The 288,358-nt window shown below is 36.1% G+C and overlaps 1 protein-coding gene across 1 annotated transcript; it reads right to left on the reverse strand.

Annotated features, from left to right (window-relative positions):
• Nucleotides 1-51,699: 51,699 nt before the first annotated feature.
• On the reverse strand, nt 51,700-220,801 carry ZNF804A (zinc finger protein 804A). Its single transcript, XM_013960496.2, has 4 exons — nt 220,691-220,801; nt 88,577-88,720; nt 57,784-57,914; nt 51,700-55,408 (listed from the first exon to the last, which is right to left on the reverse strand). The coding sequence occupies exons 1-4, from the start codon at nt 220,799-220,801 to the stop codon at nt 52,126-52,128; spliced, it is 3,669 nt and encodes a 1,222-aa protein (XP_013815950.2). The 3' UTR covers nt 51,700-52,125.
• Between the last annotated feature and the right edge of the window lie 67,557 nt (nt 220,802-288,358).

The raw sequence follows: 288,358 nt of genomic DNA on the forward strand, positions 1-288,358 counted from the left end.
CTAAAATATAAGGTTGTGCCCTGACAGAAACAGCAAAGACTGTCAGCAGAAATGACCTCACCAATGGTTACCATTTTGAAGGAAATGGAAGTCCTGGAAGTGTCAGGCAGTCAAACACAGCATACAAGCATTGCATTATCTTACTCCTAAGGGAGAAAGTCAGGCACTACCAGTCTTTGTAGTTAATTATATAATTGATATAGGTGATTTATAGTTAACACTTTTCAGCTGTCTCTTAGTTCATCTAATAGTATTTTTGATCATTAATTGATATTTGCAGCAGTTACTAACTTAGAGCCAGCACACTCATAAATTGTATTATTTCCATCAGAAAGTGCTTTATGCAGCAACAACAGAAAATACTACACCATCCTGTATTTACAGTTTTGTCTCCAAAAGAGCTTGCTGTACAATCAGATTACCTCTTTTAGAAAATCCAGGTACTTATTTCTAGCCTACAAGGAAAGTACACACCTCTGAAAATCTTGTCCTAACAGTTCAATTGTTAAAAATGCAAGCAGGGAAGTTACTAGAGGAATTTCACAGCAAAATACTAGATATTCAAGTAAGGAAAATTTTGACTACTGCAGAACATTAAAAAGGAAAAAAGCCCATTTTTTTCCCCAAAGGAAAAAATTCTTTTGGATTTTGCTTGTCCTCTTCTTTTAATTAAGGAGTGAAAAATATGCTACCTGATTGGAAAATTGTGATACACAACATTCTCCTTGCATGTATTGGAATGACGGTGACTGAGATAGTTTGGGCTTGTTAGAAAGAGAACTGAAAAGACTAAACATAAAATAATACACACTGATGACAAATAAAGCATGTATAAAACTAGGCTGTTTTCATTTCAGCAGTATTAACAGTGGTTATTTCATCTGGATTTGAAAGGAAAGTTGGGAAGTGAATGTCAGATATCAATAGCACTTCTAAAGAAATTAAAGCAGTAATAAACTGATATTTTCCCTGTCCTATCCATAAGTATAAAAGATGGATCAAAGTTATGAACTTGCTAAGCTGCCAGGTAGATTTATAATGAAAATTAAAAACCTAATTGTGCCTATTTAATAAGTATTATACCCATTACCACTATGTTATTTAAGAACATCTTAGTCCAGAGACCATTAGACTACTAATTTTAACTGTAAGAGGTTTGGAAGTATGTTTCCTTACATGAAATAGTATTTGTATTGCTTAGAACTAAGTTATTCCATTCTCAGTGATTCAGTAGCATATTATTTCCTGAAAAACTCACAAGTGTCTATTCAATTGTTTCACAGAAACTCTGGCTATTCCAAATTTTCTAGTGATGTTATAGTATATGCAAGGTCTTGTGAGAACTTAATGTCATTTAGGAAAATTTTCTGTTACATTTCCTTATAAAAATCATTTACCAGGTCTTTAGCATGTCTAATATATTTATGATGATTCAAGTTAATGTTCCAAAGAATAAATTTGTTCTTTGTCCTGAGAGTGATTAGCATAGCTCCTGACATTTGATATGAACAGAATTAGTTTAAAAACATCAAAAGCTATTGCTTAAAGTTGTTATTTAAACACCAGTTTAAGGTATTTGGGCTTTGAAAAAAATGCTTATGGAATTCCCTCCTCCCATATATAATTCTGAAGCTGTACAAGGAGAAATATAGATTCGTCAAGGAAATTTCAGTCACTTAAATACGAAGTTATGAAATCTCTGAAGGACTTGCAATACAACAGGACAAATTAAAAACAAATTAGTAAATGGCACCTTAAAACTTAAGGGCAGTCACATTTAGTGCTTCAAGCTTCAGAATGGTTGTTTGGGCTTCTTGATCTCTGAAACCCCTCATCTTCCACATCCCACAACACCTTAGGTCATTTTACTTATCATTCCTACATTCAAATCTCTGTGACTTCACTGCCAGCAATCGAAAGCTAAATGGTGTCCTCCTTCCAACCCACCAGATCATTAGAGGTTTCTCTGAGCTTAGTTACAGCTTGAATAGTTTATCAATTGTTGAAGACTTCATTATTGGGAAGGATGGACAATGAGCAAACAAGGAGCTATTCACATTACCGAACACAATTCCCCCAACTACTTCCTGCAAAGTATTGAGTAACAAGCATTGACAACTTCAGATTGAGACTAAATCTGTATAAGAGCCAAGTAGGTTAATTTAACTAGGTTAACATATTTCCTTGAATAGAAAATGGCTGTGACCTTCTTTGCCTATGCCAGAGGTCTGGAAAAACAAGAATGTTTGAATTGCTGCTACCACCTTAAGTTTGGAAGATATATGTGGGATAGGCTTTACCACTAAGGAAAAGTAGCCAGAAGCCATTGCTTTCATCCTTTCCATGCTCCTCCAGCAGCTTGATTTAGCAAGTCCAGCCATATACTAGCTTGTGCACCTTCTGATATTAGGAATGGTTCAGTTTTGGTCCATTATTGTAAGGCCAGCAAAATGATGCTTTGCTCATTGTTGAAGAGCCTTGAGCTGGATCTATATCACTTACTAACTGTCTGCTCAGGAACACATGACATTATGAGGAGTTCAGTCGAGAGAAAACAAGGGGTGCAACAAGGATTCAATAGCTGGCTTTGCTCATCTTCTGTATCACACAAGTAATGCTGCCCAGACCACCTGAGCACATGTTTCAGTGCTTGTGAGTAGATGGACATGAGTGCATGAGTGGGTAGAGTCAACCTGCTTAGAAAATTAAATAAAATTCTCCTATGCAGGCTCTAAATGACTTTTGTTATATCAATAGTGGCCTTTGGAACAGGCCCCAGGAGATCAACATGCTATGGTTGCCTTCCCAAATGCTTTTTCCATAACCCTACCATCTTGCAACTTTTTCCTTATGGTTTTTCTCCTTTGTGACTAGCAACAGAATGGACACTGGGGTGTGGATGTCTATACACAGACACACACTACAATGGCAATAAATTTTGAACCATTGACCTTTAATTATATTCAACGTCTCCAAGACCTGGTATAATGTAGGCCATATCCCTTAACCTTATTGGCCAAGGTTTTAGAAATGACCTCAAGTCCAAACACACAGGTTTTACATCCAAATGCGCTAAACACTTAGTAGCTCTCATTATCATCAGGAATCACAGAATCACAGAACCCTGCTTGAGCAGGGGGATTGGACTAGATGATCTCCAAAGGTCCCTTCCAACCTCAACCATTCTGTGATTCTGTGATCCAAATGCGCTAAACGCTTAGTAGCTTTCATTATCGTCAGGACATCATGATTGCACAAATCTGGATAGATAATACATTGTTTCCTTCTAGGCACCTATGTTTAATGGATTTTAGTTAAAGAAAAAGAAAAAGATAAAGAAAATCATATAAGATCACCTCTGTACCTAAGGCCATTAGCTACCCAATCCTTCATTCAAAGTCAAAGTCAACACTAGTCTTCTACACACATTTTAGTAACGTTCTTCTTAAAAGTCCCTGCAAGTTTAACTGGTGCCATGTCATTTCTGGACAGAACTGTTTTGTCATAGTAGTGATAGTTTGGGGAATAAGCCTGTGCCCAAGTTTAAGTTTCATTTGGGTCTGTAAACACTAGTTGTAAATATAGCTGTCATTATGTTTTACATCATGGCATAGCAGGCAGCTAACACACCTGAAAAAAGCTGCGTCTCAGCAACACACTAGAGCAGTCAGAAGACCTTCAACATAGCTTCCCCGTGAGCAGAATTTCTTTTATGTGGGATCTTCACACTTTTTTTTTTTTTTTTATTTTACAGCAAGCCACTCAGGCACGCTGACATAGGCCTTAAACGGTCAGGCAGGACAGCTTTTCCTTTCTCTGAGGAACATCCAGACATGGAATCTTTCAAATCAAAGGGAACTGTTGCTCCATAAGAGGCGTAAACAGCCTTCAGCAGAAGTAAACATTAACAGGATCTTGTCTCTCAGTGAACTTGTATCAAATCTTGGGATTCATGAAAGAAGCTAAAATTTGGTATGCAAGGATTGCCTCTACAAGATTAATATGCTTTCTAAATTTGTGTTCTAATGTTTATTTGCATGTAGGTATCTTCCTAAAATTCCATTGCTATTCCTCTTTCATAGTGTTCCTTAGCCCCAAATGGTAGCCAAGCAATCAGGTAAACTTCTGGGGGCTGAAACACTTATTATCACATATGGATGGCTGGAACGCGAGATCTCGCTGTATGAAGTCTCACTACCATCCTGCCGGCTCCTCAGCGGGAATTTGGGTGTGTGAAGAATCCGGATCAAACAACAGGCATCCAACACCATCCCAGCACTTCATGAATGAAAATTAGCATCTGGAATCATTAATAGCAGTTTAGTTTCCAACTGAAGAGCCATGCAGTATGTGATAATACACACTGTGTATTTAAAGGCTCTCTTTTAAGCAGACTCTACCCCTTTTTAAGGGAATCACACATGCTCTGCTCATTCAGAAATGGTAAATTCCGGCTGCCTGCCATTTTATACTCAAACAGCTCTGTGAAGAGAAAGCTCATAGTGTTTTTTGCTACAGAATTAGATGCACTTAAGTGGGTGGTGGATTGAACCTGTGCATGTTATGCTTGAAAAACACTTCAGGAGGGAAAATGCTGTGCAAGAGATCTGATATTTTGATATTCTTTCCCCTACACTTATTTTGGAGTACTAAGCTATTATGCTTCTTCCATAGTAATACATTACTTAAAACACACTTGGCTTGAATTCACTAGAAAATTCATAATAACACATATTCTACCCAAGAAAGAGTGCTGTGCTACAGCACTACTGAATTGCCACCAGTTTACTGCTACTTAGTAAATGGATTGAAGTTAAAGCAAAGATTTAAAGTCTGAGCACTTTGGTAGATATAAGACATGTTCATCCTGGCTACAATAGTACTTAGAAAAAAAGAGCAGTGCATCAGGCTACTCAATAGCCCTACACTTACAAGTACTTAGAAAATGCTATCCTGGTCAGGCTGGTAGTCCATCTAATCCACCATTCTCTCCTGGTAGTGGTGAAAGGGGGTAGCAGGGAGAGCACAGGAGCCCCTACTGCCCTAGCCCCCAGGGCTGTTGCATTAGAGATGCTGAAGAGTATGTCCTTAACCAGCCCTTCGGGTATTCACTTACAGCCCAGCACCAGGGAGCAGCAGGGGCAGGGCTGCTCCGCAAGCAAGAGGGGGCAAGCCCAGAGCTGAGGGGATCCCAGCACAGGCTGGGCAACAACCTCACCAACAGGGTGAAATCCCACATCACCAGAGCCAGGCAAGCAGGGCAGGAACAGCAATCACAGCAAGCCCTACCAACAGTCCCAGGATCACCAGGCAAAGGCAGGATAACAAGCAAGGTCTGAAGTCCATCCAGGAAAGCTAAAGAACAGGGAATAGGGACACCAACAACACAGCTCAAACCAATGCTGACTGCCCAGGCCAGCTTAAATGAAGGTGTGGGTGGAGGTGCAGGTGAGGCTGCTCAGGGCAATGAACATCTATTGGTGTGCTCAGGGCCCTGACAGCCAAATGCTGGCACATGCTTTTGCCTAGTTCCCTTTTGAGCCTGCTGATCCTCACACTCGTAAGCACCTGTTATTGGTCGGTGTCAGAAACCAGGACTGGGCTGGACAGACTTTTGGTCTTGCTGTCTGTGGCTGTGCTCAGGTTTTAAGTGATTTGTTTTACAGCTATGCACCTTGTTTGCATCTGCCTCATTTTGATTCAAGTAACGACTGCAATGCAGAAGTGCATACTGGGCTTGTACTCTACTTGCACCTACACACAGCTGCTTCTTATATTGCCACTAGAATATCACTCAGCCTCCTGCACACACAAGGCAACGACCTGCAAGAACAGGTTGTAATTTTGCCCCACTTTTATGGCTATCGTTCTATTGTTATAACCCTTTAAAACAAGACTTGTCCAAAAATACCAGAAAGAATGTCTTTCAGTTCCAGATCTAAGGTGAGATCTGAATTTCACAGCCACTCTCAATGAAGTAATTTGCATATCTGTGCAAACCAAAGTCCCAAAACGGTTTGAAAATTCACATTTGGAAGATCAGTTGCAGCTCTACTGTACTGTCTACTAGAAGGAGGTGTAATAAGATATTCAACTGTAGAAATCAGAAGGCTAACATGCAGTGATATTGCCTATAAAGACACAAATAACTTCCATCTTCTAAGTGACACAAAAGATCGTATTTCTGCCACACAACTGAGTACAATTATTAAAAAAAAAATCATATGCACATGTGCCTTCCTCTACAGGAAAACAGAAATTACGTACAAAGAATTAAGTCATTATATTCCATCTGCCCCACCCCAAACAAGTCTAAAAGGAAAACAACGAATTTGTTCATTTGCCTCAAAAAAAAAAAAAAAGAAAGAAGAAAACACACAGTCCAGTAACTTTATAGCTAGTAAAAAGAAAATAAGCTTTTATAAGGCTTCCTTTTCAGAAAAGAGAAAAAGAGACATTTTTACGCAAAGATGTGTCCTTTCCTTTTGTTGTTATTCAAGAATATATTCCGCAGCCTGTCAGACATCCAAAGTGTAAGCTGAGATACTTAAAACCCTGCAAGGCTTACTGATTTTTAATATTCTTAGAGATCTTTTTTCTTAAGATATGAAGATTGTGAAAACAGGCATCAGAGAAAAGGAACCAGTCAATTTCCAAATGAGATAATCATAAACTACCTAAGTGAAGAGAGGAAATAGTATTAAATGTCATTACAGTCACATGAAAATTGACATGTTCTTTAAACATGGCAGAACTGGAGACACCTTCCACACCAAACGCTTCAGCTGACCAGATTTGAAGAATGGAAAATGCATCTAGCAAAAATAGCCAGGTAATGAAGTGATATTTTTGGTATAACACCACTTAGCTAGTTCAACTAAAGCTGAACTTAAATACTCATCTACTGCAGTGTACTACAGACCACATTATCTGCCTACTGGAGAAGTCAAACACAAATGTGATGGAAGCGCCCTGTGCATCTAAGAGAGGGTTTCCTTTGGGTACTTGCATGGCAGTGTGAGACAGACTAAAATAAATGATTGATTGAAATAGATATGATTCTTGCCCAAGCATTGCCATAGTTTAACTACAAAAACTGACCTTAATTCCGTTATAATTATAAAAAGGATGAAATCCAACCATTTTAGTGAACTATTTTTAGCTCCCAAGAACAAAATACTACAGTATCAAACATGTTATGCATTTGTATAATGACTTGATTTTTTTAAATTGACTCCCTTCGCCAGTAATATCGATCTTTGGAGGGGTTTTCATATGCTATTACACATACCATAAGTACTGCAAACATTTTTAAAAGCTGCATTTGGGCACTAGAAGCTACAGTCATGAATATTTAGATTCTGATTTATTAAACATACTAAGACAATCAAATAAATGAATTTAAATCTTAAGAAGAGCTGTGTAATCATATGTCAACATATGTATGTGTTGTCTGTGTCTGCACCCTTTGCACATTTGTACACAGACACTGTGTGTCTAGAAACACTGTCCGTGTTCTTTCTGGCCATTGCATGGCAACCTGGCAAACCAATATAAAGTAATTCCCTGCTTCCAGAAGTAACATTCACTTATATATTATGTCTTTGCAGGTTTCAAAGCAAAGTTCTAAACCAAAGTTTCCTATAACTAATCAAGACGACCAAGGCACTGCCAGAGGCAATAATGCAGCCCTGCGGTTCTGGCTTGCAGTGCATTGTCCGTAAGAAGTAGGACTAAAACACTTGCGTTAGTCCTGAAACAGTTATGTAGTTTAAGATGATATGTCCCTCATCTGTTCATCAGCTAAGACAAACCAGTTGATTTTATGCATAGTCCTACTTTATTTCCATAGAAACAGACAACAATATGCTTAATTCATTGCTGAAAGTTTAGAGTGAATATGTGGATAAACCATGACTTCAGGAGTGCAAATAACAGTGTTAGGAAGCCACTCCAGCAGTGTTTTGCACTATACTTGGTGCGATACATCATAATCGCTAAAGCTGTGTAAGAAAAGTTTTTTGTTTATCGCAACTATTGAATTAAAAATGGAAGTGTTTTAGAGCAGAGAGAATTGAACTGCTGCTGCTTCCTTTTTCCTGATGAAATAAGGTTTTGTTCAGTTCAATCACTATGACCTACAGCAAAGCTTTTGGCTTTCAGGCTCATATAACAAAAGCAGAAAAGGGCAGCAAGTGGATTTTAACCTTGGCTTGAGCTCTACTTCCCTGATGGATTATATAGCCCTGTGAGCAGGTCTGTTCCACCTTGTGTACATGATATAAAAAGTCACTGAGAACAAGGAAGTGAGACTGACCCTCGAGGATGATAATGCGTATGGCAGAAATGGTTTCTCTGATGACTTGCTCCATGATTTTCTGAGGGATGGAGGTAAGGCAAGGCTGACCGGCTGGTAGTTTCCCAAATCCTCCTTGCTGCCCTTTTGGAGGCCAGGTGTAGCATTTGCCTTCTCCCAGTCACAGGGGACCACGCGCAATTGCCAGGACCTTTCAAGGACGCGGGAGAGCGGCCTCGCAATGGCCTCACCATCCTGCAGCACCTTCAGATGCACCCCACCTTGTCTCCCGGGCTCATGGACGCGCAGCTTACTTAAGCAGCAACAGTACTAAATGGGTATTGCCAGTTCTTAATATTTTACAATGGGAACCACGTACAGTGATTCTCATTATCTGAAAACAGATTCTCATCTTAATCAAAAACAGCTGCTGGAACTTATCTTACAAGCCCAGAAATGGGAAATAATCTAAATATTTTTTACTTGTTAAATTGGATCATTAAAAAAAAGAAAAAAATCCCATGATTTTCAAGACACTTTTAAAAATTAAATTGAAAAAATTGAGAAAACATACACTTTGTTATCTCTGTCCAATGTTACACTGCAGCTGATAAAATTAGGAAACAGGTGTACTTTTTTAAGAGCCTCATCTAATATGCTGAGCATTCTCAATTTCTAGGCTTTACTATACCCTAGACAATAATTAATACTCACTATAGTCATTTCTGATTAAGGTAGAGGCTGAGATTCTGCATCATGAAATAAATATAAGCCAGAAAAATATTGCTGCTTGAATGGACACAATCAACAAAGGGTGGGGGAAACAGGGAAGCCTCTTATTGTTACAAGTAACAACAGTTTTCTTTGTGACTACTGAGACATATTTTTTAAAAAGTTGTTTTCAGCTTTCTTTCTTGAGTGAAATTATCATCAATTTATGTGTAGCTATGGCAACTTTCACAATGTATGAAAAAATGGATAAAGCAGAAAAATAAGTTTGCAGGGAGATTAGGAACAAATAAAACTAAAATTATATTTACATTTTTTTCCAAAATCAAGTGAGTTTCCACTTAATAATGAACCTCTTAAAAAGAAATTATTACTCTCATTTTTTTAGCCTTCAATCAGTTTTCATAACTGAAGCCAAGTCAAGGAAAAGCAAGTATATTTTTTCCTGTAAGAGAGACAAAGAAGAGCTTCTACAAGAGGTTTTAACTACTTACAAAGCCAAGCTTTTGATTCAGATTTGATCCTATAATCACACACAGTGTGCAGACGTAAAATGTTGCAGCATTTACTTGTAGCCTGAACTGACTGAGAAAAGCGCTACCGTTAGACACATTGCCTTATCTTAGGCAACAGTAAACCTGCTGGATGTGATGAAATCTGCTCCAAAGGGCTTATCAAACACTGTGAAAATCTGCAAGGTTAGTAACAAGGCAGTGTCATCATTTGTCTAGTCAAGGGTAAAAGGTTCTTGGAAACTGAAGAAGGAGAGAATATTTACTTCAGTGAATAACCTCAGAAAACGTCGACATACTGGGCTGGGAAAGCCTGGGATATCGATGCTGACCATGGAGCCATTTCCATGCAGTAACTCTCTTGAGCGTCCTGATAAAAACCTCCCATAGCTTTCAGCATGCTTTGGCCAGAGTCACAGATCGCACAGTCATTCACAGGACTTATGGTTTTAAACTACTGCCCTAAATGTGGGCTCAGTCACATGTGATGCTGAACACCAGCTGAAGGCGGAGGAAACACCCGCTCACCTGCTGCCACAGACCTAGCGGTGAAGTCCAGGCCCTCTGTGCTGCTTTCATAATTTGAATTATAGGAATAGATTAAAGTCACCTTGTCGTTTGCAGAGACATACAGACGGCACTCACACACGATGGAGGACTTGGGTGGGTTCCTCGTAGGCATCATTATATATTGCAGCTGAGTCAGACACTTTTCGGTCCAACCACCACATAACCACCCCCCGGTATTTTGGTGCAAAATATCTCTTCTAACATTGTCCTGTATGTTACATACAGACAACTGTTTTCTGCAGCTTATTATTCCTCATTTCCACGCTATGGAGGTGTGCAGCTTCTGGGTATAGGTAGACTGTTTTGGAATTTGTGCTATGAGGCTCTTCCGTATTTTATAACTATGAAGCAATTCAGTCAAAGTGTAAATCAAAAATATTCCTCTCATTCAGCTTTTTTTTCCCCCTACTTGTTTGGGTGTCAGCAGCATTATTCAATCACTGAAGTGTTCACAGTAAAAATCAGGGATCTAGCAAGAGAAGAAAACTGTGAAAGTATATGAGAAAGAAGGATGTTATAAAAAAAATGAGTAAAAAGTTACGTGTGAGTAAGAAGTAGCTTAGGTTTGTCAAAGAAAAAGGCCAAATAATGAGAGACCTTTCACATGAAGACTGAATTGCTTGCTTTAAAAAAAAAGAAGGATTGAACAGGAACAGTATATAAAACAGATCTCCTCTTTTTTTAGTTAAAAAACAAGTCACTTAAAAAATAAAGGGTTGCTGTTGGACAAAGGGAGACATCTTGTCCAATTTTACCATCTATGTCTCGGATTTGAGACCGTTCAAGAGCACATTGTGTCTGTCTTACAAAGGTAAGAAGTGTGTGTCCTTGGAAATTCATGGTAACAGGCATAACAGTAAGAGCCGATGCTTTAGAGTGGATGCTCCCTATTTTCATTCCTTCCAAACCTTGTATGTTAGTGGAAAATGAGTAGGAAGAATGAAATCAAATTCTCCTTCTTAGTATACACTTGAGAAGTAATTATTTCATTAAGCAGAGACCTCCAGGGCTGTTGAACGCACAACGCTGACGAACTTTCACAAGACAACGCGGGTGCCCGTTGCGCCAACTCGGCCAAGAGGAGACACGTTGTCCCTCTGCCGGTTAGCGCTCCTTGCGGATGGCACGCCAGAGCCACGGGCGGCACGGGGCTGCCGGGAGCAGGCAGGGAAGCCCTGCCAGGTGCTGGTGGCTCATTGCCACGAGGCCCAATGAGTTACGGCCCAGCTCCAGTCGCAGCAAGTGACAGTCCATCAGCAAGCGTTAGACCAACAGTTGATTAGGCCTTGGAGAACTACAGTTGTGAAGCAGATTGGTAAACTGTTTTTAACCTGGTTACACTGCCTTGCTGTAATCTAATCTAATAGCACCCATGAACAATCTAGCTATATTTTGTGCAATGATATTGCACGCAAACAGACAGGACAAAGTTCATAACAAATAGAAAGGCCAGATCTAAAGATGTATCAATATCTTTCAAGATATAGAGATATTGGCTGCACTCAAAATGGGTAATCTGGAGAATAAAATCACTTTATAAGATGTTGGGAACACATGCTATTTTGAATCTGTAGGGATTTAATGCTGTGTAATACAGCACATAAACTGACATGAATGATAATGGTAGTGACACATTGACCACGCTTCTGGCTAAAAGCAATACCTGTGCTTTTGCTTCACTGAAGTATAATACTATTGGGTTTTTTTTCTCTGAAAAGCTTTTAAACAAAATTGAAGAAGTTAATCAAGGTGAACATTAGTATATAAAATATCTAATGAATTAATAATCACCAATCTTTTTTTTTTTTTTAAGTGAAATCACTTTGTTGTTAAATGTAGAGCAAAGATATAAGTAAAATCCATAGTGTATAAATTAAGTTTCTTCTAGCTGTAGTGCCTTCTGGCTGTACAGATCTTTCTATTTTTATGGCACAGTTACTATTTTTTAAATGAGTGGTGTGTCCATATTCAGAATAGGAATTCAGAATTAGTGAGTCTTTTGACTCACTTTTACTGCCCTGGAATTGAATGAGGAATTTCATGTTGTAAGTTGCAGCCAATTCAGTGGTGAAAATACAGTGATTTTTGCTATTCATTGGGAATGCTTGGGAGATGGCTGTCTTAAAGACACTTGGATTATCCTGCACTGTATGGTTTAAGGTGCCCATTGCAATGCATCTTGGCAGGTACAACATTCCCCCAAAGGCAGTTTCACTCATTTCTGTTCCTTTACTCTGACATGTCAGTATCAACAAATGTCAACAGAGCAGGGATGTTTGCCGTGCTATTGCAGTCATGCAAAATGCTGGGCTCCTAATACAAGACACAGTGCTTGGTGAACTATACAATCTGCTCTTTTCAAGCTTGTGCTGTTTGGCACCTCTGAAGTCCTAGTGAAATACTCCAACCAACCTATGAGCAGGAATATGCCATCCAAACATATGGCTGCTACTGTAGGCAGCCAAGAGGCTACGTGTTTTTCCACGACGTGTGGGTGTTGACAGCATTTCCAGACATAAAATCCAAGTGGCTGTGTCAGTTCTGAGCTTCTCGTATAAAGGGGCTATGTCAGTACTAATCTACCCCAGAGACAGATTACCCTTCACAGTAGAAGATTGTCCCCTTATTTATAACTGGTTTGCTCTGAGTAACACAGATTTTTCCTTTCCTGCCCTCTTATGTACTGGTTTTTGGATACCGTTAGCAGGTGAAAGGGATACAGTTTACCCCGGAGGTAGATGTGTCTCAAGAATGAAAGATTAATTTCTATATGATTTTTAGGTTTCTTTTTCCTGTTTAGTTTAATACATAGGGTTAATAACAAGCTAGTATAGAGACATGCGTTAAGAAAGTTTTCTGACTTTATGCTTATGCAAAAAAATACGGACACAGACACAACACTTCTTGTTCTGTGTTTACGAAGAAACGATTACACGTTTGCTGTATCACTGTCACATACTACCAGTGCTGCGTAAGGTGCTTAGGAGCAGAAAGCTTCATCACTCCCAAACAGTTCACAATGGCATTGCTTCATTGGGTTTTGAGGGGTGATGCTGATTTATATAGTGTGAGCCCATGACCTGTCAAGATTTAGCGATGAACTGTCAAAGTTAAGTAGCTAAGTTTAAGGCATATCCAGTCTACCCATAACATTACGTGGAAACTTTCCAACAAGCTTTAACTAATAAAGTGGTGAAAAGCATTACAAGAGGGTGATTTCAACTAAATCTACATACTAATAGCTGGTCTGGAATTGCCAAGTATAAATAAGAGTACTCAGAAGATCAGCTTATTTTTAAGAGTGAAAGGAACAGTAGAAGACATTCTTATCCTTAGAGTGTTTCGATACAGTAAAACAGCTATATTGTGCTTGTAATAAATCAGTGATGGAATGTTTCCATCAGCTTTAATTTTCACTTACCTTCTTTATTAGCTCACAGTAAGCTTATAGTAGCCCTTGTTGACACGTTATGCCCTGAGGTACATTAAATTGCTGCAGCATTGTGCTAGCATCCCAGATCCCAGAGGCGTCTTGGCAAGACATGGTGATTCCAACGAAACCATATCAGGTTAATATTAATTAGCAGAAGGGTACAGGAAAACTCTCAGACAGTACAGTTAGTCCCATAAGGGGCAATGGGCTTCCTTTCGACCCCAAGCTAAAGACAACCCATAAGCAAAGCATGTTGCAAAGCTAGCTTAAGACTGAGTAAATGAATATGAAAATCTATACATGGCATTCTAGTCTTTTTTTTCAAACAAAGGAAACGTGGATTCAAGAACGCCTAAAATGCTTCCATCCTTGTTGTCCACATGGCACCTTTCATCCACCTGCCATAACAGCACTTGGCTTTCAGCTAGGCGAGGGGAGGAGGCAGAGCCTCTGCCGTCGCTGAAGCGGAGAAGCAGTCGGCGAAGCGAGGCCATTGCCGGGGATCCCTGGTTATTCGCGCCTCTCGGCCTGTCCTTCCCGGGAGCGCCAGCTCTGACAGCCCCGCTGTACTTCGATGCAGCCCCGGGCAGGGGCAGGGGCCCCGGGGCTGTGCTCGGGGCTGTGCTCGGGGCTGCTAGTGCCCTCTGGGCTGGCAGAGGCGGGGGCTGGCTCTCTGTTTCCCTGCCCCGTTATCGTTATCGCAGCACTTACAAAGCTTTGCAAGCCTACTCACTGAAGAGAGGGTCATTAAGGGAGGCCTCCTGGGCTCCCCTTTGGAAAACTGGTCGCTGCAGAACGGCCAGATGTTTCCGTCTGCCGGGAGGAGGAGAAGGAGGAGGAGGTCGCAGGCTCGTTTCCTCTCCTCCAGGAGCCCCCCGAAAGCCGGGCTTCCCACACGCATGACAGGCGCCCCGGGGCACCATGACCTCGGCTGCCGAATTGCTCTTGTGAGCTCGCAGGCGACAACTACGTTTTCTCCTGTGGATCTTAGACGCCCGGTGCCCAGGCTGTAGTTTCAGCCTGCAGAAGGAGTCTCTCGCATCGACTGCCAGCAGCTGCGCACGAGGCACTCATCTGAAATTCTCCCGTAATTGTAAAGGGCCCCTTGAGAAGAACAAATAAGCCCTGCCATGTTTCCTAATCTTGCTACACTAGTTATACAGAGAAATGTTCACTCCTAATGATGACACAAAAGCTGCTGTAAGCTTTTCTTCTGCAACGCCGCTGCTTTTATCAGCTATTATTCAGTTATTCCATCCTAACAGTGGAGAATCATTTTTGTGCTTTTCATTCTTCCTCCCAGAGGGCAACAGATGTAATAACTTATTCCCCGTCTGGCACATTAAGGCTTGAAAAATTAATGCAGTGCTGCTGAGATTTCCACTTTCAGCTTTATTTAGAGTGCCAAAGCTTTGAATTTCAGTGAAAAAATATTAAGTAATAAAAAGCTTATTTTAAGTTTGTTAATGCACTTGTCTGTTTTAATGTCTTTCTGAGTTTTCTGCAAAACAAGAATTCCAGTAACTAATCTTCCAGAATTTCTTTTGCTTCTGTGCTATTGCTCCGCTTTCTAATTGGGGCTGCTCACATTTCACAATTATCATCTACCAGCTAAAATTTAAACACTGTTGTCAACTGTATTATGTTAAAAATCAATCAAGAATATCAAATGACTGTTGATACACTTACTGGCAATATGTTTTATCAGGCAGCTTGCAAAATCTTCCCAGTCACATCACTCCACACGTTGCTCTGTACATGTATCTTGTGCTTTATGCTCAGACCTATCCATTCCTTCAAAAACATCTTCCAGTGACATGAATTTTGTAAGAGAGAGAAGTAGCTCAGGCCAAATTTCACCTGCGTTTTATTGCTTTTGCTCAAACCTGTCCCTTTGGAAGCAGTGGAAAAAAACAAACAAGGCAGTTGCTGCTGCGAAGCTCGGCTGGGGTTTTGATAACTGTGCCACAAGGCTTGCAGCGTAAAATCAGAGCCTGTCTAGCTGAAGGTTTCACCACAGAGGCTCCAGAGGATGTTGCAGAGATACGAAGTGTCGTGTAATCCTTTGGAGAGGCACAGGAGACGGGTTTCTGTATGAAAATGTATGTCCCTCTAAATCTGCACTATCTAATCATCTATGTCATACACGTTCCACAGCGCCTTTATCATGAGGTCTGACCATCATTTTCTTTTGTTTTCTGCACATGCCTGAGACGGCTGCTTGGTTTGGTACCTAGTGTATCAGAGCAGTTACGCCTAATTGCAATGTTTAACACACTCAAGGAGCGAGGACCAGCGCTCTTGCCCGTGAGGCACGGAGAGCCTGTACGTGCCTTTCCGACTTGAAATAGGCAGTGGCACAAGAGGTTGCACCAGCTCTCCAAAGGCTTTTTTAACTGTCATTTTATCACCCTTCCTTTCTCTCAGCTGCACAGCCGCAAACAGGCTACCTTTACAAATGAGAAAATAACCAGCACTGTATCAGCTGATTATAGGGAAAGAAAGAGGAAAAGAAAAATAAAGAGTACTTCAGGTCTGGGAACAAAATGAGAGCTGGGCACTGCTTCTCATCCAAAAATAATGCAGAATTTATTTCCTTCCTTTCCCAGACCTTCACAGTAAGGGATGTAAGTAAGAGATGAAAGAAGCCCTTGATTTAGAATTTTTTTGTATAAAAGTCAATTCATAGCATCAAAATTCTAACCCAGATGATAGGGTGAAAAGCCTCAGATTAAACACACAAATTTGCAATAATGTATTAGCAGCTACAGGAAAAGAAAGTCCCAAGCAATTTTCCCTTACACTGTAAAACATTTGCTTAGGGAGAGGCTGCTTCATGTGATCCAAATTTGCAAGCATGGGGACTGGCATTAACCACCCATCATGTCAGGCTGTCCTTTCACTCCTGCATGCAGCAGTCACTTAGCTCTCTTCTCCTCCTTCAATAAAAATCCTCAAATAATTTCTCCTATGTCCTTCAGGCTACTGGCGGGGCCCCTGAGAGTCCTGAATGTTAAAGAACACAGACTTCACGTTTCTAGTCTCCAGCAATACTTGTTCCTTTATTCCACAGAGAGGGATCTCTGCTTCCTTAAAAGCTGGCTCTGCTGATTCTGTTTTCCTCATCTCGGAAGATTTCAATTGATCTGTCGGCACCAATGACACCCTTCTGTGCAGAGAGTGTCTCAGCAACCACACAATAAGAAGCAGAAAAATTTCAAATGTGGATAGCGGTTCCCCAGGAGACCAAAAACAATTAATAACATGCTTTTCCGTGAGGAGCAAAGCTAATGAAGCCTTATTTCCTACGCAGCTGAGACATTCATCTTCAGCCCTGTCTGTAACCTGTTAATCCAGTTACCACTGTAAACCTCGCTACTCTGCCTCACACCTTGCTAACTCCCTTTACCCAAGCCCTACTGTATCGTAGCGTGATAAACAATCTTATTGTTTAAACAATCTTCCAGCTCCCTCTTGCTTCTAGCAAGACCTCCACGGGGTCCTCATATTCCTCCGGGCACCTTTATTTGGTCCATCACTTGCGAGACGACACAAGCAATGGCTAGCCTGGGCTCTGCGGGTGCCGAGTGGCCAGCGAGCTGCTGCCAGGCAGACTGAACAATATCTGCTTTTTCCACAAAAGGAGCATTAACGCACATATGCCAAGCTCACAATTTTAATGAAAACCACAGGCACTTTCATTTAGCAGGCTACAACTAAGAGAAATGGAATAGTCTTTTAAGAGGTGATGCCTACCTTCCAGTCAATTGCTTGCTCGCAGGTCACTGTAGGTAGTGATAGCTGATGCTTCTATGTCTGCAGGAATTGTTTACAGTTTTCTATTTCTTCTTATTGTGGAGTCTAGCAACCATACAGCTAAAAAGAGATTAAAGGAACATGAGAGCATGGTAGTGAGGAATTTAGATCCCAGATTCAGATAAGTTCCACACACCATATTGTTGTTTTTTTCCAGATACAAACTGCTAACTTTTCTAATTGCAGATATTGAAAATGAGGCATACAGTCTCTTTGAAAGGCCTACAGTAAATGACCTTATTTTCAGTAATCCTCCCAGACATACTGCATTTATTAAATGCTGTATTAAACAGGACTATATTTTTGGGGCCTAATTTCTGCTTTCTGCAGTCAATTAGAATTGAGTAAATGGATGTTGCCATTCTGATTACATCATTTACACTTTTGCTTTTAGTGCTGTAAGTACAAAGCAGTATGGAATTGAGTCTTCTTTTGAGGGGAGGAAATCTCTGGCATGATTCATTCACCATGTAAGACAATGTTTCTTTTGTTCGCTCTACTTCTTTTAAGTGATCTACTTGGAATCTAATTATTTAACTTTTCTTCTTCTTTTAACTTGCCGCTAAAAGTAAATTGTTCATGCCTTAAATTTAAACTAGCTGATCACGGCTGCAGCAAAACAATGTGTTTCTTGAAGATGGATGGAAAAACCATCAAAGGGAGAACGGTTTGTTTGTTTGTTTGTTGTATTTCAGATTGTGAACCCGTTCTAAGGACAGAAAGACAGAAATAAGATGTGTCAAATGGCGTCAGTAAGAAGCAAATTAATAGCACAGGAAAAACACTTGGATAAAGAGCCAAAAGAAAAACAAGCTGATAGAAGAAAGAGAGAGAGCGCGAATGAAATCATTGTTTAGTACATTTTGGTCCTGTCCTAGGTTGACCTCTATTGAGTGCAAAATTGTGTTACATTATAGTCATTGACTGGAAGCTCTTTTATTTGTAGGAAATAAATGTTTACAAGAACAAAGAGATTATTCAATTTTCAAGAGAGTGAGTTTCTGCAAATGAATTTGCTAAACATCCGCAAAGTCATGGAGAAATATTTCACAGCAACAGTGATAGAAAAGCTCTGACTGAGGATTTACAAACCATGTGTGAAACTATTTCAGACAGTTCTTAATCACTAGCTTAAAAATCAGCAGGCTCCCTGAATGTCACCAGTATCAAGGTGAATGTTATGTATATTGCAAAGGATATATTTTTTTTAATTATTTGGCAATGCTTTACGTGGATATCGGAGATTTTGTAGGCTATCAATCAGAAAGGTTTGGAAAATATAGAAGCAATAAAACTCCAATACTGCATTCATTGCAAGACATGCCCTTTCACAAAACATTTAATGAAACTTGGAAAATTTCCTGGACATTTGTTTTACCAAAAATAGACTTTCAGATTCAACCCTCTCTAAATTTGAAGAAAATGAAAGTCCACAAAAATGAAGTGGGAGGAGGAGAGGACACAAGGATGAAAAGAAGAAAGGGAGGAGACTAAAGCAATTTACGGTGTTCTAAGAACAGAGCCTCAGTGTAAATCACACAGCTCCATTGAAACCATGTGTGATGGAGTCCCAATGACCTCTTAATTTCCTAGAGAACATTTACTTTTCTAACGCCTGTATACTATAGACCAGTGATGATTTACGTGAGCAGAGAATCTTAGCACCTAAATAATAGCTAAATCCAAGAAAAATAAATTCAATAGCTAAATCCAGCATAGCTACTTTCTGCTCAAAAAATTTTTGGACCAGGCTTAACTGGAAAATCACTAAGTTTGATCATTCATTTCAGTTAATACCCCATGAAAGCATCAGCTTCCTCCATGGAGCATAAGACCAAGCTTCTATTCTCCATCATCCAGATATCAGAAATTTATCATAGCCACTGGAATACCTAGCCAAAACAGAAAGACTTCATAATGAAAGAACCTGATAATTGCTTTGAAATTGCAACAGCTTTCCTTGAAGGCCTTCTTACAGCAAGAATAAACAAAAAAGAATTAATTGTCGTTTCGGTTGTTAAAGTAAGGTGACCATAGTTTCTCTCTCTCTGTCTCTCTCTCTCTCTCGGTCTTCCTCTTCCTCCTCCTTAAAAAAAAAAAATATATATATATATATATATATGTATGTATATAGAATACATAAAACACAAAATCTATAACTATGTTCCTGGTTTTCCAATGCAAAATTTGAAAATGTTACCATGAATACCAAAATGGAAATGATTTTTACTTAGCACTTTTTAGAGAAGAATAAAACAGTCTTTGGAAAGTGCAACTGGCTGTTTATGCAATCATTTGCAATGTATAGAGCATTAGAAAATAACTTATGTTTATTAGACTTTCTGTGAGATGCAATAAATCATTGTTTTCATTTGTAGAGCATTATTACAGGAGTGATTTAACTGAAGAAATTCTTCCTTATGGCCCATAGGAGTGAAAGGTTAATGGCATAATGAATTCTTATAAAACAAATAGTAGACTTTCACCATCCTTCAGCCAGCAGGTGGTAAATTAGCAGGTAATAAAGTGTGTATGTAATCTACATTCACAGGCCAATAAATAATATTCAGGGGCTAGTTTTACCTGCTCTAGTTGACAGTGCATTACTGTGACTATATAGCTCCATAGCATCTAGGAAAGGTATAGAGAGCAGAAGGAATCTGATTTTACAGTAGCCTGACTTTTAGCACTGATATATGTTAGATATTACTTGAGAGGCTTATCTAGAATATTATAGCAACATTCATAAATTCCACATTGCACTGTAATAAAGTATTGCTTCTACATGGGGCAAATACACATTCTTGCGGTCCCTTTAGCTTGTGACATTTACTCCGCTATCCTATTAATACTGCTGGCATTTAATTCTGGTAATGGAATAGCTGAGGAAAAAAATCTTAATACACAGCACCACTCTGAATGCCAAAAAAAAAAAAAAAACCCTCCTAAAATAATAGACTGGCTCTCCCTGTGAAAGTTAAAAATAACATCAAGGTATTTTTATAGATGAGTATTAATTATCCATTCAGTCTGAAAGAGTCCTGTAACGTGCTGATGCTCTCTAGTTATAAGAAATAATGTTGCGTTGCAATGACGTAATGCAATTAAATCAAAATATTATTAAAATGGAAGTACCTTTTTAGCTGAGACTGTATTGTTTACCCTAAATAATCCCACCTTTCCCTTTTCATTCCAGTATTGGAGCAGAGCAGGTCCCCAGCTAGTTCTTTGCTGTTGTTATTGATGGTTGTGTACTACAAACGTCAAGATGTAAGGCCAGTGTAAGGAGGATTGTAGTGAACCCCAGCACTGAAAGTAAATTCAGCAGCTTTGTTAGAATTTGTTTCTTTGTTTTGTATTTCCTGGGGTAATATGTTCTGGTAGATAGCTGGAGGTTTAGGATAATATTTGAAAAACCTTTACTCTGCAGAGAAGAAGACGGGTCAGGTTTCTGAGGTGTTAGGATGTTGCTCTCCTACTCCTGATTCAGGAGCCATCCTGGGAGGTTCAGTAAAAAAACCTCATTCTCTGAGCCCCGTGCACCTTGTAATGTGATCAGTCTCACCGCCTTAGCTGTGCTGCTAATAAAACAGTCCCCTTTGGTCCTGAAGCCAAGCGGCACAGACTGAACATGTCCACACCTGGCCCGGGGTCTCCCTGGAGCCGTTGTGGCCCTAAGATACAACGACTGTTTGCATGTGATGCTGCTCTCCTGAGAAGTGCCTGCAACGACGGAGCTGTGGAGAGACCAGGCTGTGGACGGACTTACTGGGCGCAGTCCCTGAAACGTGGGACCCCCAAGACATGCCCCAGTACTATCTCGGAGAGCCATAATTAGCATGAGCCAAAACTACATTATAGCGATACCAATTTGCTAGAGCCTGCTAACAATTAAGGAGCCTGGTCCAGTGCTCAAGCTCTCTCCTGGACCTTGCTGAGCCATGGGGAAGTGAAACCAACTCTAAGTAGCAAAGCCCCACTGAAGAGTTCTATAGCACTGGTTAAGCCTTCTCTTAGGCTTGTTTAATTATACTAAATTTTACTAATTTAGTAACTGGTTTTATTAATTCTGGGCAGTTACTTCTGAGTTGTATAAGATATTTGTTGAGAGAGAAAATTTCATATTTAAATACCTAGTTTTATCTCATACAATGTCCTTATTTGTGAACCGATTAAAAAAATCAGATCAAAAGTCAAATCAGTCAGGCCCTGTGTATGAATATTTCTAGTTCTCAGGAAAATTTTGTGCAAGTAACATTAAAAAAAAAAAAAGATTTTACTTTACCCTACTGTTATGGTACTTGAAGGAAGGCATGAAAAATTCATTTTTTGAAATGGAAGAACACCAAAATAGGAAACAATGCTACTACACTGGTATCAATGCCATTAAATTGTTGTTCCTGTGAGCACAGTAACCACCCTGTGCCACTACAGATGAATCAAGGAATACTGTGAATTAGTCCCTACTTCATTTATTTTTACATTTCTAGCTTAATATTCCATCACTCCTGCCTCATTAGCAAGTTAAGTTTATGCTTTTCTGGCTTAAGTAACCAAAATTGTGGATGTACACAAAATATGCAATAACCATAAGTTAATTGCTCCCTTCATAAAGTAAAATTTATCCCAGACAGTCAGGAGGATTTGTCACTTCTCATACTCCAGTCTTCTTGTAGAATGAGTGTCTCATTGCTTCCTTATTCACATCAATGCAGATGCTGAAATTACTAACGGCTTTTAAAGAGCAGTTAAGTATTTACCATTTTAAAATAGATAACATATGACTCAGCATGGGAATTCAGAACTTTTATCAGGTAATAAAAAGGGACATTCAGGAGAACACTGCTAGGTGCACAAACATTTGTAGCTTCAGAAAATGCTTTATGTCCGTTCTGCTTTAAAAATACAAAATTGTTTTGACTGGTATAAAAATAGACTGGTAATTGTGGGTTGCACTGTTGTTTTAATTTTGAATGTTGACATTAGTAGATTGTCTGCTCTTCCATCAGGGCCACACATCAAGTTTGGGTATACAGCGAACAACACACAGTTGTGCGTGTTTTGTAATGGCTAGAACAACCCACCCCTTGCATTTAGCTTAGGGTTTTTAACATCTTAACATCTGAGACACAGTTTCTAACTTCCTCTGTTATATTGAGCGGAGTGGTTTCCAACATGGCAACTTATTTTGCAAGAAAAAAAAACATAATGACAAAGACTTTATCATGTTTTTTTCTGTAATATCTACTTACTGTAGAGAATATGCTCCAAAACATAATAAATAATGCATATTAGTTATGAGAGCCTGTAGAAATAAAATTATCTGTTTCTGTGAATCTGTTGCCTGCAATTCTAAGACCCACCTGCATGCCTGTGGTACCCAGGCTGAAATTGTTTTGTCAAGAATATAACTATACCGCTCTTTGAAACTGCGGCTGACATCTCAAAACTGATCACAGAGCCTTTTAAACGAGAGGAGGGAGCTGCAGACAGGGACCTGTGTTGATGTTGCTGGCTTGGAAGCTGCCCTCAGGCATGCGCGCGCGGCCCTTGGACCAGGCTTCCTCCGCGCTCGCACTCAGACCCATCTGCTACACTGGCACCGTGCCGCCTCACAGGGTCTGCTGCCAGCTTCACTCGGGTGCCAAGCAAAATGAGTTGAGATGGGCAGTTTGCGAGTGGCATCCCTTCTCCAGAAAGTCCCTCCTCTGTGACAGCACTGATGCACAGGTGCCAAATGCTGCTTTACACTTGATTGCATCTGCTGACATTTATGTGCCAGGAATAGGATACCTAAATGGAGATGGTAACCAAGATAGATAGGAATCTATATTTATGGCTGCCAAAAGACTGGCTACGCTCAAACATAAAACCATTAGGACGACACAGGGTATCAAACTCCATGGTAAACAAGACCACAGCCTCAGAAGAGCCTGTTAAAGCTAATTCACAACTGATGATAACATTAGAAATCAAAAGAAAAAAAAAAAAAGAAAAAAAGAAGGAGAAAGGATCTTAGGTCCAGAACAGAGTTTTGCATCTACCTTAAGGAATATAAAGCACCTGCAGGCATATTAACCATATGCTTTCTCTGTCAGGTTTACAGCTGAAGAATTAAAGATGTTCTGTTAAGTTAAAGTTAATTCAAATGCAAAAATGTATAGAAAATTAAGTGAAGGCTCAATGGAAATTTTGTATCCTGTCTTCCGTTTTGCTTGTATAGCTGCTTATGCTCTGCTCATCCTTGAAATGAGTCAACATGCTAAATAATTGGCTATTCCAGACCTCATCAGCAAAAGAAATAACGTTCCTTTCTTATAAGACAAAAGACTGCAGATATTTAAAGACTTTCCTCAAAAAACAATATGTGTCTATTGATAAATGTTTTTTCTGTAACTTCCTCCTTGTCTGACCTCATTTACTTACAAGCTTCTAGGATTCATTCTTTTTTTAGAGGCTATAAATCATAATGGATTATAATTAAACGTTAGTTCATTGTATGGTTTGTACATCAAGAACAGGTTTCTCTTGCATCAGGCACTGCACACGCACAATGAAAAACAGTCTCTCCAATAAAGAGCAAATAGTTCTGGCTGGCAAGACTCAGAAAGTTGTTCCAGGTGCCACTGACTGGCTCTTTATTTTTCTCCACCTGAGATTATTAAAACAGAAAAAGAAGCTGACTGCCTTATCGCTTATTTAAGAGGCTGTGAGTTCAAAAAGCCTTCTGTTTTGTGTAGGGAATACAATACACAAAAGTGTAATTGTAATTTCTGTCTTGCTCTGTTCCCCAATCCAGAACATGAGGATGGCCATGCTGAGTCACGTCATGGGTCCACCTGGCCGAGTATCTCTCCTGCTCTGGCAGGGGCCAGAGAAGGCTCCTTGAGCAAACATAGGTTTAGATGCTGGCTACATTGCCCTATTAGTTAATGGTGATTATATATCTAAATCTTTCAGTAAACTTTGACTTCCTCTGGCTTTTTTTTTATGTTAAGCTTTTCAATCTAATTTGTCTTTAGCTAAGGTTATCATGAGTGGTTTTCACAGGAATTTTTACAAAGGATGTGTATTATTCTGTTAACACTTAATATTTCAAGAAACCTTCATAGTCTCTTATTTTGCTCTAAAATATCTGTCCTATATTTAAAATGTTTGCATCTTGTCTGAAGGAAGTGTTATCTGATTCACAGATTAGGTGGCAAGAACACACAGAGACAAAGCACATTACACATTAAGTGTTTTTTCACCTAAACTGTTAATGAAACTTACCTCTCAAAAGGAGGAATCCATCACACGTTGATCTCATTCCTCTCCATCTCCTGGTTTTCTTTCGGCTGTATTTTCTGCTCTGCTAATATTGAATGACATCATTGGTTGTTCATTCAGGGGAAATGTTTCAGTCATTCACCAAGACTTCTGTAGCTTTATTGTCCTTTCCAAAGACAAATTTTCAAGAATCATCCCAGCCATTTTCTTGTGTAGAAACTGCAAGTCCTTAAATACGTAAAAAAATCTTCACATATCCAACTCATTCTACTGACCCCTCTCATAAAGTTATCTTTCTTCTTTAATCTGTAGTCAGGTCAGTGAAATGCCCCCAGCCTCAGATACACCCAACCTGTCCTCAAAACAGCTAAATCAAAACAACGACAATCGCTAGCTCAGGTGCACCGCTGTCCCAACACATTGTGTTCCCAGACCCAAGCTGGGCTATTCTCTGACCTCTGTTTCAGATCACAGCTACTTCTGTTTTGGATCCCAGTGCACAATAGACCTGTTCTCAGTCTGAATGCAATCTATTTGGCCAGCACTCCATTCTTATTATAACACTTAACTCAATTTAACTATTATTATTATTAACTCAATTTAACTGCTATTTAACTCAATGATGACATTAAAAAAAGATCTCACTGGTTTTACTGGGAATTGAATCAAGCTTATAATGTTGTAACTGGTGAAACACCTATTGCAGCTAGCAAATGTCTCAGTTCCTGACAGCCCAGCCACATTTAAGTACCATGTAAAAATTAATATTGTTTACTTTTAAACAAGCATTGCAGTCCTATTGCTCTTAGAAAGACTTTTGCACATACTTAAATTTGAGGACATGATGAAATATTTTCCTGAGTCAGTACTACAAGTGCTTTTAATTACAATAATTTATAAATGTATCTTTTACACTGTGGTATATAACACATATGCTGAATTGTCAATAATTACTAACATTTTTCCACTTTCAGTATCCTTCTTATTTCACCAACACAGACTGTGCTGCTGTTTTTATTCTCCAAACCAGCCTGACTTTATGATTCTGTTCATTTCACACCTGACAACACACAAAATGCAGAGGTAATAGAGGGGAAATCCTTTAGCAATCAGTAAAACAACTAGAACTGCAGTGATGTGTGTTATTTTCTCAACCAGCAATAAAAAGCATGCGAATTTTCAAGGGAGCTACAAGTCATTGTTTGCTACAGTGACATGCCAGCATATGCTCATGTTATCATTTAATAATATGGAAGATAGCACTCATCATAACCATGCCAGTGCAAAATACTAGGGAAATGGGTGCTGCAATAAAAGGTAACTCTACGTAAAAAATGTGTAACATATGACTTTTAATTCTTTGCAATTTCTTCCACCTTAGTTTTTTTTCTGGTGATGACATTTCTGCCTGAGGTTTGAAAAATAATTTGTATGCTTTCCAATATGTATTAATAGGCAAGAAAATGTACTAAAAAGAGTTAGCACAAAATTTGCCGTTTTTTCACCTAAACTTTGATTTACATATTCATTTTTATCCACCAGCAATAAACACTCTACTGCAGGACCCAACTGTTGTTATCTGAATCCAGATAAAATCCATCTCCCTCATCTGCGGATGGCAGAGGAGGTGAGGAACCACAGAACGGGCCAGGCTAGAACTTCCTGAGCTGAATTGCTCCAGGACATAATGAAGGATACCAGCAAACAAGTCTGAAATGTGGGATGGGAGAAAGGTCACGTGTGGATAAATTCATGAGTCATTGACTTAAACAGCTACCTGATGACACGTAAGGAGAAAATAAGTCCCCAAAACAAAGGATGTGGAATAAGAAGAGCATCACCACAAAAGGAGGTAGATCCAAATCCCTTGACAGACAAAGCAAAAGCAACCAAGACTTGAAAACTCTGCTCCAAAACTGTTTTACACACTCCAGACTTCATTTCTGAGCTTTTTTTCAAATAAATTCTGCATGTCTCACCATACAAATATATTTTAAAAAATCCCTCATAATTTTATATAGTTTATACAAAATTTTGTCGTTTGATTTATGCTAGCTACTTTCTTTCCCACTGTTTCATTTGCTGCTCCAGTAAATATTGCAATTGCAGTGAAACAGAAGCTCTTTCCATCAAATATATGCTGAGGAACTGGTGCACAGTTAGTACAGAAAGTGTCCTTGAAAAATAATATATAAAGAAGGAAGTCAATGGATTAATCATATAACAAAGAATAAGTGATTAATAAACATTTAATAATATTAAATATTAAACCATTTTACATAAATATTTAGTAAATGTTTATTAAGTTTTAATAAAACAGTTTACTATTTAAATCTGGTAATGTTAATTAAATTAATTCCTAAAAGCTCCAAACCATTCACAGGATAGATATATGCAAATATATAAAACTTTGGGGAGAAAAGCTTATTATTTTAGTAGTATTTTGTAAATAATCATTATCCCATTATTTCTACTAAAAGCTCTTGTTTTAAATACACCCTTCCAAAAATGTCATCAGTAGAGAAAAAGGGAAGTTTTAATGGAAAAAAAAAAGCATATAGTTTAATAACTGTATGCCTTGTTTTTCAGGGAAGGGCAAGCCTGTAGGGACCTCAGAGAAAACAGGGAACAAATGTCATCTTTCTTTTTATATAATTCTATACCCATGTGCTTTATGTAATCAAAATTAATACTCCAATTTGCTACATATTTAGCTGGAGGAATAGAAGGCATATGGAAAAAAAGCCCCAGGGGCAAATGATCTCACTCACCTGGAAAACAATGTGTGTGTTAATAGAGTAATTTGTTAATTAAAATTTCTAAGATGTCCACCAAAGCTATTTATTTCTGAATTACCACTTCCTAGAGTTAAACAAGATCCTGGGTAAAATGTAATTAGAAACTCTATTTTTCCTCTGTCTCAGTTGTTTCTGAGCACAATCAATTTGACAAGTATCCCAAGAGTTACCTCAGTAGCAGATGGTCTCCACACTAGCCCAATCAGCACAGTGCACCAAGAACAAAAAAGATAAAACAATTTCACGCCTGTCGCTAAAGCTCTGAGATACAGTGCTGTATTGAATTATCTTCAAATTAACCTCCTTACTTGCAATGGAACACAAAACAGGGACAACTGCAGAACACAAAGACTGGAAATTTTTTGGGGGGGGGACACTTAAAAAATAGGTGGTGACTTTTCAGCTCATGGTAGCAAAAATGTGAACTTGAAGATCTATCCAGAGGTAGATCCCCCTGATTTCTTGGAATACTTCCCATTTCAACTATGTTGCAACTCATTAGACAACTGATAGCTAATTTTTTTGAGATAATAACAAAAAATTGCTGTGTTCCATGTTAAGCAATAACTCTATGTTTTGTTTATTGTCTCTTAAAATAGGAACAAAGACAAATTACTACCTTGCATTTACATTAGGAATAGGAAACAATTGGATAACTAATCTATAGGTGTGTGTTGCTCAGGAAAGTCCTTATTTCCAAGGCTTTCCAGGAGGCTCTATAAGTCACTCTGGCAGGAAGAAGGAAGAATTGTTCAGGTTAGAAACACTCTGGCTCTGACTCCTATTGCTGTTGATAGTGTTGACATGTTTATCCCTCTACGTGATACTTGGTTATCCACTGTCCCTGATGCAGGAATCCAAAGGATGAAAGAAATTCATGTTACACAGTGATATGGAACAGGGTTATTGCTAGGAGTTTCCTCCCAGGTGCATAGTACTCTAGGATTATGGACTAGTAGGTTGCTAAGACAGTGGGGAATTGCACACGGCAAGGTACGATTGCTCTGGTTCTTAATGGAGGAATTTGGCCAAAAGCATTGGTAGATCATGTTTGAATTATAGGTAATCACAGCAGAACTTCAGAGAGTTCATGTTGCTGAGAGACATACCATAGATTTCAAAAGCTCTAATGTCTGATCCCCAGCAAAACCAGAAAAAATGCTACCAAAGAAAACTCCCAGTGTTTATTATTATTAGACTTAGGGATTTCTCAAGCAACTGCATCAGTGAAGAGCTATTCTTTAGAGGCTCAGCTCAAGTGTAAGCATTGCTTGTTGCATGTGCACTCTGTTACAGCAGGTGTTGATCAGTGTTTTTTTAACAGTTTGCTTATAAAGGATTGTTCCCTCTTGATTTATTTACTGTTGATTTTAAGAACAAGATGTTCTCTTTACTTAAGAAGTCCTCACTTTGCCATGTATATAGTCATATTTATAAAAATATAGCTGTATTTAGTGATTACTTATATAATCATTTAAATCCATGTGCATAGACATTTAAAAACTACATCTTACATCTTTTATTTTTGAAGCAAATGCATGTTATGTATCAGTCAGAGACTGTACTATGAACTAGATACTCCTATACAGAAACCACTGATACATCGTTTTGCTGTAGTAAGCATTTAAAAGCAGAGTAATTAAAGCTGACATGGAAATAACACAGCAGGGAGGAAAGTACTCTAAACTCAGCATGTAAGACATGACATCGCATGAAGACATATGGTAAATAATACTATTCTGTATGCCAAAAAGTCAGTATTTCTGGAAAAAAATGACTAAAGTCTCAGCATTGCAGCAGCAAAATGGGACTGAGAGTTCATATTCTGGCTATTCTATCAATATAGAGAGGTTTTGTCTTCCTGCGTGAGCCATTGTACCTTTAATATGCAGCAGTTCTGATATTCTCCCTCTCCTTCTGATAAGTAGTTACGTTTACTTTTGCTTTCTGGCTTGTTTTCAGTCCTTGGGAACTTCTTATTTGGTTCGTTTCATAGCTGTGAAAAGTGTATATTTCTCTCCTGAAGAGCATTTGCTTTTTCCTAACCTTCTGGAATACTTTTTGTCATATCTTTCTTGACTTTAAAGAAAACACACAGAGAAAATCCCCATGATACTCTGTGAACACAACCAAACCAGATTTTTCTACTCCAACAGCCAGATATGGAAGTGGATGCCTGTGATTCCAGAATGCCCAAAGTCCACCTGCTTCTCTACATCAAAAATACTAAAATGCTTTTCCCTCTTTTCCCTCATCCTGCCTAATGGCCTAATTCCCATTTAGCTTCAGTCTATCCCCAACACTGTGGCTAAACTTAAACTCTTCACCTGTCAAACTCGCATCATCTCTTACTGTTTTGAATCTCCCCTGGTAGCAAGTCCAGGCTTTGCATCTCAAAGCAGAGGTCCTGCATAATTCTGCGGCGGCCTGTTTCCCATCAGTTTTGAAGATTAAATGGAAGGAGATACGAAGGGTCATTTTCTTCAGAAAAAAACTTTCTTTTCTTGTTCATTCCTTTGGAAGCTACCTTAAGTTAAAAAAAACCAAAAAAACAAAAACAAGAAAAAGTTATACAAATCAAAATTTTAACTTCTATGGAATGCTACAAGATATGTGCTCTTTGTTGCTCCTCAGAAAAAGAAGAGATATTTGTTTTCTGTTCTTAATTAATATTGCTAGATATATTCCCTAAAAAGGATCTCGCTGCCCTACCTTTTATGAACATTTTTCTCCACTTCTAATTGTAATAATTTATATTATCCAGGCCATATCCTGTTATCTCATAACAATTTTGTTTCCACTATATCATTGGTTCCAATATCTGTCTTATCTTTTTTTTATTATTGCTTTGTTTTTTCTCTTCACTGTAATTGTGCATCAGCATTGTATTTTGCGTATTCACCCTGGTGAATATGCAAGGTATTCTTCCAGTGTTGAAAAATTTTTCCTAATTCTGCGCTGGACAGAGTAAACACATTCAGTGCATACTTGAAACATTAAAATAACATGTTGAAGGTTTCTGGGTTATAGTCCCAAGGTCAACCAATATGCGATGAGGAAATATTTTATTCTAATATATTTTTCTGTATCTTTGCAATGAATTGTGAAAGCATTGGCAGCGCATCAAGGTACACTTCTGGTCTGAAGCAATATTGCTCATGTTATTAACGTTTTGGTGAAATCATTTGCAAGATGAACAGAACAGAGTGGGATTATGGCAAAGAATATATTAAAGAAAATGTTCAATACCTTAACACCACAGCTATAGAGAGAGGGGCCTGCTTCAGGATGGTATCTATTGAAAGCTTCAGCTTGCATCATGCCAAATCATATCTTAATCATTTATTATGGTTATTATACAATTATTATATAATAACCACTAAATGCCTATTTAGAATGTGAACACTGAGTAGTGAATAAAGTCTGTTAATTTTTGCATGTTATTTTGTGTCCCATTGGTGTACTGCAGCCAATACATGAGGTGCACCGCTAATAGTGCATAATTTATTGTGTACGTGGCCTTGAAAAATTTCATTCCTTTGTTATCAAAATTCTATTAATTTGATTTCAAGTTTGTCATTCCTCTCTTCCCATCACAGATAAATAATACTAAATTTGCTAAAATATTATGAACCAAGAAGTAGAAAAATAGCCTATTAACTGTCTTGAATTATCTGAATAAAAGTCATCAGAGATAATTATTTAATACAGTCAGACTATGTAAATTAACCAGAACATCCCTTTATTCATTTCATTTCTAGAGTTACGCAAGGACATTCATAAAGAAATAGGGAAAAAGACAGAACCTTTTTACTAGCTAAATTTAGTTAAAATACTCATTCATCTGTTTGGAGCCATATTTATTCTATTAAGCATTAGAAATATTATCAGATAATGTTATAATTTTGCCACTATACTTTTCTATGTAGATGAACATTTGGTCTGTAAAGTCTAGATAAAGAAATATAAGTTGAGAACAACTGATATTATAGCTTTCCTGTCCTGCCCCTCTAAAACCTCTGCCTAGCATGATGTGTATAAAGTGATTAAATACATTTAGTCCTAATGTGGGGTTATCAGGAAAGAAAAGATACTGATGGGTATTGATGAGGTGAGAATGCAAATTCACTGATTTTCCTGCTCAGCAAGAACTTTCTTAAAGTCCTTGCAATTCAGTTTTAGTTTGGGAATAAAAGCACCGTCTGCTGTATTATTTCCTCCCTAAAACTTTCAGCTCATGCCAATATAAGTTAATTTGTTTTTAGCTTGCATGACCATGAGTGTCTTCCCCTGCTGGAGACTGGGATCTTTCCTTTTCACAAGTAGTTAAGAGTCAGTAGTAAGGTGGAAATGATCAACAGCTATGCTGTTGGAAGGATCATTGGAAAGAAGGAAAGATTGGAGAAGATCGCTTGCATTTATGTAGACCTCCTATCCCTTCACTAAGAGAGGAACAAAGGGGAAACAGAGTTATAGAAAACAGGGAGGAAACAGAGTTAATAGAATTTCTAGCAACTCACACATTTCCTTGATAAGGAAATGTGGTGCCCATTTGCTGCAAAGGGCTACAAAGAATCCAGTGGTATACTCCAGTTAGCAATCTCTGTCTTACATATTTATTTTGCAAAGTAATATTTGCAAGTTCAGGCAAAAGTCTAAATGTATTAGGTTTACACTAAAATCAAAAGGTTGAATACAATTACCTCCCCTAGAAAACTGATGTATGTGCAAACTAAAATAAAAAAAGGAGAATATATTACTTGGCTAAGATGAATTGGTTAATGCCAGTTTCTTTGCCTAAGCTGTTTATCAATGGGAAATACACCTAACATTAAATATATTTTTGTTATTTCTATATGAAAGTATTTTAAAAGGAAAATCTGACTGAAAAAGACAGAAGAATTTAAGGGAGTAAACTTAGTCTGTGACCAGAAATACTTTGAAATATATTTTAAGGCTAAAAACAAGCTATGTTCTTATGGCTGCTGGCAGAGCAGTCTGTAAATCAATAGACAGGCAAATCAATAAGATAATCTAATGGGACCATGAGAACAACCTGAAACTCTAGATGTTGAAACAATGTCCAGAACAGATCTGCCACTGTAACTGAACTGTATCTTAAATTACTTGGAGGAATGAAAGAGTTTTGAAGATCTTTGACCCATTCTATTTGATCAAATACAACTCAACTGTAAAATAATCAATAAAAGTAATAATTCCTTTAACATCTACAAGTGAAAAGGTTTCACTTGATGTAGTGAATAAATACATAGCATAACTGCAGATTTTTTTAAAAAATAAATCCATTCCTGATGAAATCTGTAGAGATTAGAAAATGTCAGTTGTCAAAAAGGAATGTAAACTTCAGTGTAAGAAAAATGTAAATAAAAATGTCAGGTATCCCCCAAAATGCACCTAAGGAAGATAGGACTAAGTCATTGCCAACTACACAAAGAATGAGAATTTTCCTTTACAAGTCAAAAGAAAAAAGTAAACTTCGGTTGTCAAAGCCAAAGAGTTCAGCGGCTGAAATTACAACCTGTGGTAGAACTTCTGTTGAAAGCTGTTACTTCAGTGAGTCGTGAGAGTAGTGAAATCTATGAATTTATTCCACTGGAATTGTTCGATTTTCAGTCTGTGAAGGAAAAGTAGTACTAATCACGGAGCAGAAACTAGAATTTATGCAGTGAAATTGCGGCACTCCAGCCCAGTAAATCCAATACTGCCATTACTAGTAACAGGCCACAGGCTTTGTGCAGAGTTTGCAAGGCCTCGGGATTGAGGCTTGTCAGTTTTACTTGTCTCGACCTTCCCGTATCTTTGTTTTGCTCTAACAGCAATTTTTCTAATGACTAGGTGGCCGTGCCTCGTTTGTTTTACTTTTGTAAGGTGTGCTATGACCATAGCTTTGTATAGAGAGTAGTATCAAGTTGTTACTCTGCATAGAATGAAATATTTATGCTTCTAACATAATGATTGGGTGGGGAGAAACACAGGCCTGGTATGATAGAAGAGGCCAGAGAATGGGGACATCTGATGCAGTGCAGAGGAGTACAGGAATAGCAGGATAAGAGATGGGGCACAGGCTGGCCCTGGAGATCCCAAGGCTATATCCCGGCCACCAAAGGTCTGTTAAAGAAATGCATCCTTAGGGCTGGACAGAACCGGATTCAGGGGTAGCAGAGATGTGTATCTAACATATGTCAAACACTCTATGTATAGTAGACCTGGATGCAACATGGACTTGCAGAACAGTGAAGAAAGAGCAAGCTGTAAAATGTGTTAGTAAGCATATCAAAAAACTCTAAGTAGAACCTAGAGTGAGGAGGAGAATGCATCAATATCAACTTCATGCTCCTTCCAGAGAAGGATACGGGATGGTGATGACTCTCCACACCAGGCTCCCCAGCCTGAAGACACTGAGGCTGGGAGCCAGACCCAGTGGGGCAGTGGAAGGGTAAGCGTAACACCAGAGAAAGGGGCAGATACGAGGAGTGTGCGCATAACAATTTCAACTGTATTGTTATTACCGAGACCTTTTCTGTAATAGTGTTCTTTTCCTTTTTCTCGTTTTCCTTCTTTTTCTGTAACTATTAAACCTGGACTAATAATAATTCTTTGATTACATTGTTAAAATTTCAGTTATGCTAACAAAAAATTCTTGGTTTTACATATGTATTGTGTTTCCTTTTTGGCCATAACAAGATTGCAAGTGCAATACAGTATCTTTTAAAACACATTACAAGGAGAAATTTAGTCCCAGTACAAAGGCATCTTAATTCCCTGGCTCATTCCCGGTCTGCCATTCTCTTTGAATCTCATTGTCTTTAATGGGGGCCCTATGCAGAAGTTGAAGTACTGCTGGTTTTGATGGCAGCAAGCAGCAATAGGAGAAGGTAATCTCTATCATTGATTTTCTAACAATGAATTACAAGCTTTTGGTCAATATCTTATATTTCATTAGGTGGATGAAATCCTGAGTTCACACAGGTGTGTTGTAAGTATCCAAAGACTGATGAGTTTATTATTGTTGATTTCAAAGTGATCAGGACCAAGGCTTTGAATATCCCCTGTAAACTAGATCAATGGCAAAGACAGCAAGTTAGTAAGAATCTTGCTGTGAACTTCAATGAGCCTGAAGGCAAGGGTAAGGCAGTGGGCTTTAAACCACCGGAGGGGTATGTCTTTGAAATGAGGATAATGTTAAAAATTTATTTCATATAAAAATCTACCTCCAAACGTGCTCACAGCATAAGCCTGAGACAAATCCTGCCAGTGCTTGTAAACATGTCTTTTAGCAATGACACCGCCCCCTTTTTTAACATGTGTTTTAGGTTCCTTGCTTGTACCTCACATTTTATGAGACTTGACGCTTGTCTTTAGATATATCCATCTTTCATTTCTTTGCTTCACAATTTCACAAGTGATTTTTGTACCAATGACAAAAGGTGAAGGAAAACAAGCAGAGTTTGACAAAATCTTTTTTAATTTACAAAATAATCTAGGATTTGAAAGCCACCCATCAAACCCGGACCTGGATTTTTTTTTGAGAGGTTGTTGTGCAAGGGCCTCACAGAAATACTGACTCATCTTTCCTCCAAGTGTGTGATCTAGCTGTGCCTTTATAATCTGCTTGGGCTGATTTTTAACAGGGTTCCTCTAATAAAATCACCAGGATCTAACTTTCTTCCATGCATGTTGGCAGCTCAGCCATATCTGTGTCTAGCTGATTCTTAACAACCTCTAAGAATGGATACTCCAGCATAAGGATGGATATCCTCTCTGGATATTCTCTTCCACTGCCTTCTGAACTAAAAAAAAGAAAAAAATTTTAGAGAGCTTCAAGTGCTTTCTTCCCATAGAAATTTTCACTGAAACCCTATCAAAAAGTTAAGACTTTATTTCCAGTATATATGGACAAGTACAAAAACAATTTATAATATTACTCTTTAAAATAAACTAAAATTTCAAAATTTGATTTGGGCTTCCCCCATGCATGTCTAAATAAAGCTTTAAATTATATCATCTTGCACTGTTGAGTAATGTTTCTTTATGATATTGAACAATGGGTTTATATTACAGCAAAGAAAAAAGCAGTATCAGGGAAACTGGGCTTTTCTCACGTGTTTTGGGATGTCTGTGTTGAAAGGCATTCATGGACTCATTCATGCTCATCATTTGATACTTAATTATAAGAAATATATATGAAATATTTACCAATATTTCTAATGCATTCCAAAATCATTCAAAACTATTTTATCAATGACAGTTTAAACCAGTATTAGCTACAGTACGTTACAATTAATGTCATAATATATTTTATGACCTGACTTTTCAACCAACAAAGAGGTTTCTCTCTGAAGTCTTCATAGCAAGTCACTCCATTCAAGTAACAGAAGGTGAGACATAAGCATAGCTGCATTAAATCAGTCACTATGTTAAGTTCCATTATTTTTCATAATTTGAAAATGAACAGACATTACTCTACTCTGAATGTTGTTATACTAGGAAAGAAGTCAGGCATACGCCATATGTTTTATAGGTGTTTCATATATATGAGTATTCCTTTGAGTCGGTTGTGCGTTTTTTAGCTGAAAGTTTTACGAAATTTTTAATGATCTGTTAATTGAAATTAATGTAAGAATTTATATCTAAATGTAAATATATCTAAATATAAATGTGGTGTGTGTGTGTATATTTATATTTCATTTTATTTAGCATTCCATTATCACTACATAAGACAAATACTAGATGAAGCCCTGTCATATAGGACACCAGATTTCCAGAAGGAAGTGGCAGCAGTTTTCTTTACATTCATGTATACTATATGCTTTACTACATATGCCCATCGCTTCATTTATTTATTGTGAATGGCACCAAAATCCAAGAGCAGCCAGGTTATGTTCATGAGACAATATATTAAGGAAAGTGCTTCTTATAGAGAATAAAATCATTACCATGTAACCTAAAATAGCTATGAGGAAACAAGAAAAACTTTTCATAAAATGTTTTTTACTCATATGTAAGGTGTACTTACCTAAATTCATTCAATACAGAGCTTTGTTAGACTTCAGCCATGCACAGGTCTTCTGCACACAGTGAATTCAATTCTTGGGCACCATTTCATCTTGAAGATTTTCGTCTTTATTCTATTGCTGCTATTGTCTCTGTGCTATGAATTTCACAACGTAGAGTTGAATTTAAGTTATCTAAGTGAAGTTATGCTCCTGGCTACATAAGTGGTATTTGTAATGGGATGGTATTTTGGCTTGTTAGCTGTCGTGACCAATTGTTGCCTTCCTGTTTGTTTCCCCTGTTGCAACACCATGATGCACACATGAAAGGATTGCATGCTAATGTAAGTGGAAATATGAGTGGAAAGGAAAAGAACAAAAAACCCTCCAAAGGTGCAAAAAACAAGCAAGACATGGACAGCAGGTTACTACAGAAATATGCCTCTCTAGTAAATGAAACCTAAATTCAGGCAAGCATCAGCAAGGTTGTTCAAAACAAAAGTGCAGCTAAGAAGGGGTGAGAGAAGTGAGGATATGCACTCTGTTAATAGATTGAATGCTACTTCACGGCAAAGCACACAGCAGAAAGTGGTCACCTAACCTGCTGTTCTTTTTAGCTCCCATTCATTAGGTCATGCACTTGAAAACTATTTTTGCAGACACTATATCCTTTTTTTCTGGACCTCACATTTTTATCTGTGAATATTTGAATAATAGGCAATGTGGATAACTAATAGGAGTAGGATACACCCCCTGGTAAGGAATGTTTCACATTAGGGAGTTTTCTATTTGTAATTGGAAACCATTGATTAAAACATTCAAAATGAAAATGTTTGCCTGTAGTATAAGCTATTTGCAGATCAGAATTAAATTCATAACAGCTGTGACTATGATCACTCTTCTAACCATCAAAAAACAATTAAGGTTGCTGCAAGGGAAAACATTATTCATGACAGAGCAAAACTGATGAAGAGCAGAATGCAATAGGCATGAAAAGCCTTTTGAGATCTCTCAGTAAACTTCAGACGTGTGGCATGCACAAGCTGAAAAGAAGCTGTATGAGTAGGTTATAGCAGAAAGAGAAGGATGCATACCACTGACTCACGCGTTTACACACAGTTATACAATTCTTGTCTTTTCCTGAGGTACATATTAATTACTTTTATGAATAAAGCTTATTTACAAATAGCTGGCTTTTAAATATTATGAAAGTAATTTAATAGTGACATCAAAAGACACTTAAGCTCAAAAATACTTTATTTTGTAAACCATTCCTATGATAGCTGCATGTATTCCATCCCATGACCCAGAACCTGTCTGGGACATTAAGATATAGTGAAAATTTATATCACATAAGTAAACACAATTTCACATTCTTTCAATATGTCCTGAGAGAAACATATTTCCAGTTTTTGTGAATATTTGCTTATTTTGACATTTTTCAATGAGAAAGAAATTTCCACACAGCAATGACATGTTGAAGAAAATCATTGGTCATCATGCTCATTGTAAGAAAAAAAATTGTGTACAATTACTAACTTATTTTATAGTAGAGCAAATAACAATTTGAAGAAAAAAATGTATATACAGCTGTGTGACACAAAAAAATGAGTCACTGATTTTTGATCAGGTCAGATGTGCCTTGATAACTGTTTTGAGAACCTTGAGACCCCAACTACATTAGTGAGAACTGCTCTCCAAAATCTAGAAATATTTGGGTCTTGGATTTTGTTTCATACCATTATGGAATGCCTGATTGTAGGTTTTGAGTATATGTCTTGGATTTTGATTCACATCATTATGGAATGCCTAGTTGTAGGTTTTGAGTATACAGCCAAACTTTCTCAGAGCTGGGGATGCTGGATCAGGGATTTGCATCTATCTTTGAGAAGGAAACATTTGGATATATGTAGAGGCTGTTTAGCAGCAAAATCCAGCACAGCATCTCTGAATTCAGTCTGTCTACAAACAAAATGCTGAAAATGATTTATGGGTTACTGAGTTCAGTCTCCTACGGATTCAAGCAGCCATAAGGTTATTCATAAATAAATGTTGCTCCATTTACAAAAATTGCTTATTGTGCTTTTAAAACCACTGGTATTTTGGATTTGTCATGTGATTTTTTTTATTGCAGCTTTTGGTGTTTCTTTTTTGACAAGAAGTAAATCATATAATTGAATACGCTGCATTACAGTGTCTTAGGCATTTTGGCTGCGTCTCACTAATAAGTCTAAGTGGGTCTAAGAGAGTTACAGAGCACTGGAATGCGGCTGGTTACAAAGTGCTAGTACAAGCCCTGGCGCAGACAAAGCTTGTGCCACTCAGCACTTTCCCAAGCAATTGCTGGGCAGAGTTTTGCACCTTGAGCAATCTGAGGACCATTCCCTCCCCGTTTGCACATGCCCACCCTTCCTGGGACAGTACAAGAGCTACCTGACGTAGGCGTGCATTGCTCTGTATCAGCTTGCCTCAGCACCCGGAAACATTTGCAAGCACATTTAATTTATTTATACACATAGGGCCTTTAAGCCTCAAAATACTGCAGTCCAGACCCAGTGGGGGACTTGATTTGATTTATAATCATTAGCTCTTCATATCAACTGTATGCAATGAATCATTCAAAACTGCAGCTCAAATTTGTTACGTTCAGAGGAAGTACAAATGATGTACTACATCCCAGTGAAACAGATTGCTCTGCTTATGAGCGCTGCTAGTCTATTAATTGTAGAGGGGTTTATTTGGGTTGTTTCTGTCTTACTATTTTGTTAAATAAAATCTGGGCTGAATGGACAACTAATCATATTTTGTAATTTCTACTAAGCAAACACAGACATAATTTAAGAACTAGATTTTGTATGTTTGTTTTCTCATGCAACAAGTGTACATACATATGATATGTGTACAGGGATCTGTTGTTTGTTTCATTTTACTATGCCTTTCAGGCTGTTTTCTCACATCAATTTTTCTCATTATGTTTAGAAAAAAACAGCTTAAGTCCCATGAAATAAGGAGAGCTTTGTCATGCAGCTCATTTCCTTTCTATGCATTATAATGTTCAAAATGAGCACAGGTTAAGACCCAGGTTCCAAAAACTTCTTTAAAGCTACATTAGTGGCACTGGTGAACATCATCACTCCAAACCTCCGTGATGTTCGTGAACCTTGGCTAGCGTTTATGGTCTGATTAGAACCTGGGACCAAAGTCACTCTTACAGTCTTTTTTTGTATTTCCGTCCTTGTCGAGTGACAGAAGATCGTGTGAAACTGATCATAAACAAGGTACCCAAGTATTCAGAATAATTACAAGCTGCCTAGTATAACGCCTTCCTGGAGCTTCAGTTATAAGGTTTATTCTCTGTATTTCTTTACCTTTCCTGTTCATATCAGTTACATACTGTTACTGTGGATTGTGGAATATTATTAGTTGGGGGTTGCAGCTTATTATACTGATGAATGAAATGACTTGAAGAATATATAGGTGTTTCTGTAATGATTGTAATTGATTGGAGATCCTCCTTCTGGAAAAAGTACTGTCCCTCAGAATTCATGAGCAATTTTAGACTGGTCTTACCTTTTCTAAAATGTGAACTATCTATTGCTGATGTGGAGAAAAAAATATTAGAAATTATAATTAACTGTACTTAATGTTGCTTTTGGATGCTAAGAAATTTACAGTCAACTCAGAAAATTTTATTTTCTGAGAACTAAATCTTTCATATATTGTTTACATCAAAAGTCAATTTGTTAATATTAAAAATATGATCTTTCTCTTTTCCTAGTTGGAAACCTAATGAAACTTAGAAGTTAATAAAATCTATTTCATCTACTGATCCACTATATTAGAAGATAACTGTATCCACTATATTAGAAGATAATTGTAATTGTTCCAGTCTCTTAAAGGAAGCACAAGAAAATTATTTCTGTCCTAAGTCACATACTACGTTTGTGACTGAGATAAGAATGGAATCTATAACTCTCCATTTCTATCTTTATGTACATTCTGCTCCTCACAATATAATAGCCTTTTTCAAGATCTTGCATGTGTTTAAGTGTGGATATCAAGGACAATCTGACAGTAAAAGAAATTCCTTCCTGACCCCCACAGTGTAACTAGTAAGGCTTATACAGCAAACCTGAAATGTACGCCCATCACAAGCAGGAAATGATTTTTTCCTTTCCATTTTGCAATGCAGAATGAATCCCAGAAACAAAGGAATGTTTTTAATCTTCCACTTTTGACAGCTTAGGTGCCACTAGCTTTAAAATACGCTACACTAATCTGACAAGGAGTATCACTAGACCACAGAGTTAAGAGGAAACAAGAATTGTTTTTAAGCAAAGAAGCAGAGGTTCCCCCCGCCCCCAATATCTCCTGGAATAGGACATATTCTGCATAACAGAACAGGCATATTAATATTTGTGGATAGCTTGAAAGAAAAAAGAATTATTAAGCATAAGATTATTTTTTTGTGAGAAATAGCAAGAGAAAGCAAGTTCTCAAATTTTTCCCTGCTTTCAAAAGGAGAATGTCTGTGCAAATTACTGCATAGACTTTAAACTAAAACCAATATAACCAGTGTTTTTTGAATGACCACATTAATTTATTATAAGAAAAATTTGGTATGGCAATATGAAAATTGATGCACCTATGAAAATAATTTGATGGGATCCCACTTATGGTTCTTAGTACACAAATACAGTATGCTTATTTAGTTCACTAAAATTCCAGGAATGTGGCTGAGTTCATGAGACTGATAAACTGTGTGATAGCTTTGTGGAAGGAGAAAATTCAAAATGGTTCTTACATGAATTCTTACATGAATACTCTTCTTGAGTATTCAGAATCTTTTAATGGCTTCAGAAATTCCCCAGATCCACAAAGTTGTCAAACACAGACCCAGTTCAAAAGTTTGCTATGAAAGCACATTATCCCAAATTCAAGGTTCAGAGTTTGGCTTGATATTTCTGAGCTAAATAATTCTTCATAAATCCAAAAACTTACTGTCATAAATTAGTTCAAGCTACAAATTTAGATTCAGAGCAGCTCAACCAGATACAGATGTTGAAGCACGCAAACTTGAATTCATGATTTCAGGTCAAACCAGTGCCTACTTATTATTAATTTAATAGAATCTTGAAAACAAAAGGCCCATATCCTATTCATGTATTTGTTATCACATAATGAGAGAGTCACACTTCACTTGCTGGAGTCATTAATTCAGTTTGAGGTGTTAGGCACATATAATTTTTCTGTGAAAGAAAAAGGAGTAATCATTTAATAGAATAAGCAAAAATGATTTTAAGCTGAATTATCCAAGACTGAACACAAATATTTGTAACTAAATCATGACAAAAAATAATTACAGTCATTAGAAGTCTGACAAAACATTGAACTGAAATGGTCTGTTTTTATTGTAGATACAAGAAACTATAGGAAAAATTGAATACATGTAAAAGATCAAAATCACAGTTCATCTGGTATCTTAACATGTTCATTTCCGATGACAAGAAGCAATCCATGGCAGAATAACACTCACTGGAAGAACACTTGCAGGACATGGCACTACCCAGATGAGTGAACCCTCACTGTTGTGAGGAAGATTTCAATAGCTGGGATTTGAAAAACAAAATTTCATTCATTACTGAGTCTTCTATTATTATTCATTTTTAAGCATGAAGGAAATTCTATCTTTTATTTAGTAGCTAAATAGGAAAAGAGAAGGAGAGAAGTCATGAACTTGTTCTTAATTCCGAGGAAGCCCAGCAGAGTCAACTAAAACGCATGAAAACTAGGCAGTTGTCTAAATTCACTAATGCTCAGAGGGTGTAAACAACTTGCAACATTTTGCTTTAAGACTATTAAAGGTTCCTTTTCCACTCCTCATAATTTTGCCCACCCCTGTCACACACCCACTGACATCTCCTTATTCTGTTTTTTCTCAACTATGTTGGCACTCTTTGGATCCTTTCCTCTGCTCTCAACTTCCCAAAGCCGCTCTCCACCTCATCAAGTCACCTTAACCTACATAGTGACTCAGCACCAGATTGAACAATTCCACCTCTTTTCCATCAACATCCAGATCCAGACATCTACCACCACAAAACTGAATTTTGCCTCCCTATAAATTTAGTCCTAAATGATAACATTAAAGTTCATCCTTATTGCTTATCTTGACCTGGACTAGAGCCAGCCTTGAAGACTATCAAAGAATTTCTGATAATGTGAGCACTTGGAATTATGGCTCCAGGACAAAATATGAATTTACTTTGCGTATTTTTACAATTATCTTTTTATTTTTCCCTATTATTAAGCTGTAATGAATTTATTTGCGTATGGAAGTGTGCACCTCACCTTTAGCACTGTTCTGTATTGGATGGATTTAGATTCAGACTCTCATTTCTATCCTAGACTCATTAAACAATTTATTTTCTGTGATAGGGGAATGTGCTCTTGGGCAAGAGAGCTCCATTAATATGAATTATTAACAATATGTATATACATGCATTATGGATTTTAAAAGATGAAAAGGAAGCTTGCCAGTTATTCTATAGAGCTTTCTCTTTCTACAACGCCACCACTGAATTTCAGACAGCTGTCTGTGCAGAGCAGTCACAGACTTGGAATCCCTGAGGACCACTAGGATTTTTATTTCCTGTTGCTAAAATTACAGAAAATGTTTCAGGAAAAAGTTCTCTATGGTTGGCAATATCTGCTTAATCCTCCACTACTTCCTCCTCTTGTAAGGATATATTGTAAAACAGCTGATAGCTCCCCAAACATCCACACTCACTGGAAAGGGATCTCAGATCTGTCATCAGTTGCAAATATATATTTTTATTTTAAAATATCTTACAAGGAGGATATTTCTGTAACTGCAGCATTTGAGAAAACTGTGTCATTTTTAGACGTTCCTGCTGACGCATCTGCTTGTGATGTGTCAAATCACATCTATCAGCTATGTTAAGCTTCATAACACTGCGTGATAATGAAAAATGATGGAAAGAACCAGCTTTGATACAGTACATCACACTGTGACACAGCAGCAGAAAGATTCTAAAACATTTATATCATCTCAAATAAAACCTCTTAGACATGCAGCTGCAGATAGTCTCCATTCATGTTTTTACACAGCCTTGTGCCCTGTGAAAAACATTCTAATAGGTGTTTGCTACTTAAACCTTTTTAGGTAATTAGTCCCTTTGGTACTTCAGGATTCATATATCCTGCTGTTCATGCTAATACCACACAGTACTGTGTCAGGAAATCCCATCTTTTGGTATCCAGGGGTTAAAAAAGTAAAAGTACTCCTAAGGAGAACTGAATAAAAGAAGGTGGGGGGGTTTCTAGAGATTAATTATGACTGCTCTCTGCAGGCTCAAATACAGTTTATTAAAGCTCTTTGTTCCTAACTTTAAAAACCCTTTGCAGCTTTTCCCCTTTCTACTTAGCCTTCCTTGTATCCCTCTGTGTTTTCTTCTAGCTCTGTGAATACTGTCAATTTCAGCCCCCCATATTTCTCTTTCTCCCAAAATATCAAGGTAAAAATTACTGCTGTCCTAAAATCAGAAGTCTGAATTCAACAGAGTTCCCTATTCACCAATCACTTGATGTCATATACAGCACTGCCTCCGTTAATTACCTGGTGCCCAGAATAGAGTCATGCTTTTCAAAAGGAGTGATGACTGAGAGGACTGGTTAAAGCTTATATAGATATTGCATACTGAAGGATATTTTATATTTTATTTTTTTTATTTTATATGCCAAGTAGGGCTGAGTATCATTATTGCTATTTTTCTTCATTATCAATTTCTTATCTCCAAGAATTCCCCACGATAGCTGTGTGATTGACATTCCTTATCTCATCCTAACACATAGCTTCTATTTACTCCACTTTTCACAAGCAGAATAATATTTTGCTTTTTTTATTAACCAAGAACACATACATTGTCCACATCATATTATCAAAATTAAACTACCAAATACTCTACATCCTAGACTAGACTTTTTACTTTCTCATATGGCTCCAAGTCAGATCTAGTCCTAGCATCTGAACAGAATTCTTCTCAACCTCTGTCATGGGCAGGTTCGTGCATCTTAGTTCAACCGATCTGAGTAAATTCAGTCAGAGATCAGCATCTTTCCACTAACCAGACATCAGTCTGACAGACAGCTGGTGGACATGTGCAGAAGTCATGTGTCTATACAGTACGGGTTGTGCATGCTCCTTTAAAGTACACCACTGCCCTAATAACCCTGTACCTCCGCAGGTAAAATGTGGAGTATCAGCAGCAGAACAAAAGGAAGCTCCTCTACATTGCTCTACCAAAATATCTGGTCAAAGGAACATGAGACGGTAATCTTCCCTCCGAGTGAAGCACAATTCACTTCCTTGCCTATCCAGATATTAGCCAATTTATTACGGTTTTCAACGCAGAAAGCCTGCAGTTCAAGGAACTCAACATGCCTAGAACTGATTTGCATCTAATGAGACAAGAAAGCACCTATTTTTTTAAATGCTTTATTTACTAACTAAAACCATTTTGCCTATTACTTTTAATTGTGGGTTTCTTTTAAACTGGCTGTAATTCATTCTTAAGTAGATAAGAACTGAAAAACGTTCAGTGATTGTGACATTCCTTCTGGTTACGATAATCTCTTTCCTGTGAAGAATATGGTTAATTCTCCAGCATGTTTCTTTGCACCTAATACTAGGTAAACTGGTGCTGCTAGATGAAAATACCTTTCTTTTTATGTGTTCTGCTTCTAGAGGGTGACAATTTAGCAGAATCAAAGAGAACCCAGTGCAGTTGTAGGCAGTGGCAGAGAAAGTTACGTGCTGATTTTGCACACTGAAGCCTCATTCTGTAGAATAATTTCTCAAGAGAGAAAAGGGACATTATTTAGAGCAAATTGTATGCAAGTCTTCTCTCGTTATTCTGTCTACTTTTGACAATGATGGATTGGCAGACAGACTAGCAGAAGACATACTAAGAAAAACAGCACTGTTAATGTAAGCGGTAAAAAGATACAAAATATAGATAAGCAATAAAAAGCAGACGAAGTAACTCTCCCAACCCAGAGAGAAAAAGATATATTACACAAAAATCACTTTTCTTTCTTCTTATTGTGTGTCAGTATTCCTCCATTCCATGGTTTCTTGTCCTTCAATATGTTAACTTCAAACTACCTAGTCACACCACTACGTAACTACAAATGCAAAATCACACCTGGTAAAGAAGAATCCTGACTGATAATCTGTTCCATGGGCACACCAACACACACACATACATACACACACACATGCACACACACTCACATGCACACACAAATATCTGTAAGTTTATGTATACAAAATAAAATCCCTTCTATTAGCAAATAAAATTCTACCTGAAAAAAGTATTATTTAGGCATTTGAGAGATTCAGGTTTCCTCCTTGCAGCATGTCTTACAGTGAATGTCTCCTTTTTATTTCAATAGTCATTATTAATGTAAAAGAGAAAAGATTGGATTTTGCTCTCATTTTTGCCAGAGCTACAGTGATATAATAGCCATGTATAAAAGAGTCTGTTACGTACAAGAAGGTTTGGGGTTAAATTATCTAGATGGTTAATCTGAGCTACATTTTAAGTAAAACTTTGGATCTGTACTGGTCTTTACTTTCCCTATATTCACAGTAGTGCAGATATACTAATTCAAATGGATTTTTTGATCAATTGTATAAGAAGAGGACCATGCCCTTTTGAACAGAATTTCCTTTCTATGTTTTAGCCTAATTCTCACTCCAGATTTCACTAGACTAAATCATGTATATGGCTGCACTACAAATGCAAGATGTTTCTTTATGAAATGTACAATTTTGAATGTGCAATACTCACTTGCTGTTTCTCATCCATGTTTGCACAGGTACTATCTACAACATATTAAAAAAATCTCTAATCACTTTACAAAAGAACTGCCCTGTTTGCTGTGTCTTTTGCCAAAAAAAAAAACCAAAAAACCCCCCAAAAAACTCTTTAAAAATTTCATACATAGCAAACAGAAACCACTGCTGATTTAACAATAACCTTCTATAATTCATATAAATAATGCTATACCCAATGTGTATTCACATTTGAAGCTTATTTAATTATTATGCTTTTCTCTACATGGATTTAGATATTTTGATCCTATCCCAGCAAAAGTAAAGACCAGTTTGATATCTCAGGTTACCTAATTATTGTATGAATGTAGTCATGCTTACTAAAATCTTCTAAATGAGCCTGTACAGGTAGAAAACCCAGCATTTTCATTAACTGTATTTATTTCTTTGGAATCAGAACAGAAGGTACATGTACGTGTTTCAAAATATCAGTGATATAAAACAGAAATTTAAATGATAGTTTTACATTCATTAATAATACAAGTATGCTTACAGGAAAGGAGGTAAAAGAATGATCTAAAATGGATTTTTTTCCTTACTGTGTTGTGCTCTTCATAATTTCCTAAGATGATATTATTCAGCTGAAAGGAGTTTTAGGGAGTTTTAATGAATAAAGAGCACTGATGTCCTGGGTCAAATTAAATCCTTGCTAATATTAAGGGCAAAGCTTCCTTTCACTTCATTGGTTTCAGAATTTTACCCATGGATCAAAATTCAGACTTACTGTAGAAATCCTACTGACCTCTTATAAAACCCATAAAATTAAAAAGAAGCTTCAAAGAAATATAAGAAGTTTTATAATTCTTACAGTTGGCATACTAATTTTTGCAATTAAAAGTCAGAAAAACTTGGTTCTTACTCATAGATATATAAATTCTAAGAAACTGATAAAGTTACTCACAGATATAAACAGAAAAAGAGCAAATTTTATAAAATTCCTGAAGTAAAGGGGAGAAGGAAGAACATAAATAAAATAATATACAAAAATATAGCTGTTATAAACATTAAAACAAAATGATTTACAAAAATGTCTGTTTACACATTAGATTGGAAGCCTTGTTAATTTAAAAAAAATCAATGATCTCTATACAATAAAAATGTCTTTACTTTCAATAAAAAGAGTTAATATAGCTTTTAAAAATTTACAGTAGGCCATCATATTGCATAAGTATGCGCATTACTACATATATACAATTCTTTAGGCAACATACAGCAATGGAAATCAGAAAATTAATGTACGAAGTTTAGAATGTGTAGTCTATGAACACCAGGTTTAAATACCCAACAGATTAAAACATATCACTGTAGTTACAAACAAGTGTCTCAAAATACATTTGTGTGACTACAATGCATTGCCTTAGTATTTAATCTGAGAAGGTTAATAAAATCTTTAACATTACAACATTAGAGATTTTCAGCTCGTACAAATCAATGGAATTCCAGTGATGTCAGAAGGTTTACGCTGATTTACACCAAATAAGAATCTGACCAAATATACTTAACGCTGTATTTTAAATGCTGCATATCAAGTAAATGTAAAGATAATGCCAAATACTTATTTTTAAAAAAATGCACATGATCATAGAAAAAGAACTCAGAAAAACTATAGCCATTTTGTAAATTGTATATTTTATAAGAAGCATATTATCATATATAGTAATATATTAAAGAGAAATGGATGTTCCTGTGGTTATTCAAAGCTCATTTTGAATGCCATTCCCAAATGAGTTTTTTATGAGTGTAAAAAGTCTATGAACTAAAAAGTTAACACTGCACATAAAGAAGACCCTTTGCTTCACAATAATTTCATTGTCAATTGATTACACCAAATAAAAAAAAAATCTTATTCAATAATATGCAGGAAAAGGTGCTACAAGTTCCTTCTTTTACTGATGTCTGTGATCAGAGGTTTCAATGTACCTGAATACCAGTACTCACTCCCACAGAACCTTAAATCTCATGATCTGTCACAGGCAATTAAAAGCCTGGATAATGTATAGTTTGTGAATGAGACCAAATAAACAATTTGATTCTTCTTTTTGTAGGTGTTGGTAGCATTAGAAAAATTTTATGCATTTACTGGCAAGGGAACACAAAATGTATGACCGTGCTTAACAATGCAAGATGAGTATGATTCTTAATGCCTGAAAGATCCTATAGAACATTATTCTATGGCTCATACTACCTGAGAAATGGTAGGTCTCCAACAAGGTCATAGTCTGAACAGAGTGCAACTTTCCAAGGACAAAAAATTACATTTCTCATCTCAGTGGAACATATTAACTTTTCAATCATTTCTCTGCAGAGCTGTTCTGGGAAACCATTTAACAAAATCTATAACCTAATTTAAGTTTATCATTGCAGTCTGAAGATTTAATTCTTACAATTCAGGTGGATTAAAGGAACAGAACCACTTTTAACTGTTTACACTAGGAACATAGTCCAATCATTCCATAAATTGGCAAACTGGACAGGAACATAGACTTTTTAAAAGCACTAGATTTGTGTAAACTTTAAAATCCCAAAGTAAATTAATTAGATTAAACAAATTTGGTCTAATTTACTTAGAATGACATAAAATTAAATTATTTAGCTTTTGCAATACTTTTTACTTATAAATTAGACTGCCAAGTCATAGAATAAAAATACACATTTAATCTAAAAAGTCAGATAACATGAAAAAGAACTACATTTAGATAACATACTCACTAAAAGTTATATATTTAGCAATAAAAGAGAAACTTAAAAGAATATTGCATTAGGTAATTTAATTTAGTGTGTTCAATTTTAAACTTAATGTGTAATTTATTTTTATATGGTTTTTGCTTTTACATATGAAGTCACATATACAAACAGTTCTAGCACTAAAGGCAATACCATGTTAGAAAATGATTACATTTGATGATTGTTAGTTTTTTATTATAAGTAGTTTATACACTATTGAAAAGCAATTACAATATATAATAAATAATTGTGTAGTGTCTTAAAACTGTTTAACAACTTAAAACAGAATATATTTAATTTAAATTGTAGGAAAAACATAAAATCCAAAGTTGCTTGAGCATTTTGTTGGAAAAATATGGACATCTAAGTTAATACATGGGACTTTTCAATGAACATTAAAACTGAAAATTTGAAATTTGTAATTTTTAATCTCCTGTTAGATAAAAATGTATGGCTATGATAAGGTGTAATGATAACTGTCTTACATTGTTTCTTTTTTTGAAGTGTACTGTTGTATAACTAGATTGATTTCTTTGATAAGACATGAGAATCTAGGGAAATGTCTACATTGGCTTTTGCAGAACAGCATAGGAGTACAAAAGCTAGCTTAAGGGAGCTAAGATATAAGGCTAACTAATTAGCATGCACATTTGCTGCTGTTACTATATGGAGTCCAGTGCCTGAGCAATGTGGCTTAGAGCCAGCTTGGCACCTGCATATTACAGGAGGTAGTGGAGTCATACAGATTACATAGGCATACTCCTGAAATTAAAAAAAAAAAAAAAAAAAAAGGATGAAGTAACTTAAACTATATTTTCCATGTACCAGATTAAAAAAAACCAAAAATGGACAGTCACTTGAAACTACAAGCTAGAGAAAAAAATACCCTGTTTATGGCACTATACGCACAGATGCTCGGTAACATCCTGGTCCATGCCACAGTCTCAGGCAGGTGTTCCAAGAGGCTTTCCATAACCAGACTACTCAGCTGCTGTTATCTTTTTGCTTATTAACATAGTTTAGCCCTTTATAATGGCATGACAAGGAAAACCTACAAACCTTGAGCATCTAACTTTGTGATCATAATTGACAATATGTTGCTTGTTATAGATTTAAAGCAATACTATACTAAAACTTGCAATATTGATATAATCAAGTTCTAAGGTTATAGATGCAGAAAATAATATGCAGACATATATTGTTTAGGATATAATATTACTTGTTAAATGGATAATGTATGTATCTATTAATATGCAATGTATTTTAATAATCTTCAAAATTACCATTCTTTCAGTTCAACTGTGTATAATTTCATTATAATATATAAATGGTGAAAAGAAGTCAGTAATTTCAGAGCCAGCTTACCTTTCATTACAGAGGGCCTATTGCTAGCACTAAAGGTCCTGCTGCAAATTCTCAGCTTCACTCACATGATTATTTCATTTTAAGTCAAAGAGATGGTTCTATTTCAGAACCATTTCTATATTTATTTTAGGCCATCACAGTCATGGGCCTGATATACCTCATATTAAACCAAATGAGAAGACTTCACTGGCTAAAGTTGGATGAGGTCTGACAACAGTAAAAAGGCTGCAGAGGTAGAGAGAATTCTCTGAAATACAGTTAGAAGTAATAGCAGTATATTATTATTATTTATTTATTTTCTATTCTATATTATTCTTTTTATACCAAAATGCTGCAGGAAATATAGTGAAATGAGGTAAGAATTTGAATCAAACTGTTGTGGGATTAAAAGTTCTACATTTGAAGTTCTTCATAACCTCCCCTTCATGCTTACATATTCTTGCTATTTCCATGCATTGCACAAGTGGCAAGGATCTTCACTCTGACAGATTTGTCTCCCACTGAGGTAAATATAAGATGTGTGTCAATCAAAGACAGCCTATAAGTATTTGGCTGACTCTTCTGAGCAGATTTCAATTTTAAGGTAAGCAGTCCACTGCACTCCACCTAATGGGGGAGGGAGAGGCTACATTGTCTACCACATAGATGAGAATCGAATTTGAACTCACAAAAACTAAGTATAAATGTGGGTTTCACAGAGCAAAATAGGCAAGACACCCTTTAAGTGTTTGCTCATGTGGACACGCAAAATGTAGGCATGCAAAAAAGGAGAAGAGCTGGAGGCTTGATGGAAATAAGGTCTTCCTTATGCTGCATGGTTTCAATATAAGGTAGCTGAACATTCCATTTTAAGTCAAACTGTCTTTGATTTTTTTCTTCTTTTTCTCTATCATTTATGTTATTTTTGTTACATAGTCTTTTTGTGGTTTAATATGAAAGGGATTAGCTCAAACAGTCAGCAGTTTGTGCACATACTCCAAGGAGGCAAAATTTGTCATGGTGACATCAAACTGCTAACACAAACAGATCTATTATCCTTTCTTTCTTGCTCGGTAAGACAGCTGCCCTCAAGGTATTAGCCTCTGAGCCTCTGTGATAAATCACTGAAGTATAGAAAACCTGATTATCCGAATAGAGCTGGAGTAGAGGATGTCATTCAAACGCACAACAACATGGAAGAACATCCATGAGGCTTACAATGAAAGATTTTTGATATAATTAAGTAGTTAACAAAAATTTATTGCAAGAGATAGTTTGTCACTAGATTTACAGTTTCAGAGAACATAATACAAAACATAGTGCATCAGCTTTGTCTAAACATTAAATAGGTGCAAATACACAAAGATAAAAAACAAAAAGTGAATACTTTACAACATAAGTTACAGACTATAAATATATTTTACACACATTATACATATTCTAAGACATGATTTGCACTTATATATATAGTTCATAGTAGTATCAGACTATTCAGTGCTTTAATTATAGTATAGGTCTGAATTTTACATGAATATTTGCATCATTATACTTACAGTAAATCCTTCCAAATGAATGAGAGTTTTTAACCTGTTTATTTCACTAACTCACAGAACTGCTTTGCAGAGCTGAGGAGATTGTAGAAATAGCAAGTTCGTTTATTTGAAGGCTCCTTTTTGCCATTGCTGCTGCTAGAAATCTGTCCTAAAAGAGGGGCTGCAGTGGAATGACAGCTGGATGTGGTGACAGCAGGGAAGGAAACACCGTGTGCGGCAGAGGGGGAAAAGTCAGGTGAGCTGGATGGAGGACTGAAGTCGGAATCAGTGGCAAATGCGGTGGAGCAACAAAAGTTGCATGGCCTCCTGGACAAAGTCTAGGTCCTACTGACAGATGAGGTAAAGGTGTTCTGGAAAGAGCGGGGACCTGTGAGAGGAACTGCTGGTGGGGCTGAAGAACCTTAAATGTACTTGCCGCAGCTGCGGCTGCAGCCACATGCTGCTGTAAAACAGTGTGATGAATTGTGGTCACAGAGGTAGAACACAGTGGCTGCTGCAAAGGTAAGGGCAAAGGAGAACTCGGGGGCTGGGCTGCCGTAGGAGGAAAGGTAAATTTCACTTTGTTAGCCAGCATATTTTGCTGCATGATCTGCTGATATGCTTCGGACTGGAGGTCTTTGAATTTCTCATGATTATCTGGAGGAAATACCAATGCCTGATCTGGCAGTGTGAAGGGGGCAATTAACTGCTCAGTAGTTAAAAAGGTATGACTGTTTATATGTGCTTCTTTGAATGGCAAAGGTGGTGGGCTGTTAAATATGCTGGAATTACACCGTACCCATTCACTAGTCACCTCATTAATTTTCTCATGTGGTACAGACTCAGCCAATTCATAGTGGCAAAGAAATGATTTAGGAAAAACTTGTTCCAAATTTCTATTGGTGATGGGCACTTTATAAGGAGCTTGATTTTCATGATTGTTCACATTTTCATTTTTCTTTTCATCTTCCAGAACGTCCTCTGTGGATGCAGTTGCTGGAACATTGTGCTCAGGAACAGAAATAGCCGAATGTGTGACAACTTCCGAAAACGTCCTCGAAGGGTTCTCCACTGCTGAACACTCTGCCAATTTGTCTTTTTCCTGCAAATGTGAACTATCCGTTTGTGGACATGACTTGTTTTCCACTGGCTGCATTGTTTCATCTGTATTTTTTCCATGAACAACTTCGGGATCCATATTAGTTTGCTCTATATTGTCTTGAATCAACAATTCTCCCAAAATATTTAATGTAGAATTTGTAGAATTTTCTTCCAAAGGTCTGGAGGTCTCACTTCTTGCATCCTTGTCAATAAATACATGATGTATTCTGGTTTTCCTCCTCCTGCGTTTCCCTTTTGCCTTGTGATGTGCAGCTACAGTACTCGCTTGCCTTAAATATTCTTCTGCTAAAAATGTCTGTCTGTACAAACTTCCATCTGATGAATAGGAATAGGTATGCTGTCTTCGTTTTCCATGGGATTTTTCAGGTTCATCTGTCAGAAAACTGTAACCCCTCTTTATGGACTGATTTTGATTCAGACTCTTCTCCTCACTGCAATGTCCTAAGCATTTATGCTCTGGACTACAGCTTGATCTTCTGACTTTCCAGTTACAAAATGCTCTAGAGTACATTAAGTTATGTCTTCTGGAACTCAGAGATAGTTGTTTTGATTGTCTCTGAGAGCTTGCTTTCCTCTTCCTGTGGTTAGAATCAGTGCTGTGGTTACTATTTTTTACATTCCAAATCTCACATGAGCCTCTGTCCCCACATACATGAGCTGATGCAGCTATGGTTCTTTTATGACTTTCGTTTTCAAAGCCAAGTTTTTGATATGACTGTTGTACCTCATCTGTAGTTGACCAGATAGTCCCTGCATCATATCTGCACTTCTCTGGATTATTTTGAAGGTGCTGATGTTTATTTTCTTCTACATAATTAATTTCCTGTTCAGGCACTGAGAAAATCTTCATTTCTGCCTTTGCTGTTTCCCGACAATGATGATGATGATGGCAATGACATAGTTTTCTTCTCCTTTTCCGTTTTCTATTTTTGCAAAGCCATCTCACATGACCTTCTTTGATCCGGACTTTGTTATGTTTCTCATCTATCACAGTGTTTTGTCGTAAATGATTTTTAGAAATGTGACACTTTTCTATTTTTCTAATCCTGAATGACTCATCTAAGCACATTTTATCTTGATTTTTTGCAAGATCACAATTTCTGATGAGGGAAACATCACTTATAAGAGGTATTGTATAGTTGCACACACTTTTATTCATTTCTGTTTCATAATCACCACATTCTGAAGTGGATTTATTTGTAAAATCTAAGACTAGGCTATGGTTGGATTCAGTTTTATGGTGAGAATGAGGTATGTTTGGCTGATGCTTGGGCTTTTCTTGGCTGTCACTTGCTTTTGATGACTTGAAGTCAAAATATAAAGGATTACAGCTATAAGAAATTGATGGGCCTGTATTTGTGTAAATTAACATTTCCGTTGGCCACTGAAGTATATTTGATCCATGTTTGCTAAGAACAGGAACAAATGGTTCAGAGGGTCTCTTGCGTGTCTCTGATTTGCTTTGTGGGGTTCTGTTATCTTCTTCATAATTTGATGAAATTAATGCATCAGCCCCAAGTTGTTTTATTTCAGTTTCAGTTGTGGATGAATCACTGTTCCTGTCTTTATCATTTTCCCCTGTAATATCTTGCAGAGATAAACAATCCTCCATAGCAGTCTGAGCAAGAGATCTGTTTCCCAGCAGTTCATAACTGTTACATTCTAAGGGCAGTACATGATTACTGGTCACACCTGCGGATAGTGTTTGATCCGGTAAATCTGTTGTACTTACATCAGTATTGTAGCCACTCAAGTCAGAAGACACAGGGTTTTTTGAATGCGAAGCATCACCCTCTAGCATTCTGTTTTCTTTACTGACTGGTTGCTTTGACTCCTGAGTTTCAGGAGCTTCCTCTGTCTCAGTGCATTTTTCCACCAGTGGGTAAAAGCAGTTATGTTTCTCCTCAGGGCACAGAACTATTTCTGCCGATGGAGACTGAAGATTACAAGCTCCTGGAACAAATCTACTTTTTCTGCTAAAACCATGCTCAATAGATGTTTCATCATTATATTCATAGAAAACAGCAGCTGAAGACTCCAGTTTGACTACTGCTTTCTTAGGGAAAGCAAAAGAGAACCCAACTTTATGTCCTTGAGCTCCTTGAACTTGATCTCCAAATTTATTAGTGTCAGATTTATTACCACATGCATTTTCAGCAGTGGAAGAAATAACAGAAGCAACATCTTTAGAATTCTGTGCACTGTGCGTTAATGTGCAGCTGAAATCTTGTATATTAGCAGAGTCTATGGCAGCACTTTGTGTGATATCATTGAAATTATCACTCACAGTTACTGTAGTGGATTTGAACATGGGGCCACTTCCAGGAGCACTAGAAAGGAAAACAAAACTCGGCATGAGTACATTTCGAAGAAATGCAGATATTAGTACTATATTCCTGCTAGAGAAACTTGTGTTACATTGGTAGCTGAAAGTTTTTTAAGGAAACAGGAAGACTCTATAGAGTCTTTTTGGAATATTGAAAAAGTCATTATGTTTTAGTAAGATCAGTTGGACTAGTTAAAAGAAGCGAGTAAACATTGTACCCAGAACTCCTTCATGTGAGGTTATAAAATGCTAATATTCTTATAAGGTAGTTCATTTTTCCTAGCTGGCCTAAGAAAAGACTATCTTTCTCTAGAAATCTTGCTTCTCCCTATAGACCATCATGGTTTCAACACTACTACTACAAATAGTTGAGGTTTTAAACTTCTTTGGTCTGCAAAATATACTAAAACAGACACCATCTCATAGATTATCTCCCTCTTAGTCATAATCTGAGCAACTGCTTCTCCACCTCCAGGCAATCACCCCATCAACTCCCTTCTTATTTGTGTTCACAAATGTAACTGTAGCAATCTCAGCAATTTCTTTCATGGAAAAATAATTTCAGGAAAGTAGTTCAGCTGACAGTAGCGCAATAAGTGATTCATCCTTCTTGAGAAAAAATTTATCACTGTCTACTTCTGTTCTTCGTTTCATGTCCTCTTCCCATCTGTTCTATTTGACTTAATAGGAAGCAAGAAGAGGAGCCAAAATTATTCAAGCTGCCAGTTTTCCAGGATCCGCAAAAAAACACTCAACATTAGGAGTAACGGAACTTTCTATGTTACAAAAAATTTTTTTGTTGTTTCAACCACATTTTCTATATTTTATAGTGCACAATAATACTGGATGATGGGTCATGGGAAAATCTTGCAAATGTAGTTCACGACAGAGAAGTAATGAGTTAAAGAATGACAAATTTAATCTATTGGATCTAGAAATTAAGGTAGAGATTTTGCGAGAAAGGACTTCCTCATAAGAAGTCCTCCATTTTCCAGTCCTGCATAAATTGAAAATATTAAAAAAAAACCCTCTCTAACAAAATAAAATGTTGACTTCTTCTATAAACCCAACTTAAAAAATGCTATTTTAAAAAAATTCTGTGTGTCTGTTTATATCACACTTCTGAGGACACAAAGTAGTAGTAGAAAGCAATTATGAAATAGAGAAATAAAACTCAGAAACAATTTCTCCTTCAGAAAATAGAAGGACATTTATAAAATAACAGAAACGACAACAACAAAATCTGTGTTTCACTAATGTCAAAAAAGAGGAACAATACATCATTCCTGAAATTTACCAAATTCAGATATTGAAGTATATTTCAGGGGATAATATCTAAAGCTGAGAACAAAAAAATCATGATCCTCAGTTATTAAATTTGGAAAGTTAAAGCACTGATAGAGCGAAAGAATCTCTACATCACTTATCATAAACAGATAAAAAAGTAAAAAATAGATGTTATGTTGCTCATGCCAAACAGACCTCTCAAAATTCATGTCATGTCCACCTGTTTAGAGAGACTTTGTTTCCGTATGTTGCCCAGCATACAAATTATGGACACTATCACTGAAACAGAAATACAAGTCTTATGGTCTGACTTCTCTGCTAGTTCATCTGGTAAGATGAAGCCTGGATAAAAAGAAAATATTTGCTTTTGAGCAGCTACTTTTGTTGATCATCTGAGCACCTACAGGTTTTTTTCCCGAGACTCCATTGTGCAAAGTTAACCTGATACAAATATTTTCAGTGCCTTGTAAGTGTATCATATTTTAGTAAGAATACGGTCACAACCAGCCAGCTCAACATTAACTTCAGTGGTATGCCTAGATTCAACAGTAAAATATATGACTAGTGAGGAGTCACTCTTGCAATGAGAAGTAAACACTCTGTTGAGCTGGGAAAAGGAGCACTTATCTTTTAATATAAAACATCCAGTTATTGAAATTTAAAACTAGATTTTTGGATGCTTTCCCAGGCAAGCCGTTTGAAAACTAAATCACAGAGATCTGTTACATCTTAGAAAGACAGACTGTATTCCTCACCTCATCAATGAAGTAGTGTCAGCCTTCGAATGCATGACCTAGTTCACTAAGCTTTCAACCAGTGTGCCTGCCTGGTTTTATGAAATATATATGAAACAATCTTTTTCTAAAACTAAAAATACACGTCATTTTTAGCTCTACTGAAAACTAACGTTAAACATTTATTTCTTCACATAGGGTGAATCAAATTACTGTATGCATACTGCTTCAGAAACGCCATAAAAATGTGTGCTTGGCTCCAGCTGAGGATTCTAACAGCCATGTGTCCCAGAGCATCAGCTAATAGTTCAGGGATTATTTAAAAGTATTTTCTACATTTCTGTAGCTATTCACTTACCAGGCTGTCTCTTTCCTTAGCTCAGCTAACTTGTGCAAACGTTGAAGGGCCTTTTCCTGTTTTCTTTCATCTTTTCTTGACTTAGAAGCTACATTTCGAGCAAACTCCCTCTGTTTCAACTCCTTGAGTCTCTATGAGAAATAATCACACACACAGAAGAAAGGAATGATAAACATTTATAATCAGAGTTATTTTCTGGTAAGCACTCACAATGAGAGCTGTTTTCCAACTTAAACAAAGTGATCCATTCAATAAATGTATATATTTCAAGTGAATTACCAACATTTACCATAGAAGTAACATAGATAATTTTTACTGTAGCTTTTGTGATTGACCAGTCTCAGTAGGACTAGGACTAGGTTCATCCAGAATTTTGCTCATGACTGTTAGCTTCCATTCCGTCTTTTCCCATAAGCATTCCACAGACTTATTTCTCTTTGACGTAGTAATAAATAATGAGACCAGGCCTTAAGCAAACGAGCCTATATATGCAGACAACCACCAAGAGTCTAGTCCTCAAATGACTTCACTCTTCTAGACTTCAGATAGCAGACATTCTTCAAAAGACGCTCTCCAGTCTTCACATAAAGCATCCTCAGACTTCACCAGACCTGGCAGGTATAATATTGCATTACATAGCGAGGAAAGCTTTGTTCATGTTGAACTAATGGCCAATATGGATGGTATGTGCTGTGTTACTCTAACTGCCACCCCTCCAACCCACCTCATATTTTTGATTCTCATTTAAGAGAAGTTCAATATTGACACTGGACAATACCAAGCAGGACTGAATACAACATGCTCCTAAGTAAAGGGTAAAGAACACTACTGAAATTAATGACTTCCTGTGATTTATATATCCTGTTATACTCTAGAAGGCACTGGAACAGGAAGAAAAGCAACAAATTAATCACTTAGGTGGGAAAAGACTTCTGGAGACCATCTGTTCAAAGCAGGTCTAATTAAAGCAGGTTGCTCAGGGCCTTATTCAGTTGAGTTTTGAACACTCTTCTTGATGGTACTCTGCTGGACTTGTTCCAGTATGGCAGTATCTTTCTTGCCCCAATCAACACAGTACTTCAGATGCAGTTTCACAAGGGTTGAATAGAAGGAATCACTCTCCTAGAACTGCTGGCTACACCCTTGCTAATATAGCCCAGTATGCTGTTTATCTTCTTTGCCACAGGGGCACACACTGCTGACTCACATTCAACTTGTTGTCCACCAGGACCCTAAGGTCTTTTTCTGCAAAGCTGCTTTGTAGCCAGTCAACCCCCCCCAGCCTGTACTGCTTCCTCCATGGGGCTATTCTGTATTCTGCCACTGCCAAATTTCATGAGATTCCTGTCAGCCCTTTTCTCCAGCCTGCTAAGTCCCCCTGAACCTGCCCTGCCCTCCAGTGTATCAGCTTCATATCATCTGCAAACCTGTCCTGCCATCTAGGTCAGTAATAAAGACATTAAACAGTACTGGCCCCAGTATGAATCCACAAGGGCCTTAATGGCCAGATAAGTCTAATATTTTGAAATTGAGAGATTTTCCCTTTGAAGGAGTTTCTGTTTCTTGCTTGCATTGGTGTTCTTCTCTGATTCTACAGTTAAACAGATACTGAAGTTTGATCCAGTATCTCATTTGACTTCACGTCCAGCCTGTTCTTCAGGTAAGATTAACATGTACAGCTCTAATTCCCCACATAGAAAACTAATATTGTTTTCTTTCTATCACAGAAGTACACAGAGACCTTCCAAATCCTTCACATCAGTAAAAAGTGTTTCCATAGGTCCAAAAACTCATCTGAATGTTGTCCAGCTGCTCAGTGTGTCCCTGATATGGGTAATAGTCTCAAGGACATATTTTTATAAGAACCTTATCTCATGAGTTTGGGAAGAACCTGATAACTTGCCACTCTTTTTGTGTAAGAGGCCTAATGGCAGGTCATGATCAGTGGCTATTTGATCATGGAAAAGCAATAATTCTAGCTTTGTATCATTCAAGGTGTACTGAGATCTAGCCTTACCATTGGTGAAACATATGAGGTAGACACGTAACAGAGTTTGCTGAACTCTATAAACACTGCTCTTCTGTTATTGCTCTTTCTCATTTTTTTAGTGTGCCCCTTTTGACCAATTTTTTCCTATTGACAGAAAAATATTCCTCATACAACAACCTCATTCATTTATGCACAGAATGACACCTCTCATCAGCCTAATCAGCCATTATTTGTTTAGCACATACAAGTTCTGGTACAGAAGAATTGTTTACTATTTTTAAGCGATCAAATTGTTCTGCTTGATTGTTATAAGTAGGTGTCAGTGTGTAAGACAGAAGAGTCTGGAAGAAGTTTCATTTGCACAGCCTTCTTGTTGGACTGTCTGTTTTTCCTTCTGGAACTATTTGTGTTTCTCTTCTGTCAGCTGTCCTGTCAAATGAAAGGTCCTTTCTTCAGTGAGGAGTGGTACTGAATATAATTGTTCTAAGTATAACAGGAACTAGTTATGCAATGGGATTTTTTTTTTACAACTAATATCTGAATCTTCTTCATGGAGAGCTTTAATGATTCATACAAATTATATCTAGGTAACATCCCCTTGCTTTATTCAGCAAATACATATATACTGAGTGGAAGTATTCTTAGTTGTAAAGAATGAAACACGTAGCTGGTGCAAGGGGGTTTCAGGCCTGATTAGGCATTTCCAAACATATTTTTTCCTATTTATAAAAGCTCATCTAAGTGGGAAAATGTGTCCCTATATTACTCTTTTTGGATATTGTAGTTATTTTCTATTTGTCTTTATCTAGTCACTGGATAAATTCTTACCTGAATTCCTGTACTGCACTTAGTCATGCTAGTGATAACTAGCACTGCATTTATGTTGCACTATATTTGTATTTTGTAGTTTTTGTTTGTGAATGTTCTGTAAGTAAAAACAAAATATTATCCAAATACATGAAAAATATCTTAGCTCCATGCATTTTGAATATCATTAGGCCCAGCTAAAGTTGGTCAAAGTAAACAGGAGCAATAAAGTGTGCCTTATTCTTAAAAAGAATCTTTTTTTTTAAACTTTTTATGCCTTTCCATGTGACACAACTATTCATTAATGCTAACTTCAATAGTTTAATGCCTATTGTTTTTTCTGTGTGCTTCCATGGATCAGTATGCAAATAATTAGCAGGCAGTCATATGGTATTTAAATACAATTCCCTCATATATTTTGTTCTGTTTATGAACCAGCTTAAAATGTTTAAGTCCTAGGAAGTACAGAGTTCAACAAAAAGTTCACAATGAATAATTAAATGAGATTCCTTAAAAGAACTAAATGCCTCATTCACCATTGTCCTGCATCATTACTATGATACACTGTACTGCCACTTAGAATATGCAGAGCACAGATCAAAGTCTTTTTCAGACAACTTCACAAAGTACTGAGCAATGGGAAGTCTGGCCCTAATTCTCCAGTCTTACAATGGGATCCTGCAAGAAGGTCACCTGTGCTCACACGGAAGCTAAATTACTTTAATGAATCTAAATGTAAAACTAAGCCCGAAGCAAAAGCATTCCACCTACTTAGACAGAACTCAGCTGGGAATCTTTTTGCACATCCATTTAATCATGTTGAACTGAGGTGTGTAAGTCCAGGTGAACAGGAAGACCTTATTAGCTCATATACCCTATGCACCAATGAAACTATACACGAGAACGACACATGAGGAACAAATTCACATCTCTGCATCTCACTCAAAGGAATCCAGCTCAGGGTCTCCATGTGGAAGATACCAATATACAAATCAAAGAAATCCTAAATTGATTTTCAAAGGGAAGCCAATTCTGGTAACTTCACCCTTGTCCTCCTCATTTCCCCATTTATCACATTAGGCAGTTCTTTTCAGAATGCCGCTTTTCAGAAAGCTTAGGCTGAGTTTCCTAAATCTTTCCCTGCATTTTAAAAGGAACCACAGTGCCTAATTCACAAACACAGATCTTGCTGTGGGAGCCAGGTGCCAAAAGACCTTTGTGGATCAAAGCCTCTCTAAAGCAAAGACATTACTGCATTAAGTGTACTTCTTACATCATCATTACAAGTCTTCTACTACTCTGCAAAATTGTGGGCTTTTTTTAAATTCAAGATTAAGCACTTGTAACAATAATGTTTCAAATTAATAGGTCTTAAAAACATGGAGAAGGCGTTAATTAATAAATATGCCCAGGCTGGTGAAAACATGTAAAGGCTGAAGAGTGAAACACAGTGTACCTGAATACTATGCTAACAAGTGATAAAATGAGAAAACAGCAAAAGGAACTATGTTACAAAACCAGCCTCAAATAAAACATTTGATACTTTAAAACGTATAATTTGATGTTAACAGAACTGACCCTGAAGAACAAAGGGTCAGATAACATCACTGGAAACCAGTGAGACCTTAACAAAGCTTATAAAACTGAAGGGGAAATTTTAGCAAGCACCAGGACTGATTCAGGCTCTCTCAGCAGCATTAGTATCCTACACAAAAAACAAAGACATTCTCCCCACAACAAAAACCCCAACTAAGGACTGCTTATTCAGAGATGCCCTCATAACCTCCACCTGAGCAAAGCTTATCTCACTAGTCTAGGAACAACTTTGACACAGTCACAAAGCAATGGGAACAGTGTTTGTAGTGGCAGGAGTCAGAAAGGTGCTTATCAGGGGATTTCAGCAAAATGCAGCCCAGATATTATTATGCTAATTTGCTTTTGACCTTAAGTTCATTATTAAATTATGTGGACTTTTAATGATGTGGACAATATGTAGACCATACCATAAATTCATTTTCTGGTCAATGGAGGTATAAAATTACAAATCTTAATAGCCATGACATCAAATTTTGCTTCTTCCTTGTCTTTTTATTTTACATAAAATCAGGAAAAATGACAGTATTCCCAGCAGTCATTGAATCATCCCTCCAAAATTTACACTATTGTTAGCTTTTAAAATCAACTCACTGAAATGAAACTTCCTTTTCTTGCCCCCTAACTATGAAATATTCTGTAAGCCTCAGCCCAAATAGCATAAAGAGGTTGCTATAGATCTCATATCAGGCATGTTTCATTCCCTCAAATGACACTGGAATCTATCAGCACTCTGAGAATGTAATTTAAGCTCCTGCTTCTGAACCAAACCTAGTTGAAAGGGGAAAATTGTAAACAAGGGTTTGCTAATTCCATCTCATGTGGAATATCCTTTTCAGAACCAAAACACAGTTTGATGATCACATAAACGTAGAGCTCAAAAAGACTGTACCCTACAAAAACAAGAAAAGGATTAAATATGAATGTTTCTTAGCTCTTGGTGATTATTCTAGATAATTCCCCTTTCTCTGATTAATACATGACTGCTCTCCATAACTCCCTGTTAACTGAGATGGCTTATCGCATCTTTATATGAATTATGGTAGGACAAACAGAGTTGACAACATGCTCATTACATAAATACTTGTGACACCAAACCATATTAGTATCCTTTTTCAAAGAGGATTGAGCTTAATCAGGTTTAAATAACTGAATAGAGGAGAGTTCTCATAACCCCTGTAAACACTCAAACAGGGAATGATATGTGCCTTTTAAAACAAAGCATTACTTAGTAAGATGTAAAATACACCTACTTTCATTCTGTCTTTGGGGATTTGCGTGGGTTTATCTCTTACTGTCATGCAGCTGGAGACCCTCTCACTTTAGTGAGCACAACACAGCAGCATCTCTTGCACTGTGGCCTGCAATTCTACATATTTTTCACAATCACCTTTCATATTATTAAAAAAAAAAAAAAAAAAAAATTGCTCCTGTTGTAAAGATTGCAGGAACAATTAAAGCACCAAGGAAATACTAACAAAAAAATTTATATTATTAGTGTTATAAGCCTTCCCTAGCAGAAATTAAGTGAGAAAAGTTATTTCAACAGAAAGGAGAAACAGCAAGATCTCTCAATGAAGTGAGTAATTCAACCACAGAAACAAAGTAGGTTAAGGAGGAAACTAATAGACAATCAATTTTTTTCATGCTTCCAGTATTAAATTAATCCCTATAATACATTCCTGCAATTGAAGAGGAGCTAAGAGGAAATCTAACAGCAGCCTATAACCATTTAAAGGGAGTTACAAAGCAGATGGAGCCAAATTCTTCTTGATAGTGGCTAGGAAAACTTCTTTGCTAGGGTAGTGTGGCACCGGAACATGTTACCCAGAGGGTCTGTGGCATCTCCAACCTTGCAGATATTCAAGACTTGGCTCAAGAAAGCAACACCTGATGATCTAGTCTTGGTAAGCAGGCAGCTGAGCTGAGGTTGGGCCCCCCAGAGATTCCTTTCAAACAACATTTTTATGATTTCTATCTTATACAGTGAATTATCTCATCTTCTCATTTGATCAATGGATGAGTTACTTTAACACTGATCATTTACTTTGTTTTTTAGAAGTCTGATAAATCTATTTGGTCTATTGCTGACTTGTGAATAATTTTCAGTTTGTTGCAAATTATATGCTGCTTCCAATTGCCTCTGCCTATGGCTATATATATCTCACTTTAAGCTATAAAACTTAAACCCTACCTTAAAAATTGAGAGGGGTCCACAAATTTGCAACAGACCACATTTTATGTGTTCAGATATTAAGACCTCCAGATGACAAAGAACATTCTTTTGTGAACAATCCTTTCCTCTTCTATTTCCACCACAAACTACAGCCATATCCTCCTGATGGTCTTTTAATATTAGAAGAAATCTAAAACATACAAATATAGGTAAATGCAGGAATTTAAAATAACAAGTCCTTGGAGTCCACACTATCACTGAATATGTGGATTCAGTTGATGTGAAACTGTGCTCTTTTTCTAGTGCCGTCACAAGCATCAACGCCAAACTCTCAGTAGCAACTGGGGATTAAATAAGAGGAAGGGAAGGTTGGGAGTGTTTTGTGTGCTTGTCATAGGCCAGAAAGGAGGCTGGTAATCAGAAGTTTTATTTGCAAGTAAGCAAAAACTTTCACTCACTGTTTCTGCTGGGCAAGAGAAGGAGATTAAAGAAAAGGGGGATAGAAGAGACAGGAACGTTCATTTCTAACAGCCAAATAATTAATGCACTTAAACAGCAACAAATAGCAAGTTTCAAGGAAACTACAGACCTTAGTCTATAGGTACCATTTTTGATTTTGAGAGTGGATTAAACTGTCTGTGACTAATAGTGACATTCTGATCTGTTAGTGCAACACAGTATTTATTCTACCCTTCTTGTTTCCCTCAGGAACATATACAACAACAGCTTAATTATAGAACACTTTTGAAATTCTTTGTGATTTGGGGGATGTAAATAGCTTTAATTTTAAAATGAATTGATTCACTGTAAATGTTCACAAATAAAAAGTGGCTCATGAGCACATTCAAGAAATACATAGTAGTCCAGTTTGTTGTATAGTCTGCAAAAAAAGAACTGTTGAACTAGCTCTTACATTCAAATCTTATACACAAAATTTATATTAATTACTATATATATTGTGTTATACATCTCAAAATTCACATTGATCCTTTTTACTCTTGTAATACATCTATTGTTTACTGAAAGGAACTGCTAGATCTTAACTCAGGACAGGAATAAACTGAACAACACTGTTCTGAAATTCTTTTATCAAGAGAAATGATTAGCTTTTGAGTCTACTTCACACTCCTCTATGAAGTATCTCTCATTAAATTGTCTTGAGTTCAGTTAGATTTCCCTATGTAAGCTCACAGGAAATATAAATGAAATCTGAGCTTAAAATGAAAAGCAAATGCAAATAAAAACTTTTGAAAATCATGAACAAATCAGAACATGAAATATTTTGGAATACTCTAATATATATGAAGGCTAGTAACCTTTGATGAAGATCTTACTAATTACTATTGATTAGGTCATTGCAAAAGATATACCATGGAACAACAGAAGAAAAAATAGACTTTCTTTCTTTACTTTCTATTCCTTTTAATGTTTATCCTTGAGAAAGTATCCACAAGAAACTAACACGTACTTCACTATGTAATGATTAATGTCCTTTCTAGCATAATAAGTCTTATGTTTAATTTAACATCATTCTGGCGTTTGAATGTCTACTCGCTTACTGTATGCCCTCTTGCAGGATTCAGATAGCATTATGGCTTGCACTAGAACAAGACCCCAGGATTTTGGCAAGTAACAGTTTCTGGAGCATAAATTAAGATTTTTGTAGTTTTTGTTTTAAGTTAACTATGTTATCTGGAGCTGACTAAATAGCCCCAGCTTTACCATTGTGCAAAAACATTGTTTTAAATGTGCAGAACTGCTGACTGTTGCATACTGAATATTTTACCAAGATAGCCAGTAACCATGTGTATAAGAACAGTCTGATCGTGTTGCAAGCTTTAGGATATTTTTTGTTAGCTTCAGCAAAAATCAGCAGAGTACTTCATAAATATTAAGGCCAAGACCAAAGAAAACAGCATAAAACCACAGAATTAGCATCTTGCCTATCAAATTAATTTAAATAGATAATGAAAAGCTCAGAATGCTGAAACACATCTGTACATCTCAAAAGTGGTTACATATGCTAGCCCATGATTTTAAAGGTATTTAATTTAATAACTCTAGGCCTATTTCTGCTTCTCTTTAAGTCAGTAGAGAAACACCTGCTGTTTTCAGGGAGAGCCAACTTTTTAAATTAAATGTGGGAATTTTCAGTAACAGTCAAAGGAACTTCTTCAGTCACAAAGATTAAAGACAAAGTAGGTACATGTCACTTCTTTATGGATCACTTTACCTTTTCACTCACTTCTGCACCCTTTGGGATTCTAATTTAAAATGCATATGCAACAGATCATTTTAAATCCTGTTAAGAAATGGTTATGTTTAGCACAGTTAGAGAGAGCGGCTAAGTTGCGGACTTGACTCCACACATTTCAGAAAATGTAGGGCTGCACTAAATGTGGGGCTGCCCTCACAGGCAACAGCTTGTCCTTGCTTCCTCTTAATGGCAAGTGGAGTGACTTCATATACAGCATGGATTATTTCAGACATGGTGTGTCATTCACTGATTCCACAGAATTATCCACTACCCTCCCTTCACTCCACCAGTGAAATTAAGCATTCAGAATATTCCTTCTAAGCATATATAATATTTTCAAGTTCTGACAGTTCTGCTGTGACCAGAATACTGATTCAGTCAGCCACTGCCTCTTAATATTTTGAGGTGGACACTGGTCACTGAGTGCTAAATGCTGATGACTGTTTCATTCCCTGGCCAGTTACAATCCGCCATGCATAACAAGAGCTCCACAACATCCCATCTAAACTCTATTGGTAAAGCTTTAAGCTGGTGGAAAAATTCCCATCTGAACACCATTCATCTTCCAAAAATCATTTCACAGGAACCATGGCTTCTTCACTCAGAACTCCTAGGCTAATCTGGTTTCAGCCTCTTCAGTAACTGACAGTTTAGGAAAGACTGCCACAGGGACTGAAATGAACCTAACAAACCTCAAAAATTTCCAGTCTTTACAATGTGTACAATAACTGAAAATGAGGAACGAATATTTATGGTCAGGTCCACTACAGGATTTTTTTCCATAATCCTTGAAGGATACTCTAATAACTGTGATGGGCTGAAGCAGATACAAGAATTCGTTCTAAGCGAGCTCTTTATTTTAACTCTCTGTCAGAGTGAAAGCACAATCACATTTTTATATTGGTTATATATTGGACCACTGAGGCGTTCAAAGCCTTTGTTCAGGAATTGCTTCTCAGCAGCAGGGTCTGGTCCTTGCCAGAGACTTTTGTCTCAGGACCATGACAAGCTTCTTCCAATAATATATAAATCTGACTAATGATACACAGCAAACAGAGAAGAACAGGCCTTTGCAAATGTTGACACATATCTCATAGCCTGGGCTATCTGACACAGGCAAAATTTAAGTTACTTTTTAAGCCAATTTTTAATATTATTCATACAGAGTCCCACGAGAAAAATACAAGATTAAGGAAAAAGAATTATTAAATATTAAGATTGCATATTGTAAAACAAAATTAAATAATAATGTTGTTTGACTTATGCTTTCATTATCACCAATCCAGTTGAAGTATGTTGTAAAGTAACTTTGATAACATACCAGTGACATCACTGTAAATAGGAGATATTGGTAGCGAGTGGTTACAAGAGCATTGCCTGTGTTTGTATGTGTCTGTACTTACATATGTCTTCTAGTGCATCATTGTTGTTGCAGAGTGAACTATTAATAACCCTAGAGCAACGATATACGTGTGACCAGGTTGTGCTAATAAAACAGTACTTAAGATATCAGTAAGGCAAAGCTTGAGGCTACTGAAGGAAAACAGGATTTTAAGATGGACCCCTGAAAGTACTAGCACATGATCATAGCAGAAGCCTTGAAAGTACAAGCACGGGATGAAACTAGGGGCCCCAGGGCTATAAACAGCTCACCAATGGTCAATTACTGCTTGTCAATGTAACTTTGGAACGTGGATAAAACTGGGTTTAGGGATAAAAAGAGAACAAAGTAGTATCCAACACTTTTAAAAAAAATACTGTATATAGCAAATGTGGCTATCATATGCAACTGTGAACCACCAAAGAAAGAGCAAGTGGTTTGTGTCAGCAAGTGTATAAAAATGACCCCAAACAGACGCTGGAGTGAGGAGGAAGAAACCATCAACATGAACATTACCCTCTTCCTGGTGAAGAGGAGAAAGAAAACATCAATATCAACATCATACTCCACATGAAGAACTCATGATGCTGACAACTCGTGATGAACCTCCCTTTTCTTCTTAAGGAGCACTGGAGGAGGACCATAACACCAGAAGAGGGTTAAACACTGGAAAGTTTGGGTATATCTGTTGCAACTGAATCACTATTGGGAATGAGCTGTAATAATTGGATAATTTGAACTGTAGATGTTAGTATTATTGTAATTGGCCTAATAATATTTCTTTCATTAGACTGCTAGACTAATGAAAGACTTTAACTAGACTAGCAACAAATTCTTGGCTTTGCCTGTAAGGTGTGTTTCTTTAATCCATGTAACTGCAAAAGGTGTTTGGCCAGGTACCTGAACATTGAAAACTGGCTGCTACTTTGGATGAACAAGTGATAATCAACATAGCAGATCAAGCCGTCTGTTTTAATATATCCCAGAAGCAATTCAGGGGAATATATTCTTGCCTAAATTAGATATGAACCTTTCAGGAGACAATCTGACCTTGATTAAAAATCTCTAGGAAAATAATAAAGATAATAATTAATTAATAGGGTAGAGCTCATTACTGAAAGGAGAAGTATCGAAGTCTCAGTTCACATTCTTGGTGAAGACAATTTCTAAGGAAAACTGACAATATCATATTTTCTTTTTCTTTCCTATAACAACAGTCATACTTGGATAAAAATGCTTCCACTCTCAGTTTGATTAATGGGTGAAGGTCACACTAGGAGGAAAGAATAAAGCAATATCTAGAGCATTAAACTCTGAAATCTAAACTGTTGTATGTTCAAGCTTTGAAGAAAAGAAGAAAAAGAAGCACATAAAAAGTTATGTACCTGACACATAAAAAAACAGGTGCAATTAACTAGGTGGACCTCCTGTATATCTCAACAGAAGATAGACTTAAAATGTCTGTACTCAATAGGAAGGTATTTCTGGATAAAACATTGCTGCAGAAAATGGAAAATAAGAGCAGTAGCTTTACCATTTCAAGGTCAATATAACTATATATTTAGGGAAGTAAAAAAAAAAAAAGTTCTTCAGACTCTGTATAGCAAACACAAAGAAACAACCAACAGTACATTTCAACTAAGAACTACAGGTGATAGCTATGAAAACCCTGTCAACTCTTTTTACAAATATCAGAAGAAATCATCTTATTCTGAGAACTCTTCCACCTCTGCAAACAAACTTCTTACTACTATCCTCAAGCACTACACAAGCATAACTACACCACTGCATGATTAACAAATATTTAGAGAGCAATTGCTGTACTTTTACACAAGATTTAGGCTATTCAGTTGAAACAATTATTTCTGTTGATATTTAATGTGGCAGGAGAGCCCTCCAGGTGAACATCATATTTTTCTGGTTCTGATTCACTTTTTTTTTTTTTTTTTTTTTGTCAACTACACAAATCTCATTCTTTCTAGAAAATCTTAGGGGCATTTGTAATGAAGAACAAAGGAAAACCTTTTCACGAACTTGAGTTCAAATTCTTTTATATACATCTTTTCCTGTGGGCTTCTATAAAAAGCACAGAAGCAAATCATGAAATTTCCATATATTTTACCAAAGATTTTACTATTTTCCGCACGTGTTATCACCCATAGAAAGTTAGATATTACAGATATCTGCCTTCAGTCTTCACAATATCACTCAAAGTAGGTTGTTCTTAAAATGTTACTTCTGCCTTATGGTTCCCACTTAGCAGTATGTTGCAGAGCCCTCTGGGTTGGGATGGGAAAAAAAAAATCTGTAAGACACTCATCTCCCCCTACCACATCCTGTTCTTTTTTGAAGAATTTCCACAGAAGGTGCTTAGGCAAGATTAAGAGGACATAATTTTACACAAGTGACACTTTTTTCCTTATGCATATCTTGGATATATTGCTGGAATTTTTATTGGAATCCCAATTTTCTTAATGGCAGCAAAGTGACCCATTCTTTATTAAAGTCTTTTATCAGTTCATCAAGTTGTCATCCCCTAAAAGTATTTATTGCCTCTTTGTGTGGGACACAACTACATAGTCACAGAAGGACTCAGAAAGACTCAGAACATTTCTAAATGTCTAATTTCTAAATGTCAAAGCTTAGAAAATTTCTAAAAAAATCTTCCAGCCTTACCTCTAACACAAATATATACACATAAAAGGGTCTTCTGGTTACAGTAGGAAATACAATTCAGCAGAGAAGACCATGTTTCCATTATTCAGTAAGCATGCTGAAAGAACAACTGTCCTTAGGTTTGTGGTACAAAACTAGGCTACATGAGCGAATGAATGCATTGTACACTGGGTGATTAACACATCTGTAAATTAAAGGAAAGCATGGTGAAATGGGTTCCATACAAGGATAGTCAGGAGATCCATACACCATTTCTGGCTCTGACTCTGATCACATCACAGGACTAAAGTAGTAACTACTTTACTTAGTTGTAATGAATTAGTTGGAACATTTGCATAATGTTTCCAAGTCTTAGTAACACATAACACTTTACAGCACAGGGATTTTTAGTGCCTTTTGAATTAAGATATGAATATTTTGTAGTGTTAAAGCTTCAAGCTCTTGTACACTTTTATTTGTGGGTAGAAGTTGGTGAAGTCTAAGAAAAAAATCACTGAATGTCTAAGTTTAGATTGGCAAAATGACTTCCTGCCAGAAATTCAAAGTCTTCCCTGATGCTTTGCACATAAACTGCCACATGCAATATAGGTGCAAGGTGGGTCTATTTATCAAACCTGCATACATTTAAGGAACGAAAGTCCCAGGACTTCTCACTACTGAAAACAGATCTATGGTTTTCCAAAAGGCAACAAATAGTTCAGACAAGATTATATAAAACAGTCTTACACCCTTTAAGTAACTGTTGAACTGCCAACTGATCTGTTTAGATGGTACTTGCAGTTTGAAGATGATCTGTTCTGTGGGATGCCTATGTGTTACATCAACAGTAACACTGTCAATCAATTCTCAGGAAGAAATGACTCCGCAAGTCACAGAAGTGATGGCACACAAAAAAAATGTGATTTGAAGGTAAAGGTAAATTTAGGAATGCATCCCACTTTGCCATGCTGTGTAACCTTTTAGCCTTGTCAACTGATAACCTCAGAGACTAACTGGATGCTAGATTCCTACAAAATACAGAAGCACTGATCTTCTTAAACAAGCAGATACATTTGCACAGTTTAGACTTGCCTTCCGTTTTTAACAGATGTTATGGAATAAATCTTGTGTGTTTACAAGGAGTACACGTCACTGATGATGTGAACTTTCACTTCTTCCTGTGGCAATATCACTAAGGATAAATCATTCCACTTGGAATTTCTACTGACCCTTAAGATACCAGCTGGTGTACTATATGCAGCACATCTGCAATCTGTATCCAGATTTCTGCTTTTCTGTATCCTGATTTCTTTCTTACCAGTGAAAACCTTGCCTTTTTCACTTTCATTCTGAAGAAACTTTCCAGACACTGACATTCTATAAAATACAGTTTAAGAGAGTTACATTCTTCTGGTCAGCTCTTCTCCCATTCATACTTTCCATCTCCTCTAGCAATTGTTTCCAGAGAAAGTAGTTACAAGTTTAGATATTCAATTTACTGTAACACAGAAGAGTGGCTGAACCGGCACAGAATCATGCCCCTCTAGCCCAGTATTCGGTCCTCGAACAGATGACATTAGCAGATGCTTCAAGAAGAATCCAGGAGCATGTATGAAACCTTCCCTTCCACTCTTCTAGACCCCAGCTATTTTTAGCTCAGGGTATTTCCTAAGATTTTTGTGACTTCAGTAACTGTCAGCAGAGCTCTTCACCAAGGCTTCACTTCAAAACACCTACTTTTTAGTATTTACATTATATTTTGACATTGAATTAAACATGTTTTATATGTATTGCCTATGGAACCACCTCCTTTGCTTTGTTTTGAAGCTGCTTCATTAATTTCATTTGATGGCTGCAGTTCTTACTGGAAAAATAGCGACTAGTCAGTCTTTTCAGTGAGCCCTCATTCTTACTCTCTTGAGCAAATATGTGCAGCACCAGGCTTTGTTTCCTCACTGCTCACCCTTTCCCAGGCCACGGATGAATATGTGAAACAAGACGCTAAACTTCAGCGAGGGTATGTAGTGACAGTATCCTCTCTTTCCTGTCCTTTAATCAGTAAGATATTCATTGCAAGACCTTTCCCCTCTTTTCTCATGGCTGTTTAGTTCCTTAAAGCTTTTCATCAAAAAGTCTGTCAAAAGCCTTTTGGAAACCCAAATAGACTGTGTTAGCCAGATCACTCTTATTTGTGTTTATTGATACTTTCAAAGGTTCTAAAATGTTTGAAGGGCAGGACTGCCCTTTACATGATGACTCTTCCCCTTCACATTTAAACGAGTTGATCCTTCCTTTGCACAATTCCTGAACTATTTCTCATCTTCCGTAATGGCTCTCTGAATTGGTTTATGATGGAAATGTCTTCAGTTTTCTCATTCTTAATCTTAAAGGTAATGGCAGAGCCTGGGGTGACAACTATTTCTTCTAAGAACTGCTCTTTCTATATTCCCCACTCTTTGAGGAGACAGAGTTGGCAGTGTGGTTTTCCAGGCTCAGCCCAATGGGAACATGAACACAAAGCTCTAATTACAGAAGATTTTGATAGGTTTACCTTTCACTCTTGAAGATTCTGAACAGAGTGAAACAGTTAATTATGCTGACATCTTATTTGAGGTTATTAGACTTCAGAGTCAACCACTCCTTGAAGTGGAACAGTTTACATGCCTCTCACAGATACTGTGGGTTCCCCACCTTTGTGCAACTTCACCATCTTCAAGGTCAGAAAGATTTTTAAAATTTAGATTCTAAAGTGCATCAGAGTAGTCACCAGAAAAAAAAAAACAAAAAAACCCACCTGTTCCAAATAACCTCCTGCTACTGTAGTTTCAGCAAGTGGAAGTAAAATACTGAATTTAACTTCCATTCTCTTCAATTTGGTCTAATCAGTGCCAGGGTAATCACACTATTCATCTACTGACATGCAACCCAAATGCAGAAATTAGTGATTTCTGGTAACGGAAATACTCAAATATGAAAAGTACTATTTTTGCTCACCTCAAACCTGTCTTTGCAATATCAAAGAATTTTACAGAGTAACAATTTATTTTCCAGGTGCTGGGGTTGAGGAGTACATCTGTAACACTCCATTCATCAATGAAATACAGCCACTGCTGATAAAAAACATGGCAGCTGTTTGGCAGTGCACACCAATTATTTGACAGCACACACCAATTATACATAACAGCTAGGATGGGGAGGGAAGAAGATACTATAATCAGCTGAAGCTGCAGGGGGGATTAATGTAACAGAATCTAATTACCTGACTGGAATTTGGCCAGTGCACTGGAGTTAACATCCTTGCTCCTAAGAAAGAAGCCTTGGAACTTTAATTATCATAGCGGTCAAGGTCTTGGTTTTATGTCTCAGAGGCAGCAACTCCAGCATCACAATTATATTGCTCCAGTACTGACTTGAAGGAGAACGTGCCACCTGTTGAAGTACCATTATGGCCTGTAGCACGCGGATGTTAATTAGCAGTCTTTTTTAAAAAATTATGAGTTGCTCTAATCCTACACAGTGTGAGATTTGATGAGATGAGAGCACTGGGTGGTATAGCTAATAAATCAGTTTACTGTACAACCTCATTTCTTTAATGAACAGAAAATACCTATCTGGGCCGTAGTAAAACAAGAGCCCTAGGCATACACTTGCAAAGTAAAATGCTGCATTCTTTCTGAAACAGGGATTGCTGACCTACCACTAGTCACTAGAGAACATTGTCCTGTCAGGGGGCAACACTGTGAGTGCAAACTTTGCTGTAAGAATTAAAAAAAAAAAAGAAAAGAAAATGAAAATGAATGACAAGGCCATTATGGGAGAATAACCAGTAGAGGTACAATTTTCATAAGAGAATAACTTTTAAAAGTTGACAAGGGCTGTCAAGGTGTCAGGGCAGGAGAAGAGCCAGAACAATTAACATATACTAGACTTCAATCTACTGGGAGGGAAAAACGCAAGATTTGTTTTGGACAATTACAAATTAATAAATGGAAGTGTCAGTTCCTCTATAGTTATTTCTAGAGCACCCATTAAAGTGTACTAAAGGCCAAAACCTTTTACAGTCTCTGTCACGGTAGAAAACACACTATCATTATTTCATATTTCAGGCAATTTTACTGTCAATGACAGCAGTTATAAATGTACAAGAAAATATTTTCCTTAGCAGTATACCAAGAAGTTTACTTTGCAGAAATCATCTGTGCTCCCAGAAGTGAGCATTATTTTAGATATATATATATATTTTTTATGAACACTGTATTTTTTTTTTTTTCAAAACACATATTTGAATGAGTGCTTGAAGCAAAGTGCTCAGGAGAGCATGCCATACCACTCCTTTATATCCTTCAGCTCAGCACACTACCTGATTGGGAAATGAAAGGGACCTATTCAGAATGTCTATCGCTGCAAAGAATCGAGCAGACTTCTGCATTCCAGCAGCCACTTCCCTCAGGCAGACGAGCTCTTCTTTCAATAAGTGCAAGGTCAGGCAGAGTATCACACCACTTACGGAACTCGCAGGCTGTCCTGTTTTCCTGGTTCCAACTCCCCGTTACATTCAGAACTTGCACAGCACACACAACCATGATCTTGCTTATGAGACTAGCCCCAAGAGCTAGCTGAGCTCAAAATCATACTTCCACTTTTTTTTCTACTTCAAAAATAAGAACAACAATTAAAAACTGGGTTTTATTCATCTGTAGAATTATATACCCTTCTGCGGTGGACCAAAAAAAGTTATATGGACTACTTAAATCCTGTTAGTCTCAGTTGCCTACTTACAGATGAATTACATGCCACAGATCAAATACTCCCTTTCACATGGCAACTCAAGGGATTTGCAAAGGAGTCGAACCTCTCTGTGCATACCCATAGAGGAATGCACAGAAGCCCCTTTCTATTGATGGATCTACATTGTAAGATGAGAAGGTAATGAAGCTGTACTCAAAGGGGCCATAAACCTTGAATTTTTACTTAAATCCTTACACTTTCCCTATGCAGAAAGAAGAAGAAACTTCCAAACCCAGAACTTTTTAATACAGAATCTTTCTCCTTCCTATTGCTTAGGGAAAATGATTTGACATTATTTTTGCCCTGTTGAGCTTCTTGTTAATCAAGTCAGAGAGATGAGTCATTTGCTATCTTATCTTCCTTTTGTTCATAGCCAGACAGGTGTACAGAGCAAAAGCAAATACTAGAACAGTATTTTGTTACAACAGGCTATTTGAAAAAGAAAATCCAATAACTGCAGAGTTGCAGGTATCATTTGCAAAAGACTATCTATCATTTAAGATGTTATCCACCTCATCATCATAAATGAGGTTATTCATACCTATCATTTTAAGACTGCCCAGGTTTTCCAGTTGTTATGAACTTGAGAGTTCTGTGTGGACTGCCACCGCTCACTCTGAAATTCAGGGAATTATTTTTGATTAAAATTAAAGGATCCTAAAATCATCTTGGGAATAATATATGCCTTGCAGGAATTCTGGAATGTGGTAGATGGACCTCTGCTTCAGGCCTGATCTACTCCTAAGAATCTGAACAACAAAAAAAATCTCTTTGTAAATACTCCCTTTAGCCTGCCCTTTTTTTTTTTTTTTTTTTTTTTTTTTTTTTTTTTTTTTTAAGCCCAACGATGTTGCTTGCCCTTGACAAACTTTCTTTGCTCTTCCAGCTCTGAGTTGAACTCAGTTATATTGGATCTGGTCATTTGAACTTTATCATGTTAATAATGTGGGCTGCCAGGGAGTAACTCAGAATAGAGGTTTCACTATGCAGAGCAAACACAAAGCACTCAATGAGCTGGTTACAACCTTTATAGACAAAGCAGACATGATAGATTAGGAACCAAACGTTCTTATTCAGTCATATATAATGCTCATAGACAGACAACAGTAATTTATCTAAGATGGAATTTTTAATATATTTCTCATTATACTTTGCGTAACACTTTACTAACCTTACATAGCAGGCTGATGTCAGGAAAATATACTAATTGTGGCATTTCTTAGCTTATATAAGCTAAGCCTATAACTACGGATAGCAATGAGGGAAGAAAATGAAGTAATCCACATCGGTAGCACGTGTTATATCAGCATCCAAAGAAAGCTAAAAAGAAAGATTCATTAAGCAAGAAATAAGTCTTGAGATGGCATAGAAGAAAAGACTCCTGCTGGGGCAGAGAAGTGGGACTGCAAAAAGAATAGAAGAGACAGAAGGAGAGGTGGCAGCAGCCTCTGTCTTACAAAATAGAATAAAAGAGAACCATTCATGTTAGTTTAATGGCTGCTTAGCAAAACAGAGTGAACACAGCAAAGGATGAGTTTGATAACTATCATTTTAATGCTTAATTTAGTTATTTTATCTTTTTGCAATTTGTTTCATTTGTGTGAATCCATTTTAGAAAAAATATACTCTTCCATTCTTTATCATGCCTTGTGACAGCCCTGTCTCATACAACCTCTTTTGTCTATGAGAGAAAGACTACCAATAAACTTAAGCAAGCACCCTGCTTTCCAGTGCATTGCTCCACTGTTATAGGTGTGCCTCCACAAAAACTGTGTTGGCTGGGGGGAGCTGCTTATCTCTCAGGGCTGGAGAGGAACAACAGTAACAGTAGGAGAGGCACATGCACAAAGGTAGCCGGGAGAACTGATCTGTGAGCCAATCTGTGACAACAGCCTTTAACCTCTGGTACTGGTTCAACCCTTCTCTTCCACGCTACTGTTGTAAGTCTCAGGCTTTGTTCCTAGCTTTGATCACAACCAATTTGTAGAGATATACTTCTGTGTAGCTATAAATGAAAAAACACAACGAGATCCTGTACCAGATGTTAATATGCAGATGCCAGTGCAAGTGAGCATTTAATAGCTACACAAAAATATACAGAAGAGGTGGTCCAGAAGGTGGGATTTTATCATTTAATAGATTTTTTAAATACATTTTTTAATTTTACTAATTCTCAGTACCAGAAAGTGGAAGGTGGGTTACACATTCAGAGCTAACTTTTTGTGTTAAATTTTGGTAGCATTAACATATCAAGATGACAACAGTTAGCCATATAAGAAAAGCTGGACATTTTAAAAGTAGCAGCATTAATCATGAATGAACTTGAATTAATATTATTTATTATTTATATTACAGTACTGCCAGGGGCCTCTGTCAGTTCTAGTTTAAGAGAAGACGCAACGTGCTGTTGTAACATACAATTCAAGAAAAGAGAAGGATGCCTGCAAGACAGAGGCACAGTCAGAAAGACTGGTTGTATTTATACTGTCTTTTGCTGACTGAATGTCTTAAAAAACTAATTCAACCAAAAGACATCAACATTTTCAACTGTTTGGTGCTGAACCACTACTCTTCTATCACACATGGAGTCTTCAGAAGAAATTGAAAAGTTCTTTACAGAATAATTCAGGTTTGTCATAAGGACGTTTGTCATGAAGAAAGCACAGGTGAAAGCACAGTGAGAAACCAGGGGATATGACTGGAATAATGTCATATGGTATCCTTGAAATGAAGGAAAGGACTAGACTGAATACAAAGTAGAAACAAGACTGAAGGGAGAGTACACTTCTAGCTTTTCTTTCCACTGACTCTGGAAATCTTCTTAAACAAGGGCTATTGTCTGTTTGGGCAGGGCCTGCCAATGGAGTTCAAAACAAACTCCATCCTTGCTTATTTAATCTGTCCCTTGAAATGCCCATGGAGCCCTTATTTAAGGGACTTCTTTATTTCATTCATTTGCTGCATAAGGGTGGGGAAAGTTTAACTCAATGAGTCACTCTGACCTTTGCAGAACAGCTGTAATTGTAGTATTAATTTAAAAAAAAAATCAACTAACCACAGAAGCTCAAAACCAAGAAGCCACATGAAAAAGGCTCTCCAGTTAAGTTTTTCCAAGACTGCATAGACTGCAAATGGAAAAAAACAAGAAAAATAAGTATCTGAGTTCATAGTTTAGACTTTGCTGAACTTTCCTAAAGTATTTTAGGAACTTGAAGACATCTCTGTATAAGCCGCCACTGAACTGCAATTAAAATATTAATAATAACAGTAATTATAATTTCTAGAACAGCATTAGTCTGCCTAAATAAACTACAGCTACAGGCATCTGATCTAGGCATACAATCTTTCCATATATTTACTACAAGTTAAATCCTGGCTCCATAGATCACAATATCAAGGTTCCAATGTCCTACTGTACACAGTGTGCAGCCTGAATAGAGATCATTATCGAGCTGAAACTAAGTATTGCTTGCATATATTTTGTTTATCAAGCTACACCTCCTCACAAAAGGCAAAACTAATTGTAATGGCATGTTCCATCAACAGGTCAGAATCACAGCTTTAATAAGAACAAGCTCTTCCTGAAATGAATAAAGCACTGATTTTGCATGGATCAGCAAAGAAGGCAGTAATTACCATACGACCTATTGTTGTTTGTACTGAATAGGTTGCTCAGTTCTTCCCAAAGAAGTCTCATGTATAAAACAGCATGTACATACAGTAGAGCACAAAATACAATTCTAGGAGAGCTCCTGAGAAAAACAATCCTAAAACTTGTCTTTATTGCTAGCTAACACGAAACTATAAGGAAGGTTTTGCAGCATTAAATATGGAGCATTAGCCATTCACATACACCACTTAATTGTTCTAGCAAATTAAATAGTGCTATTTTCACAAAAATGATTCATCTTGAGAGGTCAGAATTTTATATATTACTAGCAACATATTAGTTTCTCTTTCATTGGAGAAAACTTAAAACTTTATTGTAAATAAAATTTTTCTCTATGATCACTGACAACTCAAAACGATGGAAGTAATAACGTGCTTTTGATATTATTCATTACTTACACAGTTGAAAGAAGACTAATCTATATTCTACTTGATTATTTTCAGGACAGCAATGGAATTGCATTTGGAATTTCTGAAAATTACAGAAAATGTATTCAGTTGATTGGTTGAACTTGGCAGCCATAATAATGCTAATATTAACTTGAGATTGATTATGTAAATAAATGAATAAAAATGAAAAAGACTATTTTTCTTGCAAATAATTGCTCAGCTGATCTATAGTCTAATACAACAAAGCATGCAATAAGTGAATTATCATTTGATCTTGAAAATTGTATATCACAAGTTTTCAATTGTTTCTCTCCATCAGAAATGTTTGATACGAAAAGTAAGCATCGTATGCGAAAAGATGCATTCGAATCTGCATGATGTTTCAGGAATCATGTGCTAGAACATTATATCATTTCCTATCTTCAAATCCTAATTATTATGGCTGTTCTTATCTTAGCGTTGAATGGAAAAAAGTATTTTATTATGTAACCATGGTGGCCAAACTGCAGAAACCTGATAAATACTGATACAGCAAAGTTAAGTTTAAAATTAGGCTTATGTTCAGCTAATTTACATGTAAAAAGTTTCATGAATTGATTTTAAAAGACAAAGCTGAATTGAAACTGATGAGTAAATTTTAAATAAAACAGTGAAACATACAACAGCAGAAATGCACACTGGGGAGAAGTATGTACAGGATGTACTAAAGTAAATTATGTTGTCCTTATAAGTTATTCCTCTCTTTTTGGGCTAGGGCTGTTTTTGGTTTTGTTTGTTTTTTGTTTTTTTCCCCCCGCTGAAGTAGCATGGTCAATCTAGATTTGGAAAATAACAATAAAGGAGTAAAGATACAATGCGGAACCCAAGGTAGAAGTGGCCTACAGATTTGCAGTAATAATGTGTATTTGCCATTGTGCAGTCAGGAATCTGAGGCTAAGGCTACATGACCAGTAGTGTGGCACAATAGAAGATCTTAGAGTGAAACAGTGCTAAGACACCAAAGCACACACTATATGCATGATGAAAGCTGAAGCATGGCGAGTGAGGACTATCAGGATATTCAGAAGTGCACAGTTGATCTGAACAAAAACACTAAAGCAGATGCACCTGAAGTGGTGAAACCAGCCCAGAGGTTGGCTGAATTGAATGCTTATTTTGTTTGGACAGAAGTATTGAATCAGTGATCTAACAGGTTATGAGGCTGGGCTGGATATTGGAAAGGTCAGAACAGAGAAGGCTGCAATAATCAAGACAGGAAAAATAAAGAACTGAGCATAAATATCAAGTTTCTAAACTCAGAAAGGTTTTGCAGTTAACTAAGTCTACTTCTCCATTAAAGAACAGGCTCCTTGTGGAATCTGAAGTGCAAGTGTATAGGGTTAATCTTATGTTTGCAGATTACTAGTGGGATTGGATATACTTTTCTAGAGTAATTATGCTTGTACTAAAAACACCTCTTCAGAAAAAAAAAGTTAATTAGATAATCAAACCTTATTATAGAACAGAATTTCTTACACTGTAAAAAAAGAAAATGTTACGCAGTATCCTTCCAGTCAGTTATAATTATAAAATAGGAACATCGTTATGTGGCTTCGTTGGCAATGGGGAAAGAGAATGTTAGTTGGTAACAAAACTGCATTTTGCAGTGTTTATATGTTACTCAAGAATATCCTAATCTAAACTATCAGTACATGTTATGAACTAAAGAGTGTGTAAATACTCTACGAGACTGATGCCAATCAAGAAGCCAATTTTAGGGATTAAATTTATGGGTAAAATAAGTACTAGAAAGAAAATAAATCATAGTTTTTTCTTTGACTCAGGAAACAGTATGAAGTTTCTCTGTAAATAAAGTACAATATTAATACATAGATAACAAACTACTTAATTTTAAAATATTTTCTGTAAAGCAGAATAAAGGCTATCATTTTCAGCATATCAGTGCAGACACATTATTAACAGAGATCAGCAAAACACTTTTTAATGTGTTTGTGTCCTAATGTAAAGGCAGGATATTTCCTCTTTTTCCTGAAACTTTCCTCTTCTCATTAATTACATGCTTGCACTTAAGGACCACTTCACAGAGGGCATGTCCGAAGCATTATTACAACCCACCTGTCACTGATAGATGGCAGATGAGCACTGGAGCTTTAAAGAATGCCACTTGCGTCATTTTTGAGACATGAAACACATGAATTTCTGTTGTCACCCAGGAGGCATTATGCCTTACATTGCCATCAAAGGCGCTGTCCAACTGCCGCATTCCCCCAGGTTCTCAGGAGCCAGAGGTAGAGCTTTGGTTTCACTTACAACAAAACAAAACAACTATCTAAGGGAGGCAGGTCAATAGCAAAATAACTGCTGTTGATAGTTTATCAACCAAAAATAAACTCTCACTTGGAAATTTCTCTCTGGCTTTATGTTTTGGACACATTCTTAAATTTCAATAGAGTAGAGATCCTCATTTCTGTTTCTCTCCTTCTCCTTGGCCCAGTGCTATCCTGTTAGGCTAGCAATTTTGCCTTTCTCTTGGGAGCAACATGAACAGTTTTTTTTGGTTTTTTTTTTTAATGGAGTTGAAGGAGGAAGTAAGAAATTCTATCACAATATTCTCTTCCTCTCCAATGTTACCAGCAGGTCTCATGAAGAGTTATAATTAATAGGCCTGGTGATGACCCTTATTAGTGTTACTGTCAATAAAAATACTTAAAATTTAACTAACTTACTTTTTACTTAAAAAAAAACACAAAAGACCGTTAAATAATGCAATATTCATGGGAAAAAAATGGAATACAGTGATAGTGCAGTGTGTATTTGGAAGAGGAGGTGGTTGTTCTGTGGATGTATGTGTGAGCTCCAAATATACATATATGTATATGCACACATACAGTTGAACATTAGTGTTCACTTAATACTTAAAATGGTTGAAAAGATGACCATCTTCTTCAGAGAAAAAAAATGATATATATGAAAAGACATGAAGTTACATTCTGTGAAATTTATAGCAACAGCAAGAAAGAATTACACAAGATTCAACTCAAACAAGAACTTTTAAATCCCAGTCTATGCTTCCTTAACATGCAGGAAAGTTAGGATTATGCGCGCATAAGGACACACAAAATTACTGCTTTCTTCTAACATTAGAAACAAACTGGGGTGAGGGAAAGAATATGAAATTTCTCCATTCCTGAAAATTTAACTGCAAGAATCCTGGACTATCTGACATAAAAGTGATAAGTCATTTAAGTACAAAGAAGAGAAAGTACACTGAAAGATATTGCAAAAAATTATTTTCACTTGCAAGGAACGGAAAAAATAATGCTGTTAAGTGCTTCCCAACCCTATTTTCTACAAGTTACATCCAACAACATGCACCAGGATTATATTTTTTTTCAAGTGAAGACATGAAATAGCTGTCATTACAACTGCATTTTTTTGTTTGTCCCACTACTCCTGCAGAGGGTCAGCTTTGCCCCCTCAGTCACAAAAGATGCACTGGTTTTGGACTGAAGTATTTATATGGGCATTTTTGTGATCTGAGAAAAGCCCAGATGATGCTTGGAGATGTGATTTATTTCACATTTTAATCCTCTCAGGGATTTTAATGGCCATAAATTCTCACTAAAGCCTTCTGGTCTATTTTGTCATCCTAAACATCCCCCTCTGGTAGGGCTCGGTGAGCAGTAACGTCCAACAAAATGTGGTGCTATTTCAGTCAGCGTTCAGTTGCAGCAGGGCTGCCAACAGGTGACAGAGTATAGGACAGTCAAGAGTTGTTGACCTCAGGCTCTGCCTCCAGCCTCTCCTCTCACACAAGGCAGAACAATTAGATCAGTTCAAAGCGGAGCTCAGTTAAAGCAGAACGTGTGTCACAAACAAACACTGTCTTGCTCTTCATCCCATGCAGGATTAGCTTGGTTCTTTGCGATCTCCTTCACTCTTATTTTATCAGTTAAGCATCTCCAGATAACCCACATGAAGAGCTAGATTTACAAGTTGAGAAATAGAGGTTTTAATTTTTGTACCTCATGAAATCCCTTATTTTGAGCACCCCCAAAATGTCCCACTAGACTTTGGCATCAGGTCTGGTTTTGCTTCTGAAGCAAATCTTGGGAAAATTTTTGAAGCTCTTAAGGTTTTATTCTGTACTAGAATAAAACTCTTTTTTGATATGCTGCTCTAGAACAATACACATTTTTGAGAATCATTGTTGCCACATTTCCAAGACAATATAAAAGATGAACTGTGGTCAATAGTTGTGACCGTAACATGAGTGGCCTGACAATTTTTTGCCTTTGTTTTAGTTTGACCAAGTAGCATCAATGTGCCCCAACCTGAAAAAATGCAGACCTGAAAAATACAACAGAAAATACTGTTGGCTCCCAGTAAATAGTTAATTTCTTTCACATTTACCAGGTGTGGGGACAGAGCTACTATAGTACTTGTTCTTATCTATTTAAATTCTGTTCTTCTTAATCCAACATAAACTGATGTAAACACAGAACAACCAAGAGGCAAAGCTGCCTTTGTAATTCTCCCACTACGTGTCACATTTCCCTTCAAATACATATAAAATCTTTGGCTATGTCTGAAGCTAGAAGAGCAGAGCAGATTCATTATGAGCAGATACGTCGCAATGTCCTCAACTGCTCTACTCATGATCGGCAGATTCATTGCAGTACACCTTCTGCAGATTCTGTCCCAAAAGAACACTATGAAGTTGGCTTTTTTCACTCTTCTCAACTGATTGTGCAGTGAAGGTAACTGGAAAGACATTGCCAGATTGGGGAAAATTCCTATTTCTGTTATGTATTTTGTGTCTTTTGAAGTTATAGAGAAGAAAAAGCTGAGGTGTGATAAGATTAAGTTTCAACAGAATACTGCTTCCACATATCTCCCCAAATTTCCTGAGGTACAATAAACATAGTCTGAAAACTAAGTCGTTCTTTCAAATAGGTATTGTCAGAGTTTCAAACAGATTTTTTTTCTTTTCTGTCTGACCAGCCATGAGAATTCTATAGCACTGAAGAGGGCTACAGGAATTGCATAGGCGTTCTTAACATATTGATAAAAAATATACCTTCAGGGTCATAAACTTTGTTTTAAATTGCTGCTAAAGGAAGGCAGTGCTGCATGTTAAAAGTTTTTCAAGTTTTCACTAATGAAACAAGGATGTTTTGTTAGCAGCAACTGGCAGAAGAAAGAAAGTATAGTGCCAAGTGGAAGGGAGAGGATATCTTTTAAGAGGAATAAATCTACAATGAGATTTTTTAAAAGCTATAAAGATGACTGCAAGGACTTGTTTTGTTTTTAAATTGCAGAGCATCAAACAACTGATAGCATACAATTATCTTTGCTGAGAATATTGGCATCAAAAAATGTGCTACCTGCTGTACTGCTCTCACCTTACATGCTAAATACCTGACAGGAGGTATAAATCTAGTAAAATTATGGTTTATCATTATTATGCCCAGTCATACCTTTCCACATCAACATTTCTTCTTCTTCTCTCATATTCCATGAAATATTTATTCAAATGTATAAAGATGTTCAAAGTTCTGATTTCTGGTTGGCTACAGATAGGTCTTCTCTAACCAATTTGACTGTAATCTCCAAAAATGTGCAAAGAATAAAAAAATGTAGAGAGAGGATAAAAATGTAGACAGGAGAAATCCATGGCTGGAATAGGAAAAGAGAATATCTACTAATATAGTCTTTCTATATAATCTGGGCTTTAGCACTTCCACACAATTGTAAATACATTTTTAGAACAGGGAGATGACTTTAGTCATCTAGTTAAGTCATCTCTAGTTTAAGAAATGACTTCTGATTCTGTGGGGAAAATTTCATACTTATAATTTACTCAATTTATTGTATTTGCATGTCTAGGTGAAAATACATTAGGGCTATTCATTTTATTTTTCATCAGAGCTTCTTTTTTTGTTTTGATTTGGAAGAGCACTCCTGGGAGAGCAAATAACATCAAGCTTGGGTGTACTGCTGTGATGTTAGGTGATTAATCAGAAGTCCTGTGATGGAGAGAAAGACTTTCAAATTCAAGAATAAAATCACTTAATTCTTATAACAACAGGAATGACTTGAGGAATGACTGATGTAGGAGACCCAGCTGTGACATCCGGCCTTCTTCAGTGACAAGGCAATACAACTCACTGACTCTGAAAGACTATGAGATGAAGGTCATTCAGAGCTTTAGACTTCATGCTCAGCCACATTTATCAAACTGCAGCATTTCTAGGAACACAGGCATGATGGCTTTTTTCCCCTCATGCATACAGCACTTCGGACAGCTCTTCATGTGCTTCTAAATACTCAAGAACCTGCATAAAATCATATAAATGTTTCAGAGTCCTGTTGTGAGTCTCAAAAGCTGGATTCCATGATTTTAGATCATCATAATCAAATAGTTATTCCTGTATTAGTATATTAAATGATGCTGGTTGTGCCTTAGTTACAATCCTCTCTTTTCTGAACTGGGCTAAGAACACTTGAGTTTTTAAAAATCACTGTATTATATCTTTTTGGTTTTTTTTCCTCTAGGTTTTCAAAGCAGACAAAAGAATTGTTTTTTTTTTTTTTTTCCATTATCACTGACTGCTTTCAAGTTACTTTTCCAGCAATATTTCATAAATGCTACAGATATTCTCCAAACCATAATGTCAAAGCTAGGAACAAGAGTATGTTAATAGAGGCAAGTGACATTATGAAACATTGGTCTGAACACTTTCAGGCCCTAGGAAAAAAATAGATGAAATACAATATGATTTGCCCTATCCTTTCTTTCTGGGCCAGTCAGAAGGACCTCGTACTATGTCAAAGCAGATGTTCAGAAGCTGTATGACACAATATATCAAAACACAACCAATCCCTGACTGTCCAGGAAGCTCCCCATTCAAAGGAGGAAAATAATTACAAAATCTTAGATTTTAATCCTGGGAATTTTCTGTGCTAGCAATCTTTGAATTGATGGGATGTTAAAATGAAAATCTTCTGTAATAAAGTTGAGATACAGGAATCAGTAGCTCTATAGAAAATCATCATGTTGTTCAGACAGGCATCCGTACAATTTGTTCTAGAGGTGGAGTTAAACTGGAAACTTTTGTCCAACTTCCTATCAGGGATATTACTTTGTGGTTGCCTTACAGAGGAAGAGTGTGAAACACTCCAGTGTTTGATCAAACACACAGGCACACACCTGACACAAAAGAGACAGAGGCAGAATCTGCCACACTTCTTCAAATGCTGGTGCAGTGTCCAGCATCTTCTGTCTAAAGCTATTAAAAAACAAGAGCACTTATGCAAATAACCAAACACAAGTCCCTGTTCAGTCTCACAGCTGACCTCAGTTTCAAAATCCATTTTTCATCAACACCGAATAGAAAGAGAAATGAATACTGCAGTCTTCAGGTTCTCATTATTTAAAAACGCTTCAAACTTCTGACAGAGCTTGTGAACGCTGATGACTCAGCTTGTTCTCATCCTATTGAGAGTGGAGTACTTTTTATGGTGTCAGTTCCAGTGACTATTATTTCTCAGCTTTTCTTTTCCCCTCAAGTTAGGTTCCACTCACTTTTTGAGTTAAAAAAAAAAAAAAGGTAAATGGAAGATTTAAATTTAGAATTATAGAAACACAGGAACTGCCACAAAGATGAAGGTTAATGTTTCATCTACTGTAGAACCATACCTGTGAAAACAGCTAGGAGAACAAGAAAAAGTCCTAAGAGAGTTCAAGTGTGGAAAATTCTGCCCATCACTTCCTTTTTGCTAATGTCCCTCAGCTAGATGTTGGCATGTGATATAAAGCACACCATGAAGAACCAGTTCTGGTTGTATTTTAATTAAAAATAGTTGAAACTCACAATAAATATCTATAGTATGCAATGAAGATGCCTACTAATTTCTCATCAAATATATCTTTCCTCCAGTTTCTAAAAGAATGTTATTGTTAATGAGATCCACATCTCTGTAGTTCTCAACACAAAATGTAAAACTGATAGAGTAAATCATGGGCTAAATAAATATATCAGCGAGAGAGAGAGAGAGAAAGAGGGAAGTGTTTCAGGGAAAAGTGCTGAAGGAAAGAAAAGCAAATCATTGGCTTATATAATATAGATGTAAAGTGTATGTGTAGCAGCTCATCTGCTTTCACTCTAAATGGAACTACAGGGCAAGGGGAGATTCAATTAGAATGAAACACAATCAATCCAAAATCCCCATATGGTTTTACTAGTAGCTACATCTCCATTTTATTTGACCACATAAGAAAGATAAAGAATAATCACCAGCTAAGTGGACTAAGTAAACTTCCTGTATAATTTTATCATTACCTATCTCTTTGTTGGAGTCATGATGCATTGTATTTTCCTCTGAATTATATAGTTCTGACCACTCCAGACCCCAAGACAAGGCACTGGTATGCTATTGTCTTGTAAGACAATCACATTGTCTCTCTTCTCATGCGGAAGCACTACTTTTACGACATAATAGTAGGATGCAGAATTTGGAGGGGTGGTGATACTAAAAATGTAGAAACCAGGGTTCTAAAGCTTACACATATCGTATTGTTAGCTGAGCCCAAAACTTTTCATTATTTCAGGTTTTTTATCCTCAGTGCATTTAAGTAAAATTATAACCTATTTCAGAACTGTATCTGTGCCAAAAGAAAGTTTACGAAGGAGTATGTCAAATTTCCTACATCTGTGAAAACAAATGCTTCCCAGTAATCTGCTAAGTATACCACAGTATGTATTTATATGCAAAATTAAACTGATAAAGAGTGATTTTTGCATTTATATTTTTCATTATATATTTCATCATTCTTTGCTCCTCTTCACAATTAAACTGTTCACATTTCCCTCAGAGTGTTTCCCATTCTTTCCATCTCAGAATTTTGGTCTGTAAAAATCTTCATTCAGGATTTGTTTCTAAGAAAACTACCTATTTTGGTTCCCAGAGTCTGAAATTTAGGCACAACTGACACCTGTGATGCCCAAGCCAACCTGAAGGATATGGGCACCCGATCATATCTCAATATTCTATCTGGAATATTTAAGTAGTAATTTCTCTTACCTGTTTGTGAGCATGATCATATGAGTTAATGTGATTGTCAAACTCCTGGTGTTTATAGTACTGCTTGTCACAGAGTTCACAGTAGAAGTTGGCTTTAAGATCTTCCAGAGCTTTTGCTATCGTGTTTTTCTTTTCAGCATAATCCTGGAGGGGGGGAAAAAGTCATTTTAGTTTTCCCTCTGATGCTGGGAATGGATTTTGTGCTCTGCAGTTAATCATATTTGTAAACATTTATACACCCCCATAACTAAAAGCCTTCACATATTTGCTGTGTTACACTGCACATATTTACTGTATCTACTGAGAGGCTCATGATTGCACACTTCAATTTGCTATACAGTTGATAGCTTCCCTTAGGGGCTTTGTCAGATGCTGCACTACGGAAAGATTTCCTCAGGTTCTGTCCAAATACAAATGTTTATCATACTGAAGGTTATTTTCAAGTAAATTTCTATCAAAGAGCCACTGCTCAAAAGACTTTGTAGGTAATACACCTAAGCAAAACGAGCACAAAGATACAAACTCCAACAATTTAGCTTTCAGATTTTTACAATGAATTATGCTTATTAAAAAGAAGACAAATTAAAGAAACCCTGCTATGTCACATACAGATGAAAAATGATGAACATTTTCATAGCTGAGATTTAATGAATGCTTTTCATAGCTTTGTTATTTGTCATCCAATATTAGAAGGAAAGACACATATCTTTGTTTACCATACAGTAGCAAAAAAGCATTACAACCTTGATTATTATTTAGTAATAAATTATATATAAGCAATATTTATTAATTACCTCAATACATTGACCATAACACGGTATGTTCTGAAAGAGCATGAAAAAGGTCTGTAATCTTGAGTTAGTTTAACACCAGTTAAACACATTTAACTTCAGTGAAATTACTCCTGTTTTTGAGAAGTCTGTCTGAGATAGAATCGCACCCTAAAATCCCGATTGCTGTCAATATTGTTTAAGAGCATATACCCAAATGGGTGTATTTATCTATTATTATTTATTTCAAAAAAATGAATCATTGTGACCTCTCTGAAACTGACTGTATTGCCTGCCTGTTTCTCTCTTCTTCCTTGTTTGATTAGATTAAGATAAAATATGAAAATACGATCCCATAACCATCATACCTAAAATTGAATTAAGTTTGCAAAAAAAGGAAAAAAAAGCCTACTTGCTAGCAAATTTTAAAGCTCGTTTACTTGTATACTTTCAAGTACATTTCAGGAGTTTAAAATGGAAAATTTATTTTTATCACATTTTTATATCTTCTTAACAATGATATATATTAAAAAAAGAGGAATAACAGTCATATCCACAAGGATATTTAAACTGATACTTTATAACTCAGTGCAACTGGACTGCTAGCAAACACTGTTGATTCATATCCAGAGGTACTCCCTCATACAACTTTGTTCATTAAAACTGCAGGGTAGAATCATGAAAAGAATAGCAAAAATCACTTCAGAATTATATTTCAAATACAAGCTCACAGGTGAGGAATTCACACATTTCAAACACATTTTTATATGATGGTTCATAAAATCTAAGTTTCATATAAAAAACATAAAGTCAGAGTATTATTTCAAGAAACAGAAATATTTCACACCTGGAAGTATATTTATGGTATATGAAAATCTATCCTGGAAGCTCTGCACTTAGTTCTGTGTATTAACTAGTATGGAAGTATAGCTTCTGAATCACTTCAGTTATTACTAAGGTGTCTATGCAGTGGAGACAGCATATTTAAAACCCTAAGTGGATACACTCCCCTGAAACAGCTTAGAAGTAATGCTTGTAGTTCCCAAAGGGATCTTGTCTAATTTTGCTTTTTTGAAACACAAATAATAAGAAGAATTTGTGGAATTTGGGGGTTATCAGAGCTCTGAAATATAATATAAGCCATTTGTGAAGGACAAGGGCAAATTTGACTGATCATAAAACAAGAGCAGTGTTCTGCTTGACAACAGTCAAACTATTTCTTTATACAAAGATCTCAAAATACATTATTGATTAACACTCGAGCAAAATTTTGCAAGCCTTACTAATGTAGGATAGCAGTTTGAAAAATGTTATTTAACTTCATTGGCATTTCTCTTGACATAAAGTGCCATTTTTGAAACAAAATACTTATTAGCAGAATCTGATCTGATTGGGATCTACTTTGCAATTATATTTGACATGCCCAATATATCATAATAGAGCAGAGACACCATAACTCAAACAGCTTTATTGCAAAGTAACAAAATCTCACAGTGGTCTGTCAGTGGGGATTCTGCTACTAAAATCCTTCAAGTAGGGTTCGGGGCAGGGGACTAACTTTATTTTACAATATTACATTAAAATTTCAGAGGCAATGTAAAAAATACCACCACATTCATCTAAAGTAGATTCAAATAAATATGTAGAATATAATAATGGAGTTTGATCATGCATAAGGGAGGAATCCACCCATTCCCTCCCCCCCACACTTTTAAATGACAAGATCTGCAAAATCTTGAAAAACTAGAAGTATCTGAACCTTAATAACATACGAATGGCATGTCTGGATCAGATCAACTTTTTGAATCTATGTAAAATTTTATTTTATACAACTAAGGCAAAGTGACCCTTAACTAAGGACCTTTCCTGTCTTTGTTTTCAACCTGTGTTGTGCTAGTTTCATTTGTTCTTATACTGGAAGAGGTTGTAAATGTTCATTTTTATTCCCTTTGTGGCATTCATAATTATATAAATCCCCACCACATTCTCTGTCAGGTATCTCTCTCCAAACTATGTAATTCTAGTTTATTTAGTCATTCCTCATATGCAAGCCATTCATTATCTTTGCTTGTCCTTTTCACAGGCTCCAAAACTTTTTGCATTATAATCTGTCTCTCTGAAAAGAAGACATGATGAAAGGCTATACAATAGTGTCATATGGTACTATATTAATGTTCTCTATTTTGTTCCCTATACTTTTTTGTAATAACTCTTAGCATTTGAATTTTTTTAAATCACCATAGAGCACTAAGCCAACATTTTTATAGAACTGCTTTATCACCTACAGCATTTGCTGCTGCATAATATTTTGCTGGCAGGAGAATTTTCTTATCCAATTACTAATCTTCACTTGACTTGTGAAACTGTGTGCATGAAATAGAGTAATCACAAAGTACTATGCACAGCATGGGAGAATGCAATGCCTCTTTAAAAACAGTGGCAGATGATCATTAGTATGATGTATATGAACACTCCAAAGTATGTTCATCAGTTTCTACAGTAGGAGCAATGACTGTCAATCAATCTAATTGTCGAGATATCCTCTTCGTGATCTAAACATGGACAAAAGGCATTAACTGTTAATTGTGGACTGTTAGACATCTATCTGCAATAGTAATATATTTGCATCCAATAATTGCTAATGAAAGAGTGTTTATTTTCAGAAAATTTTGCATTACTGGTGCTTTAAACAACTGTGAAACATGAAAAAGGTAGTTTCTTCATGCTATCCTCTAAAACTACCAGACGAGACTTTAATTTGGTGGAAAAGATACTGAATCATCTCTCCAGACATCTTTGTTTATCTTTTTAAGGTCAGGCCTTTCCAAGACTTCAGACTGTTTTATTGCACACATGCATACAAAAACCCTCATCCACTTCCCAGTAACATCAAAGCCACTACTGAAAAAGAACTCTAAACTCTACTGATGGATCTATTCTTGTGTAACCTATACCTCTCTCTGGTGCTTAATAAACACTTAATACAGAATTCTAGAGATTTTCTACAGCTGTGGTATTCTCTGGGCTGTGTAAGAATTAAAAATAAATTACCATTGCTGGATGGCTTAGGGAACTGAGGAAAGTCAGATTTCAAGGTTGGATAGGGAATGGAAATATGAGAATACAGGCTGCTGATTCTCTGTATATTAAATTATTTCTATTGATTTTGAAGCAGCACTACCTTGGAAGAGGAAGCTTTTGCTACCTCTATGAATTCGGATCAGAGACAGCTGCCCAAAAACTGAATGTAAGAAATCACAGTCGCTGGACCTTGATAGTACTAAGCAATGGATTGCTGTCAGTGACCCAGAGACTCATTGGAGAAGAAAATTGCTGGAGTAAAGCAATAGCCAAAATTCACTTACAATGGTTAAATCAGATCAAGCTTAGTGTCAATTTCATCAAAAGATTTGTAAACCAGAGTGGAAATTTAAAAAGAAATTCGAATTATGAAACTGAGAACTGACTGTCACTTAGTTTCATTATTTTTTTTCCTGTAACGCTTATTATCTGAAAGCCTACAGCTATAATTCACTGTAGCTCTCTTACATAATTTATATGAAAGATCTCTAGTAAGTGATCACATCCAGCAGCTGACTTTATTTCCCTAAATCCATCTTCTCCATCCCCCAAATCTTTAAGTCACAGCAAATGCTACTGCAAGCATCTGACAAATTGTATTAAGAGCCACCTTCATCTGCACAGGTGCTACTTTTGACTAACTAGACCAGACTTTCTGATCACATTATAAGAAAGAAAAAGAAGGAAGGAAAACTACAGAAGCATTTATTTACCACTTCACACAGATAACTCTGGAAAGTTAGCAGGGTCCCTCAAGCTAGTGGATATTTTTATGGAGTGCACTTCAGGCTCATACTTCTACCTTTGTCTGCAGAAAGATTAAACAGAAAAATAATAGAATGTGAATTTACACTGTATCATCTACTGCATGGTGACTGCCAGTGGGAATATTCTTGCTCCACAATCAATGTGAGCTTCTTTTATTGGAGGAGTAAGTTATTTTGCATTTACTGTAGGCTTAAAAGGGTCAGGCGTGCAGTTACTGTGAAGTAAAATATGTTACAGAAACAGGCCCCTTCCTACTTTGTGATAACTTACTGGTATAGTCATCCCTTGGGAGGATTAGACTACTCTGGTCTGATCCTCTGGATTTGACCACATTAGATCTGACAGATGTTCCAGTGTAACCTCATCTCACAAAAAATATTTAAAGCAATTTTTCTTTTCCAATACCCCCAAAAAGCAAATTCATATTTTGAAAGTGGTCACAAAACTCCAGCTAATTCACTTCCTTTTACAAAACCATTCTATATAATTGCTGAATTTACATGAAAGGATGCTGCTTAAAAATTTGCTGTTACCAAAAACGAAAAAAAGAAAAGAAAAAACCCAGGGAAAAAGAAACAGCCACAGATTAAGAGCAAACATCCCTATAGTCCATTAATTGGAAGGGCTATGGACACAATTAACAGTGATTCCTTAATTTCTGGTATATTCATTACAGTATTATAAAGACAGTACAAAGAAGCAGATTTCACTGAATAAAATGTAGAATTTACTAATATCTGCTCTGCTATCTATCTTGATATTACTATGTACATATAATTTTTTTAATGTCTTCACAAATCACTTTTTTCTCCTGTAAGCAATCTATATATCATCCACCAATGCACTTGAAGGAATAAATAAAAAATCAGAACACATTAATAATATTAACGCACTCTAACACCAAATCTAATTATTTATAAGGTTCTTGTTCTTACTAAGACAGTGAGGTCAAAGTAAAAGGCAGTTAGATACACTGATCAAATTACTCATTGACTTTAACAAATTCATTTCCCTGCAGTGTATAATGAGTTTCAGTTTCATACCCAAGTTTAAAAGGAGACTGGCTAGGAAAACAAATACTAGCAATATTATGAGATCATTTTGGTTACCTTATTCCAAACTTGCCCATTAACTGTGAGGTACGATAACAATCTAAAATGCAAGAGGTCATAAACATCAGATGATATTTCCTTTATTTCTTGATCCTTCTGGCATTCTCTCCTTTCAGGTAAAGGAAGAAGTTTCCACTAGCAATGACCCCACTATTTCACTGCTCTACTGTCCTAGATAATGATGGACCCAATAAGGAAGTAGTACCTCAAAGACCCCTTTATGTTAATTGAACATCATAGGCTGGAAAAAATCCCCCCAACCTTTATTTTCTCTTCAAGATTATCTGCAGAAAATCAACTCATCCAAATCAAAGCACTTGTTATATACAAAGGAGCTAATGAGTATTCTGCTATGTGTGTGCTTGAAAATGCTATTGAAGAGGTCCAAATAATCATAAAACTCTTTCCTGAGCTTCCTAATAAACACATAGACAGTACGTCATGTTTAAGTACATACCCTATTAGGATAATTAACAGTGAAATTAAAATAAAATATTAAAATTGGTTCTAGTTAGTGCTGTCTGCTGTCTAATACCATTCTGATTTTTTGAAACACCAAATTTCTAACAATACCTAGTAATGTGAACACTTATACAGCTGAATTCTGCACTCCTTGCACTTTATCTGAACTTAATGGGGTGAGATGGATGTGAATTGGGACAAAGTTGGACTTAGTAGAAAGCAAGCAACACAGAACATTGTTCTGCAATGTTAATGTTGAATTAAGTTCAAAGGAAGCTTATGATGAGACAGCAATTTGTTATCGGATTTGTCTCATTAACTTACTTAAAGTGCTTTTAAATATGTAATTACTTTTAACTGGGACTCAAAATCACTTGATTAGCTTTTTCACTGTTAAAACTAACTGTTGTGCATGTATCTAGAATTATTTCTATTCTAGTGCTTTAAAACCTATTTATAGTCAGAGCAAGCACTTAAAAAGATGACAGTGCTTGTCACAAATTTTTGCTTGGACACTAGTACTAAAACATGGCTCTTCATTACTGTTTATGAGAAAACAAATATAAGTCTAGTTGTAATGGAGGAAAAGTAATCTATCCCATCTGTACCACTAATCTTCTGAAGTCCATATGAAACAGAACTGAAGAAGGTTTTGCTGTAGAGAAGAAAGGTTTATCCCTAGAGGGTGAAATAATTTTCTCAGATCTACCTTAAAAAAAAACAAAACACAACTTTTTCACTGAATGTTTATCATTGCTCCACAATACACAGGGGAAGAACAAGTCTAATATTAATCTCCTTTACTCCTCCATCTTAAAAAATCCAGACACTCACTTTAATTAGAATAGAACTTTGGTTTAAAAAAATCTTGGGGTTGATTTTTGGAGTTTAATTCCCTTATATAGATATCTAAAATTTTTCATAGCTACTTATTATAATCTACTTATTATAATTTCATTGACAGGTTAAGTATCTAATGTAATTAGGCTCTTTTGAAAATCAAAATTTCATATTAGATCCTCACAACATCATAATAAAATAAGTGCCTTTTAACCTGCAGAGCTTGCACCCTTGAAGATAGACTGAAAATCAGTCTTCAGCACAAAAGTCAAAACCAGCAACAGATTTAAAGTTTTATGCCCAGCAGTCATAAACCAATGAAGGGCACAGGATAGGGAAAGGGGAGTTGTTTGTTTACTTTACCTCAAGTTAAGGCTGCCAATTGACTGGTAGTCATTAACTTGAGTAAAAATGTTGCTTGAGAGCTCTTCAAGCATTAATGTGTTTGTGGAGTTAGTTTTCAGCCTAGTAAAAATTGCCAGTTGAGGGGGCTATGACTTCATCTTGAACTAAATGGCAGTCCAGCCTACTAAACTCCTCTGTGCTGCGGTCTCCTTGATCTCCTTTAAACCAGTTCTGCTAAGTACAGGGTATCTTCATTCAAGAGATTTTTTATGTCTCATACCAGCATATACCTTTATTTCAAATATTACACCAACCCAATTATCAGGCACAAAAATAATAACAACAATACAGAAGAAATCAACAAGAAAAGAAAAAGAAAGCTAGGGAAACAGAAAATTGGAGCCAACTGTATAAATATTTTTAACTTTAAATATGTGATTGATCAATGGGACAACTTACACACTGAAGTCTGTTTATCTGTATTTCCAGAATTGGAGCTCTTGGTGATTATTAAGTTCAGTTTTCCTAGCTTTGGCTGCTGTGTTTGACTGCAATAACTTTTTTTCTGCAAAGATAAGTTTTTTATCATGATCTTCCGTAGTGTTCTTCTTGCTAAGCATTCAAAACATTAATTTTCCTATATTTTTCTTTTCTGTTTCTATGTATTTTTAATTTTTTTTTTTTTTGCAAAAAGAAAGCAAAATGGAATATAATCATCTCTGGAATGGAATTAAAGATCTTTCCCATTTCATTCCTCTCAAGAACGCTATTTCTCGATAACTGGTTAAAATTGCAAACCGTTCTGCTTTTAAACAGAGAACTTAAATATGTCCCCCAAGCTTTCACAGTCGACGTGTTTGTTACAAACAAAGCACTGCAGAGCTTAGAATGATGCCTATTGAAGGAAATGCTCACTGAAATCCCGACAGAAGGCTCAGTGCGTTTTCTTTACAGACTCTTTTACTGATTCCATTTTACTACGGTTTTCCAGACCATTAAACCTTTTCATGCAAATTTACTATCTTTTTATAGCTTCAGGGACCCATCATTACTAGCCTTACTTTACGTGTTTTGAAATTATGTGCCATAAGCACTTAAGTATCAAGTCATTGAAAAGATACCTTATAACTGGGCAGGTCTAAAACACTCATGCGCAGGGTTGTATGCTTCTGCCCTAGAAGTACTAGAAGCAGATAGGAAACACTTATCCCGTTGAAAAGGAGTATCTCCCACACAGATATCTGGTTATTAAATGGAACTCATCACATAGGGAAGTACCAGTGTACTTTAAGTTTTAGGAGTTGTCTCATGAAAAAAAAAACAAAAAACCCTAAGAATTACACTACTCAATTCCTTCAGTTGACCAATTATGAATATATATGAACTTAAGGTTTGCATTAGGTTGCACTATGATACACTACATATTTATTTTCCTAATATTAATCCTCAATGTCTCAGTGTCACCATAGTCAGAAAAAGACTGCATCTGGGCAGAAAAAAAAGTGAAAAAATGCATTATTTCTTTTGGCATCTTTAAATGATATAAATAATCTTTTTCTACCCATCATCCAAGAATCTCTTCTTTTGCACAGTGTTGTCTGTCCAAGAGAGTGACAAAATTACTCAGAAGCCCACAGAAAAAGTCTGACCTAATTGGAAATGGAATTAAGTTTATATTTCCCATAGAGAAAGATTCCTTAAAAAAAAAAAAGAAAGAAAAAAGAAAAAGAAAAAAAGAAACACAAAAAATACAGGCTTACAATGGTGAAAATAGAGGTTGCTGATACCAGACAGTCTGGAATTCTGCCCTTTCAGAATACAAAAATCAACATTTCAATTTTGTCATCATGGATATGCATGACGTTGCTTAGTCCAAGGGGATTCGGAAATAAGGAAACACAGTAGGTTTCTGATATTACTTTTTCTACTATAAAAGCCTATTGTTTTTTTCTAATGTAAGATTCTGTTGTTCTGGCTTTTCTTTACAGTAACTATGATTCTTCAAGCAATGCCATGGAAACACATTTCACTTATCACGTGCACATACACTCCCAGTCACCCAGTCTCCCTCTTTCCCACAGAGCCAGAAGAAGTGGGATCAACTGGCAGTTTTCCTGGCAGTGGAAAATGTGGGTGTTTGAGAACAGGGATACAGGCTGATCACAGAATGCATGGCAATGAATTGCAAAGAACTGCAGTTTTTAGTGTAAACATCCACCTTCTAATTTTGGGTTGATTCAACATATTCTTCACAAGCGTAATCAGATGGTCATTCTAACTGAAAAGACAGAGTAAGACTACATTGACAAAGAAAAATGATCAGTGTTTTCAAATGCATGGACTGTTTTTGAAGATAATGTTCTTTGCATTTCAGAGACTGTAAAAGTTCTGTAAGCTGACAAAGCATGAGAAGAGGCCTGTAGGAATCCTGACTTACCTTGGGGGATCTAAACTATCTAGACTATAAGCGAGCTTATTGTATTCTTAAACCCAGATATATTGTCTTCAAGATGAGATGGACCTGGTTTTCGCTCTCAGAAATGTAACAATGTTGTGAACTTCTGAATGACTCTAGGTAAAGTCCAGCTGCTGATGAAGTGGCACTAAATACAGTATCAGAACATGCCAGAGGAGTCGTGGAGGATCGTTCAAGTCTAGGCAGGCCTTACTTAACCTGACCCATGGCAAATGTCTTCTGTCCAATAATTTTAAATTAGTTTCTCATACTTTTTTAGTTTTGTGAGAAACTAACGGCAGACAGAGCATTTATCATTGCTATGACCCTTACTTATATAAAAAGTTACATAATAGATGCAACTCATCGGAATAGCTACTTTATGTGAATCATAATACTTAAGTTTTGAAGATTTTAGGTCATAAAACTGAATAGTTGATACCCAATAATTACAATAAAAGGGAAAGATAGACAGTAGAAGGTTAATAAAAACACCGCTTAAGACTCTTAAGTGCACAAGAGCCTGAAAGCACACTGCTTTTAACTCCATCTTCTGGCCAAAGGGAGGGAGAAAAGAGTGATGTTGATTAGATGCACTTCACCCTTGCCTTGGAGAAAGGGGAGAGAGCAAAGGACTGTGCTACAGCCATGTGTCACAATATACTATGGACCAAAAGGTTCTGGAGTTCAGCACATCAGGTACCGAAAAGGCATGCAAAACCATTTTTCTCTCTCTCTTTGTTGTCTATCGAGGCAAGTGTTCAGTAACAGCAAGCACTGGAATGAGGACAGCGAGACTGAAATTTCTTACACACAATATATGTAACATGAGTGCTGATGGAAAACATGTAAGAATGACTGGCTATTATCACCAATAACATTTTCAAGGACACTCTTAAAAAGGTGCCAGGAGTGTGGCAGCATTCTATACTGCTTTACTGCCTGAAGTGCCGTATGAATGACACCGATATAAATGCAGATACAGTGTTTACTCTGCATTGTCAATAAACATGAACTGTGTTTAAACAGACACAAATAAAATGAGCTGTGTCCACAGAATATTCAAAACTTCCCAAAAAATCATACGTTAATACATGTGTTAGCATAAATACATTTAGAATGGTCCTTAGTCACACTTCTCCATTTTTCTGTTTTCTGTCCCATTTTGTACATAGGGATTTGTCAAAAAAATCTAACGTTGAGGAAAACTGTACAGAATGTTATATTGTCATGCTGTCAGTTTACGAAAAATTTTGTTAAATATGTTTTCGATAATGATTCACAAAAGTTCAAGGCAAGACAGGAGACTGAGATCTGACCAAAATATTTCTGCCAATCTGTCACAAACCTGCAGTGCTCAAAACAACTATCAGAGAGAGAGATGCTAAAACAAAAAGCTAATGTAAGCAGCGCTAATACAGCAGTGTCTAGCTTTTCTGGTAAAAGGTAAATAGCAATAAATCAGGCCCAATTTGAAACTGCACTATAAAAAGTATTTCATATACCTTAATTACTAACCATTTCTATTTGAGCAGTGCCTAGAGGTCCCATTGTTTTAGGGACTATCAACAGAAAATAAAAGACAGACGAAAGTTTTAAGAGTATGATTCTTGCTATCTTCTCCTCAATAGCAAGGCTTCTCGTGTATTCCCAGTTACTCCTTCTCCTCTACTGATTGAGTCAGCACAGTTGTTTGCAGGAGCACACATCCAGTTAGATCAGCAAGCTGACTTAGGCTAAAAATACCTCTTCAGGGGAAATACATACGTTTTTAATTTAAAAATGAATCAGTTCACGTATCTGGTTAAGTGATGGGCAGTTCTGTCATCCTCATGCCAGCACAAATAATAGAGCGGTCGCATGAGATGCAGAGCAAGTGAAAGAGTTGGCGAAAAAAGGCTACCAAGGAGGGGTCAAAGCTAAGAGCAGAAGTATAAGGTCCAAAAAAGATTAGTAGGAGAACCAAAAATAAAACCCAAGTTTCCTAAAATTTTGTGCTTCATCTGATAAATGTGCAATTTCAGGTTTCAATAAAGCTATAGATCTATAGGTCTTTACCTAATCTTCATGAAGGAGGAGTTCCTGGAGTTGTAATCCACTCACCAGTTACAAAGAAAAAGATCAAGCTTGAGGATCAAGCATCCTGCAATACAATTAGAAAAAAAGACTGGGAGAATTAAATAATGGCACAACATGCTAGACAGAAATGTATACTGAGGGGATTCTAGCATTAATGTTGAGCTCAAGGCATTCAGTAAGAAAAACAGATTTTTTACATACAAGCACTGACTTTTTTCAAAGGCTTCATATTCTTGGATTACTCAGTTCTTAGTTAGCCTTAAGGCATCCCTGCCCAGGCAGAAGTTTTCCCTTTTTAGTTGAAAGAAGCTGCAGCTGCCGTGAAGAAATAAACAAAAGAAAAATTCTCAGCACCATGGAAACTACTTGATGCACAACATGCTTTTTCAGCATGAAGAATCTGTGAAATGTATGTGAAATTAGCATTTCTGAACCTGCTAATGACAGAAACCATTTTGTTAAGACGCCAGAGTATTTGTAATATTGCTGATATAGGAGTCAGATCTGCGGGATTGCAGTTTATCTACAGTTAACAGCATGAAAACAAACATTAATATTGCAGTAACATAGTTATTTACAGAAGAAACTGATTTTACTAATGCAAATGAGATGGCAGAGACTAGTTAGGAGTACTTAAAATATTGATCCTGAAGTAGCAATGAGCAGACACAAAGAGAAATGACAAAGTCTCTCTCTCTATATATATATATATGAACTTTCCCAAACCTTGAAGGTCTTTGGATCTAGGACTTAACTTTGGTCTTTAGCAAAATAGAGAATTCAGCCAGCAACTGCACCAGTGAAGTCTGATTTTCTTTGGACTTTTGGTTCAAGAGTAGGTGTGGATTCTCTAACATTTATGAACAATATGCTCATGCTATGGTCTTTTCCTCTTTCATGGTGTTCATTAGATCTCTATCCTCTATGGTCATAAAACGTGTAAAACAAAACTTTGAGATATTTGCTTCTCTATTAATTTAGATTGAAATGGATTTTCCATTTCATGTATACACACATCTGTTAACTTGTACAAATACATAATATGGCAGCATAAACCTCAGTTTGGAAACTAGCCTTAAAATATGTTATTTTGTAGCTAAAATGATCTAACGTGTTGATGAATTTCCTGTGATAATGGCCGACTATCAGGGCCATGCTCAATCTCACAAATCTCTAGGCATATAACCCATGAAAAACAGTGAAATTAGGTAAAACCAAAATTAGAAAAAAATGCCAACCCAGTGGACAGTCTCAGGCTAATGTCTAAAATCTAGACAGTTTTAATTATGACCTTGCCAGAAAGGAGTGTCAGGCCTGTCTTTACTGTCCAAATGACATGGAAAAAAAGAGCATGAAAGTGACAACAGTTTGTGGTCAGTAATACTCATAACAGTATATCTAATGCTTCCTTCCACCCCCAATATTCAGTCTTTCAGCTATTTTAGATCACTACTCCTGTGGTATTTAAAAATATGTTAATTTACCACAGGTTTACCACACAGAATAACTACATATCTACACCTTCTTTCTTGAAAGAATGTGCTAAAGAGCTCGAGCTAAAGCCCACAAGAAATTTATGTTTTGTCATTGCAAGACAGCAGATTCTGTGCACCCAGGGAAAGTTGTAACCATTTGTCCAAACTGGATTCCATCATCTGGTAAAACACTTCACGCTGATGAGTCTTTTAACCACTTCAGACAACCAATTTGCTTCTGAAGAACAGGGTGGAAAGTTACTCAGTAGAGAATGTTCATATTAAAGTTTTGTGTCTAAATGCTGCCAGGAGATGTTAAACGAAGATAAAGCACACATTGTCCAATTTCATCTACAACTGTGCTGGTGAACTTTTAAAGCTTTTTTATGTATTTTAATGGCTTGTTTCATTTTAAGCATTGTTTTATCAAAAATTTCACTATATTTTGATCTCTTTGCCTGTCACAAATTTTACAAACCAAAGCTTAAAATTATATGAATTGTATATAAAAATAAATTAGTAACTGTATTTATCATAAGTAGTATAATCTTGTTTTTATAAATTGCCTCAGTTTTATCTATGGAATCACATTAAATCAACTAATGACAACATCCATGTGTACAATAAGCCCATACTGATAGCAAAACACAAGCCCAGTCAGTTCTCGTAATATGAGTCAGCAATTGTTCTGTGATATCTTTAATTTGCTACAAGCTAAATCCTCTTAAGAACACCAGCTAGAATTCAAAAGGTCAGACATGAAAGTGGCAGAAAAATCAATACTGACATCTTCTGTCACCCTCCACAATCTATATAACTCTTTATAATCTTAATTGTTTCCTTCTAATCTTTCTAAGATTTGGTTTCTTGAATCTTGCTTATGTAATATTTAAAAAGAAAAAAGGGTCCAGAAGAGAAACTTGTTACTTTTAGCATTAAAAACCAGAACCAAACTGGTTCTTGTCTGGGGTTTGTGCAGATACTACTGTAATCAAAATCACAGTTTTATACAGCGACCATCCAAAGCCATGGCATTGTGGACATTTCACTGACTGCACTCCGGTATCAGATGGAATACATGTGAGGTGGGTTAGCCCAAAACTTTAAAGGCAGATTAATACCAGTTCTGCCCATATTAATGTTTAGTTCTTTAACAAGTATAATGCCTCTATTTACATAATTATAAGGGTTAATACACAGTGCAGCAAAATAAAGATGCCAAAGGGCTTTAGATCAGGCTTTAAAAATGGTTTTCTTGCCTTCTGTAATTTCAATTATGAACAAATACCAGGCAACTACCCAGCAAATAATAATCAATATATGCATCCTGGAGGAAAACATTAATTTTTCAAGAATGGGATTTTAATATGAAGCCAAGAAAAGGTCATTCTAATCGAAAACAGATTAAAACTAAAATAAATGCAACATCCTTTTAACTCTGATATGAGAATTTAATGAGTGATACATCTGTTATCAATCTTCTCTTAAACAAAGATCCCTTAACAAAAACAATAGGGCAAAATACAGATTTTGGCAGTCTGGGAATGACAGTTTGTGTCCTTGGACACACAGAAAAGAATTAGTGTATCCTGCTTTTATTTAGAGTCTTTCCTGGAGAATGCTAGACATGTTTGCCGAGTATTTTGTATATAGTTTCTTCTGCATCCTGAACCTGTGAGTTTTTCAGCTCCGTAATCAGCCCTTACAGCTAGTCAGAGGTGTACTCACTTTCCAGAGAGTGGTGAACACTGAGATCTCAAGTAACCATATGCGAGTGCTGAAGGAAAAAAGCACAGATCCATCCTAGTTTTCCTTCAGATTCCATCTGCTGTCCCTACTATTCTTTAGAAGTGGATACCCAGCTCAATCAGGTCAGTGATTTATCATTCTTTCTTCTCCATATGCAACTTCATTCTTCAAAGGCTTCAGAACAAAAGCTGGAAAACTCCATCTCAAAGCCATTTATGGGGCTTCACTACGTAAAACATCACGCATTGTGAAAATCATTGGCTTAAAATTACAAAGGTGCTTAAAACATTTTTCTGAAATTCAGAAAACACGCAGCAGCTCTGTATGTTGTATGATCGCCACATAAAAGCCAAGGGGACTGTGTTAACTGAACCACAAACTGCAGAACTGCCCATGCTCACAAATGGCCGGGTGCACTCAAAACCAGGGCCTTCCTATATTACACCAGAGGACGGCATTTTTGTTCTTTGAACAAGTGTTTCAATGCTACAATGTATAACACTGCTGAGAGGAAAAATACTAAAGAGCCCTAACTTATATGAACTATAAAAAACCCTATAACAGCATGATACTGACGGGTTAGGTATTTTCCCTAACTGACTTCCTTTAAGAGATATCAAATATTCAAAACTGTCATCCAAATCTTTAGGAAAATAACCTACACAAGACTGACAGAACCTCACCTTTTATGAGGTTAGTTCAGATGTTTTATATACATATATTCTCTGTATGTCTAGTATTTCCAATTTGGAAGTATCTTACAAGGAGGAGTTAGATTCAAAACTAACACTTCTAATAACAGCTCCTGGAAAAGTGGCAGGAGTAAGTTTTCACTCTTTTCTGTTTATTGAGCCTTACTGTTTACTTTTGCTTTAAATAGCAAATCAGAGTCTGAAAATAAGAAAATATGGGGCTTTTAATGATGACCTTGCATGCTTAATTTAAAGGCAAAGAGAAGAGAAAAATTTAATAGAAATTCATTTACCTTTTAGAAAGCTTTCCTATATTGTTTTCTCTCATAAATCGGTGAAAAAATTATTAGCAGGAAGCTTTTCTCATTAACAAATACTTTCCCCCCACCTAATTCTAGTCATAATCTTGTTCTTTATGACATCATAACTATATACCACACAAATAATTATGAAATAAAATATTTTCAAATTCCATTTAAAAGTTATAAAGTCACAGAAAGTAGCAGAAAGTTATAAATTAAGAACTGTTCAACAGTATAATTGAAAATGCAAGTCCTTTTAATGTACATTTAAATAGCTGTTTGCATCTAAAGATGTATCCCACAAAATAAAAGAGCTATTTTGAAGCATGACTGGAAAACCCATGACCTGAAAATTATAGCAATCTCCCAAAACAACAAAATAGAACATTATTGTGCTGTGCTTGTGTGCATGTTTGTGTATACATGGGAAAACAGGAGTTTAAAAGCATGTTTTGAAGCATGTCTTTCTAGCTTTTTTCAGCAATTACAAAATGGATCTATATTCCAAGCACTGTTTGTACAACCAGCATTGACAGGATACACCCTGGTGTTGAATGCTTTCAGTTTTGCTTAGCTACATGCTTAGCTATGTTTCTTGAATGGATACATAAGCATCACTCATAACAGTTTCAAAGCTCTCTGACTCTTGCTTCAATCTTTATTTTGGACAACTAAACACAGCAAAGGATGTGTGGAGGAGGGAAAATCCCCTGCACCTCCTCAGAAAAATTGAACAGAGGAGGGCTGAGTCACAGCAGAGGAAATCTCACACGCAAGTACCAGATCCCAAGCGAGCGCATCTGCTATATTTTAGGGCCTAACCATTGCTACAATGGCTTGCAAACAATTAGGTGCACCATCACCACTTATGACGTGACACCAAAACTAGTCACGTGAATGGGATTAACAGAAGTTTCTACTGGCGTCAGGAAGCCAAACAAGTTATCCTGTGGGAATTTCCAAGCAGAGAGACATGACTCAGGACTCATTCCCACAGGTCCAAGCACGGTGTCTATGTCCCGTGATACGAATTCTCCTCGCTGTCTAGAAGCAGGGCAAACGAGACCCTGCTGCCAGGGACAGGCTGCTGCCTGTTAAGTGTGAAAGTCTAAGAACAAAAACAGTATAACAAGTTCAATCACTCTCCTTACAGACTGACAAAAGACTCTAAATTGTTTCTTTGACTCTCATTTATCACTGCTCAGGAGATTTTGTCTTACCACCTTTTCTAAGCAGAAAGATAGGTCATAGTGTGATGGAGAATAAGAAACAAGCATGAATTGACCATAATAAAACTGCTTTTATTCTCTTCTCTTTTTTCCCCCAAATCGTTTGAAGTCATGAAACACATTTCAAACATACACTCCAACCCATTCTCAAATTTTAGGAAAGAGGACCCACATAGTAATTTTCCTGAAGAAAGGCTTGGTGAAAAATGTTTGCTGTCCAACAAAACATGGCATTTCCTATCCCCAATCCAATAACATTCTCAAACTGAAAAGGCTGTTCTGTTTTCTTTGCTTGTTTGTTAAAATAGTGGGGTTTTTTGGATTGAACCAGTAGGAAGTCTTTACAGATATTCCCAAACATTTGGGGGGGGGGGAAAGAAAGACATCAATCACTTGGTTCTGAAATGTTTACAGAGAAATAAATAGCCTTAGCTTTGGAACATTAACAACATTAAAAAAAAAAAAAAAACAACTCTGATTATGTATTGCAATACAGTTGGAAACATGAAGTTTTAGACTTTCAGGTCTTGTTTCCTCCCTAAAGATCTGTGAGTTTTAAACTGTATCACTTCATATTTAAGTAACATGATTCTACAAAGAGACTATAGCCTTTATATATTATTTTTAAATTATATGTAAGATTATACGTATTTCTTGTACTTCTGCTATTTCATTCCAGGGGTTCTCAGTTATCCCACACTGAGTCAATAAGTAGAGCTTTGGTGGGGAATTTTTGAACCGAACGTTGTAAAATACACATGTATTTATTAATGTCAGAACAGGCCTTACAACTTTCCTGTAGCCCAGTGTATACTAATATACCGTGCACTAGCTATACTATAGCACAAAGGGACCAGAAGGCAAAGCTGTACTATTGTACTTAATTTTTCCAGTGAGAACGGAATAGCTCCTAAACTACTGCTGAATGTACTGACTTGATGTGAACAGAACAGTGACATCAGTGGTATCAGTGGACAAAAATCAATGGAAAAGCTAAGAACTCGAACAGCCTCATGTAAACACAAAAGGGCTACATTAAAGCCACTGTAAAATCAGATACTGCTGATATCATTGAACAGCACATCACGCAGGAGGAAAAAAAGTGATATACTGGGTTAACACTTAACTTTGTTAACCAATTTAAAACAGCGTCCTTCAGATTTGGTTATCAACATAACTAGAAATACACACAATTGCAAAAAGAGCTGTATAGGATCTCTTCAGTGCTACACAATTAAAAGCAAACATTGATCATTTGACTGTTGAAGCCAGAACCTCTGTCAAATACAGCTTTATTGAATAATAAATTCATTTTCAAATTTGCTTGTTATTTTAAGATTAAGCCATGCCATATTACACACACAGAGCTACACACTCAGAATATGAGCACAAAGTATTCATTACAAAAGTAGTCATGCTTCGGTGACAGCAATTATCATCTCACAGTTGCTAAATGCCAAACAAAATGTCCAGTCATGAGCCCTACTTCAGAGAGTGTTGTTTCAGCCAATCTGACCTGAATCAAACTAATGACGTACTGCAAAAAGTACTCTGATAGCCAATACTACCAACTGAATACCCTCTGGACCTTTTATGGGTCTTGGTACAAAACCATCTGAGTAAATACAAAGAACAGTCTTGGATTTTAGCTTTCCTAAAAAAAATAAAATAAAATAATCCACGCTTACCTTCATCACAGGAAAGTAGTTTTATAGATTTCTTTTCAACTGATGTAGTTTAGTATCATTCTAAAGACTTAATTTCAGGTTGGGCTCACTCCAAGTTTATAACATTGAATTAATAATATATATTTATTAACAACAGTTGATCAGAACTGATGTCTTCAGGATGAGTATGACAAGATTTCTTTGTCTGTTTAAAATTTGTGAATACCAACACATAATCTCTAATAGTATCTAGAAAAGTGGTTTGAACTCAAGGATACACAGGGACACTTACAATAACACTTATCCAGCCTTCCCAATTCATGCTGAAAAAATGGTTCTATATAGAAGGTTTTCATCTGATTTAGCTATTTATGTTACAGGCTGCAAAAAGCTTTTTTCAAAAAACAGTAGAGGAAATTGTGAGGAATTTCATGCCAGAGACATCTATCAATTTTTCTGTCAAGGTTTCAAAAGAACTCCAATCATACTGCAGCTCTCTTAAAAATAACAACCGAAAGCAAAATATGAATGAAAGGCTGATTAACCTCTCAAAACCTACTTGCAAAAAATCATTTACCTTCCAAGTAATTCAAGCAAAAAACCTAGCTATCTTCATACCTGTCTTAAGAGGACTTGTATACAAGTGGGCCCTCAAGTAGTTTTTTTCTGAAATGCAAACTAATGTTGAATTCAGGAGATATTTTGACAATATTTCTTCCCTTGTTTTACATATATTTCTAAAGTCAGTTGAAGCCACTTTTTCCTTGCCATTTACATCCAGGTAACAGAGCAGAACTAAGGGCTATGTTCTCATCCACGTCCTATTTCAATTGTCTGGAAATCATGGTAGAGCACAGGCTTCTGTCCAGTTCAACTACCAAAGGAAAGGTTCTCGAAAGAAGAAAACAGACTTTGAGTCAGTGAAACAAAAGTGCTGTAGATGCTGTCAAAATTTTCTTTAGCATATTATAATAGATTTTCTCATGACTGATAAAGTCCTTAATACTTTAATAGAAAACTCTAACCTCTATATGAGCAGGTTTTGTTGGATGATGAAACTTCTAAAATATTTCCATTTTCTTCTCAGTTCTATATATTTTAGAGTAATCTATATGAAATACTTTATAAAACTTTTACCTTGGGAAGGAATTCTTTCTAAATGTAATCTTCTAACCTAAACAATCAGATACATGAGATAAAGTTTATTCTTTGAATGTAATAAAGACATTATTCCCATTTGTAAGCACAATCTGTGGCCTATTTCAACCTTAGTCTGAATATGAAGGAAATAACTGAAACAAAACATTCCATTTCTAAAAGATTCTCTAGCCCTAACACAACAACAGCATTACATGGCAATACTAATCCACTGCAACATGATGATCACAAAAACAGTAAGCGGGTTGAGAATCTTGTCTGAATTTCGCTTTCTGGAGGCAAGCTTGAGACGCAGTATCCAGTCCCTTCTCTTTTTTGCTGCACAACACTTGATTATTACATAACTGAGAAAATGGCTGCAGCTTTGGGAGCTTTAAGATTACATAAAAATATAGTATTAGGCTGCTTTCAGTCAGAAGTAGCTGATTTTGTTTTGGCAGATTTCTGTATAAGCTTCAACTTGATTATGGAACGCAATAGTGTATTTTAAAATATATGATTGTGTTAAAAAGCTGATAATTTTCTGAACTATTTCTGAAAGATCATTCTGTGTTCGCACAACAGTGCAGAATGCTTATACCACTTGATCAGCAAAATTACTTTTACAAAAGCTTGTCAAAATATATTAAATATATTAAAACAGTAAATTCAATAAATGGCACAGCTTTGCAATCCATGCCTCCACAGCCCTGGAAGTTCTAATTATTAATCATCTGGCTGAAGAGTTCACTCTTTTTCTTCTTTCTTTTTTTCACCTATATCATCTGTGTCTTTTATACCCCAGCCACAAAGAAATCAGTAGATTTGTTATTAGGCCACAGTACAGCTAGAAATTGGTGCAGCAACCAATTTAGATCCGATCGTGCTGATGTCCCACTCTATTTGATGTGTTTGACCTTAGTAGGAAACAAGGAGAGAGGCCACTGTCTTTAACAATGGCAATAATGAAATAAGGAGGACCTGCCTGCTCCCAAACGTATATAGGGGTCAAGCGGCGTGGAGGAGGCTGATACACATAATCAACTTCACGCTATTTGACTTAGAAAGCTATACTAATGCTTCAAAAACTACTGCTCACCTCTGGTCATTTATTCATAAGCATTTCTAACCAATGCTTAAGGGAGAAAAAGCAAGCATCTTGAAAGCTGACACTCAAAACGAATAATTTACTGTAAGAACACTTGCTGTAAAGAAAGCATGTTTTGTGATTCTTTCATGAGTATCACATTACATATAATATGCATTCAAACTTGAGAATGTAAAATTAACGGGCAAAGAAAATTGAAAATCCTCCATCCCTTTTCTTTCTCCTTTCCCCAACACTTCCAGGAAGTGCTGATCAGAAAGAGTAAAGGCTTCAGAAGCGTGAAATTTCCCATATTCACATATCTCTTCTTTGTTAAAAAGTCAGAATGTCATTGAAAGTCAACAGGTCTTTGAAAATGTAATTTATATTCCTACAAGCCAGACTTACAAGGCATTCAGGAACCCAGAGACTGATATCATCATTTATCCATCTGCAAATGCAAATATTCTTTTTTGGGCAGTGAATTTTTTGAGCAAATTCACTCTTAAGTGATTTTGAACTTTTTTCCAGCAATCTCTGAACACATAAACCAAACACTTTATACCAACAAAGCTTTTCCAATATCATCTATTAGTACTATTGCACTCTCTGTTGTTTGCTGAATAACTTCCTATCCTCCAAGTTCAGCCATGCCCTTCTATTTACTGCCCTCTTCTTACAGAAATGAAAGGTTACCTTTTCTTCTTGCTTTCCTGATTTGTGCGATTTGTTAGGCATCAGCTCAAAAATGTCTACCGAATGAAACTGTTGACATGAATTCAACATCAGAAATTACATACTTAATGTATCACTCAGAAAAAGGGTGGAGTGTGCACTGTAGCCATGAAGCAACATTATACTCTAATCACATTATTAAAATATATTTCGTTTATTCCCCATAAACATCAATCAGCACATTTTCATGTCACTTCTGAACAACTAATACAAATGATGTAGCTTGAATCTAATAATAGCACATCTTCCAAATGCTGAATTTCTCTGAGTGATAACAAAAAAAGATGAGCAAAATTTTTCAGTTATTTGTTTCTGTAATATTATAATCTTCGCATGATTTTTGTATTAGAATGAAGTTTCATATCAGTTGAGAAATAAAGGGAAAATTTTATCTTCAACAGCTACTCACAGAGGCTGTGAATCAGCTTTCTTAAATAAACGCCATATGGAAAATGTATGAATTTATCGTGTGGTGATCATGTCTGCAGTTTTATAAGAAGTGTCTGCTACATCAGTCACTTTAATTACGGGAATAATTTCACATCTATATTGATGTAACAACAAAAGATCAGTAAGTCCAACCATTGGGCTCAGGGCTGTACAAATATACAGAAAAAGACAACTTGTGAAGAGAGAGATCTAAACAAACCATGTAACTTCAGATGAAAAAATGACATGAAGCTTCATGTATATGGTGACATAGTAGTGAAGTAAACAGAATAGTTTCTAAGGCAATGCATACAGCATATCACTAAGAGATACAATCAACTAGTATGCAATTTCTAAACACACATAAAAAGAATCTAAATGAAGATCTAGCATGAGAAGAGTTCTGCTTTGCCATATTATTAGTAGCTTTTCAATGATCTAACTCATCCTTTTTTCAAAATATCAGAGAACTTCTGAAGCATATGGAAGTGGTCCCCAAATAAGGAATTGCTATTGCTATCCTTAGGTGATTTTTCAGAGAGTAAAGGGAGAGTCTTTGATATCAGAAATGCTGGTACCGTGGCCAGCTTCTAAGTCATCACTGCTTCCTGCATTTCATCAACAATTTTTCAAACAGTATTTTTTTTCTTTGAAATGTGAATGTCTAAAAAGCAGTAGCAGTCCTCACCTAGCAAAACTAAACATGAATTCAGGCCTGACCAGTGCCTTATACTGTGTTTTTTATCACGGTTCATAAGCATTTCCTATAGTCAAAATACACAAGCAAGCTAGAATTTATCCTGTGGGATGTTCTCAAAGGTCACAAAACTGGAATTTGAGTCAAATCAGTTTCTTCTTCAGAAAAAATGATCACAAATTTTACCTCTGCATCTGTAGAAAATCTTTCTCTGTAGAAAATTAAGAAGCTTGGAAGCCCTGCTTCAGTCCAATTTAAATTATCTACGGACAGACATAAATGGTAATTATCATATTAGAATTTTGTCGTTACAATATAGAACTTTGGCCAATACAGCCCCTTATTTTGACAGCCCCTTATAAGTAGAAAATTGGGTACACATTTATCACACATACTCGGAAAACAAAAAAACTAACCAACCAACCCAGAAGTCTTTGAATACATCTGGGTTGGATATATAACACTCAGCCTTCCAAAATGCAGTTAAAAAGGGCTTAAGAAACCAGAAGGACTGAAGGCTTTTTTTTTTCCTCCCAGAATCTGCATTGCTGGATTCAAGTATGCTTTCTCTCTAGTACTTCAGAATGTATTCTGATGATGGATGCAGAATATTATCTGCTTCATACACATCTGAGTTACTCCGTCAACCCAAATAGAGTCAGTTACATTCTTCTCAAGCATAGATAGCCATGGGCTATAATGAGAACTTGCATATGCAAAAGCGATTTTCATGACTGTTATGAGTTAATGTAACATTGTAGTAAGCAGTACGGGCACATGCATAAGGCTGTAAAAGTAAGGAAATGAGATTCTTGTAGCTTTAATACAGACTTGCTCAGTGATTGCGACAGCCACCGTGACTGCTTTCAGCTTTTGGGCATTTCACCTGCTTAAACAGGTCATTCTTCCGGGTCAGACTGGACACCCGTTTGAATCCCAGCAGATGTCTGAAGAGTGTCTAGCAGACAAACAATAACCTTCCTGGTTGGAAGACCTGGTGGTCTCTGTACAACACCTGTAAATGTCCATTTTTAAAGTATCTTAATAAAAAAGAGGAAAGGTATTTCCCTTAGAATGTGTAAGGAAAATAAATCATATAGCTAATAGCTATCATAAAAAAGTTAATGTCCACTCTGCTCATTTCTACCTCTTACTGCTTCTGACACACACAAATGTAAGTTCCCATTAGGATTTTTAAGATAAGCATTCCTGTCTAGGCATGGGAGATCAATCAAGCCTTGCAGACCAGGCATACACAGAAAGAAGTAGTAATGTTATCTTTTTCCCTGGCACGTTCAGTTCAGAGGAACCTGGAAACTGAGCAGTTTTAAAATGCATAGATATTACATTGCTTCCTTATGCATTTCTAAGAATACAGTCTAGGATAAGTCAAGTATAATCAGAATAAAGAATATGCAAAAAAATAAAATCAAAAAATAGGTATGTCTGGACAAGGATACATCTAAATTTTGCCGCTGAACTAAGAACTTCAGGCTTGAATGTTGTGGTTTTGTCTAGGATTCCCTTGGTGTTGGGAATTGGGATTTTTTTGTCCTGCCCCCCAGAATTATCTTCTTTTCTTTCAATAAAAACATTGCTGCTATGAATATAAACATTTGCTTGATTTAACTATGATAGCATATCATAGAAGGAAGAATATCCAGAATAATTTGTTTGGACTGGTAGATAATAATTTATATGCATGTGTGTTAACTGGTTTAAAAAAAGAGACACAAAAAATTAAACCACAGATTCATAGAAAGTTGAATTTCTTATATGCAGGAAAGGATGAGTTAGTGTAAAACATTTTCCTGTGGGAGAAGGACAAAATTACAACAGCTCTACTATATAGTTTTACGGGAAAAACAAAAAATTTTTTGTCAAAATAATATTAGCTCAATATAAAAAAAAAGAGAACAGATACAGAGAGAAGAAAGTAGATTTTTTTTGCTCTACAGGATGCCTAATTTTTAATCTCCTCACAGACCAACCCACTAGCTGGCAAGTAGGGAAGATATGAAACAAATATCTGTGATATTACAATAGATAAATGTTCCCACTGGACAGAATAATTTATCTAAATTTCCTTCCACCCTTGTAATTCTAATAACATCCCATTATATTATTGTTAATAGACTCAATATCAACTTCCATTCTTTCAAACAAGGACTTAACAAATCTATACTCATATCTACAAAAAGTGGTCTCAATGACTCATATGCCCAGACAGAAGGAAAGAATAAGCACTACAAAGATGCTTTGAATGGATGAAAAAGAATGCTTTGATATTTGCATCTCCATAATGTCTTCAATAAGTTATCCTCAGAATATGAGGATATATGATGCACATACTTTGACTCAGATCTTTCACCAAAGTGTGTATATCTATCTTGATAAATCATATTGTGATACATCAAGAATTTTCAGCCAGAAGAAAAAAACTAGAGAATGCTCAACATCTAGTCACATTTTCCTGATGCCCTAATTTCTAAGTTTGTATTTTCCCCTCAAATTTTATATACATAGCAGAACTTGCAATGACCTCCACAGACTGCAGAAATAGTCACAACAAAAGATTTCTGTATTTACAGCTTATTTTTCTGTTTGCAAATCAAATTAATTTGTTTTTCTTATTACTTCACTATGTATGAAATAGTTCGCAATATATGCATTGTTGTCTGTTCATTTTCTACTCTTCGTTTTCCATGATTATGACCGATTGCCCAAACCACATATTTTCATCCCTTTTCTTTTTAGGCAAAATTCTGAATACCAAGTGTTCTTGTTGATGTACAAATACCAAAGCTCATTCAAAGAAACCAGAACAAGAACAAACAAGAAACTGCAACATTCCTCATTCATGTGAATTAAACCAATATAAATGTTTGCAAGTAACGATTAAAAAGAATGGTAACTGTAGTTCCTTGAGATATCAACATGGCCTATGGACCCAGTAAACATACTTTCAGGATGAGATGCTTTTGGAATTACCCTGTATACTGGGTTTGTTTTGTGTAATACAGGTGGAAAACTAAAGAAGCTTGGCTACCAGAACATAGGTGACTCTTGTTATCTATTTCTTTTTTACCTCTGAGGAATTAGTCTCCATTTATTCTACTTATCATGCCTTATCAGCAGTAAGAATAAGTGAATATAACAAAAATTGGTACATAGCATTTTCAAAGAAGTCCTAAAAAATCTCGACTGACCATTTCTCAGCCCAAATATTTTCAGTTGATCAAGTGTTTTCAGCTAAATTGATCTGCTAAGGCATTGCACAGACCTAGAACCTTGCTATTTTTCATACACCCACACACCCATTCCAGGGCTTTCTACATGGGTTTCTGGCAGAGAGATCACAAACACTTTGCTCTTGTTTGTTCACACAGTGCATTAGCACAGCACAGCCCATCAACACATGTATCGTGCTTCGATCAATAGGAATACGGCATCTCTTAATTCTAGTCTCATCTAGCTTCTAGACTACATGAAGATTCATTGCTTTGTTCTTCCATGTAGCCACTAGGTGTCAACAGACTGCAGGTCATTTAAAAAAATTTCTAACCATATTGTGCACAAATTTGTCACTAGTATCCTACTAGCAAGAGATGATCTTGTGATATGGAGGCCTTAAAAACTGACATTCATTATTTTCTATTTGAATTCTAGCTTTGAGTAATGCTATGACTTGATTTGTCTGCTTGGATTCTGAGGCTGAGAATAATGAAAAACTCTAGATCACATGAACGAAGTTTTTTGCCTTACAAGGCAACTACCCTCAAATTAGTGATTGGATGAGTTCATTGAATAGTCTTTGATACTCCAGAGAAATACTAGGGCAGTGTCATTACTGAAGTCAATATATCCTATGAAGTCAATGAGGGTGCCACTGGTAGGTTCTGCATCAATAGCCTTAAAATTCTTTCCTGTGTAGAGGCAAAAAAAATCCCAGTTTTGAAGAAAAAGAGAAAGACACTGCAAAGACATAATGTATTTAGAACTGTACGGTATTGGAGAAATTGTTTTTTCCTCATTCTTCACCTTTTTATGGAGACAACATAAGTAATTTGGGGAAGATTAATTCTTCAAAACTAAATGGCTGCTCTTTTTTCCAATTTATACTTTTGGAGATTGCCTTCAGTCCTCTCACTGACTAGTTTATGTAGTTACCGTAGCAATGCTGTATGTTGCTCTTTTAACCTAGAATCACATTTCAAACTTTTACTGACTAGTCTTTATAGTAACCAAGAATCAAATTGTTCCTTATACAAATATAAATCTGAAGTAACTTCAGCTGAGTTAGTCTGGCTTTGCCCCAGTGAGAAATTAATTTTGACACCTAACTCTAAGTATTTTAAATAATCTTTATGGATGTAGCAACTCATCTTAATTTAAGCTAATCCCCCAAGAAAAAGGCAATGTCAATAACATTATTAGAGCTACAAAATCATGTCAACGTGCATTGTGCTGTACTATTAGAAGTTCTCAATAAAACCTTTATTCTGAATTATGTAGACAGGTAGGCAGTTGCATTTGTAATATATTGTATATGAAAAGATAGAGATTTTATTGAGCAATGTATGCTTAATTCATTCCACACTTATGCTCAGAACTTGCTTTGTGTATGTGTGCCTGTGTGTTGCATTCTGATGGGAAAAAGACTTCTCGGGGTACCTTGAAAACATACAGTTCTCTCAACTCCTACCTCCCCTTCTGCCTTTCTTTCACTCACTGTAAAATAGTGAACAATTAATCAAGTTGTTATATTTGGTGTATCTAAACTTCACAAGCTGATAGCATAATGATTTTAATAACTACTTTAAATGTAACAAAGTGACAAGTTGACACCTGGGTTTTGCGTCCTGCAATTTTATTTTATTTTTCCAGAATTCTTTCATTATAACTCAGGAATACTAATACGATTAGGAATAATTTCTTGTTAGCACTTCTTATTTTTAATTTTTTTTTCTTTCTAAGTACAGGCCCTCTGCTAGGTGCAGAATGTATTGTAAATACAGCTGAACTGCATTTATAAAAGCTGTAGACTCTTCTACAAATACTGTGGGTACCTGCTTTATCAAAACGCATGAACTAACATAGGGGCATACAAATCACCAGGTATTCATATTCCATGTGAGATAAGGCCAGAAATACAGGTTCACAACAACAGTATTTCACCCCTACAATACCCACCTGTTCAGAATCTCAAAAAGCTTTACAAAGCACTCGCAGAATCCTGTTAGCAGAATCAGAACATCAGAGTCTGTCTGCGTTCACAACCCACAAGATCTAGACCTCACAAGGAAAGGAATTACCACGTCCATTTGCTCTGGGAAGAAAATGAAGCAAGGAATTCTTAAGTACTTGAGCCAATGTGAGAGCTAAAGTCTTCATTAGAACCATATGTAGAAACTGGATTCTGACTCACACTTAAAGTTGACCTCATTTTCTGGATAGAAAAAAGGCAACATCACATGGAAAATATGAAATGGTGCTTAGTTTTAAGGACTATTTTAGGGACATACCAATTCCATATCACACGTTCTATATTTCCCAGTTCTCAAAAATGTATTTGTTATTTTTCATTATTTTCATTTGTATGTATTTTATTATTTTTTAATATTCCGCATGGTACTTTTTCAGTTTTACTGCATTTTAGTATAGCTTTGTATTTTGAAATCCTCTCATAAAATTCCTTACTGGTACTACTGAAAATAACTTTAATTGGACGTGCAGACTTATGAGAATTGATATTTAGCAGATTTCTGTAATCTACTCATAGAAGTTTACAGAAGGAAAGTGTATTTCACTGCTGCATTTTAGATACGAATGGACATAATAAATTCCAAATTTTAAGAGTGCATGTAAAATCCAGTGAATCACTAAACAATATTTCCAACACAAATTTTACATATACATCTTAGTCATGTTCCAGCCTCTGAATAATACTTAAAATGTTCTGAAAATCCATGTTGTTTACATTGGCTAAGTCAGATGCAGGTAATTTTGTTTGCCGTCTGTAGTCAAGTCAGAGGAAGTTGAATATTTTGGAGTTACTGAGCACTATTTAATGAAATGTCTGTTTTGCTAAGATTTAAGATAACACTTGTATTTATGGTTAAAGAATTGATCATCAATTTTTCAAAGTGAATAAATCTTCATCGAATTTACAATGTCATAAATTTCATCACATACAAGATTGGTAAAGTTTCAAAATTATGTCATAAAAAATGCAGCAGATTCTGAAAGAATGTAAGTGGTATTCAGTCACTGAAAACATCTTTCCATCATCCCAATTTTCACCATCCTTAATGGACTTAAAAATGTAGCTGGGCAAACCTCAGTGATATATAAATGTAGCTTATGGAAAACACTAAGATACTTTAACTGGAATATAGCAATAACCATCTATTTTGTGGAAGGACGTATGAGTGTTTTTGTGTATCCAACCTTGAAAAAGTTATGTCTCTGGCAGTGCCAGAAGTTTCCTGACAGATAGAGAAAAGTGATAAAAAGTACTTTTATGCTATTTTCAAGATCAAATTATGATTAGCCAGGGATCTTTGGTATGCAGTATGTGCCCTGAGAAATTAGTAAAGGTGTATATTTATTCAAATTATATCAGGCAAAGTATGGTCTGCAGAAAATAGCATTTCCATTTTTAGTTCCATATGACGAAATACCATGCCAGTTTTTACTTTATATAATATCCTTTACTTTATAATATGCTTTCAAGCCATCTTTCTGCATTCCAGAACATGAGGATAAGGTAACACCCATATTTTAAATTCCCACTTTCTGTCAATCGCAATTTTCAAGTACTTCCAATTTGGTCAGTTCCAGTCTAAAACTATCAAATAAAATAAAATATTTTGTTAGCATAAATGATTCAGCTAAACATCAAACACTGATCTCTCACCTACAATACATTTGTCATGGGGAAGAAATGCAGTGCACCTAAATAATAAGTTCAGTCTATATCCACACAATCCACAATGATATTCACTATATTACACATATATCAAGTAAAAGCTAACTGACCACTCTATTTCTTTAAAATGCTTTCCGTCATACCTCCCTCTCAAATGAATAATGCAGTTCTGCCATAAAACTACAGGTTTATCTAAAATGCCTGTATGTATCAGAAAGAACTGGAGCTTGGAGAACAAATGTGAATGGTAGTTCAATCAAGAGAGTCATATTTCTGAATTTCATTAAACAGTGCAGACTAAATATGAAAGAATTATGTATCTTGCAATCTCAGAAACCATTGCAAGACTGTAGTGTTTGTACTAAAAAGAAAATAAAATATAGAAAGCCTACCAATTGCAAACGTATGAAAAGTACATTTAGAGGTATTTAAAGGTATGTTTCTCTTAGGATAAACAAAAATCAAAGACCTTTGATTTCTGCCCTCAACCAGTAACATGCTGGTGTATCTACTGATATTAAAATAACAGCTACAACTGTATTGCAGCATAATCATTAGCTTGCCATAGATGAAGGATAAAGTATCCATTCACTTCTGTAACATTCAAAAAAACTAAGAAAGAAGAAAAGCAGAAGACATGTATAGCAGAACTTTCAAAACACATAGTTATAAGGAATATTTGGCAATGCAAAGATGCAGAGTCTTGAAAATCAGTGTAAGATGTTGCAGGCATCTAGAGTATAAATTAGAACTCAGAAATGGTACAATGGCTGAATTTCATGTAAGTACTGCTGCACTTTGAATTAATTGCAACGTATCCAGACTCACATCTTTCTATTTAATAGCAAGAGACTGTGATTATAGCAGAGGATCAGCATCAGACCTCTAAAGAAAGCAACATCTACGGGTGTGATTCCTGCACACTGCTTGACATTGATCTTAATGAGATTTTTCAGGGGGGTAACACTGTTTACATGTTTGCAGGATCAGATCCATCCAAACTGTAAGAATAAGTAGTCTGTATCTATTTAAAAAGAAATATAATAATAATATGATTTTAAACACCCTAGACTGCAGGCCAAATTATTATTTTAAAAGGTTAAATGAAGATGCATATTTTGGATTGCATAGGAGGTAGCATGCAGTTCATCTTCTTACAGCTATGAAACAACATATCATTCAGCATATCTGAGTGCTACCATCTATCAAATCAACAGGAAAAATGTCTCTGTATAAGTAAAAGAAATTATAATACAGAGGAAAGAAAACATTACAAGTAAAAGTCCCAGCAATTAATTTGCTTCCTTCAATAAAACCTTGCTTATCTGAGTGCAGCACAGGAAAATGGCTGTGAGTCACGGAAGCTTAAGCATCAGCTGCTCAGAGACCACAGAGTTATAAAATCAACCAGAAGCAAAAGTTGCACACTTTTCATACTCATTTGTTTTCATCTGTGTGGTGGTAAGTCTCCAAACTAGAGCAATGTAAAACTTCAGAGCAGCACATTGTAAAACCTTTTGTATGTACTATCTTAGTACAGACTACAGAAGAAAAAAGGAAGACAATCTGCATTGCAACATTTCTTGTTTTGCTGTTTCATGTTTGATTTCAAGGATTTAGAATTATGCAGGAATTAAAAAAGCCATCACCACCAAAGAGTGTGTCCTTCCTCCATGCCTGGCTTACTTAAAACATGTAAGGGATGAAATTATGTTTGCTTTTCTGCAGAAAGCTGATTTATTTGTTATGAATTCAGGTTTTAAAACTCAACAAAGAAGCTGTATGTATATAAAGAAATGTATTCATATAATTTATTAAATACTTTAATTATAATGCTATTCCAGGCAACTAATCATACTCTGCATTTTAAAATAAACATATTGTATCTAGATGACAATTTCAAACTATGGCTGTTTTAAAGTAAGAGTTACAGTGAAGGGTAACTAAACGTTGATGGAGAATTCCTAGGATTTTATTTAGCCTAGATTTGTGTAAGCCTCACAGAAAACACCTGAAGTGCTTTCCTGGCATAACAACTTCTCCCTTCTAGCCTTTCACACCTGAATTTTCATTAGATGTTTTCTTTTAGCAGAGCATCAATATCCCCTTAATGAACATAAATCAGTTCTTTCATGTCCAACTCTTCTACAACATTTTATTTCACTGAATCACATTCTTATTTATTGCAGGATTCTAGTGTTACTTACAGATACAAAAAGTATGTAAATTGAAGCAATAAAAACAGAATATGATTTAGGATGGACATTATAAAATTGACTTAAGTCCTAAAGGTACTTTGACAATGAAGTAAATTGCCTTCAGGAAAAACTTGCTGTTAGTTAGCGCTACAGCACAAATAATAATATTTTAGGAAAAAAAATGAAGAAGAAATTCTTTCCCAGATCAGGAGTTAAACACAGTGTTTCTTCATCTTATTGGCTACAATGAACTGCTTCATTTATGCTTAATGCATTGTGTGTGTAGACACAAATCAAAACTTCAGACCTCCTAAGTATTAGGATAACACAAATAACAACTGCAATGTCAGTCAAATAAAATTTAAATACCAGGAAATACTAGATAGAAAATACATCACTTTTCATATGTCATTTTTCTTATAAGTTTTTAATAGGAACATATATGAAGTACATATTTATATATACTCAGATTTAAACTATTTTACATGAGACATTTGCAGATTAGCTTAACCTAAGCCAATAGTTATGCTTTAAATGTTTAGGCACTCTGTAGGAGGAAAAGACTATTCACAGAACAAATGCAGCCTCTCATTTAACATCATCTTTGAAACTGCAGATATCTCACAACACAAAAGCTTTTTCAGTACAATAATACTATAGTTGTGGTTTTGCTCTATGTATATGAATTCTGGTTTGGGATTGGAGATACTTTACTTAAGAAGTACAGACAAAAGCTGGGGAACTGAAAAAAACCACAAACTTAATACCCTGTTTGACCCTATTCCTTCCCTGCAGAGCAGGAAACTCATGGGCACATCCCCAGAAACCTCCTGAATGCCCATTTCTTTGAGCTGGGACAAACTGGTGAGAAAGACATTGGATGCTACAGTTCTGTGTTATGTCAAGAACAGAGTAATTTATACAGCAATAAAATAAGAGTTACCAAAATGGCAAATTCCAGCGTGATTTTAAAATCCTCAGACAAAATGAAATAAAAGATGGAAGTGACAAACAGGAATAGGTGTAAAAAAAGAAATGAAAGAAACAGAGAAGAGGTGGAATGAGGAACAGAAAGAGCAAGAAGAAATGGAGGATTAAATAGTCCAAAGAGAAAAGGAAGTAGTACTGCAACCTTTTTGATCATCGCTATTTTAGAAGGGGAATGCCAGAGCCAGAAGCTGAGTATAAAACAGAGAAACACTTTCTTTTTTTTCTTTCTTTTTTCCTTAATAAAAACACAGTTTGCTTGGTTTCCAGCTCTAGCATTCTACAGTATTAAGCAATCTATATGGAGTGGATGATACTTTCGATCTAGAAATGTATCTGATTCACCTACGCTTCAAAATGACTATCACGAAGGTGTTTCCTGTGATTGCACTGCTGGGAAAGAGAACATAGCCAACATATGAGAATAGCCAGCCATAGCAAAAGCATTCTCAGGATAAGAACCACAGGCCATCTAATACATACTAATATAGCTCACACAATCATAGTACATATAAACAACAATCTATTCAGTACTTGTTATTCCAATTTGTATTTTTGAAAGTTTTCTTCCTTATTCTGTCATATAAAAGTTGAAAAATCAAATGTCTTCTCAGTCCTCTGCAAATAGAAAATTAAGGCATTTTTCTTTAACTTCATTCTATTATGATTATGATCACAAATTGACCTAGCTTCCCTGCTTTTCTTCATAACGTTATTAATATAAAGAAACCTAGGTAACTTTCCTGAGCTGAGTTAATACCTAGGGAATTAGTATATTTAATATGAACAGTTCAGTGAGTTTAGCAAGTCCCTAGATAATTGCCTTCAGCAACACTTCTAACTCACTTCTCTCCTGAGTCTCTTACATTAAGAGCATAATTCTGTATTTTGATTTCTAAAATGGTATGTTCCTTTATTCCCTCAGTTTCCAAACACACACACACAATCACTCTACTGAAACAGATCCCAAAATTATAATGCCTGCTTTTCCTTTTTTTTCAGTCAGCTATTGAAAAAATAAGAAAAAAGAGAATAAAAATGCTATATCTACAAACTTTGAGAACTGCATTTTTAATATATCAATTTGCTTTATTCATTCTCAAAACATCTGCAATATTTTTAGCTATATGTAACAGCACTTACACATTCTAACTAAATCTCATTATAATGATTAGAATTTATTATCAGTTACAATCACTGCTAAGTCAACCTAGAACATTATATTGTTTCGACAAACAGATGTCTTTGGTTAGTATGAATACTTCAATAACTCAGATTTATTTTTGAAACCATATGAAAAGGCTTTTCTGAAAAAAAATGGACTATTTTAATCATTACTGTATTTTAGATTATTTCCTTAATTGACTGCCTAATTTTCTCTAAGTAAACCCCAGAAAAATATAACAATATTACATTCAGCAATGCACATTAGAAATATTTGCATATGATCAGGTTAAAGTGGTATTACAGTTACATAAAACTTGGGATTTTTAAATTGTGTCTCTGTTTATTTGGAGACATATTCCCAGATCATGTCTCATGGCCAAGGTTTTACTAGAATCTGTAAACACCTACTATATCTAGTTTATATGTCAAAAATCTATATTTGCATTGAGAAACACTTATTGCAAATTACTTACTGCAAAGCTAAATACAAGTATCTATTTTCTTGGACATAATTACGAATTCTGTGGGTTTTAATAATTTTTTTGAAAATCCTCTACTTCTCTGCCAAGTAATTTAATTAAGGGATACAAGAATAAGCATGTCAAGACAGAACAGAGATACCTTTAGTCTAATATCTTGCCTCCAACAGAAATAGATCTTTTCAAGGACATTAAAAATGTTTTATGACAGATGATGGAAAAATAACTAAAATAACTATTTGAAAACAAAATTTCTTTCTCCTAAGGAGCAGTTTTTGGTTTGTTTGTTTAGAAGAAGAATGAGGGTTTTTTCCCCTCTTTCATTTAAAAATTAATCTCCAGAAAATGTAGCTCCAAATAGATCCCCTACTTTTTCTTTAACCATGCCTCAGCAGTGTTGTGTCACACTGAATTCTCCACGATTTTAAGTTTCTTCTCTCAGTTTTAGATTTAACATCTTTGTTAGTTCATTACTGGAGTCCAAAAAATAATAAACAGGCCTAACTGATTTACCCTGGAGGGAGAGAGGGAACCCTCATTATCTGTGGGGAAGGGAATGGTTTCTTTTTTTCCCTCTGTCTTTAGTAAAAAACACAACCTTTTTACATTTTCCTATCTAAAATTACTTTCAAGCTTTCTCACTTTTCACACTCTTTTTTATGGACTCAAACTGCTAGTGTGATAGCCTTTTAGAAGTACCAGGACAAGAAATAAATATAACTAATATAACTACATAAATGAATAAAAATGAGTGGCCCATTAACTTATATAGTTTATTTTAGTAGCAAACAATGCCCACTTTAGAATGGTGGCACTGGAGTTTTGATAGTAGCTCCTGATACATCAATGTAATATCACTTTGCACTTACAGTTTAATCCTAAAACCATTTAATTTTAAGCATGAATCCCTCCTTAGATGGCCAGGAGAAAAAACTAGGTCACGCAGAGCTGTGAAGAGTCAAACTAAAGTTGATTCTCAATCAGAAGGCTTCACTGGAGAATATCCTGCCAGTAAGGCCCACAAAATTTGAAACATTTGGACTACTTCTATCTATCTTAACCATAGAATTATCATGTTTCCAAAAAAAATCTATCACATTCTTGCATTTTTTTTGCTTATTTGTTCTCAGAAAAAGATTCATGAAGTTATGAAAATATTTTCATTTTTATGCATTTCCACAAGGACATCCAGATATTTTCCACCCAAGATGTACATAAGCATTATTATGTTTATATATATGTTATAAACATATTATCCAAGGACCAAACACTCACCTTCAAGATAACTGATTTGCCCTGGATGGATTTTACTACATAAATTTTATTTACTTACACCTAAAAATCTGTATGTCTATAGATTAATCTAAGTTAAAAGATGAAAAAAAAAGTTAAAAGACCAATAAAGGAAAATTAATTATTCAAAATCAGTTATTCAGTCAACTAAATTAAATGTGATTAGAGAAGCCTTATTTACAGCTCAGTAAGATCTCCATCAACTTCAAAAATTCTTTTTATTCTTTGTGTTTTACATTTCTACATAAAGCATTGGCAAAACCTGATAAAGATCACAATAAGCAAACAGCTGCCTCAAATGTTTCTTAGGTGATTTTTCTAATGGAGAACATTGATTCACACATACTAAAGTTTTCCAGTGGAATGCAGTTGGATGTCCAATAAAAACTTTGGGAATGATAGATTTATGAATTACTCTTCCCATACTGCTTGACAGGTTCTTCATCAATTTGGGCTGATGGTAATGTGGAAGCCTTGTTTCTATTTTCTACTTCCACTCATAGAAAACTTTAAGACCTGAATTCCCAGAACAACAGAAATTATTATTCCCCAGGAGCTTAACAAGCAACAGGTGTAGAAGAAAAATTCTGATTTACTTTTAATTAATCAATCCTTAGAAAGCAAAACCAATGATTTACATAAGAAGAAAATATTAAAAAAAGGAATTGTGATAGAATTCAGTAAAAAGGGTTTTTAAATTTTATCTCCATATATGCTAACTACAAATTGTTATCTGTTAGCCTTTGCACAATTTTCTCTGATAGTAAGGGCCACAAGAAGAAAGTCACTTTTATCATGCTGGTCAAAAAATATTACAAAGTTCCCAAATACAGTAAGCATGATGTAGTTGTGCCTAGAATCCGCTTTTATAACCTTTTTTCTTTTTTTCAGGGGATCATAAGATCTCTTTTCTGTTTGTTCATAAATCTTCCAGTTGAGATTTATTTAAAATGTTCTGTTAAATGTACTCCTGTCCACATGGTGGCTAAAAACATTTCATTGAACAAAAATGTGAACTGACAATGCAGAGGATCATATATCATATATGATTGCCCTATTTCTGCTCTGAGAAACTTAATAAAGAAATACTACCATTTGGCTTACAGGTCAGCATGTCTATAGCTGTCAGACAGTATCACCTTTCACTTGGTCACTGTGGTATGAGAATATTATTTTTTGTACCTATATTACTTACATATTTTAACCACATTCAGAACTTGACTGTGCTACATGCTGTACAAACCCAGTAACTGGCATACCTAAAGAAATCCACAAAGGACACAGATGGTCCTTTGCGGAGGAAGAAGCAAGAGGAGGAAACAATAAAAGGATGATTTTTGTTATAGATTGATAGTTTGGAAGATGTCATAACCAAAGAACCACCATGACTACTTTGATCTCCTGGTCATAGGGCTTCTCCCAGTTAATGTACTCAGAAAAATCTCTTACAAAAATAACTGGTCTTTTTGTTTTAAAATTTCCAGTGATTAACTCCTCTCTGCACCACACAAAAGTAGTTCCAATGATAATTACCTTCACTGTTAAACAGGTCTGCTTTGAACTTCAATCAGATATTTTATGTACCACTAACAGATTTAGGAGTCTTTATTAACAGACTGTTGATTTTACAGATGATTACATACGCTTATGTACATACTATTACCCTTAACCCTTCACCCATCACGCTTTTCACCTTTAACTGTCCTTTCAAATTAAGGGTACTGTGTTCCTTGAGTATTTTTACTCACAGCTTGTAGCAATTTAAGCTTCTTAATTCTTATCTTGAATCTCTCCATTTATCAACATCTTTCTAGTAAAATGGACACCAGAACTGGAGAAAATGATCACATTCTTTGCTCACATATAATGACACAAGTCTGATGCACCTACTAGAGGTACCTAGACAGCAATTTCATTAATCTACCTGCTGTGACATCATGCTGGAAGCTCACACTTGGATGATAATTTAACATAAATTGCAATATTTTTTCGTAATTATTTGTCCCAGGAGACAGGACAAATTGCCTGGTCCCTAGAATTCCCAGCTGGGGAGCCCAGATGCAAGGTGGAAGATGCCAAGGGGGGTTCAATATATGTAATTGAAGAGAAGATTGAAAAATACAGATTGTAACAGAAAGTTGTATATTGAGTTATATTTATTTTAGAATTTAATTTGCTGTAAATATTTAAAGAAGGTGGATAAAAACCATTAAAAATAAGAAGACTCAAATGATGGGAGATCCTTGGAGATGGAGCCTGAATGTATTTTTCTACTGCAAGTCCTCAATGACAGGGCTTATCCCCAGTATACACCCTTTTTCCTGCCTATAGTCTTGATATCAGATGGTATTCAAACACATTGCTGACAGTTTACCATCTGATCCAAACTGGTTTTAGCAGTAACTAATTGTCTTCATTATTTTTGGAAGAATCCTGGAATACATTATGCTCTAGGGAAACAGCACTGTATAGTAAGTAAGTATGGTGTCTGGGACAGTAGAAAATGAACCAGTGTCTACATTTCCAAATTATGTCTGTTCATCATCTAAAGCACAGCAGCAGTAAAAAATAAAAATAATAATGCTGTTAACCATAAAACTGTGAACTTACTCATCTTACTTTTATGCTGCAAAATAACCACCTATGTTTTTCCAGATTTTCATCAACCTTTTGTACAGTACCAAGTCAGTGCCCTACAGAAGTTTATTACATCAGTCAAATTTGTAACATCATAAAAAATGATACCAAGTTAATTTGACAAGGTCTGTTTTTCATAAACCCATGCTGATTAGCAATAATTATATTATCCTTGTTTAATTCTTTATTAATTGAGTCCTTTAGAAACCATTCCATTATTTTGCCTAAGATCAATGTCAGGCTGACAGACTTATAATTATCTGGGTCGTCCCATTTACTCTTTTATTGGCACAACATTAGATTTCTTCCAGTCATCTGGAACTTCCCCAATATTCTAAGACTTACTAAAAATCAATGTTAATGACTCAGAGAATGACTCAAGCAGATTTTTTAAAACTCTCAGAGACTTGTAATTCAAATCTGTTGATTACAAAATGTCTGGAGTTACCATCAGTTATTAAACACTGTTAGTTATTGCTGAAATGGAAGGTATTTTGTCGTGCACTTGCATTATCTTTCTTTTCCAAATACTTTCCATCAATACTTTCTCGGAACTTCTGACATTTCTGCAGTATCATTTAAAACTCTATTATTTTTCATTTCTGTTATTTAAAACATTTCCATTTTCATTACTAATGAAGTAATCACATTTTATGTTTATATTTACTTATTTATATTCTTTTCCTACATAATATTTTTAATATAACTGGGAGCAAATCTTTTAGGAGGTTGATTCTACTATGCCAATTTAATTATTTGGGAGCATAATGCGTTCCTCAGTAGCTTTCTACGGTTTCTAGATTCTGATTCATAATCATTAGCATCAACTGCCCCCTTCTTTTATTTATTTATTTATTTATTTTTAGCCACTCTCCCTTGCCCTCAATGAGTTTTCTTTTTAATTAGAAGTGTTTAGATTGGCCTCTTTAGCATGTCAAGCATATACACATATAACTTCTCTGAAATATCTTTCTTCTTGCAGTTCAGAATTTAGCAAATCATGTTCTTTTGTACTTTCAGCAATCATTTCTTTTGGTACTACTATCACTAATTTTGTCTTCATCTGTGAAGATGAAGCCTAATACAGATTTCTCTCAAAATCAGAGAGAGATTGTAGAAAGAAATTATCATCTACAATTTTTTTTTTTTTTTTTTTTTTTAGAAATACAAAGAAAGCTTTAGAAGGCAGTGTGATACCAGTAACATCATACCAATTGAAGTCTCCTAAAATAGTGGGTTTTTTTCCCTACACATTACAGAACGCACTTAAGGAGCTGGTCATATTGTTCACTGCTGGTAGCCTTCTGCACACAGTGAATTAGTTCCCTTTTGTGCAAATTACATATTAGAAAGTGGAGCTGTAAGCATTCAAGACAATTTGTTCATAAATTATTAGTAACACAGAAACATTTTATATATCTAGAGTCACTTTTTTTCCTCTTCTACCTTCTCAGTCCTATTCAGATATGTTTTTAGCATGTCAATCATTTCAATTTTCCCATTAAGCTACATTATTAGCAATCTGTTCAATTTTACTATAAATGAGTAATTTCATTCCTTTTTGTTTATTGCAGGCTCTTAAATTTTGCACACAGACAAATAATTCATTTTTTTCATATCCTTTTAATTTTGTTTTCCAGTATCTTGATTTTGTGCTACATTAATGGTGTTTCTCCCTTTGCATCCTCTGTTGTCACTAGTCTTGACCATTCTTCCCTGTTTCTAAAAGATTAGTTCCTCTCATAATAAAATGCAGTAAATCTCTTTTCCCCAAAGACCAATCCTACCACAAACGCCAAATCCTGTATCTTAAAATGCTGTCCTGCATTAGAGTTCACATCAAGAATGTCTCTTTCTCTATTCATATGACAAAAGTTCCTTTGAGTGTTATTTTCATTTGCTATTTTTCCAATTTTATTGTGCATTTGTTTACATGAGTAATTCACCAATACAGTAGGATAAACAGAGATAACAGCCCTGACTTCCTAAAAGCTCATGGAAGACATAAGCTTAGGAAAGGATTAGTCAACAATTTTGAAGATGACCAACTGATCAAGCTAGATGAGGATGGAGTAGATTGACTAGATTGCTAAAAGCAGATCATTAGAAATTTTGATAAGACAGCGTAGAGAGGTACTAGCTGGTGTCTTGAAAGGGGTGTGAGAATGGTTTAACAGGTGAGAAAATCTAAAGATCAGTTAGGTACATGAAGCAATTCATGAATATGAAATAAAAGGGGAAATTGAAATTTGATGGAAAAGTGATATTCATTATTCTTTTGGGGTTTTCTTAAGATGATGGAATAGTTGATTGCAATTTTTTTTTTTTTTTTTTTTTTTTTTTACAAAAAGAAATGAAATGCTAATGAACGGCTAAGGGCAAGAGTGAGAGTATAAGGTAGTGAGGGGGCAGAAGGTAACAGCTTGGGAAGCAAAAAGATTGAACAAGTACAAAAGGAACATCCCTGTGATGGTGGCATAGAAAAAGATACACAATTTAAAAAAGAGGAAAAAAGAAAAAGAAAGGGGAGATTAGTGGAAACTTTAAAAACATGCTTGGTCATCTAAAAAAAAAGAGTTGCAAAATGTACTATTTTCATGCTTATTTACTTGATAAATTATTTGTGCAAATATCTGTGTATCTCATCCTGTTAAAATAAAGGATGTAAAGACTGCACTTTATCTATGCCTGCATTATTAAGTCATGTGGTGCAATAGGAGTTGGAACTGTGAATCAGAGCAGTTAGTGCTGGGGACCAGATACCTACACAGTATGATTTCAGAAGGGCTTCTTCTGGGTTAGTTCTATTCTTCTCTCATCTAGTATCCTCACACCACTAATGTGCATATAGTCCATGGCAGCAGACTAGACTTAACCCAAAGGAAGATCTCCTGAAAACGGCTCCGCAAAGTGAACCAAGGTGCAGCAAGTGGAGGTGACCTAGGGATTCACTTCAAAACTGCGCTCCTGATCCACATTAAAATGCTGTTAGATATGTTAGATAAACCCTACAGGATGTTGCCTGAATATTCAAAACCTGGTGGGGTCAGAAGTAAGTGCTTAACACCATGATGATGGTGTTAGCTTAAAACAGTTTGCATGTGATTTTAATTGCACGAAACCTTTGAAAATAGTCATTTCCATTACCTAATTCAACAAGATACTGACATTTTCAGTCCATTCCTAGGTCTTCTGTTTTGACAGCTCAGTCAAGTGAATGATTAATACTTGTAAGCAGGATACAAATGTCATGAAAAAGTTAGAGTGCCAGAAAAAAATATTAGCTGTACAATATAAATTAAGGTTGATAAATCCACAACAGCTCCTAGTGCATATTGCTCCCAATGAATACTTTAAATTTTTCCCTAAATACCTCCAACAACAAACTCCCCCCCCACAAATAGACTAAAAGCACTCACTTTTCTTCTAGCCTCAGCCTTAACAACTGCAGTAGTTCAGCAAAAACATTTATTAATATGTCATTAAGGTGAGAGATCACACACTGTCTACCACTGGTAAAAAACAAGTTATGATTCTTTGGAAAATGAACCACAAAAAATGCAATTACACTGAAAAAAGCTTTTCTGTATATACTGTTATAAATAAGTTTTTGAATCAAAGCCTAACCGCACTTTCTGCCAAACTCAGAATAATTTATTTTGATTAATTTAACTTTGAACATACATTTTCTTAAGGCCTTAGAATATGATATTGTTTCATAACTAAACAAAGCATTTTTAAGCAATTTAGAATGACTAAATAGTAAATAGATTATTTTTAAAAGTAAAAAATATTATACAGTGTAGTAAGGTTTTATTATCTTTAATATTACTGCAATAATCAAATAGGTTAATGAAAATGATGCACTACTGAATAAAAAAGTGTTAGTATGACAGATAATATGCTGCTAGTGTCCCTTCTGAATATAATGGCTGACATCGGGTTTTGATCCTGTTCCTAGAAACACAGCACTAAAAGTACAGAGCCTTCATATTGGCGTTATACACAGTAATGCCAGCTGGGTGGCCTGGTTTGTAATGGCATTTCTTTTATTTTTCCCCTTTTCTCTTTTTCTTCCTCCCCTTTCCTGGAAACATAATTTATTTAAATACCAAGACATTCTCCCTGTTTGAGCATGCCACTACATTGACAACTATACTTAGAAATATCAGTTAACAACTTACATTTAGATCATTCAATGATACAAGTATTTTTATCTTTCTAATTAAATCCCACTTCGTGTTATCTCTCTTGGGATATAACCTCACATTAGGCACCATCGAACCTGATGGTTCCTTCAAACAAGAGTTTTAGGCCTGAATAGTTATGAAGAGTGTACTGTTTTGTTCTCTAGAAGCGGTTCCATTTGGACCACATCCATGGGAAGATACACGAAAGCTTAGAAGGTTATTAATCATGCAGCATTAATTTTCTGGGTACAGAGAAACAATTTAAGGGTATTTAGTTTGTAAAGATATTAAAGAAAATTTAAGTTTATATTTTACAACCAATATATTTTTCTAGTTTTAAAAAAGGCAGAGGCTTTGAAATAGATTGGATAAAGTTTGTGATGTATACACATTGCATATTTCATACGGTATTACACAGTTGTCTGTTAAATATAATTATTCCTTATTAAAAAGTACTACTGAATACTCTTTAACATATTAGCTACTTCTGCTAAGATTTTATTATCACTAATTAATACATGAAACACTGCATCAGTCTGTTTGTAGAACACTAAAGCTTTAGCATTTCTGATATTGCCAGGAAGATTCTATCTCATGACATTTTAAAAAAAAGTGAATGCCCTTTATACCTTTCTTGATTTGTTTTCCTTAGGTTTTTGGGTTTGTTTTTTTTTTTTTATAATTTCATACAGGTTTTTCAACAACTGTGATAAATGGAGAGCTGAATAACATTTTAGTATTTCCTCAATCATACTAAATCATAGTGTTTTAGAAAAGCGGTTATCAAAGTATGATGTAAGCAACAACTCAGTCTTGCTTTTTCATATGAAGTAACTATAGAATCTGTAGCAAACAGCTAATGCACGTGGTACATTAATGCAGTGATGGAAACTTCAGCTATAGGCAAAATTCTCTTTAAGGACCAATCCCACTGATAACAAAACCATGAAAAAGAGTGCCAAATCATCCCCAAACGCAGCCTGCATTAAGTGAGTTAGAATACACTGTATGTGAGCTAATTCTTGAGAAAGTTGTTGTGATACACTCTCACAGGTGGTTTTATGCTACAAGTTTCATATTTGCCCTGGACACAAAAGAATAATATAGATATGAGTTATTGCATTTATATATTAATAAATGGGTTCTGATGCCCAGTAGAAAAAAATTATTTGGGCATTAGCATAGGAGCACTACTCTTGTCTGCTGTTGTAAGTATAGTCATTTCAAGTTTGCTCCATGTATTCAAAAATGTATGAGCATTTAATTACAACAAAAGTACAAACAGCGTCAAGATAACACGGGTGACATGCTCGGAAAAAATGTTATCTCATTAGACCACACATAAACACAGATAAACTTATTTACACACTTCAGAGAAAAGCTATAACACATTGTATATCATCACATATCCAATCATGACGTTACCAACCAATTTTAAATTCAGAATATAGCTAACATAATTTATTTAGATAAACTTAAGGCAGGAAAAGTGTGTTATAAAAACAGAAACATTACTACAGGGAAACTGGGGAGTTTATTATTAACGTACAGAAACCTACCTTTCAAGGTGCTGCAAAAATTCTTTTTCTTCTTATATTGCTTTATTGAATGCTAGCTAAGGGTGTGTTTTGCTTTTCCATAGTCATTTTCTTTGCAGAATACAAGGCATCCTTTATGCTTTATTTGTGAAACTGTGATCTTTAAACCAAAAAAATCACCCTAATTCTGAATGGCAGATCCTACACGCACCAAAAGGAAAAATACTAATTCACATGCAGGCAAGATTTTCATCACAGGCACTGCATAAATACATTTGTTTATCAGTTGTAAATAAACAGACTATGAAATCCAATCATTATCTAACTGTAGAAACAGTCTATCTGGCCTCCAGGCTATTTGGATGAATTTCAGATGTTTCTTTCTGTTCTAGACTCAATATATTTTGTAGCTATTTCAAATTCTGCTGTTTTCATGTAAAAGGTACATTATCTAATAATTATAGTAGTCCATTTATTTTGAATTATCTTTTTTTTTTTTTACCATTTCAGCTGCAAAGTATTTGTAGTCCTTTTTTCCACTATTGAGAATGTCTGTACAAACGTAAAAGCTACATGCTTTGTTCACTGCCACTTTACCACTACCACTTCTACCCATGAGCATCTTATTAAGCAGAGGTGAAATCATAACTACTCAGCAGAAATAAAGAAAATTCAACCTTGCAGTTTTCCTCACAGAAATAGGATAAAACATATATGACGCATGGATTACGGAATATGGAACAAGACCTTAAGGTACGTAAATCCTGTCTGTCTCTGCTTTAGTCATTCCAACTATAATCATAGGGTAATTGTTTTAAAGTCATGAATGACTTGCTTGTTTTTTTTTTTTATCCATTTTACAAAGCACTTTAAAAAAATCAAAATCAAAACTTTTACATACATACGAAGTATTATTATTATTATTATTATTACTACTACTACTCATGAACAATGAATAATAGCACTTCTCAAGTATCTTTGACAAATCATCCGAAAAAGTATCTTGCTCAAAAAGATTAACTGTGACATATCTCAAGAGTTCTCTCTCTGTTCTGATATGAATAGCACACATTATCCGTGACTTACCAAGAAATATATACAGACAGTAACTAATCTAAGATGCACAAAATTCTTCCGGCTTCTATCCACAGAGCTGTGGGTCTTAATAAACTGCTGAGATCTTCCACAAATATAATCTGCCAAATTTCAACACTAGTCAGAAAAGACAAAAATTTGCCCATCTTTTCTAACTTTTGCGGCCAACTGGTATTATTAATTAATAGAATATGAACTTCAGTTTAATGCCAAGTTGAGACCAATCATTCAAAGCTGTAAAGCAGTATGAAAATGGATAAACATGCACTTGATCATTCACAGAATCATGTTACATCATATACTATATATCAGATGCTCTCCTTTGAAGAAAATCAATCTAACATTTTTTTTAAAAAAAAGCTCAAAGCCAAAATGTCTTTCATTTTTAAATATTAATAGTAGGCAAAATTTGACCTGCTCACTTTGAGAAAGAAAATAATTCTTTTTTTTAAGTATACTTCACTCTCCTAATAATTTACTTGAAATAATAATTCTTATCAAGCTGTTTCTTGCACATCAATAGTGAAATTCATCTCTCATATTACCTTTATAAAAAGCTCCTATTTAAACTCTCCTCTTTCATTGTTCATATGCAAACACTCTAACAGGATTTAGTTAATAAACTTTCAAGTATTTGTTACAAAGTCTGATCAAATACAGTTCAGTGTGGGAATGAGGAGTGCCATTCACCAGAAAGATGACAAAACTCATAAGCAACCAATTTCCAATAGCTTTCCTCTTTACTGTTACAAGCTTCACAGACAAAGTTTCTACTACAAACACATTTGACTTTCAAAGTTACTTGAAAACTTTTAAAATTTCTCCAGATTAATCTGTCTGATTAGAAAAGAAGAATCAGTTTTTACTTAAACATCTTCATCCAAAAACCAAAGAAGTTTCTTACTCTTCTCATTTCTTAGTTTTCCCCTCAAAGACTACAAAGAATTTATCAGTCCTAAGATTCTGAGGGAAAGATGAATGTCATTTCATTGGGAAGGGGGAAGTGTGATAAAGAGGATCAAATCCAAGATGACCCTAAAATTAAGAGTAAACAAAGGAAAAAAATGATGTCAGAATTAATCCCACTGATTTTATCCCTTGAATTATTTCAAAGTATATGATACGACTTAATAAATAACTAAGGGATACTCCAAGAAACTAGGTAACATGACCTAATCTTAGTCACCTCAAATTAAGGCATCTAGTCTAGGGTCATCATCTAGTTTTCTCTGCACTTAATGAAAAAAATTAGGTAACGTCAGAGGTCTGAATACATTCCCTTTTAATACAGATGAATAAAATAGGATTGTCCACTGAAAGCGCATGAAATGGAGCATAAATTACATGTTCAGTCTTTAGACAGCTAGAGTTAATTGAGCTGAATCTAACCCATTGTGTGCACAGACATATATTTGCACAGACATTTTTTCTTCCCATTTGTGAGTGAATTTTGACTAATTTTATACCACACACATCTCCATTGTTTCTGTAAGAGAAATAGCTGAATCTGACCCAACATATGCTATGTTGCTCTTCTTTTTCTAAAGAACATAGCATGTACCGTTCCAATTTCTTTCACAGATTTTCTCTATAGTCTTGGACCTACCACTTAACATCTTTCTTGTCCATCTGATAATATTGCTGCCTTTGTCTTATGACGTGTTCTAAGGTGTTTTGTGCAGGGGTTTTGTGGTCCAAATCCCTAAATTTCTGTTGATGTAGTAAGAGCTGAGAATGACCAATACTTTACATAACTGATCTTAACACATGGAGAAGGGTTAGTCATCTTTGGCTGGAGAACAATTTACTGACATAAATCAGCATTATAATCATGTGAGATTCGAATAAGGTTCAATGGCTATTAGATGGATTGCTGGCACGCATTACCAGACTGGTGATAGTCCAGTATTTTGATAGCCATTCCCTGCAATTTGGAAACTTTTAGCTAGAAAACAAAATGGCAACCCCAGGTGAAACTAAGCAGTGTATGAGGACTAGCTTGGCTGTGAGATTAGCAAAATGACTGTGCAATAAAGAGGGGACAAAACCAAAATTAGCCTAACATTGGAGAGAAAATAAAATGCTGTCTAAAGTTAGATGTTGTAGAATCCACAATTTAAAAGCCTTCAGCGCAAGCATTCTATCATTATCTATTGTAACTCTGCTGGCTTTGGAGAAGGTATAGCAAAATTGGGTCCAGCATCTTTTAAAGTATTTTAATGCTCACTCTTACATTACCTGTACTTCAAACCGAACCATCCTACCACTTTTATTTTCTATCTTTTTCTCCATTGACCCATGTAAATATCCATCATTAGCTAGTAACAAAATTCCCTACACTCCAACTTTTTCATTTATGGCTCTCCAATACAAATTATTCTACTCAGCAACACTCCTATTCAGCTTTTGTGTCTTTGCTTTCTTTACCCTCTTTGACAGGATTACCCTCTAGGGTAGTCCAAATGTTTCAGTTTCCATTGAGAAATCAAGTTTTCAAAGCTTTGACCTAACACATGCTAACAATCACCTTACTTTCCCCAACCCTAAAGTGTTAGTAAGAGTATTCTCACAATACATGCTTTTTGTCCCTGTGCTGGCTGGCAGAAGGTCTGAAAAATCAGCTTAGTCTCGCCAAAGTCTGACATGTAAATTGTCAATCAGTGTGAAGAAAGGAAGCAGCCCAGCAGGGAGCACCCTCCAGAAAGCTCTTAAGTTCCTACAATCTACCCAAGAGAAGCCGGCGAACATCTAACTGCCTTCTTCCAGCCTTCTTTCAGATGCAGCAACAAGAAAGCACAGGGACAAGGCCACATTTAAGCTCCTTATTACCACAGTAAGATGTTTGGCCTAGAGTGAGCATGTGCTATGTAGCTTCTTCAAACATTTTTTCTTCAAATGAAGGGCAAAATAAGGAATCTTCTTGAAATTGTCTGAAGTGGATTGACATTTTTCAGTGAAGACTGTTGTTAGTTTCACAGCAGGTCTAATTTTTAAATTTAATGTTCTAGCGCATATAAAAAGGAAAGCATCCTAGGGGGATAATAACTTTTAGCAATCAACTGATTGCATATAGCTGCTGTTTTTGCAGGTACAATCTCTTTAAGGAGGCTGTAAAATAGGAAAATTGTAGCCTCTAGATGTACAGATCATCTGAGTCTGCAAGATAACATTAATATCAGGGCTGCTTGCTGCTATGTTTTAGATTTTTTTCATAATTATTATGTTACAGTAAATAAAGCAGCAGCAAATGGTCATTTGGTCAGAATGCATCAGTTCCATTTGCTATTATCAGTCTAGTTTTTTGGTCTCTGAAGTCACTTCAGAAGAAAACTTGTTTGTAATTTAACTCAGAAAAAGATAAATAACATTAATCTAGACTATTTTAGCTACATATCTCCATTCAGTCAACTGAGATTGCCTAATATAATATTAATTATATAATTATATTATAACACATTCCTGCACCAATACTTCTTGAATTTTCATGAAGTCATTTACTTTTACTATCTTTTTCATAAATATTTATACGCACACACACAAGTACACAGAGGACAAGATAATATTATAATTTAATAGCAGAGTATAATAAAATGCTGTATTATATTTTTCATAGAAAATATAACCTCTCAGAAAAAAAAAAGTTTCCTGAAACCATCTTCAGATTTGTTTTTACATTCGTTGAATATGATTCAGTATAGTGAAGAAAAATTAAGTGATCAAAGAAATTATTTTAACCTATGTTACCATATGTTTTTTAAATATACATTATTATACCCATTGAATGAGATTTGGCCACTAGGGGAAAAATAATAATAATAATAATAATAATAATAATAATAATGCTATTTTCTACATGCAGGTGTATTACATGTACAAAATTTTAGCATTGGTGAAAACTCAAGTTTCCATATATACGAAGAAGATGATGCAGTCATACAATCCCCATTAATACGTTTTCTTTTCTAACTGCTGATTGGTTTTCTTAGAAGAGATTTGATTGTAAAACCCAAAAGGAAAGGTAGTATTCAGGTACTGTCCCTGATTTACTCTCTTCGCATATTACACAGTTTATAACCTACATGCATATAAAAGCTAAATATGCACTAGTAAAAGATGCTGCAGCAATTCATTTGTAAAAAAAAAAAAAAGAAACAGTCTTAAAAAAGTTAAATTTTTCATGTATGGAATTAGTTGAAGAAGAGCTAAGTTACACACAGCAGAAAGCTAGTCACGCACAAACTGTATCACACAAACACTGTCCTAGCGACGTGCTTGTACAGGGGTCATACTGGCAGACAACAGTTTTGCTCAAGCTTTCCAAAATTATATATAGTATAGAAAATTCCAGGTCTTAAAAAAAATTGTGAAAGTTTGGGTAAGAGGAAAAAGGAACATGAACACAAATGGAAAACAATCGTTATCTGAACACTGTAAAACAAGACCTGTAAATATTCAGGTTTAGATTCTCAGCCTCTTTACACGCCCCAAACTGGAATATCATCATTTTTCATGATACTAGAAGACTGAATTGCAATCTCATCTTAAAAATTCAGTAGGGCATGCTCAGTCACACCAGCATAATCAAGATTATTTTCTAAAAGATTTGTTTCAATATTACTCTGAAGGTAATTTCACACCAGATTTCTTATAAAAATGTCCTCAGACAGGACATTTATTATACATATTACAAAATAATACCATGAATGTATAGCTGTATTATACATTTCTATAAAACATTTATATGGTATTATACACTTTATATACAAAATCTGAGTTGTTTTATTATAAATAATGCCATAAAGTTACATTTAATTCATAAAATGAAAACATTTCAAAATGAGTATTAAAACTACAGGAAGACTCCAAAGCTTTTACCAGAGTACTGAAGAAAGTGGGGGGGGGGTTTGCTTGATGTAAGTCAATGTGAAATTCATTAGTGATATATCTAAAATGAAACCCACCACTTTGTCGTCCATCACAAAAATAGGGAAACTTGAATACTTGCTACAATCCCAGAGATATTCTGTGCTTTAGTTTAGTCAATAATGGCTGCTCACAAAGAAAAATGATGAGTTAGCAATACAGCTACCCTCATTTATGAAGAGTGGCTTTCAAGATAAACAGTCATATTTGTAAACTAGTTATTTTGAAGTCTATTAGCCTAAAAAGCAAGGGTTAATTTTAAATTTATATTTACACACAATGGATTATGGAATATATGCAATATACAATCTGAGGAGTGGCTAAGTTTCACAATTTAGAAGCACATTGCAAATACTATATAATTTGCAAGTTTTAAAGACAATTCATAATGGTATAATGGCTGATCAGTTTCTTCCTATTTATCTTGTAAAAGCTTCCTGTGTTTCTATTACAGCTAAACTAACAGGATACATTCTCACTAACTTTTGTACCTGCTGCTATTAGCCAGGTCTATATGTAAAAATGAGAGATAATGTACCTCCAGATCAACTGAGCTCAATAAGAAGCCTTAAAGATCTCTTAGTAATGACTTTAACATAGGATTGTCAGTCAGATTTCTACATGAAAACCATGTGGGTGTAGTAAAATCTCAAACCCACAGATTCTAATTACAACCAATCAGTGAGATAAATCTGTGTTATTAAAAATATATTGTTGCTTTTTATCCAATTATTTCATCACAAACATACAACATAGGAGAACTCAAGGTTCTGGACTGTTTGAGCTTAATAAGGACAAAGTAATCAGTTGCAGATGCTTTCACTTAACATTCAAAAATACGCCATGGGACAGCAAGATTTAATTTTATGGTCATCTGCCATTTTAATGATGTGCTTGTTATACTGCAGAACATCCTTGACCTACTTGCCCTGGTTATAGAAAACATACCAAACCAAATTGGCAATGCATTTAGCTGTACTAACTTTTATCACAAACAAATAATTTATGTCCTTAGAATATGAACTACTGTTATATATACTCTTTTTTTTAGGTGGGGTGAAACACAAATCCCTGCCATTTAAGCATCTTTTAAGTCTATCTTTTACTCTTAGTTACATATTTTTGCCTCCACAATCTTGAATTTCATTCAGCCTAACACATCTTATATATCTTTAATTTTTATCATTCTAGTGCATTTATTTCAATTACTTTCTATTTGGGATGTGATCGAATGTAGAAATGTTCAGAGGGAACACGTATAGATTTTGGCTGGAACAGCATAAACTATTTCAATAGGAAGCTAGTTTACATATTTAAAAAGAAGCTGAGCTTTTCACCTACCATTGGCTGCAGAGGAATCTGTGGCTCTTAAGCAACTCTCAAATGAAGCCATAAAAGTAGAATTATGATTCACTTACACAGTATGTTACAGACGAGATTCTCTAAAGTCCTTATATATAAAAACCATAATGTCTGCTGAAGATGGTAATGTAACCAATGCAAAAGAGTCAAAAAAAACCCAACCCACCTCTTTTAAAGGTTAAACATATGTTCGTGGACATTTTCTATTGTCTAACAAAACATCCACTTGCAAAAACAAATATAGCATGCAGAAGGGGATAAAAAGAAATGCAACTGAAGACAACATTAAGCTTTTATTCTGACGGGTGTAACAGACCAAGACTATAGGCCAAAAGAGTATGACTTGCCGGGAGGTGAGGGAAAACGTTACACAAATGAGTGCATTTTCTGTCAACACCTACAATAATACTTGTCAACAATTGAAACTAAATAGTGGTGTCTCCCCATATTTTTGTCCAGGAAGAAATTAATGCAGGAAGGGAAAATCTATGCATATACAGTAGCCATTTCTTTCAGGTTTCTAAAGTCCAGTTGGAATTACTGCTCTGACTGGAAGCCCAGCCAACACAACACAAGACCAAAGCAGTTTACCAACAAAAGCACTAAATTTAGTATATATGCTTTCTCTCTCTATCCCTCTCTCTCCCTGACCCCAAATACATATATATATTTAAAATTTGTATTATTTAAAACTCTTTGTATTATTTTGAGATCCTTGTGTTTGTCTTATTTTAACTTTCCACAAAGAAGCTATTCATCTGAAGATGAAAGCTTTTTAAGGTTTTAGAGTTCTTTGTAAAGATTTTGCACACTTAAGAAAGAACTGAACAGCACTTACAAAAACACAAATGAATTTCTATTTTTTTGCTTCCTTCTTTCTTCTGTGTTAGAAACTGACCTTTAGGATTCAGAGCATAAAGTCATTACAGAATAGTTAGCAGAAGACCAGTTATAGAAGAAATAGAAGAATGTACATATTGTCCAAATATTTAGCTTTTAGGAACTTGATGCAACATACAAATACTGAAATGCTGAATAAATAAATAATCACAGCTAGTGGTATTATTCCTGGTGTCATTATATCACTTTTACACATAATTAAACTGAAAAACAGAGGTGCAAAGTAATGTGCCTAGATTCATAAACTAAGATAGCAGAGACAGCACAGAACTCAGATGTTCTAATTCTTAGTTCCCTGCTCCAAACAAAAAATGTAAGTAAATATTTTCTTGAAATGCCACCTCTTTCCACTGAGATAAAAGTATTGCAGCTACTAACACTTTGCAGATGCGCCCATGTTTCCTTGTAGAGTCTCTTATGGCAAACTACGGGGTGCTTCCTCCAAAATCAACTCACTCTGATACTATACTGTACTTCATTTATTCATATATAAATTACAACAGAGAATTCCATATGCTACAAGTCATCATGAAGAACTGCCTCAAGTCAGCATCAGTGTAGCACAAACCATTGGGAGCAGCAACATCTACAAGAAGTGAATCTGAGACAAAAAGCAAGGATAGAGAAGTGTTCAGCTCGAAGGACTAATCCCCGCAGCTGGTGAGGAGCTTGGATACTTCCTCCTTGCTTACACTGAAGTTGAACGTTCACACTTTTCTACTGGAATGAAATTAAATTTAACCTCTTTCTGGGTAGTAAGACTTAATATAGTCCTATCTTTCTGACTAGCATTTCTATTCCATCCACATTAAAGAATTCAGCTCAGTTTTACATCAGCAATTTAAAAAACAAACAAACAAACAACTCCCCTCCCTGGAAAACGTAGTAGCAAATATTATTTATTCTGCTACAACATGTTGTTGTTCCTAAGTTCCTCTTCTCACTAAACCTGATGGTAGGCACAACAGAGAATATTTCAACATTGCCATCTGTCTTCTTGGCACTTCATACCAAGAGAGTTGCTGTCACTTTGCTGGTAATTTAGAATTTCCCATATTATGCCACAGGCTGCTGACAGGTTGCCCTATCTTCCTCAGTGCCATTTTCCCTTAAATCTATTTTTGATATTGAAAAAGCTGTGGATTTTAAGAAAATAATTCTACATAACATGTTTTAAATTACAGAATCATCAATAAAGGAATAATATGGTCTGAAAAAATCCTTCTATAGCTGGAGAAGAAAACATCATTAAGTTTATTACAGTATTTCTAGTACATCTTAGACATTCTCACTAGAGATGATCACAATGCTTGGGAGGGAGCAGATGGACATGATGCTCAGATATACCAACTTGCAGAGAAGTTGAAAACAAAACAGTAAAATGAGGCCACAACTGTTTCAATTACTATGTTTCAATATGTTCTTTTAAATTTAGTTCTTGTCCAAATTCCAGGATGCTGGGAAGATAAATCACTATAGCTACTTTAAGAAAGTTATAGTTCTAGTTTCACAACACTGAGTAGACTCTTGCCTGAGACAAACCAATTGTTTATTTGATTTTTAATTTTTTGTGCTTTAAAACGTAGATTTCTATCTGACACCTGAACTAAGATCAGACTTGCAAGCCTTCTTCCACTTCAGCATTGCAGGGGGAGCATGTATGTACACCTCAAGGAACCAGAACGTGTTGAGAATATGGTTCTTTTTGTCATGAGGTAAGCAAAAAAAGGGCAGCCTGAGGATTACCCATTTTAACATGTGGAAAACTATATTTCCTAGCATATTTCAACCCAAACTTCTCAGGTCTCAAGTTATTTACAGTAGTAAGTCCAAATAAAAAATATTATAAGATTCCAAATTTCTCTAGTGGGACATAGATTATGTTTAGGGCAAGCGGTCTGAAAGCGATTAAAAAAAAATCCATTCAGAACCAAGTAGTAAGAAAGATCAGTAAGAGAAACAGTACTTTGGAAGGACAGGAATCCCTTTTCCAACAAAATCCCTTGGAATATCAGCACCAGCCCTTGCAGAGGAAAATGAAATACTTCACATATAGAATTTAGATCATAAATAAATGACCTACAGAATAACATTTAATATGTAATATCAAGCTACTTGAAGAGAAAATGGAACATAACACCGATTTCTAGCTGATGCTGAGATAAATACAGGGTAGGGATCAAATCAATACTAATACCAATGGTTTCTGTTCCTGCCTAAACAAATTATAAATGAAAATTTCATAGCCTATGGAACACTCTTTCAACAGAACTAATTCATATTTTCATCACTACCTTATATTTCTTACATTGAAAGACTCAGACACATCAAAGTGGAATAGATCCAAGATCATTGTTTCTAAACGCGAAAAACAACAGAGACATACGTTAGCAACTTTTTATTTAACTGATCCTGAATGGAGAATTTGGGGCGCTTACAGATTTTGTTAGTGACCTGAAAAATCAGAAAATATAAATTTCTTATCTGAGTTCCACTCGATACAGAGGACATCCAGGCAAGGTAAAAGGATCTGATAGATTTAAAAGCCTGATCCTAGGCAGATAAATGATTTTACTCACAGGAGGGAAAACAAAACAAACAAACAAACAAAAACAAACAAAAAAAGCTATTAAGTTTGCCATATGCAGGTTGTCAGGAAGGCAGTTGTCTTCAAAGGACAACCCTACTCCAACAGATACTCTCATTGCAATAGTCACTGCAACTACAAAGCAAAGTCTACATTAAAATAAAAAATATATTTACTAACAGTTTTATAGCTTAAATAATTGTTGATTTGCCCTGGGCTATTATTTACAGAGGCTTCTTCCTATTCTGAAATGGCAACTAACTGCTTCGGAAGAAGTTGTAAATGCCTTTGCTCATTGACTCAGTCCAGTGCGATCTTCCATTTATGCCAGTCTGACACATTATATAATACAACATATTACTCAACATATTTTAAGAGCAGAGGATTTTTTTTTGTTTAAAAAATATAATCATAAAACAGATATAAAACTTAAAGGGGTTGTCTGATAATTTCACTCAAATACAGAACGTGGCAACATGGCCTCTCTAGCACTGGAAGGGAAGGCAGTTATCCTTTATGACCTGAAGCAGTATATTAATGTTTTTCCTTATGTCCTTGGGACATAAGACCCTCATTTGGCCTATATCTAGATTCCCTCTTCCAAATAAAAGGATATTATTTATGATTTCTCTCTGGAAACAATCTTCCTAGATTTTTAAAAAAGGATATTAATCTACAAGACTCAAATTTGGGGGGTTATATTTCAAGACTCTATCACCAATTTGATAAACATGGTGCCTTTGAGATTGAATTTATTAATACTAGGGAGGGGGTAGGAAATAAATTACTATAAACTATTATCTCCATGTGACAAGTACTAGAAAGTATAAGTCATTAACTTACCCAATTAAGCTTACAGCAGCAGCACTTGTCAAAGACAAATACAAAATAAGTTGAACTTTCTCTTATACACATTCCATCCTTCATCAGGTCTAAACTCTCTGGAAATGTCTCTAATTTCTGCTTGGCTAGTAGGGTCCTGCCTAGCCTGTCCTGTTATCTACCAACATCCATCTTAGGAGACACATGACCCCAGAAATACATTTAGCTCCTCTGCCTCATGGGCTAAAATTGCAAAGGGAAATACTAGCAAAATATCTTCTTTCACAGGATTTCCTTCATTCTTATTTATCATGTTCATAAACAGACAACAGGAAGTGTTCCTCAGAAGAATATCAAAGAAACAAAGTTTTTACAAAAATTGGGTCAAATTTGCATCAGAATCTGAATTAAAACACATTTAATGATTAGAAACTTTGGGCTTGCCTTCCTACCCCTTGGATTTCAATTAGTCTCTAACACTCAAAGAAAGCAAGAAAGCAAAAATGTAGCCAAGGCAAAATTCTAAAAGAGAGGGAGAAAAATAAAGAGGAGAAACTTCTTCACAATCCTTTTAAGCAACTACAAGATAAAGACAATGTTTATTATAAGTCTTCAATAAAAATGTTTTTTTCTCATTCAATAAAAGATTTCTGTGTATAACCACAGTTAAATAACTTTAGTGTTTGAATCAGCATGATTTGAATAGTTTGTAATCATATTCATTCAATCTGAGGTCATTATTTCTATCTTCATTGCTTTTAGCATTTTGAAATGTACTTGATTTTTCCAGTTTTCACTGAACCTTTATCCTCACTACCAGCAAAAGTATTTGTTATTAAACGTTATTACAGTGTTCATACAAACAAATGGGGGAAACCAAGTAACAAAAAGCATCTTAACAAAACCATGAAGGCCTCTACTTCTCATTCCTTGTGTCTTAAAAAATAAACAAATCAAAACCTTTATTTTTTGCGCTGCCAGTAATATGCATAATGCAAATCAGTAGAAAGAGGAAGCACAGAATTCAGGGCTTTACTAGTCAAGTAAAGCCTCTTTAATAAGATAGCAGAAATGCTGTGTGGAGAACATAGCAAAAAAAGATCAGTCCCCTCCACCAAAATCACTGGTGTTCAGACAGCATTTATAATGATCTTGCAACTGCTCTGAACATATTTCTGTGTTCAAGGAATTCCCTCCTTTGTCGGTGCTGCTTATCCTTCTTGAGCAGCAGTAACAACATATTTGTGTTAAAATGATGTTCCTCTCATTCGCCCATGCTATTGTCTGACGGTATAACATTCCTTGCTTGGGATTAAAATTTACTTGTGCTATGTTTTGTGACAAACTGTGGTTGTTTGAGTTATTTCATTTTAAGTGGAAGATTGGAATTACTTCTTTATTTATCTTCTGAAAATAAATAAATATCAGAAGAAAATGTATGCTCCCAAAATCTAAGATTTTGATTCAGACACAGTATTACGGAGCCTATGCAGAAATAGTTTGATTATCTAATGGATTCTGTACACTAATCTCCCAGCCAGACTCTCTTAGCCTGTGTTACACCTGAACCATGACACCTAGCCCTGCATCTCCTTCTTGTATCCAGGATGAAGACTAAGACTGAATGAGGGCAGAATTTCCACAAGGAAGGCAACCTGCTGAGACTGGCAAGCAAAATCACAGGGAAAACAAAATGAACCAAAATGTTTTGAAACCACACACACAAAAAAAAAACCAAAACCACAAAAACCCACAAAAAACCCCACACAATCCCCCCCCCCCCGAAACACAAAACCCCACAAAAAAACATACCACCCAACTCTCTTTTTCTGATTAACAATAATGATAACTCATTTAATAAGGCTGTGACATTTGCTTTCAAAACCATCTGGGACCAAGAAATAAAGTTTAGTATCTAGCCTGCAGTCAGACCTATTGCAACAAAAACCAGAGACCATTTCTATGTGGCATAGCAACGTTTTCATATTCAGTTTCTCAATAATCTCTTTTCTCTGGCATGCTGTTCAATATATAAGTGACATCCTGGCAAAATCTTTTCTAAATTGTAGTAGATCATTGTAAATATATCTTCAGACAAGATGCAATTATATCCCTTTTTACATTGTAAATTTGTCTTCCTCTAAAGGAACACAGAAAACAGGATCAAGCAAATGCTTCAGGGCTACCTATTAGCATCAGGAAACAAGACAAAGGTAGAGAAGGCAATCTGCCGTTTCGTCTGAGTAGAAATAGAAATTGTTAAGATGGATGACTTAGCTTAACTTATTTCTTTGGATGAAAACCAACTTGTTTAACAGAATCCTTTCGACCACAAGGTGACATAAAGCCTAGAATTTAATTTCAACAAATGTAAATGTTGTACCTTTTCCCAGGCTTTTTTCTGAGCCTAACCACTGGAATTATGATAGATAGTTATAGTTCTGTTTACTTAAGCAGAAATTTAAAAGTAGAGTAACAGTTCTAATATAAAAAATAAGTAATATATTTACGTATCTTAATGAGATGTTAAAAAGTAGCATGGTATCAGAAAACAATAACTTGCCAAAATTTGTAGATTCATTTAAAAAAATTTTTTTTACCTTATCTACTTTGCCTATTTATTTCCAAAGTATTTCTCAGCTAAATACATTAAAGAGTAATCTCATTGGTTAGATAAATCACTTTAATCAGCTCACTATCAACTCTCATTATAAATTTACTGTGTTGATACTGTTAGAACTTTCTGTTTCATCAAAAAATCAAACCCCCCAAAATAGGCAAACAAAATAATCAGGTCACTATGAAATCTCTGAACAGTATGATAACTTCCAGAATAATTTGCACATGTATGATGCAATTCATTTATCTCAAGAAAACTTCTCAGGCCTAAATTCTCCATCCTTGCATGCTAAAAAAATCTGAAAGATTTTATTTTTTTTTTTAATTTGTATTTTACCCACACTGTGAGTACTAGAGTACTTACTCTATGCGGTCTACCTACACTATGTCATTACAGTAATGACTCACATTCTGGATATCTCAAGATTGTCATAAACCCTTTTTGAATGGCTCTGAGGAGATCTTCTTGATCTTTTCCAGCTGTATCAGGGCATAGCAATACTATATTTGGGAGAATAAGCCCTAAGAAATTTACACTCTGAAGTGTACTCTGCCCACTGAAAATTTTGCTGTGCATTCTTAAGTCACCAGCCCACCAGGATTCTGTTGCCTGGGATCATAAAATGTGAAATTTAATCCCATGCATTCAATTGAGAATAAATCCTGCTACTTCATACTACTATATTTTTAACATAGCAACACTGTCCATTTACTGCTTTCTTTCCTCCTTGCCTCTAAATTTATTTTTGTTATGCAATTACAGGAATGAAACTTGATTTTTGGATTCTTATTCTACAGATATACTAAAATGTTAGCTGCCTGGTAAACTAAATGTATTTGCTCTGAAACCCAAAGCAGTAGAGCCTGCTCAAACTAGCAGAACTGGTCAAAGAGACTCAGTGCTTGAATTAATAACCTCTGCTTAGCGAATTTATAGCTCAAAGACAGCATCATACTGATGCAACTGTATCACTTTTGGGACCTGACCTAGAATTTCAACGTAGTGTTTTGAACTTCATGTGGATACACCAGTTCAGGTTACCGTTTATCAGTTTGGCACATGTCCCCCTGAAGCTGGAGCTATTCCTCATATTAAACTCTTACAACATGTAGTACATTTGGACTATGCAGGGATTGAAAATATTTTGAAAATTTCTTTTTAAAACATTTCTTTTAAAACCTTTTAAATAGCTATACAAGTACATAAAGTTATGAGACTAACGATTATTCTAGGATGATCAGATTCAAACACACATTATTCACACTTTAAGACGAATTTTGCCCTCACTTGAAACTACATTAACATCCTGATGCTGAAGCAGAACAGCTCTCACTCACACATTAGCACCAATGGTAATGACATGGTAATGTGGTAAGTAACCAGTGGTAAGTGTTTGGTGAGAAATTTTGAATGTGAACATTTTTCTTCTCTCCCCAGTGCTGCCCTTTAACTGGAGGCTGGCTGGCTATTTCAAACATTTAGCCTTTTACAAAGCCTTTACAAGTGAAGAAGAGTCGACACTGCCTGTTCAGTTCGAAAGCAGGTTTGGAGACTGTGATTCTTTTTTTTCCTGAAGGAAATTCCAAGTTTATTTAATGATTACATGGCTATGCCAATAAACTATTAATACACATACCTATAACTGTCTTGATTAACTTTTAGTATTCAGACAATTCTTTCATGTAATATCAACTATTTACTTAATGAGTAATATATTATTCTATAAAATATATCTCCTGTGTAACACCTAAGTCTATTAGAAAGGTTAATAGAGCTTTTTATAACACTCAGGCTTATGACAGAGAGTAAAAATGCTATTCTGAGAAGCAGAAATGTCAACACATCTCTAAAGACATAAAATGACACAAAATGAAATGTTACCAACTGCCGAGTCTGAAGACAGCTTTCTTGAAGTTAAGGGATGAAACAAACAAAAGGACAAATCGTATTTTAAGAGCATAATAAACTACTTGATGAAACTTTATGGAATGCTTTCTATACTCATTAGTTTCTAGAAACACTGTTTATTTCCTGTTTACTACAATAATTTCAAAGAGTCCAAAAACAGAGGTCCACAAATGGTGATCATTAATCCTGGAACTTTTAATAAGTATCAGAGTATTTAATAAGTATCTGAGCTTCCACATCTTTTGGTAAATTAGAAAATGGTCAACAGAACTTCATTTTTTGGAAGAATGTTTTAGAAAATGAATAATGAATGCATATTTAGTTTAATTGCATAAATAGGGATGTGTGTGTATATATACATACGGATAAACATACATATCCATATCCATACTGTCACACTGTGTATATACACACACATTTATACAGACTATAAACCAACATCACTGTCTTTGTGTGTATACACATATAAATGTATATAGATAATCTGCCAATATATAATTCCAGATATTTGGAACAAATAATATTCATTGAGTTTGCCTGATGTAGTCCTCTCAAAACTTCTTTAAGAGAAGGACAGGGTTATTCTGGAATGCAAAAAGGAAAGGTGGGAGAGAGAGCTTGATCTTTTATGTACTAAGATGCAAGAATGATAAATGATATTTGTTCAGAGTAATTACTAACACTTAAAAACCCCTAAGCATCACAAACCTTCAATTAGCCCAAGCAAAATATCAGTTAAATACAAAACGAGGAGAATTGTTAGCATCCTAGTTTCCCCCAGTTTAGTTTACCAATTTAGTCTACCAGTTAGCTTTAGGAAGGTTTTAGAAAGCTAGAAAGTCGCAAGGGTCTGTATTTTATCAATGGTGTCTATATTTTATCAACAACAATAAAAGGCAGCTGCAATAAGGCAGCTATCCTTATCACCCTATTGATACCTGAATTATCAGCATCAAATCTTGAGCTCCTTAGGTTTTCACTGGTTGCTTTTCAACTAACTGATGTCTAAGGGCTAACATCTGTAGACAACAGCATAGTCCAAGGTGTTGGGCTGCAAGGAAATATAAAACACAGTAGCTTACACACTCAAATACTCAGACAAAAACCCACCAAAAGCAGTTTTCCAGAAACACAGTAATCAGATTTCAGTGAAAACTGTAGCATACATTTATTATTGGCTCAGTACTGGATCTCTGAGATACCAAACTGGTCTTGGGAAAACGTCAGGAGTGGAGCTCAGTATCCAAATCTGAGAGGCAGGAGGAGAGTAACCATCAGACTTGATGTACAAAGGGAATTTTAATGCTGTATAGTTTTTGAAGTCCTGGGCTAGTTTCTGATGCCAACTCTGAGCTACACGTGTCCAAGAACAGTTATGCAGTAGGTAATTTTAATCATAATACAGATACTTCTTCTTCAAGTTACTATTGGAACATCTAGGTGGTCAGTGTTGCTTATGAAGACAGCAATTTTGTGATTTTTTGAGAAAGTATATGTTAATTACAGGGATAGGCATGAGACGATGAGTACAGTCTCCATTCTTTCAACGTACTTGCTACAGAACGTGCAAAATACATTCCTTTACACTAGGATTATGACACTATAATGACTGTTTTCCTAGCAGACATTCAGAAAAACGTGAAAGCCAGTTTGGCCCTCTTCCTTTATGACTTTGAGCTAATCAAAACAAAATCTCAGCCAAATGGAACAGACCAGTTTATAAAGCCTCATCGACCTCACTCTGGAAGAGCTCTACTTGAAATTCATACTTACTTGCTCATTTCAAATTTCTAGTAATGAGCATGGATACTTTTTTCACTCTGTGACAGAAATGGAGGCAGAAAGGAGAAAAAAAAAGACAAATGATGAAGGTAATGTCTCTACTTGATGTTACTAGTCATTATAATGGAAAATGATGACAAAACATTTGAGAGAGAAATCCGTCCTAAAATATTTAATCCAATTTTTCATTACGTTGGACATTGGAGAAAATTTCATTTCTGTAAGACAAACACGGTATGTGAAAGTATTTTTAGAGACAGACAAAATCAATTTGAAGGAGTATGGATATGTACAAACGCAGATGTCTGTACAGGTTCCAGGAGAGGAAGAGTATTTTAATCTAGCCAATTTTCTATTAACAGCCATGATGCTGAATATTTCCACAGAGTAACATTCTTCTTTCTCCTTCTAGAAAAGTGGTAATTATGAGATGGACCACTAAAGCATTGACAAATACTGTGACAATTTAAAAAAAAATTCGCTCTTTAGCTTCTGTGTATTTCTTCCCTGAATACTGAATGGATCAGACCCTGGGAGGGGGACACTGACAGGTTTTCAGGCTAATTGTTATTTCAGTGAACAATGCTCAGATACAGTTACTATTTTTAACTTAGATTTTTATGACAAAGACATTTTTCTTCCTGTCACAGAAACTTTCAATTGTTCTAACTCACGCACCCCATGAGTAAATGGTAAAGGGTTACAGAGCAAGAGTGGCAGCTGTCATTCAATACTGCTAGTTTAGATCTTTCCCACGAAAAAAGCCCAGAATATACTACATGTACACAGCCACCTTTCCACAGAAAATACAATGAAAAGCTATTTTGAAATTCTCTAATTAATCACAGATATTGTATAGATGTTCAGACGTAGATACGTGTTGTTAAGACTAAGGTCCATCCATATAATTATTAGCTTTGACAAAGTTAAATTAAGTTAATAAATTATTAAAGTTAATAAATTTGGTATAGTTAATAATACATTTTTTCGTTTTCTTTTTCCTTCTAATTTTCAAGAGAATCATTTCCAAGTATGACAGAAGTAAGACAAGTCATTTCTGCAAATAAAAGGTACATTTTAAAAAATTGTTTGAGGTTATCTGGGCACTTGAAATACATCTAGAACATGTTCCTCAGGTCACAGATATGCTTCCTTGAAGGCTCAGCAGATAAACAGATTTAGTTCGCTAAAAACATACATTGTGAATGCACATACGATTCCATTACTGCTGAAGAGTCGCAATCTACCACTGGTATACTACCATCATATACATAAGTCTCCATAAGTTATGTGGATGTATTTCTCTTAAAAAAAAAAATCTCTGGATTGTTCACTAGGTATGTGCAGTGCCTTTGAAAACAAAGTTAAGAAAAAAGTTGTAGATTATACTGCAGTTTGTGATTGCCACCACTATTTTCCCTAGAGAAGAAAAGTCTTTCTTTGTAAGTCTTTCAGGGCACAAAGATTTTTACTTAGACCAGTGGAAGTACTTCTGGAAAAAAGATTCTACTTAGTACAAGTTTGTAGCTTCAGGGCCTTGATCTGTGACATTAACTGAACCTGCGTGACTTTGAAAAGATTAAAGTACTATAATTTTAAAATGGCTAAATGACTCATGATTCTTGTATGAAGTGGAGTTGCCTAAAAAAAAAAAAAATCATTCTTTAGGCGAGGTGGATTCCCACAGCCTCAAACAGTCGGGGTAATATAAATAAATGTTCCATCTTTTTCAGTACTTTTAGATATTCCTTTGTAGTTCTCAGTACCTGCACAATCTCTGGACACATTCCTGCTGAGCTCTGATCAATTCAGCAAAGCATTATGCTTTTTATCCCAATGCACTGGCTATGTGCAACCCCATTCACAGGCTAATCCCTGTTTATTGTATTGACACCAGGTATGGAAATTCCAGCCTGGCCATGGAAGTTCTTAAAGACAGTATCATGGTCACCCTCCAGCAGGTATTTTCCAGCAGGTCTACAACAGGTGGTGAAGGCACAGACTGAATAAAGTCCAAATTGATGTATATTTTCCAAGACCCGTGAAAGCTTTCCAGTTCTTGCTGAGTCAGAGATCTTCCACACTCACTCACCAAAGCAGAGGATAAGCAATTACAACATACCTATTAATATTCTAATTAACAGAAAATAAAATGTCTACTTTCCTTCTTGCCAGAGATCTCTTGTAGTAAAATCAACTTTGCCCTCTAAATTCATCTTTGTTTTCTTACCAGCTTTACACTACGCCAGCTGATTTGCTTAGAGCAATAAGCTGTTGAATTAGATGACATGTTTTTAAATACATCTGTCTAGTATAGCAGTTTTGAATAGCTTCACAATGCACAGATGCCTAAATTGTCTTTCGAATAATATTAATACTAAGTGGTAAAAACAGGGGCTTACAATTGTATACGTCAAGTCCACAAGTGACAGACAGGCATTTTCTCAGAGTAGCTATTGTCTTCTAATTAGTGTTTTAATTAGTCTTGAAATGCAACTTCACATTCATAGAGCATTAGGAATCATATTAGACAAATTACAGGTTAATATGAATAAAATATCCACCTGAACTCAGAGCTAAATTCAATGCACAATGATACGTAATCCCTAGATAATGGTGAATAAGGAGAATTTATGCCATAGAAAGAGCTTCATTTCCTGAACTACTCAGACTTCTACTTATTTTAAGAAAACAGTCCATGAAGACCTAACCCTGTGGCAAGAGGTAAGCTCAGGAGCTCTGTATGCTCCAGCACACACCTCTAAGATTCCTACTGCTAAGACATGCAGACGTAAGGAGAGAGAAAGAGACCCTCAGATAAACTGAGGATTTTATTGTTGCCAAGGTCCTTGCGAGAGAAAGGAGATGGTGCCCTGAACAAAGGTCTCCTCACTGAAGCCACAGAGGACAGTAGCAAAGGTGCCGTGAGTTACAGAGCTTTAGAAAAGGGCCAGCAAGACTTTATGGGGGACGTTAGCAAGCCTATCCCAGTTCAGCTCAGGAGGCAGCAGCTACGCTGCCCGTTCACGCTAACTGTGCGTCGGAGCAGCAGGCACAGCAGCAACACAGAAAAGGAACTTTTGCTCACTGGAAGTTCACATCACAAGGACGCAGAGTAACGGCGAAGGCCATTTTACTAGCCTGCCAAGCAGCTTATTAGTACACCGAGAGAATACTAGCTTCAGCAGAGGTCTGCCGTATAAACCTACTGCGATATTCAGGGGTCCTGTGGAGCTGACTGAGCCTTTACTCTTGACACAGGAAAGAGTGAAGGTAAGCGAGCTCTGCGGGAACGGAGAGGCATCGTGGCGCGTCCCGGCCACTGCAGCTCTGAGCCCACGTACCAGCGCACAGCAATAGGGGTATAACAGCACGGAAATGCAGCAGACAGGGCCTACCTGGGTCAAAAGACTTTCTTGAGAGTAACAGAAGACACTGCTACTGACATGGGGGCTCTTTAATTTTGATATGCTATTGTGTTTAAAGTGTTTTAAAGATAATCAAGAAAATATTTTGACATTTCCCTTACACATTTTCATAAAGTTTTCATTAGTTTTCAGGGTGTTATAGTTAAATTCTTTTTATGACAAAAACTTTAATTTGAATTTACAGAAGTTGGAAATGCTTTGGACTGTGTACTGTATTACTAAAAAAAAAGTCTTAGAAGCAAAGAAAATAGGCATTTCTTTCTTTCATAGCATAGTACCTCAAAAATAAATTTGAAACTTAAACAACAAAATACGTACTAAAATAAAGCAAACTATATCTTTAGGTTAATTTATTGCATCTACATAATATTTTGCAATTCATTAGATCAACTCTAATAAAAAAAATTTGTTTACAACAACTGGACAGGTTTATGGCATTTGCTGACCTGCACGAACAACCTCATTTGAATAATTTAATAAAAATGAATGAAAATGTTAGCTATCATACAATACACATTTAGATTCTTACTAGTTCACCACAGCTTCTAACAACTACGACAAGAATCATCTCCACAAAGCCGATCCTTTCAGTATATTTGTTTGTCCTCTAAGCTTCACTAAATCATGAAGGCAAAGGTAACTTTGTGTATTGGCTGTGCAGGCGATCCTAATTATTTATGTCAACTGACTCCAAAGGGAGACCCAACCTTTGCAGTTGCATTACTTTATCAGATGCACAGACATTCAGTACGGTGGGCTTTGCAGCCCTGCTTGCGTTCTAGCTTGGGCAGTTGCATTCTCATGCAATTATAGGTTGCGTGTTTCTACTTTCTGTTAACCACAGTGAACACACCACTCAACACTTCTTAATGCACACTATTACTAAAGTCAATGGGAAAATTCTTATGGCTTATCATGAGGGAAAATAATTATGCTTCTGAAAAACTGCTACACATAAATGGGGCCTATGTATCTATTTTGGCAACTTAATAGGTTTCTATAATCTGTAAATACACATTTAAATCCTTCAAAGTGAAATACTGATTCACTTTCATTACTGATCAGCTATCCCAAAAGAACCATTTTTGAACTCAGTGTCATAGCTGTAAACTCCAAATCCATCTATTTTTAACTAGCAGTTAAGTAACTGAAATCAAAATCTAGCCCATCAGCTTCCTTAATAGATTGTAAATCAGAACTGAATTTTCCCAAGATATTTGAAATACTATTAAATGAGTAAAATGGACAGCTTCACCTCAAGAATTTTAGATGACAGACTATAAAAACAGGGAAGACAAAAATATTCCTAAAGAAAAGGTGAGAGAAAAATTATAAAGTATTGAATTCATTGGTTAGAAGGGAAATCCATGTCTTTCTATATCTGATGGAAGGATTAAAACTGAAGCAGGTTATTGGACTTGCAACAGTCAATTCCTTCACAAAATTTATTTCAAAATATATAGAAATACTGTAAGGTATACAAAACAACTTCAAAGGGTGACAAATGATCTTTTGCATTTTTGAAATATACAACTCTTCCTTCTATTGTGTCTAAGAATTTCAGTATTTTATTGATCAGCTTTAGACTAATACACAACTCTGCTCAAAGCTTAAAGTATCACTAAATTAACTTTAAAATATTTAAGTATCACATGTAATAATCAAGATAGAAATCACAGGTTTCCTTTACACTAAAGTAGATTTTATCTCAAATAATCAAGTTAACATGATGTATTTAGTAAAGAGGTACCTCAGTTGAGAAGAATGCTGGGAGTTTTATTATTTGCTAATTCTTCAGATCAGTTCCTAAAAGAACTTGGGATTAAACAAAGCTGAGATGAAGGAGTAAGTCTGTGGCCAACAGACTAATAATGGAAAGAGAGACACACACCTTTTATTTCCTGTACCAAATGAAAATTCAAATACAGAATAAACCTAACTTCAGGACAATATGGACCCATTGATCAAACTGACAAATTGTTCCAAGTTGTTGAACAGGGCTAAAGAACTGTCTCAGAAATGCGCTAGAATGGAGTAGAAGCTTATAAAGCCTCCAAGCACAAGACATATAAACTACCTTTTAAAAGGTGGTGGTCTTGGGGAAATAATAACTTACTAAATCACAATCTGAAAGTCTTTGCTTTTGGCTCATATTTATGGCTCTAAAACACCAAAGGTTTTTAAATTCAAATAACACTATGAAGTATTTGTCCTGCATTTTCTTTTGTCCAGATAATGAATATTTAATACACATGATTTTGAATATGCTCAGAACTTTAAATATTGTTAGTAGTAAATTTGATAACATTTATCAAATGATCTTCCAGTAACTGAAAGATCAGTAAAGTCTAAGTCATCATCCTTAGCCACTGAAGTTCACCTAAACCCCATTCATGTTTCATTCTACCTTGTAAAAAGATTCAGATGGTATCCAGAAGTATCTGGACTTCAGAGCTGTTATACAAACTGAACCAAATCCATAGGGATTTCTCCACTGCACTAAAAATGGATGCTCTCTATGCATTAAAGGAAAATATTTTAATGTGCTGCTTACAACAGTTTATTTCTATAAATGAACTTGGAAAGTAATGTGGCAAAATATGTTAGAGTAAGGATTCTCATAGATATTTTTAAGCTTAACTCCTAAATCACCTTTTGTGAATTGCCATGGATACCAGCTCCAGAAATATAATGTAGATGAGAAGAAGGAAACGCCAGTTCTCAAAGAATAAAACAATCTTTAGTCTGTTGTCAAATTCTGCCCAATCCTTAGAAATGCAGATGTACAGACAAAGAGATACCACATTAATTTTTGTTCTGGCTTATCACTTTTGCAGCACTGTCTCTTGCAGTTCCATATTATAAATAATTCAAGAAAAGCTGAGTTTCAAACCCTTCGTGTTGCTCCCAGTTCAAAAATAGGCTTGCTTTTTAATACTGCTGAGTCCTTACACACACACACAGACACACACATGCACACACATGCACAGACACACGCACAATGCTCTGATATTTCTGCTGGCAAAAAACAACATGTAGCATGCCTAGGTATGCTACATATGCGCAGGCAATACCACAGAAGCCCAGTTCAATAATACCTGAGGATCATTTTCTATTTAAAATTTCTATTAAAATCTGTCCTTGGATGGAAATTGCAGCAGAAAACCCATGTTTATGAGCTACAATAACTCCTAAAAGCTAACACCGGTGTTGATATCTGTAATTTTGCTTTTGGAAGCTGTAAAGAAGCAAGAAAAATTTTGGTAATAATGGTTTCAGGGAGACAGAAGCTCAGTCATCCAGACTAAAATATATCTGGCAGTTGTATATAGAAAAACTAAACATAAATGCCGGTGTACTAGAGATTAATATCGAAAAGAGACAAACACTTCTTTATCCTCACAGGGCCTTTTAGTATATTCTAATGATGCAATGAACAATACACACAAAAATTATTTTCTTGACTAATGCTGCCTTTGCAGAGTTCATATAATATTTTAAATATTAACCAGTGTGTGTGATGTGCATCCTGTTTCCGTGGCAGTTTTAGAGACTGTGGTAACTGACCTTAGTAGAGACAGAAAGATTTGATTCATGGGATCTAGTCATGAAGCTCTTGGCATATACATAGATAGCATGAGTCCAAGAGAAGTCCTGCGGAGATCAGCTGGACTTTGTAGACATGAAACTCTCAACAAGGAAAGACTCACTGCAGCCTTATTTGTGAAAGCTGCCTACCACATCATGGGGATCTTAACTTTTAAAATGAGAAAGAAGGTAAACACTTGGTATACAGAATTTTGGATAAGCCTCAACTTTAAAGTATTATCAATAAATTTAATAACATTTGTTAAATTTTCAAGTGAATCTCATATACGGAGATTAGTAAACTCTGAATTATTCCCTCAGCAAAGCAGTCATCCAAGTATTTTTTTTTCCTATTTTCACTTCAAGCTATAAAGAGAGATTTAAAAAAATTTCAGTTGAAGAAAGAGTTCAATTACATGCAATTAAAATAGTGGTAACAAAGTCTGCTTATTTTGCAGGACTACGATGATATATTTATTACTAACGTAGATTATATTTCTAATAGTATTCAGTGCTTTACTCAAAACATATAATTATATACCAAAACTATAATTTGCAGATGTCCTTACTTCATTCAACACAAAGAAATTAATTGCCCTTTTTCTAAAGAGAATAAAAATTTTGTATATGGGTCTTTGAGCAACTCTCAGAATGTTAACAATGTTAATAGTTTAATACAACATTATATAAAATAATACTAGTGGTAAACTTTATACTTCACATTAATAGCTATCAGAAGACTGCCAGTGCAATTAAGAGCTCTCATATGTTCAACCATAGCCAGTATCTTTCCAAAATAAACTGAAATTACTAAAAAAGTATCATGAATGCAATACAGATCTATTTCTTTGTAGTGGGTATCAGCAATACTCTAACTCCTTCTTATTACAATGTACTGTAAAATCCATAACATTTAGGAACTGAATTCAAAGTGGCTGACTATGTAAAATCCTCTAATGGGCTGATTCTGACATCCAATACTTACACTTGCAGTCTATAAGAATCCAGGATTTTCACAGCTTTAAAAAAAAAAAAAAAAAAAAAAAAAAGGCCCTCCTCTGACTTCCCATATTTCAAACTAGCATATTCTACCTCATTCACATGGACTTATACAGTCTGCCAAGACTATTTGAAAGTTTGGCATGAGCATGGAACAGGAGCATTTCCATTTCAAAGTCGTATCTAAAATCTTCAGTATGTGATATACACGCACTCTTGGAGCTATACTTTATCAAGTCTCATTTCACTGCGGCTATTTCAGTTATTTAGTAATTGGCTTACTTTCTGGTTTTCAAGACAAAATGCATGGTTAGCAGTTTCTCTTTGGCTGCAGAGGATCACTTGGAATAGTTCCATGAAAAGTAGACTTGAGTGCTTAAAGTTTTTCTGCACTGTCCTAGAGTCTTTTTATTTTTCTTCAGTTCTTTATAGAGTTGACCTGCTTTCTAGATTCACAGAATAAACCTGCTATGATGTTGTCTCAGTTCCTTTCTGTACTCACCACTCTTTTCAGCCATATTATACTATTCACCTTAACTTCACTTACATGATCATAATGCCTGACCCTCCCAACCAACCTAGTATCTTGGTAATATACATTATAGTTCTAAAATGGGGTTGCAATAAGTTCATTGGATTTTGTTTCTATTTCCGCATCAAAAAGGACATATTTTACCTTTTCCACAAGTGATGTTCCCACTTCCTCTCTGCATTACATCTTAACTCTTCCATCATAAATTGAATATTTCATAAAATAACTATTACAGTAGGGATTTTTGGAATAAATTTTTAAGCTATAAATAGCTACCAAAAAACTATACATATGTTGCAAGACATGTTTCATACATATATCTACACATAAAAGAAAGACCCATTGACCTCTAAGTGATACTGGGACACAATGACAGGACCAAACGTTTACATTTGTACTTTTGCTCATTCTCATGTTAAAAATACATTGATTATTTGGCCCTCAATGACTGTTTTGGTAGTGACTGGGCTTCTTTCTAAGATGTGTCACTTTAGTTTATATTGCTGTTCTGCAAAACTAATACTTATTCTGCACAAAAATGACAAGATAAAACAGTAAACACAAATTATCACCAGTGAGCCTTAAAGGCCACTTTCTAAATTAGTTGGTAAAGTTTTCCAGATGCCTTGAATTCTGTTTCTGGACACAGCTTGGTGTCATTCAGTCCTGACAGTATTGCATAGCTTCTTTCCTCTATTATGCCTAAACTCTTCAAGAATTAACAGACTATACATTCTTTTGCCTGTCTCACTGCTGATAACCATTTTGACAGTTATTTTGATACACTGCCACATCAGAGGTTTCATAAAATGCTGCTGTCTCTTCTCACATGGTACACCAGGATGTAAGAGTCTTTGGATAAGTTTACTCTTTTCCTGGAGGGGACATGAACATAAAAATCCTCTCTTCAGTATTTCATAAGGAACAGCTTAGGCGCGCCTCTAGCTCTTAGGAATCACGACTGAGAACCTAACTCTAAGGCTTAGAGGATTGACTTGGGTGACTGGGTAACAGATGACAAGACATCTGAAAGTCAGTCTTTGAAATGCTGTTCATTACAGTGCCCAATTTTTCTTGAGGATTTTTGTACCTCAATTCCCTATCTGTAAGAGAGTAAGACACATTACTTCCACACCTCATAGATACATTGTAAAATAAATGCTTTGTAGATCTAAGCACCCCAGTACTAGACTATTTAAGATTATACCAGATTCCAGTTTTTTAAGTTGGATGGAGTGATCCCCCATTCCAAAATGAGCAAATTACTACTTTATATGAGTAAAAATATCAGAACCTCTTGACAGGGTTCTTAGCCTGCCAAAAGCAGCATAATTTTTGTCAGGTCACTAGAGAAATCATTATTTATACCAGCTGAGGATTCTATTGACTTAACAGCTCTGACAATTATTTTACCACTTCATACTGCATAAGGAAATCCTTACTTGTAGTGGCAAGAAGGTTATTAAATGGCCTTTTTCCCTTTTATCATTTCGCTGCAGTGAGTGAGAATGCAAAGGTAACATTGCAAAGGAAAAAAAAAGCCTATGCAAGCTTTATTAGTTTTATATTTTATACTTTTATCCTTACTCCTTTAAAGCTTTAGTTCTATTTTACTGGAAGCAGATTATAAACACTGTCACTTACGCTCAGCTAAATAAAACCAGTGGAGATGAACCTTGCTTTATTCTAGTGACTTGTGGTTTCTGAATAACTTGTTTCCAGTAGCTCTGGACAGCAGCATAAATATGACTAAGAACAAGATAGTTTGAAAGGAAAAAAGTCTGTAGCAAGAAATGCCAGAGTTGAACACAAAGGAGAGGAAAAAGTCACAGACAGAACTCCAATTAAGATATCTCCATTTTCATAAAGCAGAACATTTTATTTAAGACAAATTATTTTCTGAAAGTATGAATTTTGAGTGAGAAATGTCTTGTCATTTTTGACCAAGATATTTAGGCTCTGTCTATGCAAACCTAGGTGAATGCCAGGAAGTGAGTTATCCAACTGAAAAACAGCAAAATATCTCATAGCAAAAGCTAGCTGCAAACTACCACTTAGTTTCCCTAATACTTTCCTTTATTTACGTTATTTTTCCATTTTTCACAACTTTGCCAAGCTTCACTCTTGGGATTTTCTCTTTTTCCAGCTGATGCTTACAGCAGAGGAAATGTTATGGAAAGTTTCAGCAGAAAAGGTTTTGAGAGCTATGTAGAACTATTTTTTAAAGAAAGCTAAGTGGAAATAAGTTATTTTGTCCATATAAAAAATAATTACTATATTTTTTCATTGGGAAGCTCAAGTCACTTTATAGTTTAGGACTCTGACTGAAACTTTACAAAGAATTGACCCTGGTATCAAGATGCACTTTTTGCCATCCCATGAAATTTCATGAAATTGGAAGTCACTGAAAATATCACATTTCATGTATGTTTCTTACACACTCAGAATCAGCAGGTAATTCTCTGATGTTCCCTTTTACAGTACATACCTATAGATGGTGTGATAAAGGGATTTTTATGTAAAAAAAGAATATTAAAGACAACACAAAATAGAGAGGAAGAATTTAATTAACATCTTATATCTTAATTCCAACAACTAAACATAAAAATAATAAACAACTTTTTGAAAAATGGCCGATAAGAATTCTGCTTCGCTGTTCTGTATGAGCAGCAGCATTGAAAGAAGTGTTTCTTCATTAGCATCCTGCAGCAGAATGGTCATAAGCTTAAACAACATTATCTGAGCTAGACATGCAGAAGTCTAATGCTTCCTTAGATAAGTCTAGTCTGGAAGATATTGTCAATGCTTCACACTTACTTGTCTCACTCGTATTTGAAAGTGATGATCTCACTCAACAGATGGAGCTAACAGTGTAAAATGATGCTGATGAAGAGCACCTAGTTTTATGAGAGAATCTTTTCTGTGATCAGGCAGCTCAAAGTGGATATTCCTGCATACTCAGAGCAGTGGACAGAAAGAAGCTTTTGTAATTCTGGATGATAGGAAAGGCTGTGCTGCAAATCTGGTTCTGTTAACCTTCATTTTGAGTCTAATTGAGTAAAGTTAATTCTCTTGGCACATAACTAGAACAGAGAATAAGAAATTGGCCTTTATAGTCCATGGCTTAATTTGAGTATGTTTTTATAACATACAAAGGTTAAAAACTTTATAAAAGTTGAATTTGTTTTGGGGAAGTTATTGCTGTAAAACTGGCTGGTTCCCATAATCAAGTTTCCTTCATCTTCCTTTTTCATAACAAGAAGCTCTAAAATGTAGAAGACATTCTAGCAGACAGATCTTCAAGAACTACTGCAGCAGCAGCATACAGTATCTAACATTTTTTTAGTCCTTACTCAGCACTGAGTTGATTTGCTACCTGAAGATAATATTGACAGGGCTTTGGGAATATCTAAAAGCAATACAGCATCTCTTCTTACAAAATTTACATTCATTAGGCTTAGTGTGCTCTTAATTGGTCAAAGTAGAGGTGGATTAGTCACCAACTTGTGAGTAAATACAGGTATCTATGGGAAATTCAGTAAAACGAACATTTGGTGCCAGCAATGCAGATAGAAGTCTGAAGCTGTGAATTTTCTAAACTTATTGCAAGATATAAAGGGGAGATAAGGTACTGCTGATAAATCCTAAAGGCTGCCACAAAACCGGAGTCAGATGTCACAAGCTATAAACTTACAGCGATGGCAACTCAGAATAATCCTTTCGTGGTTTAGTTGCACTGTCATGAATTATTTCTGCTGTGTAGTTTCATCTCCTCGCATACACAGTAGGGTTGAACAGATTCTTGTGGGCTTGAAGTAGCAGGCTAGCATCTGTGATGAAGCTCTCCAGGTATCTCTGCAAATCTTCAGTGAATTCGAACACATGGTGCTAGTTCAAAGGATACTAGAAGTCTCACCATAATAAAAGACTAAGTTGTTTCTCAAATAAAAATTAAGTGCTGACTTGGTATCTGTAAAGTCCTGCTATGACTAACTGCCATGTACAAAATAAAATCATTAACGCAGTGCTTTGCAGTAGTTCTTTCAGTATAACAGTTATTCTCTTTCACATTCTCTCTGCCTTCTGAAATTACATTTTCCTATCCAACTTTATTTTTTTTAAAGAGGAAATTAATTACATCTGAAGTAATTAGAAATTTAAAAGCCTTTAATTCACTTCTCTCAGACACAGAGCTTTAGAATATATTAAGATGATGTTAGGTCTAATACTCTCCTCAGAAGCCTGAGAGACTCGTTTATTTTGATAGAAGGCACACATGCCTCTGAAAGCAAATATAGCCATTAACTCCTTTAATCCCTCCCTATCACAAATGATCTACTTTGTTATTTAAATTTTAATTATTGAATCATCAAAATGTTAATTAAGAAAGGCTCCTATGTACTCACACCCATGTGTGCAAGAGATACAAACTGAAAGCCTACCTTCCTCTAACATGCGTATTTTGTCCTGGCATGCAGCAGTAAAGCATATTGCAATATTTACTACACTATATGGAAATTATTCCATAGCCTGTATAAGTACTGTCAGAACAGACCAAATTCTTCTCTGGCATAAATTTTACTAGAGTTCTTTAATTCAATGCACCAAGAGAAATTTGGCAAACTATATTAAAAACAATAGGCTTGAAACATCAAATTGATCATGAATTTCCTGAATTATGTCTGTTTATAAAAATATTAACTTTGAATATAATTTATGCACTCACAGCTGAAAAAAAGGGCATATAACAATATTATACATTTATTTTTGAATTTAAGAACATTAACTCACCTGACAAAAAAAGTAGTACACTAAGATGATTTTATACCACATTACTGAAGTATGCTGGGTTTTAATACCAGTTAATTTGCCATCCAATGGCAAATTAACATACTGGACAAGTTCAAGTTCTAACCTTTTCTGAAGAGGATATATTGAAAATGCACAGTGCACACTAGGATGACGGAAGAAACAATATAAACTTTTACTTTACATGGAGTTTCACACCAAACCTGTCTTCTGTGCATTTTGGCTGCATTAGATAATTTAGCCTGATGGCAATATACAGTCAATGGTCACAATCTGTTCTCCTAACCTAGCAGATCAAAAGTATATCCCAGTAATCAACAGAGCACAATAATTTTTTTCTAATACTGCAAATGTTATCTGATATAATACTGTGGTAGGTACCTTGAAATTTCAGAGATTATCTATATAAATATTAAATAACATCTCTATGGCTTTGCACAAATACATAGGCTGCAAAAGAAACAGGAGTTGAGCAGCTCAGAAACAAAATATTTGAGGAGAGAAACGTTGATACATCAGTACAATTATCTGGGAAGAAAAACTGTAATATTCCTGTACCCAGAGAGTAAGTTTCAAAGTAGCACTCATACTTCATGAAATGGATCAATCCTCAGCAAATATTTATTTCACAGACCACCTACAACAGGCCTATAATGATCTTTTCTGGAACTTTAGCATGAAAGATTTGCTTTTTTTTTTTTTTTTTTTTTTTTTTTTTGCTTTTTTTGCTTTTTTTTCTTTTTAAAAGCAAGGCACACAGCCAAACCAGCCTAAAAATGAAAATTTGAAGGCACTTAAGGACACTTTTGGAAGCTTGAAGATTAATGACTTGTTTTGTTGCAGAGCAGTTAACCCACTTGAATTTAAGCAGGGGATAATTTTTTCCAAAGGAGGAAGTGAGTGGACAGAGCACACAGGATTAATAATTATCCTAATTTACTTTAACCATTCCTGCACAAAGAACTGGGATTTAACAGCAAAGCAGGATAATTTGACTTTGTATGCAGGGGATGATGGTGAAGATTTTTTTTTTTCCACTACATGCTCTTAAGTTAGGCCTATCTTGTTAAAGCTCAGAGTCCCTTCCCATATGCAGCCTTCATCTCTCTGTTAAGAGATTTGCTGGCACCCATCTGCATGGCAAAAAATGTGCTAGATGCTGAAGCCATTTTGCAAAACACTAGAGAATGGTCTTCAAATGTTATATCTCATCCATAATATCCAGCGCTAGCTCAACACTAGCAGGTTACCTTGAAAAGTCTGTAAAACTGGAAGTGCTGCAAAAGTGTTTCAGAACATGGAATGACATTCACTGACAGCAAAAAAGGCAAGAATTTTGTTTTACTCTTTTTTATGTTACTAGAATGGGGCCTTTGGGGGCCTCCAATCCTGCCTGACTACTACAACAAGCAGAGGGACAGGACATGCAGGAAGATGGGGTATATATGGTATATCCCCTGTGGGGACTCTGCATGGTTCTCCCACTTGGAGGCAACCTGCTGTAAAGCTGAATTAGGGATATATGTTTTTTGTAGCCTGAATTTCCTTGTTACTGGATTTATAATTTCAATATTCTCAGAGAAGAGAAGATTTGGTTCCCACAGTTTTGTCATACTAAGCAGTCTGTGTACTACTTTTTTTTTTTTAAATCAGGTATTGTAATTGTCATTGTGATAGCCTCATTTGCCTCAATAACCCCCATTTGTCACTCAAGCACATACCCATGTTAAATGCACTTACCAAGTTTAAATTGAAATGACCAGTTTCAAAATATCAGTCTTGTGCTCCCTTCCCTGGGACCGACCCTGCTCTGTATGAGCGCTAATCAATCCCTCCCCATACCTGGTCAAGAGCTACCTGGGCAGCCTCTTTGTGCCACCAGTGGGGAGATAAAAAGCTGGAGGGCATCTGTTCTCTCTCTTGCTCAGTGTGGCCACGCTTTTCCTTTCAGCAAACCGCTAGAGCAGAGCGGAGCTACTGTGCATTTCAGGTCAGTGGGCAAAAGAAGAGCGGGTAGGAGAGAGGTATATGCTTGCCTCAGAGGGCACTAGGAAGGAATAGAATAAGGATGTCCCCAAAGGATGAGAGAAGAATGGAATCCCAGCAGTCCCAGTGCCCACTATACGTATCTTCAGTTTTGTAGCAAACGGGCAGTATTTGGGTCAGGCCAAGCTGAATTTTAATCTCTCCCCCAGCTTTGATATGTAAAAATCCATCTTACTTAGTGAAACTATTTTGGGTTCTCAGTTTTCCTTTTCTAAATTCCCAAGTGTTGGTTTTACACACTGCTTTTTCCTGTCCTGCAGTTTAGCATGACTGCATGACCAGTGCATAATTGTTGTCTATAGGCAGGCTTTCTGCAAGGCTTTACTTCTTATTAAAACTGAGAGCTCAAGTTTCTTTTTAGTCACGACTGAAGATGACTGAAGACAGAGAATGCAGTAAGAGGATATTAGAATAGTGACTATTTTAAAAGCAAAAGTTTACTGTTAGCTATTTTAAAATAACATTACTTGTAATCATTCAAAAAAAGCAGGGTACTGCAGCATGGTAGCCACTAGATTCAGGCCTGTCATATTCGCAGCAGCTTGAAACAATAACTTTTGAAATGTTTGCAGTCTGTTTTGATGTCTTGAATAATAAAAATCACCTGTGTTTCTCATAAAGGGAAGAATATAAACAGTTCTAAACTTTATCAGCTGAAGTATTAAAAAAATTAAAACAACAAAAGCTCCACATTACAATGAATCACCAAAGGCAAGGAGTAAACCCTAGTAAACTGGTAAACACTGTCTTTAAAAGTCAAACTGAATTATAATGGTAACCATTAGGTGACTACTGAGTTTGCTTGGAGATGTTAGACTACCAAAGGTTGTCTTCATGCAAGCTTCACATTACAGTCATCTACATTAATGAGACTCATTAATATACCTTTTTTCCCCATCAGAAAATCTTCTCCTATCCTGTTGAGAACAGCTACTTCTGAGACCCAAACACACCTTAAGAAAGTTGTAATAAAGACCTATATTGGTAGTCAAAAGGAAAAACTGCACGGAGAGTTAACTACTCCTGTAGGCCATCAGTAGCACAATCCCAGGCAGATCCAGAAGCAATCCCCTCAGGAACCTATACACAGTGACTGTATAAGAGGTCAGCCAAAGGCCAGATAGGGCTATTGAAAAATTATTTTTCACAGCTGGTAATAGCTGGGGGGAGGGGAGCCAAATTAGAAAAGCCCTATCATATTAAGAAAAAACAGGAAGAAATGAAAAATGACAGAGTGAACAAATGGCATTTTCCCAAATGATTTTACAAAATAATCTGAATACAAATATTTGATAGAAAAAAAGATTCATTTTTAGAAAATAAATCCATATGAGAATTATTTTGAAGGTTTAATACTTAAATGCCATCAATAATATACTTCCTTTTCCCAAGGCATAGCTGTGAACATTGGTTGATACATAGTCCTGTGACTTTCTGTTTTGTAGCAACAATTCAGTTGAGATCCAGATGTCTTAGTGAAACAGTGAAGAGGGAATAGAGCAAATGCAGTTCATGACATGAATTAGATTATATTAACAAAAATTTGATTTTCTTATTTTTATGACCTCGGAATGGATAAAAGATATTATAAAAAAAACTTAGACATGACCTTTATGATGGATTCCCTACACTGTACTTTCTATTTTCATAACTACATATAAAAAGAGCAGTGGCAGAGGGGAGTGGAAGAGGCATGCAAATCTAAATAACTTAATTTTAAGAAGAGGCCATAGTTAACTTCTCTGACATTCAACTATATCAAAAAACTTATTGAGGGAAGAGTCATTTTATATATGGTGCCAAAACATTCTTTCCTTTATAGTTTTATTTTTGATTAATTTTCTACTTTTCCTTGCCTACGCTTTGACAAAATTGTTGATCCAATACAATTATTAAGTTAAAGGGTTTATAATCACCATTTCTTATCAACAGAATCATTCCAAGTTGTTAATTCTTGTTTTACCTGACAGATGTATTAGATGCTCTGGAATACACTATTATACTCTGCAATATTCTAAATAAGTAAGTTTGATTCATTATACTTTCCAGTATGTTATGGTTACCATATACTTACAGTAAATAAACCCACATAAGCAAGAATTCCATATGTAAAGAAAGTAAAAAAAAATTAAAAAAAATCCAAATATCATCATAAACATAATCTATGTAAAGCAGAATGAAACCTCCAAAATACAGTTTATACATATCTCCTTTCTGTGAGCTGTCTTGCTATCATTCCTATCAGCATTTGTGTCTCGGTAATTACCATTCACAGAAGTTGACAAGTTATGCAAATTTTTTGGGCTCTGTACAGTCGTCTACCATGAAAATCATCTTGCAGATATGTATCTAGAAGAATCTTCATATTTAAATGTGTGAAATTCAGAAGAAATATTAAGAAACACAATGAGAATAATGAAAACCAGAACAGGCTCAAGTCAAAATTTGCTGTTTATATGAAGGCTTTCCAGTTCTTCATAATTCTGATCTTTCCTCAGTTGCTAAAGACATGGTCTAAACATAATAGCTGATGTTAGAGGTCATAATAAAACAGGAAATAGTGAATGTGCAGGTAAGAAATTAGGGATAAAATTGGTGTGAAAACGCCAAAGTCTTACCTTTGGCATAAACAACACAGGGAAGATCAGAAGGTCATTTTTCCTGCTTGTAAGAACAGAGAAACTAGAGTAGTGAAATTTTGCATTCTCAGGGATAAGAACAGAGGACTCTTCTGCAATCAGGCTTTTCATTTTTCTGTCAAGCCTCATAGAATATGATGATAAACTTAGAGGGACTGATTTTCCTCCTCTCATTAAAAAAGCACATTTTGGGGCATCACAATAGTTAGTATGTTCACAGGAAACAATGGGATATATTTACAATGGTCAAAAAACTAGCACCTAGCTGAGACAAAATTTTAGTTATTTATGCCAAAAGTATGCAAAAAGATAAATCCAATAGTCGAACAAAACCAACAACTCTCGCAACCTGCAAGCTCAACAGTAAAACAGCTGGAAAGCAGCACCAGACTTCCCACTCCTCATTTAATCCAAAATCCCAGAACAAAAATGCTTACTTTACATTCAGGTTGTTCAGTGCTAGTGTCAGAAAAGTTGTGTATGTTATAAAGGCCACTGATCCTAGTGAGAGCAAAGCAAAGAGTATTGAAATCTCAGCCTTACAGCTAGGAAAAAAGGCAAACTGTTAAGATAGTCACAGGTTCATTCCTGATGATGCTGTTTCTTTTCTAAGCCATGTGTGGCTCACAACCTTCAGGAAAAAGTGAAAAAACAGAAAATAATTGTTGGCTATTTGGCTATTGCAAGACACTCCTCATCACTCTAAACTGGTGCTCAGTACCTGAATAATATATCTGTAATCAAACAAGGCACCCATAAATACCATGCTTATATATGATATGGGCATCTGTTAGTGATCAGTTAGGACTGCATTCCAAAACTGGCTTAAAGTGAGCCCTGTTTCTTTGTTTGTCCTAAGCATTCAGTTCATATGAAATTTCACACTAGATTAGCTTTTACAGGTGGTGTGTGCACACGTGACCTCTATTTATTTTCTGAAAATAATTCTATAAGAAAAAATGCACAAAGTATTTTTGGACAAAGTAGCTATTTTTGGACAAAGACTAAACTGGACTCAAAGTCAGGCACTCATGCAACGTGAACTCCATTATGAAATAGTTTGGGTTGACGCATGTACACAGACCTACACAAAGATCAGGTTCCTACAATGAGAAGTTAAAGCATACAAGAATGAACACTGTGTTCATTCATTACAACATACCCCCTAAACATCCCTGGCTATGTACCACTCGAGGCCTCTGTTCTCCAGCATTACACAACTCATAACTTTTCTTCTGCACACCACGCTTTATTTCAAAATACTTCTAAATACAGTTAATAAGACACACATACCTAGCATTGGTGTTAATTATTAGGTAAAAGTGTGGGGAGAGAAACCACAGAAAAAATAAAAAGATATCAAATTAAGGGAAACTTTTCATTGACCAAATACCCAACTTGTCTGTGAACTACAAAATGAAGAAGAGTCATGTGAGACCCTCTCCCTTGAAAGGGGGAGCACTTCACAACTAGGACTGAAACTGAATTTGCCACAGTCCCTGCTAGTAGAAACCTTGCAGATCATTAAAGAAAGTGAGTAATTTTACAATCATGAATAATTCTCATTAAGGTACTGCATGGTCCAACACAGGCTCCAAACAGAGCGAGAAGCCATCAAAAAATTTTTGACAAAAAAGTCTTTAAAAATGGTGTTGAGACTTTACTTTATACAAGATGCTTCACTTTTATAACATTTCCATTGCCTTGAAAACATATCTTTAAAATAGCAATTAAAAATCTATGTTGTCAAAATCTGTCGTGTCAACAATTTATTTTCAGACAAGTTTTAATAACTATATTCTTAGCTTTGATAAAATAAATCAGAATTTCACCCACTTTAAGTTAAATTATTTTAGAAAATTGTAGGGAATCTTACCTAGCAAAACTTTTTAGTTCTTCATAAATATACAGACATTTGGCTTTACCATTATTTTATCTACTGTTCTTAATGCTTTACCCTTGCAGAGTAGGGCAAATTCCTCCAGAGTACCAAAGGAAAGTTTACACCCTGAAGCAACTGAGCAGTTCTGAGACACATTTTACAAAAAAGAAAAAAAAATACTGAAGCAAAAGATTAGAAAGAGAAACATAGAACAAAACTTCTATAGTGTGACTAGAACAAACTTTAATGTGTAGAACTAGCTAGCTAGCTGAACTATAGCAGCTCAAGTCACTGAAGTGGCACAAATTGAGCGTGACCAGTACATTATATCCCTCCTGGTCCTTCTTTCTAAGGGGACATTGCAATTGTCAGAGTAATTAAGTTGTTTTTAGTAAGTCTGGACAATTTAGTAAGTAGGGACACCTATTTATTTTGTCAAGCTATAATTCTCACTGAGATCTAACCAACCACTCACTGCACTTCAGACATACGTAAATGATAGGCAGAAGGTTATCTTAACTTTTTTTTAAGACCATGTAGTAATTTTGTGTGCTACCAGAAGCAATCCAGTTTTTATCCATGCGAAATAAAATTTAAAATACATATAGAATTGAATTTTAAATGTTTCTTTTTGTAACCATTGTGGGGAGTTTTTCTTTTTTTCTTTTAAGAAGCTCTTTAATATAATCTACAAATAAGCATTTGTAGAAATATAAAAATTAGAAGGACTTCACGTACTATATTCATATATTTTTAACTAAATAGTAAAAGAATTGGTGTAACAAAATACATAGACGAAAGCTAAGTTGGACTCTGCAATCAATTTCCATATTGTTAATACAATACCCCCAAATAATATAAACTATATTAGGACCTTTAAAGTATACAATAGAAAATAGATTAAATTTTACTTATGAAAACTGACTTGTTAAGTTGACAAAATTGCACATGCAGGCAAAATCTTCACATGTAAATAGTCTGAGACTTGTAACCCAGACTTTAAGCCATGGCAAAAACACAAGTAAAAAATAAAATCAGAAAAAAGCAAGACAAAATGATTATACGAGCAAAGGCATCAAACTTTGTATTATGATTCACATATATTTTAGAGACACCTGTCACTAAATGGAACAGAATTTAACCTATGACAAAATATCTTATATATGAAAGTTATCACAGTAATCAAATATCAGGAAACAGTAAAAAGTACAGCTGTCCCAAAAAACATAATCTGTTCTCTTTTCCATGAGTATTATAATACATACTTTTAAATTAAAGGCTCACAAGAAACATTCTACACAGAACTCCTGCCTAAATCACTACTTTGGATGGATGCTATTCAATGACAATACAAAACTTTTTATTCTCAACATTTACTTTGTATTTTCAGGGCCTAATTGCTGCCCATAATGTAAACAGAGTACTGGACAGAGCATTAATAATTTCCTCAATAGCTATTCTATAGTGATTAATGCTAACGCATTAACTCTCAAATCATGTCTCTGAGGTGTTATGTTAGCTCCATTTTTCCGGCAAGAAATTAAAGTACTGAAAGATTAAGGCCAACAGTATAAAAAATAAACAAACAAAAACAAACAAAAAAACACTGATTATTTGGAGACCCAAGCACAGATGCTTAAATATTGATATTCAGTTTTTACCGCTTAGAAGAGTAATCTTCTTATTGGAGTCATAGCAACCATATTTAATACATGTTTACACAGTAAATACAAGTATATTCCTACAGAAATGGTGTTGTCCTTTTTAAACTACAAATCATGTTCTCTTTCATTTGTAGACAATATTGCCAGTAAGAATTCTCACGGCAGTGCTTGTAAATGAATGCAAAAATGTAAATGAATGCAAAATTACATTTCCAATTCATTTCCAGAACTTCTTTCTGAAATTAACTCAGAATCAAGAAATAAGAAAAGGGGGAAAAAAAAGTCATTGACAAAATGCAGCTTACACTATTCATCTATTACATAATCATGAAAGAAAAGCTTGGTCTTCTGTACTACTTAAGAAAGAGTCTTTGGAGTAAAATCTGTAAGAAGTTTGCATATAAAGATCAAGATGTTCAAGAAACTCTCCAAACTTTTAATTAAATATCAATCTCAGTATCCTTTTTTTTATTATTATTATTATTATGATTTTGCATATTATGAAATGTCACAGATAGAGTGCTGAAAAGTAAACTACTGTTTAGTTTCTTCCAGGATGAGAACTAGTAAGCATGAGATAAAATCAGAAGCTTTAGAAGACCCTTTTGAGATGGTATCCAAGTTAGTTTTAGGACTCTGTCACAGAATGCTGTGAGTACTGTAAGTTTCATACGATTAAAAGCAACTAGAAAATAAAGGGGGACAGGTGAGAAAAATCAATCAATAGCTATTAAATAAAGATTAAACAAAGATCAGTCAAAGGATTTCTGGCCCAGGGAATCCATAGGAATGGAGGCTGGAAGAGTATTCTGTAGAAGTATCGCAAAAGCCTGCTCCATACTTACTCTTCCCCAGCTGTCACTTATCTGTGGAGTTAGGATACTGGACTAGCCAGATTTATAGCCAAATGAATATACATCTTTATATCCTGAAGCAAGAAAGAACACTGTAGATCACTGAGTTAGCTAGGAAGCCCAAGGAAACAGTTCCAACAAGGGTGTCACTAGGCAGCAGTATCCAAAGTGCACGAGCTACAGGAATACAAGAGCACTCTGCAAATGGCTTTCCCAACATATAAACCGTTGCTGTGGACCCCTGTACTCAACAGCAGAGACGACACAGTGCTGGAGATCAGGGGAACCGTGAACTTGAAGATTAATGTTCTGAAGCACATCAAGGAGAGAGAAATAAGCTCAGAAAGGACAAATTAGGTAGAGATTACCTACCCAGAGAGAATGTTTTAGAGACTCGGTATGTCCACATAACAAATGCTAACTTTTAGAATGTATGCACAGAAACAGTACAGCTACCAAAGGCTGTAACGGTAGTGAAGACATGGCAGTCTTTAGGACAGGTCTTCCAGTATGTTTCTCTACTTGGGCAAAAATGATGGTTCAGTTAATGTACTCATCTTAAAGCAAATCCAATGCTGAATCTAGCTTGTTGAGAAACCCCATCCCCTTCCTTAAGCTAAGCTATGTGCAAACAGTAATTCCATGCGTCTGCCTGAAGAAGCTAGCATCATGGCAGTATTAGACTGACCAAAACAAAGAAATGGCTGGAAGATTCCAGTTCTTCAAACAAGGGGCCTTCTCCCTTTGCTCTCAGTACATGCAACTATTAACATTCTTCAGCAAATGCATCCTCCGGAGTGGACTGATGAAAATATCCAGACTGTTCAGGAGAAAGGAACAGGCTCAAAAACTTGGCAAAAGTTTAGTCTTGCATTAGCTATGGAAAATTTTACATATAACAAGAAAGAAAAAAGTGGTTATGTTGAAAGAGCCTTGTTAACAATAGTTTGAGTTGAGTCTTGGGCCTGTTCTTATACCATTCATCATCCAGAGTTTTTTTAAAAATCTATAGTTTCCACTGATTTTATCTTGTTTTATAACAGTTAGAGGCAGGTAAGAATCAAAATCTGAAACCTTGCTATATTTATCTTTTTCCAAGGCTCTCCACTACACACACAGCAATTTAAGGCATAAATATATCCTTACAAATTTAATTCCTCATAAAGCCATACATTCTCTGCATACATGTAGTTACAATACTTGACACAGAACTGCTACTGTAAGAATATAAGGTCATTTCCCCATTAAGGAGTATTGAGCATGAACATCTGTCACAAACAAACATCACCAAGTAGATCAACCTGAAGAATTCATTTATCCACACAGAATGAAAAGAGAGAGTTATGCTTTCAGGTTTATGAGATGACATCTGTTTGAGTGACAGATGTCTGTGCCACTACAGTGCTGAGCACAGTGTTTTATTGAGAGAGTAATCACCTCTGAAAGACTTTACTCAATACAATAAATTAAGCATTCTTTCTTTTATGACAAACTCTTTATATTTTTAAAATCCCATTTATCAGGGATTGAAGCTGCAAAATGTCAAAGAGCTCCATATGTTACAGTAAGGCAGACTAAAGCATTTAGGGACATCGTGTTATTTGTGTCTAAGCTTAAATCCTTGTGTTTAGATCTCATTATCTTAGTTTGACCATGAGATTGCAAACAAGTCATGTAAATTTGTAAAACATTCAATGCAATTTGTATTAGAATTAGACACTGCTTTCGTGTATACAGTTTTGGAATATTTATTTTTTTTTATCCTGAACAGTGCACTAATTTGTAACTGAATTGATCATTGTGTTGAATTAACTATTATTAGATGGCTATCTCAGGCAGAACAGAACAACCCCTAACTAGTGGGGACTTAAAAAAAACACATGCAGATTAGAGTTGTGAAAACATAGTTTCATAATTTAGCAATTCATATCTTTCAGTCCATTTCATTAGACTCTTAATAAGTCCATTACTTATGGGATATTATAATCCCTAAAAAAATAGTCTGTCAAGAATACTGTTTTCTTCATTAAATTACCTGCACTGCTTACAGAAGGGCCTATAGCAATCTATTGTTTTAATCCTTTTGATATTATATAGGATTTTATACCAAAAATATGTAAGTAAATTTTATATTCTGTTATTGAAACAGTAATTAGTTAAGAAAACAAAACAAAAAAATCTCTGTTGGAAGATATACTAGAACCATTACAGAATTCTCTATCAGAATGACAGAAAATGATTTCTCTGTAATATCTATCAGACAATTCAATGTTTCTTCTCCTTTTGCTTTGTGTTAAACTGGAAATGCTCAATAAGAATTACAGTATTTTGTTAAATTTTAAAAAATGAAATGCTTAAGAGCATCTTCCTATCTTCCAATGCCTTTCAGCTCTTTCAGTCCTATTTCTTTCTATGGGGGGGGGGGGGTTCCCTGAAGAAATCATACTTCCATTAAAGACTTCTGTACCTTTTTAGCTATATGATACATCATATGAATTACACAGGAGTTGCAGGTCTGGAAATAGTAATGGACAATTAGCTTGCCTATTTGGAAACTGGTCACCAGCACATGCTACTGCGATGGGGAATATACACCATGGTGGGAAATTGTAGCTCTATACGAAGCGTTTTAGAAGTTGTTCAGCAACCCCAAGTAAAACACTTATGTTTTGAAAACATCAAAATATTTAGTTTTCAGCAAGCCTATCAGAACCATATATTTTTTAAAAAAATCATTTGGAAAAAAGGAAAAAAGTGAAATTTAAAACTTTTCCCTGGTATGGGACAAAAAAGTAACGCTGAGGCACATAAATGTTATGCATAACTCATTCATTCTCCTCAGCTCTACACTTTGCAGAAATCGAATATGTCTACTATGACTTGTGCGTCTCATCATCAGAAATGCTGATTGTTTTCCTGATGGCTATCTGGACACCCTGAGTGGTCCACCCTGATCCACCCTGAGTGGATCTACCTCTTCTCACCTCAGCGAGAAAGGGGACAGGGTTCACAGGAGATATCTGAACGTCAGACAAACAAGAAAACCTCTGCTGCCAAGAATCTCTGCAATGAGGGGAAGCTTGCCAGAGAAGAGTGGTCTACGAGCACAAAAAGAGAGATGAGGACTGTTTGCAAAGAGTAGGGTAAATGGTACCTCTTGCCTGAGGCAAGCAATCTGTCCATTGCAGAAAGCTGAGGCCAGGAGGAGTAAAGAATGAATCAATTACTGAACTGTAGTCTTCTACTCATTCTCAACATGACAGCCTGCACTGCACAAGTATTTTCTCCAGAACAAATTTAGTGCTGCAACACTATACATTTAAAGCAGAACACGTGACAACTGTCATTAGTTTGAGTGCATTTCCACCCAAAAAGGATCATTTTCCAGATTCCTATAATTTAAGTCTTTTTTAAGATAAATTTAGCACATTTATTATTACTTTCCAATTTATTTTGAAAGGTCTGAAATAAAAATAATCAGAGCTAAAATATGGAAAAAATCTTGCTTATCAGTATATATTTATGTGCAATCACTCATAGGTATATTTTGCAATAGCTGCTCAAAATGTGAAAACTGTCAGAACATACCTTTAAGACTACTGATGAATCTTCTGACTGACAAAAAATAGTTACTGAGCTTTCTAATTTCTTCTTCCATTTTATTATTTTACACTATATTTAATATTTTGAAAAAATGCTTAACTGTGGAAAATATTGTTGCAGTATGAAGTTTAGTATACACAGCACATAGGACTTATTGGATTAGCACCTAAAGTCACTAAATGAAAACTGTGGTTCTATTCCACTAATCTCTATACCAGTATGCCACAAACAGTTTTCTTTTCCAAACACGCAGGTCAAAGAAAAGAATATGCAAAGGAAATAATGTTTCTCAATCTTTGTCCTACAAACAGTTGAACCAAGGCACAGTCTAGGATTTTTGATAGACATTAATGACATTCATGTCTAAATTTTCCAAAGTTTCCTGCTCAAGGTCAAAGAGAAATTAATGAGCTGAATCCAGACCTCCTGCATTCAGGTAAGTCACTAAACCACAGAAATCAAACAGCCTTTCAAGACAAAAGTCTTCTTTGAAGCACAAAGTAGTTTTACATGGCCAAAAGCCTCAGCAGACTGCTACAAATATTAGTATGTTATTTAATTATTTGTTACTACAACACAGCACCCATATGTGTCTATTACTTTAAACACAGATACCAGAAGAAAAAAAAATTGAAATAAAACTTGACCATTTGCCTTTATATCCAAGTACAGAAAACTTCTATTTCATTTTAGAAAATGAGAGAAAAATAGTGGTTTTTTTAACTAAAGAGTACAGTAAAGCATGAAAGACCAGATAAGAAGCTCAGTAGAAGTAAGTAGTTCAGTATAGTGAAATCAGCATGACTAATATTATAGGTGCTCTTCATGGTGATAAGGTTACCATAATTTAGGAGAAAGTCATGCTGAAAAAAAGTACTTTTTTTTAAATCCTCAACTTTCAAATGTCACCTTACAGACTACACTAACATATTGTTACAGCTACTTGCATAATTACATCCCTTATAAAACACTAGGAAAGCCTTTAGAATGAAAGAAAACTATTTGACTATGAATACTGTAAAAATATAAAATTAACTTCTTTGTTTTACAGTTAATTAAACTAGTCCACACTCACATGGTTAGAAGAGTTAACTATTTTGATTACATTATGACTGAAAGTTACTGAAAGAATAAAAAACAACAACACCTTTCTAACCTCCTCTGCCTTTCTCATTGTTTTCAAATTATTTCAAGTTTTTCCCTTAATTCCATGTTTCACACCTTTTTCAATTACTGTGACTTTAAAGTGACAATTCTTATACTTCAAAGTGTTTTAAATTACTAGCGTACAGAAATGAAGGAAGGAGATCAGTTTATTACTGTATAAAAAGAAACTTGGATTTCATGGCAATCAAACTAATATAAATTAAATTAAATTCAGATCAAACTAATGGGTTTTTAAAAAGTGTATTTTATGTTAATGATTTTATTTACTCACATTAGTTAAACACATCTTAAACACTGTGCGACTTATTAACACAATAGCTCACAGAAATAAACTTAACAAATCAAAAGTTTACAAAAGAAATTTAAAGAATTGTTGGAATTACTAAAATGTGTCAATAGACCACAAACCAATCAGGCCACCATCCTATCTCACCCATCCACACAGCCAGACTGCATCATGCAATGACTCTAAGCCCTGCAATTGAGACAATTGTCCAAACTGGATCTGCTGAACACAAACTTCACAGATATTTGCTGGTTCTAATTCTAGGCATCCTTCTGTCTTATCCAACAACCAAGTTTACAAAATTACAACACATTAACTGCCTCTCCTTACAGAAGCCTTTTATATTTTTTTTATATTTATATATATTTTTAAATTTATTTTTTATATATATTCTTTTAATTAAAATTAGAGGCAAATTGATACTTTTCCCCTTGCAAAGGTTATTTAACAGAACAGTTGCTAGTCTTGTATGTTCTCTCTGATTCCTTCCTATGCATGGTCCCTTTTCTTTTCTTCCTTGTAATTTAGCTTCCTCTTTTTTTTTTAAGATGTCAACTGTATAGAGTTCAAGCCCACATTGTGTATTATCTGTTTGGTATATAAAGTTCAGCCTAGTGGAGGTGACTGTTTCATTTTGGGTTGAGTGTTGTACAGGACAAACCAGTGCAGAGACGTATCTCCTTTTCACTGCTGGCACTGAATGCCACATATATAACATATATAACTGAATGCCTGTAAGGACTATCTAATATTCAGAAAGGTTTCTGGTAAGTTACAGGGCAAAAAGCAGACACACTTAGTCCAAGTGTGGCACTGAAGGTATTTTTCTTTTACGTCTTGGCAGTGATCTTTCCTTAACCAAAGATATATTAAATAAGAGCTGGCACTCCAAAATGTACAGGAGCTTTAGTGTCCATATGGAAAACATATCGCCAGATAGTTCATTATTAATTTCCTCTTTTTACACCATTCTTGAAAACTTATAGCTGTCAAAGCAAGGAATTGGGATAAGATTCCCTTTGTCTTTGTCAATAAGAATTGTTAAATTATCTAAAAGAGAAGTTATTAAACTAATGCATTGTGGATGCACAAGAATTGCCCTAAGATATCCTTAGTCAAAGTTTTTGTATTGATAAAACACACAGTAAAGAATCTTAAGAGTGAGGGATATACGCAGTTGTTAAAATAACTTTGAAGTGCATTTCCCTTGCAAAGCCCATACTGCTCTACTGCACAACTTAATGAAGCTTCCTTATTTGTTTCCTTCATTAAGGAAACAAATAAGCAAAATTATAGCTAGAACTTGTTCCTCTGAGACCAGTAGTGAAACTCTTACTGACTTCAGTACTCTAGAATCAGGGCTTTAGTAAATCACTCTTTGCCAAAAGAAGAAGAATAAATTCTAGGAGTTACGAGCTTTAATTGCGTAAGTCATAAAGCATCACAGAATTTACCAAAATAAAGAAATACTTCCTGAACCACTGGTCTAAAAATTTACCATGTTGGCATTAAGAGAAACCAAAAACTGTTTAACTAAAGTGATAGCATACTGATGTTTTGAATACTAAAATTATTTCTGCTGTAAGTACAGGACAGGACAGGAATCACAGAATCGCTGAGGTTGGAAGGGACCTCTGGAGATCATCTAGTCCAACCCCCCTGCTCAAGCAGGGTCACCTAGAGCACATTGCACAGGAAACAAGTAGAAACATTAATACCTAGAACATTATTACAAAACAATAAAAGGGGTGACAATTATTATTTTTTAAGCAACAAGTGATGTATTATGAGAAAAGCTACACACAAAAGATACAATTATTTTTCATTTAAAATAAGAGATATTTTTCCCATTCCTCTCCCCACTGCTCCCAACTTTCAGGTACTATTTGTAAGAGCCTGTAAAAAAAAAAAAAAAAAAAAAAAAAAAAAAAAAAAAAGCCTCAAAATTCAGTTTGCCTTTCTGTTGAGAAAATATTCATTGTGAAAAGAAGACAAGGTTATTGGCTTTTGTGTTATCAAGCATCTTGGAAAATTAAACTGGACCGCTAAGTTTTTCTAAGCATTTTGCAAACTCCTTTTCTGCATTGATACTGTTTTGTATTATGTTTCCTGTAACATTTTTGGAAAGCATGTTGAATTTACAGTTTTACGTTACATATTCAAATATCCCAGTCACGAGGATTTCACTATCACGATAATAACAGAATAACAGTAAGCACAACTGGTGCAGTATTTTAGGCAAACCAAGAAACCTGGTTTCAGTTAGCCACTAATGTGATAAAACACTTATCAGTAGTAACACATTTTTTAAAACAGTTGTTGCACAAAATTCAAACTCTTTCTTCCCATATTTTAATCTTTAAGATTAAGTCTTTCAACCTACCCATGGACAAATTAATACCTTTAGGAGGAAAGCTGAGATTTAATGCCTCATTTGACTCACAGAATAAAATCTCTAATATGACTATAGAGATTACACAGTTTCCCAAAGCCTCACCAAATCATTCATTTCTGTGCTGTTTCAAAAGATACATACACATACAGTATATACTATTATATTTAATACACATCAGCATAAAAACAGAGAAGATGAAAATTTACTTCAATTTGAAGATGATAAAACTGCGTGCTCAAAATGATGAGCTACAAACTGACTAAATTTTGGTCAGGGCAAGGGAACTGTGCATAAGTCACTACAATCTTCTGATTTCTAAGAATCGTGTTATTATGTGTTGCACACAGGATAGAAAGGTCACACATTCCCATCATGCACTCCAACACATCAGGGCAAAACACCAGAGGTTTAAGATTAAGTGAAGACAAAGACAGGCAGAAGAGAGAGAGAAACAGAGGTTTCTTTAGAGCAATCCTTCAGAGAAACCTTGAGAGAATTTCCAGTAAATCACAAACCATGTTAATACCAGCTCCCCACCTGACTGCTGTGAGCAATAAAGGTTAAGAATAAATGTATAGGATGTCTGCTGTCATAGGACCTGAGCATGTAACAGGTGCCTATAGCCCCCCTAACGCTGAACGGTATGCAGAAATGGCACAAACCTCTTATTTCTGTGTCTCTTGATGGTCCATGAACATGGCCAAGGATTTGACCCTAAACAAATAAAAAAAAGTGAATGCTGTAGTACACACTGATAAAAGCCAACTGCCCACCAAACCAAAACAAATAAAAAGCCCCCCCCCACAAAAAAAAATGCCATTAAGAAAAAAAAAAGGCCAAACAAAACTGAAATGCAGACAATGAAGTCAGATCAATATAAATACAGGAAAAATATACTACTGAGTTTAAACAGAGTACCCAAGCTCAGATTGCCTTATCTTCTTTGTATTTTAAAAAATAAATTAAACCTTCAATGGATCCACAAAGGATATAGTTATAGCCACTTCCGTAGTCCAGTGGGCACAACATTTAATCTCATTAGAAGGATAACATGGTTTACAATAAAGAAGAGCACTCAGGAAAGGAGTGAAGAGAACAATTTCAATAAAAGTAATTCGCCAACCTATAAATTCCAGTGGGTGGGAATTTAGGGGGTGGGGTGGAAGTGGGGAAGGGTTATGGGTTTTATTAAGTTGTTTGTATAGATGATTTGGTGATTATGAGTAGACAACAGAATTTGAAAGACAGATTTCAGTCTGTCCAAATCTCACCTTGGAATAGATTAGGTCTATCCAATTTATCCTTTTGATACAGGACTGAAAGCATTAAGTGCATGAGGCAGTACTATGTGTTTTAAAGGAAAAGCCATTCATTTTACTTCTGTACCCTTACAATGGTCTTTCAAAGAAACCAAGAAACAGTCAAATTTCCAAAAGGTGTTTAATGACCTCAATTCTATTTTATAAATAGCAAATAGCACATAACTCTTCAGGGCCATTTATCAGAGCCAACTAATGATAAGCATGGAAATATAATGCTACAGATCAACCAATGCTAAAATCACAAATAAGTATCAAGAGTCAGGCCAACTACTTGTACAGAACAATTTTTAATGTATTTGAGGGTGACTCTTGGGTAGAAATGGCTGAGCATCACTGCATTAAGAGGAGGCCAGGAGAATTCCTGGCAGGAGAACTCGGGACCTGCCAGAAACTGCAGAATGTGTATGGATCAGATCTTCACACAAGTGTCCAAGTGAAAAAAGAAAAACCCTTCAAAGTGAAAACCAACCTGTTTGTGTGACTAACTATCACAGGACATTATATTTTTTTAAAGCAGCTTTGAGGAAAAGCAGCATCTATTTAAGATAGCTCTTCAGTAGAGCTGTTCACTATTAGATCACAAAACACTGTATGCAAGATGGTCAAGATCAATCTACTAATCTCAGAGGTGGATAATAGAATGAGACTTGTAAGAGGATATGACTTGCCTAATATCAAGCAAAATAACATGAGAAGAGTACAAAACAGACATATGGGAAAGTTATTGTAATAAGTAAAAAAAAAAAAAAAATTTTTTTTTTTGAGAGAAATAATACCCTTTGTTCCATAACCGAGCACTTTGGTCCTGTTACTCAGCTAGTCTTTTAATGTATACTATTATCTAGTAATGTTTAATTCCAACCCTTCTTAGAATGGAAGTAGCCAAATCTAATCAATGCAATTATACTAATAAGGAAAATACAAAGTTCTTGCAGAAAACTAACATCTTCATTATTAACTAATGAAACTTGTGTCACAAAAGTTGCACTATTTGCTTGAAAAGGAATCAAATTAATACAGATAAATACAGGGTGTCTACACTTACTCAGAATAATAAAAATAAACCCTGGACATGTACAGGAGAAGCATTACATTTGTGAAGGAATTACTGGCACATATTCATCATAGGAGATTGAATGGCCATGCAGAATGCACAAGACAACAATAATGCCCACATAAAATTTGAATTTTAGCTCTTCAGATGTCAAAAAAAAAAATCTTACTATAAAAGTCTATTTCATGACAAAATTGTAATTTAGGTGAGTTATCTTACTACAAAATAATTTTAATAATATATTTAGCTCCTTGAAATTGTCTTTTTAGTTTCCTAGTAAAAATATTTTTTGCAATAAAGTCATTTACGAAGCACCAAATTGCTTTGCTCCTATTAGGGTTTCCCCTTTACCTATTTTAGTTTTGCCTTGACAATGTGTTTTAAAAGCAGTAAAGCAGAAAGCAGTAAAAGAAGCAATAATGAAGGAAGAGACACACAAAGTGATCTTTAATGGATTGTCAGCTCATGAAGGCAATTCACAAGCTGCAGCAAAATGAGTTCTATGCACAAAAGAAATCAATACTCATTGTAGCATCCTTCCTGCTACACTGCAATTTATCAGCTAAACAGAATACTGTCACATCTCATCGGCTTCAGAAAACTGGCTGCTCTCAGAGCAATAGTTATTACACTGGTTTCACCACAGCTGAATCTGATCCATGCATAGCAGTGGTTTGTTGACACCCAGAAGATCAGAACAGAAGAGTGCAGCTTCGTTAGTAACGAAGAGCAACGAGCTGGTTTGATAAGATGAGCTTGAGATCTATGCGCATCACAAGAAATCCATGGAATGAAGTCTGAAACTGCCTCTTCCCCAAGACACCAGACAAAGTAAGACTGACCAACACAAATGGTTACTGCTGGTAAGTCCAGGTACAATAATGTCTGTTTAGTTATCAGACAGATATTTACACAATTAAAATCATCATAATGGTTTGTTATTTAAAAGTAGGTACAAATTCAAACTCCATGAAGTTTGCATATCTAATGTGTTTCCAAGGCAGCTGGCAGAATGGAAATGCCTGGGAAACACTTTTTTGAAAAAAAAAATAATTAATTAAAATAAAACTAATTAAAAGAAAAAAAGAACAGGGAACCATCCATATTAATGATGAGTTAAACTTATGAATCAAACATTTTGAAAGTTGTAAAGAACAGGAATAATTTCACTCTGGGAAAAACTCACAGTAATAAAACTACTACATCTAACATTGAAATAAACAAATGCTTCCTCCATCCCAAGTCCTAAAATTTGTCTTATTAGCTATTCCAACTTATGAACATGAAACTTTTAGAACCCAATTCAAATTCACAGATGCACAGTTCTGCATGCCTATTAATGTGGTCTGAACAAATAAGACTACAGAAGCAAGCAATAGGAAGGTCACAAGCTTGTCATTTAGCTGATGGAGCATATTTCTGCATATCAGATTATATGAAGTCTTTTAATGAAACATAATGGCATTAAATAAGACAGCCCCCCAGTTAAATATGTGATCACATCAATTCATTGCTCAGAGAAGCATTCTCAAGCTTCTAAATGCACCAATCAGCGTCAGTAGCATGTGAGCAGTGTCATTAATGAGCAGAGAAATGAAACAGGAATGAGCAGGCAGAATCCTTTTCCTGGAAAGTAATGATTTTGAACCGCCTGCTCTTTCACGGGGCATACTGAAAGAACCTTGGAAAAGGTGGCTAAGTGTTTGGAGATAGTGCATTTGATTTTGAATTGCTCAGGGATCAATCTATGAGCATTAATTTGATAACTACAAATCCAGTTAGGAAATCTGCCCCTGTGAAATTTTAAAGTGTCTCACCCACACACCCCCAAACTGTATGGGCAATATTTAATATAACTTTGGCATAAGTACACTTTCCATTTCATTGCTAGCTGACTAGGAAAAAAATGCATGAAAGAAAAAAAACAGAAGTGAAATAGCAGAAATGGGAGCACACCACTCTGCTTCACCAGTCGGGGTCCTGCACGTACACACGTGGCTATCTACTGCTGAAGGAGATTACCTGTGAGACTTGTCAGACATTAAAACACGGGCTGCAGTAATGACAGAACCAGCCCTTGAAGATTTGTTGAAGTCTCCGAAAAGTTAATATTTACTCTTCCTTCTGGAGAGAAAAACAAAACAAACCATAAACCCAGAAAAACCTCTTAAAGGTAATCACTGAAAACCACATTCATTTCCTACCTCCAAACACTAGCTATAAACTTTCGGAGTTGAATGCTCTACTTTTTTTTTTTTCTTTTAAAAATAATCCATTACAAACTGCATAGTAAAAGCATGCTTTTGATTGAGTATTGTTAGTGGCACACAGGAAAATTCAGATAATAAAAAAATTCTCAGGCTTTTTTCAGAAGAAATTGTGGTGACACTAACTTTTTCTGTTCTTCCTTTTTATTAGCAATAACAGTACCAAAAACATGAAACAGAACTGAGGAGTAACACTGAATCTGCATATTTTAAAAACCTCTCCCTGAGCAAATAGATCTCTTCAAGAACAGATCTGTTTTTTTCCCTGATACTTTGCCTCTGTCTCTCTCAAACAAAGGAGAGAATTTGATCAGAACACATACGAAACAGTAACAATAGACAGAGCAAATCAGAGAAAATAAAAAATAAAAAATAAAATTCTCCTTTGGGTAAAAGGTTCTGACTATTCTGGCAGCCTTGGCCATTTCTTTTCCTGGATGTCTCACTAATTGCAATGGAAGTTTTCAGAGTAAAATATTAGTTAATGGAAGAAAAAGATTCAAATCTAAAAGTCTCATCACCCAATGTTTCACAAATACACACAAAAACAAGTCTACTACAAAATTTTCTCTTGAGCACCCATTAGCTAAAGAGCATTTAAGCACTTTGTATTAATATAATAAAGCCCACAGAAATTAAGTGGAGTGTGAGGCTGAACATGAGAGCATGAAAGAGAGGGCGTATGAGAGAGAGTGGTTACAATTTTTTTTTTTTTAAGAAGCTTCATAAAAAATGCAGCAGACTGACATCTTTTCCTAAATTATCAACATTTAGTATTACTTGCAATATACACATAAAACTGGATGTTTGGTCTGGCAAAAGGAAATACAACTATATATTTAAAAATAGACTATATATATGTATTTGTGCACACACACACATTCAAATATGCACATTTATGTAAGTATTTATATATATATTTTGCATGCACATATGCACACACAGAGCACATAGAGATGAATGATAATCAGTGGCAAACATATTGTAGCCAGGGACTGAAAGATAAAGCTTCCACAATAACTCCAGGAAGAAAAAACAAAGCCGACCTGATAACTCATCCCTACTTGTTAAAAATTTGGGTTTTTTTTTTAAATCAGTCACTTAGGAGAGGATAACGTTTAAACAATTTGTAATAGACTGAACTAGCTGATCACCCATTAATAGCAAATTATGCTTTGTTTTTTAAAAAAAGAGATTCCTAACCCTAAAGCCAATAGATTTTTATTTCACTTCAGTATAACCCTTATTCCACTTTCAGCAAAGTCCAGTAAAACCACTACACATTCTCAATATTTTGAAACTGAAACCTACTTAACATACTCATCTAATATAGAGGTTTTCCCAGAGAGATCCACAACCTGGTAGCTGGAACCAACTTTCTTCTAGACAAAAATTCATTATTTTTTACTAGCAAGTTGGTCCTCTTATGACACGCAGAGATTAATTAGTTTGTCTATATTACCACATTTTTTGCATCTTTTTACACTCCATTTTAACCAATAAAATTCTTGCCAGATGCTTCAGTTCTGCTTGGTTAGACTTTTTACTGGCTCCTTGCTACACGCACAGAGTACGTGTAAAACAGTGAAAACTTTATACACACGAGTTACAAAATTATCTATCTTCTGCAACATGATGGGCCTGGACAAGAAGTTGGTATATGTCACTGAACTGAAATCCTAGCATGCACATCATAAGAATGTGGATGTGTACCAGAACCAGGACCGTACCTAGTAAGTGATCAACAAGACTAGTGTTGCCGTTCTGAAACGGGGAAAAAAAGACTGTGTTATTTCCCTCTGGTTATCAGCAGACTCAATAGACTTTTACCACTGAAAAGATACTGATATTCTTTCTTCAGACACTCCAAGAAAGCATCTGGAGTAAATACAGAAAACAAAATTTTGCAGTATCTATCCCTGCCTCTCCCAGTTCTGCAGTGCTAACAGCCAGAGACCTGAATGCACGGGGCAAGACCATACCCCCTTTCCACAGTCTTCCTGCCCCTTGAGGCATTCACTCCACCTTTCTTCCACCAGCTCTGGAAAACACCGTCCACTGTGAAACTCCCACTTTCCTCACATGTTATTCTGACCAGAAATAATATTTTGATATTGCAATGTGCGTGCTGGGTTTCTCATTCCATTCCAGGATGAGGCACGTTAGCAGCCGCACAGGCACCGAGCAAGTGACTTAGAGACAGCTCCCCCTCTTTCGGCACTTCAACGGGATGTAAGAAGACGACTTAGCCCAATACTCATTTGGTCTTCTTTCAGAAGCCTTCACAGTTCAGAAATAACATGCAAGATTCTCCTCCTCCATCCCTCCCCACTACCGCCCAAGCATGTATCCCATTTACTTATTTTAAAAGGACATACGTAGGTGTGTTCAACTAGTTAAAACTTAAAATTTGTTACCAAAAATATCATACATATATTCCCTAGTATACAGATGATGAGCAAGTATTCCCAGTTAATATTTTCAAAATGTATGTATGATATTTTACTTTTGCAATATTCCAAAGTATTACAATTCTTTTAGTGGACAATGCTCAGTACTTCTAATAACCACAGATATCTTTAGCTTTACACATCACTTTCCAGATTCTTATTCATTTTACCCCTTTATCTGTCTGCTATTTGCTTCCACTGCATATCCAAGTCTACCAGCTGAGAAAATGCTGAGAATAATCATGAAGTTCCCAAAAGGAATTATCACAGATTGTAAGGAAATTGTCACCTTAATGAGATCTGTCATCAGTATTTTAAATAAACTCATTAGATCTATAGAGGATAACAATTACTTTAAAATATAAAGACCCAATCAGTCATTAGATACATAATGAACTCTTTCATTTCACATGTAAATCCTAGGTAGCATACTCATGAGCCTAAGTGTTTTGCAGGTTCAAGACAGAAAGCCAATGTTGTCAAACACACTTCATCTAAGTCTTTTACTTTTCTCATGTAATTATTTAAATAATGTTATAGAAGTGTCTCTTGTATTAAGCCACCTTCTATATCACAAAGAATTGTAATTTGTTTTGGGTCTTTTAGGAAAAAGAAAGTCTCTTTAGAACTGATTTTAATGGATTAAAAAGGAATAAAATAATTGGTTCATCTCATAAATAAATGATACTTTGCTAACTTTTGTGTTAACCTAATTGACAGTAATCTGAAAATAATCACACACACACACAAACCCCTTGCTGATATCCTGGCCTTTTCTCAGCAAGATCTGTGAATTGATAAACAGCAAGAGGAATGGAGAAAACAAACAAACAAACCCCCACACAACACCTCTTGATAGCCATGGAGTCTGTAATGCATTAACAATCTACCAGATTTCTACCGCATTTGTTCTAAACGTGAAACGGTGGAGAAGCCCACAGCTGTCACCAATATAAAGATTTTGTATTCATGGAAGTAGTATGAATCTTTCAAGAAAAGAAATGTTGCCTGTAATGTTTGAATGTATTGTTTCATAACTTGGATGGCTGAGACTGGTAAATTTCTGGTCCTGAAAACAGAGAACAATACCCCAAAACCACCCATAACTATTAGCAGGCCCACAAACCAAAGAAAGTAATACTTCTCATGGAACAAATGCTTCTTGCCTTTTAGAATTTCTTTTTTTAAAATGTATTTTTCTCATAAGAAATATTCAGATTATGATACTCCAAGCAGAGAAGAAATAATTCATTGCATTCTGGCTTTCGGGCACACCACCTATAATCCCCCCCCTCCAGATACACATTACAGTGATAAAATTACCTTTTCCACATCAAAAATCTGAAAAAAAGGGTGGGGGGAATTAAATTGGAAAAATGTCATCATTAGATAAACAGACAGAGCTAATTTACCGTGGGCATATTCACAAAATGCTGTTCAAAATGCATACCAGAACAATATAGATAGAGATGCTCATAGGATCATCGATTGGGAACACATTTCTATTTTAACCTTTTCTTCCCTTCATACATATCAACATAAGCAGTTAGCAACTGCTACTTAAATCAAGTCAGAAGACACAGAACTGAGTTTGTTTCGGAAGTAACCACAAAGCCCAGCAAATGCAATCGCCAGCCTCCACAAGAATGCCAAATATAAAACCTGTGACATTAGACTGGAGCTCAGACAACCTATACTTGCTAACTGCTGCCCCAGTGTGGTGCATGTTTTAACAAATGTAAGTATTTGGATTACAAAGAAAAAACAATCCTGCATTTTGTCATATTTCATAAGTCTTTTATTTTATTTTTTTAACCTCTATATAAGTAATAGAAAATAGTGTGCTTACTTAAGATTGTTAGATGTCAGACTGCCCCTATACTGAAAAAAAAAGGATCACCTGAATGTACATTTCTTTTATTTACCAATTCAACTGCTCATTAATTTCACCTCAGGTTTGTCAAGCCAGATACATAGCCAGTTTTTGTTCATCCTCCTACCCCCTCCCCCAATCAATCAAGAATTTGGGAAAAGCCAACTTAAACAGCAGAAGAAAAAGTGCTAAAAGTAGAAAGTTCAAGGGAACAAATAAATACTGGAGAGGAAAGAGAATATGGGTCTATGACAAAATCCAAAACACATCAGTCACAGAGGTGAAGTAATATCTAAAACCTGTAAGAATAGACACTTGAGTCTGTGATGATCTAGGAACTAAGAGTCTCCTGCGTAGTCTGCATAATATTTTACATACTGGTTTCTACTTTAAATAATAGACTATCTATTCAAAAATCACTTATCCTAAAGTATACTATAAAAATCTAGCCTGCCCCCAAATTGTGGTGTCAATGACAACATAAAATGAATAGAGTGAAATTTAAATTCCTCAGGATTTCTAATTAAAGTTTGAGCCCACTACTACATTCTATTAATATCTGTCAAGTAAGCTATTATGGTGTGGTTCCCTCTCTTGGGAAAGTACCTTTCTGGCTAAACATATGATTAGACCTTTACCTTCCTTCTTCTTCCAGGTACTGTACATAATGCTTAATCTTTAGCTGAATCAGCCTGTTCTTTCCTGGAATCTCCATACTCCTGCTCTGTTAAAACTAACTGGTGTAGCAAGCTCTCAGCCTTTTTAATTACCCTTTTCACCAGCCTTCAAAGAAAACAGAGTCCCCTTCCTATTCTATTCAAACATAGAGGAACAAAAGGAAATAAAGTAGCAAATGGACGCAAGTTTTCTTCCAAGTTCCCAACCTGCTGATAATAGTTACAAAGCCAGCTCCTCCAATCTGTTTCCACACACCCCATCTTACCACATTACAAAACCTAACACTATAACTATTTTCTCTTACACTTGGCATGCTCTCCCAAATCTTGTCTCTAATCCAAGCCTTTGTAAGAGCTTATCAATTCATTTTGTAAAGCCTACAAAAATGATTAATATTAAAAGCAAGTATAAGATACAGATACAAAGTCAAAACAATTATGGATCTCATCTTTAACACAAAAGTCTTTCCCACCTCCCAGAAACAACCAATACCTCTTACTGATTTCATCATGTTGTATACTTGGCCACAGTACAGATAAAGATGAACCAAAACAGGACAACAGTCCTCAACAAAAAAAGCTCATATTTCCAATCTTCCCCTACTACTCAGAAATCAACTCCCTACTTCCTTCTCTTGCATCCTCTGTAAGATGAATATTGCATCACAGGTAACTTCCAAAGCAATTAAAAAAACCCAACAACAACAACAAAAAAACCACAAAGGTTGTGTTGCTAAATCACTGCGGGAGTGCAAGTCTGACTTAGGTCAGATACAAACACATACTCCCATTCCTGTGAAATGGATTTTATGCTGCATTCATGCTGCTGGCGGGAGGACAAGTAACATCAACTCTAGTTTAACACTAGAGCAGCACAGACTATGCTTGTTTCAGTTTAAAGTCTATTGACCACAGTTACTCCTTCATAGTCAAATTAACAGTGAATTCTATGCTAGGTCCAAACATTTTTCTAGATTTGGCAGCTAACACAAAGGAAGTGCAAATAAACTAAAAACAGCTACGGAATACTCCATCCAACTTTGAAATTTATTTTCTGTTTGTTTGCAAGCAGTTGACTAACACCTATCTCCTCCTGTACTCCAATTCTGCATCCTCCAGTCCATTTTTCATCCTCACTGTGTTATAAAGAAATTATATTCAAATAGACACATCAATGCAGGTAAAAAGCCCTACATATGCAGTCCAACTAGAACAGTTAATGATTCAAATGTATACAAAAACCTTTGGATGAGATGCATTGTATATATGGGTTAATTATTTAATAATAAAAGACAAGATTGTAATAGATAAGCATTTTTCTTAAAAAGATGCTTTAAGTTCTTCAAAGTTTGTTAAAGTTTTAAGATGCACAAGTTCTTTAGTTTTAAAGAACTGTGTCACAGATGAGTAGAACTATGCCCACATAATAGGTTTCATGGAATACTTATTATAGACTCACAAATTTGAACTTCTAACATTACCTTCTAGGCTGATTACTTCATAAATTCTCACTGCAATGTTGTAAATGCCAGCGATACTAAAATGTAAAATATTCACTATTATCTTTAAAAAAACTGTCTATTAAAATCTTTCTTCCTTTGCAGACCTGCATGAAATCACTGAAATGTAATATAGCACTCTTCAGGATTGCATCCAGGCGCGTTTTGAATATCTCCAGAGAAGGAGACTCCACCACCTCTCGGGGCAACCTCTTCCAGTGCTCTGTCACCCTCACAGTGAAAAAGTTTTTCCTCATGTTCAGATGGAAGTGTCTGTGTTTCAGTTTGTGCCCGTTGCCTCGCGTCCTGTCGCTCGGCACCACTGAAAAGAGTCTGGTCCCATCCTCTCGACACCCTCCCTTCAGGTACTTGTACACATTGATAAGATCTCCTCTCAGCCTTCTCTTCTCCAGGCTAAACAGGCCCAGCTCTCTCAGCCTTTCCTCATAAGAGAGATGCTCCAGTCCCCTAATCATCTTTGTAGCCCTTCGCTGGACTTGCTCCAGTAGTGCCACATCCCTCTTGTACTGGGCATTCAGATGTTGCAAAAACAGATTTTGAAATAGGAGTAAAGTGATGATCTTCTTGACTGAATACTATGCTTGGAAAAGCTCTAGATAAAATAATCTATCCTTCTCATAATTACTGAGGAATCTGGAGGGAGGAAAAAGGAAAAAAAAGCCTGCTGTAATTAGAAACTAACTATATAAATAGCAGATGCCCTAAACTCCACAAGCAGATTTTGAGTTAAAAGTACATCAACCAGAACAAAAAGCACAAAACAGAATAAAGCAACTGGAATAGAACAACTAACACTTTTAGAGAAAAATATACACACATAAAACCCAATATTGGTGCATAATAATGATATTTAAGTAATCCATCCTTCATGTGATGACACTGTAAACCAGAGAACCTGTTAAAAGAAAAAAAAAAGTGATAAACTGTGATATTTATAACATTTTGCATACTTCCAAACTCATTTTTTCAGCAAGAAGTCCTCAATCCATGCTCAAATGCAAGAGGAATGGTACGTACCCTGTAGCAGCACTGGTATGAAGTAGCCTAGAAAGAGCTTAACTTCCTTGGCAGTTTCAAAGTGCTGCTGTCCACAAGGCTGTGAAAAATATCACACATAGGGAGCTCTTTACATTAAGTCATTTCATTGCTGAGAGAAGCATCAGACTAGGAAGGCTGAGGCACCTCCATGAGTCAGTGGGGTACAGACAGGACTGGACAAACCAAAGGAAGGTCTCCCCAAAGAGGGAGACTGCAGAGCTCACACCCAGATGAGCTCCCTGTACCCAGAGGAAAGAGGAAATCTCTGCCTTTTTTAGCCCAACCAGCTGCGATTAAAGGAGCTGACTAGCTCTCAAACATCTTATTACATTCCAATTTAAACATCCTATAGTATGTAATGGACCATCCTGGTTTTTAATTGTGACTCCTGCCCTACCCTCAAAAAACACCATATGTGACCTGTTTTTCCTAGGTACTACACTATCGCAGCAACTGCCTGGGCTTGAGATGTACCAAGAATTTGGGGCCAAATTCATGTTTTTGTCCATCTCTAATGAGTAGCGAAACCACAGTTTAGATGAAAAGAAGTGAAGAGAAAGTAAAGTAACATTCAATTTATCATGGCTTTGCAGCATGTTAACCATCAAGGAAAACGGCTAACTTCTTTGGTTTTCATACTTAAGTGCCTGCTTGCGTACTCCCTGTTCCATGAAGTCAACAAGGAGAACACATTTAGCAGCACCTCAGAAGAAAAGAGGATTCTTTGCCTCCTTTGAAAATCCACTTGCAATCAAAATCCTAAGTGTTATGCTGCAGAGTATGTACCCAGCATTACTGATAAGATATTGGGAATTCCTGTTCTCTCAAAAACACTTGGGCCAATTACATTTCTGGTAGCTGAAAAGATATCCGAAACTTAGGGGGAGATGCAAAGAAAATTAAGTTGGGGTCTGTTGCTTAAATACATCTTTTGACTTTTTTATACCTGTATGTCCCGATCAAAACTTCCATTCAAGAAAACTATAGACCAACCAGCTGGCAGAACAGACAAGTATTTGGAATTATCTCAAAGTCTCAAAAAAACCCTCAAAACTTCTTTCGTAAAATACATATATTCTTCCCTGTTGCCCTTTTCTCTCCTGCATGTTATTTCAAAGATATATTATAGATTTTTTTTCCAAAACATGATCATCCAAAAATACAAAGCAACTAACTTAATTAGCTTTCCTCTAATTAACTTTTCTATATCTCCCCCCCCCCCCCTTCTCAAACTGAATATCAAACAGATCTATTCAGGATACAGACCAAAGTTACTTCATTTCAATTCTAGGACTTTTCTAACTGAATTGCAATACAAAAGCACAAAAATACCCTACTTTTAATAAACCACTTTTTGGCAAAGCAGATTAGATCAGCTCAAGGTTTCTCCAATGTCATGCAACAAAATTGCCCCAGTACCACCCTGCATAAGAGTCATCTGATTCTCACTTATGCCTGCCAGGACTTAGCTAATGGCTATTTCCAGGCTTTGGCTTCCCACTGCTGTACCCAGCTGTGCTGAACTACTCTTGTCCTTATGCTATCTTTGAGTGAAAGCCAACTAATCTTGGTCAGATGTACCTGGCAAGCCTAAATCATGACTCTTTTTCTATCAAAATCCAAAACTAGAAACACAACAAAACCCCGGTTTTTCAGAACACGTATACCAAATGGGAGAAAATGAGAAGAGTGGTCACAGTTCTACAAAAATGTATTGACACATACAATATTACTTGGAGCTTTGCACTGGAAAACTTCATTTATGACCCACAAGATAACTACCGAAGGCAAAAGGAATTAACTAGGTTTTGTTTTGTTTAAGAATGGGAAAGATCAGCGATGATAGATCAGGTGACAATGAGAGAAAAATCATTATGTCGTATAATCTGTCTATAATATCATCTGTATTATTTGTTTGAAGACGAGTGTTTTTAGCTATTCCACTATTAGTCTTCAAGATAATATTAAAATCTGCATATTTATTCTTCTACCTTACACATCCATTTGAAAATTAGCTTGATCACACTTCTTTCCAACTGAGAAAAGTCCATTGATTTTATTTTCCTCCAACTTCAACTATACAAATAATATTATTGAGCCAAGGAACATCAATAAATATTGGAGGTAAAATAAGGAAGGTAGTTGGAGGGAATTTAAAAAGTGATCACTATATGCCTATATATTTTACTCAAACTCTATTAAGCAATTTATAGATAGGCAAGATGCCAGCTGAACAGAAGGACTCAATCCAGGCAGCTAATGCTCAGACCATTTGTGACCATTATGTCCAGTTGTTAAGGAGGGCTGTCATCTCAGGTTATATGTCAGTAGCAAAAGGAAAATACATCACCACCAAGCTAGCTGCCTTTTAAATTAAAATATAAAAGGTGAACTGTGTGTATATCATTCTACAGGAAAATGATATTATTAAAACCCTGTTCAAAATACTTATATATGCTACCAAAAAATGCTTGGTCACTTACATTCTTTTAATAGCTTAGGAGTCTGCAGAAATACTAGCCTTGATTTTACAAATATAAATCTTTTTATGTACTAAAACATCAAAATTCTAACATTTGTTGTAGCACTTTGTACACATCTCAATATTTTGTTACAGCAGAAAAGAGTAATGATGTCCTAAAAGTTGGTGTAGTATACATTTAATGATCTATTACAAGCATTTGCAAATATTTTACATAATTTGGACCAAAAAGTCAGTCTCATCCAAATGGTCAAAAATATGTGGAGAGCACTCTGACATGAAACTCAACAGGAATTTAGCCACCAATTTCAATAAGAAACCTTAGACATTCAGGTTACCAAAGTGGAGAAAACACTCTCAAAAGCAAAAGAGTTTATCAGACTGGTAACATCAACTCCTTTGACCATGTAAGCAGCTCCATTTACAAGAGAAGTCTTGGCCATGTCCCATATGAGTGTGACATAACTGGTCACGAAAGGTACAAAAGAAAGAGCAAGTCCAAACAAAATATTCAGAAAGCCTGAGCTATCCACCAGACTCCCCTTCACAGGGAGACAAAGTAGAATTGCCTGCATTCCCCCCCCAAGAATCTTTAAACTAAATGACTTTTTCCCCATTCTACGTCAGATGTCAGGATCCAAGCAAGGTGATTACAGAATGCTGAACGCAGCTACTAGGTTACTTTGGATGTAGTGATATGGTAATAACTGCTAAAGAAATGCAAAAAGGCAGCTTTACTATGTTGGTGCCAAGCTGCTCTTTTACATGTGAAGCACAGCATCTGATTTGACTTAATTGCTGAACAACTTCAACAAATTCTTCCTAGTGTCAGATGAAAAGTATTCAGGATTTTAATTATTTCTAAATAGCTTTTATAAATAATACGTTTTATTTTTCTGACTTTTTTGGATTTGTACAAATCTAAATTGAAAGAGATTAAACTTACACAGTGCTAAAAATCAAAAGATTTGTTTGTGAACTTAGTTAATAAAGCAAAATAAAAAGGATAAACTACTTAAAGATGCAATCATTGAGCAGAAAACTAGAGAACTCATAAAAAAAACAGACAATGAATATATAATTCCCCCGCCCATGTAATTACACCTATTGAAATCTGTGAGGCTATTTTCATGATCTGATGTTCACAGATAATCCATGCTCTGATGGGGGTGTGCATGTGTGGGTGACAGAACAGACATCTGAAGGTGGGTCCTGATTCTGCCTTCAAATATTCACTAGTAACTTGCACTTTTCATTGCAAGTCCAGTTTTCGAGTGTTTACTTGAATGGTGTCTCCACTGATTTTAATGAGGAGTGGAACAATTAATTTCAAAAGTGGTGTGAATATGCAGCTAGGGGAAAACATAACCCAATGGCTAATATAAACTGACTCAAAAACATTAGGCGATTCCTTAAACATAGTATGAACCTCTCCCATGCTTTATTCTCTCATCTGAAAAAAGCCTACTTCCAGTAAATTTGTTTAGCAGAACTACATCTACAGTAGTAGATGCAGCTGCATTAGCTGTTTCATTCCCATAAAGTTAGGCACTTCTGAATCTCCCAATTGCTCCCATTTACTATGTTTTGATTCACACCATGGAGAAGCCTTGGAGTACACATAAAAATCAGAAGATGTACTCCAAGACTCACCTAATGCCTTCCCAACTGCTAATGGACTTTCAGCCCACTGGACCAGATTAGAGCTAACCAAAAGGAAAAACCCTGAAATCTATACAGTATGCACAATGGGTCTTCTGACACTCTTTTGCTATACAGACCTTCTTCCATAGTGCCTCACTACTTGCTAAAATAGACATAGACAATCATTTGGTGAAGAAATTTTATGTGCATTTGTGCACGAGAGAATGTTTGCATATAAGCACATAATATGGAAAAATTGGAAATAATTTATTCTTATCTTGCTTTATTACCTCATACACTGCAAAAGATGCAGTATGTGGTTTAACTATAATTATTATAAAATAAGTAAAATATCCAATACTTTACAGTAAAATCCAGATTCTGGAAATAGATCAGTTCTGAGGGCCTAAAAACAGTCATGGTCATGTCTACATTAAAAAGTAATGACACAATAGCAGTGGATCTGTAGATAGATGGAGCTAGTATAAATACATGTACACCAGGAGAGAATCAGGGAGTTTACTTCAAACTAGATTGTATTCCAATTCCCTAGCCCCAATGCATGTGTTTCAAAGCTATCCAAAGGCCAATCATTGGTTTAGATCCTTATGTCCCTCTCTGGGCTTACCATACATTTTGGTAGACTTCTGCAGTAGAGTTTCCTCCAAAGGAATCCAGTTCATGTGCACCAACACTACTCTGTAAATTGAAACAGTGCATGGTAAATGGGAAAAGAGAATTCACTTCAGGACTACAATATCCTTCTGAAATAAAGTGTAACATGAATGCAGATAGAAATATTCTTATGGAATTTAAGCCAGGACTCAAACAGACGATTCGGACTTATCAAATTAGCATTTGTCAGCTGTCCTCATTCTTGCCCTTAACTATAAGCAATGTAAGGTGATTCCAATTAGCTTAGCCTAGAAGAAAAGAAAGCTAAGCTAAAAATCAATTTATTCTTCATCTCTCAGGCTAAAAGCATACTCAGATAACACATGGTAACATTTTAAAACGAAGTTAATGTGATCATTCTTACATCCCCATGATCAACTTAAACATTCTCCAATTACTGCCATAGTAGGCATAAGTAGCTCTCTTCCCATCCGATTTCCATTCATCGGCATGGATCATTAAAGGCCATGTGAAGACAGATAAGAACTAGAGCAATCTTCAGGCTATTCAACAGGTCATTATCAATATCAACCAGATATTTCTGGTTCAGTCACCACTGTCCATTTAAGGCAGAATATATAAAATAACTCATTTACAGTTTAGTTTATTATTGAAACAGCAATATATGACACTTAAAATATGCCACTTACAGTAACTTGCAATGTGTTGTTATGAACACTTAAAAATGAGTGAGATATATGCTTTGCTTCAGGGAGTATGAGATGGGAACTACTGGTACGTGTCTTGATCTCATTATGTAAGACTTAACAAGTCTGATGATAAACATAAATGTTTACAAGATCGAAACATATGCTTGGCAGTCAGGTATTTATAGGATTGAGCACACATGAATTTACTGTGGGATTCATTTTATTTACCACTTACATGCAATCAACATTAAACATTAAAGGAAACAGAAAAAGCTACAGAATGCATTAGGAAATGAAATATAAATATGAAAACTACTAATTAGAGTTTCAATAAGCATCATATTCACTACATGTGCAGGAATCTTTCCCAAAAATCTCAGGTTTTGTTTTCATGTGAAGACAGTTAAGAGATCTATGTTAAACAAAAAGATCAGTAGTGTTAGAAAAGCTTTTTATGATTCCCACCTGCCTGACAATTCAAAGGTATCAAACTATTATTGTACATGCCTTAATATAATGTAATGAAGCCTGTTATTTTATGACATCTGACACATTTAAAAATTTAATATATTTTAGTATAGGCTGTATTTCCAGGTAGTAAACAGATCTAAGTACAAAAATATCAAGAGTTGGTTTTCCTATCAGTTGAGTAGCTGTAATATTAAACACAGTAACTGTATTGCATAAGAACTGCTCATCTTTCTCCTAAAAGATTCTGATCTTTAAATATTTCAAAAAGTTGCTTTTTCAGGCCTCTAGGGGCACTAAATATTTTTAAAGATGTTACCTCCTCACTGAATGTCTCATTAAGTGGCTTTCTTGAACAAAATAGCTGCTTTCCAGTCATATAGGTTTTCTGCACACTCAGAACATCAACTTGATGAATGGGTAACTTGGTCACCGAACTCTTTACAGCTGACTTTTTTTTTTTTTTTTTAAATGTGCATGCACATCCAACAAGCACATGCAAGTGTATGCATATGTTTCTTCTAGTATTTTATTATAAATATTGTCATTTAGAGAGACTGTTCTTTTGGGAGACAAGCTGGAGACAAAAGAGAAACTTTGAGAAAGCTTCACTGAGATTTGACATTTAAAAGCAGGCAACATTTGACAAGATTAAAAAAAAAAAAAAAAAAACACACACACAACACAGAACCCTTGAGGTTGGAAGGGCCCTTTCATCCAGTCCTTCCATCATCCAGTCCAACCCCCCTACTCAGGCAGGGTCACCTGGGCAAGTCGCCCAGGACCCTGTCCAGATGACCAAACACTCAATATATTCCTCTATAACTTTCAAAACCAAGGTGTCTAAGCAATATTCAATTTTCATTATACGTTTTTAAGTATCTATTTTTTATACTTTATATAGATCACAACTACAACAAAAGGAGCAATTTGCAACACAGTTTGTTACATATGTAAGCCCAATTACATTTTACCACAGATCCCTAGGATCTGTTCACTTAATGCCCAGTGAGTCACAGACCTCTCTTAAAAGTCCATCTTTCTACCAATATGAATGTTGCCCTCTTCTAGCTGTCAAAGACTTAACTCTTCCTTAGCATTTCTGGTAATGCTATTTAAACAATCCATATGCTTCTTCCTCTGTTACCAGTCAAATCCTCCTCCCCTTCACCCCTCCTTTAAAATCACTTTTGCATTATTTTCTGACATTTTTGTTTTGAACAGCAGCTCAGGTCTTTCTCAAAGACATGAATGTTATCTAAGGTCTCATTATATGTTACACATCATAATAAGGAACAGTTTAAAACAGTAAAGTTATGTTTTGCCACAATTTCCTTGTCCAAGGAAATCCAAAAACATTATTGCAAGAGAATTTTACACAAGATCTTTTTATTTTGTGACCAGACCCTACTTATTCATCTACCTAAATACAGCCTTCACCACAGTCCTCATATTTTGATAGTGACCATTTCTTTCATAATATTATACATATAATTACACACACACATTCTGGTATTCCAGCTACCTTTTAGCAAAAGAAAAAATAGCAATTATAGTGTGCTCATTTAGAAATACAAGCTTTTCAGTTTTGTCCATTCAAGTTTTATGAGCAAACTTTTCACAAGAATAAATGTAAAATTTTATAATCAGAGAAAAAGAGTAGCATAAACAATTTTCACCACTCTCTCATCTGCAATATCTAAATACAAAAACTGTCATGTTTTTCAAATCAGCTAAATGCCAGCTGCAATGGTATCATTAAATCTAACAAATTAATGAGCAAAGCTATTAAGATAATATTAGGGACCTTATTCCCACTACTCAAACAAAAATGCTTCTTTAAAGAAAAAAAAAGAAAAGAAAAAGACAAAGCAAAAGCTCAGAGCTTGAATTTTCATCATCTGATTGACCAAAAGCAATCAATCTATTTCTAAAAAGGCACCTGTTTTCAAAGTGTAACTTGCACAGACTTGGGATATGAAATGGAACAAAGTAAAGGGGAGGTAGAGGCAGAAATCAAAAATAAGCAAACAGAGCAAATAGAAAAAAAGAAAAGCAGCAGCAAGGGAGAGAGAAAGACACTAAAAGGGACAGAGAATACAATATAAAAACTGTATTTATCAAAAGTCATCATTTCAATTAAAAGTAATGAAGCAGTTGGCACCCCCCCCCATAATGCATATTAAAAAAGAGCGGGGGGGGGAAGAGCAGCAGGAAAGTTAAAATAGCAAAGCAAAATTAACTGTATGCAAAAAAAAAAAAGTTGGATGATGTCAAGGAAAAATTACCACTAATTCAGTTTATTTTCTTCAAGTACTTCTCAAATCTAGTGCTTTGTCATCAAAATGATGGATCAGAAGACAATCCTGGCATCTTTTTTTTTTTTTTTTTTAATGTGTTTAAACATGCATATTAACTTGTCAGCACGGTATATAAAAGTTTAATGAGATTTTCTTTCCTTCCTTTCATTGCTAAATTCAGTACTTTAACCACAATGAAGCCAATGTAGTCCTGTTACACAGTGTGGAAGGTTAGCAACATGCTAATGGCACATTACTGCCCAGTAACCCTCTATTTTATCCATTTCTTAATGTAGCTGGGAAAGAGTTTAGGGTGCAGATAAGAGTGGATTCCTCCTCTTGCCCATGTACCCTGTCACAGAACTCCCGGGATCACCAGCACTGCTTGGGTGGACTTTGATCAGCAACAAAACCTTTCGGTTTTCAAATGCACTCTTCAAGTCTTTCAAGCATTAGTTTTGTTGTATTTAGAGCAAGAGGTGAAAGAAAACTCAGGAAGTTATCTCCTGTACTTCACTGTAGCTCTAAAGGCTGGAAGTGACCCGTCACAAACAAACGTAAAGGCTAGTCCAGTTATGGAAGATTTCACAGTAAGAGTGTTATTGAACACAACTAGTCTGGCATTTGTAGGAAATGGACCCTGCAAGAACGGTCTGATTATTCAGATTAAATATATGCACATTGATGGTTCTCATGTTTTCTTAGAACTAAAAATTAACCTAATAGCATTAATGACTAGTTCCTGTGAGCTTCACAGAAGACAGTTCCATACAATTTATATCTGCTGTTTCAAGAATTCAGAGTCTATTAAAAAATAAAGAATAATAAGTGATGAAAAATATGATCTGATCAGAACAGTAAAATTTAGGAAATTAAATTGTGCAACTGCTTAAGAATCAACAGTGAGATCTAAGTTCAATACAAAGTAGATATTTCCAAGTCTTTGCAGTGAAAGGAGCTCAGATTTGACGCTGTTTTTTTTTTCCAAAATATTCAGTGCATTCAGATCATCTCACAAAGCAAAAAGGCATGAAAGGACAGTCAGCTAAAGTGGACCGAAAGGTGAAAGAGCTGATATAGAAAACATAAATATCCAGTGAGGTTAGGTTTGCACAGAGCAAGAAGACAGTAAAACGAGTTAGCACTAACCAAGCAAGTTAGATTTTCCACAAACAGAGAGGAAAAAAAAAAAAGGAAAAAGATAAAGATTCAAAGACAAGAAGGTAGAGATAAAACTCACGATGCATCTTATTGTGTAGAAATAATTGATGTTTTGCGTTTCTTTTTGACAAGAGAAAGAACATAAACATATATATAACAAAGTCTGAGCAATTAATAGTGCAGAAGGAGTAAATCTGTCAAGTTATTACTGATATGGACCACATTATTCTTACAAAACACAAGCAAGGCTATCCTACAAATAATGTAACAAAGGATTTATCCGAACACCTTCCTTGTAAGTTGAGAGTTAAATATGTGATATCAAAGGCAACTGAGAAGCTCTGGGCAAAACTAAAGGTTCCAGAAAACTAAAAACTCTGCCCATAGCAGAGCACTGAATTTGTGGCAAGGAATTTGAGGAGAGGAGGAGGGAAACGGGAGTAATAAGAACAGGACACCAAAGTCCTTACATTTTGGTGCCACTTATGTTAGCAGTGGCAATGATATTAATGCTAAGCACCTGTAACTGTAAGCAGAGACTGCATGATACCTCCTCAAATAGCTACATTAAGGAACCATTAACAGTATTCATGGAATTCTTATAATTAATTTCACCCCTTGCATGGACTCCTGGGAACCATTTTGATAGATTCATATTGAAATGGTGGAGTGAATTCAAAAAAAAAAAAAAAAGCCACAACAATCAAGACTAGAGGAATTGATGTATGAAGAAAGATTAAAATAGCTAAATGCGCCAAGCTTGGAAAAGATGAGAGTAAGGAGAATTCAGACAGCTTACAAATATCCGAAGGATATAATGATGCAGGAGTGCTGATAATTACTCAGGTCAGGTGGGCTTAACCTCAAATAACGGAAGGAAATACAGCGGGGGGCAGAGGGTGCTTTAACAGGTATCAGGAAATGCTTCCTGACAACAATAACTTCAGTTATTTTAAACTAGATGGATAAACAGTACGCAGTGGACATAGAAAAGGTGTTTTCCCTTCCCCTAACTCTAATTGCACCATTCTAAACATCATATAGTTCACTTATGAAAACAATGCTTAAATATTAAACGCAGCTCATCCTGCTCTCTTCTGCCAGATGACACCCGTTCTCGTTTCTGCGCCCGAGGAGTGACTAAATCGAATCGTTTTGCCCAGGCTGTCACAGCTCCGGAGCGAGCAGCAGGCGCCCAGGCCGGTCACACAGAGACGGCTCTCCAGCACGGAGGGCGCCGCAGCCGCAGCCACAGCCGTAGCCACAGCCGTAGCCACAGCCACAGGCACCCAGGCAGCACTGCACCCAGGGACCCTGACAGGAAAACAGACCACAACGTGGAAAAACTTTTTTTTTTTCAATTCTATGCCTTGACTAAAGTGCAATATTTCATATATACACACGTACCGCTCTTTACTTCCTAGTAAAATACGTTTTCTTCTCTTCTTTTACACTTAAGATAGAAGTTTTCCGACATAGATGTGCTTGTTGGATTACGTTACACTGAGCACAGTGGTGATCTATGAAAGTGGAAATCTCTGGAAGTCTAGCAACGATCCTACTAGACTGCTGCTAACACAGGGGTTGACTAAAGCCTTTTACAATTTTTATTTTATGATACCTTCTATTCTAAACCACGCCACACAACAGGTTTGCATGGAACTAACTATACTGAGTACTTACAGCTATTCATTTGAATGAAAATTTTAAAAGTAATTACAGCTCATAAACACGTTATTTCCAAACCTCTGAAGCAGTATTACCAGTGACAGACCATATGCTTTCAGTGTATTCATAACGCAGTGAGCGCCTTCGGGCCTTTTTCACATTAGTTGTTACTGAGGAGCAGTACTGGGCGTAAACGGCGAGGTTTTGGTAGCGGGGGGGCCGCAGGGGTTACCTGGGGCAGGAGGCCGGACCTGCCCTGCGCCGGTTGCAGCCGGTTCTGGCCAGCTCCCACCCAGCCCCAGTCACCCACCGGCCACCAAACCGCCGCGGTCAGGGCAGGGACCCGGGGGGCCGCAGCAGAGGGGAACACGTAAAAGCAAGGCACGACAGAAAGCAAGCATTTCGCACGCTGCCCCAACCTCTTGCACCGCCTGCCGCCCCGCCGATGGGGTTAGGGTGGCCCGAGCTAACACATGGCGAAAACAAGGGAAGGAACAAGGCGCTAGGGAGGCCAGAGGAGGTGACTTAGCCTGAAGCTGAGCCTGGGGAAGCAGGAGGAAAGGTGTTTCCTGGAGAGCTTAATCTGTCTTCCCCTTTCCCTTCCCCTCCCCCCCGAATCAGTAATCAAAAGTTCATGTTGACTGGCAATAAATTAAGCAAAATTCCCCAAGCCAAGACTGTTCTGCCTGCAGCAGGAGCAGATACTATTCTAAAGGTCAGTATTTCATTTGCTAAAAGCCCATTCACCTGCTAAAAGGAAGAGGGAGAAGAGGCTGTTACGGCTGCAGCACGCGACTGGGACAGGCCAGTGTCCAGCTCCGCCAACAGATTTCTCCTGTCACGCTGGGAAAGTAGTAACTGCCCTCACAAGTAAGCGTGAAATATTACTGAATAATACTGGGCAATGCCACTAACTTCTTGTAACATCAGCCCTATTCTTTAGACGGATAGCAGGAGAACCTTTGAAGCTGGGGATTAAGTATTTCTTTACAGGTCACCGACACACTAATATTTGTTACTTATTGTCAATGTGTTCAGGTAGCGTAGAGTTATGTCAAGAAACATCAGAAGTACAGTTACATTAACCCTGTTATAATCTTGCCATTTGGTCGAAAATGTGACCCATTAGTAATTAATCTTGGAACTTGAGGTAATACAGTGCTCTCCACTTCACTGACAGCAACGCTCATCGCGCATTTATAGCTCATACAAGGACTCTTGACAGGGTAGAGAGAACTAGTGGGATGCATTAGCAACTGCAAAAATGAGATAAAAGCTACTGACTTTGTAACCTATAATTCACCAAAAGCTGCTTCTTCACTTTTCTTTTGTTAAGCACACATTCTAAGAAACAAAAGGTCCATTTTTTATTCTTGATGCACACATGTGAGACTCATTAATGTTAATTGGATTTATGAATGCCCATTGAAAAGAGAAGAAACTGCAAAGATTTCACATTTGCAGGGAAACAATCAAAGGAACAATTTCTTATGTGTCTAGATGATGAAGAGATGAGGAAAGAATGGGTGAATCATTTTACATTATGATTCAAAGTTCTTAAAATGGTCAGAAAAGATGAAAACGCTAATTTCTATATGGAGTTAGATTTGTGTAAGGGACTCTAAGAATCCAATTTGAACCTTCAAATATGAGCATTTGTGCCTCTGATTACCTGACTGAGAAAAAATTATGTCCTCTGAATTGCAGTTCTACAGACGTGTAGCTGTAATTCAATTTGGCAGGTGTAAAATACAAGCGTATTACCCCTCCACCCCCACAGTCTTCTAAGAGACACTGAACTTTAGCCATTTTAATTTATTCCATATTGTAGCTTTCATATTCACTATACATCAAGTTTCTGATAGTTCTGTTTTTGTTTTTTTTTTTCTTTTTTTAAAGGTGATAATATATGGCTCTGGTTACTCTACCATTTCAAAATAAATCCAGCATTCAGTTGCATCTTGACTACGACACTGTCAGTTGCACCCAGTGTGAGGCCTGCAGTGAACAGAACAGAAGAGTAAGCCAAAAATTTAAGATATTCCATGACAGGAGGCAGCGTGGAAAAGGCAAAGTCTTTGTTGAGAAGATTTTATTCTCTGGGAATTCTCCAAAACTTGGTCTTCTGCTCAATCAGAAGCCCCACTGAATTAATTGGAAATTGTCTGTTTGTATCACACAGCCCCCTCTTACGAGAAAGATTCAATCATTCTTAAATAGGCAGTGCCAAAGCATAGCTTCCTCCTGTCCCTCAAAATCATATTCACTCTAGGTAAATCATGAACAATAAAAATTTGATATAATGCCACACCACTATGTTAAACAATAAGTCTAAATATAGAGCTTACTTCAAAAAACAAAATCAACCAAAACCAAAAATAAACACTGCATGAAAGGATGCAAAATACCTCACCAAGTTCCTGGAAGTACTCAAAGTATGGAAGTATACACTGTCCATTGCACAGTGTGTGATATTTGCAGGCTGAAGAGAAGATAACTGTATGGCTTGTTCCTTATTTTTCCCCTCTTTTCAACAATCTGCATCTCCAGTAATACTGAAAAAGAGCAATTGCTACGCACTCCAAAATCTGAGGACTACACCTGGTTACTGCACACACAGAGTAAATGAGTGAATACAGGAATGTTGCTTATGCTTTCCTCGATCCACCCATCCACATAACAGACTGACCCATATTTAGAAAAAGAAAGAAAAAAAAAAAAAAAATATCGATAAATGTATATCTTAACATTCTTTATGTATCCTACTTGAAAAGCACATAAAACCTTCCCTCCTCCTTTCAAAAAACACTGGAAAAAGAATGCTCTCTGTTGTAGGATCTGGAAAAGATGAGGATCAGATCAGGTCACTGCTTCAGATTTCTTTGCCAATGCACAGAATACATCTGCATATGATGAAGAGTAACTCTAGCTGTATAATACCAGATTTCCTCGTCTTTGTGGATTTCAGACAATCAGCACATGATCCCTTTAGAAAAATGTTCAGTTTGATCCTTTTTTGCCTCTGCCCAATGCTGTTATAACAAAAACAAATCAATGCCTCTATTAGTAGTTCTCTTGCGTATCTTTTAAAAGCCTTTCCAAAATTAAGATCGTATTATCTACTAATTTTAAATGAAAAAGTAATTAAAAAAAACACTATTGATTACTCATAAGATTCAGGGGGAGAAATTAAATCACTGAATTAACTGAACGGAGAAGTTCTCAGGATTACATCATCTTTTTAATTATAAATTGGGTCATTGCCTATGAATTGTATGACTCAGCTCGGGAATCCCTAAAAAGAAATTTTCAGTTGATGCAACAGTTACATTTGATTTATTTGTTAATCTGAGCTACAAGCACTATATTTTGGAGCTCTGAGAGATAAGGAAATCCCCAGAGAAAGTTAGGGGAGTTATCACTCCTGTCAGCTATATATCATCTGCTACAAGGTGAGATATCTCTACTCAGTCAAGTTTTGAGTATCTCCAATCTCTCTGGCAATCTATTCTAGCATTTGACTGCCATCATAGTGATTTTTCCCCCCTTCATACCTAATTGGAATATCCCATGTTCTAACTTGTGTCTGTTGCCTCCCACCCTACCACTCCGCACCTCTGAGACGAGTCTGACCCCATCTCCTCCATACTCCCATTAGCTGGTTGAATACCTCAGTAAAACCTCTCCCAAAGTTTTTCTTCTTAAGGCTAACAAATCCAGTTCTCTCAGTCTCTCCTCATATTTCATGTGCGGCAAACCCCAAGCGTCATGATGGCCCTTTGCTGGACTCACTCCAGCGTGTCAATGACTTTCTTGAATAGACAAAAAAAAACCCTGAACACAATACTCCAGAGGCAATCTCTAGTGCTGAACAGAGGGGAATAATCACTTCCATTGACTTGGTAGCTACACTCATAATACAGACCTATATGCACTTGACCTTCCTCACTGCAAGGGCATGTAACTTCATTCTGGGTAACACAGGAAGGAGGAAAAAAAAAAAAAAAAAAGTTCCTTCTTTCAGTTGGGATTTCTTGTCATTTAAGCCATGCTAACAAAACGCACCTGCAAAAGCCTGGTCAGATGAAATACTCAGCAAGAATTCTCAGAGTCTGTCAAGTTGCTCAAAGCAAGAGCCGAAACAAGAAATAAAGCAGATACTGCCACTGGAATGTGCTTGGGATTGATGTGATAGGCAAAACTTTCTTACCGAACAATAGTTATTTTCTTCCTCCGATTCCATCTTATCATTAATTACTGCAATTGTTAGCTATCACTTGGTAACATTTCCTTTTCTGTGTATGAAACAGCTTGAGTATTTTTAGGTTTCCTTTGCATACCTAGTTGTTTTTTTCCCCTCAGACAGAACCTCACTGGAAAACTCTGCTTTGTGTGTTTACTTCTCAGTTATTTATAAATTAGGTCCACTCTGGGCACATTCAATCGCCATCTGTAGTTACCAGCATAACGCTACAGCAACCATGACTCAGTAGACTTTTTCTAATTATATTGCCTTGACACTTTTATACCCCAAAGCATTCGGTGTTTCATAAAAAACCTCAAGTATTTTTGACATCCTGTTGGTAGCAAGCCCATCCCTCTGCTAAATACATCAAAAAAACATTAGTATTATAATTCCAGAAACCTGTGCAAGTGTGCCTTTAAAACTGTTTCAGTCTCTAACTAATCTTTAATTCTACCTGCTGATTCATTCTGATTTGATTATTCACTAAAATATCTTTATAGATATTTTTCACTTCTCTCTATACATATATAGAAACCATAACCTTTAACTCCTTTAACTCGTAAACTGCTCAGCAGAGTCAATGCAGGGGGCGGGGGGAAGAAAAGAGTGATACAACTTTTGGCTGCCTTACTCCTGCACTTTCAAATGACTGTTAGATGATTTAGTGGCTTATTTGCACAGTAAAAGGACAATCAAAAATCATTTTGATTTTTCTTACTCTTGAGGAATTTTCCTCAAAATTCATTATCAGAAAATCACCATCACTATTAGAAAATCTGTGCAAATAACCAGCAAAACCCAGATCTATTCAGTAGTATATTCCACTGTTAACAGGCAGCTACAATTTAAGAAAGAAGAATTTATCAAAATGAATAGCATAAAAGGCTTGTTGCTTTAAAAACAGTGTCTAGTCTATTAAAGTTTCTGATTTACTGTTCATGTAAGAGAACAAAATGTTCTTTAGTTTTATGAACCAAAACATTATCTAATTGCATTAAGATTCCAGAGTATCACTTGTAGGTGAACCTAAACTTTGTATCAATCAGTTTTTCCACCATAAGCAGTATTTTGTAAAAATGGGATATTTTTAAAAGTTTATGGAAACTATGGTCTAGTGTGCCATGCTGCTAATACTTAAGAAGTCCAACATCTTTAGTATAAAGTTATTTTTACCACCTCTTTACTTTGCCATTTTTTAAATTCAGAAATGAAACCAGGCGATTACACAATCAGTACTTAACATTATCTACATAAATATCTTCCTATGCTATTAAAAGCAGGTGGTAAAAACAGGTTTTGCATTAACGGGTAAGTTATTCTTGATATCTTCTGTGAGTTTGTTTTCCTCATTATTAACATTTGGGGGTATAAAAACAAGTTATTCAAACACATATGAAAGAACTAACAAAAAAAAGCCTCAACATAAAAGTTACCTTCACTGATTAATTCATACCCGTTGGTCCCGAGAAGTTTATTACCATAGCCACAAACACATTTATGAAGTCTTCTCTTTTTTCAAAATACTTAACAGGTAATGACTTCTATGCCTTGTCTACTCTGAGTGAAGAGTGCTCTTCTACAGCTACTACCAATATGCTGTTCAGATTTCTTCCTGACTACTCCCTGTTCACATGACAAGGCACTCTTCATTCTCACCCTTCCACTCCTTTGCAGCGCAGCCAGCGATTAGCAGAGAGTAAGTTTAGAAGGAGGAGAAGCTAACTAGACATCATATTAAAAGACTATCTTTTTTTTCTTCCTACCATAGAAAAGCAATGTTCCTGAAAAGGACAGCAAGCAAACCTGCGGACTGGGAACTGCCTGGGACCTAAGGCTCAAGCACTAGAAAGACAGGTTTAGAGACTGGTAAGGTTAGTATATGAATTTCTTTATCCCTACTATTCTCCTTTATGATAAGCTGACCGTCTCCAATGGAACAAGTCTGACCACATATTTTATACAATTAAACATTTTTATTTAGGGAAGACCACTTAATTATAAAGTTTAACAATGACTAGTTTAAGAAATTTCTGGTATTTAAGTGACCCACTTAATTGCTCTCAGTGGCAGAACAGTCAGCAAGCAGCTGTCTTGCTGGAATCTCAGCAAATAAAAGCCAAAGCTATGTGTCTGCCTACTGAATTACCTTTCTCACTTCTTGAAAAACAATCAGTTTTTGCAGATTGTAACAGAGATATACAAATGCACCTAATAGAATTGCTTCCATTTGCTTGTGCATTTTACACTTTTACCCAAGACTCCACGTCTGCCACACTTACACAGGGGTCCTCTAGGTCCATCCGTATCCACGTCATGGATATTAGATCAACTACAACTCAATAAATAAATAAATAAATAAATTCTGACCAAGAAAGAGATTTAAGTGTTTATGACGCTGAAAGCAGCTACAATATTTACTATTCCTGTAGCCTGTGTTAAGTACCAGAAGATTCACCCACAGTGGACATGTACGATTAGATTAAATCTTACCATTAGTGACAGACACTTTTTACATTCCCAAGATTCTAATCCCTTGCGTAGGAAAGGAGAACTGCAGTTCCAACAATCAGAGCTGTAAGCCTTCTAGAGGACGCACCTAAAACACGGTGATAGGAGGGGGTACTGGAGAAACAAAAACAACAAAAGAATACTACATTTGTTCTCTAGGACAATGACTAGCTAAAGTTGATATAAATGATTGTGTAAATTAGAACAGGTTCCCTTTCAATGGAACTTACTTCTGCCAGGTAAAGAGACAAAACCTAGCAGACATTTTACACTACAAAGTTTTAGAGAGGAAGGCCTGAGCAGGCCTTGGCCAATGAGTAAGTGATACGGCTATATGCAAGAGACCTAGTAATTTGAATTTTAGTTGAGCTGCGTCCGATAAGTAGCCTGATCATTTGCTATTTGGGAAAAGGATTCTCTCTAACAATACCACTTATAAAAGAATTCATTTTTAATAAATGAAAATCAGCAGAGTCATACAAAAAGTCTGACCAGTCAAAATTATGTTCCTAAATCATTTATACAAACCAAGGATATTGATAAAGTTACTAAGAAATATCTCTCAGTTTCTCAAACTAAACCTAAGCATTTTTCAAGGCATTTCAAGAATCTGTTAAGTCAAAACCCTATTTTTTTTTCAAATACAATTAGAATAGTGATACCAGGCTGAAGATCTGGAGATTACTCACCAGGCCTTATCTGAGGATTTGTTCTTAAAGCAGTGGGGCAAGAAATTGCATTTCCTTCCTTAAAGGACTGTCTGTATAACTACTATCATTTAAAATTACATGTGGTTGAAACCTGGATTTTCATATTGAAAATATTCAGAAATTTACTATCTCAACAAATTAAAAAGTGTTCACATGAATATGAATTTCTGTGCAACTCAGATGTTCAGAACAAACATTCTCTGCCAAGAGAAAAATGAAACCCCCTATCTAATACATACCCCTGCAATAGCTAGCTATTCCCTTCAGGGGAAGCAAATTGTAAATATATTTTAACAAAATAAATTAATTATAGTATAAGTTATAAATTCCTAGTTTCCAGATCACTTCAGGTAGTTTCTAATCTGTGCTGAAAAAAACAAGGTTAAATATGACAAGTATTGTGATTACTTGTGAGTAAATGTGTTTATTTTTTGTTTAAACAAAACAAAATTTTATTTAAACAACATTAACTTACAACTCATCACATAACAGTCTCTGAAGAATGCCAGAGGAATAGTGTTTGTTCTGTCTCTGAAAGTGTGTAGAAAAATAAAGGGTCTGACTAGTACTTGTTTATAGTTATTGGCCATATATGGCTAAATTCGGAAGGATCACTACCCCTCCCACATTTAAATTTGAATCACAAGTGAGCAGACAAAAACCAAGTCACTTTTTCCCCACCACCAAGCAGTTACAGATTCTATGCTATAAATAAGACCACCAGCATTATTAACTGTATTAAAAAATAGAAAACGTGGATTGACTTTGCAGGATCATCTAGTCCACCCGTATATCCTATATGCATTTATTCTATAGTTTTGATTTTTGCGGAGATTAATTGTTCCTGCTGGCATGCACAAGTGCCATTCAGAAAAGGAAGTATTTACAGTTGCCAGCAGTTAGTAGCATCCATGATCTTGCAGTTACTTAGTCAAATGTCCTAATCCAAAACTCACTGTGCTAAACTAAAAGACTACTTTTGATTTCAATGTCCTCTAGATCTGGTCCTTAAATAATTAACTAGATTATTCAACAGTAAAGCCCTGCTGGTAGGAAGACTCAAAAAACTGGTATGTTCCAACAAGCTACAGGAAAGATGAGATTTTTAGAATTGTAACCTGTATATTGAGAGAGTTAAACAGGATAGTTTAGAAAGTCTAATGAATTCACAAATATTACTGGTTTTGAATATATAAAAACCTACTTTCTATTTTCAAGGTAGCATATTTAAGCAATGCGTTAAAATTAGTATCCTATATCTATGTGCTGAGAGACTACTACTGATATTTGCATCAAAAATATTCAAGGTAAAGGCTCTCCTCAGACTTGCTCTTTAAGGCCTTCATCTGAAAAAAATGAACAAGTGTACTAATTTAACCATGGTGAAAATTTCATTACATTCAACAGGATACTGATGTGTTTGAAGTTTTTCATGCCTTTAATAAGCCTTAACTGTATAAAAGTTTACCTCAGGAGTAATTATTTAAATCACAGAAGTTGTCCCTGTGCAAGTCTGCTGCACATTAGAATCCAGCTCCTACTATTTTTTGATTAGACTATGCATTTGTACATAGTCTGATGTATATGAAATTGCAGACTTTATGCTGCACTTCAATAAAGCATAGCATGTCATGGAAAAAGTAACTGGAGCAGTTAAGTGCCTTCTTCCACAGTTATATCTGAAAAGCGGACATATGTACCAACCTGAGTTTTGAAAATCCTCATGACTAAATGAGTATAATAAAAGTATTTTGTACTCACTGTATGAGACTTGTGACCTTTCAGAGTTGCTTTAGAAATGCACTTAAGTTCTAATAGCTGCCTGTTAACTCCATTCACTGGAACAATCCTGTTGATGATACTTAGAATCAGTACTATTGCCTTTAGGTTTATAAGGCTATAGGTATAGGTACCACTTGCATTAATACAGATGAATTGGGGAAGAATTCTAGAAGCAGAGTACAGATACAATTTAACTGCTACTTCCATTTTATTAAATTATTTTATGCTCTTAGTAGCTGGCTGTCAATCATTATTTAAATGACATTGTGATTGTTCAAATTAAACTAGGTAGAAATTGTATTTTTTGCTGTTTTAATGAGTTATGGCTGTTCAGCTTCTCATGCAGAAAAATTTGAACATTTTGGTGTTCTAAGCTCAGATTGCAAGCATCCTGATATGCCAAGGGCTTTAAGAGTTCCACATGATACACAACCGATAAGAGTAACAGTTTTTCTTCAAGTAAGCAAATTTTAATACTTGGCTTGACCTTTTGCAAGTCACATAGCTGACTAACTTCTAGTTAAACTGTTAAGACCTACCTTAGGTGAGACTGTGGCACTGATGCTGCTACACTAGTACAGTCCTGCAGATGCACACTGCATTTGTGTAATGCTGACTGCTCACAACTGTTCTTTAGAAATAAGCATTTGCATGGGGTCCAGTTTTAAATGCCCAAGCACTCCCTTCAAATCACTGTGATGCAAACCTATGCTTCAGAGGTTTGCTGAGTGAGGTCCTGATCATCTAGTGTCCGGTGTTGAGGCCCCTATATTTGTAAGTCACTTAGGATACTCGGATACTTAACTGCTTGTAGCATAGGAGCTATATATATAAGTGTACCCTAACAACTGAGACATGTTATGTACAAAGTCAGTAACGCTAAAGATGGAAAGTAATACATTGCAATAGTTTTCTTAAACTCAACACGTGTAAGAACTAAAATATCTGTATCTATATTTATATATATATATATATATATATATATATATATCCTAAGCTACTGGCAACATACAATATGGCAAACTGAGTTGCAGGAGCTGTTTTTCCTAGTTTTTAAAATAAAGCTGTGGTATTGTTTATATTATATTTACATTGGGAGGCTCAAAATCAGCACACATTTCCACCTGATCTTTCAGGAAGCAGGATAGTTTCTACAACAGGAAGTGGGTTTACAGGTAGATTACTACTTTCTCACTATAGTAGGATACAGATATTTGTAACAGAAATTCACATAAAATAGATTTTCATGACCACCACAACATATTTACATTAGTTGATCTGAGAACACAAAAATATTCTACAAAATGTAAAAGAAACAAGGACAACAGACAGCCTGAACAACAGATGGCATTTTTCAGAATACACCAGTTCATCGGTGTCTGAACTCCCTGGAATTTTTATAAAAGCATAACGAAGACCTGGGACTTAAAAACATTTTATGTATTCACATACATACACACATAAGTAAATGTGTATGTGTGTGTGCGTGTGTATTCAGAGCAGGCTTGTTCACTCAACTCTTAAAAAAAGAGGCAAGATAGCTGTTGGTACCGATGATTAAAATAATCGAACATGGTCTAAATGGATGTCTAACAGCTTTTTAAACAGAACTGTACCTACAGAATTCCAAAGGTCGTGTGTTCTCTGTGCCCATGCTCCAAGCTGACTAGAAGTTATGGCACTGTATTAGCATGGTAGCAACCTGGAGCTAATGTGATCTTCCTTTCCACGTGGCTTATCAAATTGAACTTGGAGCTGTGTTAACCATGGCAAGACAAGTTCCAGTTTTGAGATAATTTGTACCTGCCTTCCTTGGAGCAGGGGAGAGCTAGTTCACTTCTACCCCTGAGGTACTCTGTAAACATAAATTTATATAAATATTTTGACTATAACCAAAATTTATATATACACACACATAATGGAGACAGAGAGAGTGCACATGAAAGCGCTATTATACATAATAGAAGATTACTGTGTTCAGTACTTTTTGAACTACAGCCCTTTAACAGAGTACTTCACAGGAAACTTTTGATCTTACCCACTTTCTCTCAGGGAGGCCAACTTAAATTTGAAGTGAATTCAAGTAGCAATTTACACCTTTTAAGGATCTAAATCTTTCATTGACCTCCTTGGGCAAGTAATAGGACCTTACTCATTCTGATCACTAATAGAAAAAATGTATTTGTCCCATTAAAAAAGTAGATAAGCCCTATATGGCCAGTTCCCCATCACTGTAAATCTTGATGGAACAGATATAGAGCCATTTACATGAATGAAGTTATCTAAAGGTGAAATAGCAGATATTCAATCACTTTAGAAGACTACACTGAAAAGTCAGTTCTCTTGCTGACCAACCAGGAATCATATACTTAACTAGGATAAAGCCTTAAAATATTTTGGGTTATGTTCTGAAAGCCTTTTTAATAATTATGTGCGAGTGTCACTCCAAACACCTGATTTCTCTCTCCAGAGAGATATTCTTCCCTACAATTTTCAATGCCTCCTGAGATTGCAAACTGCAAGACAGTAGCTACAGCAAGGAAGATGAATTACAAAGAAAGTGTAATTTGACCTCCATAACATATGGCATAAAAAAAAGAAGAAAAAAAGCATAATATATGAAAACTTTAGAAGATCCATGGACATATGGAAGAGTTTGTAGCAACTGAAAATTTATATGAACTGCACCTCATTCTGAATTAGAATTCTACTGCTAAAAGAAAAGAATAGTCTTGGGAAAAGCTCCAAAGTCATCGAGTATGAACCCCGACCATAAAGGATCATGCAATCAGGCCCATATTCATTGATTAAAACACCAAGGCATAAGCATTAATACATAAAAACGCAGAAAAAGCATTAAAACTTTGTTTGATTTTGTTAGCTTTCACTGACACATATCATAAGCTGTAAGTTTCCAGTTCACAAAAATCATCTGCCACACAAAGAACAGAACAGCAATCGAGTCATTCAGACAGCGGTCCACCAACAAAACCAACCATCATATCAATTCTTTAGAATGGATGTTAAGTGGAGTACATAAGCAGTAGAATAGCTATCATTAAGAGATTCTACATATTTGAAGAACATTTCAGACAGTAGAAATTGCAGTGAGAGAGGGTAAATAAAGCCTTATTGAATGGCCCAGATACCACCAATTTCTTTTAACTAGACTCCTGTATTTTCTGAAGAAGTTTTAAGAGTTTGGATGCTATTTTTCTAAATATGTAGAGCCACTTTTCCATTAATTCCTAATTCCAATTTATTTTCTTGATAAGGAGTGACATTAAAATTAAGTAAGTGTGTGTCCCCCCACCCCCACACACTCAACAGTTATTTAGGCCCACCAGCATGTGTGCACACTGCAAAACTGTACAGCTATTCATCAGATAGCCAGAACTGTAGATATACATTCCTTCATTTTGCCCATTGTCCCACTGATGGTTCATTAAAAAAAAAAAGGGGGGGGGGGAGAAAGCAGTTCTCACAGTACTCTGTTTTCTCAGTTTGACTAAATCTACTCTTTGCTTTGTTACTCCTGCCTTTCGCTTCTTTCCATGCTCAAGTTTCCCTATATCTTTTCTGCTGACTTACAGAACTGTGGCCTTCTTTCTTTTCTCTACTTAATGTTGTCATCCCTCACCCACTTTTTTCCGACTTCTAAATAAACCTGTCTTAAAGCCCTGCTAAGTATACCTGCACTCAGTAGGCATTACTAGTATATAAGACTTATGGAAAGGATGTATCCTGTGGCTGCATCAATGGCATCATTACTCTTCCTCCTCTTCTCCAAAAGATAACTTTCTTATCCTTTCTACTGAGAAAGTAAGGACTATCCTCCACATTCCTCACATCCATTTGAAAGCTGTGCCTGCCTCTCAGCCTCTTCTCCAAAACAGGACTTGGGCAGAAAGAGGTTGGCTGTTACATCCTTTGCAAACTCAGGCAAAAGGGGCTCCAAAACACCTAGTTGGGAAGTTTGGGTAGAGCTATTAAAAAAGAGGAGGGAGGACAAAGCTTTGTGCTTCATGTTCCCTACTTGATGAGCAGGGGTTTGCAGCATTTTCTTCCAACTAACTTGTGGGAGCTTTAAACCAAAATATTTTAAAGCATTAAGCCACTTTAAATCTTGGCCAAACAAAACATGGGCAAAGGATGAACATGTAAGGAACAGCTACAGGGACAAACAGTCAGTAGAAAATGTTTCCTGATGTCCTCTCTTGAAGGATGGGAAAAAAAAAAGTTTCCAGATGAATACCAAATTGTTCAAAAGTGGGGCAGTAACCACAAGCTCTGAGGACCTTCCACCCCTTAAGTCTCATGGCCTTTGATTTTGCAGATAGGCTAATATTAAATCATCTTGAAACAAGAAACAATTTGGATTCAGCCTTGTCAGTCAGGTTGTTTTGGTGATACCAAAAGCACAGATGCGAACATATGGGGGCAGGGGGTGTTTAAAACAAACAAACAAAAAAACCCCACACACAACATTCAACTTCATCAGTTGAATATGCCCACCACCTTCCTACTTCCTATGAAATTCAATTATAGCATATGTAGTCATTTCTTTCTAATAAAGTATCATGCCAGAGCTCTCCAGTGTATAGAAGAAGTAAAGCTTCTGCGCAAAACTCAGCATATTTATTAAGCAATTCTACATTGTATAAACAAAGGGCGTTTTCAGGTTCTCCTCTGTTTACAAGGAAGCAGTGATTTTAGCAGTCTTGGATTGGGGCATAGATGAATATAGACTGAATGCTTTAAAGCAAGATAGAAAGATATATCTGAGCCATAGCTTCTCTAAAATACTTATTTTTTTATAATTAAAAATCAGTGTTTTTCCTAGTCATATTCTAGGATGGAAGATGCCAGGAGTATATTAAAAGGTTATATTCTTACCAAAACTTCTAAGGACACATTCTACAATGTATTAATAAAGATCTTTGTATTTGTAAGTTTGAAAGCCTATTTACAGTAAAATGACTGATCTGCTGAAGTGATTTAACGTTTAATTTTCTAATAGAAGCTGTTTGAAATGTATTTTAGCACCTCAAAGCTGTTAGTTTGAACTATCTTATCTAATCATGCTACATCACAACTAAGCAGTATTTTTACCTACTTTAAATTAAAATCACTCAAACAAAATAATAGTCTTCATGTCTGTATATATACACTATTTCACATTGAAGGAATTTATTATGCTGTCAATAGAACTTTCCCTTTTTAACACAGTGAGAACTTTGAGGGTTATACTGCTCACTGTCTATAACAAAAGCTTTTAAAGGCAAGGTTTCTGATGGCAAATTCATAACCAATACTGTCTTGGTTTTTCACAACCATTCTACCCCCCTGAAGAGCAGGGTCTGAGTAAGATTTCCTTCCAGAGTAATAATGTTCCAAAGCCTATGCAATATATTTTCTTTGAAATTTTTAACTTAACAGCAGTCTCCCCAAACATATTTTGGTCAGTAATGTTTTTACAAGATCAGGATTGTTAGATTACAAGATTGCTTTTTTTAAATCCAGTAAAAGAAAAAAAAACACACAACTAAAACAGAATCTATTATGAATAGCAAGATAATATGGAGTTCAAAAGTTGGATCAGACTATTCTCAGTCTTGCCTGATCCATCTTTCCTGAAATTATTCAGCATAAAGACGGCAATATATTGTGCAATTAAGTGCATCAAAGATTTCTACAGTAGATCTTGGGTTCGTAACTATAATAGTGAAATATTACACACATATTGCCATCGCATGGATATTATAAATATTTGTTTAAAATTTAAAAATATAATGTTTTCCCACAGATTAATATGCAGAATTTATAGTAAATAAAATTGTTATCAGATTTACAATGTGAAAGGAGCAGCTTTACATTTGAAACAGTCCAAAAAATCTGCCACAGATTCTCTCGTAGTAGTTACTATTTTTATGACTTGGCTCAGACTTGCTTTAATTTCTTTATTTAGGGAGAAACTGCAAGCTTGCCAACTCTAGGAAATGTTAAGTACTTCAGTAAATTCATCATCAATATAGGTCATGCATTCGAGGGAACAAGAACATGGCAAGTAAGTTCTCTTCCACCTCATCCAAAGGGAATTTCAGAATAAGATGGTGATGGAAGAGAGTGATAAGTACTATGGCTAAGCCCCTCTTTCAGCTCTCTGGTATTCTCCAGACATCTGTCCACACTTTGTTGCACTGTGATTGAGTGGCTACATGATGTAGCTCACCCAGGCTACTGTTTTTCTACATCAGTTATATCTCAACAGGCAGAATAGCACATGTATTTCCAATACTATCATGCCATACCTCTTCCATTAAAGTTCAGAAATAATAGCAAGTGAGCCCAAGCAAGTCAGCAAAGCCATAGGAAACCCAAGAGATGCAAAGATAACAGTGTGGCACGTCTATACAGAAATAATTTTAATATTCTATGCAGACTTTCCAGAGTATCCAGCCAAATCACCTAAATAGTTTAAATCCTTTCAAAACTGGAGTTTGGTTGCTGGGCTTTAGAAAACAAAAACAAGAAAAACAATGCAGATAATTTCTGAAGCTATTCTTGAACAAATGGATCTCTCTACCCAAAGAGTTCAGGCCTCAGGTAAACAAGTTTCTGCCTTTTTCCTCACTTTTTAAAACAGAACCTCTAGCTGGTCCTGACACCTGAAATGACGGGAATCACCTGGCAACCCAGACCGAGTCCTTCTTGCCGAGAAATGTGTATCAGCTGCCTCACCAAAGAAGTTTATAGCTTTTTTCAAAGTTTGCTCCCAAACCTGAAAGTGGTTAAACACCCAACCATGATGCTTGCAGATCCCAGCCAAGAAGGGTCTCTGAGATTTCCATTCCCACCGTTTCCATGACCAGACTAAACATTAACAGCCTCAGAAAGGACATGCAAGCAGCTGCTCTGCCAGTGCACAGAGAGCTCCGGCAAACATTCAGAGCCGTTAATAATTCCTCGGGAAAAGAGGGGAGACCCAGTTCGTGGGAGAAGCACCTTCAACCCGCTCCGCCAGCGAAAGCACTTGATCCCCATTACGCTAGAAGCACCATCAAACGCACGCGAAACTGGCCAGGGCTCCAGCTCGCTGCACCAGAGATTATGCACACACAGCAATTTCCACGCAGCCGGGGAGACTGGTAGGAAGCGGAGGGAAGGAGAAAACGGGCGGGGGGAGGAAGCCATTACCAGAGTTTTGTTCCCGTTCTTGCTGAGGGGACCTCGGAAAACTCCCTTGATGTTGCGGAAGTGCCCGTTGCTGAGGTGCGCGGAGCTGATGACAATGTAGTAGCACTCCATGGGGCCGCGGCCGCCGGGCGCTCAGCGCTGCGCTGCGGCGCGGTGCGGCGCGGCCGCCGGGCATGTGCCGCGCCGCCGCCGCCGGGGCCCCGGCCCCGCACGCCGCCCCCTCCCGCTGCCGCTGGCCGCGCCGGCCCCTGCGCGCCCCCGCCCGCCCCGGGGCGCCGCGCTGCTCGGGGGCGGCGGAGCCGGCGCCGGGAGCCCCGCAGCCTCAGCGCGGCGCTGGCTGCTGCAGGAGGAGCGGCGGCGGCGGCGGCATCTCCGTGGCTGCGCTAGAGCCGTCTGAGCTGCCGCCTCTCGCAGGCATAGTGTTATTATACCGTGCAGCGTTGCCGGTCCATTGCACTGAGCCAATGGCAGGAAGCCACTGGGCTGATACTGAGAGCTGTCAGAGGAGTACATCTGTCACACGCCGCCTTCCCCGCCACCCCCGAGCTCCCCATCCCGCTCCCCACGCGTGTCTCGCCCCGCCAGCCTCCCACCGCCCGGCGGCGGCAGGTCCCGGCGAGGGGGCGGGCTGGGGGCGGCAGCGGGAGGCAGAGAGGGCAGGCGGCAGGAGCGCAGCCGGCCCCCGACCGGCTGGGGAAACCCGTCACTTCAACTGCAGCAAATTCCTAGCGCAGCAGGAGCCCGGCATGTGACGGGGCTTCCCGCCCGGCCGCCCCCGCCAAGCCCTGCGGCGCGGCAGCCCCTCGGAGCGCGCTGCCCCCCGGCTCGGGACGGGGGCCGCCACCGAGCTGGCGGCTCCTCGGGGATGCGGGGGGAGGCAGGGGCGGCCGGGGGGTCATCCCCGCCATCCCACAGCGCCAGCTCCTGCTCTCTCCCGCCCCTCCTCCTCCTCCTCCCCACCTCTTGAGCCTGCGACCGGCCTCCGCTCCCCGGCCGGGCCCGGCAGCGCGGCCGCGCCGCCCCGCGCCCGGCTCCGCGGCCCCGCTCCCCGATCGATACGGCGCTGCGAGCCAAGCAGCGATGGGCTTTCTTCGGCCGCTCTGCTGATACTGCCTTTTTTTTTTCTTTTTTTTTTAAACAACTTGGCAGGCCGGGTTAACCCTTCGCGGGCAGAGTAACAGCCGCTGCCCCGCGCGGGGCTGGCTGCGGAGCGCGCTGTGCGCGCCGCGCCGCTCGCCTCGGCTCCTCAGCCGGGGCTCGGGGCGGTCCCGGCGAGCCTGCGCGGGGCTCAGCGGCAAGGCTCGGGGCCAGCCCGCCCTGCGCGCAGCGGCGCTCACCCGCTGCCGAGGGGGAAAGAGGGGCTGCTCGCTGCCGCGCCGCGCAGCCCCGCGGTCGTTCCGAGCAGCGCAGGCGCCGCTACCGCGGGCGCGGGAGCCCCGGCAGCCCCGGCCGCCGCCCGCGGGGCCCGTGGCGGCGCTGCGCGGGGCTCCGCGGCGCTGCGCCGCTTCGGCGCACGCGGCTCTGTTTGCCGCTCACCCGCTTGGGGGAGACCGGGAATCTTGCAAATACGGAGCCCGTTCACAAAACTTGTAGATAACGATCTGGCATTTTAGGTAAGGATGGGAGAAGCTATGGGAAAACGTTAAAACTACCTCCTTCATCGTCTGCCGTTTCCTTGGGGAACAGCTTCAGGCACAACGGCCTCACTCACTCCAGCGCTTTTTCGCTATTTTCTACACCCGGCTCCTGCTGCTGCTGCTGCTGCTGCTGCTGCTGCGTCCCGGCCCAGAGCGAGCCTCTGAAGCCCCAGCGCTTTGGGTCTGGTCCTGGCTTCTGCAGTCAGGGTGGTGCAAGGCCTCGGGGACTAAAGGGGAGATGAGAATGAACATGTTGTGTTGCAGGCTCTCACACTTACTCTGCAGTCCTTACCCTCAACCTTGAAATGTAAATAATGCACTCAGTTTTGTAAAGCACCTTGCAAGCTGTGGATTAAAAAACATTAGGTACATCAATATGAGGTAACTATAGTATACACCATACTCCTTAAGTTTTTTTTTTTCTTTTTGTAACACACAAATAAGAATTCACTGTCAGAACCAGAATATGGCACAGGTTAAAACATTTGTTTATTAAAAATGGTTGAATCCTTTTTTTTTTCCCTAAGGGATCTACGATTTGCAGGTTTATTACTTAAGACATTAAATATTCTTAGATGGCTCATCTTCTAGCTTACTTTACCTTTATTTTTGATTGCTAAAAAAAAAAAAAAAATCAAGATTTATGGTGTGAAATTCCAATGCTAAAAGAGGGAACACCTTCAAAAAATAAACTCAAAATCAGGATATAACATCACAAAATGCCTCCTAGCCAGCATTTACTGCTGGCAACAAAATAACATGATCCTATCATCTTGTCCTCGAAAATAAAGGAACTGCTTCCAGGAAATTCTGATGGTTGTCACTTTCCTGTCAGAATTTCCTGGCTTTGCTATTTGTATCATTGATATAGGAAGCAATGATTTATGATAAGTGCCTTCCTCCGATAAGAATTTTCTCTTCTCTACTTCCCTCCTTACTGTGGGTTGTAAATTTTGACAGGTGTCACTCATCCTTCAGAATTTTCAGCCTTTTGAAGGAATCATGCAAATGGTAAAAGGAGTAAGTTTTGACAGCTGAGACACAGGTGAGACATCAGAATTTGCTACTTCTTGTTACTGCCAAAAAATAGAGAGAAAATGTACAGGCACATAATACTACACTATTTTTCTTCTTACAAGTATATGCATGCATATCCAGAAATAATCAGCAAGATTATTAAAGTATAAACATGAAGTTAATATCACCAATATTTGATACATTTAATAACACTGCACATTTAAGGCCCAGTTCCAGTTTCTGACAGGATCACAGGTGTAAATAACACTGATGGATTATACCCTCAATGGTATAAGGTTGAGGGAAACTATAAGATTATGGTGGAAACTTTTTTTTTGGTGGCAATGAAAAAACTGCCAACTGGAAGGTTTAGCCAGGAAGTCTTTTTAGGCAGTGAGCTTATCTCTTTCAAAAATTTCCTAAGTTTAGGTGTGCTAGTATAATGAAAAGACAAAGAAATGAGAACAAAAATGAAAAAAAAGAAATTTATGCAACTTCTTTCTGGGAACAGGATTTAAAACTTTTCCAGACTTGGACTAGAACAACAATTTTTTCCAGCTTCTAAGTATAATGTTACTGATATGTCAGGAACCTGCCTGGAAGTGAAACTCCTTGCAGACAATTTACTGCCCAGATTCACCATTTCAGAGAATGTTGCATTTTTCTCTGAAGTACCTGCACTGACCATTTCATTACATATCACTGACATTTAATTAACTATTAAAATCCATATACCCACATTTTCAGTATTGTACGGTTGCTCTCAGATCTTTCAGAGGCATACAGACACTGCTGGCATGCTCTTGCTAGATTATGAGGATATGGTAAACTTCTCTTTGTAGCAGAGTGGAAGCAATAGATGAGTAATCTACTCCCTTAGCTCAAGTGTGAAAGGATCAGTGTTGTGCTTTGTAACAAATGAGAGTACCTGAAATAACTTTAAAAGCTACTATAGTTTCTGCTAATGAAGATAAGGGCTGTCCTCCTCTATTAGACAAAACACTAGTTAAACAAGGCCACTCAATTCCTCCAAAGCCCTGTATAAAGAAACAATGAATTCTATTAAATGGCACCTAATAAGCCATATATCTGTGTTCTATTCCTCCTCCTTCTGCGTGGCTGCTCTGATACTCTGTTATCTCCAGTTTTCTTCGTGTGTCTTCCTTTAATCCTTTACTCTACTTTTTTAATGTCTCATTCTGCTACTCCATAGTCTGTTCTTTCAATGCTTCTTCCTTCCCAGATCTTTCTTTTTTTTAAAATCTTAATAAATTGCTAGCTTCAAAAGTCCCTAACCCCATGGCTCCTACATACAATCAATCTTGCCTCTTTCTGTCTCTGTCCTATTCCCCTGACATTCTGTGTCTTATTTCTCTGAGTAAATATCCAGTTCTTGATCTGTGTAGTTAGACTGCTATTTATTCAAATCTCTGCCATAAAATAATAGCCAGTGTTGCTGATTTACTCATTCTCTTTTTCTACTTGATACTCCCTATTTGAAAAAAATTCAAGGAGTCATTCCTATACAAAACTGGAAATATCAACTCAAGAAACAGGATATGGATTTGAGAAACTTTCTGGAAAGTTTCTGAACTAGAAGCCAATGAATGAATTACATTAATTCATATATATTGTTTTTCTGCCAGTGACAAATATAATACTCAGTATTCTGCAGTTTAATATTTAACAATGTTCATCATTCAAGAAATAGTCCTAGCATAATTTAGAAGAAAATATTTAATGGTATGAACAATCCCCTTTTGTTTTACAGTCTTTAAAGCATGTCACAGGCTGTACAATACAAGTCAATATATTCTGAGAAATCATTTCACTCACTGCTGAAACAGTGTTCTCCTTAATGTTCTCCTTCATTTCTTTTTCTGCTTCTTTCACTTAGCCTTCCGTGTTTTCCCCTGTTCTTCAGATATCTTTCATCTTTGCATTAAGCAGAAGGAAAAATAGGAGTATCCTCTTTACCTTTTAAATGTCATTATTGTGTAATATACTTTGTGCACTGTATCACATGCATTCAACCCCTATGAGTGTGGTGAAACCAGAAAAAGGGAAACTGGGACACTCTTGCACCCTAGTTCCTCAGTGCATCCTTCCCTGTATCTGAAGAGTATAGAGAGTATAGGGAGTGGGTTCCCAATTTCAGCTGTGCAAGCTAAGTGGAGGGCTGGTATCACAGAAGCTCAGGAAAAACAATAGTATCTTCCTGGGTCTGATGGTAACACTGTAAGCTCTGTGGCATGAAGTAAGATCTATATATCTATATATAGCTATACCCTTCAACCTTCAAAAGTCACAGGAAGAGGGTCAGAGAGGCTTATCCTAATATTTCTGCCTGGTCTGAAAAGAAGCAGAAAAGATTAAAACACACTGTTGGACTCTGCTGATGAAATCATGGGCAAGAAATTTATGCTGAAGAAGGAGCTTTCTAAGTGCCTATTTGTAGACATTTACTGAAATAATATTCCACATGTTAGGGCATGTTCACCCTCTCCCCTCACTCAAGGGATGGCTCAATCTGTTCATGTATGCATGACTGACGAATAGCAGTGCTTCTATACCCAGCATCAGGCTCTTCCCTAATTTTCATTTGGCAGAAAAAGGAGGTAAGAATTGGAACCAGTAAGGGAAGTCAAAAAATTAAATGGAGTGTGGGAGCCTGCCTAATTCACCTTGTTTTTTCACCCAGTCCATGCATAGCATACGCAGAAGAATTTTTTTGTTTTCTTTACTCCCTCCCAGCCCTCCAAAGTCTGTAATTTATACCTTAGCCCTTGCAGAACAGTTCCTGGAAGAAGCAGTCTGGCAAGATGAGAATGACTGCTCTTATTCTTTTCTTTATATCCACATAGCATCTATATCTAGCCCTGTACAATTTCATGCGATGAGAGATGCAAAAAGTTTTCTGCCTCATTCAAATTACCAATACTAGCACTGCCTGCCTTAGGATACTATTGGGAGAAGAAATTGTCTGTTATAAATCAAATACGCTGTTCTCTTTAGCTTCTCTTCTCAAAGTTCATGCTGCAGAATTTCCCCCCCAGCTCACGCAAACTCCTGGAATGAGTTTTGTTGCTTTTTTTCTTCCCTAACCTCGCCCCCCTCCCCCCCAAAATGCATATATTTGTGAAATGCCTTGTACTACGTGGTCATCTAGATCCCCTAGCAGAGTTCTCAAGCTACAGCTTATGAGCATGAAGGATGCTAGTACTGTTTGACTGAGAGCATTGTGGTTTTATTCTCTTCTTTCAATTTGCAAATGGGGGGGACAAAGAGACTCTGAATACGACATGACTGAAAAATCAATGTATCATGAAAGAGTTAATTAGAGGGAAACTTTTACAAGGGTCATAAAACACCTGCCGGTCCAGCCAAGGTGAGAGAGTCCTCTAAGCAACTGTTGTCTGTTTCAAACATGGAAAGTACAATTTACTGTGCTATGTTAAACAATACAGCACCAGTCTTGCAAGCCAATCCTCCATCACACACACTTGAAGAGTGACTCTACGTGAAAATCAAATGGAGTCCTACAACAACAACTTATAAAAGAGTGCTAAGAACAATCTGTGGTGAAATTAGAATTTTCTAACATCCAGTCAAACTAAACATCCAAGTCAAAATGGAACAAAATAAATAAAATCAAATTAAAACAGGTAACAAAAACTGAGGTAGGAAAAGTGCTTATATGATCTCACTGGTTACAATACCTCCATTTTTAATAAGTGATTGCTATATAAAAGCCCTCTTCAGTTTCACTTCTATAGTAATCTAGTACAACAGTGCAAGGAACACTATTCCAGGCATAGCATTGAAAAACTCAGTAAAAAAATATACTGCTCCCCTACAATAGCTCAGAATGAAATGCAGTAAGACCACATAATTTGTGCACTTCCTCAGAATCAGCTTCTTCAGTATGTCCAGCAAAAAGCTCCTAAAATCCAGAATGCAAATTGCATAGCTAGCACAATTTTAAAGCCAGCAGGACATTAATTCCATAAGCAATATCCTAGGAGATTTCAAGCAGACTTTCAATGTCTTGTACTTTTATGAAAAGGAAGCTGACTAAATAATGAGCACCAAGTTTTAATTTTTATCAATTAAAATTTTTACTAATTATGTTTTAATTTTAACCAGTTAAAACTTGCTCTATTAAAAAATAAAACATTTCAAAGATGCTTAAGAAGCTAAATGCTTGTAACCAAAATAGATGAGGCATCAAAGAGAAAACCCAGCAACTAAAAGCAAATAAATGAATAAATATGAAGAGTATACATATTGAGATCTGGGATAGCAGATGAGTTGTGTCCATTTGTCAGAAGTAGATTATTTTCCTTGCTAATGTCCATGCAGCTTTTTCTAGAGTTAGAAGATCTGTAGCCTAAAGAATTGATCAAAAGCCTTCCAAAGTCAATAGGAAACTTCACCTGCAGTGAACTTCGGTTCATTTACTTAAGTAGTAGATATTTCCACAGGAAGAAGTCCTGAAGTTCACATCAGGACTTGGCATTAGATCCAAGCTTTTCCACTGGGTGGTGGTAATGAGATCAAGAACTTCAGGAGAGCTAATATTAGAAGCGCTCAGAACAGAACTAGTATTCATTCATTCTCTCTCTATGTATATAGGTATGTGTGTGAATATATATACACATTGGAAATGTATATATTCATTGGTCTTTATACCACACTAATGAAAGGATGAGTAAAATACTTTCTAATATCTTTGAACTTCTATTAGCATTATAAAAAAAGAGGGTGAAAGAAAAATTTAAAACACTTTTGGAAGGGCTAGTGTACTATTTCTAAAATTCATCTTAAACACCATTCACTTCATTATTATTCAGTTCAACAACATAATGCTCTCCATGAAAATAACTGAACAGAACCAGAGATGACACTGTGACAGGTCAGAAGGTAGTACTGTATTATTCCTGAATGAGCCAATATAAATTAAAGACCCACTGGGGAAGAAAACAGTGGATAATATTTTAATAAAATTCATTGAGTTCAACGTGTGACACATTATTATGGCTCTTTGTTATAGATTATATGATCCGTAATAGTCACAGAAAAGACTGAAAATGAAATTAAAAATGATGTGTTATTTCCCTAATATTAGACATTTAAGTGAGATCTAATTTTTAGAAGGGGAATGCTTGGCATCATCTTACAATCAAAACCCTTTACACTATTTATGGTTGTAGCCTTCCAGTTTAAGACCCATAAATCAAATCAGACATTAATTGGTTCACTTTCACAGAGTGCTTGTTCTAACAATACCAAAACACAGCAGAATATTAAGTATATGTTGGGGACGGATATTTTTAATATTATGTGATATGACATATTGCCAGGTATAATTTACCTCATACCCCTTTACACCATAGCTTATATAAAGAGCATGTAATACAATTATATTCATATATAACCAAAGACTTTGTTTTAAACCATCAAAAGTGGTGAAATTCATTATGATCATTTATTTAAAGCAGTCATATCTTTACACTGTGTTTCCTAGGCTTTAGAGCACATGACACATTTTGTCAAATCCATTGTGAGGCTTGCTTGAGAAAACTAATGTAAGATTCAGAGCCTCGTGTCTACATTGGTTTACTGTTCTGGACTTAAGTTTCATCTCTTTTCTTTATTTGAAAAGACTTTTATGGTTAATTTACCTTTTTTTGCTGTACAAATTTAAAAGGCTCTAAAACTCCTTGCAGGAAAGTGTATGAGCTATATTATACATGAGGAAAAAAAAAAAAAATCTATGGTTTAAATACAGATGGATACATGCAGTACTTTAGTATTTTTAAGCACTCATTATGGTCCTCATCCTGAGTGATGCTTAACACTATCAACTTACTGTGTGAAAGGCCCTGTTTACTCATTAGAACAATTATATAGGTTTTTTTCCTTAATACCTTAGGACTTACCTTATCTGTCTGTTTGTAGAATTATCTGTCAAGAAAGAATATTAATTAGAAATAGGCATGCTAAAAATACTATGAAAAGAATTCATTCCAGTTTTCAAAATGTTAATAATTTATGTGCTTAATTAAAAGTAGCCATATCAAAATGGCCTTGAGCATATTAAAGATTTCTGCCTTGAAAATTTTCATTATAAGAAACAAAGTCAATTTTGTTCTAAAAATAGAGAGGATTTCCAAAGCCCAGTATATCCTTGTTGGCATTTTGACAATTAAAAAATGTCTATGTAATTCATTTGATTAAATAAAATCTTACTAGCTGAAACTAAATAAAGCACATTAAGTTTTATCCAAAAGCACATTTCCTTGGGTATCTGTAAAACCTATGTAATCAGAAGACAAGCCAGAATACTATTTATAGTAATATCAAGACAATGGCCATTGGTAATCTGAAAACCTGTGCTCAAGTAGCCACTCGGCTTTTTTTCATCCAGCTTTTCAGTTGCCTTAGAGCTATGTTGCTCTCGTATTGCTGAACCCTGAATTAAAATCAGTCCTTCATGTTCCAAGATGGAAGGGAAGATGAGATACTTTTAACAATTAGGCATTAATTTAATGAAAATGCTATGCATTCTGACTTCATTTATTTATTATTTGAGTGGAAGAAAGTTTGTGCGGTTTTAAGATTTCTGTGCTCTACAGCTATGTTCAATTGTCCCTTTAGTTCCTGGTGATAAAAGAGCATAACCCACTTCCATTTTTCCATGATTGTGACACAAGGTATATATTTATAATGTTAGGAGCTTCATTTTCGACTTTCATTAGTGCTATGTACACTCCAGTGTCACCTGACACGCTTGCACAATTGTATTTTACTCCTTATCCACTCAGACCTGGACTTAACATAGAATATCTATTAATAAAATATAAACACTCAAAATTATGCATTCTTACTTTTGCAGAATTTCCACACTGACATCTCCTAAGCAAGCAATTTACCCTTGAACTGACCTTAACATGGGCATTCCCATTAGAGTCAGTGACACTAATGTATTTGAAATGCAAAAAGAAATAAGAGGAAAACAAAGCATAAAATGTTTTAAAAGTCAAAATAAAAATAAAACTCAATGCTCCCTAGTAACTGGTATGTTGTATACTTTTTACAGGAAAATGCATTTTTCTGCCAAATTAAAAAAAAAAAAAAAAAGCTAACGCAAGTATAAAGCTTATATGCAGGAGAAAAAGTCATCTGCATTCAAATTCTCATGACTCCAGAAGTAAGGTATGTATAAACCTGCTGACTTGGAATCAGCTTGAAAACAAGCAAAAAAACCCTACTTCTTTTGAAGCAGGTTGACTTGAGACTTATACCTTGTATTTATTAAGACAAATCCTAGGTCCCTTTTTGCTTGAAAAGATGAGAGTTTGAAAAGGAAAATGGAAGAATAACTTCACTATCACATCCATATCTCTCCTCCTTACGTATTTTCCAGAATGTTGTCCATTCTATTTTTTAAAAAAATCATCACTAGATAAAGTATCTAAAGGTTCTGAGAGATTGTGCCTGGTAGACTGCCATTTCCAGGATGCTCCCTCACCAACTTACATTGTCTAAACTTGCCACTTTTAGTTAAGTCTTCATTGCCACACTCTTCTTTTCTGTCAGCTTGAAATCCCCTTCATTTATGTGACCCAACACTGAAATCGATGACCTCCAACCTTTTCTCTTTATCTTTGCAAATACTTTTGTATTACTATGAGATGCTGAAGTCCCAATGTCCCTGTAGTTTCTGCTGATAAAGCTTTATTACCATTATTTTAATTCTTGCTCATAAATTGATTCTTTAAGATTCCTAATCCTTTTTATATGTCTTCTCTAAATTCCCTTCACTCACTTCCAGAGTAGAAAATTCTCTTCAAGTAAAAAATGTATTTTCATGTCCAAATGTCCAAAAGTGTAATCTACTTGCAGACAGATTACATCTAATGAACAGCTCTTAAAGACAGCAATTTAAATTCTTTGGCTGGGTATCTCCATTATGTCCTCCACATTATTTTCAGAAATCAAAACATTGATTAATTTCACAGTAACAAGTGATAACACCATAAAGACTGAAAAACAAGAATTGCAACAAAATTACCTCATTGAGACACTTTGAGAATAAAAGTCAGGGGATACCAGCGCAAAATAAGATTGAACACAAGTATGCAGGCTCAGGTCTCCCTTACTAGCTGCTCATGTAGACATGTCTAAGATGGGCATTCCCCCAATTTAACTCTAGCAAACTAAAAGTTAGGTGGTGTGCCTATCTTTGGATGGGATAAATTGCACTACAGATAAAGCTTTCTTTATCTCCATTGTTTACAGAAAGTCTAGACAATACCATCACCATCTGAAAATTAAGCATCTAGTCTAAGGGTAGGTGAGGAAAGTTGTATCTTCAGCTTGCAGTAGGAGGAAGTTTACTAATCTTTGATAGTCAGCTTCATCTTTTTTGCTTTATACTCACAGAGCTTGATCCGGTAAGTGCTAACATTAATTATTCCGTCTAACTTTCTGCTCTCTCTTCAATGTTGGCAAGCCCATACTATCTTTCACATTGGCATCACAGAATCCCAACATTCACAATTTGTTTTCTTCATTGCTTAATTTTTAGTACAGTCAATTCTTTGACTGCAACTGATGCTTCATTTTGCAAAATGTGTTTTCTTATAATTTCTCATCTGCAGTTTACTCACCATTCATAAGAGGAACTAATGAGAAAGCTATGAGAAAACCAAATACTATTTGTTTTAATTTATTAGCAGGAAGACAATATTCACTCTCTATTTCAACCGTGTATTTTGGATTTAATTGAACTTTCCTTGAACTGAAGGCTACTGGTGATTTAAGTGAGTTTTGGACAATTATTTTCTGACTCCATGAAAACAAAAGCTTGAAAGCAACTCCAGTGGTCAAATTTGGATCATAAAGATGAAAAAACATATGTGTTTCTGGTCCTTAAATTGCTATTCTACAGAGTGATAACAGACATCATACGGAACCTTATCAGGATTTAATTTTCTAACAGAAACGAGAAAGGAACGTGCAATATTTCCCCTTAGATTGCTGTACATGATAAAAATATTTTATCAATGGGCGTATACCTAAGGAAGATAACATTCCATGTAGTGTTCCTAAAGATGCTTTTTACATACAAATCTCTTTAAAAATAGCATATTCCTATTTTTTCCTGTACATTATTGACTTCTTCAGGAAGTAAGTTTTTTGGCAAAATCTTCTCACAGTAACAATATCTTTTTAGTGCTTCTATAATGATATCTCATAAAACATTGTTAGTATACCAGATTTATGAATGAAACCTGGTGAAGTACACATAGTACAAAAAATGATAAATTTCTTTCTAGTGTAATTCCTAACTACAGTCTAACTATATCCCCTATATTCCTAACTATATCCTAACCCGTCATGATAATAAAGAGTCCATACTACAAAATACATGCACAAAATAGAGTATGTGCATCTTTTCTGTATCATTCTGTATGGCTTCACTATCTTTTGTGTCCTAAAACTAAATATATATTATAAATATATAGAAATTATATTTCTAAGATCTACCAACTTCCAGATCAAGCCAAATTTTGCAAGGTTTCACAGTGAGCAATATTTTCCTTTCAAACAACAAACTAAGTAGATATTACCACAAATTCCTTTCATATTACAATATATTTACTGAAGGGACAATACAAAAAAGTTCTACAAATGGTGCAACTACAGCACTAACCAGTACATTCAGAATCCGTGTAAGGTCTCTGGTAATAATGGAGACAAGCAGTGATCTGAATTTGCAAGTACTTTCTCTACTGAGTAATAGTCATTATTTGAAAATGGGTTGATCATAGGAGATGAGGACTCCAACCCTCAACCTCAGCATTTTTTCCCATTTTGCAGATTTTGCAGCTTGACCCCATAGTGTTTGTAGCTTTTTTAATGATGAGATTTAAAAACTAAAATAATTCTTATAACAGTCAGAACAGGATTACTTCTGTAACTATACTGACACATATGTGTAGTATTCTCATTTTACAGCATTACTAGTACAATTAAGAAGAATAGTGTTCTATGGTGTTATTATATTTTTAATGGGCAAATAAAGAAAGGTAAATTGTTAATAAAATGCAGTAACAGATGCATTCCTGAACACACTAAGGCTATGTCTATTCTGTCTTGTTTTAACAATTTCTGAGTCGCACCTGCCATGCTTCCAAAAAAACCCACTAAAAACATTTATAGTATATGTTCATGAAATAGCTTGCTAAAAATGGCTCAGAAAAGGTTTTTTTCCTCTCCTCATTTATTGGATGATGAAGCAGATAGGATTTCCCACATTTATCTACAATATGTCTTCTGCGTCAGTCTGTTATGTGAATCTGTAGAGCATAGTATATGTCTTGGTGGTGTGCCAAGTCTGCTTGTGAATCCAGGGTGAAAAGCAGGTCTTTATGCCACAGTGAAAATTACATGACCTTACGAAAATACATAGCAGACAATACTGTTAAATATATTTTGGTATAAAAAAGCTTCAGCTAAAAAGTTTCAGCAAAGCATGACCTTTCCTTGGACATACTTCAAGATTTACCGTAATATTATGTTCCTATAATAGAAACTCCCCAAAGGAGTAAACAAATATTTAAATTTTACAGATATCACCCTAAGGAAATTTTTAGTTAAACATAAATGGCATGGTTGCCTAATGGGAGTAATTGAAACATTAGAAAACTGGAGTGTTTGGATAAAACAGCTACAATTAATTTTTCATTTAATTTTTTTCTTAAATATAACATGCTTCTGGAGATCATACTTACTGAACATTCTCATGGTTCCAGGCCCACACAGAATTTCAATTCCATAAGGTGCGTGGGAGGCTTTTTAAAATCTACATAATTTTGTGAGGGTTTTTTTATGTTAAATTATTATCATCAGATGGAGGGGAAATTCAACATTCTGAATGTGTTAAAAACCTCACTCTTCTTGACTCCTATTACCAACTGCTAACTACTGCTAAAACTCATCCATTTTTGGAACATGAACAACCTTGATAACATCAGATGAAGACAAAATAAAAATAGAGCTTTGGCAAACTCTGTGAATTGAATTCCGGTATTTTAGAACACCATGTAAAGCTCTTTATTGCTTTAGCAAATGTAACTCACTACATTAATATTTTAGCTAACTCATTTCCTAACTTTTCTTTTAGTAAGAACAGCCAGAATTATGGTCATAGTGGAAAAGAGGGGAATTAAATAAAATCTAATCTATGTAAATAGCTGAGATTTGTTTTTCCTGATGGATAATGAGAAAGACTGTAAACTGACAGGAAAGGTTTTGTGACAATTATTCCTAAATAACCTTATAGCTAGTTTTCCTTTCTTTTCTGAATATTATATATGTTATGTTTCCCCTCTTTCCTTTTCCTATGAGAGGATGGTAAGAGTGAACTTCTATATTGCCTTACTTGTTGGCTTCTAAGAGATTAGAAGTAAAACGCATCCTGTGTATTCTTTTTCTGCACATAGACTCTATTTTGACACAGGGTCCATGTGGATTTTATCAGTATTCAGATGTGAGGTAATAAAGATGCTTACTGAGCAGCAAACTCAGGCTTTGCTGTCTGCGTTCTGTTTATAGGACATTATATACATAATTGTGTATCTGATGCATTGAAAAGAGCTCCCTGCAGCAAGGCCCTATACTGTTGGTGAAATCTGAGATTGTTGAATAGGATAGTGCCGTCCTGACCCTAGCCTAACACCCTGGATGTGTTCAGGAGGCACTCAGTCTCAGCTCATCCGTGCTCCTTTGTTGCTTTCATATATATGTAACGTGTCAAAAACCATCAACATCATCAGTGAAAACATCATAAACTTCAGTGACAACATCAGGAAGAGGTAGATGTAGATTTATATTTAGAGGAGAGTAATTTATGTTGATCTACGTACAACAAAAAACATTCTAGCTTATGCATTACTAGCCAAAATAGTACTGCTGGTCCTACCAAATCTAGAAAAGTACATACATGGTGTCAACAGTGGACGCTGTCAACAGAGGGTCCATCAGTCAAGTGTAGTGCTTCACAAGGCAAAACAGGGCCAAGCTGCAGCCATGATCTAGTCTGCATTTGGGGTGGAAAGACACAAGGCAAAGCTCTAACTTCTGCTGTTGTGGAAAATGGAGTAGAGGTTCAATAAGACATTCACTACCCCTTCCTCCCCCCAGCTCTTTCCTATTTCTCTTCTCTGAAGCAAGTCTGCTGATGGAGAGCGCTGCATTACTCGCTGCCAGTGGCAACTGAAGGAACAGTGAGTTGGCAAACAAAACGTGCAGGACAAGGAGCTATAATGGCTACAGCTCCATGTGGAGAATATATAGGAATAGGTATTGGTGCATGCATAAAGCAGGTAAGTTGAGAAAATTGTGCATTCTCATAAGGTGCCAAAGGCTGAGAGATAGCTATCATATCCTTGTGCGCTCCTGACAAAGGGTCACATGTGGCTACTATCAACACATGAAATGGATGCAACTGAGGAGAGTTCCCCGGTCTGGGAATGCTTGTGGGCACCCAGTTGCAAAGGTCAAATAATATGTGAGAGCCCCTGAGGCTATAAAGAGCCCTTCTAATACATGCTTCTGTGTTCCAGTCAATTATAGTACCAACTCTTGATCAGCGGCACAGTTTTCTTTTTTCTGCCTTTATAGTTATATGACATCATGTTGATTACACAAGATTGAATCTCATACCTTGAAAGGAATCCCTTAGAAAACAGTTGTTCAGTCTAGCTGTAAGTTAGGCTGACAGTTACAAGCACTAACAGAAATCAAATTCATACTTCAATTTACATATTTTTAAAAATGCTAAAATGTAATAGTTGCGTGATCAGTGTTACTTAGGGAACTTTACTAACAGCTTTTCTTTGGTATAGCCCTGTGTAAGTCTTCTTGCTACAGGAAGAAGAGAGAATAGATACTTTTAAAAAAAGCGAAATACTTTAAGTATCAAGAGCCACCAAAGACCCTTGATTAATTCAACTTTGGATTAAAAAAAGAAAAAAAAAAAAGACCTGAATGTCAGGCAGTCTTGCTTCTGGTCATAAATATTTGAAAGTTGTGGGATTATTTAATGCTTTCCTCTGTTCAACAGCAGCACATTCTCCAGAGATCATTGGCTTACTGTGTACCTAAGGAAATTAAACTACAGTTAAACTACGGTAAATATATTTCACTCCCCCTAGGAATGGCAAGGTAACAGTGCTTCAGCTCAAATGGATGCTAAATTAAAAATAATAAAAAAGTAAAAAAAGTTACTTAACCTCTAACATATATAGTAAGGCCCTTATCTTGCTCAGCTTTGCAAGCATATCTGTCCTTACAGCCAGTGTAGAAAACAGTATTTAGAGTATATACGTTTTTTTCTAATTTAAAATCCATTTTCAAACCCTGTCTTTTAACAATCACCTTTCATTCAATAGCCATGGATTTTCTGGAGTTCTTTAAATAATAGAATTAAAAGCTAAACTAAGCTAAAATAAGCAATATGGAGCATTTCTTGATACCCATCTGTATCCTTGTAATGGCAGAACAAATAAATCCAGGGTGACACGTATATATTACCACACAACTCAACAACAGAAGGGATCTTTCCATTGAAATTGGTAAACATATTGTGCTTTTACTATAGTTTTTATCTTCCCTTTTCCATTTTTATTTCACTGCAATTTTGATGTAGTTCCTTATTACAGTAAGTGGGATTTTTTTTTGTCCTAGAAGCTCTAATAGGAACCACATCTTTCAACATTTCTTTTAAAGCTTCTACAACATTTTGAGTATTACACTGGAAATAGGTTCGCTGGTTGCTGGTTTTGCTTTTGCTAAGTTGTACTTTTAATGATCCATCAAGATGCTGAGGCCATACTTCTGGAAAACGTTCTCAAACCCTTTAATGTACACCAGTGAGTGCCCCTAATGAAGTCAGTGAGAGCATCAATATACATGCATTTAGTCTTAGAACCTTGAAGAGGAGTTTGCTGAAACTGAGATACATAAATGCAAATATACTGGTAGTAAACAGGATTAGAAACTGGAAAGCCAAACAGCTTTACTGACTACTTTAAAATTAAGATTAATTCAAAGGTAGTCTAAGAACAAGAATATCTGCTCTATTGACAGAGTACAGTAAATCAGAAAGCAATTATATCAAAGGTCTTTGAGCTTATTTTTGTTTAAACTGCAGTCGTTACCAGCCATTGACCAATAATAACATTTAAATAGAAAGCAAGTAGTGTCAATATTGTGCGAGAAAAATGAGCCAGTACCAGATTAGGAAATACACTGTAGTGGGAGGATAGCTAAGCACTGCAATCAGTTATTTGGAGATATCGTAGCGCCTGCTGCAGCAAAAACAAAAACAAAACCTTCCATAGTATTTTCAGAAATGAGCTGTCTGGCAACAATATAGTTGTAGTTTCAAACTTTGATAGAAGATTTTGGCTTAATTACTGTGATGTTATTCCTCTTTCTTAGCAATGACAGCTAGACACAAAATTTGCTAACTTTATGATAAAAGACTGGTTCATGGCTTTATTAATAGGATAGCCAGAGTCCTCACTTTTCTCTAACAAGAAAGTTTAGATGTGAAAAGCTTCATTCGAGTAGTTGAAATGCTTGAAAGCACCACTGCAGATCTTCAATTTTCTTCCAGTTCAGAAACTTCTTGTAGGCCACAGACAATTACATATTATTTCTTACGGTCTGTGCTGGGAGCCTACAAATCAGTAAAAAGTCTGTTTTTCAAGTACATTTCCATGTATTTATGACATCCTATTGCTCTTGGAATTAATCAGGACTATAGCATATGTTTCTGTAAGGCAGGAGCTTCAATTTCACAGCTAATATGCTGGGTTATATATATAAATATATAGGTACAGATGACAGAGATATATAGGAGTAAAATAGAATCATGCAAGTTATGACATTGCTTTAAAAATAAATCTTTGAACTCAATTGATAAAATAAGCCAAATAGCAATATTATCAGGACTACAAATACAGGTTGTGTCGTCTTCTCCAGAGTAGCAGAATCCATTTAGGAACCACACTTTTAATCCAAAGAAAAGTAGTCCCTGTTAACACAATGCTTTTTTAATGGCAAACAGTGCCAGACTGTGTGAGCTGGTACAGCCTCAAAGACATAAGTTAGTGCTATATCAACTTAAACCACACAAGGTTCTAGACCAATAGCTGTGGGGTGAAGGAGGAGTCTTCTTTACGTATTATTGAAATTAAATGAAAATAAAAAGTAAATGGAAAAGCAAATAGATTACAAATGATGTTGCTGAGTGACTCTAATGCATGGAGTTCCCTCTTCTTCCCTTCACCCCCAACGACTTCTTGCCAGTTTACTGTTCGCATCTGATTCAGGACTACCTTATGCCTACCTAAATGGCCTTCACCTTTTACATCTTCTGAGTAAGCCATTTCTGGCAGCCACTTCACTTTCCTTTTTTCAGTTATTTTAATGAAGAACCTTCTTAGATATCAAAAGGCTATTTTCCATAAAATTTAAATTGATGGGTTAGTCAATACTTAGGAGAAACAGAGAAACTATATGTGTGAACAAGGTATAAAAAAGATCATTCTGTGTGGTCTGCTATTTATTTTTGCTAAACTGATAGTTTGCACTGCTCTTCCTCAAGGTACTTTTAAACGAGCAATACCACACAATCTCCCAGTGTTGAAGTATAGAAAGTTTGCTGATAGTAAATAGTTAGACTTAATGGAGAATGGATAAACAATATCTCAGTGGACATCTAAAAAGTGCACTACACTCCCGGTTCTCAGGTGTCATTGCAATTATAGTATTATAAATGTATTTACAAACAAACATGATCCAACAGGTCACATTTGCAATGCAGGGTGCTGTTGGGGTAATGTAACATAAAAAAGAAATGCTAAAAATTAAAAACAATCTTTCCACATACCTAAAAAGTTATACAGTCTTATGCAGATACAGACATACAACCTTTTTCTTTTCTTTTTCTATTATGTTGTGTTAACATAACACCTTTCTCTGCCCCTTCTAACATACAAATTATTTCTTGATCACACAGCTGCTGTACTTCATCCCTTTCTGGCCCATACATTGCAAAACAGAACAGAACGTATGCACACTACATTTGCATCATGATGCCTATAAGGAAGAGGGAGAACAGAGAGAGCTGTAGGGGTAAACGTGCAGTTTTTGACCCAATTTCATATAAGCTGAATGAAATTAATGCTGTAGAAAAATTGCTGAAAATGTGATCTGATGCAGAGGAGAGGAAAACAGGGTTTAATTGGTTTTTGTTTGTTTCATATCCAGGTGATCACTTTTAAAAAAGGCAGCTTGAAAGCAGAACCCATACGTGCAATTTTTCCAGGCAATTTGTTTTCAAATCTGCCTTCATTCTATTCCAGTAATTTTACAGGAAAATTCATCTGCATCAAGAACAGATAATCAAAAGTTACAAATAGGGTATAGAATCAGACAAGACACTTTTTTGCAAGAATTAGTGCCACATAAAGGAGTTACAGAGGCACTGAAAGCAATCAAGGCTCAAATCTCTGACTTTGAAATCTGTGATATGTATCCTTCTCCCTCCTTCAAGGTAAAAGGAACTAGTGAAAACATGCAGACCTTTTACTGAGAGATTTCCAAGCCTTTATTAGAGTAGGGAAATCTGAATGGCACTGAAACACTGTGTAAAAGGTTTGAAATACAAAGAGCTGCTATATAGATCTATATATTGGAAATCCTGCTATGTAGTTAGTTCCTGGTATCAGTTAGTTGATTTGGATAAGTAGATTAACTTTTTAAATCTCTTAAGAAGACAGAGTCAGGATCAACAAGCTCAGCCTAAACTTGTCCACCCGTAGTGCCTGAGGCCCATGTAGCAGCTAAGCTCTTAGGTGATTGATGGCCAAGTGAATTTGTGCGAAACCTACTTTTCTCCTTAATGGATTAGATCTTAGTGTCATTATCCTTTGTCTGTATCTTTATTTTATTCATCTGATCAGGGCTGTCTTTGGTAAAAATAATCTCTTTTATGTTCAATGGAATAGTATTTGGTAACAGCTTACAAAGATTGGCTTTATAGAAGGATCGCTTCCACTATACAATTTCTAACATCAGAAGCCAATAACACTTTCCTCTTCCCATTCCTCTTTTTCTAACAACAGAAATCCAAATTTACATCCTTTACAAAGAGAGATTCTCCTACATGATCTTCTGCTTCTGCTTTTTATTTGCATCAAAAGCACGTACACTATTTCATGTTGAACGTAACAGTTTTTCCTTCTGTTCAGTGAATGGATCATAAAAAACCAGCTGTAAACCTTTACAGCCAGCAGATGTAAGTGTGCTTTCTCTCCAATTGAGCTGTACCTGTGTGCCATGGAAGTACCACCTGTTCTCTGCCTGCCTCTCACAAATGAAAACAAAGTGATATCAGCTGCTTTGGAACAAATAATAATGGCATTCATTTTTCTCAAACAAATATAATTTATACACTGCTAGTAATGTTTTCTCATTTTTATGCTATTGTAATCTCTCAGCATAAAAGAATCTCACTTATGGTATAGATAACGTAGGAGGGAGATGTATCATTACCACAGGTAGGTAAAGAGCTAGCAAGAAGAGGCTAAGTGGCTGAAAGCATCAAAAATCCAGCTATACTTAGGTTAAAGAGAAAAAGCAACAAGCTGGAATCCCTCCTCAGACCAAATTCTCCCCCATCCCCTATTACACACATCTGCTCACAGCCTCAGAAGCCAAAAGCTGTGGGTCAGTTCCGGTTTGTCTGCGCTCCCTTTTCTGTCTCTGCTTACTGGATTAAAGTCAGCAACATCAAAACTGCTCCCCACAGCTCGTTTGAATTCAGGACAAGCAGCAGCCAGCACTTGGCATCGTATTCTGCAGCTGTCAGCACATCCCAAGAATAAAAGTGGAAGAATGAATCAGCTATTTTAGCATTATATCTTTGCTGTTAATAGAATAAAAATACAGGGGATTAATATGCTCTTCCTTTTCTGTTTCTCAATTTATCTTTTAAAGGTTTGTCTGTTCACTTTCTTTTAAATCCTGGCAAGCAAGGATTTTCCCATATTATAATTATCAAAACACTAAAAAAAAAGTGTTCTTGCTCTTCAACATCAATAGTATTTGAAGAGCACACTATAGCTCAGGGAAGGGAGAAAAGAATAATAGATCAGTGACAGCAAGGACAGTATTCAAACAACACTGTTCTCATAAGCACTAACAGCTTTATTTTCCCTACTAACAAAGTTGTACTATAGGTATCAAAGAAGCTTGAGGAAAGGGGGAGTGAAACGTTTCCTTTTCTCCTCCCTCCTTAACAGGACAAAAAGTCTGACTGTAGGGGATCAGTCAGGGTTTCAAGTACGACTGCTGTTCACCCAGTCTCACCTATGAAATGGAAAATACTAAAACATCCATTTCTCCTCCAGCCAAGTCACTTAGGACCTAGAAAGTTGTTACATGTTGTGACAGAACCTCCCCCTGTTCTTCTCCCGGGCACAGCCGAGGTGGTCGGGAGCTTTCACAGCAATGGGAGACCAGGCAGAAGTTAACAGGGTTTGGAGAGGAGAAGCAGATTTGGTGACTGAGGGGGATCAGGCACTAAGCTCCAGTAGCTCGAAGTGTATCATTAAAATGACTCATGCTGAGGAAGAATTGTAGGATCTGGTGACTCACATGATGGCTAGTTTGGAGCTTAGGTTCTGGGTTCAATCCTTGGCCTAAGATCCCTTAAATAATCTTTTGATATGAAGTTTAGTTCATATACAGGGCCAGCAGAGTTCCCTTTGCTAAAATTATTTGGAAATGGATTGTGAAAAGCCACTCACATTAATCACTGTGAATGGTAAAAAGAAAATATACTTCTTGGGCTTTTTTCACTTTATCTTTCTCAAGCACATCAGAAGTCCTGCTAACCAAAGTCAGAGCGATTCAGTCAGAACATGCAAAGGCTTTTTGGAAATCTTTGTAAGCATACACCATACTTATGTCAGCCGACGTAACAAATATCCTGACTTAGGTTCAATCAAATAAAAGCCCTCCACAGAACACGTTCCCTCCTCCGTCAGTCCAACTTTACCTTCTTTCCTCCCCACGAAACAGCCAGATGGCTTCAAAAATTTGTGGAATATGACATTTTAATTATAGATCACCTTCAGATAGACAGTATGAGGGCTCTCTAAAGAATAGAAAAAATGATAAAGAATTATAGGCTTGATTCTAATTTTAAATATTCTCAGATGGCACAGTGAGAAACAGGAACAGATAACAGACCAAAAGACAGGCCAATTAAAGCAGTTCTTTTGGTTTGGGTGGCATTGGCACTGGGCCCAGATCTTAAGCTACTGGCATCTCTGCTGCACACTACAGCATGCTGTGTCTGAAAGGAAGCAGTTCTCCTTACATCCCAACAGAGTGAGCTCAGGTCTTCAGCAGACTACTCACATTCTTAAAGTCTGACATATGCTTCAGTGCCTTGCTGTACTCAAAATCATCTTCCACTAATACTAATGAAAAGATTTCAGTAAAAAGGAACTGGCTCAAAATATGCATGCCACAGCTGATCCCAAAATGATCCTTAATGCATTTTTAAAAACATGATAAGATTTCTGAGCTTTCTGTGGACACAACTGACCTTAGATTTAATAGTTATCAATCCACGTATCTAGAGATGTTAGACATCAGATGAAAACTCTGATCTTTGTAATAAATCTTTGCTGCCTGCTTTTAATTAAATTGGCATTATCTTATCATTTCAGTCTATAAATTCTTTCATATTACTAGTAAATGATTTCTTTTCATTCTTTGTATTACATGGTTATTTGCATTATTTCAGTTCTGGAGTGCTCCAAATCAGTCTCCTTAATTCCATCAATAACAACCTAATAAACCAACTTCAATCTTGCAGTAATGAATACGACTGGCAATTTACTCTAGTCTAACCTTTAATTAAAGCAACTTAGCCTCAATACTGGTCATAGCTGAATGATAGAGTCTGCACCACTGAGGTTGTACATTTGAGATTCTTTAGTTCAAATCTTCAGAGCAAGCCATGAAAGGGGAAAGAAATTGTATTTGTGGATTGAAGTGGTAAACTACTCCCAAAAGTTTGCGCATACCACCTTGCCACAGATTAGAATGAAAGCTGGTGAACATTAACAAGTATAGCCGGCTTTTCTGGCTGATGTCAGCAGTTTTCAAGTAGTGGTGGAAACATCAGTAATGTTGGACCTTTAACCTTCCATGTCTATCCCTTTCCTGCCCACTATTTCCTGCAGCAGAGGGGCTTCTTTTTTTCCCATTATCAGATGACACTAAAGTGTTTGTTAATTTGTGACTTATGAAAGCAGCAAAATGATTCCCCACTACTTTCTTTACACAGTTTCATTTAAACAAATTATTATTATTATTATTATTTTGAGTGAGATTTTGGGACCAGAAAAGCAAGGGATTCTCTATCACAGACACCAGTATAGGTTTAAGAGATAACACAAGGGAACAAAATGTCTCTGATCTCCAATATGTCCTTGGAGTTGACTTGTTCCTTGAAAGAGATGTGGCTTTCAGGAAGGGTATTTTAAAACAGGAATTAAATATTCCTGTTATTTTCTGTCCCTCCTCAAGAGTTCTACATGAAACAGACACTGTTGCTGCTTATCATTATTCTCTTTTACTGTCCAAGACTTTCTGCCCTTTCATGTTCAAATGATGCAAATTAATTAATTTCTCTTTCTGTATAATTTGTTTATTTTAAAAACCTTTAACAAATATTACACTGAAAAAGAATATTAGAATCCAGATTGCAATGGTGGACCGGGCAGTCTTCAGCAGCCTAAACAAGTGACTACTCTAAGACAACTCAAAAGCTGCCAACATAAATGCACCACAAGTCTGGAGGAAGACAGATGCTGCCATTTTATTAATATCTTCTAAAAATGAGGCTTGTCATTAAATGCAGGAAGAAAAACAAGGACTGATACAACATGAAAAATGAAAAGACATGAAGTATTTTTGGAAAAGCGATTTATAATGAGAGCGCAGATATCGTAAATTTAAAGTCTCAAACTAAGTTAAAACTGCAGTTAGATTTAATTTAAGACGTTGTGGGAAAAAAACTTAATCTTTTGATCAAAGACACACATCTCAACATTTTCTTGACTGATGACACATTTAACCTGTGTTAAGTGATCAGATGGTAAAATATTCAACCAGTGAACTTCTTAGTTACAAAGTAAGACTTAGTTACAAACTTTTCTAGCCAGAGCAAAGCAGCCGTGAGTTGTAATAACAGTTATCACATATTTTAAAGTGAATTAAAACAGGGTCAGTGTTTAAATTTCAAAGCTTTTCCATTTGGGGGATTAGAACAAGAAAGTTAACATCCAGGTATTTCTGTCGCCAAAGGAAAGTGATAAACTTTTCAAAACAATATTCTCATGGCAACTTTGTTACCGCCAACAATGAATCTGAGACAAAGGGATACATAGAGTTTGCAGGATATGAGTAAAAAAGGTACCGTCTAAACGTTTGCTGTTTTATAACTCACAAAATACCAGAGAAATAATAGATGCACCCCTACCGTGAAGAAAATACATGGTTTATAATAGGAACCCTTTTGCATCCATTAGAATAGACATACACTGGAAAAGGTTACTCAGAGGTTACAGAATCACTTCTATTAGATTTTTAAGTTAGAGAAGATAACCATCTATCTGGAATTGCCTAGGAATAGTGTAACCTCACATGACACTAGCGTACAAGCTAGACAATGCATTTCTTCCAATTTTTGAATGCTAAATTACTTGGACCTCTTGCCCTCTTGTTATTTCCACTGACAGAGTCCTGTATCTGCCTATAGACTTTAAAAATGGAAAAATAAAATAAAGAGTAACTCAATGCATTAAAGTTTCTTCATGTGTATGTTTCATGGACTTGCAAAGACATTTTAGAAAATATTAGAAAATAATAATAAAAATGGTATTATTAACAGACATTTTTAGAACGTCTTTTGCTCTAAAATCTCTGTTTCTCCTAGCTTTATAGTCTAAGATATTGCCAAGCAGTCAAGTGACTTTATTCTGTGTTAGTAAAAGTCATTTGATCTTCTGTCTGATAATCAAATTAACTTTCTCTTTCCCACATTACTATAAATCCATTTCCCTAGAGACTTGAACATAATTACCTCATGCTGTAAACTCAGGACATTTCAGTAACAAAATCATTAAGTCAGTTCATTGTCTAGGGACAGATGCATGTAGCTACTTCAAAAATTACAGTATTTAGCAAGTATCTATATGAGAAAGGTCATAAAAATTGCAACATTTCCTCCTTGTCTTTGGGTATCTGCCTCTAGTACAACAGAATCTTTTGTTCCAGTGAAAATATTTGGTTTTTTTTTTTTTTTAAGAAAGATAATAAGCCAATAGTAGATTAAATGCATGTAAGTCCTTGAAGTAACTTGTTAGAAAATGAGAAGTGTCTGTGTGCCTGCACTGGCATCTTGAAATAATTTACATATCACATAGGAATAGCCTCCAATGAATCCTAGCCAGACCAAAGAGACAAACTTACACATGATGCAGAAGATAATGGCAGAAACTGTACAGCATAAACCGTGATCATTTTCTCCTTGGATGGAGGGAAAGTGGAAAAATGAATGAAGAAAATTTCCATTTGATGTGGTTTCACATGGTAAGGAACTACAGTCAAAACAGATGCTCAGGGTTCTCCCTGATACCCCAGAAATTAACTGAGAGTTAGGCTTTCAGACAGAACTATCCGTAACAAGCATCTACCATATCTTTTCAAGTGAGGAAATTATGGTCAGGAAACTTCCACCGAGATCTCCAGATTGTCTTACGAACCACTTCATAAGGATACATTCAATCTGGCTTTGACTATCCTTACAATCACAAATTAATTAAAAAGTGAAGAGTACTTAATTCTCAGCCATGATTTCCAGACTTAAGGATATTGGTCAAGATCTAGATGACTAGGAATCACATATATTCAATAGCTTACAATTCCTGGCATATTCTGGTAGTTCAACTGCTGGGTATCTTTCTTAAGCAAGTTGCTACAAGGATTTAGGTAAGGGCTTAAGTATCTTATTTCTCTAATTAAAATAGAGGGGAAAAAAGCCCTTAAGAAACACCTTGCAGAGTCCTGATCACCTGACAACATTAAATACAAACATTAAGTATGGTGGCATATGTCTAGAGAGTAGACTTCAAAGTGTGGTGTCGGTCATGATCAGGGAGCGCCTTCAAGGTCTCCAGTAGCTCGAAGTGCTGCTAACACGGCCGCACGGGTACGGTCTACCGCCTATCTGCAGGGCCCCTCTGCGGATAAGCATGTAGCGACACTGGAAGCGACGCTCCCTTGCCCTTTGCAGAGCTATTCTTTAAAAGCAGCAGGCAACTGATACTTCCTGCAGCCTAGCAGCATTAACTAGAGTAGGCAAAGAGGCTGTAAGATTTTAGGAGTTTTAGCCATCCAGACATGCTCTTGACAGTCAGCAGTTGGGTTTACTTAAACAGTTACCAGAAGAAGTTGTTAATGTTAGCTTTAGTGGAATTAGTCTTCACCGACAATTTTTTTTCCTCTAAAAAATGTAGTAGCAATGAAAATTGGATAAAAATGTTAATAAAACCACAAAGATCATTTTAGGCCAAAGTATACTTTATATAAATACATTTCTGAAGGGGGTTTTGGCTTATTTTGGAAGGAAGGGGAAGGAAAAGGAATTGGAAAATGGTTTTCTTTAATAAGTAAGCTTTTCCAGTAATCTTTACTCATTCATATAACACTTTTATAATACCACTATGCTTAATGTACTCCTTTAGAGGTAAGGTAGACAGACACAAAGGAAAAAAAATTTTTCAAAGAATATTTTTCTTCTGACTGGAAGCTAAATATCATATTATGTTTTCTTCTCCCCTCTCAATAACATCAGTAAAACAGTTTCATGGTGAAAAATATTTAGATATATCTCACTATTCGTATCTTTGATTTTAGGTGGCAACACATAGTTCAGAATAAAAGAGTATTTCATAGTACATTTTTGGCTCATTACTTGACCTTCAGATGACTCGGCACAGAAAGACTGGGCTCCAGAAGACACACACATGGGGTACCCCTATGTGGGGTTTGCTGCGGTGAAATAAGTGACCTGTTGATGAACTATGTTGTGAGACAACGACTGTGATAAACAACGAAAAATCCAGGAGAACTTGGGAGACGTACTGAACTTTAGACTGAACCTTGAAGGAAGAACGCCAAGGACGAATGGATTGTTTATCCAGGATGTGGAACATCACCAAAAGATAAAATGGACTGACAGTTCAGGATGTAAATAGCATTAAAGGCCAGCTGGATTATATTACATGTCATATTGATAAGCAAATAGCGAACTAGGTAATTAGTAAACAATGAATCAGCATATGACATAAGAATATAAAAGTGTGATTCTGCTTACAATAAAGTGGACACGCGTAGCATTCATATTGAGTGTAGTGCCGTGTCTCGTCTTCGCTGCAACACCCCTATTCCCACATACCCAGCTGAACATCCTGAACTTCACGCTCCTATGCAAAATTTCTTCTTTCCATCGCTATCTCCCATGGTACTACCATACCTATTTCCAAGCAACTTAGAATGAGTTCTCCAAGCAGTGGCTGAACAGGAGAGAGGCACTGTAGTTTACTTAACATTGTTAGAATAAAAATTAAACAGAGGACAAAGTCCACGTAAACAGAAGACCCCCAACACAATCTGGCCTCATGCACATGTCTGAAAATACAGCCAAACCTGAGATATGAGATAGGTCACCATTCCTCCGTTGCTTCTTCCGCTGAAGAGAACTAGCCTGAATAGCAGGGGGTGTTGCACCTTCTCAGTGGTCTGACCCTTCCTTCTCAGCTCCTTTACAGATTCATTCCTAGAGAAATCTATGACTAATCTAGAGTCTGGGCATGGAATATTTATGTCATCTTTTTTTTTTTCCCCAGGCACTGTTGGAGGATATGGGCATTAAGGAATGCACCCACACAAGATAAGAATTGAAGACTACTATTTGGATCTCCTGCAACTCCCCCTTCTGAACTGACTGTATAATCAATGACTGTCTAAAATCTGATTGATATGTTATGTCATTGTATCTCAAGCAAATGACAAATGCTTTTTTTTCTTTTTCTTTCAGCATCCTAATTATCTAGACATAGTACTAGAATGGATTTTTGTCCAAATCAAGGTATACAGGCTTTAGATCCTCTGGATCCAAAGTGGTGGTATTGAGAACACAACAATTTTACTGAAGTACTTCCCTATCTTCTACTTCAGAGAATAAGCTGAATTAGGCTGCACTACTAAGAGTTAAAGCTACTGTGGCTGAAGCAGTGAGCCAGTATGATAACCATTATGACTGCTAGTCTTTGTTGTTGATTTGCCAGGCATCTTTGATGCAGTAGTTAGCACTTCTCAGTTTCTTCTCAAAAAGGGGGAAAAAAAATGGAGTACCAACCCATACTGATGCAAATTCGATTGCATTTGTAATAATAGGTATTGTCCTCCTTAACTTCCCTGTGAATGTTTTCTGGGTACCCTCCTCCTTTTCTCCTGCACTAAAAAAAATTAAAAAAAAAATTGTATTTGAGAGTTCTTTTCTCATAGATTATTCAATGCTTTGAATCCTAATACAAATGGAAAGTATCATTATGCACCATTGTTATGGTTATAATGGGACTAGTTTCAACATTGTATAGCTTACCTATAATGTTTTTATATTAATGCCACCGGTCAGAGCACACTGCATATTCAGGGAATAAAGTAATTCCTTATTATGAAATATTCCATTCAATAACTTTGTAAAATTTCACTCTCTTGATCAAAACCCCAACCAAATTATTTTTATATTTAAAATACCCAGAGTAGTTATTATCTGTTTACAAAGATATTTATTCCCCAAAATAGTAAATGACCTTTATTTGTTCCCTTCCCATCCCAGCCTGCTGACTTAAATGTCATTGTGTGACCATATGTGAAAGCTCTAGTTTTCAGTGTTCCAGTATCTTATGAAAGTAAAATTTTGTTGCAAATGCCAGGAAAAGTTTCATATTAATATATGGTATTTCACTCTGTTGCGAATCTAAGCATTTTGGATTTTAAAATATAGACAGATTATTACTATATGATCTAGCTACTTCCAAAGTCGACATGATGTCTAGATTAATACTCACTTTTCCATATTGAAATACCACAACAAGAGCCAGCTCTGCACACTTTGCGACTTCTCTAGCTCTTTCTGTAGCCATTGGCAGGGCAAAGTAATAAGCACATATTGCAGTACTATACTTTCACAGTGAGAAGCAATTGTTTTTGGATATCATACCTGTAAGAAGGTATTCTCTAGAACTACTCCATCTCTGCTAACAGGGTGAATTCTTAACAGAGAACAGAAGGGTTGTGGTAATAAAAATATACCTTTTTTTCCCACAGTCACATATCCATATTCTGTTCCCTATACATCCACAAAAAATCATTGACAGATTTTTCCATCAGTGCTTTTTTGTTTCCCATGCTTTCAAGACAGTTATCCAAAATAGTACAGTTCATGGGTATCCCAAGGACCTTTAACAATCAGGAAACAGAAAGGAAAATGTGACCAGAAATAGGGAAAAATTACTTCTGGAGGCAACAAATTCAGTTTTATGTATCAGATGAAGTTAACAAAGTGATAGCAATTTACACATTATCCATGATGATAGAATGTATAATTCTGCAGTAGTCTATTATAATTTCAGTGCTCACTTTGCTGTATCAAATAGACCCAACAGTTTCTGATGTCATCAGAAGAGGGTGTTTATTCTCTGTGAATAGCAAATACACCAAAACAGTGAGTGATCATCTGAATTACCTTATTTCTTTATGATGTAGAGTTGGTGAGAAAAAAAAGTTTAAGGAGGGAGGTAATACACTGTATAGGCAGAAATGTCTTGTCTTGTTGTGTAGTGTATTTTTTTTTTAATGCAAGACTTAAGATTTGGGTCAAATCAGCATTAAAATATCTTATTTGTAGTCAAATCAGTCTTATTAGTAGCTATGATTTGCTAATAGCTTCCAATGATTACTTTATTTGCTTTGCAATCCTCTATATTAGACTTCAGACTTGTTGCATTTATAAATTTGTCTGTTTTTGCGCTTTGGCAGACCTTCTCATTAAGGAGAAAGCTTAATTTTGACTTCTACATTTCTACTCAAAAAAAAAAACTTTAACATTAACTGCACAGTAAAATAAAAATTCAAATTACTGTCACAAACTCTAATGGGATCACATTGTTTAAATTCACTGAAAAACCAAGGTCATACCATTCAGCCAATAAAAAGTTTAAAGTAGGAACATTAAAAGAAATAAAACAGAATGAAAATGGGCAGTAAAACATTCTGGGGAGAAACATGGATTGTTTTCTTTTTTCTAACTGGGAAAATATAGGTGGCAGTAGGAAACATGAAAAGTATTCAGCATGGGAACAACTCTGGGGACTTTCTCACTGGCTTCAGCAGAGGAAAAGTTATGGTAATGACGAATGAAAAAAAATCCCTCAGTACTACAGAGCTGCTTTCATGGCCTAACTTCCCTTTGGGCTAAGATTTAGAAAAAAAAAATTATAGGTAAGGAGAAAGGAAAAACATTGACCTCCCACCAAGACAATAAACCATCAGTTCTGAACGGCTCAGTCAGGGACAATGCCTCCTTACAAGTGTTTCTTGTAGAAGTGCTGATTTTGCACTCCACAAATAGCAATACCAGTTGATGTTGGTGAACATATAGAACATACAGTTTCTGTCCAGCTGCTCACCATATATCTGCTCTGCTATCCGACATACAATGGCATATGCATTAGGACCATCTTAAGCCTCAGACCTCCTGAACAGCACCTCTGCAACAGCTTGAAAGATCACTGCCTACTACCCCTTCACTCTTCAAGCTCAATATTCCCAAAGCCCACAGTACCAGGAAATTAAGGAATGCAGTTGATATTCTTGTTTAAATAACCATCAGGAGGCAGAGGGTCTCTCCAGATACTGCTCTAATTCAGAGCTGTCAGTTCTCTGCCAGAACTTATTCACAGCAGAGTAGTGTCATGTTTCTTGTAAATGCAGAAAGATTGCCTAATTCTTCTCCAGTACATTCACATATATCTGGAGAATGCAATATAGGGGTGACAAGTGACAAAAAAATCAAAATGTTTTAAAGTAATAATCCATCCAACAGGAAATAAACATTTCACATGCCTGTCTTAGAGACTTAAAGAGCATGTTCTAGAGTATAAAAATAAATTAGAATTATCAACACTGGCAGAAGAAAGAAGAAGAAATCAGGTTCAACAGAAATAAGTTTCAATCTTTCCTTTCCTCAGAAGCAACAATCATATTAGCACATACCTTTTCCAAATAGTTACAATTCTTTCTTTACAAAGACACCTAAGGGCTCATTCCATTTTAAACCTATTTTATTAACAAGTTATTCCATTGAACAGTTTGATAATATCTACTTCTTACTGTGCTTTCACAGGAAGACCTATCAGGCTATTTTGTAAGACAACCTCAGTCAACATACTTTCAAGGTTTTTTTTTTAATGTGTCATGTCAAGAGATAAATGTCTTTTTCTCTCCACTAAGTCAGATAAAAAGCCAAATACTTCAGTAAGACTGCTTGATATCTGCAAACTTTGAAAAATAAATGACAACACTTAAATTGTACCTAAATAGAAGAATACAACTATGCAAATAGAACAGACTGTTTTCAAGAGATAACACTCAAAACTCTTATTTCCTGGGGGGGAGGGGGGGGACGGAGACTCAGTTCCTACTTATTTGGGGTCATGAGTGGATTTTTCCAGGTGACAATGTCCCTTTTCCTATTCACAATATTACATATCAAGACACTAACAAAACAAGATGTATAGCAAAAAATTCTTGAAGTAACCAGAGTATTTCTATATAATGTAAAAGCAAAACTGATGGAGTTTTATATTCTTCACTTACTCTAGATGGTCTTGAAAATAATGAATTCTTTAGACAGTCTGATTAATGCATTGATATAGTTGAGGCATTGACCAAAATAATTTAAAAAGGGAGAGGAGGTAAAGGGAAGAAAGTATTCATCAAAGTTAAAAATAAACTTATCCTGAGCCATGTTTCACAGAATCACAGAATGGTTGAGGTTGGAAGGGACCTCTGGAGGACACCTAGTCCAACCCCAAAATGTATGCGTTGCACAAGAACTTTGGGGGTCACGTTATAATCAACCCTCTAAAAGCACATATTAATTTTGAAAGCAAGAATTTTGATGAATTTCAAATATTATGTCTGATAATAATATGCAAACAATCTAAACTACCAAACAAATTGGTGCATCTAGGGCAGAACAAGGCTAAACCGGGCAACCAACTTCAATCAGGATTGCATGCTATACTTTTGTCTTCAACAGGGGGTAAGAATTGCTAATGGTTTCTCTATTATAGCAGTGCTGAACTATAGGTCTACAGCTGAACCATTATTTCCTCAGCTCTCCAGCGATAAGCAAGCCCCCACCTGTTTATCATCATCCATAGAGAAAAGCCTTATCAATATGACGTATTTAAAAACTATGCGAACTGTCTAACCCTGCTTTTTAATGTGGTCTAGTTTGATTGTTGCATTGACATGCATCATTGGCTGCCTGATTTCATTAGTATAGCTTTCAATAACCACAGGATTACCAAATACAACAATAACATTTCTTGAAAACACACTTTAATTCATTGACTTTTACAAAATCAAAAAAATAAAGAATTTTCCCAACTTTGTACCAGCACTTACTTTCTCTTTTTCTTTAGTACTCAACACTGTATTTGATTTTAAACTATTATTTCATGCAGGCTGCAGGACACATTTATTAAGATTATATCAAGAGTAGTCTGAGTAGGTCTACATGTCCTCATTTAAAAGTTCATATGATTGTTTAAGTAATTAGTGGATTAATTAAAATCAATATTTTACTTATCCTTCCCCATAGACCTTCTATTCTTATTCAAACATTCACATCTCATTGTCATGCTGTTTTTCTACTACAGTTATAGGCCGCATTGTATGTATCTGCTGTGATCTCTTAGGTAAATTCATGGCCTGTCTCCACTGATAGAAATAACGTATTTTTTGTTAGATGCACTGTAAAAATGACATACTGACAGGAATCTGAATTGCTGTACTTCATCTTTAAATATTTCTGTCTATTAAGGAGTGATACAGGCAGTGTCCTCAACTCAAAGACAGTAAAATCCACATGTAGGCTTATCAGTCTGGGACCAGGAAAAATATAACCACATGCACACAATATCACATGTAAACTAACATCTGTAGAAACTTTTTCTCATTTTTAGTTTGGTGCATTGTAACTGAAACCACACATACAGCGCCCAGATTTGGGCCGGCAGAGAGCACGGAGCTGCAGAATGGAGAGGAGTAGGGGGCAGGATCTTCCTGTCAGCGTAAACCCAAGTAGCTTACCTGCCAGGCAGTAGCACCACGCAGACTTTAAATGTAACTAAAGCTTGGGGTGAGGGGTTGTTATATCAAAGGGGAAGTAGCTCCTTAACTAAGATAGCTAGTTTACAAAGTAAACTGGACAAGGGCACTCAAAGATTTGCCTGTGGAAGCGGTAAATTTGAAGGTACTGTCTGGAATTCCTATCCCAAAGCTTCTGAAAATAGTTTGTGTGAAGAAGATTCAGACATAATTGAATGAATAACCACATCAAGAAAGAAATAAGGAATAAATAAGAGACAGCTAGGAATAGAAAATAATATGAGTCATCAGAACTGAAGCATTAGTCATAGATGTCATGCCATATAGGGATAAGTGACAAATGCCCAGAGTCACACTGAGCTAGACATTGTAAAGAAATAAAAACAAAGGGGGGGGGGAAGGCTTTTCAGATGAATATTTTTAAAAGAAAGACATCAAGGAAAGAAGAAACTTTTTCTGCTTACTAGGCATAGGATAAATCATGCCCTGAAAATAAGTAATTTGCTTCAGACTTTAGATAGAATGAAGATGATGACGACCTCGGGAGGAGGAGCAGATGAAATAATAGAAATATGGGAATGGAAAAGGTTATTATTACAACTGAAGCATAAACAACATTCAGAGCATGATAAATCTTAGAATCTAGGGAGAATTGGAATATGATATTACAGATCCAGCAACAAAAGGATTTTTAACAAATGATCAAAATCACGGATAGCTCCATATGGCTAGAGACTGGAAAAGCGAGCACTCAAATTGAGGTGGAAAGAGTGACAGAAGAATCATCTGGACCATTTACATGAAGGTTCAACTGATTGTATTAATATCTAAGAGCAGCTCTTCACTTCTCAAAGAAAAGGTTGTAGGTTTCCATACTAATCAAGCAGAGCTTAACTCTGATAAACGGCGTACAAAGTACTGTATGCTTATATTACAATTCTGTGTGCTAATATCACAAAATAGTTTTACATTGTCAGTTAAGATTTTATCTTGTGTAAACCAATCAAACTAAAACATAAAAGGTATCCTGGCAAAAGTAAATATTGATATGATAAAATTGGTGCACTGGCAAATGTTTATAGTTATACTAAAAATATTAATGGCAGGTTTTAAGAAGAAAGTGAGATATCAAGTCAAGTTCTCCTGTTTTTTGTCCGTGTTTTTTTATTTATTATTTTTAGAAACAAGGTGCTAAACACCAGGTGAAACTAGGTGTTTCTGATATTAAAACAAAGCATATACTTATGCTAGTGAACTTTCATTTTAGAAGATTACTTCAATGAAAAAAGCAGAAGAAAAATAAGGTGTGAAGTCATATCAACCAAATTGTTTTTGAAGACGATATTGAGGTTTCCTCAAATTGTTGAGTTCAGAGCTTTCTTTGCTCATTTTGTAATCTGAACAAAGTAAAATGCAATTGCTGTGCCTTGCAATGCTGCTACCCTCCATTACCCCAAATGAAAGCATTTAAATAACGGAAGGAACGTGTATTCATATGAAATTTTATAGGCATAAACTATTTTTGACTCAGATATGGATGATCCTGTGGTAGAGAAAGTAGACTGATTTTTCCAGTCACATCAAGAAAGTAGTTTTAGTAGCATAGTAAGTTATTTATATAAGCTTCTGTAAAAGATTCTTGAAGCATACAGTAGGTTTGAAATTTCTGTGTGGATAGTTAACAAAAGTAGCCATAGGCTTTTGTTTTTTCTTGGACATAAATTGACACTTAAAGTTCAAAAAAAAGTGACAGTTCTTTACATGGATATTCAACTGCCCTATTTCATAGGTATTTTTTATTTATTGGAATGAAAATATGTAGATTCATTTGGTTTTCATACTCAGATATGAGACATTGCCTATTGTATATTTTTATTATGAAAAATAAATAGTTTAAAGCTAAAAAAGAATTACCCTAACTTAACCAAAACAACAGATCAGACTGTCTGGGTTGCACATCTCAAGTAAGCTTTCCCTCCCTCACCTTGAATAAGTAGTGGTGACAGTTTTGCTACACTGGCATTCATTATTTGCTTTAGGCACTAGATTTTTTCATCACTGCAGCTGATATGCCAGCTTTAACCTCAGATATGAGAAGCTAAAATAAACAGGGTGTGATGGAGCTGAGAAAATGTGCATCTGGAAAAATATTAAGATCATGATAAAAAGGATATTATCCAATACAAACCTTCAAAAAGACTGTGTCCTTCAAAAAACATGCATTGATAGATCTCGGCTTTACTAGCTAAACTAATTTGTTGCTACTGAAACAGAGTTTCAATGTTTACAATTAGATTTAGCTATGACTGTTACTCTCCAAACCCAGCTAATCCCATCAACATTTCCTTTTTACAGCATATGACCAAAAGTCAAAAAATACATTAAACCGAATAGTCAGAAATGTTTGGAGAGTTCCCTAGTAACTAAGGCCTGAACTGAGCTTCCTCCCAAGTTAGTGCAAAGTCTTTCTAAATGGTGCAACATCTGGCATTAGGTAAAGATGTAGTGTTTTTCAGCAGTTACGTCAGTGCTGCTGATATGATACGATTTTCCATTGCGTCGATCAACGTTGGCCAGGGGAGCTGCCAAAGAATCCAGTGACATGGACCTATACTTCATGACAGAGCATGCATTTGGCAATGCAGGAGGAGGATACCAGGTGTTTACACATCAGCTGTATTAGGGCTTTACGTTAAGTACTCTGTTGACAAGCTGTGTGTTTTGCCTATCTTGAAACTCGCATTTCACCTAATTACTTTGAACTGGTATAAGTTACAAAAATCTAAGTGAAAGGGATCATAATTTGGATATAACTCATTGTGATTTCCAATTTAACAGTCTTAAAATGAGAATCACTTGGAAAATCTTTTTTGGAGAGATTCCCTTTGGAATTTTAATACTTTTGGTGAAAGTTGTTTCTGAAAGCATCATCTTAATAAAAACATTGATATGGGACAATATATACAACAGCATGGGCAGATCAAGACCAGCTGGTACTTTTCCACTTGATCTACATTTTCCTAGCTCAAGGTGATTCTTTGTTGCTGGTACTGATGACTCAAAGATCTGAAGTACTTTGAAAACTGCATATTCATGAGGTCAAGGGTAGGAGAGCTCAGCAGCAAAAATAAGTAAATAAATCTATAAAAATAACATTCAGAGATGTACAGTTACAATCACAGACGCTTTTCCATTAATGTTTCTTTTATTCCAGTCAGTCATGTTATTGATTAAATAAAGCTGTGCATAAAGACCAGTTATGACAGATGCTACAGTTGAACAATAGCAGCCCAGGAACAGTCTTAATAAATTGCAAATACAATTTATTTTATATTAAAGTTTAATAAGATTAGTCTATTTCTAATACTATATGCTAACAACCTGGGCCCAGAGTCCCTCCCGTTAGATTATTAACATTGCCATAATGCTATGATATTAAACTGCAATTGAAATACAGGCACATTAGAGATGCAACTGTCTCTAGCAGCGACTTTAAGAGAACTGAGTCTTTTTTCAAATACATTGTAAAATTTCTATCAGATCTTTTACAGATGAAGTGTTAGAGCTAAAATACAAATGGTATTGTGTGGCTGAGCAATAAACACTTCTTTCCCTGCATGCAGCGCATACCAGAATGGGACCCCAAATGGGAATTACATGGTAGCCTACAGGAACAAGATTTTTGCAACTTGAGAAACAACACTGTATACATACAGCTGATATTCAAAGTAATTAGAAAACAGATTAGGAAGCATATGTTTCTTTAGTTGCTTGCTTTATTTATTATTGTAAAAGAAGGAATACAAAATAGCAGGCACATGGATAAACCCACTATCTTTCAATATTTGTCTGGATTTATTTGACCTCACCTCTTTAGGACTAGATTGAGTTCTGCTTTATGAGCACTTAAGAGAGAAAAAGAACTACCTCTAATGCAGCCACACCAGGGTCTCCAAAGCCATTGTGCCACACTAACAAGAGAAGTCAGAACGGAGAAGGACTCAGCCCTAGTGGCATGAGTGGTAAAAGGAAACAAACTGGCAGAGGTCAGGTTTCTGCAAAAGGGCAACACCAAGAATCATTTTTACTTCTCAAAATATTGGCACAGGGCAGAGTCACAGAACCACCATCCAGACTTTGGATCTCACTTAAGATGGACAAACCTTAATTTCAAAATGGATCAGTGTTGGAATTAATTCCCAAGCCATGGTGCCTTCCTAACACAGTTCCCACCCATTTCTGAGTAAGGGTTCCAGTTCATCCTCTGCAGGAAGAACTGAGAATGGTGTTGGCTCTACCACAGATGAGGCTTTTTGAGGTTTATAGGTTCAAATCAGCACTTTGAGCTGCACTTGGAAGCCAGTGCATGCCCTTCTGCACACCACTGTTTCGTAGGTAAGCAGTCACCTTCTGCGCAACCCCCCTGGCCCATATCCCATATTACACTAGCATGGTTCCAGGCCAAGCATGCAGTAAATGTCTCAAGCTCCACATGGGAAGGAAAAGAGTGCATTCTTCCAGCCAAATTCAAATGGAAATAAGCGCTCCTGGCTAACACTGCACCTGAGTACCCATGAGTAACACAGATGTCCACATGCTGAACTACAGTCAAAGAGAGCAGATGTATTCCCTTAGTTGGGAGTGCCAAGGACTTTTGTCAGATTTGCCAGCTGCTTTTCCCAGTCTAACATTAGCTCCACCCAAACCCCAAAATCTTGGAGGCACTTGGCAGTTCATCCCAGTGAGCCAGCTGGGCCAGGCATTTGTTGGCATTACTATACATCATCAAGAGCATGAATGCACCAAAGCCTTATTAATGCTTCCACTGAGCTTCTACTATTTTGAGCAAGAGGAATCTCTAGCTGGAGTAGATTCCCTGCCCAAAACTCAGACAGAAAAGTGGGACTGTTCAAGAGGGGCAGCATCTATACCTCTGCTTGGCATAAGCATGTGTTCCCCTCACTTCCCGAAGCAACTGGTAGATCTACACAGATTATCACTGGCCAATGTTACCACTGTAGCCTGTAAATGATTTTTAGGATTGTATCTATGGTAATCACACAATTGCCAACAATTAAAGACATTGAAGATTTTTTAAAATGCTAAGAACTACCACATTCTTACTTTCCAACAACTGAGCTTCCTCTCTGGCCTTAACCATCTAGGGAGATCTTCAGTGTGACTCCCAGACTGCACATGGAAATATCACTATCACCTGTAGCTTCAGAGAGAAGATTTAGGATTTGTTCTGGCTGAAGATACTAATCTACTTCAGCGGTAACAAATAGCCTGGCCAGGTCTGAGCCAGAAGATAAGACAACAATTCTTCATTTTAAAAAGTGTTGGTTGTAAATGAGAGGGGAAAATGCAGATTAATTATGCTATTACTAACCCAGAACAATTCTGTTAAATGAGATTTTTGCATATGTTCTGGTGTGTAAATGAAGCCTCCTTTTCTACATCACTCATACTGCTAACCCAGCATGCTTTGGCGAGTCCGTCAGGGTGAGAACACTGCTGTAAGAGCCACCTCTCCTCCCGGCTTAACTATTTGTCACAAGTCATCTATAAAACAAGGTGAGCAAGGAGAATGAAGCCAGATGACAGAGGGCATTTAGACATCCCTTATATTGATAGATGAAGGTAAAACATTACAAAAATAGCCTAACAAATATTTAATACACAGCCAGCCGGTTTGATAGTGTTCTCAATCACAGCTGCTTCTCCGAGCCCTTCAGAACGGGCTTTCACAGGAAGTACCCGATTCCAGACTCAGACTAGATGAAATACCTTTCAGTGGCAGATGTTACAGTTTGCTAATATTCAGTCCTAATTCAAATGTGTATTAAAAGAAAACCTTTTTTTAAAAAAAAAGTGCAAAAAGGAAAGGAAACCTTTAAACACTAAAAATTGTGCTTTATAATCATAACTTTCTCCAGAACAGCAATGCACCCCTTCCCCACCAAGGCAGCAAACCCTCCCACTTCCTTTTTCTGTTTCTCTGACTCATGGGTCAGTTTACTGATTTAGCAACAGCTATAATTTAGCAGGCCTTTCTTCTTTAAAAGAAAGCTCATTTTTCCTTAATGATCCTACATGCTTTCACTATACAGTCTTGTAGATGCATTCAACTTTGAGAGAGGTAAAACTGTTAGGTCCCCAAAGCCAACCATATGGCCGTGGTAGTGTAAACACTCACTGTTGCATCTGTCTCCACATAGGCTGCTACCCTAGATTAAAAATAATACATTCAGCTTTCTAGTTTTAAGGATATTTTTCTATATATCTCAGCAAATGTCAAAATTTGTATTTTCACATGCAGGATGCTGTTACAGTATCTGTACATACAGAAGGATATTACAATATCTATCAATTTCAGTTTTTATTTTCATTCTTAGATCTCTAAGCACTTCAAAGGGAGGTCAGCAATAATTTTCATATTATATCTATCAGAAAAGCTATAGCACAGTCAGGGAAGTGAGCTACCAAAAGCTTAAAGAGTGAGCTAGAAACAAGACTGTCTACCCACAGTTCGACACAGAAGAAAAGGGAACCGTGGATTTTCTGGGCGTCCATTGTCCTTTTCATTGTACCATAAGTATTCAGTGGAAGCCTGATGAATAAATTTGCTAAAAGGGGCTCTGATATCACAGGCACATCCATCAACACAGACCTTCGCACCCCAGCAGAAGTTCATCGACTTCAGTGGAATTTCATGAGGCAGCATATTATAAAGATATGGGTATCATTACAAGTAAATGAATTTGAGCGTAAGCACATATTTCACAACAACACAACACTATCAAAAGAACAATTTTTTTCCTTGTATTTCAGAAGGAGGGAATTATTTTTTTTTTTTAAGTGTAGCTCATAAAATACCTTTCAAAAATCTGTAAGATGCTATGGAAGCTGACATGTTCACGATAAATAGTTTTTCCTACAGATTAATTTCCATTTTATTCTCTAAGTGGAGAACATGGCAATAGGCTTTATACAAAAATGAGTTAAAAGCAAATGTTTTTGAAGTGAGGATTGCTGTCGTGAACAGCTCTGAAACAGCTGTAAGTCTACTTTCTAAGTAGGGATAGATGGGATTTAAAAAACAGAAAAAAACCTCAAAGTACAGCCCCCCTCCCCAAATCCTGTGTCATATGTGATGCATCAAGAACATTTATGAAGTACCATGTAGTTAAACAGGTGAATGACATCATTCCCTTTCAAACCAGAATATGCTCTTGAATGTGTTTTAATGCAGGTTGGTTTCAAGTGGTTTCAATTAAACACTTAAAAACATATAATGACAGAATGGCCATATCACACTTTAGAAACCATGCTTAAAAAAGAGTATTTGTCTTCCTTGAAGGCCATATTCTAAAGACAGAGCCTCCCTATGCTGATTATTAGCTTACAGTGAATTTTTACCATTGAGTACCATAAATCTCCTAAAACAGGATCTAAAGTAGAAATACTGACACCAGTATTAGAGAGGTTTGTGCAGCCTATAATACATTTTTATTTACTTCAGTTGTCAAATCTTGAGAAATGGACTTCAAGGTGACATGGGAAGAGGAAATTAGTTGTGTTCAAAATAGCTATTTTTAAAATTTCTTTCTTTTTGATGACTAAGTGCTTATTCTTTTTATTAATCTTGCTGTTAATAAAACTTGATGAAAACTGATGTTATTATTATTGTATTAATAAAATATTCTTGATCTTTATTACTAATTTTACAGTGATAATGAAATCTTTCAAATAAGCCTCTAAAAAGCTGCATGGATGAAGAGAAACTCTCTGAAAGTCCTTCTCTGAAAAGGTCATTCTTATCGGCAACTCTTCTATATACTTAAAACTGATTGTGGCATTCAGCAAGTTTCATTCTTCATCTAAATTATTCGACATCTGTAGGAAGCGATTCTGAAAGCTTTTTTCACAGCACGAGATGAAACGTAAGTGGCACATGGATGCATAGCTGAAATAGCAAAGTTCCTAGGCATCTGAACATCCAGCCAAAATTAATGCCAAAAAGAAAAACAGTTGGCTAAACTTTGTCAAGAAAAGCAGTTATAGTTAGAAGACAGATAGACTTCAATAAACGGTATCAATCGTAAGGTTTTCAAGGGCATCTCTGCTCACACTGGAGTATCACTTTTAGATCATTTGATCCTTATTTGGTTATGCATAAAAGTCTGCAACCTTCCAGATCCTGACCTCCTTTTACCAATCCACAACCCTGGTCCTGCAGTATTTGTTGCAGCTGTACTTGAAACAAGGTCACACAGCCAAAAATGTTCCATGGACAGATACCACAGCAGCCCACACGTTTCGCAAGCCAAGATTTGGTCTATTACTCAACATGCACTGAGGATTGCTTCCATGTGAGTAAGAGATTGCTTCTCTTTTCACAAACCTGACTTCTCAGAGCAGCTACGGTCTAGTTAAACACTGCAATTAGCATGGAGCGAGCCATGGAAACAAGTGACAATGCTTTAACAGAAATTTCCTCAGGACTATGAACTTACTTCAGGAAGAGGAAGCATAAGCACAGAACCAGACCATAAGAAATGGAGACTGTCAAATGTCTGCACAAGTCTAAAACTTTAAAGAGGGCCAAGAAAGCAGAGAGCGCTTTTACACTCTCATACTCTGGAGGGGGAAAATAAAATAAAATAAAAAATAAATGCTATTGCAACCATGATTACACAAAAAGCTTCAGATGTATGAATAACACGATAAACAACTTTCTATCTGAAGATAACAGCCAAAATGCCCCAAAAGGTAAAGTTATGTTTGAGTTGTATAAAAAGAGCATATACTTCAAGAAATTGAGTTCTGTGGGTCTTTTGAATGATTACTTCACACAGGATTCACTGCCCCAGATAGTTGTGTGGGACTTATGACTCCCCTAGATTCCTTTGTAAACAGTATGCATGCTCTGGAAGTCATCACAGTTTTTCTTAGGTGTTGATGTCATACAGTGACACATTGAGCGAGTCCTATCAGTTAGGCAGGAAAGAAGAAAGAATGAGACTTAATAGATTAGTCACATTGTGGAGGCTCTCAAACATGACAGTGGAAGGTACAACACAAGCACCTGAGAAAAGAAATATTTCCCATCTACCTAATAGGGATTTGGTTCAAAATGAAAGTTTCCTTGAAAAAAAAAGTATGGCTTGTATGAGTAAAGAAATAGAAAAGAAATACTTTTCAAATACAGTATTTCTTACTGAAATCACATACACAGCACTTAACAAATGTGAACTTAAATGCAGCCCTAGCTATTTGCCATATTAAGTCAAAATTAGATTGCTTGCATGGTAGAAATGATAATATGAATAAACTGAATGGGATCCTTTTTCCAAGAAAAAAAAAAATCATTATTAGCAGTTCAATTTTCTTCACATGAGGTTTTTAACTAAAGCAATACAACACCAACTCCACTCCCCCCCCAAAAAAGCAACCAACCAAAAAAAAAAAAAACCCCACACCACACAAATATATATATAAACACACACACACACACTCAACAACAACAACAACAAAAACCCACCCAAAACAAACAAACAAACAAAAAAAAATTCACATTCTGGCCCAGGTAGACTGTATTATCTCAACAAGATGTCTTCAGAAATATTAAATCTTAAGAGCTCATTAAGATAGCACAAGAGATGTATTCACAATGGAGGATGCAAGTGGCTCAAGCTGCACTATTTTCTTTAGTTATGCTATCAAATGCCAATTATAATCTATCAGCTAATGTTATTTTAAGATAATCTTTCTCTGACATTTTCAGAAATCATTGCATTTGGTAGGAGCTTCAAGGGAGAGATCAGACTTTATTTGCAGTTATTACAGATCATTATGATTGTAAAATACCATTTTAGGCTAATCTTTTCTTTGACATGTTTATGAAAAGATAGACTGTTTATATTTTTTCCTTCCTCTCAGTGCCACCCCCCCAAAAAAAAAAAAAAACCCACAAGGAAAGGCAAGGCATGAATTGCAAGCAGAATGTTAGTTTCCTTCCTTTAAAATTATAAATGGGACAGAAATTCAGAGGTCTGATGAATCCTTTTAAGTGTGCTCCATTAGGGAAATTGACACTTGTCCTTTACAGGTGTAATATGAAGGTCTAGTACTGTTATTTCAAAAAATTTTAAAGTTCAGATGATATACTGCTGGGCAAGTGCTTTTACAGATGGTTTCCTATATATAAAACCAGTTGCACATAATATCAGTTCCATTACCAGATTACACAACAGAGAACTTGATCTCCCTACTTTAAATACACACCTATGGACAACTACATGGAAGAGTTAAAGTCACAGTGGGAGTTTTATGTTGGCATCTGTAGTCTTTTTGGAGATTCTGCGACAGCCATTACTTTAATTCATTATTCCCTAAAATTTTGAAGTAGTGATGCTGACACCTGTATATTAAAATGCTTAAATATTAAACACACTTTCCATGGATACTTAAGAGAACTTAGATGACCTATAAAACTAAAGTGACTGAGAATAAAAGGTATGCCAACTGCTTCATTGCCTCAGAAAAGCCTAACCTGTTCACTGAACAAAACCAGGTCCATCCCCTAGGATGAGCTAATAGTGGACATAGTCAGGTTGAGATCACAACAACAATGTTAAATACTTAGATTTGGAAAGATAGCAGTCTTTTTTTCAGAGTGTTTTGTAGAATATAAATGCATACATAGTATATTTTCTCTGCCTTCTTTTACTAAAAATACTATAATTCTCACAGAGTGAGAATAATGCTTTAGTTTCTAATTTTTCAAGACATTTTAAAAACAAAATGTTTTATTATCAAAAGTATCAAAATGAAACAATTAAGAAATTCTGCCCCTTTCCCTCACACTGCCCTTCACAGAAATTAAGCATTCCAGAATTTTTACAGTATTCATCTTTAGAAAGCTACTAAAAGATACTAACAGCTACTGTCACTATTTTACAGTTGGTGCACTGAAGCAGAAGAGATTAAAGTTTATGTCACACTGCCTAAGATAGAAGCATTTAGGAAGCACTTACTGCCAAATCCAACAGAGCTACTCATATCATCGTAGTTATCTCAGCTGAGAGGAAGCTAATATTTAGCTACACCTCTGCTTTGGTAGTGGCTACAGTGCGAGTATGGTGTCTGTCCAAGTCTATTATTAGAAATCACACCCTGAGCTATACTTTGGAAGCCAAGACTGAAAATCAAAGATACTTGAGTTATGTATTTCCATTTTATCAGAGAAAAAAAAAAAACCTCAATGTGCCTAAAAGACATGTAACCTGATGTACTCAAAAGCATTCCATCCAGTGACTACTTATACATCCTGCATTAAAGCAACATTAAAATAAATAGTATTAGGAACAGAAATATCCCCAAACTTCCACCTCTCCTAGAGGAGTATATTCTATCAGTTGAGGCACAGAACAGATTCTTTCTTGTTTGCTCTTTCTTTAGCCTCAAATCTTGCATTCCTGACAGCATATTGCCCATATTCAACAAGAAGGATGGAGGGTATTTTTATTCTGTGCTACTGCTGGTCAAATAATGTCATCAGAAGTGGTAGCTGTAGAGTCAGACATACTCAGGCTACCAAGGATATGGTATTCAGATATACCATGTTTTGCACAATTATTCTAACCATCAGGCTACTGCATGAAAGGTAGCTGTTAACCACCGTCTCCACTACTACACAGAGAGATTCTGAGTGGATCCAGTTTTTATTTAGGTATTTATTAGTTTTCTAATCAACAAATGAGAACATTGATTATGCCTGTAATACTACACTGAATTCAGGTTTGCATTCAGAGACAAACGGCTCAAGCTAGTTGTATCGCTACTGCTTGTGGGGAAGAGTTGGAGTGAAACCATCTTTACCTTGCATGCGCTTGATGATGTTACCAACTCACTCCAGATTAGAATCATAGGCAACACACAAATCAAGGAATTAGGGCTTTCTGAGAGACAGGAAAGACATGACTCACCTGCTCTGCATCATTCAACTGGGGCTTGTGCCTTCCGGTAGCTGCCGCAGTACTAAGGTAGGCACCTGTAGTAAAAGATTGGAATAGTTTTATACATAAAAGGTAACACAAGAAGTCGACAGTCCTGGTACTGAACAATCCTTTCCCTGCACAAAGAAGGATATCACTTTTTTCTTTAACTAGGTTAAAACAACAAATCAGCATTTTACTTCCAGTTAAGGAACCAGCTCCACACACATGCAAACTAGCTTGCTAGCAAATATCACCAGTGAAACAACATCTAGTCCAACCCCACCACAAATATACATTGAAGATGATACATGAGATCCAAAGCAGCAGTGAAGAAATGTTAATTTTGAGGCAGCACTGAAATACTGCTTTGGTACTCACCTAGTCATGGTGGTCTGTGCTATTGCTAGGGCAAATGAGAGTTATTGCAAGGTGGCTCCAGTCTACATCAGATACCAATGACCTACAGAGGCAGGTGCAATCTTTTAAGATGGGTGGGTAGAAGGGTTTCACAGTCAGTGTACAGGCCACAAAAGGCTTGTTTTAGGAGCTTCTTATCACATTACTGTTTCCACACCCTAAAACACCCCTGCTTGGCCGTCCCACTAGTTTTTGGATAGCTTTATGATAACATCATATAGAAGTTATTTGCAGTTATGGGACTAATGTGGACATTTTAAAGCTATTATTAGTATTGACTTATTCTGTGCAATGCTCTGTATCATTTAATACACTATAAATTTTTTTTCTCTATCCTGTATGAATTCACACACATATACACCTTCTTCACATAATCCATATTGTTGTTCTTTCTTTATTTTACTTGTGCAGAGATATTCAAATAATATTTTTAAACCTAGGGAGGGGATTTTTTGATGATCTGCACAGGTTTTCTGTCTCTTTATGGGATGTACAACTTTACTACATTGTTATCTCATAACGCAAACAGTGGGATTGTTTTCTTCTGGCCAAGAGGAAGGAGGATGGATTTTTCAGAGGACTACAGAGACCACTCCATCAGCTTCTGAAAAGCTAAACTTCCTTAGTAGCATGCAATTTCTACCCTAGAAGATATGCTTAAGAAGCTTGTAGCAACTGGCATTCAATTCTTGCTTTAGGAAAGCAACATTGAAAAAATGAACAAATTGCAACTTATTGCTATTTTGGTTCTACTCTTATATATGCAAAATTAGTTTAATGCAAACCTTTTGCTAAAGAAATTAACACATTTCAAGTCAAACTAAATTTATCTGTGGTGAACCTGTGACGTACATTCGTACTGGTATTTACACAGCCTCAAGATTCACAACCTATTCTTCTTCAGCAGGCCAAGTCTGCTCATCTAAGCCAGGTAGTCAGACAGAGTCAACCCAATTGGTGAATGTGCAGAGGTGAGGACAGCGGGATATTAATCTTGATGTCCATAATGGAGTTGCTTATATTTATTCTTATCAAGCCCCAAAACACATCAATATAAATATACTTAACCAGATTCTTTGTTTTCATGACTAAATTTTTTTTCAAAGGCTTTCTTCACTCCACAGAAAATTCTGTGATGCTTCTTCCCCTCCTCCTCCTCTCCAGCCCCAAACTGAAGTATAGCAGTGTGAGAATACTGTCTTGGTGTCTAACAAGAACTGTAGTTCTGTTTTTTTTTTTTTTTAAAAAAATCCTAAAATTTCAGAATATTGAAATTAGATCATCACCAGTTAAAACTGACACATCATCAAGAACATAAAAAAAAAATCAAACTGCTTTATGTTCTTCTGGAAATTGTCAAGATCAAGATGGAAGTAATCAAATGTGGTTAAAATAATGAGCATATGGGATGAAATTCTCCTTCCACTGAACTCAGTGGTGAACCTCTCATTGTCTTTTCTCATGTTACACAGAAGACTTGTACACTTCATGCATGAAGTGTGTGAAACCATGAAAAGATTGAGAATTGTAATATCTGTATTAGTAAAAACACAAGTAATAAGGTAATGAAAACTCATATTATATTTCTGCAAGAATAGTAATGGACAGAATAATCTAAAATTAAATTTCTTCAGCAACTTAAAATATATTTTTTATTTGCCTAAAATTTCAAAGTTTATATTCAGATAACTAGTTTGATGGTAGTGAGTTAGTTTTGCGGTTTGTGTGTGGCATGTCTGTGTAAAAGTTCAGATTTTTAATATTTTGTCTATGTTTATAGTTTTGAGGATACAGGCACAAACATACAGCATAATCATTTATAAAATAAAGGTGATGTTTAACTTTACATAGGACATTAAAATTACATCTCACTAACAGGAGAAGTTTATTTGGAGCACAGCTTATTGTATTAGGTTAAATGTGCTTAGGATAGAAAAACGGCCTGAGGAAGACGGGTACGTGGAATTTCTGGGTTGGATGGAAATGGGCAATACAGTGCGGGAACACGATAAATCCTGATCTCTTCAGATTTACAGCTCTACCTCCATATCAAATTAGCATAGACAAGCTTCCACACTTGTGGAGTACTGGCATTTTTGGAACTGCTTTACTCTCTGAACACTTCTTAATTACTTTTTATCTGTTAGGGAGAATAAACCAGAAATACCTTTCTTGCCAGCAGTTCTCCAATTCCGAACATAAAAGCAAGGGCTGCTTACACTATGGTCCATATTTAAAAACTATTCAGATTCTACCTACTAGCTTTATAAAAATGCTGTGTTGTTATTTGAGTTCCATTTTCCCCAGCCTGCCTCCTGGCCCTCTTCTCCAGGACAAGACAGATCTTCAGGAGGAGGTGCAAGGGAATAATTTCATGGCTTAAAATACAAGGATCCAAAGATCAACATCCTAAGATGTGGATGCTTCCTAAAGTACAGTACAAGATCTGTTCCTAAAGTACAGATTTCAAGAAACAGAAGGGAAAACAACAAGCAAAAGAAGTGAGGAAGCGTGTGGGGCTATAGGAAGGCACAGGCAAGCAAAAGAAAACAGAAAGTGGCAAAAAACTGAAAAACAACAAAAAGGCAAGTGATACAAATTTAATTTGCTATAATTTAGTACCATAATAGAGTTTACTTTTCATCCTCTGCAAGACCTTAGTTAAACCTCGGTGAAGGGGATCTGGACCTGAATTTATAATAAATATAATCATACCAGAGTTTATGCTGTTGGGAAGCTGCTTATAGTAACAACGGTAAGCACCAGGATACACAAAACAGTTAGAAGTAAACTTCTGATTAAAACGCTATTTATAGATACCCTCATTAGCACAGGAAATCTTTGAATCATGAATGGCTGTAGGCCAGAGCGTAGAGATACTCCTGATGGAATATGACTGTATTTGTCTCATTTTTATGTTCTTCCTTCGGCATCCACCACTGGCAAGTGCTAGGATACCAAACGAAATGGATCTTAAATAATAACTTAATAAATGCTACAAAGAGAAAGAGCACAGAAGCAAATCAGAACAAATAAGTCAATAGTAATAACATTTTTTATAATCAAAACACTCAAAAAAGCCCTGTATCTTGTTTCTGTAGGTACTTTGCTACAAGTTACATGACAGAATAGTAGCTCCGTGTAATATAAACACACTTCCAAGAATTGTGTGTAGTTCTGTACAATTTCGGAAAGTATCAGCCCTTTCCTTAGTATAAAGACTGAGCATTTCCTCCTGAAGTAATATAATGACAAATACTTATCATACACCATACAAGGGAAAATAATATGCAAGCACTTCAAAAGTCTGAAGATTTGACTTAGGTTTTTATTATGCACAGAGATAAGAGCTAGTAGCCCTCAAGGAACGTATGCTCACACTTCTGTACAACATCTGGAGGGATGAGGCCTCAGACCCTTATTTCACTCTAAAGTTCATCAGTTCTTTCTCTTTTCTATTAAAAATGTGCATTTCTGAGTCTAGAGCAAGTTATTTCATCTCTCTGAAGCAAATATAATTTCATACCTAAAAGGAACATCAGTACGTAAAATGCAGGTAAGCCCAATTGTGATAAGCACTACACAGCACAGAGAAGCATAAAGCAGTGTACATAAGCATCAAAACAAAATACTTATATTCTCCAGACATGATTTTTTTTATTTTTAAACAGCAGTCTTAACTCTCAAAAATTAAAAGGTTTTCTTAATAATGTGCTCTACGATATTTAAATTACATTGAAGTGTCATAACTGACAGTTTTATAACTTCTTCTGCGCAAGATCAAGTATTTCAAAAGTTCCATTTACTCTAGCATATGGTATTTTTAATAGTACATATGAACTGTCCTGAGGTAAAAATTTTGTGAAGAAAAAGAATTTTAGTTTTAACATGAGGTAAACCTGTTGATGTCAACCTCTGAGACCTTTTGTATTTTATTCTTTTTTCCCTAAATATTTAGCTTTTGACTAAAATTTTCTTTTCTTTTCTTCCCCCTATACATTTATACTCTCACTGACAAGAAAGCATTTTTGAGCTATAACTAAACTGCACTGGAAGTTATGAACTAAATAAGTGGGAAGAATATGAACCCTGCTGTAGTAAGATTCTGTATTTTAGAGTACCTTCAGGACCAGTACAAGCCAATGGAAATGTTAAAAAAAAGTAAAAACTATATACTTTACAGAACCTTATCTGTGATTGCAATATAAATAATAATATAAATAATAATTATAAATTCAAAAGACAAATCAGTAGATAGAAATCTCTAAAGAAATTTGTTTTCTTAAACACAGAAAACTTCAGAGAACTAATATGTAATCTGCACTGCAGAGCTGCAACCACTTACTGGGAAGAACTGTAATAACGGATCTTTAAAATAGATGTTCATGTTGCCTTGATCCAGCAAAGCATTAAAGTAAACACATGCTTAACTTCAGACACCTGATTAATCTCACAGAGTGTGAATACAAGCTTAAAGTTAGGACATGTGCAAATATTCTTCTAGACCACTCCTATAAGCACTTCACATCATGAAATACATTGAAATATCATGCAACTTTCATCTGTATAATGTCCGTTTTTCAATTACACCAGAGTTTGGTTTAAATTCCTTATGCTGGAACTGGACCACATCACAAAAGTTAAAATACTTTTACTTTTACTGTTACAAAAACATTGAACTACTGCTTTGGCCACTGAGTTTCTAATCAGTGAAATAACAATAAGTTTTAGCCATCGGGTACGAGCTACTAGTATCTCACACACTGTAATCTACACAGAGGCATTTCTATTTTTCAGCTTCCTCGTTCTTACCTTCAGTTACGGAGCAATCTAATATTCACAAGAAAGAACCTGATATTTTGTTATTATTGTACCAGTAGATATTGTACTTCAGCTGAAGTGATTCCATTTCACTCCAAAACCCCTTGACCTTTATGACTTTATGACATTATCCTGCTTTAGGGAGCATGAAAGCCAGATGGGATAAAAAAGGTCAATAAAATAGACTAGTATATATTTTTATGGCTTTCTGAAGCAATAAGGGGAAAGAATAACCATCAGGGTTAAAGACTAATTTTGAATGAAATGCTTACAGACAAATAGATATGATAATCGCATTAAAGACTAGTCAATCATATACTGCTTGTTTTTAGTATGCTTTAGAGGGACATTGAATTTCTAAATCACATTTTAAGGTATATTATTTTAATCAATCTATTCAAAAAATTTGCAAATAGCTAATGCACCATTTAGACATCCTAATGTCATCAGTATTTCATTTTGATGTTAAAAAAGTAGATGAAGGCTTAAAATAAGTTTCTTAGGCTGGACTCTCATTCATAGACAAATAAAATATTCATATGTATTATTCACATTTGCATGGATAGGAAAGATTTTCATGACCATATAGTGAAGGAACTGCCTCTTGTATTCTGCAGTACTAAATTTATGGATTTGCATATACTTTTTATGTCATGCAGTTTTATCCAAGGAAATATATTTGATACATACAGAGAGCACTGTGCACTTGGAAAAATTGACCAAAACCCAGTTTGACTAAAGCAGTATCTCTACCAGTATTTTACTACAGACTCCCATTCTGATATCCTTATTCTACTTCTGCAGGACTTTCCTTGGCATGTGATGAAGTCAGTGGCATAAAAATGACAGAATTTTGCCCTGGGTTTGGGTGAATCTTACCAGGATCTGGGAATTATAAATAAAAAGAATTAAAAGTCTTCCTAGACTTCGTAGGAAATGGAGGAAGGGGACAGTTTCCATCACCAGTAACAAAAACAAAGCTAACCAAGCTAAAAAGCATACACGAATGCTTTCCATAAATATGGATCCATAATCCACTTTGAATTGCTTGCAGGATCAAGGGACATATGCTTATCAAATTTATATTTTCTGGCTAGAAAATTTAAGTATTTTTAAGGCAAATCTGTAAACATTATGCCTGCCATTTCAAATATCCTTTTCAGAGAAACTGAAACACACCCGATATTCATAACAATGTAATTCATTAAAGTGAGTAATTACATCCAGTTGGTGCCAACTTTTTGTACTGATGTTTTCAGGACCACAACCCTTCTACTTGGAAAAATATTATTATCTTACCACTTCAGCGGTTCACTCGCTCTAGGCCTGTGCAATGCAAGGCTTTCCTGAACTTCTGGCCGTTCCTCACAGAACATCGAAAACTCCTGTGGCTACAACCCAGCCCCAAATGACTCCGTTTTTTTAGCCCATAAGCCTATTTCCAAATAGGATTGCAAACTGTTTTACAGGAATGTCTGTATAACACTGAAGTTTGGCTAGTGCCAGCACCCCATTATAAACCCCTGCTTTAAGAGGTGTAGCCTCCTAAGAGGTCTCGACTGTATCTGAGTAACAAAGATTTTGGAATAAGCAGCATTTTTTCACTGACTGACTCAGGGAAGTGAAAACCAAACCACTCTGCTACTATTTTAAAGTCATGTCAATAAAGAGAAAGATGTTTACTAAAGTTGGATTCATTTACACTCCTATGTTCAAGTAGGAATTCTTGAAAAAAAGATTTCAAGATTATATAATGTATCTTTTTTTATACTAAGCTAGTCAAGTTCTTAATACTCAGAAATTGGCTTCAGTTCATATACATTATCTTTATTTAATATCCCTATCCATATTAATATAACACTCCATGCTTTTATCTGTCTACAACAGCTCTTTTGGAATTGTAACAAGCTGTTTTAACAATATACACTAAATACTTTTGTTTAGCACTGCAAAGAACAGTTCACAGAACCGTGCACAAAACTCCAAATTCTACTCAGGTATGTCCTTTTGAGGCCTTTTAAGTCTCTAAGGACTACCTTTTCTTTAGCAAATACAAATATATATTATCTGGGGTGGTGCTAGAATGGAAAATTTTAGGCTTTTTCTCTGAAAAAGAGATTAAGTTGAAATTATCTACTTACAGTAAACAATATGAAAGCTGAGATATAACCCAGCAGGAATAACAAAATAATTCATAAGTATCATAGATTTTTTTACAATAGCTTTTGTAAATTTGCATGAAAATGTCAGCATTTAAATGCACCTTTTAAAAGCGATGCTATAATGAGTCAGAGGCATGTTTAAAGGCACTGCAATGCACATTTTTGAGTATGCACTTTCAGGGACGCAGTCCCCTCAATCCACGTGTGCCTGTCTCATTTACATCCTAGAGCAGGCACAGGGTACCCAAATCAAGGACATTATTAATATTATATCTCTCTTTACGAAAACAGGCACTCATTGCTAAGGCCTTTGGGTACATTCACATTAACAGAGAAATAAAATTTATAACAAAAATAACAGGCTGCCAACAATCAGTACTGTCAACAAAGAAATTCCTTGAGATCCATCTCTCAACCGCCATAATAATGTCATAAAAAAAACAAGCATGGTAGAATTCCTTTGCCGAAAGGAACACAAAATTATCCTTAAATTGCTTTTTACATTGAACTTACCAAGGGAAAAGCTTAAACGAGTAAGACAGCTTTGGGCCATACCTTGAAGGTCAAGCAACGGATTGTGATGAACCACAAGGAAGAGTAGTTTTGGGGACACTCAGTGTGTACCCATTAGGCTTCACTTCTACCTCTGTATTTCCAAACCCTCCAAATCTCTTTTCCCTGCTTCAAAGAGAGGCTACTACCCTGTTCTTCCTTGCCATGGATCTTCCCCTCCCTGCTGACAGCCGAATATCCTCCTTCTTCCAGTCATCCCCAAGCAGCGTTGTAATGAAACACACTGACTTGCATCCGAGTTTCCTCCCCGCCTCTCCCCGGCACCTCTGCACCGCCGACCTGCGGAAGCTCCTGCTGCCGCAGCCCCGCGGTCCCGCTGGAGACCGGCCGGAGCGCTGGCCGCCGCGGCCGGACTGGGGGCATAGCTGCCCTCCCTCTGCCGCTGCCTGCTGCTAGGCCACCCAGCCTCACACTCGCATCTTCTCTTGCTCTCAGCAAAGGTAATAAAATCATAAAAGCTTAAAAATGGAGGGTAACACTTTAAAATAGCTTTCCTGGGCTCCTCAATTCCAATTATGTGATGTAACTGCTATGCTACGTGGGAGGCATCCTGCATCGTTGCTTCCACCCTCCCCGTTTGATTTTCAAACTTCCAGTAACTCTTCACTTCACTGAAACGGCCATTTTGTTGCCTTTTATTTCTGATAACTAGTCATACAAAATTCTTCTTCTGTGAAAAAATTCTCTTTATTCACTTGGTTGTATCTACTCGCATGACTTCAGTGGACAAAACCATGCTAACTTTGACAGGATTAGGACTGTGTAATGTATAAACCTATCTCAACAAAAAAAAAAAACAAACAAAAAAACCCTCATCTTTTATTTGGCCTTCTTCTTTCAATATTTAATACAAAATTTGTAATTTGTACCAAATTCATAATTTAATGTACATTTTTACTTTGCTTCAGGCTAGGAGGAATTGCATGTCAAATAGTATTTTTAATGAATTTCAAAACATCTCTCTCATTTTGATGTGTATTGGGGGGGATTATGGCACCCAATTAAAAAAAAATCTATATATTTATAAACATGGGAAAAGAGGCTGTTCTTTTTTGCATCAATAGCAATTTATAAAGGGCCACACTCTATCAACGTCTATATAAAACTCCATAAAGGCAAGATCAGTTCTTGTTCCTTTCCATTATTTTTGACATTCATTAGCTTTAATTTTCTGATTTTTGGCCTGTTTAGAGATGTTAGTATATACACACAGAATAACAGAAATTCACATGCAACTAAAAACTGTGTAGTCATATTTTGTACTGATTTCCCATACCTGTCCCTAGACAGCCTAGGATATACATATACACATATATTACAATAGCATTTGGCCCATAGTCTTTAATGGGTATGTTTAATAATATAACTTTCCCAGGATTTAGTTAAGCAAGTCCAGAACTTGGAAGTTAGAACTAAGGAGCCACTACAGAAAGATAAATTTAAAGAGTTTCCCTCCATTTTTAAGCTTTTATGATTTTATTACCTTTACTAAGAACGAGGGAAAATGCAAACATAGCAGATAAACAGCTTCTGTTTATCCTGCAAATTTGATTCTTCTGTTCTTAAATTAGTCTTTCCAAGGCAGAGGAAAAACATTTTCCTCTTACTGTCCCACTAGGGATGAAGGGATATTAATTCTTGCATCAAGCAATTCTCATATAATACATGAGAATATAATGCATCAGGCTTTCTCATATAAACTAACCAGGCATTTTTGACATTCAGAACATGATGACGAGGGCAGCCATGGCCCCTCATGTTCAGGCTGAGACTGAGGCATATTGGGATGTTCTGTAAATGTAAAGAGGAAGAAACTGTTACAAGAAGTTCCATCAATATTTGAGGTTTAACTGAAAAAAAACTTTGTAAAATGACAAAACAGTCTTTGGTTGTTTATATATAAACAACCTTTATTTGTCGACAAATAGTTCTGAGCAAAAGCTGTTTAGAAGTGTTTACAAAACTCTCTAGGCAAATTTTGTACATTAGCTTTAAAGTCTTTGTGCCATATTGTCTTATTTCCAGTCCTATGTTCTATCTCTGTAACTCCGTAAAACAGATCATTTCTCATTTACCTGAACTCAAGAGTCTTCTTCCAGCCTGTATTTCTGATGATAGAAGGAAATATTGTTATCTGCAGAAAGAAAAAAATCTACTTTCAAACTTGTGGAATCTGCATTAGTTTTTGTATAAGCAAACCAAAAAGCCTTTGCTAAAAATTGCAGAATAGTAAATTTCATAAATATCTAAAAAGAAAAAGCTAAATGGTCAAACACGGTTCCAGTATTAACATACAAAGATCTTTTTAGTATTCTCTTTGCAATTCATGCCTTTTCTTTCCCATTACAAAAGATCTTCATTGTCATTTATTATTTTGAAAATAATCAGCAGTACTGCAACTTCAGAAGTAAGCACAAATGTCCAGGAGTGCTGTGCATTTTTATCATTTCAATTTTACTGCATAAAGGGGGAAAAAAATGTCATTTATTTAAATCCTTCAGCATCTATTTATTTATTTGGAGTTTACTACAATAACTGTCTTCTGACCTACTTGCAGTTTCAGTGCATCTCTTACAGAAAATATATGAGTTAGCCAGCCAGAATTTTATAGATGTCAATTAGAGCTAATTTAATCTTGTTAAATTTCATCTAGACCAGTAACCAAAATAATCTGATAGTTCCAACAGAAACAGTAAGGAGCTCAAAGGATTTTTGATTAATTTTAGATATAATAACATATGTTAAGTTTATAACAATATTTCCATATTTATAGCCCTTCTGTCTGTAGGCTCTTAAAAAAATAAGTACTGTCAATGACTCTAGTGAAAGGTCATGAAAAAAATGTGTTTCTGTCTTCTACAATGGATTAGCTTAAATAGTGGAAATGCTAGCTTTGGAGTTCACTAAAGCAGGACAGAATTGCAGGCGAAAGAACTGCATTAGGCTTATCCCAAATTCTATTTTTTCCTCTTACAAACATAACATCAATAATCCTTTTTTTTCTATACCCAATACTGTCTTTGAAAATACGAATGCTAGTCTCAAGGCACATATTAGAGAAGAGACTGAACTTACTGTATGTATAACTTGCATTCTACATACCTGCACTCTCCTTCTGAACACAGAATTCACTAAGGTTTCATGATGAACCTTGACAAGAGAGGCAACACTAATTTTTCTCACTGTTTTCCGTTACTTACTAATAAATGCCTCATTCCATATTTGAAGTGAGACTTTATTGTTTCCTTTGTTAATTTGTTATATATGGAGCACATCACTCTCAAGGAACTAAATTATATTTATATAGTTTATACAGTTTTATTATATGTGTATTTGGTAACTTATATGAAATTAAATCAAAGGTATTCCTAGATGAATAGACACCACCAGTTTGGCTAGTATTAGCTAATACTCATCTGAAACACAATGGGCTGAAATTACACGTGTTGAGTAATTCTTTCACTAACAAATCTTTAATCAGGTGTCACAACAGAGCTATTTGCTACCATGGTGGAGCTGTAAGTCCAGGCACACTGCACATTTAACCAAGTTAAGTTATTGTACATCTTGTACAACATTGTACTTTTATCTGAATTTAACTGGAGTGGGTACAGGTATGCAGCAAGCCTCCTATAGCTAATATACCTGATAAATGCCATTAATAAACGCTACAACATAACTGGTGTCTGTGAGCTTATCAGCTACTGTTGTAGTAGTTGAGTAGAAGTACTTGCTTTCATTATCCTTTAGATAGTCGCGGCAGGCACGGTCCTTCAGCCATCTGCTAACGCTCGGTGTGACACTCCACGGAAATGTTTGCATGCTTCCGTTTTGTCGTAAGGCTAGAGAAGTCAGACACCTTGTAAGAGGCAGATAAGTGCTTTTAAAGTTGAGAATAGGTATTGAAAAATATACGGGAAGCAGCCCGTGCTGACGTCTGAACAGAGCTATTAAAAGCAGCGCGGCTTTAGGCAAGAGTAATCCAGCGGATACAGAGCTAGCACAGGCTTGCCCCACCATGCTCTGGCTGCTAAACTTGAGGGTAACTGCAGGCTTTGATGCAACGGGTCAGAAAAGCAAGGAAACTCCTGGTTTGGGAGTTCAACAGTTTAAATATAGTTGATCCTAGGGATCTGAGATACTGGATAAGCCTCAGATTGCATAATGTGAAATGTACGTGTATAAATAGACACGAGCGCTGGAAGAACACTGAACTTTACTTAGCTGAATGGGTCAGTGTTTTAGAGATTTATTCCAAGAAAAAACATTAGACATAAATGATTAATCACCATTGCTTCCTCCAGCTTTTATTTTTCCTACCTGAAGTATTTGGGCCACTTCTTTATCTTGCCAGCATGTAAAATTCTACAGCTTCTCCATACTACGTCTATGAGAACAGGACTATCTCCCTTGTTCAGGAAGACAAGACTTCAGAAAACTCATGTATTTACTCTTTTTCTCCATGTGTTTAACCAAAAGAGAAAGGAGGGGGAATACTCCTCTCAAAAGCTTATAGGGATAAGAACTGCCACATAAGATCCAAAAATGTTCACTTAGACTAATTCTGTCTCCAACAGTGGCCAGTGGGTGTTTAGGAAGAGTACAAAAAAAAGCATGGAATCTAATTTGTTCCTGAGTACACTCTCCCAGCTTCTGGGTCTCAGCAGTTAAAACCCGGCAAACTCCACCAGTGCTGCAACGCAACGTCTGTTCTCACACCGATGCTCTTTCATGTGGAATCGTAACAACTGCTCAGATTCGTTCCATAAATCTTGTGTTTAATGAATAGAGCTTCTATCTGGATCAAATGGCAGCACTCAGAGCTTTTGCAGCAGTGAGATCTGACTCCATTTTTGTTGTTAAAATGAACCAGCAACTATCCAGTAATCTGACGCAGCAATGTGTGTTTCATAAATCAAGAGTAAAACACCTCCATTCCCTGAAGCATGCTGAACTCTTATTACTTGAATCCTAGGTGAAATCCTAGCTTTATTCAGTTTAATGACAACACTCTCATTGACTTCAGTGGGTCCAGGTTTTCACTCCCTGAAGCCACAGGGTTCGTGAAACACTGTTTGTGTCATACAAAGAAAAACAATAATAATGTCATATATTTGGCTTTTCTTTTACAGTAATTCTGGGCACAGTTACATATATTTTCTTAAGATAAATTATACACTCTCTTCTACTTCTCTTAACTATTGTTATGTGATATATATATTATTTCAAGTAATATATAAAATCTATTACCTACTTATTGACAAAGTGCTCATTTAGGTACCTTTAGACAATTCTCCAGCTGTAAAGACTAATTGTTAACAAAGCAAACCCCAGACATCTCAATACCACAGGTTGTTATCATTTTGTGCACAGGTGTACATATTAATCACTAGTCTCTAAAACCCCTAAATGCAGTATTGACAGATCTTCTTAAAAATATTTCCAAACTTCTATGACTGATCTTGTGTTTACTTAATGACTAGTTAGTGAAATAAACTAATTAACTGAGAAGTTAAATAGAGAAATAAATCTCAAAAGCTCAAGACTATTGAAATGTTGTCACCCATTACCAACTTCAGTCATTCAAAACCCCTAGAAAGGCTTACACTTGATAAATACTGCTAAATTTTGAATGTGCTTGACGTGTGAAATGAGTACTGTTTGATCTGACTAGCTCATCTCTGATTTACCTCATAATGCATCAACCACATTAATGGTATTTTGACTGACATTATGTGGGAGTTAGAATAGTACTATCCAACACTTAGACCACTAATGGCTTCTTAATTATAAAACTCTGGTAGGATGCACGTGTAGCTACACTGTAATGCCCAGTGTCCCTTTTATCCTACTTTAACTTCTTGGTGTTAGTGATTGCTTTAATCTCACAATTATTTTGTTCAGATATTTCTTTGACAATTTCTTGCTTTTTTCATTTTGAGTAACTCGGTTATAGTTTTGAGATTCATACTAATCAGCCTTTTCTGGCATCTGCAGTTTCAGTCTGGAACTGTTTCAGGAAAAGGCCATAACATGATAACACTACTGCTTCTATAGCTTTCTGCTATTTAGGATGCATATAACACCATTTTAGAGCTTTTAAAGAAGCACCTGTAATGCCTTTGACTGTCATTCTGAGAAAAAACAGAAACCTCAAACCACATTTGTGCTCATGATACACAAACAATTCAGGTTCCTTCCTCCTATTTCTACTAGCACACAGTATTTCTGCCTCATAACTGTGACAAAATAAAGCTCCAAAAGAAATAAAACTGAGATATCAGCTCCTCTGATTTAATATGTTGTAGCTATCCATTTTGCTTTTGTGGACCACAAAATCATCTGCTGCAGGTATCATCCTTAAAACGGCACAGCCTGCTTATTCTCTCTCTCTCTCCCCCTCCTTTTTCCATGGAATACATCAGAAGTATCTTAACTGAAGTCAAGTGAGTTACACTACTATAAAAGAATGATAAGAATCACAAAATACAATAACCACCTCAAATACCTATTTCTTCTACTCAGGAAACAAATAAGATTACAGATAACACAGTATGACAAATATTGGTAACTTGACTTTCTAATAACAACAAATATTCAAATATTAGAAACCAACAAGGGAAGCAAAACCGAGGCAAATATACCTGCTATCTTCCACACCATCAGTATTCAGGAATAGGAACCATCAGTAAAAGAATCTCAGCTCTCATAATGGCTGAATAGGAACAGAAAAAGAGCATGAACAAAAAGGATGTGTTTACATAGCAAGGCCCAGACTTTCAGTTGTAATCTACCTCTGCTTTTCAATACGAAATAAATTGGAAACCACCCCCAATACAAGCACAAGCTAAGTAGGCAGCCATGTCCAGTCAGAAAAATGGAGCACACTGTGGAAATCCAGCCCAACTTCCAAGGTCTGAGTATCTGTGAATGGGCCCAGCAGCAAACACTAATTTTAAACTTTTTTCATATCTCATTGCTGCTATTTTGGTCTGCAAATTGCTTCAATTATCTGTCAGATAAAGTGAATTTACTGCTTACCCAAAGACATGCAGAAACAAACACTTTCATTACTTATATTTTTCTGCAGAGTTCTGGATCAGCTTTGCGTACTGCTATGGCAAAGGTTACAGCGTTGGGCACTCGCTCACTCCGACAGCAGAAGCAGGAGATAATCTGTTGTTCTGCTCCTTTGTGTCCAGAAATGGATTCCCACAAGAATAGAAAGATCTCTGCTATTGACTTTAAGATTGTACATACTGCACATGAAATTCAGAGCTTGCTCAATATCACCGTTGACTGCAATACTCTTGGGAGTGTGTTTCTGTCAATCATTGAATTCCGACTGATTTTATTAACTCCACATTCAAGTCTAAACATTTGTATATATCCTATCAGTATGAATTGAGACCATACCAGTAACACCGCCCAGAGTGAAAGCAGCTGTAGGACAATTACTTCAGTTTTTAATTATTACCTCCATAGAACAATGGATATGGTATGGAAAACAGTCAGCCCAAAGGAAGCTATCCAAATGCCAAAGCTGAATAAACTAAGAACTTTAGATAAGAGCAAATTGTACCAGACTCGGCTGAATCAGGTTCTTGGAGTGCCAGAATATGTATCCAAGACATATATATTTTTGATTTTGCATAGATCTGCAAGTCTGAGGGGTGAGTATCTGTGTTTAAGAAGATGTTTAACACAACTTCTGAAATAACTGTCTAAATTCTGCATATAAACTAGGCAGCCCACATGACTGGAGTTCTGGGAAGGGTTTGTTTAAATGACTGCTTGGACTTAAACTGAGAAGGTACCAATTCAGTATCCTGAACTCAGCTTCTGAGTTCCCAGACCCTCAACAGAAGCCTCCACCACCAATTTCAGCAGGCTTATAAACATGTATGCACTAAACACTGAATCAAGAAGAGCTTATCTGGTCTGTGACAGCAGCAGAATTTGATGACAGCAGCAAACTATTCTTACAGGGGCATTGTCTTTCTGTTTTCTGCAGAGCACTCTCATTCTCAAGATAATACAGGTCTTGCTATTATTTAAAAGTCTTGGATAAGAGGACCAAGATATTTTTTCCTATTCTATTAATGCAAATTCAAGTTAGTGGCACTAAATAGCAAATATATTACATTTATTTTAATCTCACTGATTTACAGCTAAAGAAATTAACTCTGTTTCTATGCACAGACGTGGTTTAAGTCAGTCTATCATAAAGAATTGCATTCTTTTGGTAGCTGCTGTGGCAGTTGCATCTTTTCTTGAGCATTTTTGAAACTGCTATTTTAAGAAATTGGTGTAGAAATTCACACCTGTCCAGAAGTGCTGGAAACAGTAAACAGAATACAGTAAACAGAATAAGGTTTCAGTACAGCTTCCTAGACAGGAACTTTTCAGCTTTGCTAATTCTTTAATATCTTTATTTACACATACATTTTTACCTCTGTTGGGTACCACTACAGAGAAAAGAAACTTCAGCAGAGTTACTTCATACGGTTGAATCTAATTCATTTTTTAGTGCTCCTTAATAGAAATCAACCCATTTTTCTGACACCTGATTGCTATGAACAGTATAACATTTTGTTGTGACTGTTATTTAACCATACTTCAATTTATAATGGTACATGTTAAACGCTAAAAAATGCAGGGCTCCTTACAGACGCAGCATGACCTTCCCGCAGGCTTCCTATTTAATTGCATGGGAAACTTGCACCCAGCTCTGTGTATGCACTGCACTTTCCAACCAGCCACACAGTAACTTGCAGGATGTAAAATTCTCCCTACACTTGCTTCTCTTGAAATTTGTATTCATGTAAAATGTATTCATGTAAAATCCATTCTGTTGCAAATGCTGAAGCTCCAGTTCCAGGGCACGAAGATCATTTTGAATCTATACGCTTCCCAAATGCTTCTCACACCATCTCTTTTCTCTAAGTCAATTTAGTGCCCGTTAGAGGTGCCAGACTGACCGAGACTTATGGTTGCTCTTTATTTCCCAAAAGCTCCAGAAGAGGTAACAGCATTGCAACCTCCTACCTATAGGTGCCACACTGTGTCCATCATGACTTGGCAGAAACCGAAGAAACCACTAAGGGTGGTTTATGTGGCATGAACGTGTCTTTTTGTAGCTACTGTCACTGTGTCAGCTGTACTGTGGACTGGAGTAGAACAATCAATCTTTAGCTCGGGCCATGCAAACAGAATGCTCTTTGTCGTTTTGGACTGAGAGGTAACCCAGGAGTGAAAGGCTCTGCGTTGTGCTATGAACTCTCTGACCTACCCTGGCCCCCGAGAGCATTCTTTGCTCAGTTTACCTGAATCACACTGTTTGGAAGAAGTGGTCAGCTGGGTCATTTCCTGTAAGGTGAGTTAGATTTAGCTAGATTTCAGATGTATAAAATGTTAGCAGGCCCTGCTTTCCTCAAGGGATTCATGGTTTTCTGTCAGGTATGACCCTATAAAAACACCAAATGGAATGCAAACAGCTTCTATTACTGCATAGAGCAAATAGCTGTCACACTCTGTACTACTCTGAGACAGATCTTTTGCAAATGGTAGGGAATAAAACAAGATTTCCTGAATGCAGGCTATTTCATCTTTTGTATTGTAAAGCAAGTACCAAGGCCTTCAAGCTAAGCTTTACATAGCTATATCCCCTCTTGCAGATGAAGAGAAACAAAGAGAGGAGACTAATCACGTTGAGGTGCTGCAACAGAACCAGATGGTCTGACTCTCTCAGGTGCTGGCATTGATTCTTCTTTTACAACTTCAGTATTTTTGTCCTCTTTTTTTCCCTCCTCTTTTGCTCTCATCTTCCTCTGTCTCTTTGTCTGTCATGTAATTTTTTAGTTTGGCTTTCCTGAGAAAAGATGCTTATTTCATCACGTTGTCTGTGTGTTCCTTATAATAAACTGAATGCATTGGACAATCTATCCATATTTGACAGAGGGACAGAGTTCTCAAACATCATTAGATTCCTCTGAATTTCATGCAAATAATCTGAGTGCAGCAGAGACATCCCATTACTGCTTCCTATTAAGGGAAAGGCTGTGGAATAAGCTCATAAGTGAACCCACATGGAAGAGAGACCTTATAAACTGACCCATGTGGCAGTTCATAGGCACTCAGGTCAGTCGCATCAAAAAACTGAAAGGAATGCACCTATGATTATTGCTATGATGAAGAATCAGCTACAAACTGTAGGAAAACAGACTTTAGCAATTCTTATAAATCACCCTCCATCCAGTTTGAAAACATTTTCGCACAGCTTTTACTCTCCATGTTTTCCCTATTGTGCATTCTGGGTGATCTTATGTCTTTATCTGTCCATAATCCAGCCAGGCTAGATCTCATCTCTCATGTACTTTTTGATCTCCTCCTGCAAGTCCCCTCTCATGTCTTTTGAGAACAACAGGCAGGTGAGATAATGAACATGAGGCAAAGAGTGAATGGAACTCCTTTCTTTTTGATCGTGTCCAAGCATGTATCATGAAAAAACACAAAGAACAATTATTCCATTGCTTTGAGTTGATAGCCAGTCACTGATGTCAGTGAACAGGCACCTCTTTGCACCAGCTGATGATCTGGTGGAGAGACCTATAGCCATCAAAATCCTTATTAGTTTCAGCTGCAAAGAACATTTTAAAAGTAGAACAATGAAAGTTTGTTATTTTTTAGCTGCATGATAAATAGTTTATACCAGAATATCACTAGATTAATTGCCATCATTCAGAGTGCTTTGAATTTAAGCTATATTTTATCACTGAGTTTGTTCATATAGTCAAATATATACTCTATATTTAAATTTATTTTCTGTGAAGTTCTGCCTTCATATGGATATTTTTGTGCACCAAGGATAAGCCCTCTCTGAACTCTCTAGCCCTTATACTCAAATTTAAATTAATGTTTTGCTTTTATTTCTCACTATGCTTTTATTGCTTTCAGGGAACAATAGGGAAGCCCTCTTGCAGTTAATTTACCACCTGAAGACACTAAATAAAAGTTGTGGAGCCTCATTTATTAAATCTCCCCTAAGACTGGAAACATTAGGCATTCAGTTGAGGTTGTGTTTTTTTCCATCAGTGAAATTAGAGCATTACTCCAAACAAACATAAGGGGATCCAACATAAAACAGCTGGTGATCATTTTAATTGGGGTTGGTAGTGCTGCCCTGTTACGGTGGTCTGAAACACCCCATTACATTACCTTGGTTTTGAATACAGTTGACTGTACCAGGCTTTTTGGTAAGGTATCTCTTTTGGATTATATTCTTTATTTTCTACTTTTTACTAAAACATTTTAGGTCTTTCTGAGGCTATGGCTAGGAGAAAAAATAAATTTGCCCACAGAAAAAATATTACCCAAGTGAAAGTATTCCATGCTCAGCATACTTAAGTTTCTTCTGGACTCTACCAGTTACACTAGACTATTTCCTACAGCAGCCTCTATAGTGAGCTTGTCAGGTCAGGTGCTGTTCTCCGTGAACATGTATTTACTGCTTCCAAAGCCAGCTTGCTTCCACAACCACTTCGTTGTTTTGGAATGACACCAAAGGAAGTGATGCTTTCTGGGAGAATGACCTCAAGGTCTGACTGTCCTTTGCCACAGAGGTCAGCTCTGCAATGCCTTTTGCAGCAGAAACCAATGTGGCTCTGGTAAAGTCAGACTGGGCGTGACTCCGTAACATAAAGTCAATGTTTAATATTATTTGAGACACCCTAGAGGTACAGTTGACATCTTCACTGGGCTAAAAGATATAACACAGAACGACAAACAGACATTCTTCTAGAGTGGCAGGACTAAAAACCTATGATTAAGAAACCAAATTCAGCCTTACATTTACCTGGGCTTACAAGTTTCAGGCCAGCGATAACCCCACCAAACTCTGCAGGCACATCCTGGAAAGCAGCTTCGTTAGTGTGATGCCAAGAGACATCCTCCTCAGAGAGACAGGCCGACTGTAGGAGGCCTCGAGCTGTCTCTGCGTTGTCTTACTGTAGGCTTATAGGGCCTACAGGATTAGGGATTTTCTATTATTCTGGGATCTTCGTTATCATGAATAACAGACTGTACCAATTAGAAACTATAAAAACTTGAAGTTTCCTGTTTATTTACACAAAATGCAAAGTTTACATTTCTCCATACTCAGCATACAATTTTTAAATTCAGAAGTCCCTGCATGTGTCGTTATTATGGTTTTTGACTGCATGATCTCTCCTTTCTCTTTTACCTCACAAAATCCCTCCTGCTTCTGACCACGAGTGGCCTGTTCAAATGAGGAATAAGAATTGCAAGCAAAAGGCTTTTTTGCTGCAAAAATTAGAAGGTATGTACTGAATAAAGATAGTTGACATGAAGAATTTTTCATTTACAAGAGATTTTGACATTTTGAAATTTGGTTCTGCTTTAATTCATAATAAATATAGTATTTTTAGATTTCCCACAAAACAGACAATCTGTACAACATTCCTTTTTTTTTCCTTTTTTAACACACAGTTTTCAAAAAGAGCTATCTCCCCAAAACTCAACAGCTGCTGACTGAAACAGAAATATTTTCTGGTCACGTTCAGTGGTGCAACCTTCACCTACACAAAAAAAAGCATATCAAAGAAATCTAGATAATAAAAATATGTTAACTTATAAGGATTTATTCTATTAAATATGATTTGGCATAACAAGATATAACAGCATACTGTACACTATTATTATGGTTGAATTGTCAAATGAATTGCATCAAACAATGTAAATGAAATATTGTTTTTATATTCTGATCTTTTTCCTTAAAAGAAACTTCAGACTTTCCCATGAAGACATTTTTCAAATACATGGCTCTTATTGTTTATGAAATGTCAGTTTTCTGTGAAATACATTCCAATTTTCTCAACATCTCTTTTTCTCAAACTTAGCACAAGAAATATTCCTGAGCTCCTAATTCTATCATCTCAAATTCATTTCTCTGACAGTGTGTAAAATGGCTCCATAAAAAACAAATATTTTCCTAGCTCAATAGATCTACAGCAAATATTGAAGAGCAAGTGGGCAATGACATGCCCATGAGTTTCATGGTATTTTTTAATACCTTTGGTAAGCAGCTGTTGGTATGTGCATACATATGAAAATTTCTGTCACAGTAAGTATAACTTGAGATAAACTAGAGTAAGCACTTACCCCCTTTGACAGAAGATCAGTATAATGCAACCAGATTATTCTGTATATCTCAAGGGGATGAACAACATGTCCAGAAAAGCTAGCTTGGATCTGATTTGCTTGCTACATGTCCAGTGGCCTAGAACAAGCATTATGTTTACTTTCACGAAAGCACTCATCAATGGGAACGCTGGTACAGGACCGAATGCACCAAGTGTCATTATATCACTTTGACTGAGTTGCTAAAAGCAGAGTTAGATCTTGCTTGCTTTCACCTGATATATGAATTAATGCAATAAGCAGTGAAATAAAGTCTGAAGGATGGTGTCTCAAAAGTCTGAAGTTCAGCCATAGAGGACAGCCACTCATTTTGTTTATTAATGGATGATCATTTTGCAGACCTACTGAGCATGATCCTTTATCTGCACTTGCCTGAAGCCAAGGAATATGACATGGGATAGTGCAGATTCTAAACCACATAAATATATGGTTATAAACAGTGTTAAAAAAAACTCTGAGTTGGAGAAAGATGTGCAGAAGAAACTCATTAAAGTGACCTCTCCACTTCCTGATTGGCTTAGCTATCTTCCCTGGGTTAATAAAAGATTTTTTAAATAGTTTTATCTTTCTGGCTGAAATACTACTAAATTAGGCAGCTAGGCAGAAAGCCAACTTCCCTGACTTCTGCAGTTTGAAAAGTGATAATATATTACATATGCAACACATAAGTATGTGCACAAATAAGCACATTCATATATGTTTATGTCATTAAAAAATCCAAACCTTTAAAATTTTAACACTGACTATAAGAATAATACAGGGGAAACTGTTGAAAGAAAAGATATAAACAATGTTATTTACTCAAATTCACGTAAGCCTAAAAACAAAAATAATGCAAACATATATATTGCTTGTACCTTATCCCTGCCAATATGACATCTGCAGTGAAAAATGTACATTTAGTAGAAGGACTAGCAGTAGTAGACAAACAATTTAGGATTGGTTTTGTTAATATAACAGTTAAAACTATCCTTGATACAATCTTATTAAAAACAAGTCTCAGCAGGAAAAGATAATGGGACTGCATAGAAATTTATAAGGACTTTGCAATACCAACATGGGCTTATTATAGTAATAACTTATTCTATCATTTCAGTTATATTTATTCTATTAGTGAACCCGGCTTTGTACATTCGGGTTCATTTATTTGTACCAATTATTTGTTGTGTCAAATTTGAGTTTCAAACC

This window comes from Apteryx mantelli, chromosome 6 (genome assembly GCF_036417845.1).
Source record: "Apteryx mantelli isolate bAptMan1 chromosome 6, bAptMan1.hap1, whole genome shotgun sequence".
In the NCBI taxonomy this organism is placed as follows: Eukaryota; Metazoa; Chordata; class Aves; order Apterygiformes; family Apterygidae; genus Apteryx; species Apteryx mantelli.

What these genes read in the sequence shown, in the direction of transcription:
- ZNF804A (XM_013960496.2), bottom strand. Translation starts at nt 220,801, where the DNA reads ATGGAGTGCTACTACATTGTCATCAGCTCCGCGCACCTCAGCAACGGG. An exon ending in AGAACGGGAACAAAACTCTG is followed by an intron (nt 88,721 to 220,690) that starts GTAATGGCTTCC and finishes CCCCCCCTCCAG; the next exon opens with GATTATGCTGAAAAGAAAAA. An exon ending in ATGATCATGCTCACAAACAG is followed by an intron (nt 57,915 to 88,576) that starts GTAAGAGAAATT and finishes TATTTCTCATAG; the next exon opens with AGACTCAAGGAGTTGAAACA.